The sequence below is a fragment of the Rhamphochromis longiceps genome, linkage group LG10, assembly GCF_057381845.1.
Source record: "Rhamphochromis longiceps isolate RC_006_pf linkage group LG10, R_longiceps_female_GT1.1, whole genome shotgun sequence".
Classification (NCBI taxonomy): domain Eukaryota; kingdom Metazoa; phylum Chordata; class Actinopteri; order Cichliformes; family Cichlidae; genus Rhamphochromis; species Rhamphochromis longiceps.
In genome coordinates this window covers 17,941,546-18,198,069 of record NC_140566.1, presented here as the reverse complement: position 1 = coordinate 18,198,069, position 256,524 = coordinate 17,941,546, and the positions used below count along the sequence as shown (strand labels likewise).

The following is a 256,524-nucleotide window of genomic DNA, read 5'->3' as shown; positions in this document are numbered from 1 at the left end:
CTGCATTGTCGTGGTTCACCAGTTTTTAAAAAGCTTTAGCTGTTAGACAGACAGTCTCATATTTTATACTTTGTTATATAGAGTAGTTCATGGTCAGCTCAATCACTGCAAGGTGTCCAAGTCCTGTAGCTCCAAAACAAGCCCAAATCATAAACTTTCTATCAACGTGCTTACAGCTGATATGAGGTGTTTGTGGTGATATGCTGCATTTAGCTTTCTCCATACATGGCTCTGTGTATTATGGCCAAACTTCTCCACTTTGGTCTCATCTGTCCAAAGGACGTTGTTCCAGAAGTCTTTGTTCAGATGTAACTTTGCAAACCTAGGCCATGCTCCTATGTTCTTTAAAAAAAAAAAAAGACGAATCTTTCTTTCTTTCTCTGTTCCAAACGAGCCAAACTCGTTTAGTCTCTTTCTTATTGTACTGTCATTAACTTTAACCGTAAACACTCTAACTGAGGCTAACTGTAGAGTGTGAGATGAAGTAGCTCTTGGGCTTTTGCAGTTTTGTTGACCATTGCGTGATCTATTTTTGGGATGATCTGAGGGGACAGCCACTACAAGAAAGATTGTGGCATTGTGCGAATACATGTCTGAATTTTCCAGACCAGCAAACTGAGGTGATTACATTTAATTAATGGATTACATCATCCATTAATTAATTGCATTTGATTAGCAGAAATTGGCTGCTATTTACCCTTTTACTCAGAAAGCAGTTTAACTATGTTTTTTGTACACACTGCATAGAGTCCTGTGGATACTTTCTTTTCCACATGACTGTAAAATAAACATGGTAGAATGTCTATAAGGGTTTTGAAGACTTTTGAAGCCATTTTCTCTAGAAGTAGAATGTTTTCCTCCTCGTAGCATGACATTTTTCACACTGGATGGGGACCTTTGGTGGAATCAATGTGATCAAAAGTAATCACAAAAAGCAACACTGTTTTTTGTGTTCCACAGTCCTTGCACCACAATGTTTGTGTGTGCTCATCTGTACATTTGAAGGTACATAGAAATGTCTTGAAAGAAAAATACCATCATGAAACTGCTTTCTCAGAAATGGAAACATTTTTCAAAGGTATTATTACAGAAGAGTTTGTAAAGAATATTTTGTTGCTGCTGTTTTGTTCTGGGTGAAAAAAAGAGTTGCTCTCTGCTTCTCAGTTATTACAGTTCTTTGTATATCACACACGTGTGCTCGTGCTACTGAATACCAAGTAAGGAACATTAACAGACAAAGTATGCTAAATGGAGCAGGAGCTGAAATTGTTGTTAAAGAATTGCTAATATGATCTCATTTCAATTAAGGAAAAATGCATTTTTAAGCTATTTAAGATTTAATTCCTTTGTTACCATACCTTTCTCTACTAATCTTGATTCACAATGTGCATTCTCAAATCCTTCGACAGTTTGTTAACATTGTAAACATTCTCAAATATCATAATGAATAATTACAAACAAAAGATCTGACCTTATAACAGTCAGGCAAGAATTTTCTGTTCGTTGCCATGCATATATCCAAATGAATTAAGATTTTGGATGATTTAGTGTTATTAGTTTCTATGACTTTAACTTATGAGGAAACCACATCAGTCACTGTCAATCAGAAATGTATTATATGTTGCTTTGCAGAAATCATAATACCTGTAGATATATGGCACAAACGGGTTATAACTATTATATGTAATTATAATAACAAGTTTATGTGCCTATGAATATTTTATTTTAGTGCAGCTGGTTGAGAGCATGGGGCAACACAAATCCAGCTTGAGAGAGTCAAAAGCTAGTGTACTCCTAGTCATAGATCCCAAGTCTCAAGATATTAGAGAATAGAGACGGTAGTACGTTAGGTGATTGAATATAATTAGTTGCATTGACCAACTGTTCGCCCAGGGGTTGAACGTGCAACATCTGGGTAACATCTGAGGTTGTGGCTGGAGTCTGAATGTAAGTAGTTAATGAGAATTTCCTTTTAATGTGAATTTCTGTTTATGTAGATGCAACAGATTTGCAATTTTCACCAATTTATCTCATTTAGCTATATAACTACAGATTACATGGATTTGACAATTTGATGCTATTAAATTTTTTTTTTTTTTATTTAACCTTTATTTAACCAGGAATGTCCCGTTGAGATCAAAGACCTCTTTTTCAAGGGAGTCCTGGCCAAGAGGCAGCACATTTCAAGACAAATACATACGAACAAACAAACAAACAAATTAAAAAACCTGATAGTAGACTACATCTTATTGGCACTTTATTTCTATCTTGACAGACCAAACTCAGTGTGAAGACGGCAACCAATTGCAAGCAATCACACACTTGTTCCCCATCTTCAAAGCAACCATTTCAAGGTAAAAAGAGCTCACAACGAATAATTTTAGTCGTGCCATGATTGCCAACCACTTTTTTTCCAAGTGTAACTCTGGTACACGAGTAAAAACTGTTAGTAAAACAGTAACTTACAAACTTGGCAGTTAGTACCTTTAAGTCGTTGCTAACTTCCAATTTTTTTTAAATATATACTTGACTGAAAAAGACAGTTTAGATAAAACTCCATAAGGGAGGTGAAAACCACTAATGTGTTATGACAGTAATATTTTTTTCCGTTTTTTTTTTTTGTTTTTTTTTAAACAGCTGCCTGCTGCTGTTGGAGATAAGGTTCTTGATAGCTGTGAAATTAAACCATACATCAAATTTGTCAAGAAAACTGAAACAATCAGAGCTAAAGCCAACTATAAAGGTAGGGTTGCAGAAGGTCTTTGAAACAGCTTCGTGTCCATTTTATTGTGCAGTACGGTAGCTATTTCACAACTTGGAAGAAAAGCTGCCTGGTTTAAAAGCAATTGCATTCTGCTGCAGCTCCAAGTAAGCATCAGGACTTATACAGGTGTAAGAAAAATAATTTATGTGACTAATAAATTTCCATTAGGCACATATAACCTTAATCAACAGAAAATATTATAGAAAGAGACAGAAGCAGACTGCTGAAGGAAAAGACAGTAAAGTACAAGTTGGAGTAAGAGGCCAAATATGGGATTGCGCTAACAGTTGCTGCCTGAGGCTCTCATATGTTGAGTTACTTTCTCTTCAGTGCACTAAATCAGATTCCCAGGAGACCTGCATTCAGACAAGAAGCCCTGGGACATTAGAGGAAGGGTTCTGTATAACAGAGAAAAATGAACAAAGTCAAATAGGATACTTTAAGGCACTTTAGCATCACAATGAGAACATGGCTCATTATGTGCCAGAGTGTTGTCGAACTATAAGAATTATAATAATAACTAAACAAAACTACAACTCAACAAAATCTCTTTGTGCTGTCAAAGTGATGAGTTTAAATGCGAGAGGCATTAAAGCGAAAAGCATATCTCAACCATATAAAGGGAATTAAGATAAACAAGAGAATTTAATACATTTCACATGGAAGAAATCCCACTTGATGCTCTTTGTTTTAGTAGCTTGATAAGCTAAGAAAATTGTTTCAGATTTACCACAAATAAACTCCTCTACACCACTAGAGGAAAGTGGCTAGATGCCATTTCTTTTGTTGTGCAGGGATAGCAATGGGAAAAAAATATATCACGCTTTGGAAATTCTAGCTTTCTGTCACTTCCACTTTTATTCATCCTCTACGCTTTGTTTGATAGAGATATTTTATTCATATCCAGGGGATAATTGGGGATTATCAACTCTCAGCTGGCATTTTGATGGCTTTTAAAGAACACTGATTTGCTTTGAGAGAACCAACAGTGCGTGACTAAGTTTAGCTTTATTATGAGCTTTCCAGTATACGGAAAAGAGGGTGCGACTGTGAAAACATTAAAGTGTTTCACAAGGAAAGGAAGTGAACTCAAACTAAAACAAAGTTGTCCACCCAATTAAATCAATCTCTTTTTGTTATGTAAAATATTTATGCGGTCTTGAGTTTAAAGAAGCTGCAAGTGTTGCTGGATTTTGTAAAAGTCCTGAGTGGGCTCGCATAATCACATTAGATTGGAGATACCGTTTGCGGTTTTTGGTTGTATAATGAGATTTGCTATTCTGCTTCTTTGTCATTCTTGATGGCACTGAATAAAAATGTATATTGTAATTCTTCTGCCCCTACTTGGTTTGGTCTGTATGTAGAACATCTCTCCATAAGACATAATCTTCTTCTGTTGATCTGAAGTTTCTCTGATGTTTTTTTTTTCACCATTATGTTTTCAGGGTGTCGTCTGTACATTGCAAATGCAAGGCTCTCCTATTCTTCTCTGCGTTACATCTCAGAATGTAATTTTTTTTCAAATTAAAAAAGATTTTCCTTTGATCTTATGTACAAACTGATTAGAATTTAGTGGGAAATGGTCAAGTTGCGGCAGCACAGTGGCACGGTGGTTAGCACTGTTGCCGCACAGCAAGAAGGTCCTGAGTTCAATTCCAACATCAGGCCGGGGTCTTACTTTCTGTGTGGAGTTTGCATGTTCTCCCCGTGTTTGCGTGGGTTCCCTCCGGGTACTCCGGCTTCCTCCCACCGTCCAAAGACATGCAGCTTGAGGGGATAGGTTAATTGGAAAATCCAAATTGCCATGGTGTGAATGTGCGAGTGAATGTGAGTGCGAATGGTTGTCTGTCCCTGTGTGTTGGCCCTGCGACAGACTGGCGACCTGTCCAGGGTGTACCCCGCCTCTCGCGGAGCCAGCGCCCCCCGCGACCCTGAAAAGGATAAGCGGAAGCGAATGGATGGATGGATGGATGGTCAAGTTGCCACAACCAGTCATCTACCTGACATAACCCTCCCCATGATAGCCATACACTCACTGGCCACTGAAATAGAGCTGCACAATTATTATCGTAATTAGTTTGAACAAGCCCCAAAAGTTGATTCTGTTCATTTGGACGTAGCGTTTTCAGTGGGAGAACCATTTCATCACTCATCCAAGTGACTCCCTCAGTCTCAGCTGACTGCAGGTCAGTTCCTTGATCATTAATATGCAAATTCTCATGACCATAGTTTGATCAATAGTGAGGTCGCAATCATTTCTCATGATTGTTCTTTGATTTTTGTGACACTTTCATGTAAACATAACACTGCTTACTTTGTGCAACGTTTTTGCTAATATATGCATATATGCATTTTGGTATCACTCATGCTAGTCAGTCAGTATTGGTTAATCATTTTCCGTGAATTGTGGGAGGTCAAAATCATGATGAGGACTAAAATGTGATTAATTCTGCAGCCATATATTTAAGCATCTAGACATGGTCAAGACAGCCTGCTGAAGTTCAAACTAAGCACCAGAAGGAGGAAGAAAGTTTTAAACTCTTTACAGAGAAACTTTCTGGTGAACTCAAGGAGAAGATTTCATGCCATAGGTCAGAGGAGAATGGTCAGACTGCTTGAGCTGATAGGAAGGCAACAGTAACTCAAATAATGAGTCTTTACAACCAAGGTATGCAGAAGAGCATTGCTGACTGCACAACATGTTCAACCTTGAAGCTGGTAAGACAGCAGAAGACTACACCAGGTAGCCCTCCTGTTAGCTAAGAACAGGAAGCACACCAAATTCAGACAACAGAAAATAAAAAAAAAAATAACATGGTGATGAGTAATGATGTGGGGATACTGGCTTGGCACACTTCCGGCCATGAGCAATTTTCCAGCACTTTGTTGAATTTATCAGAAGAACTAAGGCAGTTCTGAAGGCAGAACTGAGCTCAGGACTAGTGTACTAGCTGGTGAGTGTGTAATTGCTTATTTTGGGGGCACAAAAGCATAAATAACACCCTCACAACCAACCCACTGATCATTTCTGAAAACAGTTTTTCCTTTCTCCCACACTGATTTCAGTGTCTTCCTCACTTGACTGCTTCAAATGATTAAAAGCATCAAAAGGTCCTATCTTTCAGGTATACTGCACACATAACTAGTCTGGTTCATTTGTGATTGACCAGAATAGGTGATCACAAATGAAGAAATTGGTACAGCTAACGAACTTACTGAATAACTAACCTAATAATTTATTCATATCTTTCAAGATTGGATATTAGAAGAAATGCAGCCACTAGTGAGGGAATTTTCATAATATGTCAGTGGTTGTGATTAGTTCAGCTGTTAAAATGACAGTTGCTGGTGGTGCTTCTCATTTTTATGAGGTGTGTGAGTGCCAGAGGAACAACCTCCTTCTTGCCAGAGGAACAACCTCCTTCTAAACGTCAGTAAGACAAAGGAGCTGATAGTGGACTTCAGCACTAAGCAGGAGAGGAACTACCAGACCCCCGTCATCAACGAGTGCCCAGTGGAGAGAGTGGACAGCTTCAAATACCTCGGAGTTCACATCACGCAGGACCTGTCATGGTCCTGTCACATCAACACCGTGGTGAAAAAGGCCCGTCAGCGTCTCTACCACCTCAGACGCTTGAGAGACTTCCAACTGCCCTCCAAGGTGCTCAGGAACTTTTACTCGTGCACCATAGAGAGCATCCTGGCGGGAAACATCTTAACCTGGTTCGGGAACAGCACCATGCAGGACAGACGAGCTCTACAGAGGGTTGTGCGGTCAGCTGAGCGCACCATCCGCTCCGAGCTCCCTGACCTGCACTCAATCTACAGCAGGCGGTGCTGGACCAAGGCCAGGAAGATCGTGAAGGACCTCAGCCATCCCAACAACAGACTGTTCTCTCTGTTGAGGTCAGGAAAGCGATTCCGCTCCCTGAAGACCAACACAGAGAGACTGAGGAGGAGCTTCTTCCCGCAGGCGATACGGTCTCTCAATCACACCACCACACAGTACTGACCCACACATACAGTTCTTACACACACACTGGACTTTCTGGACTTTGGTTTTGCACAACACTGGTCACTATATTCTTCATTTCCGGTTAATACTTGTACAGCTGCTGTTATTGTGTATATATTTATTTATATTTAGATTTCTTCATACATTCTTATATAGTTCTATATTGTGTATTGTGTATTTTGTTGTACAGTTATTTTATTTTCAACTTTAATTTATATATTTATCTTTATCTTATTCTTCCCAGTTAAATTTACCCTTCATTCTAATTTGTGTTGTACAGTTATTTCATTTTTAACCTTAATTTATATTCTATTCCTTCCTAGTTAAATTTACCCTTTTTAATTTTTCATATTTATTTCCTATCTTATTCATAGCCTTTTCCTTTTTTTGTTTTCTTTAGGTCACGAGCAGTTGTCCAAGCATTTCACTACATATCGTACTGTGTATGACTGTGTACGTGACAAATAAAATTTGAATTTGAATTTGAATGAGTAATGAATAAATTGTTGCATTTCTATTTTTTTTTTAAATATCCCACATTACAATCCCATATACTGTTCAGCATTGTAAGACATTCATTCTGCAGCCCATTGTCAGCGGTCTTGACAAGTTATAAAACAACGTTTTATCAAGCACAATGCCTTACTCAATTTGTCCCTTCCTCTTCATTCAAACTCCCACTCATGACGGTCTCCAAAATGTCATACTTTCACAAAGTTTAATGTTGTTCAGAGTTTGATGTTTGCAGTGCTTGTTATTTGTGTCTCTCCATTTATCCTTCAAAAGAAACAGTGAACTTTTTTTCCCAAAAATATTGGGCAGAGAGTTGAAAATATTAGACACACATAAAAGAAACACCTGAGCAACAGTCAAAGAGGTGAAAGCAATCATTGTAAATGCGTCATTTTCTGAATGGGTCAGTGCCCTCCCTACAAATAAGGGGAGTAATAAAAGAATCCCAGATTTTGTGTCTTAATCCAGCCGTCTGATTTCAGTCTGCCCTTCACCACATGCCAAAGTTGAACAAAATAGTTTCCCACCACCCGAAATTTATTTTGAGTGTCTTCATAGTTTTATTTTTGAAATACACCAATTTTTATATACTGCAGGAAAAACGAAAAATAAATAAATATTATAAATAAATAAATAAATATTATAACGGAAATTTGCAAATAAAAACAGCATATACATCAAAATAAACTATTTCCAGCAGTGCAAACGACACAGAAAGTCATAAAGTCAAACATAACTTTTAAAAACACCAGTATAGGCTCATAAGGCCCTGATGGTAAAAAACTACATTTCCGCAAAATGACGTCACTTCCGGTTTTGGGCAGGACATGGAGGACATGCGATAGTTCGCGCTGATGGATGTAGGAAGTGTTACAAATAGCTGATCGGATCGACAAAGCGTGTTTCTGGAATATTATGTTTTTGTTGCTGCAAGCGCTTTTTATGCAGTTTTTGCAAAGCTATATGTGGAAGGAAACTGTGACCTAGGACAAGCTGATGGCATAAGATGTAAGTACAACTCCTCTGGTTTCATATGCAAAAAAAATTATTGCGCTAGCTTATGTGGTTGCAGTGCTACCGGGATTTAAAAATAGTTACGCAAAACGGAGCGTGCCTGCTCTGACCGGCTTTAAAGGGTTAAATGATGATTTTATTTGTCAAGGGGGGAAAAGGTATCTAAAACCTAAGTAATCCTGTGTGAAAAGGTAATTGCCACCCCATTAATTAACTGTGTATAATCACAGGAAAGCTGAGTTCAATATCACTAGTCTGTCTGTGAAAGTTCTCAGTCATCCAGGTCATCAAAGTCTAAGAAGCTTGGAAAGAAAACTTTCTGGACTTCTTTAAGTTTCCTTGAAGACGTTTCACCTCTCATCTGAGAAGCTTCTTCAATTCTAAGAGAAATTGGTGAAGAGTCCCAGATTTAAGCCCTAAGGGAATGTCCCCAAGAGAGTCATGGACTCCTCCACCTAATCACACAAGCCAAGGTGTGAAAATGGGTGTGGTTCACAATCAGCCATGAACCCATTGTGAAACCTAGCCTCACCCTATCATGTGATTTACTGAGGTCAAATGGCCCAGGGTGTGAGTAGGCGTTAAGGCGCCTGGGAAGGGATCTCAAAACTGGATAAAAATCTGGGACTCTCCACCAATTGCTTATAGAACTAAAGAAGCTTCTCAGATAAGAGATGGAACGTCTTCAAGGAAACTTAAAGAAGTCCAGGCACTTTTCTATCCAAGCTCCTTAGAATATCACTATTCACACCCAGGCCTGAGTAGTGCCAGACCTGGTGAATCAAGAAATCGCTTAAATAGAACCTTTCTGAAAAAGTAAAGTAGACTATAAGATCTCAAAAAGCAACACATCATGTCAAGAAACTAAAGACACATTAAAATGTCAAATCCATTGACATCTATCAGTCTAGAAAGAGTTACAAAACCATTTAAGGCTTTAGGACTCCTGCAAACCACAGTGAGAGGCATCATCCCAAAATAGGGAAAACAGTGGTGAACCTTCAACTCATCTAGGAGTTCAGAAAAGAAAACAGAGCAACATCTAAAGAACTGTATGCCTCACTTGCCTCAGTTAAGGTCAGAGTTCATGATTCAACAATAAAAAAGAGGCTGGACAAAAATGGCACCAATTGGAGAGTTCCAAGGCAAAACCCCCTGCTTACCAAAAAGAACACAAAGGCTGGTCTCACATTTGCAAAACAACTTGAAGAGCCAAAAGTCAACATTTTTGGAAGGTTTGTGTCCCATTACATCTGGTATAAAACTAACACAGCATTTCCTAAAACACATCATCCCAATAGCCTAATATGGTATTGGTAGAGTGATGGTCTGGGGCTGCTTTGCTGCTTCAGGACGTGACTATTTGTAGGATTTTCAGCTCTCTAACTCCACCAGTTAAAAAAATGAAAGTTTTGGAGTGCGTAGTTAAAGTTTGGACTTCAATCTGATTGAGATTCTTTGGCATGCCCTCATGTTGGAAAACCCACTAATGTGGCTCAATCAAAACAATTCTGCAAAGAAGAGTGGGCCTAAATTCTTCCACAGTGATGTAAAAGATTCATTGGCAGTTATCATAAATGCTTGATTGCAGTTCTTGTGGCCAAGGGTGGCACAGCCAGTTATTAAATTTAGGGGAAAATTCCTTTTTCACATACAGCCAAGGTTTTGTTTTTTTTTGCCTAATAAATGAAATCATCATTTTAAAACTGCATTTTGCATTTACTCAAGTTATAATTGTCTAATATTAAAGTTTCTTTGATGATTAAAGTGTGACTAACATGCAAAAAACTAACAAATCAGAAAGGCTTTGGGTTTGTTTTTTTACAGCACTCTATCGCAGTTGAAGATAAAGCGCTATAATCAATACTGAGGAAGTTTCACAAAAGGTCAAAAACGTGTTAATTAGTTTGTACCAGAAGAACACAATATGAAAGCAGCAAAACTTACACTTAGATTTAGATACAGTACAAATAAAATGTCTCTCAGGGCTCCGACTGGCTTGTAGTCAATCTCCACTACATGTTCGAATTTTAATAATGCATTGCCTTTAAAAACCACACTTGTTCTCGGAGATAACACTGTGCTCAAAGCAAAAACCAAGCGTTGAATGTGTCCAAGTGAGCAATGCAGCATGTGTGAATGTGTAACAGCATAGGTGTCACATATCCCCTTGAGGTCAGTGCATAAAAATTCACCCCACATACACGGACACATACACGCACACGCGCACACAAGGTTTACAATTAGTGTTCTGGTGCAATAGGCTGCAAAAAGTGCAATTCCCCTGTATCTAGGAAGCCCAGAGATTTTCTGAGCAGACATGACCTCTGACTGGGACTATGAGTAATAGTGTGTGCAAGAGGGGCAGGGTGCAACAGCAGGTTAGAGCACTTTCATTCCTTCTCAGCACATCAAAGAAGGCAGAAACAGCATACTAAAACAAGTGACAGAGGTTTTCTTCATTCATTCTTTTAATTGTAAGTTAATAGAAGGAGTGAGAGAATGATTCATTTTCACCTAATTCTTATTTTATGACAGGAACAGTGGTTAGTGATTTGAAATTACGCTGATTCTAATTAGTGGAATACTTATCATTCTTTTGTCACATTTTTCTTGGACTACTTAATGAAGTAATCACAGGGATCATGTGATTGGCAGAAATTTTTGAGATTTCTGTGAGTCACAGTGGAAGTGATGCTGCTATTATCAAATAACTAAATTAATAATATAATAAATAGATTTTTTTTAAAAAGCAACTTGGATCGTACTGGCATCAGTTAAATTATAAGAGAGACACACTGTGAAACATATGAGCCAGTCACAGTATAGCATATGCACAGGTATGGTTCACAGCAGTTTCTTCTAATTTAGAGAGTTTTAGTTCAAAATAAATATTCAAAATTAATTAAAAGACTTCCAGCACTATGTGAAGAAGTAAATATGTGGGAAAGCAGTAGGTATTGTGGGGTACTAAAACAGCATTAGGGGGGCCTAATATCAATAATAAGTGCTTTCTCTCTGCTTCCACAGATTTGACATTGAAAAAAGCTGCAGTCTCTAAAACGTTGCAACTTATTCATCAAATAAGATTACCAACAGTTTTCTTAATCTTAAATCCCTGAAGAGTAATTTTCCGAAAATATTTTTCGGAATTATCGGCTTTCACTTGGCCTGCAGCCCTCATTAGTTACACACATGTATCCTTGCAGCCTTTGGTTAGAAGATTTAAACAAATTTTCCAGTTTATTCTTATGATCTGTGCTAATTGGATATAGCTATTTGAAGCTATCATTCACAAAGCCGCATGCAAATGATTCAATTTTCTTTGAAGAATTAATTTATGCATTACGATTTGAGTATTGTGACACAACGTCTTACAGGAACAATGTTTCTCGTCTCTAATGAATGGGATAAACAAATTATTTACTGGAGTAATAAAATCATATTTGCTGAAAATTGCCCATTATTTCTGTAATACTTTTTGTTTTTTTATCTCTTGATCCCAAAGCAAGTGTGACGAGCTTTATAATTACTTCTGCTTGGAGACGTTAACCGCCAACCAAACAGATAATATAAGGCAATCAATTTAGCCAACTGCTATAATATGTCGATGCACATTTTGTCTTCTGAGGCCTACATCTAACAGCCCGCAATGAAAAGTAAATAAATTAAATTAGGAAAGATATTTTTATTTGCTCGTGTCTGTTGAGATGTGTGACGGGCATGCATAGATAGATTCTTTTGATTGCAGCGATGTATTTTTATTCATTTAACAATCTAGTTTTATTTGTGTTTTTCACAATGGTCATACTAATTATACATTGTGACTGTGTTTTATTTTCAGGCGACTTTATTGTGTTGTGTGACAAACGAGTTTTCTGTGTGACTATTATTTTTTCACACTATTCATCTATATACTATATATATATAATGTTCTTCCTCTACCCCCCCCCCCCCCCCCCCCCCCTTTTTGCACATGTCGAGGAGCGTGTCAGGTTACATTTCACTGTGTGTTATACTTGTATAACTATGCATGTGACAAATAAAGAACCTTGAACCTTGAACCTAACATAGAGAAATATTTGCAAATTTCTTCTTTACTTCAAGTCATTATGGTTTGTAGACGTTTGTTTATTCACGCTCTCTTAAGATCCCACTGAAGCATTTCAATGTGGTTCCTGTCTGGACTTTGACTGGGCCACTGCAATACACTGAATCACTGTCCTGTTGCTTGACATCGTGTGTTGGACAGTCGGACTCAAATTTGACTATAGAATACCTGAGTTTACAGAGGAGTTTACGGTTGACTCAATCACTGCAAGGTGAACTGTGGCTGCAAAACAAGCCCAAATCATCTCCCCTCCACCACAGTGGTTGACAGCTGGTGTGAGGTGTTTGAACTAATATGTTGTGTTATGTTTTCGCTACACGACTCTTGCTGGCGTTATGGCCAGACATCTCCAATTTGTCCTTGTGTGTCAAAAGGACATTGTTCCAAAAGTCTTGTGGTTTGTTTAGGTGCTACCTTGTGCTGCCATGTTTGTTTTTGAGAAAAGAGGTTTTCTCCTAACAGCCCTCATACTTTTTGAGCTCTTTTCTAATTGTCTGCAATGTTGCTCTTATGTTTTTTTGTTTGTAGCGTTGCATGCTACTTACCCTCCTAAATCCTGTGGAAGACTGAACTGCTGTACTTCATTTTGATTTTGTTTTTGTTATATTAAATAATATCACAACATATTATGTCACATGTCGTTGTTCATCTGTGGTGTATTAAGGATATACTAAAGATGAGGTCTGAGTGGACTGATGTATCAACCAAACACTACACATTAAGAAGTTGGTTTTAATTTAAATCATTTTTAATTTTTTTCTTGTTTGGGTTTGTGTGTCCCCTTGGTATCATTCTTGTTAAAATGATATGAGTCTGACTCTTGTTAGTTAGTCCTGACAAAAGGAGAAGTGACTGAAGCACATGCTACTGCAAATGTATGCTTTGCACCAGGTTCTTTTTACCACAAAGCTTCAATAATACACGAATGAGTCACTGTCTCTATGCGACTTCCTGTAAAGATAGGCCATCCTGTCTCGCAGTTTCTGCCCCATTTTTTAACCTCAGTTGACATTCTACTCTTTCTGCCTTTCCTGAGTGCCTCAATCAGGCTCGATGGATACAGTCTGATTTGTCGTAATGAGTTTGGGGACCTCAAAAATGGCTGGAAATGCATTGGGAATAGTTTTCTGTCTTCTACTTCTTGCTTCTACTATTCAAGGTAATTCTGGATATCCACATGTTTTTGGGGGGTTATGATATACTGGCAAAGATTAATGTTTATCATTAGTTTTGAAATATGTTTTGGCTTCTGGTGTGACAAGCTGTGTTACTATAATCCTAAGCCTGCACCCCAGCAGACTGCAGTCTATTTTATCACCTTCAAAGTATAAGTGATTTTGTGTCCTGACTTTTGTCACTTCTAACACTATCTGATGTGTCTGACAGGGATCCAGGGTGTTGAGTTGTTCTATTATGAAAAGATGGAAGCTGTAGTGGGCCAGAATGTTTCCTTACCCTGCACTTTAAAAAGTGCTACTGATAACAAGATTGTCAGCATTGAATGGAGTAAGGAAACAAATAAAACTACAAAGCTGGGTTTGCACAGCCAATTTTATGGATTCCATCTATTCTGGCAAAATATTACCATCCAGATTGAGAAGAACGGTAGAGATGTCCTGGGTTCCCATCTAAAACTTTCTGATGTGAAGAAATCGGATGAAGGCATCTATGTTTGTGACATGGCCACCTTTCCTGATGGATCCAAAAAGGTTAAAACACAGCTAATAATCAAAGGTAAGAGAACCTAGTACACACAAAGCCATATCTAAGTACCTAAACCAGACTTTGTAGACCACCCTGGATTTAATATTTAAATAGAAATACACAACATCTTTCTATCTAATGCTGTATTGCATATATTTCACATTACTTGAGGTTGCATCAGAGCACTCAGTCTCTGCCAATCTCAGCAGTTATTTACTCAGCAAATCCAAGTAAGAACGAAAAGAACACATCTAGGAGCTCTGCTAAAAGACAGTTTTCTTTTTCATATTACTTGTCTCATAACACACGACACAACACACTCTTTTGTTCAGTTGAAGATGTTGTGATCACAACACTGGCAGAAGACATATTACAAAATGTGCTTTTCACATCACTCAGTCGGTTGATTTTTTTTTTTTACGTTTTTTGTGTGATCAACAAATCTAATTAATCTCATGCTTTCCTCAATAGATGACATTAAAATAACGTGTGATGTGAATGGCACTGTTGAAGTCCAAAATGGAGAAAATGTGACAATTCGCTGCACATCATTTCCAAACGCAAAGTACAGATGGACCAAGGTAAAGGAAACTTGGAATTTAAAACTGAATTTAACTCTGACTTCTTTTCAAAATAAAAGGTTTTTATGTGCTACATAATCATGCTTTGCCCCAGAATGATGAACTGTTGTCAGAGACTGAATCTCTGGAGCTCTGGTGGGTGACTGATGCTAATGCAGGGGTTTATACACTGACTGTCAACACAGGAAGCAAAGAGTTTGTGGTCACAGTGCTAACGACAACCACAAGTTTGAAGACAGGTGAGCGTCTTCAGTTCATTGCTGCTGTTTGCCTCTTTGTGTCATATTCAATTTCATCATTTCCCGAGGGCTGGATTAGCAATCTAGTAGAGGGCCCAAGAGACTGAATGACTTAATAAACTGCACTGGACCAGAAAGCTGATACTTGAACTTTTGTTATTATACTGTAGCTCACTCAATTTTAATTTTTAATTAGCTGAAGGGAAAGCGAGAGATTCAAAGGATTGTGATGCTGCCAGCCATGTTATGAGAATGTGGAAGGAACTAGGAATAAATTGGGAACTACTAAAACTAAAAAGAAAAAGAAACTCAATTATTTGCTTTAAATCGGTTGTCCATTGGGATTTGAAGGAATACTGAAATACACCCAGCTAAAACATAATTCAAAAGTTTAAATTTCAATACAACCAAGCAGCATGTGGTCTGCCTGCCACCACTGGTTAAATAGTTTGATGGAGTGCTGTGAGCCGGCTGTGCTCAGTTAGGAAAATAATCCCCAGTTGTCTACTTTTTCATCCTTTGTAGACGCTTCTCATGAGAATTTGAATACGTGACAAAAAAATACAAACAGTAGCCACACAGACGTCACAACTTACTTCCCGTTCTTTCATTCTATGTTTCAAACCACAAGCACAAACACACAAACACAACGCACTGCACACTATAACAGTAGCTCAACACCAGCTATGAATCGTGATATGGGGTAAGAGCACAGTCTGTTGGTCAGATTGGAGTAGTACAGCAAATGTAGAACTGAAAACGTCGAAATAGGTCACAATTTCCCGTAGCTCTCATCTAAATTTAATAGAAATGTACATTATCAAACTATGGCATCTCAGTTGTGTCTCATTGGACATCAAACCTCTCTGGGTGTATATATCAGGGTAGGCACGGTAGCATTAAAATTGACACTCAGAAGAGAAACTGTCCTAATTAAAAAGAAACACCTGTACATTGTACTATTGATATTGCAAATTCATGCCAACACCGTTACCTCATAAATCTGTGCCCAAGGCTCCAAACTCTAGATACTTGAAATATTTTAGTTGTATTGATTATGCATATTCTCCCGAATGCCAACATGAGCCGTGTTTTAATGATGTATTACTCTTCATTGGGTAATTTAAAGTTTTCGTCAACTATAATTATAATCCCTACTCTTTATGCAGGTTCAATGAATAGCTTTACATTTGGGAAATACATTGAACACACAGCTCTATATCTCATATTAAATACGAGGCTCTGACCGTAAAGTTTGAGTGTTGGCGAGCAAGCAATTAAGTTTATTTCCCAATAGATTGAAGTATGTTGTAAACAGTAATGCAAGCTAGCATGATTCTAATGTGATGGATAGACTACAGATTTCTACAATATGAAGACACAACCAATCTACACAGTACATTCTGATAACAGGATTATTTCTTCTTTCACTGTCTTGACAGTGTCACCACAGGGTTTGACTGAATCAGCAGGCATCAGCCTTACAACATCACCAACCCCCGAGCTTTCAACCCACACAGATCGGACCCCCTTCATTGCTACAAATGCTCCAAACACCACAAATGTTACAATCACAGCTGATGAGCACATAACCTCTTTTACAAATTCTACACACATCTCTGTCACAGCATCCCCTACCACACACTCTCACACCCAAGATTTGTTCAATACGACTGTCCAGAGGACAACAGAATCAGGCTATCCTAGCACAATGTTGACCTCAACGCAAGAATCGGCCAGTGATGAGATGAGGAATGAGACTGAGGTACATACAGAGCAACCAGAGGGCATTTCCTCAGCAACGCCAGAAGAATACAGCACCACAGGAAACATTTTTAAAAGTCCTGAAAGACCTTCATCTGGAGATAAATATGGAGAAAATGAAAATAAGGGTAAAGTTTTAAAACCGCAGTATTTTACTTTATTTACATCTAAACATGTATCGGTACGATGTGAGAATTTTTTTATACATTGCCAGTCTGCCTCTAGCTCGTTAGTGATGCTATTAGACCATTTGGTGCATTTTCTTTGGGGACTACCAACAAAGTGAGCACTTCGGTTTGTGAATATCAAGGCAAGGTCACAGTGTTGGGGAAAAAAATTGCTTGTAAACAGGCAAACAGCAGATATAAATGCTCAAAAGGCAAAACCTGAAAAGCCAGAGATTCTTTGCTTTCACCATCTGCATCTTCATCATATATTGCTCAGCCTCCGGCTAGAGGCCTTTCCCAGGTAGAAAACTCATTAAGAGGAGCATCTACTTCTAGGGATGCTGCATGACAAACTGAGGGGGAGGATTGTAAGACACACTTCTCTGCCTCGAGGCAGAAAGTTTCTGCGTTGTAGCTTTACATTTATTATCAGTATTTGTTGAAGTTTTGCTCGGTTTCACCAGAGCAAGACAATCAATATGTTAGAAACTGCAGCTGTTGCTGTACAAATAATCACATTTTCCCTTCTCACAATCTGCTTCTTAGATACGGCACCGATTCATCTGTTGTTGGTGGTAATCATTGTTCCGGTGCTGGTATTGATCGCCGTGGCTGGCTTTCTTTTTAGAAGACAAGTTATAAAAACCAGGTAAAACCCTTACTATCTATGCATTCAACCGTCCTCCACACCTGCACAGGGTCGTGCACTGGGTGACCCTCAATGACCTCAAAAATATTGATATCTGTCAAATTTTCCAGTAGACACACATGACCTACAATACATACCTCCACATTCAATTCAATTCAATTTTATTTATATAGCGCCAAATCACAACAAAAGTTGCCTCAATGCTTTCTGGTTTCAACTAACTGTCTAACAATGCCACAAGTCAATATTTGCACTCTGACTCTGTCTTTGTAGGCTGGATTCGCCGCCTTCGTTCAAACCCCCTCCACCTCCAGTGAAGTATACAGCAATAAGACACAGCGAGACTCTGACAGACTCTTTTCCCATTTCAAGGTGCAACTCTTTAACAGAGACTCAAATATGAATGACTCAAATTTTTTGTCCTCTCTTGGTCATGTTGAGAGTTACAGAATGAAGTTATTTTTACTCATTACAAACCAGTCACAGGAAATTTTCCAAATGTGGCTCTGTGTATATACTTTGTGAGGTTTTTTGGGGGGGGGTTGTTTGTTTGTTTTTGTATAAAATGCACCCAAATATATCAATAGCTGAAAATGAACGCATATTAAAGTTCATTAAACTGACTTTTAAACCGTGTTTGTGTTATTTACTTTTCTCTTGTGACATTGTTTCAAATATTGTACTGCTTACTCCATATACTACCAATTCATACACAGTGACAGAACTTTTTAAGGTGTACTTTCTATAGTTTCTTTATCTTTCAAAGGAATGCTGCTTCTGCTGTAATACTTCATTCATTAGTCTGACGAGGCATTTCCTGCCCAGAAACCCAAGGATTTTCTCTAATTTAGCTCAGTATGTTTAGTTGATGCAACAATGTTACAAATGTCTTAATATCAAAGACCCCTGTTGTCCACAGGTACCGCAGAGCGACAATCATGATCACAAAGCAGGGCTAAAACCACAAACCACATGGGCTTAATGGCTAAAAGAAACATAGCAACCACTTGATGAAAGAAAATATGAATCAGTATGGGTTTCATAAACATTAACAAGTGAAGTTCTCTGATGTTTTTTTAAATATATTTTTTAATCCTTTGAGTTAATGAATTGCTAAGTTTTAATGAGCAATTTAAATGGATACTGCTTATATTTATTTAGCCATCGACATTTGTGTTTATCTGCCCTGCAGACACTCACGTATGTAGATGTTCTGGGAAACTTTTCACAACTGCATTTTTTTTCTTATTTTCCAACCACAACAGCTAAACCACAAAGCGCTACGTCTATGCAAGATTTAAATTCTTGATATATACATAGCATACGTAACAATGGCCCTTGCATACAGCTGACAGAACACTATAAATGTGAGCTTATCGTTCAAGACCACATTGTGGTTTTCACCATTTTTCGACTCTTTATTTCTTTTTTAACTCTAACGTTGAGAGCAGACCAGTCTGTGTGAAATTCTCTGCTTTCTTATTGTAGATAGTTTTTTACTGTATTTGTTTATAACTGTGACAAACAATATTAAAGTTGCTATCGTTTCTAAACAGTTGTCATGTTTATATTATAATACAGCGATCTATATGAAATTATTCTGTATCCCACTGTAGTGTTGAGACTGCGTGCCTCAGAATGAGGTTACCTCGCTTCCTGTTTGTAACTGAAGAACATTCAGTTTTCAAAGTACCGTGATACCAGCGAGGTAACAGAGGGAGGGTAAAAATAGACTACAGTGTTGCACATCTCACTGATTAAACAACGTGATGCCCTGTAACCTGAGAGCAGTCGTATCAGACAGAGAACACGTTTTCTTCAAGACGGCTGGAATATGGGTAGGATATGAAGACCTTTTAGAAATTTTAAAGTTATACATATCTGTTATATCTATATCTATATATATATATATATATATATATATATATATATATATATATATATATATATATATATATATATATAATATGTATATTTCACAACATTATTCATATCTCACATACGTCGTATATCGCTAAGTATAATTCTGTATAATTTGCTATTTTCCAAAATACTAGAAAAATATTTTTCTAGTTATGTTATGATTATGGCAGGACAAAAGATAAAAGTCAAAACTCCAGGCTGACTGAGTTAGTAATCATGTCTGTGTATATATGTATGTAATCGTATGGTTCTTTGTCTACAGTAGTTAAGCATGTTGTGCTTGTGGGAACATGGCAAAAGCATTTTATGTAAATTTGTCAATAATTTCTAGTTGTGAACAAAACTGAGAGGGAAAGATTACTTTTGAAAAGCAAACCTACGACGCTTCGCTTGTAGAAACACTCGAAGCTGTATACGTTAATAACTATAATAAAGTAGCCATATCAGGCTTTAAAGTATGCAAGGTCGTAGTTTTCTTAAAAATTCTCCTCTTCACCATCAGTGATTGGATTTGTCCAACAATGTTAAAGCATCTAATTGTTTTTAGAAAACATGCTAGAATCATTTCTTTTTCTCTTTGATACTGTGATGCATAGAAAGGGGGTTGTAATATTAATGACAGCGCAAGCAAATAAATAGGTTTGAAATATGAACACTGAGTTCTAAAATGTGTCATTTTTCAATATTAGTGGTCATTTTGTTTTTGTCTCTTAGTAGATATTCTAACTGTAGCCGTGGCGCTGCTATCTGTGGCCCTGTCGATCTCTTTATGCCTCAATGTGATCTTTTGCATCAAGCGAAGAACTATTTTGTGCAGAGGTAAGGTGATATGTAATCTAAATGTATTCACAGTTATTTCTAACGCACTCTTTACTTTCTGTAAATTTGCAACATATTTTATTCACACAGAAAAAAATGGATCCTGCTGCCCCCACACTTCTGAAGAAGAAACGTATGTTTTTTAATATATATTTGTTTATTTATTTATTTTGTTGGCAATGTATTATTTAGTCCAATAGACAACACTTGATTGTAAGTAACAGTAATAGATACTGGAGTATTTTCATTTTATTTTTTGATAAAATTACAATATGCAAATAGCATCACATTGTTTAAACAAACTGTCCAAATGTTCTTTCATATTTTGAAGCCTGTCACACAATGAAGGGCATTATTTTCATGACCTTAATCATCAAGAGCAGAGGGAAAATCCCCACAATCATCATGAGCAACAGGAAAATCCAATCTATGGCAACATCAGCACAGAGAGAAGAAGTGAGTGTGTCTGCTTTCTGACTCGTTTCGAAAAAAACAAGACAAAATCAGTGCGTTAGCATTAAGAAACACTTGTATACCTTAATGTATAACTGTGTATGGTTTGCTGATATATACAAAAACATTTTTGGCAAAAACAAACATGGAAAACATGTTTTAATATGGACTAAAACTTAATGGATTAACATGTGCAAATTTGCCTTAATTGTACATCCCCCCAATTGTTGACTTATAATTTAGTTGTCTTGTTATTAGCATTCCGTCCGAATGTTTAACCCTGTAAGACCCAACCCATCAAAAAATAGCCAGAAAATTCTGATTTTTTGGAACTGAGATGTTTATTAGCCCTTAAAACAAAATCCACAATTTTTCTTCGCTATATCATGTTGTGTATGATCATGTTGACGAGGTCTCAGAAACTCATGTATCAAATATGATACAAAGGGCATTGTTGTTAATAAAAGAAAACATTATTTGTGTTTTACTTCAGGTTCTGCAGAGGGTTGCTATGAGATGATGACCATGCAACGCACAAGAGAAAGTAAGAAGGTAAGTGCTGTTCATAAGTTTATTCAAATCTATCTGCAAGTGTATTTTAGTGGATTAACATATTCCTATTACATGATCCAGTAAAGACTTTGAAATACCCTAATAAGACTCTCATAAATTAATAAAAAGCTCATTTAACTCCATCTTTATTTACAGAATTTCTATTAACTGCATAACTCACAGGTTCTTTGAAGTTCCTTTGAGTTGTTACATACAGTATTCTGCACACTAATGTATGTGAATGGCACTTGTAACTTGTGTATATAGTTCTTCTGTCATTCTTACACTTCTTTCATTGATTACTTTACTTGCTGATGATGTGACTTGTGAAATATATGTTAGTCATGTAAAATTAGCGCGTCGATTGATAGCGTTTAAAAATGTGAAAGGATGACACATTATGCTTCTGTGTCGGCGCTACTCAATTAAAGAAGAAATATCAAAATAATTACTGTTTGACACAGTTAGTCGCTTACTTTTAAAACGCTCATTTGTTGAGCACTTGTGATTGTTGAATTTGAACGAAGACTATTCATCATCTTGGCTAAATCTGTTACTGCCTGATGCGTTTAAGAGTGTACTGCTCTGGAGTAAAGAGACGCGCCAAAATTATTACAAAAGACAAGAACAAAATTGCGAAATGGAATGCAGCGCAATAAACATTTTACCTTATTTCCATAACTGAAGATACAATTGTAACCAAAAATAACTGATTAGTTGCCGTGCCCTCCTTCTACTTTCTATTTTTTGTGATGGTAGGAATTCATTTTACTTGTTTTTCACTTTGTCCTACTGCACACGGTTTGCAGTTATGATTTTGACCAAACTCGACACTAAGTTCAGTTACATCGTTTCTTTTACAACCATTTTCTAACCATTAAGGAGACTAAGATAGATATTATGACATAAAATGGACTTCAACTGTCAGTATTTCACACAGTATAATAATGTTCTGCACTGACTATCTGACTATACTCAAGAAGTCAGCTCAATCTAAAACTAAATACTTACATTTTGTGCAAAAATACAACAGTCAAATCAGTTGAACTGATGCTTACAGAAGTGCTTTCAAAACGGAAGGCAACTGACACCAGAGACTCTTTGTGGTCAATAAAGCTGTGAACCAATGAACACAATTAAGCCTGAAGCCTTCTAAAAATAAACTCGACAAACTCAAATACATGAGAACATACACAGGAGCCACTAAATAGGATGCAGAAACCGGTGCAGAGTAAAGCAAAACCTGAAATCAATTTTACAATCAATCTATTTTTGTCTGTGTTGTCTGAAACCAGCCTTTCCAGAATGACCTGAATTATGCCTCACTGGACCTGAAGACTGCAAAGAAACGAAAGAAGAAGCATCGCCATCAGCATAGCCAGTCACAGGGACGAAATCATTTCCCCGAACAGCTGTCAGTCCACCACACACCTCCTCCGAATACATTCTTGGAGGTGGATGCAGACATGGATGCTCATCTTCCGTCCAGAGACACCAGCACCATGGTTTCACACAGCAGCATCTACCTCAACAGTCAACAAATAGCTCAACAGACAGAGGAAATGGAAAGAGAAAAGAATCTGACGCTGGAGAGGAATGTTGGTTGGAATAGTATGCGAAGGCGCGAGGATGGAGGAAATCAAGAGAGTGAAGAAATGAAAGATGAACAAGAGTGTAACAATGGGAGTTTATGTGAACAGCTTTCAGAAGTAGAAACCTTTCAGAGCTGCACAGATCCTTTCATTGGTAGCTTTAGCCAGGATGGTCACCAGCACGGTTAAACAAACATATCAAGTTTTACTGTTTCAAACTGTTTTGAACTGAAATCTATATCACCTGAAAAAGACTTTTTGGTTTTTATTTTATTTTATGTGCAAAAAACAAACTACTGTCTTTTACTACAGCTGTAAAATGAAACTACGTCACCTAAAATATTCAAACTGCTTGCAGGGTTGAGCAATTTCCTCTCCGAGATAGACAAGATGAGGTCTCCTCATTGAGCAACAGAGGAAGAAAAGTGTACCTTTCATGCAGAGGGTGTAATAAATGTAAATAAAGCTAAAAGGAAACTCTTTGCGTGACATTTAGATGTCAAGGCCCGTGTGGAAATTTTTCAGTTTATTGCAAAAGATGAGGAAAACACCAAATCATCACAGGCCATGGAAGAACTCTCACTGTTTTGATGTCTCATCATCATATATTACCAGATGTCTCATAGAAAGGTGTGAAGAAATTATTTCTTACATTTGTTTTCCACGATGTGGGCGCTGGCTATGTGCTGAGAGGGAATGTTTCACTGAAAAACTCGACATGCTCAGCATATGTGAAACCGCCTCTCGGTAATGCTAAGGGTGAAGATAACATTAACGTGACGATAACGTTTAAAAAACAGAGAAGTAAAAACAAAAAAGGGGGGGAAGCTTTAAGTGGGACATAAGTGATGACATTTTGTTTTCCCTGTGGGCACCTTACTTTGTTGTAAATGTCATGTAGGATTTCACACGTCATGGTTATGACAATGGTTGTTACTTTAGTAATCTATTGCACATATGAGCTAATTTGCCATCTGCTTAAATGATTATTTCCCTCACTGTAATCCCTTGGCAGGATAATTTACTGCCCGGCTATCTGCCGAGGGAATTGAGCTATGGAGTGAACTCAGCAGTCAGAAGCCTGCAGCCCACTCTTTGTTGACAGTTTTTCAATAGCTGACCATGGCCTACTTCCCCTCTATGGATTAAATTTTGCCCTTGGGCATTTTGGATGCAACTCTTGCAGACATATGGGAATGTCACAAAAGAAACTTTTCACGGATAACAGGCACCGTTAGTAACTGTCATGTATGAGGACATAAAGGCAGTCATTTATACAGGATGTTTTCAAAATTATAAAGTCACGCTTCTATAAAGAATCAGTTGTAATTAGGAGCAGTTTATCATTTAAATATGGGTATTAATCTTATACTGTAGCCTATTAAGTTGATTTGCAGTGGGCATTTCCTAAGTTACTCTTTAAATAAGTATGAATTGACAACTTAGCTTTTAGATTTATCTTAATCGTGTAATTGAAAAAAGAGATAACGCTTTTAATGTGTTCTGTAATCTAATATGACATGATGAGAAGCAAAAGGCAACACACTTATCTTTACATAGACAAAGGAAAATGTACTGTTTTATACTATGCTCTTAGAGTAAACATACAACCAAGTACCAAAGTTTATGACTGGGTTACAGTAAAGTATTAAAGGGACATTGACAATGCAGGAAATCATTCAACTACGTAACGTCTTCATAATAATGATTTGAGTAATTAAATGATTATGCAGTCCACAAGAATGGCTCAGCCAAGCTGACGCCCATTTTGGGGACCCTGCAGAGAATCGTGCTTCACTGCTGACTTAACTTTGATCAAGCGGTAAGAAAATGAGGTACATTTTCAAAGGTATTTATCTGCCTTTCAGCAAGGCTCAGCAAAAATCTGCAAATTGCATGATGTGGCTGTGAGGAGACAGAAAATACAAAAGAAGATTAATTTTTTAGTTAAAAAAATAAAATGAAAAAAAAAGTAAAGTAAAAAAAAAAAAATTAGTAGTAATTAAGATATGACATTGGCTTTCAAACTCACAGTACAAATTTGTGGTTGCATAATCACAACCCCTTAACGCCTAGTGTATCGTATTTGATACATACAGTTTTTTTGTGACTTTTTAAACTGAAATGCCAGATGTAGCAAATACAATACAAATTAAACACCATATATGGAAATTAAAACGTATAATAATTTATAAACAAATTTGTCAGATGGCTCAATAAACTCTCTGTTTTCAAGAATTTGAATTTTCTGCCGATTGTTTCACAGCTCAGGCTTTAAAGGGTTAATTTCAGCCATGAAAAAGCAATGCAACAATTCTCTTTCAGCTTGTAGTCGGGCATGTGGTTTCTTTGTAAGATTGCTATCATTGTACAGTTTGCTTATGATGCCACATGTGACCTGCAGTAATTGGAACAGGTGTTATTTTTAAGTTGCTTATTTGTTTCATGTATGTGTGCGAAGAGAGCGAGAGGAGGGGGGATGAGATGAAACAAAGATTACATGACAGATATGAAATATAAAGTGGGTTACACTGCAGCTTGTGAATTGTGCATTAAATTTCTATAGTGCGTTTCGAACAACTGTTAAAGTAAGTGTGACATTCAATAGAATAGTTCAGTAGAGACAAACAGCTCACGATACAAAGCACACCACTGAAGGTGACTGCGGGAAAGGTTAATGCTGGACATCTTAATACAGAAAAGGCAGCATTTGGTGATGTCCATGGGTTCTGGACGTCAGGTAAATGTTGACATCCATCCAAGTATTAAAAACTAGTCATAATTTTTTAAATTATGTTAGCTTGTTCAATTACAAAATACTTTTGAGCCTCTGAAAATGGGGGATTATGTATAAAAATGCATGCAATTTTAAAACAACTAACACAATACTTTTGTTAAAGCACTTACATTAAAGCTAAAAGTTCGCACCTCAATGTAATCACATCTTGATTGTTTGATTTAAAACCCACTGTGGTGATGGACAGAGGCAATATTAGCAAAAAAAAAGTACTTTGTTCAAAAACCTATGGACTTAACTGTAAGTGGGTTTTCTAATCTGTTCCACCTCCTTGTAAAACTGCTATTAGTCATCTAAATTTATTTGGCAATGGTTACAACGGACAAAGGTTGCAATCAAGGATAATCAATATTATTATGAACGCGTTATTTTTTTTAAATCTTTAATAATAATTTTGCTACTCAGACAGTTACAGGTTGAGGCCAAGTATACTGTTTTCAAAGAACATAACCTTATTTTGTATTATAAACAACAGAACTCAGATTGTAGTATTTCAACCTCATAATACACAAATGATGCTAAAATTCTAACATTTGTAACTACTGCCATAACAATCTAGGATATTATTTTCAGTACATAAAGTACTTACCAGCAGATACAGTTGCACAAAGGAGTAGCAACCAGAGACCTTAAAAGAAAGAAACAAATTGAAGGGTCAGTATTTTTAAGTAATAAGTGCCGCTGGAGATTTATTTTTGATTTGTTCTTTTTAAAGGATGTTAAGTTATACTGTATTTTTAAGTATTTTTTAAGTAGTGATTACTCACAAGTACTAATTTAAGTAATGAGTGCCAACCATAGTTCTTTAGAGAGAAAAACTAAATTGTAGCAAAGTGGTTTGTTCTGAGGCAGTGAAGGGTCATATTATCCACTTGCGGCCTACCTGTAGAGACTGGCTAGCTTCTCGGCTGTTTTTCTCAAACTATGATAGGAAGCTCGCTACGGTACAACAACTCATTTCTGTTATTAAGTTTAAATAGCATGGTTTGGTTACGACCTTGGTTACCTGCACGAACCTGAATAAACCATAAATTTAGGTCTTCCACCTTTCAGACGGCAACCCAATGCTACTATGCTAGTAAAATACAGTAGCAAACAGGCAGAGAGATGATGGTAGATAATTTACACGAAATATAAGAATGTATAACAAAAATTTAAAAAAATAAAAAAAATACATCATGTTATCTTTCACTTTTTTTCTAACCAGCCGGAAATGGAAACTTTTTTTTTTCACAGACTACGTAGTGAAGCCTCTGATGGGCGGAGACGATCTTCGTAACCAACATGGCAGCGTGCATGTGAATGTCATGCAGTTGTTGCGAATTATTCAGGTGCGCTTATTTCAAATGCGAATATTCCGTTGTTAAAGCCTATATGTGACTTATATCTTGCCGATTTGTACCGTCACCCAACCCAGACAATCTAAAAGTGGGATCATTTGTTCAGTACCGCAGCTGATCACCGCTCATGCTAACATATTAGCTTAGAAGTAGACAAATTTCCATGATGGATCCTGACCAACAGCTGAGAAACGTAAGTCACTTTAAGTCACTGCTTTATAACCCAATCAGCAACACGGCTGGATGATGAGTGTGAGTGTATGTTTTTCAGCTGCGGGATTTTCTTCTGGTTTACAACCGAATGACTGAAATCTGCTTCCAGCGATGCAGCAGCAACTTCAACTACAGAAACCTCACAATGGACGAGGTAGGAAAAGCGAAGATCACAGTTACTGTGTCGGCTACGTGGTGGTATTGTTTGATTGCCGTGTTCTGCGTCTCAACACGATTTCTTTCAAGTGTTTTTTCTGTCGGCTGTTCCATTTAGGGGTCGCCACAGCGGATCGTCTGCCTTCATCTCACTTTACCCCTAGCATCGTCCTCTGTCACATCAACCTTTCCCCTCCTCCACTATATCCATGAATTTTCTCTGTGGTCAATGGATTTTCCTCTTTTCTTCCTGCCTACTGTCTCAACCGTCAACAAACTTTGTCCAATATATCACCTATCTCTCCTATGCACGTCCAAACCTTCTCTACCTTACCTCTCTAACTTCGTCTCCAAATTGCCAAATCTAAGCTCTTTAATATACTCATCTCTAAATCTGTCCATCCTGGTCATGCTGCTTTATTGTATTTACAAACACATTTGATGTTGTGTAACATCTTTGACAGAGAGGACTTTTCCTGTGACCCTACTCTGTGAAAGAGAAACTTTGTAGCATTCATAGGCCCTTACTGAATTTAACCTGCAATAAAGAAGCCAGTTTTATGTTGCAGCTTGAATATTTTCAGTCCAGTCAAACCACTAAAAATAGTCCCAGCCAGGATGTGGATAACACATTTGCCTACTAATGCATATATACTGTGTGATCACAATATACTGTAGTTTTCTGCTTTCTACCTCTGACTGCTGTTTGCCTTCCAGGAGCGCTGTGTGGACAACTGTGCAGGGAAGCTCATTCGATCTAACCATCGTTTAATGGGCACCTATGTGCAGCTGATGCCTCGGATGGTCCAGCGGCGGATGGAGGAGCTGGAGAGCAAAGCTGCAGAGAATGCCAAGGAAGAGGCAGCATCTGGAGCTGCTGGGACTGAAATTTCAGCAACACATCATGCTCCCAACACCTCATCTCCACTTCCAGCTGAGCTGGATGCGTCTGTGTCCTCAGAACTCAAATTATCAGCTGCCACACCGCTCACTCCCACAAATGAAACGCTAAATGCTCCAGTGCTTGATAAAGCTGGCATTGGACCTTCATATACAGGAGGATTTTCTCAGCCTTCAGTAGCTGGTGGCCAGATTGATTCTGCCAGCTCTCCGGCACTGTTTACGTCATCTAACTCTACATACTTATCAGAAGATGCATCTAAATCAGAGAGCCTATCAGGACAAAAAGAGTCTAATAAATAGGGTATAGTTGATATCTTGTGACCAAATGAAACCAAATGTCAGCATTTTTTTTCCTTTTCCTTAGTCAGCAATAGATGAATCTAAAGTCAATTAATGACCATGAAAGGCATTACATGTTACAGGTTTGACACAGTTATCGATCAAGAGCGTTATATGAATCATTTTGATCAAAAGACATGAGGAGGAGGAATGTCATTCATGATAGGAATTTCAATTGTGCAGTAATTTTATGGTGACTTCTTACACAGTAGGGAAAAAATTGTAAAAGGTTAACATTAAAAGGCTACCCATAAAAGGTGATGTTGTTTGCTAATGAGAGTTGTTTGACAGCATGTGTGTGTTTGTGTGCATCTGTACCTACAATTCAATTTTATTTATATAGTGCCACTTCATAACAAGAGTCTCCTCAAAGCTCTTTATATTGTAAGGTAAGTACCCGAAACTATTAGAAAGAACCACCAACTATCACGTGATCTCCTAAAAACAAGCGCTGGGTGACAGTTGGAAGGGAAAACACTCTTTTAAAAGGAAGAAACCTCCAGCAGGATTATGCTCAGGGAGTAGCAGCTATCTGCCACGACCAATTTGGGATGAGGGGAAAGAGAAGAGAACAAAGAGAGATGGGACAAAGGACACACTACAGGATAAAGAGTCAGAGTTTGGTTGTTACTCATGATTAAATGCAGTTGTGTGTGTGTATATACACACAGGGAGTGAAAAGGACTGAGTAAAAAAAAAAAAAAAAAGCCGGGGATTTCAACAATAAATGCATGATTCTAAATCAAAGCACAATCGTACACCTGGTATAAAGACCAATCTGGTGTTTACCCAGATGTGCTTAGCCAAGACAGATGTTTTTTGGAATTGCACAGTTTAACAGTACAGCGTGTAGTATATAGTGTAAGTTATAAAATGGTAGGATGACCCTCTCTGAAAAATGACAGCTTTTAAAATATAACAGTGACGGAACGTTACTTTTATGGTTTGAAAACATTAAAGGCCATCCCGCCTTCATCCTGTTCAGGTGTCTGAACACAGTCGGGGGAACGCCACGTGCTCTGGCTTGTGTAGCTCTGAAGGCAGTTCACGACCTTTGTCACATATCATCATCTTCCCCTCCTCCCCATCATTTCCTGTGTTTGCACAATCTGTGTTGCACACCCTCTAAATCCAGAAGGAGAGCCGCAATAAACAGCCAGCAACTGTGCGTTCTTATGGCTGTGAATGAAGACGTTTGGTTCCAGTTATTGATGTTGTTTGGAGAAAATGTTTTTTGCCACAATATTTCACCGCCCTGCTGCTGCAGAGAGGGAGCCAATGAGATTTACATTCCTTGTCAATAACAAGCTAGTTAAAACAGATGAGGGGATTTCACGTTGCCATAGGGAGTTATTTGTCCTAAAAACACTAAGTAACTGAAGAACATAAATCTTGCTGTTTTGTTATTTTTCAAGTTATAAATTGGCAAAAAAAAAAAAAAAAAAAATCTATGTAAGAACAACCAAGTTTATGAAACTATGACACTTAATAGTTTTAATTTGTATACATATATAATCCTGTTGTGATGCATTAAAATGCTATGAAAATTCATAATTAGCCAACATTAATTACTGGGTTATTCTTTAATAATAATGGATTGGATTTATATAGCGCTTTTCAAGGCACCCAAAGCGCTTTACAATACCACTATTCATTCACTCTCACATTCACACACTGGTGGAGGCAAACTACGGTTGTAGCCACAGCTGCCCTGGGGCAGACTGACAGAAGCAAGGCTGCCATATCGCGCCATCGGCCCCTCTGGCCAACACCAGTAGGGTAAAGTGCCTTGCCCAAGGACACAACGACCAGGACAGAGAGCCCAGGGATTGAACCGGCGACCTTCCGGTTACAGATGCGCTTCCCAACCCCCTGACCCCCTGAGCCACATTCTTCAACACAGTTTGAACTCTCTTAGATAAGTTTTCTTGTAATTTCTTTAAGTAGTCTTCAGTTCTTTAGGCTTTTTGAAGGACATTCAAAGCTCTTCTTTGGCTGTTGGGTGCCTTTGATTCCATTCTCTGTCAACATGATCTCAAACTGCTTCCCAATGTTGAGGTCCGACCTCTGGGGAGGCCAATCCATGACTGATAGTGTGGCCTTTTCATCCGTGTTTCTTTCAGATACTGTTAATCTGCTGTAGATAGTTTTTTAGTCCTGCCACCTGCCATCACCAGTAGGCGGTAGGTGAAGTGACTTGCCCAAGGACAGAACGACCAAAACAGACAGAGCTGGGGATCGAACCGGCAACCTGCTGGTTACAAGATGAGCTTCAGCAGACCTCAGAACATCTAAATACCCTGCTTGCTTTTGCATGGTTGCGTTGCCTCCAGCAGGGAGCGCTGGTGCTTCGGTGTCCCGGGATATGGTTGCCAGTAGCGGACACCTCCTCGAACTTCTCTCCAGCAGTAGCCCACATCAGCTCTGAGGAGCGGGGCGTGGACTCGGAGCGACCATTCCCTGCTCTTAAATTTGAGGAGACGGCAGACTTTCGCGGGGGAAAAAGAAACCAACAAGAAATCGATCGCTCACCAGCTGGTAAAAGGTTTGAAAACTTTTTTTCTATACAGTTCATACTTTTCCTAAACATACAACAAACCCGAGAAGCTTCGTTGTTGACTGAACTTGAACATTTTTTTACAGTAGTTTTCAAAGTGATCCAATAGGCCAGCCCATCCGATTCAACGGAGGCAGATGAAGCCAAGAGGAAACGTGGGGGCTTTATATTCTGCTGGCTTCTGGATATTTTTGCAGCAAAAATAGTGAATTTAACATTTTGATCATTTTTAAGGCGCCCACGGACCTTAAAACTAGTCAGCCATCAGAATAGCGCTGATAGCAATCTAGATTCAAAAGTGAGTGATGTCTGATAATGTGCTGGAAGGTGTGCAAAGCTTTTAAGTGTGAGGGGGTGAAAACCTATTAATAAAACCTCTTACAGGCTCTGTGATCCTGAGCTTAAACCAGGCGGAACCTGCAGCATACCCATGGATGACATCTTCACACAGTGCAGAGAGGGCAACTCTGTGGCTGTTCGTCTGTGGCTGGACAACACGGAGAATGACCTCAACCTGGGGTAAGCAGATAACTGTGCACACTCATTCAAACAGACAAGGCTTTGAAGAGGACTGCTGCTGGACTTTCTGCTGAATCCAGCTGTGATGTTGAAGCCTGTGCAACGAGACCTGGACTTTTAAAGAATTTGTATTAAAAGCAAATGATTCTTTGGTGTTTTTGTGTGCTGGTGTGCATTAGAAAAAGGTGATCTTTGGCGCATTGGAGCTGGTCACATAGTTTCCATATTGTTCTCGCTCTGCAACTCCACGTACTGCTGAGCATCACTAAGCTACAGTCTGTACTTTTTCCCCCCCTTCTTCTTATGAGGTCATTTCCAAAAACTGCTTATGGGTAATTCAGAGGAGGTTTCACAGTAACTTACGTGACTCAGAGAGCTTAAGATTTGCCCCTCTAGAAGTGTGTTGTGTTTAAAAAACAGCTACTTTTAAAGAAGCCACACTTTGGGATTAAAAGTGAAATCCAAACTATTACTGCCAGATGATTTTATATTAATCCAAGGGTGCAGCCCCGTCAACATCTGCCCTTTCCAAAAAGAAGACCTCACTGCTAAAGATCTCAGTTATCTCATTCTTTGGTCAGGCCATATATGTGCAGTTTGTTGACGTTGCCTCTGAGGGCTGCAGAGCTTCTAGCCAACCACGCAACAGCCAAGACCATTTCCTCTGTTTCAGCTCCATACAGGGCCAAGCCCTCGCCGACAGAGCTACCCAGACAGCTCTCTGCAGTCCCGCATAAACATTTGAGAGGCCACTCATTATGCTGGAGGCCTCCTTTTTGGCTCTTACTCTGAGGAAGCTCAGCTATGCGGTCAGGCCTGTTTTTACCTTTAGAATATCTAATAATGTGCAATTAAAGCGTCATGTGTCGGCAGGGGAAATGTGCTACATGTTAGTGGAATTCCTTTACCTCTACATCTGGTACAAAAGGAAAGGGAACTTAGAAACAAACATTTTACCAAACAAACAAAAAAGCTGTTTCAGATCAGCCCCCTGGAAACGTGTGACATAAAGAGACATGAGGAGAAAGAGAGAGAGAATGTGTAGCTCAGGATTCCACTGTGTTTTTTCCACCCTGTCATTCCTGAGTTTTTTTCTCTCTCCTCTGTTACTTTTTATAGCCCAAAGGGCTGGTTAGACTGCACTGTCTGTCCACACAGTGCTGGATCAGAACAGACAGAATGTGCCTAACTGGCATTTCACTTAAGTGTTAACCTAGTTCCGGAGCTACTTCCTACGGGCTGTACAAGCTCTCTTAGGGTTTATTGTTAAATAGAGTGAAGAGGTTGTGGCTTTGCAACGAGCTGCGAGAATCCCCAGCAGCTGCCTTGGGGTCAGGTAAAGCAAAACGGGTGAAAGAGGGCCAAGTCACATGGAGGTGATATCCTGGGCTCCTCGCAGGCTGCTAGAGTGCAGTGCTGCAAGTGTTTGCGCCTTTACATATGTTAGTAGCTATTCCAGCTTGCACTGGCATTTTTATCACATGCCAGTCATCAGAGGAGTCACCAGAGGAGTATAGGCTGCAGGAAAAGTGCAGTAGCATATGCTTAAGTCTAAATAAAGATTAGCAGTTGGTGTGTGTGTGTGTCTGTGTGTGAGAACCTGGGTGTCTCCGTGTCATAGAGGAAGCCACACATGTACAATTTTGTCAGAGGCCGCCAGCATCCTCCTACATGCAGTTCAGCGAAACAAGAATGTCATCACCTCACAGTGACACACACTTCATCAACTGAAAATATACTTGTCAGACTTTATAAAGTAAGTTTACAGTAAAAGTATGTCTTCTTTGCTTCCCGTACTGTGCTTGCCCTGTGGCTTAGTGATGACCACGGCTTCAGCCCTCTCCACTGGGCGTGCAGGGAAGGGAAGAACGGCGTTGTCGACATGCTCATCATGCGAGGTGCTCGCATAAATGTGATGAACCGTGGCGACGATACGCCGCTGCATCTCGCCGCAAGTCATGGACACAGAGACATCGTGGCCAAGGTAAACACAGCGCTTTATACAATACACTTTATATATTCACGTAGGCACTTTTTTTCTAGAGCTGAGTGCTTGCTATCTGACATTCACACACATTTACATACCGATCAACTCAGAACGACTGAACTGCCAACCTTCCAGTTAGCAGATGACCTGCTCTCCTGAACCAAAGCAACCCAGATACAGATACAGTGTTGTTAATCAGTGGGTCTGTGTATGTGTTTTATTTTTTTTTAGGTGGGTCAAATCTTATTTATCATTATGCCCTTTTGTTTTTTAATGGCAGCTGATCCAGTGCAAAGCCGACCCCAACACAGTCAATGAGCACGGGAACACCCCGCTCCACTACGCCTGCTTCTGGGGCCAGGATGAAGTGGCCGAGGTGCAGTACTTTACTATATACCCGTACACAGATGCTCTCTCTTTACTTTACCATTATCTCTTTGCTCCCTCTTCTGGTCAGAGATGGTCACTGCAGTCTTTTTCTGTGAAGCTCTTCAGTATCTAATCTGTGCACATTACATTGTTTGACCACTTTTTCATTTAGGACCTGGTGGCCAGTGGTGCCCAGGTGTGTATATGCAATAGGTATGGACAAACACCTTTGGACAAAGCCAAGCCTCACCTAAGACAGCTGCTACAAGGTGCTACAGGGGACTATTTTTGGATATTTTAACAGACAAACAGGGGTTTTTTGAAAAGGAAATAATTATGCATTCTTAATTTTTGTTGTTTTCTTTTTAGAAAAGGCAGAGAAAATGGGCCAGAGTCTGATCAAAGTTCCATACAAGGAAACTTTCTGGAAGGGCACCATGCGGACACGACCCCGTGAGTAGCATTTATTCCACACTCTAGGGGCCAATCATCATATCAAAGCAGAATGTTTGCAATAATAGCGATGTTTTTGACCTTGTAGGTAATGGCACCCTCAACAAGCAGGCTGGTATCGATTATAAGCAACTCTCGCTGCTGGCAAAGATCAATGAAAACCAGTCTGGAGAGGTTAGCTGCACTCTGTTTTTATTGCTGCGTGCCAGTCTTTTTCAGCTCCCCGGCTGTTTAACACCATGCGCTCTGTTTGTAGTTATGGCAGGGTCGGTGGCAAGGGGACGAAATTGTAGTAAAAGTGCTACAAGTGAGAGACTGGACCACCAGGAAGAGCAGAGACTTCAACGAGGAACATCCTAAACTGAGGTGATTCAAATAACCGTACTGTAGGAATGAGAAAGGTTATAGTGGTGGGTCTGGGGCAGCAGTGCTTCTTGTGGTATCCGAACAATGAATCGGTATTCCATTGCATTGACTGTATATGAAAGATGGATCTAGCCATTGTTACAGCACGCACTGGTTTGTGGAGTTACATTTCGACTCTTATGACCTTTGCCATAATTCTTGAGCCAGAACTCACCATATTTGGACAATTGTATTATGAATTTGGGTGGGTAAACGGCACAAGGAGTCATCATATTTATCATAAAGCTAAATATTCCAGGAGGCACTAACACTGCATGTATCATACAGTTCAGTGACTTAGTTTGGTGGTGTTAAATTCACACTGTATCTTGGCCCTAATAATGCATAATTTTAAGCTTTAAGCTTTAAATGAGATAGTTTAAATAAAAAAAAAACATATCCTGGGAATTTATCTTTATAATTTAATTCTTGAATTAAGCTTGTTTCACCTCTGCTTTTCGTGTCATGGATCATGGGCAAACATCACAGGGTCACATGCTGTCAGCCTGCGTGTTTATGTAAACTGAGGCAAATACATTTGGTGCTGCAGTTTCTTATCTTGAGTCGGCTTAGCGTCTGTTTGAGTTACATAGAATCAGTCGACATTTGGCCTGGTGGCCATGCACTGGTAAACACAGTCCTCGTGTAGAGTACAGATGACCGCGATGAACCGCCGGTGAAGTCTGTGGTCAAAGATTAGCTAGGATGTTGTGCAGGATTCTTATGCAATGGAGGAGAGGACCCTTTATTTTTGCTAAGTCGGGTTCTACAGCAAACATGAACCTCTTTTATAAGATGAAACCAGACCCTTCACAATGTGACTCAAGCATTACTTTCTAATCCTGTTTTCTGTTATGAACTTATCGTGCAATAACCGTCGAACCCTGCAGAACGTGTTAAGACAGGCCCAGGCGGGCCCACAGAATGACTTCAGCATTCTGAAGCGTCCTCTGAATAGTATTAAATCACCTGAGCAAAACTGCATTCCCATCTCATCTACTTTTAATAAATTCTGTCATCCTCGGGATAAAATGACCAGAACAGAAGGTGAGAGAATCCTTTGAGCAGGCCAAATCAAAGAAACCTCACCAGGAAGGCTGAGTGCGCAGTAGGAACGTCCTGGCTGTGCTTGATGCAATCATCAAAGCGCTGGTTATGCGTGCGCCGAAGATTAGAGGCAACATAAGCTCTTTCATGTACTGCAAAAATAGGTGACAGTGAAATGCAAAAACACTGCTGCTGGGCTTAACTTTAAAGGTGACACAAATGGTGGGGTGGTTTCTCGTGGATTTGCAAAGCATTCTCGTGATTCAGACCAAACTTTGAGGCCATTTCTTCTCTGTTAGTCTCTTCTTATCCCAGACAGACCATCTTGAGCTTAGAATAAATAGCTATTTATTAAATAATATTTAGAAACACTTCACAATCTCTCTTTTTTTTCTGTTGTGGCTTGATAGGATTTTTTCTCACCCAAACATCCTACCTGTTCTTGGGGCCTGTCAGTCACCGCCATCCCCTCACCCTATAATCATTACCCACTACATGCCCTACGGATCCCTCTACAACATATTACACCAGGGCACCAGTAAGTCATTTGACAATGTGTGCATGCGTTAAAATGAAAAGGCTCAAATTTGTCTTTTGTCTCAGCCTGAAAGAGCTAAGACTGCGGCAGGTTTGCCACTGTGGATGACGCTGTGTGGCTTCATACATTATGGATAAAGAAACGTATTTGTGCATGCGTCTTTCTCTCACTTATTTCTCTTATTTCTCTCACTCCCCCCCATCTCACTCATTCATGTCAGCTAGTCAGTTAAGTGACATTTAGATGTTGGTATCATGGCACTTAATTAAACCCCATATCCTACTTCTGCCTTCTGTTCCCTCAGCTCTCGTGGTCGACCAGAGCCAGGCAGTGAAGTTTGCACTGGACATTGCCAGTGGCATGGCTTTCCTCCACACCTTAGAACCAATGGTTTCGCGGCTTTACCTCAACAGTAAGCACATCATGGTGAGAGGCCTTTCTGCTGTCTTTTATTTCATTAGATATCCGCATGTTTATTATCAGATGTGATCACAAGATGTAATTCGTCTACAGATTGATGAGGACATGACCGCCAGGATAAGCATGGCGGATGCTAAGTTGTCCTTCCAGTGTCCTGGTCGTATGTACTCTCCAGCGTGGATGGCTCCTGAAGGTATTTATTCCCTTTTGTTTTTCTCCTCGCTCACTCACTGTTCCCTCCTGCTTCCTGCTCACTAAATGCCTCCTTCGACTTTATGAGTCTTTCAGCCAGGAGGAAACTGCGCTGTATAATTTAGTACCAATTAAGAAGCAGTCGTGCTGTTTTACCTGGTAAAGTTACATAATGAAGATCTAAGTTATAGTGCTTATGTTTATGGGGTTTTTTTTCTTTCTTCAGCTTTGCAGAAGAAGCCCGAGGACATTAACAGAAGATCTGCAGACATGTGGAGTTTCGCTGTGTTATTGTGGGAGCTCGTTACCAGAGAAGTCCCCTTTGCTGATCTCTCACACATGGAGATAGGCATGAAAGTAAGTTGACACAGTATTTATCTGCCCATAGGCTTCAACATTACATTACAAACACGTGCAGCTTTTCTACTTAACACCGCCCCAATATAAACAGGTGTCTCTCGAGGGTCTTCGGCCGACTTTTCCCCCGGGGATTTCCCCTCACATCTGTAAGCTGATGAGGCTCTGCATGAATGAAGACCCAGCCAAGAGACCCAAGTTTGATATGATTGTTCCCATCTTGGAGAAAATGCAAGACAAGTGAATGCTTGTGCATCAGTTCACGCACTTCCTTTTTCATGTTTAATCACCAAACCACTCTATAGCATCACTTCCTTTATGTATCTGCCAAGCCACTGTAAATAATTCCAGGAACCACTTCAGCGACCCACAGTTCAGACACTAATATTGTATTGCTTTTCTTGTATAAGTTAAATTTGTAGTTAAATGTTCTTTTTGGCTAAGCAGCTCTTTTGTAATGACTGAGACTTGGTCACTGAAATGCTGGCAAGCTCTTTTTTTGATCCAGTGTGGATTTCATTCAGTGAAATATGTATAGAATCGATTCTTTTATGCACACCACTGACTGCCAATGCAATAAATGTTTTATATTTATGACAAATGCTTGTTCGTTTCATTTGAGACATCATTTTACTTTCATCACAGACTAAACATTGTCACATTTTCACTTCTTAAAAATCGTTTTCGCTACCTGGATGGGGTTTTGTTTATGTCATTGGGATTTTCTGTCAATGATTGCTTCCGCTCTTTTGTCTCCGGTGGAAAATTCTTCAAATATTACACAATTCTTCACTTAAACTCGTGGAGAAAAAAACAGATTTTGGTGGTTAAAGGTCAAGGTAAGTGACTTTACAGCCATTTTTTGGTCTTAAGAATTCACACTCTGATTCTGACACTGACTGATGTCTAAACACTATGATATTAAAGATCAGCTTCTCAAAAACCAAGATTGCAATATTTTAACTAAGACTAGATGTGACGAAAGCATTTTTCCAATTTGGAAAACTAACTAGAATAAAGTAGAAAATAAAAAGGAAATCTTTTTAGTTTTAGTATTTGGCAGTTTATTTGAATGTGTTTGGTGAAACTTCGGATATGAGTCAACTGCTTTCAAAAGTTCCATGTTTTTACTGTAATGCTAAATCTAACCTCTGCCATATCTGCCCTTCATACAGTAATAATTAAGAAGACAAACTAACACTAATACTTTTAAACAATAAAAACGAAACTAAAATGATCAAAACCCAATCTGGAAATTACGTGAAACTAAACCGAATTTAAAAAATCAGTAGAGTCATATCATACTAATATGATAACGATATTAGAAAAAAAAAAATGCAATAACTGTCAGAGATATCACGGTGTACTTCAAAAATGTTTGACCTTATTCCATGTTTGGTTGGATTGGGAATCAGTCATCTTGGTTGCTTGCACATTCAAGTTAATAACTATATAGAAATTTGAATATTTTGTTGATTCTTTGCAGTAGTATCCATATTTACATGTGTCATAATAGGCCCGCTGGTACTGGTGATAGCGTTACACTTATAAAATAATAAATTATGAATCAGTAACGCATGCACACACAAAGGAAATAAGCAACTTACAACTGTTTTGACCAAAATTAAGACTTTATTGGTTTTATTTTAAGATAGCGGACATAAAGCAGAATATACTGACGATCAGCACATTGAATTTATAGTCCCAAATTTATAAAAGTTTGCTTAGGCAGCTATTTCTGGACTTCAGTCACTGTGTAATTAAGGAAGAATTTGGTCAAAGGGGAGGTAAAAATATAAACGGTCAGCGCGTGACCTCAGCTTTGATAATCTTTCATCTTCATTTGACAGCTGCAGACTGTGGGCCAATCAGAAAACAGGAGGGGGGGGGGGGGGGAGCGCACGAGTGAACCCGGCCTCACGTGACGTGTCAGCTGACTTTTTCAGAAGTCAGAGGAAGCAGCAGCAGCGGCTGAGGTGACAGTCGGACTTCCACAAAGAAAGAAGGCTGCCGTGCTCATTTCGTTGCACTTTGTGGACGTGGGAGCTGGGCCGCTCTTGACCTTCCCGCTTCTCACTCAGGGAAAACTGCGGCACTTTGTTATATTCAGAGGTATGGTATCAGAAGAGTAGCTAGCTTTGTTAAGTGTGTGTTCTCGCTGCTGCTGTGTTAGTAGCTGACATACAGAGGAATATTGCTTGCGGTTGTTTGTGAGTCACTTATTCTGAAGCTGAAGCTGAAGTGTTAAGTTAAGCACCGCGACAGTAAGTGTTACTTCCTTGACACCCATCCTTGTTTTGTTCTTGTTGTGCCTGTTGTGTTGCTGTCCTGTACAGAGGCTGAGGCAAACGCTCTCTGAGGACACCTGCTGTCTGGACCATGAGGCTCTCCTCTCAGCCGCCCTCCTTTGGGCTGATAACCTGCTCTTTGGTCTTGATATTGCCGCTGTTTGGCTCCTGTCATCCAGCGCAGCTTTCCGGAAACCCCAGCCTGGTGTTCATGGAGCAGCTGAGCCACTCAAGTGTCAGATTCAACTGGAGAAATGTCACCTGCTACGTCTGCAAAGCTGTCTTCACCATTGTTGATGTTGCCCTTCTGGTAATGTGTTAAAAATGTCCTATTAAACCACAAGTTGCACAAGTGCAACAGACCATCCGGTCCTTAGAGCAGCTCAGGAAGTCATTTGTTTTAAAAGTGAAAAACATTTAGGAGACGTTTACTGGAGTATTAAAACTGCATTTAAGTGTAGTTATACATTACTTGTTGTTGTGGACTGCATTTTGACTACATGTATAATTAGAGCTTACGTTTTTACAGTCCGTAGAAAATCTTGATCAAAGTCCAACAAATGTTGGAAGACTGCAGCTGCCTCATAAAATGCTGTGCAGGAAGATTATGTTTTCCATATTAACCTGCATCATGAAATAGTGAGAGGTGCTTCTAGTATATTCAATATTCCCTTTACCATTTACATCAGTGTGTTTTCTAATGTTGAGAAGTAGAAACATTTAAACTGGATGGCTGAAGACTAGATTTGATATCAACATATGCTTCTGGTTTAACTGTTTTTTGTTTTTTTGTTTGTTTGTTTTTTATTTCTTCTTTGTGATTTGTGGTTTGTTCCGTTTATTGCACATTGTCCAACTTCCTAAACTGAACAAGGGATTTCTCTTAAGCTGTGGCAGTTACGCTTTTATTTATTTATTTGTTTATTCAATTCTGGTACAGCCAAATTGGGTTAAAAAGACAATAAATCTGAGCAGTTCGCATTATGTTTCCAAATGTGAATCACCAATTATGTTAGAGAATATTACTGCACTTGCAGAGCATAAAAAGTTTAAAAATGTTCGTGGTGTATGATACAAGTCGTATGACACTCTGCTTCTTCTGTGTTTAGCATAAAAGTCCTTAGACTATGTCATGTGGTCTCTATTGACCACAAATAACATGTTTATCGTTAGCTGTAACTGCTGACCTCAACCACATGTGTTTGCATATTCTCCTGTTTTTTAAGTGCAAATGCTGCACTTAAATTCTGTGACTTATGTTCGTACTGTGAAATGTTTCTTTGAGCATGTTTAAATTCAGATTGTTCTAAACAAATTTTAGCTTGGCCTGCTTTGCAGGAAGTTCAAATGCAGTGGTTCGTTTTCTTAATTTCCTCCTCTCAGAGCTTGTTTTTTCTCTGTTAACCCCTTCCCCCAGAGTGATGCAAATGAAGAGCGAGTGGCACAAGCAGTAGGTGAGGCGTGTATCCGTCTCCATCTGGCTGATGAGCAAGTCTGTCGGGATATAATTGAGCTGTTCAGGGATGACTTCATAAGGGCCCTGCAGGAGTCATTTCTGTGGCCCACTGAAGCGTGTGCTATACTGGTGGGCCCTTCCTGTGGCAAATTTGATGTGTATGCACCTTGGAACATCACTTTGCCAAATGTTCCTAAGCCCCCCGTTAAACCACCCTCTCCTCCCAAACCGGGTTCTCCACAGAGCAGAGTACTGTTTCTCACAGACGTCCACTGGGACAGGGTGAGTGTGTGAAACGAAAAGAGCCAAAATTGAAGTGAAATCCTGGCAAACTTGGCTATTCTTGTCCTAATTTTGTGTATATATGTAGTCCCTCAAAGTGTGTCTGTCAGTAGGTGTGTATATGAAACCTTTTTATATTAAGGTCATACGTTTGTTAAAAACAAGGTTAAAGTTAGTGATTTACAGCGTCTGTATATTTTCGGCTTGACTCAGCATAAAGTGTTATGGCTTTGATCACCTGACTTGTTTTGGTTTAACTCGTGCCTTAAAAAAAATATTACTCTTTGTTCCTCCTGACAGGAATATGACGTCGGCAGTGCTGCAGACTGCAAGGAACCTCTGTGTTGTCGTAACAATTCAGGCTCTCCAAACTTGAGCAGGAGGAAGGCTGGGCACTGGGGAACTTATGGAAAGTGTGACCTGCCTCTTTGGACAGTGGAGAACCTTCTGGAAAATGCTGCCAAAGCTGGGCCATGGGACTGGGTTTACTGGACTGGAGACATACCAGCACACAATGTGTGGTCACAGACCAGGGAGCAGCAGTTGTCAGAGCTTACTGTCATCTCCAGACTCATCCACAAGTAAGTTAGCTTTAAGTTTAACTGACTTTTTTTGATACGTGCTACTTTAGCTCATAAAACAGCAGATCAGAGTAGTTTTAATATTATAAAACTAACAATATATGTTGTGCTGGTTTATGGCTACATTCATTACAAACACACTGTAGTCTGACTCAGACCATGTTAACATTCATAGGGTTGTCCAGTCATAAGTTTGTCATGTGCTATCTTGAACTGGTCCAATCTCATGTTGACTCTTAACTTTTGTCCTCAGACACCTGGGACCTAATGTGATGGTTTACCCTGCTGTAGGAAACCACGAGAGCACACCAGTAAACAGCTTCCCTCCACCCTATATTCATGGCAACAGATCCTCTTCCTGGCTATATGACCAAATGGCAGAGGAATGGGCCCCGTGGTTGCCAGATCAGGCATTGAAGACTTTAAGGTTACTGAATTTTATTATATGTGAATGTCCTTTGCCACAGTACTGCAGTTAAAGCTACCCGTAGGTAACAAAGCATTTACACTGGAACACGAGGAAACTGTGTTTATGATGCAGTTTCACTTTGACTGGTTACCAGTGATGGAAAGTGTTTCTTATAAACTTACTGGCCACTTTTTTAGGTGTAGCTGTTAAACTGCTCATTAATGCAGATATCTAAACAGCCAATCACATAGCAGCAACTAACCTGATTAACTGCTCATTAATGCAACTATCTCATTAGGCAATCACATGACAGCCACTCAGTGTGTTTAATCACGCAGACATGATGAAGACAGTCTGCTGAAGTTCAAACCGAACATCAGAATGTGGAACATGGTTATTTAATTTAATTTGAATGTGGTATGGTTGGTGGTGTCAGATGGACTGGTGTGATTATGTCCGAAACTGCTGATCTGTTGGGATTTTCCCACTCAACCATTTCTAGGATTTACAGAGAATGGGCTGAAAAAGAGAAAATGCCCAGTGAACAGCAGTTCTTTGGGTGACAATTCCTTGTTGATGCCAGAGGTCGGAGAAGAACCTAAAGAACCATTTGTTACAACCATGGTATACAAATGGGCTACAAAAGACCACTTCGGTCCCAGTCCTGTTGTTGTATACACTCACTGGCCTCTGCTGGCCAGTGAGTGTATACAACACTTTGAGCTTCAATAAGTGACCCAGAGCCTGATAATGTCTAGAGTTTCATTTAAATTTGAGTCATTCAGAGGTCCTGTTGTTGTAATTACAGATATGGAGGATTCTACACAGTGCAGATTCAGCCTGGTCTGAGGCTGGTTTCTCTCAATATGAACTTTTGTGCACGAGAAAACTTTTGGCTGATGGTGAACTCCACCGATCCCGGGGATCAGCTGCAGTGGCTCATACACATTCTCCAGGCCAGCGAGGACAAGGGAGAAAAAGTGAGTTTGATCATTTAACACTGTGACATTGGGATTCTCTTATTTTAATTACCTCTGATCTCATTTATTAAGCAAAGAAAAACATTTATTTTTCTTTAAAAATATCTCCTCCTTTATTGTAGGTACATATCATTGGTCACATCCCACCTGGCCTTTGTCTTAGCAGCTGGAGCTGGAACTATTATCACATTGTCAACAGGTAGCTGCAGTAGCCACTGAAGATTTAATATAAAGCTGTTAGAAACTGTTAGAAGATAACTGGAGTACTAAAGTCAGTCTGGCTACCTCTTTGTCACTTGGAGAATGATTTGGGCTCGTATTCATTAAGCAATGGTTTATTGTTTAATTGGGAAACATTTAATGCTCTGCAATGTGAATTTAGAAAAGGTGCGTGTGTAATGCTGATCAATGCAACTAAATCCCAATAAGCAGTATTCTTGGAATTACAGCAGCGAGATACAGAGCTGGCTTATTACTAGAAACACTTTTCAGCATCTGAAGCATGTGAACAGAGATCAATTGGTTGGTTTCTCTTTGGTAAACTACTCTCGCATCCTTTCTTCAGGTATGAAAGTACAATCACTGGACAGTTTTTTGGCCATACGCACCTGGATGAGTTCCAGATGTTTTATGATGAGGAAACCATGACCCACCCATTGGGGGTAGTGTTTATTGCTCCCAGTGTCACTACCTTTGTTGGCCTTAATCCAGGTGAGTTAATAATTGAGTTAAATCATCTTCCAGCATTTCATAAGCAGCACACTCACACGCAGCAAAAATATATCTTTTCAGGATACCGTGTCTACTATGTTGATGGGAACTACCAAGGAAGCTCTCGGCTGGTACTCGACCATGAAACCTACATCATGAACCTTACAGAGGCAAACCACAGTCCATGGGCACCACATAGTCCACAAAAGGATCCTAAATGGACACTACTGTACCGTGCCACTGAAGCTTATGGTCTGTCTACTCTGTTCCCCTCCGATTTTAATCGGCTGATTGGGACCTTTATCAATGATGATCCTGTCTTCCAGAAGTTCTGGTATTTGAGGTATAAAGGACACGTCTCAAAGCCTTGCAAAGAGGTCTGCAAGACCGGTATACTGTGCTACCTGCGAAGTGGGCGTTATGATGACCTGAAGCAGTGCGACTACCTTAATGGTTTTAAAGGAAGCTTAGCCAGAGCTGCCACAAAAACTCTCTGTTGATCTGATGGAGTTTAGCCTGGAAAAGGCAGGGTGAGGGGGAAAAAGCAATATGACTAAATATGATACTGAGCCAAAAACAAATCATCCTCTGTTGCAGATGGACAATGATTGTTTTTTTTTTTTTTGTTTTTTTATAGGTTTGGTTTCATAAAGTCACTTGACCTATTATTCATGTTCACATGGATGTGGAACTTAGAAACCCAACTTGAGTAATAATGTGTTTTAAATCACTTAGATGAATGTGGGACGGTTGACTTTTTTTCTTTAATGTCAGTTGTGAAAAGGGTGGTTAAAATTGTTCTGAAGCGCACACAGTGTTAGGCATTACAAGGATTCTTCAGTTCTCATGATTTAAGCAGTTCTTTTGAAGCCAGTGCCTTTTCTTTTTTTCTTTTTTTTTGTTAAACATGAACTTATCGATTCTTGCGATATATCTTTTAAACCTCTGTCCCTCTGAAATTTTAGTCATCCATTAATTTTCTTCTTTTTATATAAATTTGGGGTTGCAAAGTGGCTGGAGCCTTTCCAGCGGTCGTGGGGCAAGAGGTGGAGCACACCCTCTATAGGTTGCAAGCCTGTGGCTAACACAGACAGGCAGCCATTCACACCCACATTGACACAAGAACCGACACATATACAGTAACCTTGCAAACTCCACACAGAAAGACACCTGCTGGCAGACCTTATTCTTGTGCCGCGATGAAGCTAATCTCAGTCCCACAGTGTGACTCAAATGTTCTGGCACTTTAATATCTTTTTTTTTTTTAAGTCCTTCGTCAGCACCATTGTTTGGATTTTAGGCCTGTGCTTTATGTAATCCACCTTATGTGCAACATTTTTTGCCTCAGCAAAAACATCTTTTAGCCAACCAAAGAGCAGTATTTTACATTCCTAATGTTTACTTCTGCCTGCACTTTGTTTTTAGCCACTTTCTTTAGCAGTGAATAAATCTGACATGCTTGTTTGGCTCCTCAAATCTGGGGAATTAATGGTGTAACAGGAAAGTGCTTGTAATATAAGCAGTAATTTAAGCGATTGTACAGAGTGTGAATAAAATTGCTTGCTCGTTACCTATTTGTGGGGCAAATATTGAGTTTAAAATGATTATTTTTAATTAATCAAACACATGCACAGCTCCAACACTTTATTACAGTTTTTTGTTCTTCAGAAATTTGATACAAAAACTGCCATCAAATCATTATTTGCATTGAAGTGACCCTTAATTCATCAAAATCAATACAGTTTCTACAATAGCTGCTGCTTTGAAAGCTCAAATTCTAAATCATTGTGAGACTAACATCTTTTCTGAGCTCTCGTTAGCAATGTCTTAGCTTCCTCTCTCCCTTTTCCACATTTCCACCAAAGACAACTCTAACCCTAACCAATACCTAGGCTACTTTAGGTTTCAATAAATCCTCAAGTGGGGCTGAATAGGTAACAGCATTGGGAAATAGTTCACAAATAAAGCACTGAGCTATGAAAAGAAAAGCCACATATAGCTTTATAATTTCATGAATGCTAAATGTTGATCATTTTACTACATACAAAAGTACCTGCACATACAGATTAATTTAAATGTGGACATTATTCTTTGTGTATTGGTAATTCTCCATGTCTCACAAATTTAAGTGGCAAAAGCTGAGAGTAGAATTTTAGTCTACATTATTTGTAAAGTGGAGAATTGTAAGCACTTAAGATCACAACATTTAAACATGTAAATGTGCGGTATTCCTCTGGTCAATTTTAAACACCAAAACTGCATTTTTTAAATTAGTGTTCAATTTGCATATTTCTGTTCATTATGCATCATTAAAGCTAGAACAGGTTTTCCCATCTTTCGATCTTTCTTTTATTCAGATTCTAAGAAGAACATAGTGACACCAAAGTCTTCCTTGTACAGGTCCCAGGTCTTTGGTTTGTGTGGGTTGTCCAGCTCTTCCCTGGGTAAAAACAACCTGAGGACAGTTTAAAGAGTGTAAGTCATGATAATACAGTCAAAAGAATACAAAAAAACGGTCTCTGATCTGCTGAAATAGAAAAAGAAACACACTTGTTATCTTCTATGAAGGATGTATTGAACCAGAAGTAGAATGGAACATCTTCATATCCTTTCGGGAGACCCTAAGGGTGATGAGAACAGATCACATGAATCTAATTCACAAGCTTTCCTTTAATATAGGTGAAAGGTGAAAAAGTAAGCACTCACTGCACTCGATTCAAACATGACCTTCACATCTCCTTCAACCACAGGTCCATTCTGCAGGCTGATGACTGCTGCGTTATTACCCACATCAGGAAATACCTAACAAAACGCATAAACGGGTTAAAACGCTAAAACTCTTCAATCCTGTTGTGTGAATTTGTGAGTGTGTGACAGACTTACCGTGCAGTTCTCCTGCTTGGCACACACACACTCAAACACCAGCTCTTTTCTCACAATTATCTTGACCTTGAAATCGCTACCATTACCTTTACCAACGCCTGAGCAGGAGTAGAGGGAGAAAAAAAAAAAAAGCTCATATGTGCCACTGTTGGTGGTGCAGCTATAAACGAACATGATTCAGGTTTTCTAGTTTACCTGCTATGGAGTGGATACGGATGCTTTTAATCCTGAGGCTTTTCGGTGGAGGCAATTGTCTGTTGAACTTATTCTTCATGATTTCATAGTACCCTACGTACCGGCTCTGCAGGACACAAAAACAACAAAACCTTTTAACATATTGTGGCTGTAGGAGGTACAGCAAGCCATCTACTAATTGGAAGGTTGGTGGTTTGATCCCTGGCTCTGCCTAGTCTGCATACCAAATATCCTTGGGCAAGATATTAACCCCAAGTAGCTATGTGATGCATCCATCGGAGTATGAATGTGTGTGAATGGTGGTTAGAAAGCATAGAAGATAGTGAATATGTGAATTTGGCATGTTCTATAGAGCGCTTTGAGTACTCTGGGAAAGTAGAAAAGAATAAGAATCAGTCCATTTACCATTAAAAAAAGCAAGCATTTAGTTTTTGTACGTGTATTCCAACAGGCTTAAGAAGATGTTGAGACTCCAGAATCCCTTTTATGCTTCTTGGAATTGATTTCACCGGTGCCTAAAACTCTAATATACTTATTCCAAAAGACATTCCTTTACTATTTGTTTTGATGATGGTTGTGAAGAGCGATGTCTCACAGGTACGCCCAAAATCTCCCACAAATGATTTGTAAGACAGAACCCTTGGCTGTTTCCAAATACTTTCCTAGAAAAGGTTTGGCCAAAACCTGGCAACTTTCTGTGGCGATGTTACAAATTTTGTAAAAAAACAAAACAAAACAGTTGCCTCACATGTGAAGAAGGCCGTTGTATTGCTGCCATGCTTTTGTGTTTCTGCCACATGGAGCTGCTCATCATAATGATTAGAGGTCTTCACTACAAAGAGTTTTTGATGACTTGTTGTTACCTGAGAGGGAGTCTCCACCCCCTGAAACTTGGAGCTCTGACTTTTGTCCGTCCTCCGCTCGCCAAAATACTCCAGACTGTCCTTCAGTGCGAAAAGAAACAGATGTAAGGATATAGCTTTGTTTTAAAGCACTTATCTATTTACCCTAGTTTCACAAGTAAGTAAGAGAGATGTACCTGTGCACTCTCAAACTGGTCACTGTCGATAAGCCAGGTGCACACCATAGTACCGGTGCGTCCTGGGAAAGGGAGCAGTAGAATTCACATTTAAAAAGACGCATATTTTCAAATAAGTGATCCAATGATAATGAGTCAAGGAGAGCTCACTAATGTTACCTTTCCCTCCTTTGCAGTGGATCGCAATGATGTTTTGGGGATCAGCAGACATCCACTCTCTCACGCTCGCTGTGTATTTGAGCATGTCCCTGAAACAATCCAGTACAAGAACAAAGAAATAAGGTGTGAAAATACTAATTGGCACTGGAATTGATGCAGTTGTGATGCATCTTTTTCCTGGATCCGAGTCATTTATAGAAATGCTTGAAGTCTCAACATTGGTATAGGTTTACTACAAGAAAAAGATCCAGATTAAAGAAAAGGCCACATATGAAACAGAAACCGTGCTCACTCCAAGGAGGGGACATTGTGGTCATCAATAAACACCCGTTCAACCCTGTAGTGGAAGAACTGGGGGTCGTAGCCTTTCTCACCTGGAAGCAAAAAGAAACTACGCTGTTTTGTAATCCTCAACAAAAGGGCATACAGTGCATGTGAGGAAAGGTGGTGCACACTTACTGCAAAGATTGTAAACTTTATAATGGCCTTCATGTTTAGTGTCTAGAAACCTTGCCACTTCCTGCACAAAGAGAGAAGAGAAGTCAGTTAAAAGCCAATGGTAACTGTGATTGGGATCATTTTGATCTTTGTCTATGTTATTATTATGTTTGTAAAATGAAGCAGGTGGTGCATGGTTCGCATCCAAGGCCACTCACTTACCCTGATTGGATTCCTATAGAAGGCTTGCTTCCCAGAGGAGGGGAAAGACATGGCGATGACGCGGTCTACAGAGCGGGTAAAGATGCAAAATCATTGTTTTTCTTTTCTTTTTTTTAAATCTCAAAATGTATTTTCCTGACATGCATAATTGTTTAACTTCAAACACCTGCCTGTGACATAGGTAAGATCGAGGTCAAATCCATCCTTCTGATAACGCCGCTTGTTTTCAGAAATCTGAAAAATAAGCAATTTTTCCAGTGTTCTTTCTTGATGCCAACCCTAACACTTGTAACTGTCCAGTTTGCGTCTAGAATGACGACCTTACCATCCTCCTGGTGACTTTCTCCAGCTCTTTCTTCTGAGCAGCCAGTCTGAAAACCCTCACGAGGATTATTATTCTCAAGAAGCGGAGAAATGTCACAACCCTGAAAGGAAAATTGCAAAAGTGAATCATTATTCCAGGTGTTCGAAGTCCAGTGCATTCAAAAGGAGATTATAAAATCTGTAATATGGTTTACGATACTCTATGCAACTACTGCATGTAGCTTAAAACCATATGGTTAAGCTAAACAGTCATTAGACAATCAGCCAAGTCAGTCATTCATTCTCAGATTTTCACCACCAAATAAGAAAACAAAAATAACTTCAACATTTTTTTGCTTTTGTTTTTAAAGTACAATATGGCTAATTGCAAATTTACTGAAAACATTGCTCTATTGCTTTCTTTTTGGAGTAGTTTGTACACAGATCTATGAGGTCAGTCAGGAATCATAAGAGAAAACAAGTAGGTGGGCTATTGGTGTAAATTCCCATATGGAAAAGAAATACAAGATTTTTTTTAATTCAAATATTAAATGTGTTATACTATGATATGCTCATTAAAGTGGCCCCTTTTGCATTTTTCTTATCTAACAAAATGTTTATTTACTGATCATACTTAATTATTTAATTGTTCCTTCCAACTGTATGCCTGTTGTGATGGGAATGCAATGAGCAAACATGTACCTGGGGATGAGGCTGGGACCTGACAGGTCAGAGAAGGTGTAGACCATGGTGACCACCAGTGTGACAATCACCACGCAGGCGTCTATGATGTTCAGCTTGGAGCTGAAGTACACTTTGAAACTAAAAGGAGGCCAAGATAAGTGGAAACATGACACAAGACAATTAGTATACAGCTGGAGAAAGACTCCGCACAGATCATGCAATGGACATATTCAGTGATTTCTCTGACACTCTGATGACTGTGCCATTACATTTCCTAATCCCTAACCCAAAACATTTCCTGTCTGACTTCCTTTTCACAACTTCCTGTTTAATGACAAATCAGACTTGGTTTCAGCTGATTCAAAACTCCGGTGGGAATCACTGCTTTAAACATTTCTCTTTCTCACATTAGCACGGAAACAGTTGCGATCGCGATCCACTGCATCAATGTGAACACTTCTTCTAGCGCAGTGTCAGCAAAAAATTACTTTTGCAAAAGCAAGTTTTGTCTGATTTGTTAGGCAATCCACTGGCTTCCTCAGAACAGAGGCTATTCTTCCTGGAAGGCTGGCTCATGCGCATGACTTCTTACTCACAAACGGGTGTTGATGGTTACAGAGGTGCAGAAAACAACGACTAGACTCCCACAAGCATTTCTCACTCACTCCTCCACATAGACACGCAGGAGGACATCGGCAAGGAAGAAGAAAGAGATGGTGAGGGACACAGCCTCTAACGCATTTCCAGCATCTCTACTCTTGGCTGGCAGCGAGAGATCCACAATCACCAGCACAAAGTCCACTATGATCAGTGTTACTCCAAATAAACTGGAAAGAAAGACATGCAAATGATGATAAAACATCCACTTAATTAAAAAGACAACCAGGTAGGGGTGTACCCTTTTCCAATTTGCAAAAAACACACTCACCGAAAGCCAAAGGACATGACAAACGGGGCTATCCTTTTCCGAAGATTGCTGCAAAACAGGGGACAGGGTTATATGTGCCTGTATGTAGAGCTGAAGGGTTGTGCAAATTGGATCTCTGTAAACTTACTAGTACAGCGTGTCTGGTAGTGCACTCTCCTCCTTTCCATCATCAATCTCTACTTTAGCGTTCTCCATCTTTGTCATGTTTCTGAGAAGACAGATAGAGATTACGGACAAAGACACACAAATATATGTATTTGTTTGATATATAGAGAGAGATAAATAAATAAAAACCTCACCCATTTACACTTGAGTCTAACCCTGGGCTAAAGTACACAGAGGACATGATGCTTCTGTTTCCTTTCTCTTTTTGTCCTGAACGTGGAGTTTCTGCATTTGGAGACAAAAGCGTGATAAGATTGAGTGCACCCATTTCGGCGCGATGCTACGTGGTTACAATGTGGAAACAAATGAGACAAGAGTGCATAAACTTTGTGTCATCGTCCTAAAACGCTGCTTTTCTTCAAACCAGTCTCTCACGCATTTCCCGGTGCTACCTGCAGGATGCAGGAGTCCACAGCGCGTCCCTAAACCACTACATTCAGCTGCAGCACGTACAAAGAAACTGCTCAAGAAAGGAATCGCTCATTCCGTTTACCTCTGGGTAAATTTTAACAAAATTTCACCGCCCGGTCCACAGTCTGTGTGATCACCATTCACTGTCCTGTTGCTTTCCTTGCAGCGTTGACGCGTTCACAACAAATCAGACCCTCAAAAAGCCCAACTAAACTAAACTCCCACCGCCTGCTTACCGTCGGGACTGTCATTCGTCAAATTATACGAGACTTCGTCTTGTGACTTCTCCCGGGGACAAAGGAAGACGGTTCAAAGGTTAACCGGGTGGATTTTTTTCTATCCATCCACTATTCCTCATCGTTTTTGCAAACGTAGCGGTTTCGAACTTCCTGGAGCTCAGTAGAAAAAAAAAAGAAAAAACAGGAGGAAAAAATGCCCCCCCTCTTTATTCATATTTCCTCCTCAGCTTACTTTGACTCAAAAACAGAGTCTGACGGTAACCCTTCTGCACAGACGTATTTAAACCGCCGATAGTTACTAAACTAGCCCAACGGGCTGCCTAATTTGGAACATCTGGTTCTAATAGACTGGCCAAAATAACGAAATAGTACATTCCTGCCTTTTGCGTCACTTGTTTGTTTTTTGTCATGAATTCATGAAATTTGGGTATGATATTCAGAAAAGTAAAAAGTAAAAAAAAAAATGAAATAAATACATAGAAAACACAAAATACCTCAACTGCTCCCTTTAGGGGTCGCCACAGCGCATGTCTGCCTCCATCTGACCCATTTTCCTTGCATCATCTTTTATTACAACAACCCTCTGCGTGTTTACTTCACATGCAGAGGGTCATTTATCGTCTTCCCACACGCTGACTTCCTACACTACAGTTTGCACCTTTCCCGTGTTTTATACCATTGCATATTAAATATGTGTAAATATTATAACTTTAGTGTCCTGGGTAATGTTCACCCGGATGCTCTGCTGTTCATGAAATTACTAAGAAATCATATATTGCATTACTTTATTGCTCGAATTAGTGTTTGAAGTAGGACATTTATATAAAAAGAATGTAAATTTTTTTTAGGAATAATTGTCTCCCCCCAATAGATCACTGTGTTATATTTAAAAGGCAAACCCCACAAGCAGCGCTTCTGGTATGTAAAGAATGGAGCTCTTTCAACATTTTCGGTCAGTGAAGCTATTTGCAGCTCTGAGATCAGCTCTACTTTCAAGACAATGCGATGGTTTATGAAGGAGCAAGCACAAAACTGACCTGAGTTCAGTGTTTGACGAGACCGTTCTAGTCCGAATCCTCTAATGTGAAACATGCAGACGCCCAGCCTATAAATAATGCTGACAAATTTTAGGGGAAGAGAACACTGAACCTGAAGAAAACAAGGGAAGCTTTGTGAAATGAAGGTAAGGCTTGTGGCTTCGAGATTCTTCAGGTGTTTAAAAAAAGCATTTAAAGTTTTGGATAACTTTTTGATTTTTCTTAAAGTTTTAATCTAAATTGTCTTGTTTATTTTAGAAAACGTGGTTTTTCCTAAAAGTCATGCCAGTGTTGCTGTTCTTGACTCTGCTGTGCCCAGTCTTGGTCTCCTCTTCACAGCCGTCTGTATGTATCTACTCTGTAACAAATATTTTCATTTATTTTTGTATTGACTGTGAAAACTGAAAATGTTTGCCTTAAATTGTGTTTTTTCTAGATGTGTAGAAAAAAACTGTGATGCATTACTTGCTTCCTCTGTGTGTTATCAGAATAAAAACAGAGGTATTTTTTTCCTTCCTTATTTTAAGGCAACAGACTCGTGCGGGCCTGAGTTTGCTGTTCTCAAGCGCAGCATAAGGAAACTTGAAAATAGTCTTTTGATCAGAAAATGGCAGGTTGAGCACTTGCAGACGCACAAATACTTCCGTCCGTTTCAGCCTGCTGCGTCTAACAGCAAACCTCAGGCTGATTCAGACCCCGATTCTGGTTTAAACCACAACAAGAGCGCAGCACTAGATGGACTGGATATGACGCTGACTAAACCACTTCCACCGACAGGCAGTTTAATTGTATATGATAAAGGTAAGAAAAGCGCACTATGTTTGGTGCAAATCTACAGTGCATGACGCATTTTTCTATTTCTAGTTCACTGAGTTTTGCACATGCACAGCTATTTTTACTTGACATGCAACACAAAGTCAAAATGTCAATGTAAGAACAATAATCAGCAATCTCTGAAGCATTTAGTCTTTCTTCTAGACTGTTCTGAACTGTTCGACAGACAGAGACCATCAAGCGGTTTCTACCGCATAAGACCCAAATTACATCAGGAGCCCTTTTTAGTTTACTGTGACATGGATGATGGAGGAGGGTGGACAGTGTTTCAAAAACGCCGGCATGGAAGAGTTGACTTTCACAGGTAATTGTGCAGAAGAAGTAGCCCACAGCATGTGGGTGGAAGATCCCACAGCCTGTCTATCTAGTATGATGCTGATAAAGCTTGTGGGGTTTTCTGTTTGAAGTCAACTGCCAGCCTACTTCTCATTTCAGAGACTGGGTGGACTACAGAGATGGCTTTGGCGACTTCAAACTGTGGAATGACGAGTTTTGGTTGGGCAATGAACATATTTACTCTCTGCTCTCAGAAGGTCAGCAGGTCACGTTATGCACTAATGCTTCACATTAGACACCCAGTATGTGTTTTTTCATTCATATGTTGCATTTTAAAAAGTTCTATTTCCTGTCTTATTAGCTTCTCCTTTACCAACTTTACTTTGTGTCTTTTTTGTGCTAAAGGTAAGAACCTTGTGAAGATCGATCTTATGGATTGGGATGGACAGAGAAGCTATGCGTTTTATGACAACTTCAGGATCACCGATGAGGCTGTGAGAAAAACACTTTGTGTAGCTTTTCCTTAGAATCATAAGTATAACGATCCTCCCAGGAAACATTGTTCTAATGCTCATTCCAGGATAAATATCGTCTTCAGTATGGGCAGTACAGTGGGTCAGCGGGAGATGCTCTCAGTGGAAGCAGGGGTGTGGTGGAGCAGTGGTCTTCTTGCCTCAGTGGCATGCATTTCAGCACCAGGGATCAGGTTAGTCGCACATCTGTCAAAACCATTACCACTCCAAGATGGCAAGTTGATGTTTCACAGCACGTCTAATAGACTACTCATGTGCAAATGATGAATGTGAAAACACTGATGCCGGTGGTTGACAGGATAACGACCGGTACCTCCAGGGAAGCTGTGCCCAGGAGAATAAAGCAGGTTGGTGGTACAACAGGTGAGGCTGTCACCCACCCTTTCTGTTTCATGATGAGTCTGCATCACTTCAAATGTGATTATGAAGTTTCTGTCCCTTCACCGGGTTTTGTAATTTGGAAAATTTACCTTTGACATTGTGCCCTTAACTTCTGATCTACAGATGTCATGCAGCCAACTTAAATGGAAAATTCTATCGCAGAGGGAAGTACAAAGCCGAGTATGATGACGGTATTGTTTGGGGGACCTGGAAAGGCCTTTGGTATTCACTTAAACACACCACCATGAAGGTGCGGCCTCTGGTTTTCCTAGACGCCGTGGGCAGTGGAGCGGGCGAAATTTAAAAACCCAAACGCTAAAAAACAAAAACAAACATTCTTTGCCATATTTTAATTTCTCCCTTTGCTATTTTTCTATCAAATATCAGTAATACCGTATTGTATGCATTTCTTTCTGTAAAGTGTCTATTAACCAAACACTAAAATAAACAGCATTTCATCCATAACACCTCTCTGATGTTCATTTGATTGTCCTCAAGCATAGTTACAATGGATACAACTGTGTAATTTTCATTACATATTTGACACTGCTTAGATCTCACATTAAACAGTGAAGCTGTCAGGATCTGGAGACTCGACTGGAAAGTGCTATCAGGCACCTGAGTTCCTTGGTCTCCACCCCTGGGCGGAGCCATCTCCCTGCTGCAGTCCTGCACACCTGAGACTGATTCGGGGCAATCAGGTTGAGGATTTAAGGTCCCCTCAGACTCTCCTTCACCGCCAGTGCGTCAAAGACCTCACGTTGGTATTGACTCTACGGCTTTTCACGCTCTTGCCACTTTTTCATTGTTAACCTTGGTTTCATGTGCATTTCCTGGACCTTCGTTGTCATCGCCCTCAACCCCAGCTCGCCTTACCTGCCCTCCAGCCTCACTCACCACCTTGGACACAGCGGAACTCAGGTCTGCCAGCCGTTCCACTACTCCCCTGGACTACCACCGCCTCTCCCTGAAAGCGAGATTCACGCCGATCACCAACGCAACCGCTCCGTTCCCGTCTCAACCTGCTAAATCCCCGTTCACCCCCGACCCACGGCTACTTCGTTAGCAACTCCTTGTCACGAATTCACTGGTTGACTAAATAATAAACACTGCAAAACGTTTGAGCCGTCTCTGTTTGTGGTTATCTGCAATCGAGTCCAATTTAGCTATCGGCCCGTGGCCATTGTGACAGAAGCAGTGTAGCTGGTGCGGTTTCAGTATTGTAGAGTACTGTAATTGCAGAAGACTTGGCAGCACTATAAAAGAAACACATACAGTTATGTGGAAATAAAACTAGAGCATTATCTGGGCCTAGGTATTGATTTTAAGAGTGCATTTAGAAAATGTGACAGGTTTATTGTACCAGCTGTTGAAGTACAGAGGAGAAATGTATTTCCAAAGTGTGTTAAAAATCTCAGCAATGGCATACAGTGAATTAAATAAAACTTTCAGTCAGTAATAATATTACAAAATATCAAAACAAACCTTAAAAATTTCCAAACTAAAGTCAAAAATAAGAACTTTAAAAGATAAACATATAGAGATAAATCTAACATTACAATACATAGGTGGGTACAGAGATGTAGGGTGAAGGGTAAAGAATAAATGTGATTTTCAGTGGCAGCTTTTCTCAGCTGTCGTTTGTGATCTACTCCTCCTCCCATACATATGACGAGGACAGATCTAGATCCAGCATCTTTTGTTCTGCCTCGCTCAGCTTGTAGGGAGAGCCATCACTGCTGGTGTACTCCTCAGTCACGGGCAGAGAGTGGCAGCGACCTTTCCTCTGGTCTGAAGATGAAGCAGTAAAGCTGGAGCTGCGCTTGCGCCCCTTGGCTGCAGAGTTGGACTGAGCCTCCTTTAATTTCCGGGCCAGGATGTTCCTCTGAATTGGTGAGGGGCCACGACGATTCCAGTTCTGTTCAGCCCGATCCAAACTCAACTGGTTCACTTCCTGAGAACTAACAAGTGCTGCGGCGGGACCCCCGATCCCTGAAACTTGGTCACTGTTTTTTCTCCTCTCTGCTGTGCTATTAAAGTCAGATTTACCCTGTGCCCCAGATGCTGAAATTGTGTTTGTGTTGGTTCCAGCATGTTTGATTTCATTAATGTGTGAAAGCACTGGTTTCTCTGTCCAGGGGTTCCTCTGGTCACTTTTCTGTAATCTGGATCTAGCCCACTCTGAAGCCCCATGCTCTGGAATTGGATAAGAGCGATATGGCTGTCTCTCCCACCCTCCTTTGCTCCAACAGCTTCCTTCGGGAAGAGTCCGAGATCCCACCTGGAAAGGACATAACGGTTAAACTTGACCATTCGTGGCACTAAAATGTTTTACAGCAATAATAAATAAACAAAATAAAAAATAAATTAAAATCATACTAAAGAGTATATAAGTTACCTGGGTCAGGCTTCTTTCTCTGAACTGTCTGGACTGTGAGAAGGACGGTAGCTGAGGTTTGGCATCATTAAAACTGGAAGTCCGTCGGAAATTTGGATTCTTATGATAAGAGTTTCCCGCTGCTGCATGTCCTTCTTCTCTGAAACCTGTTAGCCCACTCCTCTCTACCATCTCTACCCAGTCAGCAGTGCGGTCATGCCACTTGGAGCTGCTCCTACTTGCGTGAGCAGCAACAGGAGGACCTACGATCAGTTCCACTCTAGGACTCAGTCTGTCCGGTGTGGCCCTAAAAGTTTGTGGTGGTGGTTCAGAAAAGGGAGCTGCAATGTGAAAATTCTTGAGTTTAGAATCACCCTGTAGACCTAAAGGGGAGGCAGAATGAGCAAATCCAATCGGTGTAGGAATGGGAGAGATGGTGGGTGAAGCAGATGTGTCTACAACAGTGTCATGGACAGGGCTGGAAGAGACATGGTACAGCTGTGTAGCCTCCTTTAAGCCCTTCTTCTTCATCTCTTTCAACTGTTGTTGTGCCAATTTGTACCTAGGCAAAAAATAGTTTCCGGTTTATTGTGTGTGTGTTTTTTTTAATAGCTGTGACAAAAAGGGCGACATCTGGGATAGAATATTATAAATTTTAAAACATACCCAAATATTGGTGGAAACACCTTCTGGCCAGTGGGAGATAGTCTTTCTGGGTCCTGTGGGAGTGGTATCACCACGGTCTGTGAGAGAGGTTGACTTCCCAAGAAAGCCCCATCTTTTTGGGCTGCAGCCACACCCACGCCCCCTGAAGGGCTGTGAACATCAGACAGGCTGGGTCTTTGTAGGCTGTGCCCACAGATGGAAGTCTCATCTGAGAGCTTGCGCCCTCCAGGAGAATGCATGGAGCTTCTCCGGACAGAGCTGCACTGAGGGCTCTGGCAAAATTTTCTCCACACCGTCACCACAACAGTAGCCATAATCACAGCCAGACAAAGGGAGATACCAACTACCACAATCATGTTACCGCCCAAGGGTGCAACTCCAACCGGTGCAGGTGAGAGAGATGGAGAAGGAGCTGGTACCACTGGGACAAAAAGAAAAACAAAGTTTGGACACAAAACTGAAGAGAAAAAGCTTTAATCTAAGATACTGAAGTTTAGAAAGAGCAAGTTAAGGGTAAACAAACTCACCGACACAATCCTCTAATGAACACAGGGACTGCTCCTTGATCATGCCAGTGCACTGCATCCCTCGCACACCTGAGGGCAGTAAACACTCACGCACTCGTTCCCTCACCCCTTCTCCACAGCTCACGCTGCACACACTCCACGGCTGCCATGGCCCCCATGACTCTGCAGGATGCAAGGAAAGTGTTAAAACACGATAAAGCAGATTAGTAGTTTAAAACCTTTAACTCTGCATTGCTACATAAATTCCCTCCACTCCAATACACCAAAAACACACGGGCTAAACAATCTCACCTGCACTTTTGTAAGCCACCAGACACGTCTGTGCTGGACTGGGCGAGCGGCTGTAGTTGAAAACAAAGCGAAAGCAGTACTTATGCCTTCCCGGGTAAAACACGGAGCAGTTGAATTCAGTTTCATTCTCTCCCTGAGTCAGCCAGTTAAAGGCCAACGGGGGAGAAGTGGGCTCCTCTGCAGATGAAGCAGCATCACTATACAGTAATACTTTCCCATTGATGTGAGCACAGGGCGGGGTGATCAATTTAACAGTCATAGTGCCCTCACAGCCACTCTTGTAAGCATTGGCATTTTCCACTAGCAGCTTATAGGAGAAGATACGGGACAGGTAGAGCGGTCCAGAGCTCTTCACCTCCTGTGCTGTGTGAGGAGACTGTAGAGCAACTCTTATGAAATCTCTGTCTGTGAATGGGAAGGCACAGGACAGTTCAACACTCTGAGAACGGAGGGGTTTGATTGGGATTCGCGTGAGGGCTCGGACCTTGTTGATGCTCTTATGACCTATTTGGTTGTACTCCATGTAGCTGACTTCTAGTGAGAGAGCAGAATCAATGCCGCTGGAACAAGCCTGAAAGTGTTCATTAGTGGATATCCCAACCTGAAGAGAAACAACAGAAGAGAAGTATGATAATTATTTATGGTCATTGTTTTACAGCAGTATATACTGAAATGTTGTTTTTATTGCCTGAAAGGATCCAGAGTGGTTCCCAGCTCTCTCCACGGCAATATGAAAGGTTGGCCAATGGACTTGTAGTTCTGAACTCCACCACCAGGTAGTGCTCTCTATGCTACTGCCCTCTGTGCTATTAGTAGGGAAAACAGTGGAGATGCTGGTTTGTCTCAGCAGGAACCGGAAAGTTCCTGCGTACGGGAAGCAGGAGCAGTTGAACTCCACCCTGCCAGCCGGTTGATTGTTGTGGAGAGTCTTGGTCAGAACAGTGGTGTTGCTTTCCGTGTTGACGAGAGATAGGCTCCTTCTCCGGATGGTGCTGCTGTTGGATTTTATGCTGAAGTCCACAAATACACTGCTGTTGCTTAGGGCAGAATGCAAAGAGGGCCAGATATTGAGCCCTGCAAAAGCTGCAGGAAAGAAAACACACAAGTAGATGTGAGAAAGACAGAGAAAGGAAAAAGAAAATGTTACACATTGTTCTACAAGTGGTGAATACACCTTCTTAATATGTCCACAATGGGTAAAATTAAGTCTGGTTGTAGTTAACCATTAATGCATTTATTTAAAAAAAAATCCAGATTTTCCAAGCATGCAAGCAAAGTTTTACTGTACCTAAAGGTTTTTTCTAGTTCCATTTTGTTAGGTAAATTAATCAGAATGATAAGCTCAAGTGTGAGTTAATATTTGTGGCTGTTTAAAAAAATACTAGGAGTGTATGGGTCTGTTCATTTTTGTTGGTAATTTTACAAATTGTAGAAGGTTTTCTAGTAAAACTTGGCCTCAATTGTGAGTTTATAAAGCGTCAGTTTTGACAACACATTGTAACCATAATTTATAACAACGTGTCCTATGTCTAATTATAATACTTTTATAAACCTCTTATACATTTCCCTTATCCAACATCAGATATATTGCCCAAACAACCACAAAGTATAGTTTTTTGCTCAGAACGACAGAACAAGCTCAGTGGAGTCCACATTAACAGGTTCAAAAGCAGTAAAGTATAGATATCAAACAGACAAAGAGTTAAACATGTTTGAGTATATAAGCCAAGAATCAGGGTGCTATTAGTGGGGGGAAACGCACTAGTAGCATGTTATTTTAAGAGCTATTGTGCTCTGTATTGTGTAAATCCTGTTGTTGGGACCTCACATCCTCACAAAGGAAAGCGGGTGTCTGAAGAGGCCACGCATTAGCCTCGTTCAACAGTCAATTAAAATGCAGTAAGATGATAGATTTGTAGAAACTCACCATATCCAATGAGCACTAGCAGGAAGGACAGCAGTGAGACAGCCTGTGGCATTCCGATACCTGTGCCTCCTTCTTCTCCAACACCACATGATCGTCCTATTCCACCATCACAACGCTGTAAAAAGCTTTAAATGGGGAAATCATAGAACAATAAAACAAAAAAACCAAGAAGATAATCCACAGAGAAGTACTAGATAGCAGTTAAGTGTGTGTACAAGAAGCTGTGCGCTCTTCTGCATGTATGGAAAACAGGAAGGCTAGAGTATGAACAGTGAACATGACTTTTCTGAATTTACACTGGCGTCTTCCTCTTCCTTTCATCTTCACAATGGGTATGGGGAGCTGCCACCATCACACAAGAGAGGTTTCAAAAAAAAGAAGGGGAGGGGGCTTTGTTCATCACAAACATGTAGTAGGCTGAAGCCAAACACTTGTCTGAATTGATCTATATAACAAACAATGTATATATATATATTTTTTTTTTTTCAAAAACCGACTATTTCAGACTTTTGAAGTCAGAGCAGAATCAGAAAATTTACTACTAGTTATTATTTCCATCATAAAGTCAGCCAAACTTCCAAGCAAATACAAAGTTAAGGTGGAGCCTGGTGTTTGCTTGTTTTTAACCCCCTGCTCATACTGTGTAGCTCATTTGGGTGAATATTTTCAGGATATGACTGGTTTTTAATCCGCGAATAAACACAGCGCCCTTTGTATGCGCAATACCTTCTGATTAGTGAATCTAAACCTTGATTTTCAGTCTAGATTAGCATGCATGGTGCTTTACATAGTGACTCTAACCCTTTACTGTTTTGTGTAGTGCAGTCTGATTAAATCAAATTGTACTCACGTGTCTTGAAGACTCAGAAAAGTATGGTTCCTCGACGCTTTCCCCCGCACAGCACCCACAGTAACTGTCCCTCCATATGCTCGTTGCGAATTTCTTTTGCCAGATAAGCTGCTAATAAATTTCACTGACAGTCAGGGGGACAAGTATGACAGCCCCACGAGCGCTCCAGAGGCGCGCGCTGGGGTTCAGAGCGCGTGAAAGAGATCCGCTCAGTAAGGTCAACAAGAGGGCGTATTATGTTTGCGACAAACTCCCTTTTCCTCTCAGAAATTAGACACGCAGTTAAACGGTTTACGACTTAAGTCTTAAATATTATCTGCCTTGAAGCTTCCATTTAAGAAGATATTTAAAAAATAAAGAACGTTTTGCGTCCAAAACGACTCTCGCCCTTTTTATTCCTGCCTGAGATTAATAGCAGGTAAAATGAAGCAGTGAGAAGTGGAACTGGTTCTAACGTGCTTTAGCTCTGGGAAATTTCATGCTAGATGAAAAAAGGCACAAATGAAAGATACATTTCCTGCTCTGGCAGTTAAAGGATCGCATTGCATTAAGTCTATCATTCCAAAGATCGATATCAGTTTTAACAGGCGCCCGGATCATCAAAACATTTAAGATGGCAGTGCCGCAGGAAAAATATGTGAAATTCAACATAGGGATCTGTAGTTCAATACTTTATGTGACAGTGTGAGAAAAAAAATCTAACGTTTTAATCAGTATTGTATAGTAAACTATATATGTCGTTTTTCTATGATTAACCAATTAGAGTTAAAAATAAAATAAAATAAAATAAAAGCACACCAAATCATAAATTATGCAGAAAGCCGTAGTCAATCTCATTGTAAGAGCAACTGGACTCATGTCGTGCGGTAAAATGTTCACCTAACCTAAATATTGTGCATGCATCCCCAATTATGAGAATCAGACCTGCCTCGGCTCGGCTCGGCTCTCGAGACTTCCTGAACTAGTTGAATTCATCTATCAATAAGCGGGCCACATGGCAGGGTAATCTAATCAACTCTGCAGACCTTCATTCTTCCTCTGGCGAGAGTCCACACAGAACAGGAAACCTCTCTGGAGATGAAACGTTCATGTTCACAATGGGAACAATGAACTTTTCTATTCTGTTTGTTAAAATACTTTATGGTGACAACAGAAGCACCATTCTAACACTACTTGTTGCCATAGGCTCCTCATTCATATGTAGTTACTTGCTATATGGTAACTGTGGGTGAATATGATAAAGTATTGTTTTGAAAGATTTGTTGTGCCAGTTGATCACGTGCTTAACTTTCAGTTTTGCCTTCAAAACACACACTCTGGTATTTGTCTAGCACAACTTTCCTCTGAACTGGGACTGAGTATTACTCACATGCACTCTGTAAACTGGATTGACAGGAGACGCATTTTAGTCTGTCTTGTCTGGTCTTGAATTTACCCAAAGCTATTACACTCACAGGAGCGTTTGCTGGGAAAGGGACAGGAACTGATGTTGATGGACTAAATTAAATGACCAACAAAAGATGCAATGTGGAGCAGGTCATTTGGATTAATTGAAACCTGGGCATCTATGTCAGCAGGGAACGCTACAGTCCCTAACCACTTATTATATATTTTACTCTGGAAAATGTCATTAGCGATGGTATTTTTCATAACAGAATGCTTTGGTTGCATTGAATAGGTATACCCGACTTTTCCAGAATGAGTACATTGTGAATGAAAACAAAGTATAAAACATAAAGTGCCGTTTTCCAAAAAGCATTTATTACCAAACACACCCGATGGTCACTCTACCAACGAGAGTGGACCTGAAGCTTGAAACATTTTGAAAACAGTCCAGTATCGCTCGTAGTTCTAGATAAAAACATATCTATAGGTGGATTCACAGTGCTCTATTATAATCAGAACACCAAATGGATACATACATTGGATACATACAGCATGTATGAAAAGTACAGCACCTGTAGAGGTCAGCTGATATAGTTTTTTTTTTTTTTAAAGAAATCATCTGTTAATATATTCCACTTTAATTGTAAACAGGTTAAAATAGGTTTGGGTAGAATCTTAAACCCTCAACAGAGTCATCTCTACAAAGGTGGCCCATCTTCTCAGCCAGCAACAACCTGGACATGGGGAGTGAAGAAGGCAAATAAATTACAACATGACAAACTGCAGCAACAAAGAACTATAAAATATGAGACACAGACAAGTATTTCACACTTCTACACCATGACGATAAAGTAAAACTGACTGACATGACTAACTTACCGCTCTTTTGACAGAAGAACAGAGAGACCCAAGAGCTTTGCAAACTCCTCTGCAGTCAAGGAGCCTTTCTCTGACACCTGTCCATGACAGGAAGAGATACAGAATTGGTTATAAATGTATCGGTTTTCTCTTAACCTTCAGAAAACGTGTAGTTGAACGCTTGTTCACACTTGTTGGAGCAGTGTCTGTACTGCACAGATTGTTCTTGGTTAGAAGAAAGCAATTGCTACTTATTCACCTTTTTTTCTGTGTTGAAATAACTCTCTGTTGACCAAAATCAGCTTAGTTTAATGCAACCCATAAATCAGTATCATAGATTAGATTACCTAGTGAAGTCATTTAAAGGAGTAGCCAACTTAGCCATTTAGTATTTTCCTAGCAATAACAAGGTTAGACAACTTGCAGTAATTTCCCTGAAGTTGGTAGGGATATATATAGAATTATACATTTTTGTGCTATAACAAAGAGTTCATGTTAAAGGTTATGCTGTGCTGGGAGAAGATCATTTGCTGACATTAGTGGACTGAGTTTTTAAGCTTACTCTAGCCAGTGTTTTACACTAGCTTGCAGTGTGGCAATAAAGGGAGGAACTGAGTAGAGTCTAACCAATATCAGAGTTTTTAGACCAATACCAATACCGATATTTGATCATTTAAAAATCTGATATACTGTCCAGTTTTTTTAATTATTCTGTCAGACACTCAAAACATAAACAGATTTCCCTAACATTTGTTATCTGTAGTTATTAATTTACTTGTTTGCCCAATTCTGGGCCGATCAGCTGTTTGTTGTGTTTGTGGTTCCAAACATACATCGCAGAACGCTCTCCGGTGAACGAACTGTGCAAGCTCAACACTCATAACATGTTTGAATAGTGTGTCTTTTGTCTCGTCTTTAGTTAAAAATAAATAAATAAATCAATTATCAGCCATTATAAATGCTGACCCTGATAGATCAGCAAATAGCCAATATCACCAATATCGCCACAACAGCTCATCTGGCTCCATCTCAACCTCTCCTCTAATGCCCTTATACAGAACTACAGTTCTTATCTAGGCAGCCCATCATATGCTTTCTCTACAGCCACACACAGTCCTTCTGATTTTCTCTATAATTCTCCATCAGGACTACACAGAACAGTTAAGGGTTAGACCCACTATGTAAAGCACCATGCATGCTAATTTTTGCTTTCTGATTCACCAGCTGTCCTTCATCCATTCTCCCCTCCTTCTGATTTTCTACATTCATCAGCTCCTTCCATCTTAGCACACTCTCTTCGCTTTTTAGCACATTTTCCATCTCTATCCTTACTTACCCTAACCTGCTGCACATCCTTTCCAGCTTGGCCTCTCTGTCTAGCAAATATATACAAGTCCTTTTCCCCTTCCTTTGTGTCCGGCTTCACATAGAACCTACTATAAGTCTTTTCCTTTGCCACCTCTCTCATTGCCATATGCTCCCAATACGCCTGTCTACTTTCTTTATTTCCTTGATTATCCCAGTTTTTTCTTTGCTAACCTCTTCCTTTTCATGACAAAATCATGCCCCGAGTCCTTTAAAAAGATGCCAGCCAACATACTGTTTTGAGCAAATAAAAGGTTGTTACATGTAAATTGCTTTACATTCCTATTCACAGCACCTTTAAATTATTTAGTTCATTTTGATAAGTAGTGGAATGTGATGTTTAGTCACCCTAAAGCATGATAACGTCACAGACTGTATTATGATTGTAACAGTTAAAGCTTACATTGTCCAGTGCTGAAGCTATCATTTCCTCTTCACTGTGAGACTGCAGCTGGACCACCATCACTCCGCTATCAAACACACGCAACCTACACACAAGATGAGATATGAGAAAAAAGGGGTTAAGTGTGCATGGAAGGAACAGAGACCAGTTTTAGGGTTTTAGGCTGTTTTATTAAATATTATAGACAGTTAAAATATGGCAACTAGCTTGTAGTGCTGGGATCAACTTTGTACGCAAACAGTAAAACAAGCCAGTTTTTTGTTTTTTTTTCTGAAACTGAGAAGTAACAGGAAATGACAGCTGCGGAGGCCTGGACAGCCCTTCAATCAACAGGAAGCCTGGCAGGAAGAGCCTGGCCTTTGTGAAGTGGGCACCAACCTAGCACTATAGTAACATAGCCTGTCTCTATTCAAATTAATTTAGTGCACACCTAATTTAAAACGGAATACAAAGACAAATGCAACACAAACTCACCTCAACGGGAGCTTCAATGACTCAAACATTTTACACGCATTCACCAAATCTTCTGGAGATAACAGCTGTGGAAAGAGGAAAAAAAATAACCAAAGATGTTTGTGTGTAGTGTGGAAGTACAATGTTGTGTTACAGTTATGTGTGCATTTTCGAAGAATTACCTCCATCCCTCTAGCACGATTGACGAGACAGTACACCTCTGTAAGAGCCATCATACCTCCACGTTCCTGTGAGAGTGGGGAGTGGGAGAAAGAACGTGAGAGAAAGAGGATCATGAAGAGAATAAAATAAAAGCAAGTAAGTAAATATAAAAGGTATCTCTTTTTTTCCTGTTTCACCCCCCACCCCCCCACCCCCCACAAAATAAAAATCACACCCACCTCCAGAGGGGCCTGCAGCATATCCCCCAGTTGCTTAGCCAGTTGCAGGTGATAATGTGTACCGGATCCATGTGTTTCTCTGGTAACAGGGTTAGCGATACCCATGCTCAAGAGGTATGCCTTAAACCGTATTGTCTATTGAATAAAACACAAGAATAAATAAAAAACAAGCTGCTAAAAAAGTTATTTTAGAGTCACAATTTTCTAAAACGCTAAGGTAACCGTATCATGCAATAAAACATGTGTTGTGTTAAATTTGTGCGATTTGTGTGATTCAATAAGATGTGAGGAGGATTACAGTACAGTGACTTGAAGGTACAGATATTATCCTTCATGTTTCTGTCTCATCACATCAGGAAACTCTTTACCTCATCTTCTGTTATGTCTCCCTGCTTGTCTTTGATCTTGTTGGCTATAGATCTGGAGAGCTCCACCATCTCTTTGGCCTGTTAGGAAGAGAATCATGAAGAAAATCCCACTAAGGAAATGAGTTTTACACAGCTCTGCTATTTATGATTATATAAATTTACACATTTGTCAGTGGATAACTTAAAGCTTCCCTAATTCTGTTATAACTCAGCAACTATAGAAACATGTAAACATGAAATGAGAGCTTCCTTACCTTCACCATCAGCTTACTGAGGTCCTCAAAGGCCTGAAAAGCAGAGACTGAATGAGTAATGGCTTTCAAAATTGTTGACAATTAAATAAACCACAAAACTTCCTGGCTGCAGATATAATTTAAATGTCATTCCACAGCAAACCCCCCACCCCTGTAGCTGGATATAAAACATACTTCCTAACTTTAAACCCCATTTTTGTAAAAGCTATACTTGCCATGTATTTGTATCTGTCATTTGGATTAAATTAGTATTTTTAAATACTGATATATCATATAATGTATTCAATAGAAGTTATATAAACAACTTTCCAGTTGCCTTCCAGAGTGTCACAGTGGCTGTGGTCATCTTGCTTTGCAATAACGTCCAATGTTGACAAGTTTTTACAGAAGAAAAAACTAATAAAAAATGTAAAAAAAAAAAAAAAGTCCAAATCCAAACCATATTTATTTTAAAATATATTTACAGTTAATTTAGTCAAAATGACTTTGGTTAAATACAAGACCTCAGCTAAGGGTTTCAAGGAGATGGCGATGGATTTTATCCATAACTCTGCATCAGAGAGAGTATACCATAATTCCAGTTCTGGCCCATTTCTCACTCTTTATTTTTCCCATTACCTCAGAAATGTTTTTGTCTGTTTCTTTCCTCTTCTCCTCGATCTTCCTCTCAATGCCAACAATCCCAACTGCACGTGTCTTTCCTGCCTACATGACCACAAAGGAAAAGAAAACACACATAATCAAGTTAAACACGGGCAACTTGTCTCAAAGGACAAGGAAGGACAAAAACAAACAAAAGAAATCCAGGAGGGAACTCTTTGTGGTCAGTAGTTGTTATAGTACATACGTTAATTTTACTGACCATTATCCTGTTCAACAAAAAATGAAGTAATGTACTTTTTGGAGACACATGACCTAATGCAAGTGGAATGACTTCTTGCACTAATTTCTGTGAAACATTAAATCTAATTTGATGCATATTGATACTTAAAAAAAAACGTTGGAAAAATCTAAATGTCAGGCAGTAATTCTTACTAATTGTTAAAAACTGAAAGGTACAAGAATTAAGTGCCTACGCTGCCATCATGTGGAACATATCTTACACTGACAGTGATTCCAAGCTTCATTTTATCATATACTGAACTGTTACGGTACATGGAAGTTGCGTTTATACGCTGGTGAGTGAAAACAATGTGCCACCTACACCTACAAATCCCCATAAACATAACAGAGCACAAAGGACAGATGGTTATCAGTGAGGAAACACGGTGTTCTCTTTTGTTTCTAACCTGAGATCCAGTTCCTGTGGGAATGGGCTGTGAAACTGGTGTATTCTCCCACCTTTTCTTGGTCATCTCTTCAGTGAGCCTCCTGTAAAACTGCAAGGAAAAACAACAAAACAGAGCCATGTCAGTTCCAAGTCATCAAAAAAAAAAGCAGTACAAAAAGTGAAAATGAGGAAGTTGAATCACTACCTCAATCTGCCCATGTTCCTTAAAAGATAGCTTGATGTAAGAGTACTTGCTGTATTGGTATGGACCTGGCTCCTTGTTGGCAGGTACTGGATGCAGGTGGATCACTATTTTTGCACTTAAGAATAAGAAAAACCAGTAGTTAGGAGATACATATTTTCTTGTACTAAATTTAAGTTAGTGTATTTATATGTTCTCTGTGAAGGTTCTCCGTCATCCAGGTCATTGTAGTCTAAGGAGCTTGGAAAGAAAAGCTTCTGGTCTTCTTTAAGTTTCTTGAAGGGAGTCCCCATCAATTGCTCCTTACAGGATTTATTAGTTTACTCTCCCCATACTTTTTTATTCTGTAGCTGTTACCACATCTATTGATGTAAGAGTGATGCTTGCCTCTTTCAAAGTACAACTAGTGAGATCATCATGTTTTGATCTTTGTTTTCACTACATATTTAGTAGCAATGGAGCCTAGTTAGCTCTCCTATCTTGTCCCTTTTGTCTTACTTCTCTCTGTCCCTTTGAAGAAGTGAGGCTCCATAAATATTAAAGAGGTACATATTATTTCTAAGTTGCAGTGAATAGACAGAAAAATAAACTGTAGAAAACTAAACAGCAGAAAGAAGAAGAGAAATAACAATTTTAACATAAAGCAGTGACACACTCTGTAGCCTGATCAACCCTGGCATGGCCTCCTTGGATGAGGGTGTCTAGTGATAATAGCCGAAACGCCTGATGAATCCAAAAGTTTACTACTGACGATGTGTCCCAAATTTTAATATGATAAGATAGATCAGATCTCTAATTTCTAAACCAAACCAATGAAGAAAAAAAAATGGCAGATTAGCTGGTGTAAAAGACCAAAAGTTGAGGCACACTAGATGTGTGCCGCTGGTAAAGTTTCTGGGCTGCCTTTACTAATAACAGCCATCCCTCAAGATTCTCTCCATTTAAAGCAATGCATTATCAGGGATTGTAACATCTAGTCCTTTTACTGAATCAGTAAGGGGCAACACAGATGCTATTTATAATAATTTGGCAGTTGTCTATCCTAAATAATTTAGACCTTTTGCTCTTTATCACACTATTTATGTACAAAATTGACATGATGCAAACAATAGACTATTGAATAAGTAAACATTAGGACTGATATTCACAATGATTTAAGTGCATTCCTGATAATTTTTAACTGTCTTTGTTGACCATTGCAGTGTGCTGAAAAAAAAAATGTATTCAGCAGTGTTTACCTCTTTCCTATTCCTGCAGCCTGCTCCTCAAAGAAGATGATCTGTGACAGGGGCATGGCGATGCAGCATTCCTGGAGACAGCAAAGGCAAAAGGAGCCATCATATCAGCAATAGGCACCAGCTGGCACACAAGGTGGGTAGTTAGGGTGTGTTTAATGCTCCCTTACATGATTTTTGATATCCCTCCAGATTAAACGATGGGTGCTCAGCAAGGTAACTCCGAGATCCAGCTTAGCCTGTACAATGACACGAAAGACTTGACGTTACTTACTTGCGCAGCTTTCCGAGCTACAAACACTCCCCACGGTACACATGCAACCACATAAAGCAACAACTCTTCATCAGCATCTGACATATATGGTTTTTGTAACAGTAATATGGTGTAAGTTTTAGCCACCGCGTTGTTGGACCAGGCTGTTAAATCACAAAGCAAAACGATACCTTATCATCACCGTCATACAGTCTGACACCTCGCTGCTGGATCACTAAAGTTTCGTTTATTTCTAGGAGCCCATTTGACCACGAAAACCGGTCCATTTTTAAGAAAAGCAAGAACAATTCAGGTCGCACTTCACTTCTTCTCCGGTAAGACTCATCCTATGTTTTCTTCCTGTATGCTGTTCAAAATTCGCCTGCGACAAAAACCAAAATAGATATTATAATATAAGCTAAAGTCAACTGAACTCACAAATATATTGTTTATACATTAACTCTCTTCATTGGTGATGTTACCCCAGTTAACTGTAGCTTTGATATTTTTTCTCTAACACTTTTGCTACACGCTGTATTTTTTTAAACTAGCTACCTCTAAGGGGTCCTTTCAGTGTTGACGTTCACAGCGCCAGCTGTCAGGAGCTAGCAGGACTGCTATCTTCCCGGGTTAATTTGAGATTTTAAAATATATATTTTGACATTTTTTTTCACTCCTATTTAATAGATCATCAAAAAAATGTAACGATGATTGAATGAAAACACCTGCAAATATTTGTTTCCGGGTGTCTAGTCGTTTCTCTAGTTGCGCTGTCCTCCGAGTCGAGTTAGCTGTAGCCCGCTAGCTTGTTGTTAGCTGCGGGCAAATCTGGTACAGACGGGTTCTGCTCTGCAGACTGCTCCTCTTCTTTGGAAGTCATTGTTGTATTGTATGTAACGATCATGCAATTTTTAAGTAGTATGCTGCGAATATTTATTGCTTTAAATTTCGACGAATTAATAGTATAAGTGAGTAACTTTGGTCATCAAAATAAAAGTCATCTGAATGAATTTGACATCATTTGACTTAATCTGCTGTATCATAATCAGTCTGTTTATTTAAGTTCAGCTTTTTGGTAGTATTCATTGTTAAAGAGTCTAGCGTTTGTTTAAGTCAACAAACATGGATAAGAAATCATTTGACATTGTATTGGATGAGATAAGAAAGGTAAGAAGCGGCTAATGTCAAAATATCTTATTTATTTTGGAATCGCTTAAGCTTCTAGCTTGCTCTCTCGTCATCCTGTTTCTGTAGTGCGTCTTGACCGATCAGCGCATCAGAGCCATTGAGCAGGTGCATGGCTATTTCTCCAGTAAACAGGTAAATGTTTTACAAGCTTCCTCCATATTTAATAGCCCCAGCTATCCTCATGTGATAAAAGATTAGATTAATTAAGATTAGATTAATCAATCACAAAGCAAAACGATACCTCGAATCATAGATTACTCACTGTATAACCCGTGTTGCATGATCGTTTGTTTACAGTTGTTACAAGATGAATTGCATGATTATTTATTAAAAAAGAGGATGATTGCAAAGAACTCATATTTCAGGATAAAAACACACACACACACACACACACATATATATATATATATATATATATATATATATGTATATATATATATATATATATATATATATATATATATACACATAAACACTTTTTTAATGCTTCTGCACTAATACTGTCCTGAAAAATCCACAGGTGATGGAAATATTGAAGTATTTCTCATGGGCTGAACCACAGATCAAAGCTGTTAAAGCTCTGCAGCATGTAAGTAAACCACTGATTTATTTTTATTTATTTGTTCGATTGGGGCCCCAGTTTTATTTTCTCTATTTATATTGTGTGAGATAATCAACTACAACGTTAAAGAAATTAAGACTACCTGCCTAATATTGTGTAGGTCAACCTTCCACCAGCAAAATGGCTCTGAACCTTAGGGACATGGACACGGGACCTCTGGGGGTTTCCTGTTGTGTACAGGGACAGCGGATTCGTTTGGTCCTGATGGTTTCGGGGTGGGGCCTCTGTGGATCAGGGTTGTTCCTACAAATCTTCCTGATGTTTGTTTGGGATCATGGAAGTTTGAAGGCCAGGTCAATGTCAGCAAATCTTTGTCATGCTCTTTGAGTTGTTCCTGAGCATTTGTTTTTTGGGGTTTAACGGTGCATTGTCCTACTGGGGGAGGCCCCTGTCGTTGGGGAGAGCCATTGCCATAGGGGGGTGTGCTTAGTCTACAGCAACGTGGGTGGTATGTGTCAAAGTAATATTTACATAAATAGCTGGTCACAGAATTGAACTGTAGCAATAGTCAAACTATGGTATTTTTATACACTTTCATAATTGTTTGTAATCTGTATCACAGATGTATCTGTGATTAATATAAACAAGTGCAGCAAATACTATGAACTTAGAAAATGTGTTTGTTTAAGTGAAGTTGAAACCTCTTTGTTCCTCAAATATGCTTTCTAATCTGTTGCCTTTAGAAAATGGTTGCAATCCCCACAACAGAAGTCGCAAATATCTTGAACTGCTTCACGTTCTCAAAAGACAGACTGATTGTCTTGGAACTGATAGCCTTGTGAGTACATTTTACAAATGTGTCCAGTAGGTTAAACAACTCATTTTAAACACTGTAACTCAGATGTTGCGTTTAAATCTTAGTGATTTGTACAATTGTTGACTAACTGTTATCCCTTTAAATATTACTCTTCCCATTCAGAAACATTTCAGATGCTCAGAATTATCGGCCAGTGGAGGATCTCTTTCGTATACACTTGTCTGAGAAGAAGCGTGCCCGCAGGATCCTGGAACAGGCAAGTTTAACTTTTAAAAAAATAAGGAGATGATAAACTGTTGTCTGTTGTTTAGGAAGAAGTAATTAATGTAATAAAAAACTAAGATAAACTTTTAAACTAAGAGTGCTATTGTGTTATTTTCCATTAGTTTGCATATTTTAATGTACACACACACACATACAACCTTTAAAATAATAATATTTCTCTCTTATTAGGTCTGTAAGGTTGGCTGCAAGGCTCCCATAGCAATGATCTCCTCCTGTGGAATAATACCAGGAAATCCATATCCTAAAGGCAAACCCAGCTTGGTCACTGGGTCATTTCCTGTAAGTATGAGGTTTGTTGAAGGATACCCAAGTTCTGAACTAACAGACTTTACATACAACTAACATTGCATTACATTACATTGGAAATAAAAATTGATTTTTTTTATTTAAATTGTAAACAACAAAATGGTGCTCAAAGGAGCTTGCAAAGAAAAGCGTCTGGAATTCTTTAAGTTGCTAGAATCACATGAGCCAATTAGAGGATCATCAAGGGGTCCTTTTGTCCCTCTTTGGGAGGATACTCCCACTGGGTTTAAATCTGGGACTCCCCACCATTTGACCTTAGAACTGAAGAAGCTTCTCGGATGAGAGGTGAAACGTCTTCTAGCAACTTAAAGAAGTCCAGACGCTTTTCTTTGCAAGCTCCTTTGACTACGATGACCTGGATGACTGAGAACCTTCACAGACAACAAAATGGTGCATTTCTGGATGTCCTTATCTGTTTTAAATGGGCCTAGTCATTTGAAATAATATAATTTTGTTTTATGGTAACAGGGAAACCCACCAGTAAAAAAGGAAGGCGAGAAGAAAGAAGACACCTCTAACAATATGGAGGGGAAAGGAATTGCTTCCCGAATTATAGGACCATTCAAACCTGTAAGCATGAACGTCAAACACAGACTATAATGATGGTATAAAAAAATAATTTGCTTCACTTGTTAACCATTGATCATACAAAGGATGTTTTTTTCTTATTTTCCTTGATTCTTCCTCACATTCTGACTTTATGTATTCCAGTTATACAGAACTTGCTGATCACCTAAGTGTTTTATATCTTTGTGATCCTTTTTTCAAGTTCCCCTCAACCTACAATCCTCATCGACCTGTTCCTTACCCAATACCACCGTGCCGACCCCACGCCACCATTGCACCAAGTAAGAAACACCACAGAAGCAACACACTCCCACCTCTGGTTTCCTTTGCATTTCCCTATACAACCTATCAGTTATTGAAAAGGTGGATACCAAGCTCCGAGACAATTCAATTAATACTGATGCCTAAAGAGGTGCACTTAACCATGTTTTCTTATTGCCATCTGGGATTGGTTTGGGTGCAGTAAGTAGTGGGGTGTGTGATTCTTTTATGTGTATGAATGTGTGGTGGACACGCTTAATATTTACAACTGCTGCTTAGGTGCATACAACAACGCAGGCCTTGTTTCTATGGGAGGGGTTATAACAGCCAACGTACCCCCACCCCCCTACAACTCCACCCACAAAGTAGCAGGTATGATCCAATGACAGCAACCATGTACGTGTGAGTGTGAGAGCAAATAGACACTCGTTGAAGCTTGCTGCCTAACACACTGGCATGCTGCTTACCTGTGCTTCTCCAGTTTAATGGCTTTATCAGGTAAAGATGTCTTTCCCACTTCTCTTGGGAACACTGAGTGACCAGAAATAAAGTCCACTGTGATTTTAATTAAAATCGTCCATTTAGATTAGTCGGAGAACATTTTATTGTCGTTTTTCCCATCCACTTCCAGTATTACAGTATTTCGGATACATTTAACTTGATAATTCTTCTTGTAATAAATGTGGAGGACTAAACTGAAAAAGTACCAAATTACCTTTCAGTGCAAGTGATGCAGTAGCACAGTACAACACTACAAAGCACCCAGCACATGTACCAGACAAATGAGAAGTAGTTTCAGTAAAAACAAATCAGTGATTTTTCTACTGTTTTTTTTTTTTTTTTTTTTCTCTTGTAGATATTTTGGTTTTCTGGTCAGTCAGTGTAGATGTATGTTTTTGATCACTTGTGGGGTTGGGATTTGGGTTGACTAGCCTGGGAATAACTTCAAACTAATGTCACTCGTTTTCTTTCTGGATTCATGCTTTGTGCTGGCATTTAACACGCATCGCTTGGGATGACTTGTTTTCCAAATGCAGCGTCTTATCACTTTTCACAATTGAAATACATCTTTTGAAGGCCTTTGGGGAGATTTGTGATCTTAAATGCAAAGATTTATTGTAGCCAGAATGTTCAGATAAAAACAATTTTAGCATGTCCCAGTGTGTTATGTAAACCTTTCCCCAAAGGTAAAAAGAAGACATATTTTGATCTTGAAAATTGTTTTAAATTTCAATTTAATGAGCTGCATGTATGAATGCTCTATATGCAAGTTTATTGGCTCTTTGCTGGGCGTTCCTGCCTACATCCTGGAGTAAAACATGTTTGTAAACAGTATTACTAAAAAAAACCATTTAAAAAATAAATAAAATGCAACATTTTTTCGATTTAAGTCCATGCATGTCAGATAATAGTAGTCATTAGTTCGCACATTTAGCTAACTATAATCTCCTTCTTTACAGGTTACAATAAACCAGGCAATCCACAGAACACCACACCTGGAATTAACAGCGGGCCCCTCCTCATTCCTCATGGGTCCACACCAGTCCCAAACCAGGCCTCTCCTGCTCCTCCCACTACCCCCATCACGCCAGTTTTCCCAGGAATGGTGCCCTCTCACAACCTCAACGCCCCCTCTCCCTCACCTGCTCCATCCCCATCTGTAATCAAAGCAGGACCACAGACTCCCACTGGTCATGCTACACCTACACCCTCATCTGTCATTAAAGCGCACACCCCATCAGGCACACCTTGTGGAACTCCTGTCCCTGGCAGTGGGGGCTTCTCCCCTTCCCCTTTCCACGCAATTTCCCGACCAGGCACCCCTGCTACTTCACGCAGTGCCCCAGAGTCCCTGTCTCAGACGAACTCCAGTCAGCAGAAGGTTTATTCTCAGTCCACAGAACACCAGTCAGGATCACCCTTCCCTGGCATACACCCACAAGCAGGTAACTCTTCTGGGTCAGTGATCCGAAGTTACACCCCATCTGGACCGCAGTCTCTTCCCCCTGGACGCTCCACGCCAGTAATTCCGAGCTGTTCCACCCCAGGTCCCAGTCCTAAACCTTCCCCTGCTCATTCTGCACAGGCTCAGGCAGTTGTGGCTGGAGCCTTGAACAGACACAGTGCGGGTAGTAGCAGTGGCAGTAATAGCCCTGTACCCTCTGCCTTCAAGGGTACCTCTCGCTCTGGCACACCAAGCTCTGCACAGGCTGCTCTAGCACGTCCCTACGGCCTCTCACACCCTTCAGGTTCTCCTCAAGTCTCTCTCCCTAGTCCTGTTGGTCTCACTGGCCTACAAGCGCTGTCTTCCAGCAATGCACCCTCTCATTACCCGGGCCTGTCACCTTTTCCCTCCCTTTCTTCATCTCTGCCTCCTTCAACTGTCCCCTCATCCATGCCAACAATGTCCCCAACTACCAAGATTTCTAACCACCCACCAACAACCATCTACTCTGGCTTGGCTCCAAATGCTCCTCCGAGTGCAGCCTCTCCTTTTGGTCTAGGCCTCACCTCTGCTCCCTCTATATTCCCAGGCCTTCCACCTGGGGCTAGCCCAACTGCCTTCCCTGGACTTGGTGTGGCAGGGGGGCATGGTGCTGGGAGCCCTGTTTTAACTTCATTTATTGGACTACCAGGGGCCACTCCATCTACAGTGGCATCAGTGGCACCACTGCAGGCGGCGGCGGCAGCAGCAGCAGCAGCAGTCGGCGTTCCATCATCTTCACCAGTTTTACCAGGCTTTGCGTCTGCCTTCAGCTCCAATTTCCAGCCTGGGTATGTGTCCTCTTTACTAGCCAGTATACAGAAACTGGGCTGTGTGTGCCATAATCTGCTCTATGTGTGACAATACAGCATTGACTTCCTGATATTAAACTGAGTTTGAACGCCAAACGCTTACCTGTTATAGTATTCATGTATTGTAGTAATGAAAGGGAAAAGTAGACTGCATTAAGAATTTGGACACGATGACACCATGTGACACAGATTTCCAGTAGCTTATAAAATAGCTGGAAAAAAGGGCATCGTAAATCATAACTACTTTCCACTTTGTTATTGTCTGATAACCGAACAGTTCATTTAGATAGTGCAAGGAGCACATGGAGTGCAAGCATTAGACTTTTTTTTGTGATGTCTCAAATAGTCCTTCAGCAGCATTGCTCAACTGTTTACTCCGTCATATGTAGTGTGATATGTTTTCCTTGAACAAGTAATGCAAGCAGAAGGTTTCCTTTTGTTGAACTCGAAAGGGACAAAACTGTCTTGTAGGAGGAATTAAATGAGCCACCACATTATTTAGTAACAACAAGTATAATAATATGCACATACATGACAAGTGTCATATCATAAGCTGCCTTTATGTTGCTAGTATAATTCTTACATTCTTATGAAAAGTAGTCTTAGAATTGGCTGGATACTAACACCATGCACACAGACTTAAAGGAGAGTCTTCGCTGGTTGCATGGCAACGGCTCAGCTGTACAGCAGTACATGGACTTTTTGTCAGCTGTTTTTAAACGTCAGCTCGTGTACACATTAAAAAAAGGACAGATAACATGCAGGTGGTGTTATTGTTTATTATGTGCCATTTTTAAGACCATGCATGCGCATATTCCAGGTTGAGCGGTGGACTCCAGCCTCCAGGCAGTAGCGGGTTTCCTGGCTTACTGTCGTTCCAAGTGCCAGGCTTCTCTCCCTCTGCCTCCCCCGCTGCACTCAGTGGCCTCCACAACCCAGCTGTGCAGTCTGCCCTGCTGCAGGTAAATGCGCACAAAACCACACACACACAAATGTTCTGACCAAGTTTTAAAAAAACAAAAAGAACTGAATATTATGTTGTTGTAAACACTGATTTTCTTATCTTGTTCCAGCCTCATCCCCCTTCTGCTTTGGAGAACTTCACTACTCAACCTAACAGCTTCACCAACTACCCTGCAGGCCCAGGACACACGTTCCCTATCCAATCGGGGCTGCACCAACCGTTGGGCTGGCCGTGAAACCTACAATAGTTGTGAAACATTGAGTAAAAAAGTAACATTGACTCCTGCCACACCTCTTAGCAGGTGATACAATTTCTATTTGTCCTTGAACCCCAGATGAGCACATGACAGTTAATCACTGTGTATGTTGGAACAGGAGTGAAATGGGTCAAATTGTCTGTGGGGGAAAAGGCATAATTGTAATATCATTCATAGTGAAGCGTTGTAAATATTAATTGTGAAAGTTGTTAGTTTGACAGGTAGACTGTGAGTGATTTCATTATTAGCCTGACTTGCCTGTTTTTAATCAAACTTAGAACATTTATAAATGAATAATGAATTATAGAGTATTAGAAAAGTCCACATAACATTATGTAATAAATTGACCTCAGTCCTGAGCCACAGTAGTATCTCATTTCCAATTACAGAGCAAATGAAATGCTAATGAAATAGATTGGCAGGCATAAGATATAGTATTGTAACATGATTTTTTTTTTTTTGATGATGTCCCCGTTATGCTAATTTCTAATCTAAAAATTTACAGCACAGTGGTCTTCTTTAACATGTGAAAATGTTAAGTTTGTCTCAGTTTTTTTTTTCTTCTAAAAACATCAGGTTTTTAGCAGTACACTTTGGGCTGTTTTAAATTGGTAACGAGGGGGTGCTTCACCAATTCTTGTTTGTTCAGTTATGTAACACAAAAATAGGTAAATGAGAACAGTTTTATTTACAGTTAAGCTGCATTCAATTAAAGTTACTGTGAGCACAGCGTGTAGAAAAGGGGCAGACAGATCCGATTCTGTAATTTTAGCGATGGAAACAACTTATTTTTTTTCTGCTGATGCTGGGACATTGCCACCACCTCAGTTGCTGGGAGTGCACGGAGATTCTTGATGCTTTTGTAGCTGAAGTGCAGATCATTGTAAGGACTCTGTCTACATCTCAGTTTCAAATTGAGTGTTTCCAGCACTTCTAAACTTCATTTGGAGAAGGCTTTCGTAAAGAATAAATAGGAAAAACCTCACAAAGCATAGCAGGGGCACATACTAAAGTATGCAAACTACAAATGAATGTGCTGTGTCAGGGGTTAGTTTGTCGTACATACAAAAACTTGCATTTGGCAGCTCTACACAAGTGTGTTTTTTGTTTGGTTTTTTTTTCATTCTTTTCTTTTCAGTGAACATATTTGTGACTGCAATTTTCTGTGATTCTCATGTTTACAAAGTTTATTTCTCATATGTGACACTGCTGTGACTGCTACTACAACATTTATCCAGAATAAGGGTATGCAGGCATTTTTTTTTGACATTGTCACTTTTTTTTTTATTATATTCTGTAGTTTAACAGATTGAAAGCTGTACTTTTGCCCCTCTTTGCTCCTTAGTAGTTTTCTATTCTACTGGGATTATCTCAATGACAATGACCTTTGTCTTGAGTAATAGATGTTTTGTATGCTACACAGTTTTTATTTTATTTTTTGCCCTTTTTAAAAAAATGTTTCCAGTGAACTGCTGGTTACTGTATCTGTAGTCTATGTGATGCCATTACTGTCGACATCTCTTGAATAAAAATACTGGAGCTGGACAAAATAATGGAAACAAAGTTTATTTTAACCATAAAGCTACACGTATACATCAACTCAATTTTGAAGATTCACTTAACTACAAATCCTAAATGACTGCATCTATTTAATATCCACTTTGGTTCCTAACCTTGATTTGAATGGTTTTACAACCTGCGTACGTTCCACTTACCCCACCATATGCAAAGCTTATCACAAGCGTCGCTATTGCTCAACACACAAAGTCATGTGTCAATTAGTCATGGAAAAAATTTTTCCATTTGAGTTCTTTGATCAGAATATGTTTGCTAATTATATATAAAAAAAACTTTTTGTGATTTTTGTTTTGTACAGTTTAGCTTTTTTGTAAAACTATTAAACACTTTTTCAGTCAGTGCAATTAGGATTATTCATCTAAACCTGTATACATGTATTTAATTTTCTAGGGAATTACAGAAGTAAAAAGGGTTATTGCTCCAATGGATCCTCAGCAGTAAAGCTGGCTGGCTGATTTTCCCCTACATAGTAAAAGTACAGCATAAGTAAATTGAATTACATTTTACATCGTACGTACACTGTACTGTTCAGGTCGTGGGCAATGTTATGGAGTGACATTTTTGTGTGTAACGTGAAGTGTACTTTGCAACATTTCACAAAATCTGTTTTCAACATCAGGCTTTAACTGGTTCCTCATTCTAGTAGTAAGGGAAACAAAGGAATGCATTTCTATTTGACAGAAGCATGGTGGGGAAATTATTAAAATGTAATTATAGCTTAATTATATTATTTCCAGCTTACATCTTACTATAAATTACATTTTAATCGTGAACACAAATTGTATCTTATTTGATTTAAATGATTTGTTTCTTTGCTATCTATCCGTCTATCTTAAAATGAAATAAAACCCGAAGATCTTTAGTGTTAAACTTAAAGCATTAAGAAATAAAAAATAATGAAAATACAAAATTATAATACGGTTTTTTTATGTAAACATCACAGCAGAAATAAAAGTTTATAGTAATAAATATATCGATATACTGTACTGTTTCCCATGTGGTTCATACATGTCACGTGGTTTTTGATTTTCTTCTTCTTTTCTTTTTTTGCAAGTGCTATCTAGAATTTTACAGCCTCTAAGATTATCCATTTGCCTGGAAGAATCATGACGATAGTACTCTGTTACTGTGGCGATGATTGACCCTGAATCAGAGCCACGCCTACACCTTGAGCCACATTGTATTGCAGCAGGGCTTCTTTAAAAGGCGCACTTGCTCCAGTTCAGGCACACTTCAACAAACTCTCTCTAAACGCACTTCCTACTAACCACTCTCAGTTTTACCAGCATATGGAAATGGAAGACCAGATGGAAAGCCAGAAGAGGAGAGGAATGAGCAAAGAGGACTTGATATGTAAGCTGACTTTCAATATCATTATTATTATTACTTCGTGTTTTTAGGGTTCGATATCCTGTTGCTGGCTGTGCTAAGTAAGCTATTACTATTACTACTACTACTTCATTCGAGAACAGAGTTATATCCTTCTCCAACAAGGCACAGTGTTATTGTTGGCCAACAATTACATGTAAAATATCATCCTTGTTCTGTGAGTCATTTTAGTATCAGTTTTATATCTGTATAGTCGGTGTGGAGATGGAAAGCAGCTAAACAGACTAGGGTTATAGTTTGACTCTATCGTCATAGTGACAGAAATCACATGCCACCAAGACAAACAGTCCCAAAGCATGTGACTTTTTTTATGTGTGTGTGCACTGGTGAAAAGGAAGCGCTGTCATGTTCGCATGTATGGAAATGTCCTTTATGTGGGCGTTGATAAGGGGTTGTTTCCATATCACTTTTTACCCCATTGTTTTTATTATCACCAGCCTGTCGGACAAGATAATGCCAAACGGATAGCTGTGCGGGCAGCATTTCTATTTTTGACGTAGGTAAAATATTACCTGGGTGCAGAGATCGGTTAGTGTACTGAGACAGCTAAGATTTCCTTAAATGTCTTAGCTAAGTTTCTACAACTCAACTAAAAGTATGCAAGTATGCTTATTATTTTTTCTCTAAAATGAAATATACAGATATTAAAAACAGGCACAATGAAAGCTGTGATTGAAATAACATGATCATCTTGTATTATTTTTAAAATATATAACTTCTAAATAATAATGGATTGGATTTATATAGCACTTTTCAAGGCACCCAAAGCGCTTTACAATGCCACTATTCATTCACTCTCACATTCACACACTGGTGGAGGCAAGCTACAGTTGTAGCCACAGCTGCCCTGGGGCAGACTGACAGAAGCGAGGCTGCCATATCGCGCCATCGCCCCTCTGGCCAAGACCCGTAGGCAAGTAGGGTAAAGTGTCTTGCCCAGGGACACAACGACCAGGACAGAGAGCCCTGGGATCGAACCGGCGACCTTCCGGTTACAGATGCGATTCCCAACCCCCTGAGCCACGGTCGCCCAATAATAGCCATAGAACATATGAAACATCTGAGGTGGGTTTGCAAGGTGGATTGAAACGCCTGCAGACTTCAGTACAGTGGTCTCAGTCTCACAGCAACACATTCAAACCACAGGAAGCTGTTTCCTGTTGCTGATCGATGTCCTCTTGTTTGAAGGCATAAACAACACCTTTCTTTCTTCTTCTTCTTTTTTTTTTTTTTTTACCACAGAAAAGATACCACAGAGCATAATAGCAAAATAAAGGTCATCTCTCAACTTTATATTAAAGTATACTTAAGATCATCCTATAGTAGCCCTGTTTAGTGATTCACATTGGAGTCATTTTGTAATGCTTTTATTGTAAACCATATAAAGAGGCTCAAATGCTGTTATTAGAGGTGAAACCTATTACACATAGCACCTCTCCCAAATTAATTTTTTTTAAAGGAGATGATATTGCATGACTAAACATTTGTGTAAACTGTAGGATGGAAAACTGAGTGTGAGTGTAATTGTCTGAAGGAAAATATGAATTACAACTGTGTAAACAGGCCTTCTTATTTACCCGTGCCTGCGCTCTGGTTTCCACCCACGCACTTTTGCATTGTGTGGCGGCCTACTTGGCAGATGAGGGTTAAAAGCCGTCCCTCAGGTGTCCTGTGTGGTAGATACAGAAAGCCAAAAGATCTCACCTCCAGTTCCAAAGGGATCCACAATAAATTTAAGCAGGTTAGTCATCTGGGACATTCTGTACTTATATGTCTCAGATAAGTTTTTTTTTTGCCTTGTTACAATTCCAGGCGCTCATTTTATTTTTATTATTCCCAATGAAAACCAGCTCACGTATAAAATAAGCAGATAAATTAGCCGTGAAGCTGAGACTTACGCTTCAACATTACAACATTTCCCTAATGCTGCTTAATAATCCAACATAAAGTTAAACATCATTGTTTAATGGCCACGTCACAAAACCGCAGAGAAAGACTGTACACCATGAGTCTGGAATACACTGACCCTTCTCTGTTTTTAATGGCTTCTTTTCACAAACAAAGCAGAAATCCCAAGATTGTATTGCGTGAGTAAATATTTCAGTGTGTGCACAGAGCATGGGAGAGTGTTTTCATGTGTACGCTAACAGTTTAGCTCTCTGTGTATCTGTGTTTGCTCTAGGATGGAAATCTGAGGAAATATACACAGATAGGTATCACAATAACAAAGAAAATATTTATTTTAATGGTTGACACGGACCTTTTGTTTATACCCAACATTTAAGATAAGCTGGAAATGTGAGGAGCAGTCCAACAATAAGACCATTATGAACTGTGGGAAAATATTAATTACAATTGTCGGCACGTAATCCACTTTTGAATAGTTTGTTGATCTTTTAGCAGCTGAAGCTTGAGAGCTTGAAGAAGATCTTTGTGTACCTCACCGAATCAGAACCAATTTTCTATGTAAGCGTGATTAAAGCTAATACTTATGACAAGGTAACTTTCCTCTCCATCCACGTATGGGTGTCAAAGTGTGCCAAACACATTTAAACACACGCCGTCTCTGTTTTTCTCTCTCTTTAGCCGAACGCACAGGGTCTTTGGGAGCGTGCGGCTGGATCATAGTTATACTCGCTGGCCTGTTCACAGTTCTGCTCTTCCCCATAACGATCTGGTTTTGTCTGAAGGTGAGCGAGATAACTAAATAAGCACAGTGGGCTGAGGAGCTGAAACCACAGTTTCCTTTGCTGCTGTGAACATGAACTCAGCTTGTGTTTTTGGTCTTGCAGATCGTTCAGGAGTATGAGCGAGCTGTCATCTTCCGACTGGGCCGCATCACAGACAGGAAGCCTAAAGGACCAGGTAGAAACGCTCAGGGTTTGCACATTTGTTGGGTTCTTAGACAAAAGAATTTGTATTTACTTTATTTATTTTGTCCACAGGAATTTTCTTTGTTTTGCCATGCACTGACTCCTTTGTGAAAGTGGATCTGCGAACCATTTCATTTGACATCCCACCACAAGAGGTAGGATTGTAGACGAACAACAAAATGATGTAAAATTGCCCCCTTGCAGCATTATAAAATGACTCATCATGCTGGTATATGTATTTCTTTTATAGATCCTGACCAAAGATTCAGTTACAGTTAGCGTAGATGGCGTGGTCTACTTCCGCGTCAGTGACCCCATCGCATCTGTGGCCAATGTTAGCAATGCTGACTTTTCCACCCGTCTGCTAGCACAAACCACCCTTAGAAATGTCCTGGGAACCAAGAACCTGGCTGAAGTCTTGTCTGACCGCGAGGGCATCGCTCACAGCATGCAGGTATAAAACGTGTGTGATGTGGTTTTTAGAGGTTTTTCAGAAGCCAGAAAATCCCCTTTAGATGAATCTGAATATGAAAAACCCAGTTCCATTTTATTTTTGGCATCATATTTCTAATACCTAAAAAAAGACTCGGATGTGCGTAGTATCTGCTCTGTTTCCCAAACATACTCTGTATTTACACTGTAAGCTGTAGCTGTGATCATCTCTTCTTCTTGACTTTTCCAGTCTAACTTGGATGAAGCCACAGACAACTGGGGGATCAAGGTGGAGCGTGTGGAGATAAAAGACGTGAAGCTGCCGGTTCAGCTGCAGAGGGCCATGGCCGCTGAGGCCGAGGCTGCGCGAGAGGCCAGGGCTAAGGTCTGGAAATGTCGCACATGAAATACTTCCTAGAAGTGCATTATTCATTTCACGCTTTTGACTTTTAAATGACTTATTTTGCATTTCCTGATTACTCACTCTGTTTTGATCCACGCACAGGTGATCGCAGCAGAGGGTGAGATGAATGCATCCCGGGCCCTGAAAGAGGCTTCTCTTGTGATTGCCGAGTCTCCCTCAGCCCTTCAGCTTCGCTACCTCCAGACTCTCAACACCATCGCAGCAGAGAAGAACTCCACCATTATCTTCCCCCTGCCCATGGATGTCATTTCCCACTTCATGAGGAAGTGAGGTCGCCGGCTTGATGACGCCTCAGCTTGTTGCTCATCGTGAAGCTTGAATCAAACGACTGATTTGCATATATGTGCATAAAAAAACAAAAAGCTGTTGCGAATGCCAAACAGTAATCACAGAAAATCTTCATGTTTACTTCAAGGTGTGACTTGACTAAACCTGTTGTTATTTGTCTAGAACAATATTCTGATAAACTTTTCCAGTAAGTTGTCTGCAATTCATTATACAGTGCATGAATGACTGAATGTTTTCTTATATTTCCGTAAATGAACAAAGCTTTTGCTGCTTTGTAATTATTGTGTTTGTAACATTCTTTATAGTTTATATTCTCATCGCTTAACAGATTATGTTATTTCTCTTTTGAATTTATTTGTTAACTACCAAAAGATTCTTTCATTTCCAAAAATAAAAGTAATATAAAAAGAAGTAACATCTTGTGTAGAGAATTATTTCGTGGCGTCTTAAAAGATGAGAAGATTGTTGTTTGAAGAAAAGACAAGTGATGACAAAAAGTAAGTCAGGGCTTTGAACTATTAAACTAGCTCTGAATATACAGCAGCTAAACACACGTTAGTACTACTAAAATGAACACAAGGATTTCCCTCACTTTTCTTAAACATTTTAATACTCTGCTCTCCCCCAAAAAGAACAAATCAAAGGCATCAACATACTGTGCATCACATTACATTGATGAACTATTTCATTCTTCATTTTCTAGGTCTCCTACGCTACAGTTACATTTTTGACAATCACAAATGCTGAGAGGTTAAATAAGAGAAAGGGAGAGCGATAAAACAGCAAAGACAGAAAAGAAAAACAAAACAAAAAACATGCTTCTATTACTCTGTTGGTGCACTAAGACACAGCTCATGTTGTAAATGTATTTACATTCAAACGTACAATCAGTGCCAGAACAAACAATATTCTGTAAACCTTGTTCCTCTACCAGTTCCAAAATGAGTCTTTGTATAGTTTACACACACAAATTCAAATTTAAGAGCTGAAAGTCGACAAACATTTGCTACGACAGCATTTAAATATTAAAATGGGCATTTTGCCCCCTAATAAATGGAATAAATTACTCGTGTATTACGGGGAGGCTCAGCCAAGTGCTACATGTTAAATGGCTGCTACATAGTCGTCAGACAAAAGGTCCTTGTATATTAAACAAAATCACATGAACAAATTGTAAAAAAGGAAAAAAAAAACCCTAAAACGCAGTAGTTAGGTTTTTGACATTCAGCACATAGTAAGATGTCCACAGGACACATTGCAGGGTCACTACAATACCAGTTTATTGTTTAGAAATGAAAGTCCATTCAGTGGTGAAATATTCATTAAATACGACACTGGTAACTTTGCGCTGTCACTTGTAAACAGTAGTTTTGTTGCATCCATGTTGACTGTAGTTTTTTGCAGCTTAAATAACTTTTTAGGAGAAACCTAAAGAATCTTTCAGTGTCGGTGAATTGTGGTCCTAAAAAAACTGAAAACACAGTGACTTTCTGACTGGCATGTTCTTTTTGACATTCTCAAAAACTGTTAGTATAGGTACAAAATCAGTCACAATTGAGATACTTTTTTCCCCCCCCTTTTCAACGCCAACATTTGCTCGTTTAAGAACAGTTAACCCTGTGTACGTCTCATACAAAAAAAAAGATCCATGAAAAGAATCCCGCTTCTATTTCTTTCTTTCTTTTCAGGACTGTCAAAAGTGCTGGTATAGCAAATACAACTTTAGTTAAAGGTAATGAAAAACTGGTAACTCAGAAACGCCATATATTTTACATGCTGGTAACATTTTCATCTGTAAGTGAACAGAAGATGTAACCAGGGGCGGTTTTAGAAATGTTAAGAATTGGTGCCCCCCGACGCAGCCCTATTCCCCCCTTTCATGCATCTATTAAACTATTAACAATATTTGATCAGCTTCTAAATCTAACTCATGCTCCCATTAGCGCTGCCAACTTCATCTTTTCTCCTGGGCCTGATGTATTTACAGTGACCCCTTTTTAACATATCTGGACTTTTTTAGCTTTGTTGTTGTTGTTGTTGTTGTTTATTTGTGAGTAAATCTGAGATTATACTGTACACAAATTTGATCTTGGCTTGTTCGAAGCTGGACGAGAGATTAAGACCCTGAGGGGAAGTTAATCTGAAGAGTACAGTACAGGAGGCAGGTATAACATACTGTGTGCTATAAAATATTTCTCATTTGTATATATCAGTTGTTGGTTTCTCTGTTGTATTTGATATAAATGAAAAATTATCTTGGGGAATATCTTGGAAATGTATAATGCTGTGTTGAGAAGCTCTCTCTATATTTATATAAAAAAAGAAAGGATTTCTAATCTAATTTTAGAAAACAACTCCCTGAACAATATATTCTCGCACACCGGAAATCCAGCGTAGCTCGCAACAACATGATAATCAAAGAATAAAAAGTGTTGTTCAGATAAACAAACCAGAAGAATATCTGAAGAAGTTAACAGACCGAGAAAGGACTACGTTACTGTACTACACCACGAAGAGGTAAACGGAGGGTTCGTTTTTGAAAATTTACATAGCTTATAGATACTATATTTTACCATACGACACCATCAATGTACAGTTTTCTGCAGAAGTTTGTGCATCAGTGGGCAAATTACATTCTTTACAGCATGTTGTCTTATAAAAATCTTTAAGGTCTGTTAAGTTAACAAAGCTTTGATGCTTTAAAAGTTAGCTAGCTATTAAATAGTAAGATAGATTTTGTGCATGCTGCAAAGTTTTAAAGTTAATGAAACAAGAATCTGGGCATTAGGGTCTGAACAAAAGGGTTTCACTTCAAAAACTTTGCAGTCTCCTCAGAGGTGCAAAACTTTTGCAAAAAACTGCATGTGTGAAGACAACCAGTCACATAATATGCAGTATATCCGCTTTCTCCTCAGGTACATCACGTTCGACTTGTGACCTGTAGGTGATATTTTATAAGTAACTAACGCCATTTATCTTCTTCACACCTCGAGCTTAATAAATAGACAAATCACAGCAATAATAAGTTCCATGTTAAAACTGGAAGACTTTCACAGTACATGCTTGCTAAGTAGCAAAACACATGTAATAAATTAGATAGAAACGTTTCTTTATAAAGAAATCCACAACATTTAAAACAGTGATTCCTGTGCTAGGTTTTCCCCCCTTAGCTTTGAGCTCCGCGGTAGCTGTGTGATTTTTGTTGACGTTGCCGTTGAGCTAGAGACACAACAGACGGCACATTCCCACTGAGGTAAATCCAAAATGGCAGACATAGTTTTTGCAAGTTGACCTGAGGGATCCCAGAAGTGAAGAGTAGCTCATGTGTAGGAAGACCTGGCAAGGTTTTAAAAGACATAAGTTCTTTGTGTTTTGCTGATAAAAATGGCTGGGGTTCCAAGTAAATCTGTCAGCTAAAATTAAGTAATTACAAAATTTTAAATACAGTTTGAGGAAGGTAAGAAACATGACTTTTAGGTGTTTTTTTTAATATACAAACCAATTCTTTATCCAAAGTCCTTTATAAATAAAACATTGGTCGTTCTCTGCTGGTGAGGTTGCAGGACCCAGTTTAAGGCGCTTTGTTAGGGATTTTTTTAGAGATACAATCCAAAAAAGGAGAAACATTAATTCATGATTTCATGAAAGCATGGGAAACTAATCCCAATTAGAAATTATAGCTTATTTTACATAGTTGATATATTTGTGTTCGTACCACCCCAGAGTATGTGCTGTGGTGCCAGCAGTGTGCTACTTTCCATCTGTAAATGTGCACTGTTGTACTATGTACTGTGCAGGACTCACAACTACCCATGCAGGGGAAGTTTACAGCACCGTTTGTGCCGCTATCATACATTATCTACAACCTACAAGTCAAGACTATTTCAGTAAAAGTGTGGGCTGGGAAAAAGGAGCTTGCTGTCATTATCACAGTATGTATCCACATTGTGTTTCTGTGTATGATGATACTTTCATATGATGGACACCAACAGCTGTAGAGCCTGATAAAAGTACAGGACTGTGTAACCTCATTGCTTTAGCACTGAGTGTACAGTCTGTCCAGTTTATGCTGTGATGACTGGAAACCACAGGCTTGCAAAAAACAACAAACTGAAGGTTGGGAAAGAGAAAATAAAATAAAGGTCAAATGAGTCAGAAGAGAAAATTGAGAAGGGAAAGAACTTATCTCTGCAAAGAGCTGAGAGAAGTATTTGAATTACAGCGACTGCGTGATGCCCTGTGCGTGGGTGTGACATGGGTGGGTGAGTAATTCTGATTAGTTACTGCCCTGTGTGTGGGTGTGGCTGGTCCCGGTGAGAGATTCTGATTGGTAGCAGCAGCTCTGTGGGAGGGAGAGGAGTACTGGGCCTGCTGAGGACAGCCATGGCAGTGAGTGGGGGAGTCACACCCTGCTACAGGTGAAGAGGAAAATAATGGGGATGAGGGAAGTGGTGAGGTAGAGAAGGAGCGGTGGAGCGGGGAGGACGCTGGAGACACGAGAGGGCTGGTCTGGAGACGCCACAGCAACTCCTCGTTGTTCCGACTCAGGCGCTTCTTCTCAGTGCTCTCCTTCTCAACGGACTCGTGGAGGTTTGCGTTCTCCTCAGACAGTTGTCTGCAGGGAAAAAGACAAAAAGGGAGGTAAAGTTAACTTTCACCTCAAAGGTTGACTCTGGATGTACCTACAGGAGAGGTAGGCATGAAGTAGTGAATGCTGAGCATTAATGTTAATGATGATGCCTCTTACCTGGACAGGGCTAGGTTCTTTTCAATGCGAGCTTTAAGATCTTCATTCTGCTGTTGCAGAACCTGCACTTTTTCCTCGAGGAACACATTCTTTTGGGCCTGCTCAAAAGCAGAAAACAACCATACCGCAATCTATCATTATACAGACCACACTGACCTTTCTGTCTATTCAAAATAGTGCGAATTTGTGGAAAAGGCAGTGTAGAAGATGCTGGTTACGGTGGCTTATTTGAGCCTACCACTTTCTCCAGGTCAGAGATCTTCTTCTCCTGCTGGTGTATCTGCTGGTTCTTCATTTCCACGACCTCCTTCAAACTCTTGAGGTCTTGCTCGATGTGTTGATATGGCGCTAAAGCATCCTGCCAAAAAATAAGCGCATTTAAAAATAAATGAATGAAAGGGAGTGTTTGAATAAAAGGCACCCAGCGTCTCAGAAGTATGCCAAGTTTCTGTTTGCGCTCTTTGTATATATATGCAGGGTATTTACTCACCACTATCTGTTCATCTGTGCTCCTCCTCAAAGCCTCCTCAAAGCGTTTGGCCTTGTCCCTCAGACTCTGGTTTTGAAAGGTGAGCGTATCCACTTGATCCTGAGAAAATGCACACACAAAAATACAAGATTACACACTGTACCAGTACAGACGTCTATGTTTAAACCTAAAAAAAAGATCTTCTTTTCAGTATCATACCTGTAGAGAAAGTCTAAGCTTCTCAAAGTCCTCCTCTAGAAGGATCTTCTGTTGCTCGTGAGCTTTCCTTAAGTCTATGTGCAGATTTAGAAGGAAGATAAAAGAAGAGAGCTGGTGTGACTCCCTGCAGTGCTTGCATCATATTGTGTTTTTTTTTTTATTAAACAAACCCCACATTCATACCTCTCATAGTACGGGCATGCTCTTCATGGAGTGTTGCCATGGTGATGTTGTGCATGTCTCTGAGTTCCTGAATGGCTGCCTGATGGCTGACTGTCATCTCTTCGATCTAACGCACAGCCACACACGTGTACACGTGCACGTTAAAGCCAGCTAATAACAGAAACAAACCAGTCACCTCCCACCGATGCCTTTCTCCTACCTGCTCCTGCTGTTGAGTCCTACACTCCTCCATCTCTGACCGATGCTCCGCCTTCAGGTGCTCCGCCTCTGCTGAGTGACACTTCCTGAGTCCTTCCTCCACAGCAGCCAGCTCTGCCTCCTGTTGCAGCTGCAGCTCCTGCAGCTCTCGCTCAAACGCCACCTCCAGCGCTGCCTTCTCTCTCTGGAGTCTCTCCCAGCGCACTGAGTTTGAGGCTGTGCATGAAGTACATCTAGTCATCTAGTTATGCGATGAGGACACTAGCAGCTATAGAAAGCTTAAAACCAACATTTCTATTTGGAAATCATTAATGCAAGTCGTTTTATGTTGAAATATAAAATGTAAAAATAAAAATATCTGCCTTTTACACTGATTACACCTTTACAATTCACTGTATGAACAGCCCAGGTGTGAATAATAGGTAGTTATAATGGTCTAGTGATTCTAACTAGAATACATTAACTGTGCTTTAGTTAATGTAACAGCCGTACATTACTTTAAGTGATTTGATTTTTACCCATTTCCTCTCTGATCTTTTGCATTTCCAAAGACAACTTCCTTTGATTTTCTTCTGCGGTTTCATTCTGAAAAACAAAAATGAACGTCATTGTTGACACAGTGCACAGCCCAAGTACAAATCAACTGGAATTCTTAAACTCAAATGACCTCAGACTGGCCTTGAATTTGGCCAAAGAGAATAATAAAAGTTTAAATAATGAACAGAAGGCCAATAGTCTATCTTTGAAATGATTTAATTATGGATTTACTGGCCTTTTAACTACAAAAAACTTGTTGACACTGGGTTTGTTTGGCATTTTAGCTGCAGTACTGACTGCTTTAGTGACATTTAAAAGATTTGACAGAAAAATAAACATTGTAAGAACCTGTTAAATAATCTGAATTTAGTAAAGTAGAAAAAAGTCTAGCTCATGCCCTAAATTGAGTATTACTGCTTTGTACAATTCACTTACTAGGATGTTATTTGTGAGGCTACAGGTAAGGTTGATGGGTATATTAACAGATGCGTTTTTCATTCATTAACCAACGTAGTGGACAGCATGCTTTGATTTGAAATGTACCCAAAAATCCACACTGCCACAAACAGCTCTTAATCTTTACCTTAAATAGCAGTAAGGGATTTTTTTTTACTGCCAGAAAAAAAAATTCTGTTGCTAATCAGAAGCTTTCCAGATGTTATTGCACTGATTAAAGCCTCAAACCATATCAGAGCCCTGACTGTGGTTCACAGATGGCTGTAGACATTCACTTTACTTCTCTCATACATGATGACGATGATTCAAACCAAAAGTTTCAAATTTGCATTTTCTTGTTGGTGCAAAAATACTCTTTTATGTCAGATTATGTTGTCTTTAGTAATTTTGGTAGGCTCTGCTTGAGAAAAGGGAAACATATGTGCGTTTGTGACACATAACAAAGTGCCCAAAGACACAATTTCAAATAGTTTTTTTGCTAAGTTGTGTATTATGTTTAGACACCACACTAGTTTAGGTGTTTTTTTGTGTGTGAATGATTCATAGGTTAATGTTAAGTGTCTTAAACAAAAGGCCATTCATCAGAAAATGGTCGGGTTCACGTACAGGACTGAAAATGAGTGAAAAAGCAGCCAATGATGCCAAAGACCTTCAGAAACCCTACCTACCGCTTAACACCACTTTAAAAAAGTACAAGAAAGTCTGGCTTTTACAGAACTGTTTACACAGTATTATATACAATGCTCTAGCTGTAGTTTTTGACTGATGCCAGCAGAGGGAGCTCAAATCCACTCAAAAGTCACACTTGTACTTTCCCTGTCTTGAATATCTGCAGTGTGGACCTGTGATTGCAGCACTCAGACAATGACCATAAAGAAGTCAGACAGTCCCCCGACAGTCTGGCACTGGTATTACTACCACAGCACCTCAGAGGTGAAATCATCCCATTAGCCAGAGAACTGGATGAAACCAGATCAGTGACACACTGAACTCTGGTAGACCCTTTCCACAGTCACACTGTTCAAACTGTTTGTCATCCAGCATGTCATTGACCATGCTGTGAACACTTCATGCTGTTAAATACTGCATGTGCCCTTAAATTCACGCGTGTGCACTGTGTGCACGTGTGTCATACATATTAGGCTTGGTGTAAACACTAAGACTGCGGTATTATGTTGTAAATCTGCATGGGATGGCAGGTGAACCTTTAAGCCTTAATATGGTGATTACAGTAATACTGTGCACAGTATCATTCCAGTTCGCTACCTTGAGGCAATAATGCTGAGTGGTGACTATGAAAGCTTCTAGACCCAGCGAAGTCTTCTTCAGTTCATCTCTAAGAGCTTTCAGCTGCCTCTCCTGCTGTTCGCAGCGTCCCTGCAGCCTCTGAACCTGAAAAGCGACACAGAATAATACCAGAATGAACAGCCCAAACGGTGCTGCAGAGTTTCTCAGTTACCCACCTCTTCTCTTTGCTTTTCTTTTTCTCTCTCCTCCGCTTGCCTCTGTTTCTCTTTCTGTTGAGCCTCCTCTTTCTCTCTCTGCAGGTTCTCCTGCTGTTCTTGCTGTAGCCTCAGGGGGGCCACGCGGCGAGGGGAACCAGAGGGAGCTGAGCCCCGGACTGCTGCTGCACGCAACAAAGACAATCAAATAAGGTTAGAATGAGCGTGTGTGTGTGTGTGTATGTGTGTGTGTGTGTGTGTGTGTGTGTGTGTGTGTGTTTTAAGGAAACTAACAAGACATTAGGGACTCACAAATGTATCAACTGAACATCAGCCAATTAAACATATATACCGAAGTTTATGTGTTCTGTCACATCAGTTTTAGTGTTGAATGACAGTGACAAAAAGGAGAGGCACTTTTAAAACAGTTCAGTAGTTTCCCAGCATAAAGAGGTAACAAACAGGAAGTAAATACATGAAACCAAAAAAATATCCTTAATGGAATCTGGCAATTTTAAACATCAAAATTCAACTGGTGAATCAGTGATCGCATTTTCAGGATAAATGGTAGTAATTTAATTAAATCTATTTTTTAATACAGTCTTCAGGTAGTTTCTCATAATGAACCATTTAAACTCATGATAAATGTGTAAACTTCTCTCATATAACGATTTAACACCACGATTATGCTAACGTGGGTGTTTTATTTACAACATGCATATGTAAAGAAACATTTGGGCACATCAAAGTAACGGTGTCTGAAGGGGCACAATCATTAAATCATAGCTGACACACAAGCAAGGCGATTAACCCTTGCGCCACCTTGTTACAGTGCGAGTGTGTGTATACCATAAAATTTACTCTATATTAGCAACAGACTCACAAACCAGCCTGTAGGTGGAAATGTGCTTGCACACAAAATAAAATCACAGCAGAACACCAAATCACCTGCCTCAACGTTATAATTCAGGCCTGCTGGAGCATGGGGAGTGGTCTCCATGGCAACACGAGGCTGGGCTTGGGGAGCAGGGTCCCAGGTAATGAGTGCAAAATTGTTTGGAGGGAGGTGGGGGTGCGGAGGGTAAAATACAAAAAAAAAGAAAGAAAAAAAGAGCAACGAACGGATAGAGCGGAATAGCTGCAGATGAACTGAATAACTGTCTTGGTGATTGATGTCTATAACCCGTTTAACCAAATATAACCAAAGGGCTTTGGGTAGAAATGTAACACATTAGTAGGAGTAGCTCTCTGAAAAAATGACAGAAATAAAGACCAAAAGGTAAAAAACTGCAGAGATGTTTTGATGTCATCTGTTAAAAAAATGCAAGCGTCAGCAATTGTTCCAGAGCTCCATCTATCTCAATGTCCTTTCTTTGCCTTGAAGCCTTATTAGGAATCCCTTTCCCTTATTTTCAGCAAATGCTCTCTGCCTCTTTTTCAGGCACATGTGCACAAGCATGCATGTGCACACACCTAGACATGTGCAGGTTCTAGTTGAAAGGTTAGAGAGAGGATACTGAATACTAAATGAGCCTATATGGATGAGTGTGAAGGCAGCATGCAGATGAGAGCGGAGAGGTGGATGGATGAGAAATAACGATGCAAGAAACAATGAGAAAAGGTAATGGCAAATCTTGCGGAGAGCATAGATGGAAGTGTTTGTCTGTGTGTTTTTAGGGTGTTCTTAAAGATATCAAGGCCGAGATATTCACGAGGTGAATATCAGTTTCACTTTCTCTCGCTAGCATCTTGCTGGGATCGTGTCCAGAGCAACTTCAAGGTGGAACAACAGTGTGCAAATTTCAGTAAACAAGAGCAAAATCAATGATGCTGGGAATTTGAAAGAAGAAAAATGCTTTCATTTTGGGACCGTGTAGGAGTAGACGAGGTCCGAGAAAGTAGCAGTAAAGACAAAGGTGAACAGCAGCACCAAAGTGAGAAAATAAGTGGCCTGAGGAGATGTGTTTGACTCTGCTAGGAAACATCTGGATTCTCTCCGCAATCCCAAAAGAAAATTACTCTGCTCTTTCCAGACCACATGGATGAAACCACAACATAGAAGAAATTGTTAAATATCACAAATCTCCACCTCAAACTGTTTAGAACCACATCTGGGTATTAGAAATATTTGGGGGGCGGGACACCCCAGAGCAGAGTGAGGTGGAGCTATACAATACGTGTCTTATTGATCAGGATGAATAGTGTACAATTAGTCAGCCACCGGGATTCTGGCACAGGCTTTTTTAATTACATACAATTTGACTTGCCATCGTAGGACAAGCACAGGTGTCTATATTACCATCAATAGTTTTCTGCCCCTGTGTGCGAGTCAAACTGTTCGATTTCTAGCACCTCTGTTTTGTATTGTAGACAAAGAAAACCACTATTCCATATATCTACACTTTGCATAATAACAAAGAGGAAAAACTTACCTGGAGACTGAGGTTTGGGAGGAACCACAGCCAGCCTTTTTGGAGAGGACGGGAGAGAACGTGTGACTTCTGAACTCCGCTGAAACTCCTTCCTGCTCACTGTCACAACAGAAGGTGTTGATTAGGCTCCGAATATCACACAGTGACATTTGGCTAGTACAGCATGTCAGATATACACACATGAGTGTCAAATCGACTTTGCCTGCCTGCCTCAATCTTTTTTTATTGTACTTTTTTCCATTTCTTGGCTGATTTTCCTCCTCTCCTAACTTTTTTCCAATCTTTCCAGTTACCCCTTCTGCTTTCATCTCCAGCTACATCCCCCCTGCTGTGTAGTATAACTATGTCCCACAGGATTGCGGGTCAAAAAGAAGCTGAGCAGATGTGCTAAAAATCCTCCTTCGTCTATGTGACACTATTGCACTTTGTAGTCAAGACAGGAAACAATTAGGAACTCCCAATGATTTATTAATATTATTTCAACCCTCAAAAACATTCTCCTGCGTTTCACATTGAATCTTTTGCAGAATAGTGAATGTAAGAACAAGTGGCTGGATTTGAAACAAGTACACGGGAGCTCGAAATGTAGAAAATTGGGGCGAAAAATTCTAAGTGAAGGAGAAAAAAGAGGTGACGCAAATAAAGAAGTAGGAAGGAAGGAAATTTCAAGAGGTTAGCAGGGAGACTGGTGTGAAGAAGGCAGGAGAGTGGGAGCGAGACCTTGAAAAGAAACTAATTAGACCTGTTACAGGAAAGAAGCCTCTGATCCTGAACAAATCCCCATATAACCCTGGAGGTTTCTTTTGCTCTGCAGCAACACTGTGTGTGCGGTGTTCAGTGTGCATGTTTTGGTAAAATCATGCAAATGTGGCTCTCAGAGGGAATCTTTATTGCCACACACTGTCACATCACATCACCGTACTGACTCGAACACACAGTGAGGCTTTGTAGAATCTGAATTTAAATCTGGATGGGCTACTTGAAAATAAAAGGTCAGCAGATGCTTGTGATGTGAAGCTGTTTAGGATAGCACAGCTACATTTCCCATTGCCTACACGGAACACCATGCTTGTATGAGCACCTTTTCCAAACAAGTAGAACATGTTCAGATGACGATACAGATATTTTTTACATGAAATAACCGTTGTTATTTTTTACAGGCTGAAGCAGAAATACACGTGCTCATGACATGTTACTTCAGTTTTTTTGCTGCTAAAAGTGTTTCTACAAGTTACTTAATCATGGGGGTGTATTTAGTTTTTCCACATACAGTTTCTGCATTTCTGTCAGGGTCCTGGGTCTGAGCGACCCAGGATCCCTGGGCAGTCATGGACTTGTGATATTATATGTATTTTTGGTGTTGCTGCCCCTCTTCTCCATGTTTGTAGATATGAGTGTGTGTGTGGGTGTGTGTATGGGTGCAGGTGTGTCTGAACACTTGTTTACAGGCGCCTTCAGGCCTGGTGGGTGTGGCCCTGCTAGGGGACTGGCCACACCCAAGCCACACACCTGCTGCTGATCACGGCTCGTCGGGGGAGCTACTTAGGAGAGTCTTGGAGCTCCCACCGATGTGGGATCATTGAGTTAGACTCCCAAGTCAGTGTTACTCCAGGAAGTACTGATCGTGTTTGCCCGCGGGGGTCAGTGTCTAACGGCTGCTTCCATTGTTTTCCCTGCAGGAGGAGCATGGAGAGGAAGGACAGCACGCACAGGGTGTGCACAGTCACGACAGCGGGGCGCACGAACACGGACGCCACTGGAAGACACACGCGGGAGTCTTGGGGAGCACGGGGATTAATTGTGCATCAGTATTTACCGCACTGTAAATAAACGCACAGTCTACACACAGAGCTCCGCGCTTGGGTCCTCACTCCCTACATCCCCACGGTCTGCCAGCCAGACCGTGACAATTTCGGCTTGATTTTTGGTAAATAAATAATAAATAATGAAACACTGCATGTGTTGGTGCTCATCTGAGGTTCTATTTACCTCATTGTGGGACCTGATGCATAAAACCTTAGAATTCAAAGATGGTGTACCTTCTGTTTTATTGCCATGACTGTACATATGAGTCTGTACAACCATATAGAGAGCCAAAAAAAGCCTTAATGCAACGCTAATATAAAAAAAGGGTATGAGTCAGGTTGCCAGGAACTTTCTACATCAATAATTCATAACACACTCTGTATCAGCTCAGGGCACACAGGGTGAAGGATATTTTCTCATCCCCACAACACCGTCTGCATCCCTGATAAGAACCTGTTGGCAACAATAGCGATGTCTGCATTGTTTTGTCTCAAATGTATTTCGCTTATGTCACAGAAGAGAACATGTAGCTCTGTGTCATCTATTCAAGCAGAAGCAGGACATTTTTATAACATCATATAAATGTGGCAGAGTGAAGTGCGATACTATGGAGCGCCTGGTGTTACTTCATGTATGATAATACAAATGCATTTGAAAAAGAATATTGCTGCTGTCAATTCCATCCTCTTATTCCTGGTGGCACTCGATTGGATATGCTGCATAGTGTGCCTCCTCTAATGTGGATTTCTCATGATATTTTTAATTATTTTAACATATGTGCACAATACGTGCCTGTAAACCACATATGTGACCACAGCGTGAGACAATAGGACACAATCTGTTACTGGAAACATGCATCTCTCTCTTTTGCACACATCCATAGAGAACAAATGTGCATGTAAAATATATATTTCCTACATTTACTACACAGAGCTTATGGGTTTCGACTGATGTGTGGTAGTGCAGAAATGTTAGCTGTGCCAAATCACAGAAAAAACAAAAAAATGCTTTCAGTTTTATCAAACCAAGACTCTGTGCGCTGTTCCAGGAAAACTACTGACCTCCAGGGGAGCTTCTTGACTGGGGTGGCAGGTAGCGTCGGGGTAGTGCCGGAGTGGAGGGGGGCTGGAGGCTGTTGCTGCGACATTGTGCCCCTCTCTGGTGATCTGTTGACGCAGTGCCAGTTGTCACTCTATGAAGAGGAGGCTCCTCACTCACACTCAGACCTAGAATACAAAAAAAAACAAAAACCAACTCATTACCTTCAGAGTTTTCTGCCCTATTTTCTGTATTTCACATCTCTTGCGATCACATATTATTCCTATAACTGGACAGGGTTATATTCTGACTGAATTTAGGGTCACTGGACCGGGAAATGGTTTCTAACCTCAGGGTCTCACTGCTGCTGCCCCCAATTTCTTGTCCGTTAACCTGGGACATACACTTGTCTTTCATATACCCACACAATCTCAAACACACACACATACAGGGATTTGTTTACACAGGGAAACATCGACAGGCATACAATACTTGGAACATGTATACTTGCAGTGATTACTGCTCTTCCTGACTCTTAATGGAGCTCTAATCTATTGAAAAACTGACAGATAGTTTACACACTCTCTCTCGCACGGCATAAATCCTGCTCATCTCCCCGTTCCTGATCAATAGTGACACAAGAGATTACCGGCATTTCTCAAGCTTCAAAATTTTTCCATCAAACAGGGATTAAGAATTGGTTTTAAAGCTGATCGAAAGACGCTATGAAATTATCATTAAGCCATTTAGCACAACTTGTACCTCACTGTAACGCAAGTTGGTTGCTTAACAACACAGGAAAAAAATCCTGTTTGAATGTATCTATCAATACTTTCCTTTGACCAGCCGCAAGCCCATAGTGACTGCAAACTTACTTTGCTCTTTGATGCATGAATATTGTGCAAATATAAAAACAGCAATATTATATGTAATATTCCAGAAGCAGGAAACAACCTGGACAGGTCACCAGTCCATCACTGCAAACTCTCACATCCACCCCTACAGCCAATTTAGAGTCACCAGTTAACCTTACTAGCATGTCTTATTGTTCACTGATTTGTCAGCACACAGTTGACATATGTTGCATTCCCCAAGCTTCCATATTATCCCAGAGCTCCTCTGGGAGTTCATTACTAAGGCTGCTGACAGTCTGACAGCATTTCTTTCTCATTAACCAGCTGAAGATATGGTCAGTTTATCTCATTCAAATCTAATCTTGGAGAGAGGAGTGGACTACGTTCACAGAGCTCTGTGGCTCAACCTGTCAGCATCCTTTATATTAGAGGTTTAAAAGATGAAAACCTAGCCTAGAACATTTAAACTGAGTTGACATAGATCAGTTGGCTGGCTGATATAAACAGAGATGAGCTCATTCGTCAGAGGTCAAATATGGACAAATGAACTCCCGGAGCACAGAGAGGAAGAGAAAACGATGATGTGGGGAATACAAAACTGGGGAATGCTGTGAAAGAGAAGATGGCGACTATTTTGAGGGCTTAGAGAAGGAGAAAAGGGGGGATGCATTTCATTATCAAGCTGATATGCATCACTTATTGGCTAATTGCCAGCTGATGATGGATAACAGAGAAAGAAAGAGGGAAAAGGCTGGATGCATGGAATTAGGAGGAAGGCAACAAAAGGATATAAAAAGACCTACAAGGAGCAATAATTGGTGCTGCAATGGAGCCGGCAGCAAGCTTAGTATTTTACAGAGACGGATGAAAAATAGCAAAGAAATGAAAAAGGGACCATGAATAAGAGGAAACAGCTGGGAACAAAAGACAGCAGGCTTTTGTTCTCAGCGGGAGGCCATTTTATTGGATGGGTTTGTTCCTCATAGCTAAACCAAGACCAGCAGAACTGACCTGGCTTTTTGGTTTTCACTGGTATTCACTGGCAAAAACGACATTTTAATTTGAAAGTGAAATAGTCAAATGCTTCGTTCTCACTGCGACATGAACTCTTTTGGTGTTTTTCACATTCACATTTATAGCACGGAACTGATCAAGCCCATTCACGTTGAAAGTAACCCAGGGGGAATGCATCCAGGTGCAAACATGCATACGCAGGCGCTGATGTAGGAGCTTGCAGTGCAGCTTGCAGTGCTGACATGGCAAATCAATAGCCCCCCTTTTTTTCCTGAAAAACACCTACCACCCAACAAAAAGGCGAATGATGTATTATGTATTATATGAAAAGAAGAACCATGCGGTAACAGATTCTTTGAGATATTTGTAAGATAACTAATGAAGCAGGTAAAGGGGTTACATTGGTCCTGTTTTAAGTCAGGGCAGCACGGTGGTGGTTAGCACTGTTGCCTCACACCAAGAAGATCGTGACTTTGATTTCACCATATTTCCTTCATGTCCTTTCCTTCACCAGCTCTCTCCCAAAGACAAATAACCTAGTTGGGTTAGGTTAACTGCTGATTCTAAATTGTCATAGGTGTGAATGTGAGAGCATATTGTTGTCTGTCTCTCTGCGTTAGCCCTGCAACAGACTGGCGACCTGTCCAGGGTGTACTCTGCCGTTCATCACATGTTAACTGGGATAGGCTCCTGCGACCCTGATAAGAACAAGTGGAAGAGTATAGATGTTTTAAGTTGTGGTTTGTGAGCATTTCTCGTTAATACCTACTGAGCTGGAGGTACTCGTGTCCTGTATACTGTATAAATAGATGAAGCAGCCTCACAGTGCGCAAATATTTCATTTAAAATCACTACACTCAAACTTGTACTTGAAGAACAAAAGAAGTACAAAAAGTATTCATGTTGACACAATGAACAGATATCATCGTTTCCCTGTTAATATTATTATGTTTAACTTTAAGTTAATGTTAATTAATGCGCTTTCTTTGCGTTTTAATCAATAAATCCATTCCTTTATTTTATCTCACTTTTTTTTTGTTTAACAACAAAAGTACAAATACCTTAAGACAGAGATTACACCTTGCGCCTTAAAATGACTGAGTTTAAGTCATTAAAAGAAATAATAATTAAATAATATTTTTATTTTATTTTTAATAATAATTAGAAGAAATAATCAGAAAAACAAACAGCAAGAAATTAATTCACAAAGTTAAAAGTAACAGATCCAGGTTTGCTTGCACGCTGCTTTTGTAGTGTGATTTAAAACAAACTATAAGTGATGAGTAATGTAAGTCAGTGTGTAAACCTACTGAAAATTTTTTCCATTTATACACCAACTTTTAAGCCTAACCCTAATATTAACTTTTTAAACTTTTTTTTAATTAGACCACATGTTCTCACAGACAGATGTCAGTTTCCTTTAACACTGTTCAGTGCGAAAGACAGCGTGTGTAATGAAGCTTGAAACTCATATTCATCAGAGGCCATAATTTGTTCTGCTTATTAATGGCTTCCTGCTGATTCCTTCCTTCAGCTGGTTTTAAAGGTGGAATAAATGAAATTCAGAACAACTGTCAAAAGAAAAAAAAAATCTAGCCACATAAGGAAGGGAATTTGACTCCATCGACTCTATCCAGTATTTGTAGATGAACCAGTAAAAGAATATTTGGAAGAAAAGCTATCTAAATAAAATCACATTAATAATATTAAATATTAAAAACTGGTCAACAAACAGATTAACTTGAATACTGGGTTTCCAAAGCATGCTAACAGAGTAAGATGAATAAAACATAGAATAAGATACAGATTTGATATTCAATATTCAGGTTACATTAATCGTTTTAATTGAAAGTGCAACCTGGAATTGACAAAGGAGGTTGATTGGTTCAAAATTAGAAAGTGTGGCTTTAAATATGCTCCAAACTGAAATTTATCTCAAGCTACATTAACTTAAAACTTTAAGTTAAGATTGTCACCAAATGTCTTCTCATGGTAACTAAAAAACAGTTTGCAAACGCACGGAATTGTACATCCCACAATTCTCAGTTTTATATCAGGGAATAAAACGCTACAATCATGTGTGATGTTCTTGAAAGTCATGGTAAGGTTATATCTGAATATATAAATATCAAATTAATAACCCCACAGAGCAAAGGCATGGGTTGTAGACAGTCGAATTAAATGATAACACAGGAGCTGACGGCAGCAGCCTCGGGCCTCCTTTCCTCTCTTAGGACACAGATGCCAAGAGATTAAAAGTTCATTCCAGCTAAAAGGACAGCGTTTCTCCTCTCATGGTCAACAAGAGAGAGATGCTCCTCTATGATAAGGAGCACTGACTGAAAGCAGTCAAATGGTAATTTAAAGTTCAGTCTTAAGAAATGATCTCAGAGTTAGACTGGAGGAAAAGCATTTTCTCTTGATTAACCTCCTAAGACCCGAACTCTTCCAGAGGATGCATTTTTAATTTCTCTTTGACATTTGGGCATATTGGGGCCCGATGAATGTAAAAACAAAGAATTATCAAATGTTTTTTTTTTTTACCTGCTTTTTGTTTCTAAGAAAAATGAGAGCCACAAATGAAGATATTTGTTAGAATTTTGATAGAACAGTGGCAGTATAATGTCCTCGTAAGTGGATATCAGGCCCTTGTAGAGCATAAGTGAGTATTTTGGTCTAAATAAAATGTGATGTCCACATATGTGGACGCAGGGTCCTAGAAGGTTAAATATAACACTGCTGTTAGGCTCTTGATCAGTCTTGAAGAAAGTAGATTTCTGAACATTCAAAGCAGGAGAGAATAAGCGAAAGATTTAGGATGGAGAGAGGAGGCAGTAGAAGGAGACCATCTGTTAACCACAGTCTGGGTTCAAAGTGACAGCCAGAATCATCCCTGCTGAAGTGTTCTTAAGCCGAGCCATTTGCTCTGCATTTCTTTCAGCTTCTGGTCACAAGCTTGGACAAAAACAGTCATTTCACTCACTGAGGCAACATCACGAGAAGTGAGCACAGGCAGTCAGCACTATTTCAGCAGTATTCAGACTCTGTCTCCAGGCACTAAGCCTTTTACAGAATAAGTTAATGAAAATGCATTTACCACCATGGTGCTGCTACACCCGCCTGTTAGTTATTGACACTTTTTGGGATAATATCAAGCTCCCTGTTTAGGTTTCTGAAAGAACAAAGCAAAAAAATAAATATTCATTTATTAATTTTACAAGCTTACATTTTTCAGCCATGAAATTACATATAACAAGTGTGACGACATTATTTATGTGTCTATAAAAGAGGTTGCCTTTGAGGCTGTGAAATAAAAAATATAATAAAAAGGCAAAAACTAGTAAATAAAAAACAGGAAAAGAAACGATACTGGCTGACAACATGAAACTTTCTAATAAAACTCAAACAAAACTTAACTTGTGTTAGCAGCTATTTTGTTATTCCAAAATCTTTTCAAAAATGTTTGACTTCCTGCAATTATCTCATTAAAAAAGATATTTCCTGGAGTTATTTGCTTCTTCTAAGAGATGCATCAGTGAAAAACTAAAATAGCAATAAGAGCTCCTCAGCGGGGAGAGAACGAAGGACAGGGGTGCTGCCTCTTGACTAATATGCATGCATCTTTGTCAGTCTAAAGCATCTTTTAAGCTCATAAAGCTCGATTAACACAGAGCTGGTTGAAATAGAGTGGGAGTTTAGCAGTTAATAAACAGCCCCGTCGAGCCCATCCTCACCGCTAGAGCACTGCCGCTTCAATAAGCCTCTGCCATGTTAGTTTTTTCTCTCCTCTACCACAGAATGCCAGCCATATCTAATTGGCCCATCTAATGTTCTCCTCCACCAGCGTGTGTGTGTGTATGCTTATAAGTGTGTGCGCACATGCACCACAGAAACCATCTGTTCACAGTGAGCGAGCATGAGTCAGAGACTAGATCTGAGCCATGGCATCTGGGGTACGGCATTCACTCTCCTCTCTATGCAGATCTCCGCATGCCTCGCTTTCCGCTCCTTTTTCCCCCGTCTTCCTTCCTCTCTCCCCTTAGCTCATTTTGACTCATTGAATTTGCTTTCACCGCTGCATCTCCCTTCAGCTCTTCTTCTCCCCTCAGCTCCCTGCTCGCTCCAGCCCGCCCTTCGTTTGATTTCTTACAATATTTTATTATCGCAAGACAAGACAAATAGAGCTGATAATACACAGTTTGTTTTGGCGATTGAGTTTCTGTCATGGAGTCGGTGTTGCTCAAAGGCACAGGCTTAATCAACTGTCTTCTGCTGGAATCTTCTCTCAGCTATGAAACAGAGTCTGTCAATCACAGAGGAATTAACAGCACACACCCCTCTTTCATGTGCGGATGCAAGAGGGGTGTCTTCAGTGCAAAAGCACGCAGACATCCACACACACACACATGAAACATCTTGGGAGATGTCAGCCACTGGGCTAAAGCATGGATTGAATTAATGGCTAATCAATGCCATGTAGAGTAAGCTATGTGCCTCTAGATACTCTACTCTAGCCTCTAGACTAACTCATACATATTTCCATGTATACTTATATACAAACCGCTGATAAGAATCAATTATGGTCAAAGCAGTTTAGCCTAGTATTAGCTTAGTGTGTGAATGTTATGTGTTCCTATGCAGAAAAATGCCCTAATTCCAATTAGCTCTAATAGTATCAAATAATTGCAAATAATTTTCATTAATTTCCCCAGTTTCCTGATGCTGTATGACTCTTTTTTTCATCCCACTGTAATAATAAAGTTGAATGGCTTATAGTTGAACAAGCCATCAGCTATTTTTACTGAAGCTACTATCTACGCTAGTCCTGCACCGTACACACACACACACACACACACACACACACACACACACACACACACACACACACACACACACACACACACACACACACACACACACACACACACACACACACACACAACCCACTGAGCTGGAGGATGAACTACAACAGTGGGAAGTATAAACTCCAGGGACATTCCTCTAACCCACTTTACTAGTGCCCTGCAATCTTTTCCCAAACGCGTTACTCCTTAATGATTTCTTCTATCAGTACCATCCAGAGCACTAACAGAGTCCGTTTTGCTCGTTGATCAATGGGGAATGCTTCTCTCTGCACAAGTAGGTACTAGGTTGCTGGAGCTCCCCTGACATCCTTGACAGAAGGATGTGAGAATGCATCTGTCAGTCTTTCTGTTCTTTGATCGAAGCTGGAGCATGGTGAGATGGGGCAAAGATCCCAGAGCAGAGGAGGAAAATCAGGTATTGCAAATCTCTCCTAAATACATTTATTGTTGTGGTTTTAAACTCATTATACATATAAATGTATGGCAACTCACCCTAATCTCTTTTTTTTTTTTCTTTTTTTTTCTTCTTATCCCACAACTTAGACATTCACATTATTCACACTCTCATTACACATACATATAGGATCTTGGGGGTGGGCACAATCACGGAGTCCAAATTACCATCAGGGTGTACACCTCACCCCTGGCGTCGTTGCCCACCTCTCAATTTTAAATACACTTAGACATTGAGGGCTATCAGGAGGGACTATGCGCTTACCTGCTGCTCCTTGGCAGGTAGCTCCATGCCCTCCTGGGTTTTAAATGCACCTTAGAACACACATGCATCAACACTACAATGAGCGGGTGGAGGGAGGTTTGGAGTCTTCTCCCACCCCCATTCTCTGCGGCCTGCTGGAGCAGGAGGGCTAGGTGGAGTTGGCCGTCCGACTGCGGTCTGGAGTGTGGGGCCTCCCTGCTGCTACGGAGTCGGGGTGGTCTGCCTCTCCCCACCGCAGGGAAAAGGGTAACACCACCTGGGTCTGGGTGCAGTTCCCCCCTCCAGGAGCAAGGGTACCTAGACCCGGTTTGTAGAGTACGCTTGGGGAGTGTGATCGTGTGTACAGCGTCTCTTTATGTCTGTCTCCACGTTGGTTGAGTGTGGAGTGAGTGCATATGAGAGCATGAGGGTGGGAATGGATGTTTGTGTCTGTGTGTGCCTGTATTTCTGTGTCTATATGTCAGGTTGGGTATCAGATGCCACCTCTCTGGGGACACCTCAGGCCCTCCAAGGTTTGGAGGCCTATCTCCACCTACCACCACTTCCACTGCCGGTGGCGGACTCCCTCAGGTGTCGGTGCGTTGGTGGTTCTTTGTGTCTGGGGGTGGGCGTCCAGGTACACACCGGCTCACTCCTTGGCGGCCGCTTATCGGGGCCTGGAGCCTGGGGCTCGCTCGGGCCCCTTCGGGGGTGGGGTGCCCCCGGCCTCTCGGCCTGGGGCTCGGTCACTCAGGCACAGCTGGCGGCCGGCGGAGCTCACGGGCGCGTCACTGCAACTCCCCCTGGCTTCTGCTCCGCGGCTGCTGAGTGAACCCTCATCTGGGACTCTCCTCAGCTCTTACTGGAACAGTGGCGCGGCTGCCCCTCTGTTGGTCTTCCATGGTTTCTTGTGTTCTGGGGGCCTCTGGATGTCTGGAGTTTTGATCTCCTCCATACCTGCTTCACACCCTGGAGGACGGGGCTGTGGCCCCCCCACACTCCCTAGCAGATCGTTACATGGAGAAACCTTTGGAATACAAGCATGCTGATCCACACAGGTATGCACACGGGTGTTCACTGCTCGTAGACCCAAATTACACGTTTCTTGGCTGCTACTTCGAAGCACATCTGTCCTGCGTGCTGCACAACAACATTGAATATTTAGTATTTACTGCTGTTTACACTTAGCTAGATTAATGCGAGGGTGTTGTGTTTAGTATGTTGCTTTGTTTTTTGTTTTTTTTGTCTTTTTTTGCTTGTTTTCTATTCTTCTCTCAACAGGTGATCCAGGAGATTTTTTATTTTTTTTCTCCCCCCCTTTCTCACTGTCCCTCTCCCCTTCTGTTTTTCCTTTCCTTCCTCTTTCTTTCTCCCTTTCCTATCTCTCACTCATGTCTGTCCCGTCTGTAACATCTGAAAATAAAATATAATAAATAATAAAAACAAAGATCGACCAAATGGACCAATACGGCAATGCCACGATGATCCATTTGGCAAAGTAAATCCATTGGGTATCCTTGTTGGTCTTCAGACAACAATTCTGATGGCTAAAGAACCAAATGGGACAGGCGAAAAAAAAAAAGAAAAAAAACAAAAACAAAAAAAAACAAAAAACAAAAAAAAAAAAACTCACCCTAATCTCGCAAAGAGAAGAGCTAGTATGACTGTTAAACTTATCCCCCCAAGAAAGTAAAGTAAAGTAAGACAAAAAGACATCAGACAACCTTGTGCTTGAAGCTCATCAAGTGCTCACACAGCAGGAAAGAAAGAGGATCTGCAGTCGGGGGTTCAAAAAGGGCCCAGAGTTCAAATACTTCACTGATAAAGGCCACAAGCACCACGCAGAGTCAAAAGTGGAAATAAATGTTTCTGCTCTCCCCTTCTGTCTCCCGCACTGCATGCCACGTACAAACACACCAACAGACACACACATAAAACTTAACATCAAAGGACCTTAATCTTCCTCCTCTCACGTCTATCATCCTCTATTCCATTTTAGCTTCACCTTACACTGCAGCCGTTCAACAGCAGGAAGAGGAATATTCTGCTGCAGGCACTACTTTTAACAATTTCTAGTCTTCTCTGTTGTCCTGGCAGGTGCTGCTACACTTTCTGAGTATATTTGATGTATAAAGGTTTAACTGCCTAAGGAGTTTTGACCGACAGGTGATTGGCTACTGCACATTAATACCGAGAGCTTTTTAAATAGACAATGTGCCAGCAAGAAAGATCATGTCACATTGTGTTTGTTCTTCTCTGATTTAGTAGTACAAGTGTGTCATTACAGTATGTGAAGAGCTGCAGTGTGTCCTGATGTAATTAATGAATGTTTGCTCAGCAGAAATATCTTAAATCAAATTTCACTTATGTGCGACATTATTTGAAATATTTTATTTTAAGAAAAAAACTGTAGAAATGAAGGTTTTATATAAAATGAAGAATGTAAATTGATTACTTTTGGTCATTATCCTATTAGAGCACTTAATTATGAACAAATTTTACCATCTAGGTGTTGATTTGAGGTGAAGGATTTGGAGGTAGTCCTAATTCACTGTTCCATCCACTTTGTGCAATGCACCAGTGCCACGGCGAGAAAACAACCCATTATTTGTTCACTGTGGAAAGTGATGCTGATGAATCAGCAGTTTCCATGGTTGTTACTGAACATCCTAACCAGTTTTCTCCCATCTACGGGTGACAGTTTGGGTGTTCTCCCAGACCTTTGCCAAGTGGTGACATATCCACATAAGTTGTACTTGCAGTTGTTTAAATTGAGGATGCTGAGATGTATAGTTGCTTAGAAATAGCTCCAAAAGACAATAAATATTCATGAATAAAGGATTCTTAAAATCACTGATTTCAGCTTGACACACATACACGTGCCCCCACTCTTAGTCAGTAATAGTGCTATTTCCTTCATCAATACGTACAAAGTTTAAAACAATAAAAACATTTTTTTTCTCCTGAAGCACATAGGCTTTTCAAAAAATAAAACCTCCCTATTTATGCAGCTTTGTTTAAAAAAGAAGAAGAAAAAGATAAACACATTCTGCTTTGGAAACCCAGAGGGATTCCTCTTTTCCCTGTTGCACTGCAGAGAGCCGTTCCCTCAGTACTGCACAGTTTGTGTTTACTTTTTAACCAATGGCAAAGAAAAGACAAGGATAAAAAAAAAAGGATGAGCACAAGGGGGGAAATGAGGGAAAGGAGCGATGACATAACAGGGGGCCTGATGTGCGTGAGAGCGAGGCGCTTACGTCAACTGTAACTGGGAGAGGAAGAGCAAGCATTTCCTATGTAGGTCACATTAAATACACATGCAGCCATCACAAAATTCAGCCAACTATCTAACCAGTCTGCCAAGCAGCACTGGGATCACAACTGTAAATTCTTCCAGGCCCCTGCTACTGTGAAAATGAAAACTATTCACACAAGCATTGCTGTTATCTCTGCTAATGCTGACAGAATCTGCAGCACAGACCCAGTTACAGTAAGAGCCTGTAAAATTACTGGTAAGTCTGGGTAACGATGATGTGTGCTGTGTCGTTTTGACAAACCTCTAAGCGTAAGAATGGAAAGACCAACGTGGCCTGTGCACAAACCTATTGATGATAAAACACTAATGCAAATTGACAGCTACACACTGCACTGCTAGTGACTATAATCTGATTTTTCTTTGGTGTCCTCGTGTGTTATGGAAGATGTGCTTCTTGAATCTGTGTCTCTGCACACGATAATTACGTTGATATTGTGTGTGAAAATTCAGAGTGAAGGATAAATTGCAGGAGGGGTGGAACTCAAAGAGAAAGCAAACCCTAACATAATGCATGTGGGTGGGGGCTGTTTATGCAAACTATATTCATCAGGGAAAACACAGTGGAAGGCAACAAAAGCGCTTAAGTGCTTATCACTCTTAATGTATCATAATGTGGTGATAAAGTCGGCATTAAAGTTAACAGGCAGGCATTCGCGTGACGTGAACGTGGCATCATAGAAAAGCAGACGCGTGCATGGAAGGGCCTCTATCTGACGCGTGGTAATGGTGGTGTCAACAGATTTGAGCTGACTCACGGTGAGCTGTTCTGCAGGGGTCACTCTGTGTGCTGTCAGCAGAATGGGCCGAGGAGACAGAGGACACGCTGGAGCTCCGGACGAAGCCAAATGCCGCCAGGCGGCCCGCGGGCAGGCGGCTGGAGCTGAAACCTGGGGGGCGAAGACCCGACTGACTTGCTTTGGGAAGCAGAGACCTGCAGGCCGCTGCAGCCTGGGGCTGGGCTGCTGCTGTCGTAGTAGCGGGTGGGGTGGCAGCCTGGTCATCTGAGAATCAAGCATAAATCATGTTATCTCATGTGTATTACTGAGAATTCTAAAAAACGAATCAAGACATGCGCAATGAACTGAGAAAAAAAGAACTACTTCACTGCATTTCATCATATCTGGCTCTACTGCATTTATGCTCCTTTTATCTAAGTTGCAACAAATGAATCCTGATATACAGGGAAAGTGATTTTGTGTACAGATGTCTGTGTGTGTGCATGTATGTGTGTGTGTTAGTACTTATTGACTAAACTCATTAGGCAAAATATATACAAGAAGCTCAACAGTTGTGATGTTTATCCCCCTGTGAACCATTCATTATCCTGTGTTGACTAAGCTCTCAGTGGGCACCAGGAAGTTCATCATTCTATGACTATGACTGCTGCGCCAAGTAAATATAATAAGTATACACACAACAACCTGTGAACAGCTGTGTTTGGCTCTGCTGGTGATTGCAGACTGGGCTACTGGCCAGCGGTTTCTCAAATGTCAGCGCTATCATGGTATTCAATGTGACACTCACAGATTAGGTCATTGTTAATATATCTATCTAACCCATAACCTTACTGCCTTATTATCAGTAACCCTTCAAAGTTATCTCGAAGACTAAAAGCAGTCGTTTCCAAACTTGAAAGGTATGGAAGGTAAATTTTAAAAAAAGAGAAACTATTGTTATTGAAGGACAAAAGGAAAATGTTTGGAATCAAGGAGAGAAATTGAGGTTAAAAAGGTAATCACAGCCTCATATAGGAAGCTATTGTCAGGGAACGATTGTGAGAAATCCTCTCTTTGCTGTCATCTATGGTTTCCAATGGCAATACAGATGAAATGTGAAGGCATGAACAACAAAGGCTACACACAAATATACACACAATGGGCAGTGGGCAAATCCCCAGGCCATGGATAAAAGCTCCATCTTGGCTGCACTAGCCTGCAGAACAAGGTCTAGATCCTGGGTGGAAGAGGAGCTTTATCCCCTGCTGGCTACAGAGATAAGGTAGGCAGCCCTCATTTCCTCTCCATTTGGCACAGCTGCATGTGCCAGTGCATGCTATGGGGGCAACCACATCGTGAGGACAAGAGAAAGAAAGAAAAACTTTGTGAAGGAGAAATAAAACTCTGTTGGAACAGAGAGGGGAAAACCCGGGAGAAAAATTAAAAAAGCTTCCAGTCTAGCTCCCTTCCAGCATCATCAATGCTGCTGCTCACACTTGTCATGTCCTCCCTCGATCCTTAGCGCCCGTCTGTGTGCCATGCGGTCTGTTCATTAGGTTGGAGCTTGCTCCTCTAGAGTGAGAAGGTCAGGATCATTCAAGATAAATGGTCTCATTTCTATTCTATCCTCCCAACCCCCACTCCTCTGTACTCATTCACTCTGAGAGACAACGGAGAGAAGTGAGCTTGGCAATCATCAACTATAGCCTAAATACCACAGCCGCAGACTGCTTGTGAATATAGAAAGCAGTAACCGGTGTCTTTATTCCACACATCTCAAAGTTCTCTGTGATAAAGTCACCATCAAAAAGCTTATATATAAAGGTCCTTTAGGCTATAATTGTTTTCCCTTAGAAAACCCTAAGAGTTTTGCCAATGCTAAAGACGTGAGCAAAACCATATTTCCGTCCACTGCCTTTGAATGAAAGCAAGGACATTAAGTAATTTAGGCCAGAAAAATTCAATGGGATAGGCAGCTGGGAAAGGTGCAACAATCGCCAGTCTTTTAGAGTCAGGTCAAGGTGAGACACAAAAACCTGCACCGATTACCTCCACTGAGTCTGAAATTCCATGTAAATGTAACACCTGAGTTTATTACAACCTCTGCAGCAGAACATGCACAAAGCATCAGGATCACTGCTTTTAGAGTAGATGAGAGTGTCAGCACGAAGAAGCTGTGGTTGCTACAACACATATGAGAAGAAGGTCCTTATTATAAAAACAATACAGTATTTAGACGTATCTATATAGTAATTAAGTAAGTAGTTTGAGTAGCTTGACAGCTACACAATAACTTTATAGCATAACTACTATAATCTGTGTGACACAGAGAGATTTCCTCTTCTCTCACATGTTGTTATTCACAGCGATGAATGAAATAAAGGGGTGGGGGGGTAGGGTGGGGGGTTCTAGTTAGTGTTTTCCCAGGAGACTGATGAGAAAAAATGAAAAACTCAAATAATTTCAGCATTTCAGGTGCCGTTTATCCAACCATGCAAAGGGCATGGAGGATTCCAGAAGGAAGATAGTGACATCACTTAAGTGTTAATTGCTTTGTACTTCAAAGGCTTTAGTTCCCAGAGGGCCAAGCAGCATGTAGTTGCTATGCATATGTATTAATAAGGATTATGATAAGGAAGCCCAGCACATCATGAAACTATGCTGATCAACTGTGCATGTTCAGTTTTGGGTATGTATGTATGTATTTTGTGTATATATGTATATATTAAAGTACACATGTAGATGTACAAAATCTCTCCAGATGTTATCAGTTTGTGTCTGCGTTGGCACCCTCAGCTACACAGCAAATCAAACATGCATGGGAGTGATAAATGACACAGCCTGCCAGCAGTGTGCAGGATGATGAGAAAATTTTAGACTCCAATATTGCATTAACAGTTGAGCTGTGACTTAAATCTGAGTTCGGCAGCCAGAGATGCTATCTGAACCCTCAGAATTGGAAATTTTTTGTGCGCGAAGAGGAAAATGTGAGCAAGTAGTTATTTATTTATTTGATTTTGGTGATGGCAGCGTAGTCCCCTCAGAGTGTCTCTAAAAGATTCCCAATCAGATCAAAATTAATCTCAGAGAACGCATTTTAATAAGCTGCCTTCATCTCGGGCCAAGTTGATAAGGGGAGGAAAGGGTCTCAAAACTGCTTGGTGCGGCAGAGGAGAAGAAAGGTAACGCAGCATAAATTTTGGGTTGCTGAAATAGAATCTGACATGAGCTCAGATGACTCAAAAGAGGTCATTTACAGTTGCTATCCTTGCTGCTTTCTGTGTGGAAAATTCAGATCTGGTCAAATGTTTAATTTACCTGTATTATCCGGGTCTTTCTGATTAGTTGCTGGGGTGACAGGTTGGACCGGCTGGCTGAAGACTTGTGTTGACCTCTGACCTTGACTAGGTCCTCTGCCCTTGGCCGCGATCGTAGCCGTTCTGGTGACAGCTCCCAGTCCCAGACGCAGACCTCTGCCAGACCGCAGGAGACTGCCACTCCCTCCTGCCTGAGCAGCCGTCCTGCTCTGCAGAGCGTCCTCAGCGGAGCAGCCTTTCAAGCTGACGGATCTTCCAACCTAGAAATCAAAATCACCAAATGGAGTCAAATGCCATCAAAATAACTGACATGCTGTGTTTTCTGAAGCCATTTCTGTGCAGTTAAATCACATAAGAGCTTTCCATTTTTCATTGCAGCATTTCAAGTATGGGCCACACTTAAATTCATGACTAAGATAATAACAGCGTTTTCTTTTGTTTTTTTAACATTTGTGTGTGTTTGCTTTAAAACCCCCTTCAGACTTTCACCCACGTTTGTTAGCAACAATGTCTGGATACTGTAGCAGCTTTAATTTTGTGCAAAAATGCAACGCACCCTGTAATCTAATAGCAGCATGATGCTGATTATTGAAAAAAAAAGTATTTCTATCCTCAGTTTGGAACTCTGCTGCATGCTTCTTTTTCTTATATTGTGAGTAGAAGCAATCAAATCTGATGAAAAATGGAACCCAGCAAATCAGATGTTATTAACTCTAAATGAAAATGTAACAGTCCTGCAGGGAAACTGGAAGCTGCGGAATAAATTTGAAATGTTGACACTCTCAACAGTGTTACTGTGTTCTAGGCAAAATGCTAACACACATACATTGTCATGTGAAGCACTGAAAACTAACTCGTCCCCCGCGGACTTTGCACTTCAACAAGCATTAAATATTTATTTCCCCATGTTCGTGTTTGACTGCGTATATAAGTATGAATGCAAAATGAATTTATTGAATCAGTATCAATAAGAAATAGGTTTAGAAGCAATAATGAAGGTCCTCTGAGAGTGATCATAAAATGCAAAAGGCCTGTTATCAATTATACATGGTTTACTAGGCCTATCAGCATGATGGAAGCATTAACATGCTTAGTCAATAAACTGTGCGTAAGACTCATAATCAAAGAAAGACTTAAAATCACATCTCTACAGTAAACAGGACTCACCTCTGATGGTGTCCCATAGAAGTTGTCTGCCTTGCTGCCCAGTTTTGGAGGTGCTGTGTGGCTATGGGCGTGTACGGGTGGAACAGTGTTTGTGTGTCCAGGAGCCCTTATACTCCTATTCAGTATTCCTGATGGAAAAATGTTTGTCTGCATCTCCTGGCGGTACTTATCATAAAGCAGATTGGAGGCACAAAGAACTGGGGCTCCTCGGGTTTCCGGATCAGGCCTTGGGGGCTCTTTAGGTGTGTCTTTAAAAGATGTGGGTGTTTGGCTGTGGGTGCATGCGGACAGCCTGGATGGTAGCGAGGATACCTGATACGGTCCATCAGAAGCCTGAGGCTTAAACTGAGGATTCTTTCGGACGTAGGTAATGATTTTGGGGCGAACTCCTTTAGGTTTCAGTTTAGGTGATGGCGAGCTGTCTTTGGGGGAGTTGTTGTTGTTAGAGCTGGGGGAGCTTTGCTGGTTGTTAAGAGGCGCTTTGGGGATTCCACTTGTGCTTATATTAGTTTTGACTGGTGCTCTCAAGCAACTGTTGCCATAGCCCTGAGCTGATGTTGATACAGCAGGGATATGTCTAACCACTCCAGAGACATTCCTAGAAACGAGGTACATGGAGGGTTGCCTGCATGGTGAGCCCTGGGGTGTCCTGAGAGGGGAGTGTGGAGGGGTTGATGACCTGGATTCAACCCCAGTTCTGTTGGGACTAGAGCAATTCCTTCTGTATGTAAGCTGAGTCTGGGGTCTCTTCTCTAAGGTGGAAGGGTTTGAGGGATTGGAACTGTGGCGTGCACTTGTAGCTGGCTGTTTTTCCGCTGGTGGAGTCTCCCTTTGGGATGTCTGGCTGGGTTGCCTCAGCTGGGAGACTACAGATGTGTTGTACAGGTGGGAGAAATCAGATGGTTCACGTAAAGATGTTTTTGTAAACTTTCTGTTTGACCCATTACTGTGTGGATCTGCAGAGAGGTTAAGAGGAGACGGTTGCCCTGTCTCAGTTTGCTGAGTGTTGGAGTCTGCACTCCTCGCTCTTCCCATCTCCGTCTGACAGAGGGGCCTCACAAGCTGTTGGCGCCGTGGTGGCAGCACCCTCTCCTCAAATCCAGCCTTTCTCCTTTGGCCTAGCCCTCCATCAGAGGACAAGCCATTTCTATGACTTCTCTCATCTTTTCTCTGATCCTGGTATGAGAATGCTGGGTTAAGGGTCTCCTGAGGATGCATCGGTGGGGAGTTCTGATTGGCATCTACAGGGGCTGCCCTTCTTCTGTTCTGGGCTGAGGTAGTGTTTTGGGCATTGTGATAAGGGTTGGTCTTCGACAGAGAGGCGAGAGAAGTTTCTCCATCACCATCCAGAGCACTAGACAGGCTTCCACTGAGGGAAACAGCTGACAGGCTGGAGACAAACACATTCGTCTCAGACTTAGACTCCTTCAGACCTCCCTTCCATCTTTCTCTGCCTGACCTGGTGTCCTGTTTCTCTGCTGTCACACATGCGTCTAGCTCCTCAGTGCTATGACAGGCGATCCTTTTCTGAACCTCTTTGCCTCTCTGAATTTTACTCTCCACTCTGTTGCTGTCATTGTCATTTCTCCTCACGCCGGTAGAAGCAGAGCTGGCTGTTGAACTCGATGATATTGACATGGCACCTTCATCTTTTCCATCTTTCATGCTTCCACAATCGTCCTCCTCCTCATTCTCCTCCTGCTTCCTGCTTCCCAGGTAAGTATGTATCTCCTGACGTGCCAAAAGTTCATAGTCAGACTCCACGCATTGCTGCTCTGATCCCCAAAACTCTAACTTTTCTGGGGAGTCGCTCTGAGAGACCAAGGGAGGAATAGAGCTTGTGCCGTATCCCGTGTCCTCATACAAACCTCTTCTTTCTTGATCACTGATTGAGGATAACTGATTGGCGTTGTCATCTCCAGACTGAGTGAACTGGATCTGGGTTTTATTTCCAATCTTTTCTCCTCTGTCAACACTGACCCTCAGGCCTTGGATACTAGTTGGATTGCTCATGTTGAATTGATTTTTGTCACACTCAAAGACACCTGCAGGGTACTGAGGCCATTTATGGAGCTACAAAAGTTACTTCCCTCACTGCCTTTTCTCTTCAGGGTCTGATGACGGCTCTTTTGAATAAGCCAGGGACAAAATGTCATCTCATGAAACCTTTCTCACTTCACCTTTCTTATTTTGCATTTACGGCGAGTTAAAAAGCGGTCTCTGATGGTTTTTCACCACGATGAAGGTCTTTCAATCTGAAATAAAAGACAACAAAGGGAACTGTCAGAAAAAAAGCATCAAGTACACTTAATAAGCAGCCATTCTGCAGTTCCCCCACAGAGTCACTTAATTTTTTTTAATATTCAGCCTGCTCTGGGTAGCAGCAATTATGAAATCAGCTGTGTACGGCGAACCATTTTCTGCTCTTAATGTATGACTCATATCAGTGGATAGCCATTTGAAAAAAAAAAACTGGTTGCCTATGAGAGAAGAATCACTGGAAGTATAACAAGAAAATTACAGTTTTAATACTACCTTGTTTCTATTTCAGAGGCAACAGAGACTTTACAAGTAGAGGAGAACTCTTGACTCCCACTTAGAGATTTCTTGTGTTATAGTGGGTGGTTGCAAGGCAGTTTAGCATAAATGGGGCCTATGGAGCTGGTGCCATGTAACATGCACACAATTACAGCAGTTTGCAAGTTTTATTGTGTGTTCAAAAAGAACTTGGAGGTTTTAACTTATCATTTTTATGAGAATTAGATATTAGTTCTCTAAGTAATAATGTTCATTTTAATTTCAGGCATCATCAAAGTCATTCTAGACACAAGTCTGGCCACTTGGCAGCCATCTTGAAATGCCTCCAGATACTTATTTTAAAACATTATCCAAATTATCTTTAAGTTCAATGGTTTCAATGGACATTTTGTCCCAGTAGCTAAACTTCTACCAGCAAATTCACCCTTGAATTTCTGGGAGTGCCATGTCTCCTCCTTATAAGCGAATCACTTGGAAACTGGTGCACTTGATATTGGCAAAATTAGGTTCTTTGTAAGTAAAGCGCGACATACTGGCAGCTCCAGTTTATTGGAGTCGGTTTTTAAAATAGGCAATAAATGAAAATGTAAAAAGTAAAGAAGACGCAGGAGAAACACCGTTCAACCATGTTATTGTGCTGACGTTGCACAGTTTGTTCTCCACAGGGCACCCTGCAACTCCCCTGTTGCAGCAATTTGGAACCTACAAACAGCCAAGTGATCTAAGTCACGTTAAAGGCCAGTCCGTGAAAATATTGTCGGACATAAACCGGTCCGTGGCCCAAAAAGGGTTGGGGGCGGCTGCCCTACAAGAGAGAGAGAGCAGAGACATGTCCAGAGGTGGTGAAACCAAGTAAGTACTTCACCTAAGAACAGTGTTACGTTCATTTGTCTAGGGCTGCTACGCCAGTATCTTTTGGATGCAAGTGTTGCATTTTGTACTCTATTTTCTAATATGCTGAAATAATTATATTTCAGCTCAACAATGAGCTAACAGATAACACTACCCAGCTATGTATAATTAGTTAAAATCAATATCCACCTGCGACACTGAAGCGACAGATGCATTTTGAATCGGTAATTTACATAAAATTTAAATAATTCTGTATAATGGGTCTTTTACATTATGCATTTTATGTGTATTTTGAGGCTAAACATTGCCTGTTTCACTGAATTGAGCACCAAAATCTTTGTTTCACTATTTTGAAAACCAGTTATTTTATGCAAAACAGCATCCATAAAGCGCATCACTGAGGTAATAGCAATGTTCTTACTGTGATCAGCACGAGTACAGGGACAGTTACTGTAGATGTTCACTTTAGTCGTGAGAGATATGTGAAGAGAGAAGTACAGCGTGTTTGCATGTAAGTGAAGGAGTCACCCTGGGGATGGTTGATGAAGGCAAGTAAGAGGAAGGCGGAAAGGGTGAGAAGTGATTTGTAATGAGCTTTTTTTTCCTCAAGAGACAATGTGAAATAGAAAGCAAGATGAGAACTGGGTGAAAAGACTTGTAATGAAAGCTTTTCCGATCATTAAGTTTTTATAGAACATATAACACAAGCAAGCAGTGTCTCCAATATGTTCAAAGGCAGGCATCATCCTAACATGAAAAAGATGAAAATTAGGTGCAGGGGTCGTTAATGGCGAGGACCAGAAAGAGCAGTTCAGAAGGGATAAATCCATGCGGTATGTCTGATCACTACAGGAGGGTTTCCACTCTCCTCTCAGCATGTTTTCTGTAGCGGGTGGATGTAGTTAATGGCATGATTGGACTGTACACAACAACGGCATGTCCTGCTGCATTTAAAATCTGCAGTCTCTAAAACTGTGTTTTAAATACTTGCGTTAGCCTTTAATGCACAAATGAGGCCGTAGAGCTGAAACATATTACTACATATCATATTACGAGATGAGTTAAACATGCGGTATAAAACACGCACACTCAAACGCTCTCGAAATAAACACTTCCGGCTGTCTCCTTAAATTTCTCCATAATTATACGAGAGCTCTACGAGGAATTCTCTTTCTGCCTTGAACCAGAAGCATTAAAACCATTGAATATTAATGGTTTCAGCTCCTTTGCCCTTAAGGGAGAGCATCTTTTGCTCACTTGTTCTGTAGGCCTGTTTCCTGCATCATAGAGAAAATTCATACAAAACAAGCGTCAGATTTCAATCAATTGCTGTCAAAACTGTCTGGATCAATTCATCTGTCTGTGCAGTCAAAGAATGAAGTAAAATATGTCTTAAACCATCACACTGAATGTTTGAGTAGCAAAGTATGAATAGCTCTCCCACCTTCTAATTATATGTGCAGCAGGGGTGTCTGTTCTCATTAGCGAGTGGCTTTTCCACGTGCCCCGTGACAGCTCTCACTGCCTGTGGCACGTTTGATATTCCACAAAACCTAGAGAGCTAAATTCTCTCTAAATGTAAAGGACAGGGGAAAGATTCACATGGAAGTTCAATTTCCTACAGGTTTTCTTAGAAGTAATTTGGAGATACCATCAAAGTTAACCTAATATTCTATTTTTTTTTAAAGCATAAATAAATAAAAGCAATAAAAGTTGGCTTTAGCAAACTAAAATGAGATCATTTTTTAAAAGAATTTCAGTTATAAAATCTAAAAACCCAAGTCTTTTATTGAGATTGTGGTAAAGTAAACATCCCCCCCCCCCCCCCCCCCCCCCCCCCCCCCACACACACACACACACACACAATGGGAACACATGGAAATTCACTGTGCCTGACAAACAGAACATGGAGGATAATCCACACAATGTCTGCTCCCCTCTGCCTGTGTGTACCCTGCTCATATTTACCCTTGATTGGCGCAAACAATCAAATAATTAGCTAATTGCTCACACAGAGGCGGGGACAGAGACCGATAGGAGGGAAGGAAAGTGGCAGAGAGCTGTGCTACAGGGTGAGAGAATTCCCTGAGAAGACATGTGTGGCAGATCAATTTTGGCACTGATGTAGTGCTGCAGCTTGTGCTGATGACAGCACTCTCCGGAGGCTGGATGCTGAGCTCGGTCACAGTGGCTGAACCAGAATAAGCTGCATTTCACCTAACTGAGAAAATCCAAAACAGAAAACAATCCAGCAAAACTCTAATCATAACATGAAAAATAATAGAATCAAAAAGAATAGTAGAAACTGGTGGATGATAGTAAAACAAAAAGAAAAAAATCTGAAACATGAAAAGAAAAAAAACCCTCAGCTGCCTTTCCTCGTTATTAGGCTATTTTGATGTCACACACGCTCAGATCCTCTAAGTAAAGAAGATCACATGCGAGGGAGTGTTGGTTGAAGGCGTGTCGGTTGGCAGGAATATGAATTATGCAATTACAAAATCTAACAAATATGAAAAATCTCTTTGATCACCCAGCTCGGAGCAAAGGAAAAACTGCAAATATGAAAAACTAAGTGGACAGGGTACTATGCATTATATAAGAGTAGTTATGAGTTATAAACGCACAGTTGCCACAAGCACTCCTGGCACAGCCAAACCCTTATTTACATTATACAAGCCAAGCCTGTCTGCACTTGCTCGCCACACGTATATATAAAAACACATACATGCATGTTCATTTATAATGTTATTCCCTTTATCTTCATATACAGTGAAATGGCAAAAATTGCTGTTCAGAAAGACCAAACAAATGAATACAAACATATATTCATTCTGCCTATTTGAAGCTACATACTCATTGTAGAAGACAAAGTAATTCATTACAAGCGCTATTAATGTCAGTGTTTGATGAACACCTATTTTTACATTTGTAAAAGCGACACTGCAGTAAACGTTATTTAGAAAAATGTATTTACAAAAATATTGTACAGGTAACGTATGTAAAGGCGACAACTTACATGTAACGTACACGTTAGATTGCCATTGATAAGCTCTACACATAATATAAATTTCATTTGTAATGATTTGAGTGACCCAAATTGAATCACAAACTTATGATACCTGGATATATATATATATATATATATATATATATATATATATATATATATATATATATATATATATATATATATATAGAGAGAGAGAGAGAGAGAGAGAGAGAGAGAGTCAATCCAGGTATCATAAAAGGTTTATATAGTAAGTTTCCAGATTGTTAGGGAACAAATATATGCTATAGTATTTTTTAACATTTATTTTCCTTTTATCCAAATTGAATAAATAGCATAAGCTGCTTGAGGATAATATTGTAATCTGTGCCACATCATTCAGATTTAGGTGTTAAGAAGAAAGGCAGGCTTTGTTTCACCTAACTGTACATGTTGAGTTAAGTATTCAGACTGAGCTCATCTGGGAAATAATAGATGTAGGCATAACCCAACAAAGCTGTTATCGGATGCAGATAATACATTTCCTCATGCTCGAATTTACCACAAGTGAAAAAGGTCAGTCATACAATAAAGATCTGAAGGTCACTTTTATGCTTTTACATTCCTATGCATTCTACTGTGCATCAATTTCACATGTAAACTCACACCTACACGCAACTGTTGTTAGAGGCGCACTCAGCCACAAGCACACACAGCGCGTACAAAATACACACAGTACTAAACATAAATGAGCGAAGGAGCAATCATATCCCTGCAAAAAGGTGGAAAGGTGCATAGCTTAAGTGATGGGAGCGTGGGCTGTGATATGGGGGATATCTTGGCAGTGCTTAAATTTGGAGAATGACACTTGTATTTGTGATATTTTTCACTGGGCTCCTATCCCACGAAGTGCTGCGTTTAAGACGGAAAGCTCTTTTTAGACGGTGAAAGATGAGAGGTTGGTAACAATACATGACAGGGGTCTCAAGGAAACTCGAAAGTGGTGTTGAGTTAAGAAAAGACGGAGGCTTTCCTTAACCTTCCGTTTTTGTCTCCAAGCAGGAATGAGTCTGTGTGGGTGAGAGACTGAGACACAGACCTGAGGTGAGAGAAATGAGACATGCAAATAGATACAGAAAAGAGAGTTGTTGCTGGAGCACACGAGTGTTCTAATTAGTGCTTATTTGGCCCTCTATAGGATGCACTACAGAGCCCCTTTTCTGAAGCGACTTACTGATAAAAGCCCAAGAGAGCAAATCAGTTAACAAAAATCTGTTACAAGATTTAATACTAATTGGTACTGGTCATGTCGCTGAAACTGAGAGTTGTTGTTTTTTTTGTTTTTAATCTCTCGACTGTGGGTACACATAAATAAATCTCCTGACAAAAGTAAAGCCAGGCTGTAGGAGCCTGTGTGTCTAGTTGTTGTTTTGCTTGCTTTGCTTCTATTCTTCTCTTCTACACTGGTGTCTGCTCAACCTTGATCGTTTACACCTGCATCTACACTCCAATCAGTTTGTCTAAGCTGTGACTCAAATAGTCTGCATTCACACAAGTGTGTTCACTAGAAATGCACCAACTGCAATTTTCTTCAGTTTTTTTTCTAAGTGTGACCCACTGATGCCTATTTTGTTTGTCAGTTTTCTTCCTAAGCATTAAAACTGACAGTATGAATAAAACGTTTCTTTAATGTAAAATCTGATTTTCATAATGAAAGAAATTAAAACGTACAATTTTCCTTCGACTCCAATACGTTATGGGGTTCCTGTACAATAATCTTTAGCTGACGTATTACGAAAAAAAAGTCGATGAAGCTGGCGGAGCGAGCGACTGAGCCCCTGGTGCACAGAATGGTGACACCGAGGCTGGAGCGTGAGCGCCTGAAGCCACACGGAGGACTCCCACCTGAAGCGAGCGAGGCTTAGATGCAGGCAGCGCAACAGGCGGGGACTTTCGGCAGCTCTTGGGACCTCCGAGAGCTAGCCGAGTCCCGTGGAAAATGCACTCGTAGTCGGGGGTACGCCACGGCTTCCAGCGGAGCTCCTCCTCCAGAATCAGAATCAGAAAGAATCAGAAACTTTATTGTCATTGTCATGAGAACAACGAAATTAAGAATGGTCCCCGATCATTGCATCATCCCTAGCAATATCAAAATATAAATAAAACAATAAAATTCAATAAATAAAATAGATAGAATACTTAAAATACTAATAAGATATAACAGTAAAACATTCACATACATTCCCACACACATGCTTCAGACCGTGCATAGATTAACACAAGAGTGGCGTGATGGACATTTTTTTGTAGTATTCAGATGTGTTATTGCAGTTGGATAACAGCTGTGTTTGAGTCTATTAGTCCTTGCTCTGATTGCCCTGTACCGTCTGCCTGAGGGCAACAGTTCGAACAGGGAGTGGCCAGGATGTGAGGTGTCTTTTATGATGTTTTGGGCCTTTTTAAAACAGTGGGCGTTGTGTAGAACTTCCAGTGTGGGGAGAGGGCAGCCAGTGATCTTTTGGGCGGTGTTAATGATCCCTTGGAGTGCTTTCCTCTGAGCCCCTGTGCAGCTAGTGTACCAGATGCATATGCAGTAAGTTAGAACACTCTCAATGGTGGCTCTGTAGAAGGACACCAGCAGTCTCTGTGTGATGTTATTCCTCCTGAGAATTCTCAGGAAGTACAGTCTCTGTTGGGCCTTTTTCAGCAGCTCGGAGGTGTTCACACTCCAGGAAAGGTTCTCCTCTATATTGACTCCCAGGAAGCGGAAGCTTGCCACCCTTTCTACACAGTCCCCATTTATGAATAGTGGTTGGATCTCTGCCTTTTTCCTTCTGAAGTCTATTATGAGTTCTTTGGTTTTTGAAGTGTTGAGGAGGAGGTTATTGGCCTTACACCATGACGTCAGCTGCTCCACCTCGTCTCTGTACGTAGACTCGTCTCCCTTGGAAATGAGCCCCACCACTGTGGTGTCATCTGCAAATTTCACAAAGATGTTGCTGTGGTGGCGAGGAGTGCAGTCGTGTGTGTAGAGAGAGTAGAGCAGTGGACTGAGCACACAGCCCTGGGGTGAGCCAGTGCTGAGACTCAGGGCTGAGGATGTGTGATGGCCAACTCTGACTCTCTGTCTACGGCCCGAGAGGAAGCTATTGATCCACATGCAGGTGCTGTATGGAAGCCCCAGGTCTTGTAGCTTGGCCACCAGTTTGTGTGGAAGGATGGTGTTAAAAGCTGAGCAGTAATCCACGAAGAGCATCCGCACATAGCTACCATGCTCTTCCAGGTGAGTTAATGCAGCATGGAGTGCTGTGGCTACAGCGTCTTCCGTGGATCGGTTTGCTCTGTAGGCAAACTGGTGTGGATCCAGGCTGCGGGGCAGGGCTGCTGTGATGTGTCTGCGGACCAGCTTCTCAAAGCATTTCATTACCACTGGGGTGAGTGCCACCGGTCTGTAGTCATTCAGGCCAGTGATGTGGGGCTTCTTAGGCAAGGGGACTATGGTGGAGGACTTCAGGCAGAGTGGGACAGTCGCCTGTGCGAGGGATTTGTTGAAAATCCTGGTGAAGATCCCAGCCAGCTGTCCTGCACAATCCCTCAATATTCGACCTGGCACACCATCAGGACCCGCCGCCTTCCTCGGGTTAACAGCCTGCAGCATGCGCCTCACCTCGTGCTCTTCCAGGGTGAGGGTGGTGCTGCTATGGGTGGCGTGTTGCTGCTGTGGCTCCAATACCTCCGGTACCCTGGTCTCAAAGCGGGCAAAGAAGATATTCAGCTCCTCTGCCAGCTCCAGGTCACCGTCCACAGCTCCGAGATTGATCTTATAGTTGGTTAGGTGCTGGATGCCTTGCCACACCTGCCGGCTGGTATTACTCTTCAAATGGTCCTCGATCCTCCTCCTATAGTCCCCCTTTGCCTCTCTGATGCCTCTCTTCAGGTTGGATCGGGCTGTGGTGTAGTAATCCCTGTTGCCAGACCTGAACGCAATGTTCCTCTCCTTCAGCAGCTGCCTGACCTCCCGGGTCATCCAGGGCTTTTGGTTGGGATAAGCCCGGATCCGTTTGACTGCTGTAACAGTGTCTATGCAGTGTTTTATATAGCAGAGGACACCGTCTGTGAACATTTCCAAGTCCTGATGTTCAAAGATATCCCAGTTAGTCCTGTCAAAACAGTCCTGCAGCTGCTGAGAGGCACCCTCTGGCCATATGGTAATATTCTTTGTGATGGTAAGAGCAGTTTTCTTGAGGGGGGCATATGCAGGGATTAGAAACAGTGACAAGTGGTCAGACTGACCCAGATGTGGCAAAGGTCTGGCCCTGTAGCCCATTTTGATGTTGGAATAAACAGCTGGGCGAAGGCTGCCTCCCGACGCTCGTAAAGCTCGCGGTCTGCTGAGTCCATAGTGGTCAGGTCGTACTGTCACGGTCTGGCTGGGGCAGACCGTATGTGTTGCAGAGGAGGACTCAAACGCAGACCAAAATGTGGTGTGGATTAACAAAACAAGCCGTTTATTGAGGTTAGCAACGAGGGTACAAAATAATAGGGCATCGGTGAAAACTAAACAATAACCTAAACTGGGTGAACTAATAACAAAACATGAAAAAGCTTAACCATAGTGAACTGACATGGGTACCTGGAGATGAGACATGGATGAGCAGACGACCTGACAATGGCATGCAGAAAACAAAGGGCTTAAATACATACATGAGGTGATCAGGGGAGGTGGAGACACATGGGGGAAACAGCTGACAGACATAAACCTAATGACAGGACCAGGAGAGGAAAGCTAAATACAATAAACAAAGAACACATGACATTGTCAGAATAAAACAGGAAATACTAAAACTAAAACATGACAACACAACTTAACAGACCTAATATGTGATGAATAAATACAAAACCCCAAAACATAGAAAACCCAGGAACAATAACTGCCTAAACTAAAGGCAGATAGGAAATAACACAAACTAAATCACATAACAAAATGAGACAAATACAAACATGAACTCAGAGCGCTGGGTCAGAGACCCAGCCTGTGACAATATGCCCCGGCATCTTATATATTCTTCTTTGAAAGCAAGTAAGGAAATTTGATGGGCATATCTTTTTGTTCTTCTGTTGCTGAGTTGGTTTACATTTTCTGTATCGCATGAACGCATGTGACAGTACAAAGGCAGTCACCTGTGTAGACACATCAACACGAGCCTTCCCCCTCAGTGTCTTTGTTGCTGGTCCAGCAGCACATGTGGCTATTACAGAAGCCATTTGTCTTTGGCACTTTGCTTTATTTCTCTCCTCCCCCACTGGAGAGCAGACAGGTTTTACAGCTCTGTGGTCCCAAGGGGAAACCCAGGAACACACACATATATTCATTGCCCCATGCCCTATCGCTCTTTCATCCACACATACCTCTGCTGAGATGTAAATTCCATCACATTGCAATATTAGCAAAAGGGGAAAAAACTCAAATGGACAAAGCGACGACATAATTTATGACTCCTGATTGTTCCCGCATTTGAAAATTGGATTGTGCAAGATTTGCATTAAAATGCAGTGGAGCGGTTATCCTTAAAATCTTTTTCTCTCTCTCTCTCTAATTCAGTCCATGCTGTGTCTTTGCATACATGCAATTAATCACCAGTGAAATTTCCCTTGTGTGTCCTTGTACAATGAACATGTTGGAGAGTGTGAACTTGTGAAAAGCCGTGTTCTAGAGCCGTGGATAGATGTAAGACATAAAAACTATCATATTTGTGCTAATTTGGTGGGGGTGGAGGATGTTGTCTTTATATTGCATTCCTTAACGTAATCATCCAGCAGGATAAAGCTTAGCGAAAAAACCTATTCACAAATTAGCTAAGAATTAGTCATCCATTCCTTCCTTTTCAACCCCACTACCGCAACCTCATCGCTGTCTGCGAACCACACAGACAGAAATAGGAGTGAAATAAGCTAAACGCTCCATTTTCACAAGACACAATAGATAGCCTGCAGACAGAATTTCACAAGTGATGATTCACTGAAGTATGCTCGACTGTTTATACGTGTGAACCGAGCAATAACCCAGTATGCACACAGCAAAGGGATTACCATCACACAGAAACAGCGAGGCAAACAGGAGCGCAAAAATAACCAGAAATAGTCTTCTCCAGCTCCTTGATTGTTGTTTTGCACCGATTTTCTTTATAGCTGTGCTTACAGACATGCTCCTCATCAACCAGCATCGCCTCGCTGACACAATTTAGCTCACAACACTGAGCTCAGCGATGTCCCTTCAGTTCTTTGGTGTTATGCCTTTCTCAACAACTCTGTCTCTTTTGCTCCCCTCTTCTCTTTCATCCCAATAATACAGAGTTAATAAGGGCAGGGTGAGGTAATCAATCTCATTTTCATCCTTATAGATGGCACATCAGCAGGCTACATCTGCCCAAATGATTTCCTCTCAGCTCATCCCCCCACTCTACTCCTACAGTTGGACACCTTTTTGTACCCCGGGGGAGGGGAATAAGTCTATATCGCAGGGGAATCGGTAACAGGATTTCTACAGGATCTTGAGTCATAGTGGGTGGTCATATATGAGTGAATAAGGGAGAATGAGAATATCAGATGATCTCCAATAAAAGCTGATTTATTCCCTTATTTCGGGCAGGCAGGCGGCGTTTGGCGCCTGCTATGAAATCAGCAGAAGATCACAATATGCCAGAAATTAGATTTATTAGGTGAAACCAAATGAAAAACGGTCAAACGCTGGCATGGGTTCACGTGCACATCCATCCATCAAAACGTGTTCGCACGCTAGGTTTGTCCCATTGTTGCCAACACGGGAGGCAGAACAAAAACAAAAGGACTTCTGATCCGAAAAACCCCATAAAGCACCAAGGTGATCACCGAGTGCATGCGAAATGAAAGATCATCAAACACGAGAATCACCTTCACACACAACAGCTCACGCTCAGGCAGTGACTATCGCTGCAGCAGGGGCAGACAAAGAAACAGCTCCTAACTGGGGGGGGAATGAGGCTTAAAAAAACAAAAACAAAACAAAAGGTCTGCATGCATGCACACATCTATTTATGGGATTTACCATCTCCTTATTTATTTATTTATTTTAGCCTTGCTTTTTATGCAAAAACACGGGATGAATCTCTACTAAATTGGACACGGTCCCGCTTCGCTGTCTATTTCACCAGGCTATGCAGTCGGTAATGCCGGACTGGGATAAAGTGAGGGCAGACAATAATAATAAACTTTATGGTGCAACGTGATCTACATGGTTAAACTACAATTTTACATTTTACATTTTTTTAAATGTAAGAATGGGGCACATAAAAAGCAAGACCAATGCAACAAAAGCCGACCTAAGATGAAATGAAAGAAAAAGGCAGGAAATATGAGGGAAAAAATAAATAAATAAAAACGACAACAAAGCTGAGTCCTTTCTGGATATTCAACCTGAACCATCAGGTTAAAAGCAGCAACTACGTGCCATTAAAACACGTGTTTGCAAAGGTCCAGACAAGGGTTTATTGAGGTAAGGGGAGCAGAAAAGAGGGTGTTTGTCCATGCTGGCTGCTGGGAGCAGCACCACCGCATTGTTATTAGTAAAGCCCCTCCACCCACTAGCCTCACTCCTGTCGCAGAAAAAAAAAAGTTAACTCTTCCATAGCTGGCTGTGCGAAACTGTATGAGGCGGGACAAAGAGGAGGTAATTTCAAATGCAAAGTGGTGCAATGATAGTGCAATTCTCCGTGGGACTGTGAGGATGCCACAAGCTCACCAAGACTCGCAGACATACACAGTCAGACATAAAGCAGGAGAGGCGAGACGGACCAGACAAAGAGAAGCTGAGAGCAACTTAGACGAGCTGAGTCACTTGTGTTTATTTCGAGAGAATATAGAAACAGAAAATGATGCTGCGGAGTGCCAAGGGGGTGCAAAGGAGCGGGGATGTGACGGATTCTGGTTAGTATTGTAATGTGCAAGCGTATGTGCAATGAGCAAGTGGTAAACCCCTGGGGTATGGGGGAGGGAGAGCTGCCCAAGGATCAGTGAGAGGTGAGCAAAGAATAGGGCAAGATGAGGGGTTTTTGGGAGGGGCAATGATATGCAAAAAGTGCGTGTGTGGGGGGGGCTTTTTTTAAGAGTTTTCATACATTCAATAATGGAAAGCTAGAAAGTACAACACAGGAGAAGAATCCCCTTGTGCTGCTGTTCTGGGAGTGGATTTTATTTGGTGGGAGTAAGTCTAAAAAAAGAACATAGATGTACACTGTTGAGAAGTTTCATAAAACATTAATGAGGTAGACCTAACCAAGGATAACTACAGCGGTTCTTTCTATCACACACGTGCTTTTAAGTTCACTGACACAATTCTATAAAGTTTCTTAATAACATCTGTAGCTTAATCAAATAATATGAGACAAATATACAAATAAGATACATTTAAAATAAAAAAAGCAAAATCAGGTGAGCGCTTAAACTGTCTGACACAAGTGAATAAAGGTCTTTCATGTCTGTTCCTGGTGGGACACGGAAAACTGTATGTGTGTGTGTTTGTGTGTCATGAAGGGAGGCGTGCCTCTCTTTTCACCCTGTAATGTCTTGCCTGCGACTGCAGGGGAGGAGCTACAATAAGCTCAATGCCACCTTCCAGACAAAAGCAGCGTGAATTCGAGAATGCGTGTGCTGATGCTCGGTTCACACATAAGGCACATGCGTGTGTACGTGCACTTGCAAGTGCAGAGCGTCTTGCGTCCAAAGTGTGGAGGATTCTTACAATTGTGTTATTAAAATAACTGCAACCTTTTCTATCATTTTCTTACATTAAACCTATTTCACCACTATCGGGAAACCGCTGTTATATTTATTAGTAGACCGCAATCATCCAAGCAAAAATGTTAAAAAAAAAAAAAGACAAAAATGTTTCAAAATAATTAAAACCTTGCACTTGTGACATGTTATTCAAAGGCACACTGACCAACTTTAGTGTCCTTCTCAGCTTCAGTTCACTTCCCATCTCAATTTCTCCCTCTCTCCCTTCCTTCCTCCTCCTTCTCCTCCGTTCTGTCCTATTAAATAACCTTGAAGGTCATACCGGTGTGCTACATTCATAGGCTTTTCTGTACCTACAGAAACAAATACATACACACACACACACACGGTATAGGAACCTCACGCTTAGACAAAACACACAAAGTCAGACACGCACACACACACAGCCGGCAGTGGTATTTCTGGCAGAGATCTGATAAATTGATCGCTCTTCAGACCTAGCAGAGGTCAGATGTAATGAATCAATCACACATGCATCAGCATCGAGAGCAGCAACTAGAGCAGTCAGTGTACAGCCAAGGCCGTAAGATCTGCTTTCCTGCTTTGATGCAGTGTCAACCTCCACGTTAACATGATCGGGAGGGATTGGTGAGATTTAGCAAAACGGACTTGAAGATCCATAAATGTGGGAAGTCTCTGATACTGAGATCAATAGTGGCAGCAGACAATTCCAATAAATGCTGAAAACATCACTTATTTTTACACGGAAACTGTCAGATTAGAGGCACATTGTTTACATACTTCAGTAGTACAGGCAAATTCTGAACTTTAACGGTTGCAAACTAGAACGGATTTGAAAAAAGTACAAGAACTTCGGCCAAGCAGCTGAAAAAGGGGGATTCACCCCAACAAAGACACCCCCATCCAACTGCCTTAAGGACAATCCAATCATCTGACACCGGTCAATTGAAACAACAGCGTGAAATCCCTCAGTCACTTTTAATTGTTCCATCCGTTGTTTTCTTTTGTCAGGTCTCAAGTCTCCAACAATGAGACTGAGAAAATGGGAAGTGTTGCAAATGGAATTGAAGTATCAATACAACCTCTGTGCCGTGAATTCCTTGAAAGCAGTCAAGATACTGAAGAATTAGTGTTTGCATGAGTGTGCAGCAGTGTCACTCGTGGACTTAGAAATGAAAAGTTATTAATCATACTATCAGACTTCAAACCTTGGTATTATAAATGTACATTTGTCCACTTTCACTGGTAAAAAGCTTAAGCCTGAGCGGGCAAACACGACAAGAAATTTAAAATATTGCAGCTTTTCCGCTATCAGTTAACAAGAATTATATGTTATGTATTAGAAAGCTGTGAGAGTCTTTGCTTTTGAAGTCTATACACTCACAAAAAATAGCTCATCAATAAATGACATTTGGCGAGAAATGAAAACAAAATCCTTCAAAATCAAGTCCATATCATCTCTCAGTGCAGTGGATCTGGTTTAAATCCTAAAATCTATACTGGATCATTAGCAACACTCACAGAGACTTGACCTGCTCCATCCATCTCCATCGCACCGTCTCTTCCTTCTGACCTCACTTTCTCTCCAACACTGTGGCTCAACTTCGAGGTTACAGCTATTTATATGTAGAGTCGAGCTAAATTCCTTCGCGCATTGCCGTGATGCGGGCCTAGTCAAAAACAAACTGTATTTATGGTGCTGGTCGAACCGAGTCCGGCAGCAAGACCCGAAATCCTACGAGCAAAATAAGTGCGACACTTTTTCGGGAAATCAATGCTAGCCCTCCGAGCAAAATAAGCACGGGGTGTTTACAGTCGTGCGACTTACCTGCAGCTTTCTCTGTTGCTGATTCATTGAAGAATGTCGGTGAAAACCCAGGAGTTGCCAGCGCGTCTCTCCACTTCCTCCCCACTCTCCCTGGCTGCCAGAAACGACGCACAGAGAGAGAGAGAGATAGAGAGAGAGAGGTACTGCGGACAGCAGGAGGAGGAGGGAACTGGAGGAGGAGCGGTGCTGATGCTGCAGCCGACACCTGGCTGAGCATCCTTCTGCTCAGACGGCCGGGCTTTTTTAACACATGTGCGCCCTCTGCTGGAACATGTGGGAAGCAGCTCTTCCCACGTGGTGGGATTCCAATATGACCGCGACTGGATTTTGAAAAGCTGAATTACAAGTCCTACCGTGCTATAAATTCAAAAATCATTTAAGCATTACAGACATATGGAGTCTACATACTGACACTGGTACCAAAATAGCAGGATATGTGTAGGATTTGTGTGTGTGTGTGTGTGTGTGTGTGTGTGTGTGTGTGTGTGTGTGTGTGTGTGTGTGTGTGTGTGTGTGTGTGTGTGTGTGTGTGTGTGTGTGTGTGAGTGAGAAGATGTATATACAATTAGGTTCATAGGTTTTTGGAAAATGACAAATTTTCCAAGATTTTAAATCAATCAAGTGGGCCTAACATTGATGTCCTAAAATATCTCAGTTGTGAATAAAAGATTCTGTTTTTTATTTATAGTTTACACAGTTACACGCATTTCCTGTATTTCAGTATTTTATGTTCATCTCTTTCATACTGTTGTAGGTCCATACATAGTGATTTGGCACAACATGTAGATTCCTTTGAGTTAAATTCCTTTTATAAAATTATGGGAAGTGCTTTGGCTATAAAACTGTAATTGAAGAACTACAAATGCAGTGAAACTATGATATGTGTGAAAAGTTAAAGATCTGCCATCTACAGTTAAAGAAATCAATTGTATCCACACCCCTAATTATAGCTTCCCTGCGGCTGGCCCTGGGCTCATTAGATTCAGTGAAGGAATATCTTAATGCTTCAGGTTATCAAGACATTTTAGACAAGTCTCTGCTTCCGTCATGGGAACAGTTTAGGGTTTAGGGAACACAGTATTTAGATCCCACTTCCGCTTTGCACAAAGCGAGATTCATATAGTTGGATGTGTTTATTGTGAAAGAACTTGACTGGCGAACACAGAGCCTTGTCCTCAGTCTCATTAAACACTTTTGGGATGAACTAGCAGAAAAACTTCAAATGTCCAACATCACTGCTTCACTGCTTCTTTCATTCAAAATGCAAGCATCATTTTGATAGTGAAAACCATGTTTAAAGAAATAAAACATGAAGCCAGTCATTTTGATCATACAATCAAAATTTTATTAAGTTCAGTTTGTGTGTTACATATTTTAATGACAGTGGTGTAAAACTCAGCCAAACAGTATCCAATTACATTTGTAAAAATTCAGCATGGGTATTAAAACACATCAATAAACAGGAGAAAACATGTAAAATGAATGGCGGACATATAACTTCCTCAAAAGAGACATTTCATTTGATTAGAAAAAACAAACAAGTGGTAAAAATTTGGCCTCTCTTATTTTGCATTAGAAAATACATGCTACAAACCACAAATGCAAAGATACAGCAGCCAGCACTGTGAAAATCCACTGTCACTTAAAGTTGGAGGACATGAACTGAAAATCTGAAACTGTCATTGCTTTCATCCTAAACATGTACAAAGATTCAGAAGTTAGATTTACTGCCATTACCAATGGGAGAGCTAACACAACGCACAAGTTAAACAACTTGCAATAGTGTTGTCTACACTCCTGGAACATTAGTTTGTGTATTACATTCTGCGTTGCAGATCTTTGCTTTACAATGTTTCATGATTGCTGCTTAAGAAAACAAAGATATAAACAAACATACCACTGCATTAAAACTGTACTGTTAAACCACAACTGAACATGAGGACCAAGTTTTGGACCTCAAAAGGCATCAATGAAAAATTTTCACATGTAGAAACGGTAAAGCACAGCGAACTGCAGCTGCTTTTATACATCCAGACAATGACCTGACCACAGATTTCTGTTAGTGAAGAATTATGTCACAGATAAGCCAAGTGTAATGTGAGAGCTTGTAATGGAGCAATGTTAGAACAGTATACTTTCTATTGTTACATAAGAACTGGGAGATTTTAGAGAACTTAGGTATTCATACCAACCTGTATTTTATACTTACATGTGTTATCTGATGATAAGACTGCTGCACATACACTCAGGTCCATAAGTATATGGACAATGACACACTTTATTTGTGTTTGTTTTTTTGTAATTTAGCCTTTGTGGACCACCACACAACGATGGATTTTAAATCAAAAATAAACCAAAATAAACAGCTGCCAAATCAATAATCTGTTACAAGAAGGGACACAGGGGGGCAGCTGAGCAACACCAGAAAGCGTAGGAAACTACAGGAGAAACTAAAGTGGATGATCGCAGAATTCTTTTCAGAATCAGAATCAGAATCAGAATACTTTATTAATCCCGAAGGAAATTAGGGTAACAGCAGGCAGCACGCTAATGGCGCATGCGCACTTACAAAGGAACCTTCTGACCAACTTTACACAAACATCACTTTGGGGAGACATGTCAGAAAGGTAGGCTGATAGGAAAAAAACAACAAAAATACATAACATGAGGTAAGAGGAGGAGAAAAAAAACTCCACTCAGACTGAGCTCCTAGTGGGAGAACAGTTTGATAACAGAAAAAACACCTCAGCACAAAAAGCACATGACTATCAGTACACCATAGAAACACAAGAAAGGGTAAGAGAGAGCCGGTGTAGACAGCGCATCTGGTCCTGCAGCGTGTCTGCGCTGGTCCAGTCGACTGCCATCTTCCCCGGTAGGGCACAAGCATCGAAGGCGTTTGGAAAGGGAGGGGGGATCAGTGTGTGCATATCAGTGTATGTGTGTCCAGAGTTCAGCTGAGACAGTGTCCTTCGCCCCGCCAGGCTAAGTAAACAGTCTTCCAGCCAACCCAGGCCAACCCAGGTGGTCTTGCATGGAATGGGGGGGACGGTCTAAACACAGTCGTTATCAGAGTGTTCTTGACTTTCTTAACCAAGAAAGTCATTTTAAAAGAGGATTCAATCTGCTGGTTAAACTCAACAAGAGACAGGCCAGATTAGACTTTGCCAGAAATATATCTAAAAGAACCTGCACGGATGAAGCCAATAATAATGGGAAAAGGATAGTGAAGCAGGAAAAAAACAACTCATGATCCAAAGCACAACACATCATCTGTCAAACACGGTGGAGTCAGTGCTATGGCATGAGTATGTATGGCTGCCAGTGGAACCAGTTTACTAGAGTTTATTGATGACGATTCAGCTGCTGATATAAGTAGCAGGATGAACTGTGAAGCATGCAGGGCTGTACTCTATGTTCCAATTCAACCCGGTTGTACAATGGACACTTCGCAGTGCAAACTGGATAATGACCAAACACATTCTGCAAAAGCAACTTTCTCAAGGCAAAGAAAGGCTATGTTCTTTAATGGCCATATCAGTTACATCAAGCCAACAGAGTTACACTTTCAGAAGAAAAAACTGAACTAATTTCTGGATGTCAGACCATCACTGACTGTAAAAGATTTTTGCCCAGTTATTAAAAGCAACCCTTGTTAATTTCTCCAGGGTTTTTTTGTCCCTGATAATTAAATTCAGAAATTGTATAAACACTTTGAATTAAGACTATGCCCCCCCCCCAACCTCTTTAAGACAATGATGTATTCTGTATCTCCAACATAAGCCCTAATTCCTGATAGTCAAGTAATAATTGGCACTTGAATCTGAACCTTATTGCAAAATACAGAACATGTCAGTTATGGCTGTGTTCTCCCTGCAGCTGAAGAAGTAAGTCAGAAGTTTGTGAATTTTAGGTATGAGGTATTTATCTTTACCTTCCCTAAAAGAAAGTTCTGCCAGTGAGCTGACACAGACTGACTGCTGGCTATCAAGGATGCATGTCTTGGAAGCAGCGTGATCTGATGATGGAGATTTGCAAATTCCTACAAATCTCCATCATTCTCTTCCCTTACATCAATGCCATTGGACAGAAAGGCTTCCTTTTCTGGTGATGCTGACTTGTGGTTAAGCCCTAAGCCCATCATCTCTGTGTCCGGAGTCGAATGAGCTGCAGCTGACAGGGTGCTGTGACGGATACCATAGCTGAAGTAGATCGCGAAACCTGGAAAGGCAAAAAGAACCGGTGTTATGGAATCCTAGCTTTTCAATGCAAATACACCTGCTGAACTTTTCAGTCTAAAAATATGTACCTTTTTAATAACATTGACATTTTCGCAACCAACTGACAAAGTATGTTTACTCGTGTTTTGTAAATGTTTCAGATCGGTCTGCGAACACATTGCAATGTCAAGTCAAAGCAGCTAGCCCATTTCAAGCAGCTAAAGCAAGTAAAATAGTCAGCTGGGTGTGTGAGACTTTTCAGCATCATCCTAGGTAAGTGTAGCGAGCAGAATTCTTGCAGTTAAAAAAAGAACGATGGAGTGTAACTACCTATGGCCATCCAGATTGAGAATTTAACCCAAGTGCGTTCTTCAAGCTGCATCATCAGGTAGATATTGACAAACATGCTGATCACTGGAATGAAGGGCAGCATGGGCACCTGGGAGACAAATACCACAAAAGGAGAAAGCGTAACAGTATCCATTAAAACTTAGCGAGCGTGAACTCTCAGGGGGCAGAGGTAGTGCTGAAAGGGCTTAAATCAAACCTTGAAGGAGAGTTTAGTGTGGTTCTGGGGCTGTCTCCAGATGATGAAGACCACGAAAAGACACATCATGAAGATGACGCTGAGGGCTACCAAGTTCCACGAAGCAAGATCTCCATAAGATGCCAGAACACTGAATGCCAGCATCAGCATTCCTTTAAAATGAAAGAAATGTTATTATCTTATGTGTAATACTTCACAAGTGCAATGTGATTTTTAACAGTGAAGATACTGGAAATAAATCCATCACCTACATTCAAGGCGAGCACACTTGTTGGGTTGTTTACCAAAGATCTAACGCCTTCATTTCATTGAGTAAGCAAATAAATGTTATTTCTACAGCACATTTAAAACTAAAGTGCTTTACAAGGTCTTTATACTTGATTTTCTTACATTATTTGTATGATTTTATTGCCATTTTAAGGCAGTCCTGGTTTAATAACATACCGAGGAGAAAGACACAGACGTTGACAGTGAAGCCTGACAGTTTGGATGGTGTGGGGTTGTCTGGGAACAGCAAGGTTTTGAAGCTGAGCCTCTCTTCCATACCGGGCAGGATGTTGCCCTCATTCAACTCCATCTCCTCGTGGCTACTGACAATCTGGTAACCCATGCTGGGCCGGTACCTGAAACAACAAGAACAAACACCCATAATGAAGTGTTCAGACATAGCAGTTGTACTCTGTGTTCCTGCCACTTAAAATAGTTGCTAGCACCGGTGACAAAGCTGGTAATGCACACTGCAACATTAGCACACAATGAACCTGCTTATAAGCAATGTCAATGCTGCGTATGTTTGAAATAGCTTCCAATAGTTTTGTTGGCTAGCATAAACAACTATAAACATGTTCAGACCGTGTCCAAGCTGATATATTCTCACCAACCTGAGCACCAGGATACAGGCAGCCACTAATGTGTAGGCTAGCAGCGTCCCTATCGACATCAGGTCCACCAGGTCCTTCAGCTCGAACATTAACACCATGACAACTTCACAGTACAAGGAGACAAAAAATAAAAATTTAAAGTGAGAATGCTTGTTTGATCCCATCAATTATTTTCCATACTTGTCTTAGAAGAATAAATTAAGATGTGTCTAACATTCAGCATGCTTATACAGTTACTGTGAGCATAGAAGTATGCTGATCATAAGCTCAAATGATGCCATTGAGTACAGCCTCATAAAGATGCTAGCTCGAATGTACATATTCTTTTCACAATAGTGATTCCCAAAGTGTGGGTCATGACCCTCTGGTGTTCCAATGGTTTACCACACACACAAGAAATCTTTGCTACAAAAAAATGTATAATATATAATTATATGAGTTCAAAATTTACTTGAAATTTCACAACTACAATCTTCTTAGGGTGCTGTATTAGGATATAGGGTAAAAATAGCATTATGGAGCGAAACCAGCAACCACCTGGCGGCAAAGTCATTCCATTTCATTTATATGACACTCTTATTTTTCCGCTCTATTTTTTAAATGGGGCAAAATCTCATATCACGTCACTGGTGGGGAAAGATCAAAAATGAAGCAGTGGCTAAGAAAGGAAAGAAGTTAATAGTAAATCAATCTCAACAAAACAAATCAAGAAAAGATTAAAAACCTGTTGATTAAAGTTTTGATTAAAGGTTTGCATGTTTTCAGTTTTAAAAAGGGCTCCAGTTGGGAATGGATAAAGTATAGGCTGGAGGTGGCAAAAAGAGCTGCCTCTATTAAAAAAAAAAGTTATAAAAAGTTTTTAAACTTAATCTTTCAAAAACCAAAAAGTCTCTGCTTTGTTCTTTTTCTCTTCAATTCAAACCTGACCTTCTATCACTGCCTCTCTCAAGTCCCTCTACTCAAATACAGGAATTTGCGTTTTTATTTAACGCCCCCCTTTATCTTACCAGCTATAGCCCCGGCAGCAACAGTAGATGTTACGGGAGATTTTCTCTCGCTGATGTTGGCCAAGAAGGAGAAGAGCAGGCCATCCTGCGCCATGGCAAGGATGATACGAGGTAGGGGGAACATGGAACCCAACAGACTGGGGTAAAGGTGGGGGGAGGGCATCATATTGTGATGGCAGCGGTTTGGTGTAACGTGAGGGACAAGGGGGAAAGAAGAATTAGGAAAGGTCAGCGAGTACCAAGGGAAGATTCAGAGAAAGTAGACGTATGTGGGTGGAAAGATCTGGGGGTTAAAGAACATGCTGCAGCGTGCCAGACTGGCAACACTGTTGAAGAACAACATGCTGGGACAAGGATACTCTGATGTCAGCATGTAAAATTTGGCCCCCAGTATGACTGCATGTTTTGCACATGCTGTTACTGTCAGTTTTAGTCCACGTACCATGCGGTTTAGTTTGGATTAGTGCTGGTGCACATCTCCTTCTCAAGATGCAAGTTAGAAAATATGTCTCAAGTTTCCCAACAGAAAAAACAATGGAAGACTTATAGTATAGACACAATAACCTTGACTCCCTCAGCCAACTAAACAGAGACCTGGCTATGTAAAACACTTAATAATTAGTTTTTAATGCTAACGCATGTTAGTATCTCACCTGCCAGAGAGGAAGTGACAAAAGTTGCATTTAGTGGGGTTTTGGTGCAGGAGTTGACCCTGGCCAAGGACTTTGATAACAGCCCATCATCAGCCATAGCCATGATCACACGAGGAACAGGGTACAGACAACCCAGCAAGCTAACATGGGGGGAAGGGCGTACCAAAATATAAAGTATCCACAGGAGCAACCATGTGAAACATGCATAAGCAAAGACAACAGCACACATATGCAAGGAGCATTACATTCAACATAGATACAGCAGATTAAGACAAAAGAAAAAAACACAGAACACAGGATACTTAAATAAGTTGTGCATACATTTTAAGTTAGGAACACATGTGCAACACTTTGTAATGTAACTTTGTAATATGTAAATAACAATTTAATGCAATTTTTTTGCAGATCTTATGCACCCATATTTTATTCAAAATAAAACGTGACAAAAATCAACGTTTAAACTGAGAAAATGTACCATTAAAACAAAGATACTAGCTCATTTTTATATTTAATATTAGCTGAATTTAATATGTCTTAGTATAGATGGGACAGGGCCATGCTGTTTGCCACTGTGTGGCATCCTCTCTTCTTTTAACAACAGTCTCGAAACATTCGAGAACTGAGGAGATCAGCTGCTGAACCTTTGAAAGAGGAATGTTATCTCACTCTTATCTGATTTGAGCTGTTCAACAGCCCTGGGTCTTGTTTATCGTATTTTTCACTACACGTTTATTTTCAATTCATTTTATTTTTATAGCACCAATTCATAAAAACAGCGCCTCAAGACTCTTTATACTGAAAGATATGGACCTTACAATAATACCAAGTGCTTGCTCAAATACCTTTCAGCAAGCACTTGGTGACACTGGGAAGGAAAAGCTCCCTTTTAACAGTAAGAAACCCTCTGGCAGAACCAGGCTCAGGGAGCGACAGCCATCCACCACGACCTTTTTGTGATGATAGGAGAAAAAATATTTCATGTAAATCTTTTCAGCTGGTGAAAGGTCTGGACTCCAAGTAGGCCCTTTGAGCACCCTCTGCTACTATGAAACCATGCAGTTCTAAGTGTTTCAAGAAGTGGTTTAACACAGTCTTGCTGAGATATGCAGCATATGTCACTATAAAACCTTTAATGTACTAATGCACTAATGCATCCCCTTAAAATCAGAGATGCATACTTTTGGACACAGCGATGACAACATGCATAGTCTCTCTCCTTACTAGTCCAGAGGACACGGTGTCCAAGTTTACCTAAGGGAATTTCAAATTGCATTTCACTGGACCACAGCTTTGGCCCAGAGAAGACAGCATTTCTAGATCATGTTCATAAATAGTTTCTTCTCTGCATGATAGAGCTTTAACCTTTGTGAATCATGCCTGGTTTTAATGCAGTGTTGCCCGAGGGGCCGAAGCACATGAGCTTCCAATATTGATTTCTGGCTATTGCCTTTAGTGCAGCGATGAACCATTTAAGATAATATCAAAATGTTCTTTTTCAGCTGTTTGTTGCACCCATGCCCAGTCTGGTGCCATCAAATTCTAAATTATCATTGTATCGTAATTTTTATCATGAAATAGTAAAATACTCAGTTTAAACATTTGATGTGTTTTCTATGTTCTATCATGAATAAAATATTGGTTGATTGTTGCTATTATTAATTGCTAAATATAACATATATGGACCATCATTTAAAGTGATTAGAAACTAATTGTTAGTAAAAAAAAAAAAAGTCACCTGCCTTAGCCTTTCTGAGTCCCTGTTACATAATCGCCTTCACACACTGATGGTGCAGCTATATTCTCAGCAGCATGTTTTATTTTTAGTTAAGGCATCAAATGCTTTCCGAAGTTAAATATACACTCTCGCTCAGAAACACAAACATAAATATATATGTGTGTGTGTGTAGTTATCTGAGACAGAACCGTGTACACAACTGCGCATTTAAAATGAATGATAGTCTTTGGTTACGCTCCAGAAAGCAGATGTAGTGAAGATTCTGAGTTTGCTAATCCTGAAATAGGGGAAATTCTGGATCTTCTGTTCCAAAAAACAGGAGCTTAAACTCTGAGTTAGTTACTGACTCCTGCCCTCCTGCTGCAGCTGTAGCAGCTGAGTGACAGTGTTTCATTTCCCCATTCAAACATCTATATTTTGATAGGATTCCAGTTTGATTTTTTTAAAGGAAAATTGCAGTTGTCTAATGATGACTGAGTGGACAATGCTGAATAAATGTCATAGTCCACAAGGAACAAATTTATATTCCTCAGCCTAATAGAATATCTACTGGTATTCACAGTTGCTTATCTTAGTGGTAATCAGTTCAAAGTTTACTCAGAACAAGATCTAGTACATGTGCATTGTGCTTCTAAGTTCAAATCTCTTACCTTGTAGACAGAGCGCAAAGAGAGCCTACAGCTACGGCATATTTCGCGCCCCCCCAGCCCACATAATTAAAAGCTGTAGGCAGAGGGCTGTTGCTGTCCAGCAGGTAGTATGGCATCATGAGGGTGAGAGCACCAGAAACGCTGAAGTAGATCACAAAGCAGATGAGCAATGAGGATACGATACCAAAAGGAATGGCTCGCTGGGGGTTCTTCACCTCTTCACCTAGGACATATATAATATATAGACACAGTTAAGAGCCAAGATATGCAAATCTGCTTCTGTATGACTTCAACGGGTGCAGAAATATCTTCAGGTAATGTGCCATTTTTTGCTTATATTTATATTTGAAAAACATCATCAGAAGACAGAAATTCTTACTTTCAGCGTTTGAACATGAGGCAGAAAAGTGAATATGTGAAAATTCAGTGGAACGAAAACACAGAACACAGTACAAACTCTAGTGTTGGATGGATGATGGATGGATATTCAGATTTTGGAGGAGTTTTATGCTTTTATCTGAGAATTGTCCATTTGAATGCAGGGTGCAGGCACTGTATTCAGAAAGGTAACATAATTTACAGAAGTGCTGCAGTTGAATCGAGAAGTGCATGCAAAGTTTTGTGGAAATTAACTGAATGCTAAGTGGTTGACTGAACCTGTAAATAGTAGTGAAATTACTTTACCTTCTTAGTTATTTCCTAAATCGCCCCATCGTCTGCTATACAGCTATGTCTTTGTTACTAGCCACTCCCAATTCATTGCAAGGTTTGAAGATATTAGCTTATTTTTTGGGGGGAGCCACCATGCTGAGGGGCCTAACTGCTCAGCTGCAGGTGATTATGTAGGAAGGCCTTGCTGTGTAATAAAACCACATTACGGTGATGGAGCGAGTGCATAAGACGCAGTTACGTGTCAAAGCAGGCCCAAAGTACTGTAAAATAAAAGAGCTCTGAAACGTGACGGAGACAACTGCTGTGTGGATGATATGTGTGTGTGTGTTTGTGTGTGTCTGTGTGTGTGTGTCAGGGGGAAATGGAGTATGGCTTCATGCCAACTTAACTCTTACTGCCATACACACACACACATGCAAAAAGATCATTGTGAGTTTGTGTTATGTCTGACAATCGTAATTTAAGGCTAACTGGTCAGCTTGCCAGCCAGTTAAAATTCAGGAAACCTATGGGTGGGAAAAACCTTGTAACATGTATAAAGAAACAAGGCTGTTCACAAACTCTGCAAAACTCAGGGAAAAACCTCTGGAATGCCCTCTTCCAAAACCCTGTTTGTTCCCCCCTAACCTGAGTAGCAGTCTTTTGGCCTTCAGCCAATAGCAGAAATAAGTCAAACGCAGTAAAGTGCATCTTTAATTTCTCTCTTGCCCCCCTGTTATGTAATACTTCTGGATGTTTAGGAAAGCTCGGGGCTGAAACGGTTCCAAAAAGATTGAGTTACATTCCCCCCTCTCTCCCTGAAAATGGAAACACACCCATGAGGCCGTCAAAGGGAGATGTATGTGAAACTGCGAGACGTGAAGCAGAGGGAGTCAAAAACAGAAGGTCGACAGAGTTTTCAGGTCAGATCAGCACTAACCTGTGGTAGCAATGCAGTCAAATCCTACAAACCCATAGAAACAGGTAGCGGCTCCTGACAGGACACCGGTGAATCCAAATGGCATGAAGCCGCCGATTCCTAAACTCTCTGCGCTTGGCAGGACGTCTGTCACACTAAACCAGAGGAATATAAATAATATGAAATATAGTTCTAAAAGAATGTCATCCAGATAAAAACAAAATAGAGTAACAGAGACAGTTAAAGGGAAAGATTCAGCATTGAATATGTCCTTACTTGGTGCTGTTTGTTGTATAACTTGCATGTAGGATCTCTTCAGGGTCTAGCTGCCAGTTTTTAATATTGCCTTTGACGAATCCAGAGATCACCATGAACACCAAGACTAGGACATTGATACAAGTGAAGACCTTGTTCACCATTGCTGATTCTTTGACCCCAAATGCCAGCAGACCTTAGAATTGCAAAGGACAAAGAAATGGAAAATGAAAAATGTCTTGGGAAAATGTGTTAAGTGTAATATTAAATGTTTTCTATGTCTTCTTACTTGTAAGAATGATTATGATGAAAGCACCAAATATGTCAGGATACTCTGCCAGTGCTCCTGGTACATTCAGGGCCATGTACTGTCTGCAGAACTGCCCTATGGGGTTCCCTATCAACTCATCAAAGGTGGCGCTCCATGCACGAGCCACGCTGGAGGCACCTGAGACGAAGAAAAAAACATTCTTGAAGACAAATTTCCTCCTACACATGACCTTAAACTAGGCAAAACAGAAACAATAAAGCAGTGGTGCTTTATGCTTACCAATGACGTAGGAAAGAATGAGATTCCATCCAGTGATGAAGGCCCACAGCTCCCCTACAGTCACATAGCAGTACAGATAAGCCGAGCCTGTTTTGGGAACACGGGCTCCAAACTCAGCGTAGCAAAGCCCGGCTAACACTGAGGCTATAGCTGCTATTAGGAATGACAGCACAATAGCAGGACCTGTGGAAGGTGGTGGGAATCATATGATTAAAAACTTTCAGGTTTTTCCTCAATACGCATGTTTTCACTATCAAAAGTAATGTCACTTGCCTGAATTCTCTCTTGCAACAGCACCAGCGAGCACATAAACACCAGCACCCAATGTACTGCCCACACCGAGGGCTACCAGGTCAAAGGTGTTGAGACATCGGCACAGACGGGAGTCCTCGGAGTTAGAGTTTACCACTTTCACCCTCATCAGCTGCTTCCTGAAAGTGGAAGCAGCGTGCAGAAGGCTCTTTATAGCCATGGATCACACTCTGGTCTCAGCAAAAGTCAGGGTTTAGGGGTTCAGAGGTCACAACCTAAAGATGAAAGACAGTAAGTTTAAAAAACACGCTTAGTTTTTCATCTCCCCTGTTTAAACAAAGGACTCCGAATCATTTCTGACAATAGCTAAGGAAGCTCATTATAGTGCGTTATTCATTGCAGAAAATAAACTAAAAGTATCTGCCAGGATTGTTACTGTTTAGCCCATGTTTGGATCATACAGCTAAGTCATTTGCACAAGATAAACACAAGTAACAGGGAGTAGCAGCCTGACAAGTATCCAGACACCTTGTCAGATTACAGTGACCTAAGGATATGAACACGAGAGGTCATGCGGACAGTGCAACAGTTTTGCCGCAGCTCACGGAAACTTCCACCCAAGGACAAGCTGATGTGAGAACACTGTCGTCGCACTTACCTCTGAGAATAATCAGGCTCACATTCAATTTTCCAGCCTAGCACATCACACGTTAATTATGAATTACACTGTATAAAGATGTCTAATAAATGAGCTTGTATCCAAACCAAGCAAAATTACACACATATATCTAAAGCCGACTTAGACGACGCTGTAAAATATAGCATATGTAAATACAAATATAATATCACATGCAACCAGCCACATTTTAGGGAATAAATGAAAATAACTGCTCAGGACAAAAAACACTGTACAGATATTTTCATGTCACTGAACTAAAAAACAAAACAAAGAAAAAACAAACAAACATAGAATCTTTGAAAAAAGGCAAGAAAATACAATAACTCATATTTACATTAAACAAATGGGGAAATTTTAGTAATGTGCTGGCACAATGAAATGATTCTATTCCTTGTTGCATCAAGCTGTCCACCATTATCAAACTGAAACTGCTACAGAAGTCACACCTGCAGCAGTGTAGAGGTCACTATAGTTTGCATGTTGTCAGTGATTATAAATGATGATACACGTTCAACGGTAAGCTCGATGGCCATTCATTAGATTTTCACAGGTGACTGCCTCTTCTATTTTCCACTATTAAGGGCCTAGATAATGAACATATGCCTTTTGATTAGATGCACACCAATTGGTCCTTTATTAGTTAAATGAGAAAATCAAATGTTAATATTTTCCTGGTAGATTCTGACATTTACAGACCAAACAGTTGATAGAGAATATAATCAAAAGCGAAGATAAGTGTTAGTTCCAGCCTTCAATTACAGAATTGATATATCTGATTCATATACTGCATGACATAAAAAACTAGCATTTTTTCAAAGTAAAATGTGACTTCAGGTTGCCATTTCTCCTTAATGCATGCCATGTATTAACCCTATATTATTTCACTCATTCAGCAAATGAAAGTGAATGGTTAACGTGTATAGACATGCAGAAAAGTAACAATGCGCAAGTAAAAGTTGAGAAATGATATGCTTTATTCATCTTAAGAACAACCATTGTACAAATAATCTATTAAATCTGGACTAAACCAGAAGCACTAATACTGCATACTGCTTTGATTATCACAGCATTACACATGCTGCATCTGTCTATGATCTCAGAAGCTCATAAATACAAATTTGTAATAAAAATCCAATTTAGTGTAAAGATTTTAAAAAATGTTCTGGTGCAGTCATAAAATCCTTGCAGAAAAAAACAAAAAACAAACCAATGAAAGTGACCTATATATATCACACAACCCCTGACTGACTTGAGTATACGGGTCAGTCTGGGGTCACAACTTTCTGTCGAAAAATCTACATTTTGTCAGATTTTGTTCAAATTGAATGAAATCTGATCATTCAAAACAAACTAAAATACGCCTTCTGAACCTTATGTCAAAGTAACCTGTTCGTTGTGAAGGCAGAAAAAGACAGAACAGAGTACTTACTCAAACACACCTACAGGTACACTTCAGCGCTCGACCTAACAACTCCTGATGAAATGATAAGCGACGACAGAAGGATTAAACTGTGCATTTGTTAACTTTTCTTTAAGCTGCTGTGAAGACTGTGGGGCTTTGGACAGTAGGCGATCTGAAATAGAATCTAGAAGAATCACATGGCTTGGCTATTCCAAGCAGTGGGCACACATGCACACATGTGCAGACTTAATTCCTGCAGACTTCGGATGACTTAATAAATGCATTTCTACCAGAAGAACTCTTGTACATAGACTAATATAACAGCAGCATTGTACTTGCATATTACATTTACAACAGTATGCAATATAAAGCATGGTCCCTTGTAAGACACATTAAAAAGTATTTGGCAGGGTACTTTGGATAATATGTTAAAGAAGTGGAAGGGAGGAACTGAACAGAAAAGGGGTGTAAGCCCTTTCAACCAATGAAGTTAGACCATAAATATGACACTTCTGGACATTTGGAAAATGGCTGGCTTAAAGAAGACTTAATAGTCATTCCATAAATAGCCTTAGTTGTTATTGTAGAGTCTTTACCTTACAATATAAAGTTCCTTGAGGTGACTGAGTTTGGAAAGAAACGCGTCTGGACTTCTTTACGTTTTTTGAAGCTGTTTCACTTCTCATCCGAGGAGCTTTTTCAGCTCTAAGAGCAATTGGTGGAGAGTCCCAGATTTTTAGCCCCTATTGGGAGTGTCCCTAAGAGGGTCCTGGACACTTAAAAATCTGTCAAATTTGATATCTCGGGTGTGGGGTTAAAATTACTTAACTGAAGCTTTAATGTGATTGGTAGGCCTGAAAATTGCCTGAAAATTGCCTTTAATGAAATAATACATAAATGAATACATAAAAAATAAAGTATTCAGGAACACCACAAACAAAATGGGCAAGTGGGGTGCGTTAACCTTAATAGACAGAGCATGAGAAAACAGTGAGCAAAAGTATCCAAGGCAGTAATCAAATATAAAAGCACAAACACTGAGCAGACACCTCTGTCGATCATTGAAAACAATCAAAACGGCCCCTGGGAATGCTAATTGAGCTTTCTCAGTAGCAGATGAATGATTCTATGTCCAAAAACAGCTGGAAGAATACCAGAAGCGAAGAACTGTTTATAAGTAAAAGAGTCAACTGGTATCTGTTTAACCCCCCCCCCCCCCCCCCAAAAAAAAACAACCTTGCTGACATGATGTCTATGAATGATTAATGGTTTGAAACTGGCAGTGTTTTTAGTTGGCAGTGAGTGAGGATTACTATGTTTTCAGATAATCTCTGATTACAATTCAATTCCAAAAACATTAAGTGATCAAGATAAGAGGGATAGTGTTTTTAGGCTGAAAATTGCCCAATAAAGGGTTAAGTAATCTAGATAATTAGTCGTGCAGGGAAGAGAGTGAGTTTTAACATTGCATTTCAGTTCAGCTACATGACAATGATTATTGAAAGAGGTTGGGAGTTCACTGGGATTCGGCAGGGCTGTTGTAAGAGGAAAAGACTTACTGACAAGAGCATCACTGAATTTATTTGCAGTAAAGTCAGTGGTAGAGACAAAGATGGGCTGAAGTTTAATAAAAAGCTTTGTGGTCTGATGGAAATTTATCCTCTACATCTAAGTTCTCTAGACTTTGATCAGGTCAGGACAACACGGACAACACGTGTGAATGTTTAAACAGCTAGAATGAGTACCCTGACACCCATTGACAGAGTAACAGAGAAAAGTGCAGAAAATGATGTGCTGTGTTTTTTGGTTTTGTTTCGGCAAATCGATATATTAAAAAGCACGACAAGCTAAAGAGTCCAAAAGCAGAGAAACTGCCAAGAGAAACAAAGGACACTTAACACACTTTTTATAAAAATCAACACCTCTCTCACAACTTTGAGGAAGACTGGTGGCTGAATTTAGTCATACTGGCTTTACCATAAAGAAGTCCAAGTAAACTGAGATAATTAAATCACAAGTCACCTTTAAACAAAGTAACAAAAACAGACAGAAAAAAACTGTATCAGTGACACACTTTGTCAGGTCAATAATAATAATAATAATAATAATAATAATAATAATAATAATGATGATGATGATGATGATAATAATACAGGATTTAACTAAATAGGTTTATTTTTGACAATGACAGCTTCTATTCATCTGTACAGTACAGTGAATGGCTGAGCACAGGTGCTGAATCCATTCAGTCCAGTGTGAAGGGCATTAGCATGGAAGAGGATGGATTATTGATTTAGTCATCTGTTTTCCTGTTTTCTTCATTTCATTGGAGGAAGAAATGTAAGTGTAGATATGGGACCAGACATTCCAGACTAGATTTAAATATTACAAAGGTCGAAATTGGACACTTTGTGCTATTCTGTTTTAAAACTACTAGCTAACTATAAGTGTGGGTAAGAATTAACAACAGGCCTAATGTTTCCTGTGCTGGCTTCTGTTAATGAATTTGAAACTTTTATCTGATAAAATAAAGACATTTCTGTCTGAACGTAGCATGTCACTGTGGAAATAGCTAACGCTAGCAATGCTGGATAAAGTTAATGCTGTCAGCTTGATGAGGGCTAACACAGAGGTGGTAGAGGAAAAAAAGCGTAGCATTAACTATGGGACTGTGTTGGTATTAAATTTAGTAGCATTAGCTTTGCAAAGGTTAGACTGCAGCAGGTCTGCTGTTGTTTTCCATAGCCGTTAGCGATAACATCTTAAGCGCACAGGCTGCTAACTACATGTATAAAACTAGCTACAACTAGTTGTTTGACTGTATTTTAACCATGCAAATGTTTGCATGAAACAATATCAGCCTTCATTTATTGACATGTATGCTAATTGTGCACAGTTGCGCCAATGAAGAAGCTTTATTTCGCACAAACGTAGACAGGGGCGGCGCATGGAGCTGCGTAAAAGACAGGGTCCCTCTTCTGAAATCTCGGCTTCCTGCACGCCTTTCTCCATCAGCTGAATCTGCTAAAGCGGCAGGTTTGATTAGAACTAGAAAGGCAGCTCTGGAAGAAGTGTTTGGGAGGACTGGAGACAAACAAGGTAAATTTTCTAAACTGACATCTGTAGCTTCAGTAAGTTTTTGAGAGCAAATTTAAGAACCTACTTTTTTCCATACCACTGGAGTTATCAACTAGCTGTTGCAAACTCCATGACAAGTGTGTATGTTTCAGTGTACTGAAGAGGATCAAATAATTTACTCTAAATTTACTCTACAGTAAAGGCAATGGCTGAGCTGCCAACTGAGCGGGGTTTCCCTGGACCACCACCTGCCAACAACGGGCAACAACCTTCTTCAAGAAGGTAAGCGTGCCATCTCTCTCCCTCCTCTGTTTGTCTCCTCCGTTAAAAAAGCATCTCACGGGCAGTTCCTTCAGCTTCCCTGATGCTCGCCTCTCTTCTCTATTGACATTTTAATAGTTCATTGTTAACACGATGTCTGACCCGGTATGTTGCCGCATCGGCATTCCGTTTGCTGCAATCGCAAAAATGCGCACATGGCTGGAGGAAGTTTTTCGTGATAGCTGTTAATAGAATCATTTATATACAAGGAGGAGGAAAAGTTTGTTTAAAAAAAATACTATTTCACTATTTAAACCTGAAGTCAGTGTCTACCAGCTGGCCTGTATGTGTGGAAAGACAGAAAAAATTATTTAACGTCACATCTCGAGTTATCCGCAGTTCAATTAAGACAGGGGTTTTAGGCCATGTGCGTAAATGCGCACCAGGCTGTGTGAGGCTGTGGGCAGTATTAACGTCAGGTTTTTGGATGTTATATTCGGACATTAATCTAGCACCATTACAAAGTAACATTAACGAGTGCATTTTAGACAAACATTTCGATAATTATATATAATAGGGCTGATCGAGGGAAGTAACTTGAAAATGTCTCTGTGTGCGCGCACAGCGGGGAAAATATAGCTTTTCCAGGTGTCAAAATTTCTGTAGACATTCTGTCTATTCTGTCTAAAAGTCTGATAACCAATCAGCTCGCTGAACAAGTGGATTTGGCTGCATGTAAAACAGGCTGCGTGAAGAACCACGATCGGGGTTGTCTCTCCCTCCTGCTGAAGCTCCAGATTTTAAGTTCGGCTCCATCATCAAAATCCTAGTATTACTAAAGAATAGAAATATGTGGCTCCCTTAAACAATAATGGTGAATAAATGAACATTCTTAGTGGTACCTGATGCGCTTTTTTGTCACAAGCACATCAGGTACAAAAAAGACAGGTTTTTTAAATATTTTTTTTTTAATGTTTAAGTTTGTTAAATGTAGTGCAAGGTGGTGAAGGTTTTTTTTTTTTTTTTTTAATCCTTTTTTGATGATTCAATGCAAAAAAGAAAGGTTTGAGATCACTTTGTACAAGTACAGGGTACCTTTGTATGTGTGTACACATGGACAGTGCTATGACAAAGTATTGGCCCTTTTCTGATTTCTCAGACCATCAAACAAATTTTATTATTATATGACAAAAAAAACCCAAAATAAATGCAAATTGCAGTTTTTAAAAGATTATTTAATTTATTAAGAGCCAAAAATATCCAGAATTTGCTTCCTGTAAAACAGTAATTGTAAAAAACTAACTGGTTGCTCCACACTTGGCAACAGGAATTGCAATCAACTATCAACTGCTCTAACGTGAAATAATAATAACTTCACTGTCGAGGAATTTTGGCCACTCGTCTTTGCAGAATTGATTTTGAGTTAGCTATGATGGAGGCTTTTCCTGTATAAACAGCCTGTTTAAGGTCTCACCATAGCATCTCATTGTGATGTAAGAATTTGACTAGACCACTCCAAAACCTTCCTTTTGTTTATGAGTGTGTGTGTGTTTTTTTTTAAATCATTCAGAAGTGAACTTGTTGATGCATATCTCAGATACCCAGGAAAATACTCAGTACTGTTTTACCAGTATCCCACAGGGAAAATATTTAACCTGTCCTGCAACAACAGAAGTAATGTCAAAGAAATCCTTTCTTGAAAAAATGTAACCTGTTAACTTTCAGTTAGATTTAACAAAATAAGTACCTATTTAAGATTGAGTTAATTTAAGAGGTTTTATTCATTTTACAAGTTATTTCGGTACAGATCGTGAAGGTAAAATATATTTGAGAACCTCCTAACAAACAGAGGGTACAACAAACAACACAATACCTAACACGTGGAAATAATTAAATTATTGTAGGAGAAGAAATTAAGATAAAAGCTACAAATGAAAGTTGGATGTGGTATTAGTAACAGATACAGCCACTTCAAATGCCCGCCTCATTCCTGACAGGACCATGACCTGTCCCAAGCAGCATTTATGAAAACCAGTGGTAATGTCTTGTACATCCACCAGGGGGCACTAATGGAAGTTGATTCACTTCCAGCTTTCTACACATGTATCAATGCAAAATATAAATGCAAACTGATTACTGGTTGGCCCTGTCAGAGAAGAGCGTATTTTAGATGTGGTACAATAATAATTACATATATTAGCTAGTTATGTAGTCTTATAATATATGGATTGCTGTAGCTCAGGTGGCAGAGCAGGTCAGCCACTAATCAGAAGGTCGGTGGTTCGATCCCAGGCTGCATCCTGGCTGCATGTCAAATATCCTTGGGCAAGATACTAACCCCATGTTTGCCTACTGGTGGTGGTCAGAGGGCCTGGTGGCGCCTGTGTCCGGCAGCCTCGCCTCTGTCAGTGCGCCCCAGGGCAGCTGTGGCTACAATGTAGCTTGCCATTGCCTGTGTGTGAATGGGTGAATGACTGAATGTAGTGTAAAGCGCTTTGGGGTCCTATGGACTAGAAAAGCGCTATACAAATGCAGGCCATTGCATCATTTTTAAATGCAGTAAATTGCTCGCTGTTAACCACCTGTTTTTCTTTTAATTCTCCTTCCACACTCTGCACATTTCTGATAAATCACTGCGGTAATTTTAACAACTTTTACAGACAGGTAGGCAGAGGGCAGACCGACATTAGCATCACAGCAGATTCCTTTGTCACACATTAGGTGATTCATCAAACAGCTCTCTGAACCCCCACAGAAGGGCAGCAACTTCCAAACCCCACGCAAATATCCTGTCAGTGCTGGTTGTGATTTTAAAACTTGTAAACGGTGTTCCAGGAATCATTGATAGAAAGTATTTATAGAACACTGTTATAAAAACAGTCACCTTCTTTGTATTTTCCCGAACTATAGGGAGGGATTTTTGCTTTTCTCATTTTAGTGCTTGTTGTTAAGCTGCCGTGCTTCATTTGCATATCGTCACCACTTAATGATGTGAAACAGACAAGCAGCACCCCACCCTCCCCCCAGCTCTGCCTGTCTGTGAAGCCTTCTTATTCAATGCCAATTATGTGTTTTGTCCTTCAATAAAATTAATCAAAAACGATTTTTAGATTACTTACATTACTGTAAAAATCCCGTTTTAAAAGTATGCAGTCCAGAGTTCGTTACTGTTGTTAATACATTTGCAAACTTTGTAACATCATGGTAGATTTATACCAGAGTGTAACCCAAAACGATGCAGAAGTCATTTCAACTTGCAATGATCTGACAAACCAGAACATGCCTGTTTAGTGTATTAAGGTCAGAGAAGGTCAGTCACAGAAACAGTTTTCAGCGCAGCGTTCATGAAACCCCCGACATCAGAAAGTCAGGTTTTTTTTACTCTTGTGGTAACTGTGAGAGCATGTGCTGCTCTCCTTGAAACAAATTGAAGGTTTCAACAGAAAGAACAAAAGCTCACTATCAAGTGGGAAAATCTTAAATATATGGAATTCACATAGTAGTATAGACTCCATTTTTTGCCAGTCTTCTAATGCCCCGCTTTCAGGAAGGCACCATGAGGTTGCTTTGTTTGTTTGCTCACATTTTCAAAGACCCAGCCCAGCCCTCATAAACAGCCTAAACAGCTGATAAGAGTTACACACCTACACACACCTATCAAGTTAACACAGGTGGAATACACTTGGATTTGGATGGTTGCAAGGTTAAAACAGAACTTGAAGAAACATTCCACCCTAAGGTACAAAACAATTATAAGGCAAAGACCTTTATAAAAATAATACTGAGAAAATCATCGGACTGAAAGCAGCAATATTGAGTGGCTGTATCTGTATACTAAGCTAAACTAGTTATACTAAAATAAAGACAATATAAAAAAACAGACGGCTAACTGTGAACGATTGAACTGGTCACTGTCCGCATTTCAAAACGGACCTCACAGCTGGCTACAACAACATAAGAACCTCAGTTTAAAAATAGAGTCAAAGTAGAAAAGTTAAAGTTAAAGTCATCTTTTCCACATCTAATTTTATTAAAAACAATATAGTTTTTGTTTTTATAGTCTCTCTAGATAGCACAAGAAACTTTAGAGTGAAGACTTGGTTAGCTGTGTGTGTGTGAGAGAGGGAATAAAGCAAAAAGAGAAAGCTCTCATTTAAATTAGAGCAAATTCCAATGAAAATCTGCCTTGAAACATTTGATAATGTTATGGTGTGCACTGTACCGTTTGAAGTACAGGGTTCACTCAGCCATCAGAGCTATAATCTGTTCAAATAAACACCCAACATAATCACTAAATGCAGAATTCTACAGATACATTTTATGCATACACAGAAAAGCACTAAGTGATGCCTGTCCAGCAGAATTAGGAAGACACCCACTGATAATTAGACTGAATTAAATAAAGTAAAACATTTTTGATCACCATAAGTCCAGCTCCTAAGACACACTTCATTCTAAAGCCCTCTAAACCCAAAGAATGAGCCTGACTGATCTCACAAAAACACTGCTTTCCAAACACCAGCCAGCTAATTATAACAAAATGCAAATAAATGTATGTAAGAAAAACAGTCAGAGATAGAAAGTAGAGACAGCTCTTAACGCAAGGACACAGAACATGCGATCAGTGTTTGACTGGTCAGTTTGAAACAAAGACACATTTCCTCCTAGATTGGAAGTCATTCAATGAAGTAAGGAACACTTACTTAAACCACTTCACTTCTGTAATTCCAAATTTCCACGAGCTAAGCAACATTTCAAAATAAAAGTATATTCCCAGGAGAAGGACACAGGGCATGACTGGCTGCCTGATATATGTCAACATGCCACCACCTAAGGGACAGTGAATGACCTACACACCCACACAGACACACAAACTCAAACATGCACATGCGCACACAGGCATATAATAAATGTATGTATTTATTTATTTATATATGTGTGTGTGTGTGTTCTGTTTTTCCATTATTGTGATACGTCATTATCGGTATCACCATCGCCCGCCTCTGGTGGTACTCGATATCTTAATAACCATTTATACACATATTTACTAAAGCTGGACTTGCTTATATTTTTCACACTGCTTTGATAAGTCAAAGTCAAAATCCAGTTGCAACTTGCTTCATCTTAACTGTGATGGTATAAACAGAAGCTACACATTGTTTAGGGAAAATGTGAGCTCATGCTGGTCTGAGCTGAAGCTATCTAGATAATGAACATATGCCCTTTTCTAGAGGAAACAAGTGTAAATATAAAACGAACTCACTGCAGTAATAGCAAACAATACTGTGCATGTGAGAGATTGGATTTCCTTGTTGACATGACAGCCTTAAAGTTTCAGAAAGTTTTCATATTGACTTAAATGGGATGGGATTTAACACCTTAGGATGAGGTATTTTTCTCATTCTCATTGCAGTGCCTTTGCTTTCACCACCACCTGTGGTTTTACAGTACAAAACAGTACTTCAAGTCTTACAGCCACCCTTTTCCCTACATACATTACAGGCCATTGTTGGATAAGTTCAATTGCAGCTCCGATAGATTCAGATCTAGCAGTTTCCAGGATTTATTATTCATTTTTAATAGTTTTGGCTACTGACCATGTGCTTTAAGTAGCTCATTATTGTAGTGTTGCATTAAAACAAACTTCTTTCAGTAGGATACAAGTGCAGGAAAAAGGAAATTCTAAATGGTTGTAGAGAGACCACTGGGTGCTCCTAATTTTATGTAGGAACACATTTCTCCCCCAGAAAATCATTCCAAGCTGGGGTACAGTACTACTAAGTTATCAGTTCGGTAGTACTTGATCACTTTCCTGCATTTGTGACACAGAAATGATAACATTACAACAGTAGTATTTTACCTTAATGCAGCAGCTGGGCAAAATGTATCTAAGGTATTGGATGCTTCCCTGCAAAGCCTAATAAGATGAAGCTGTAGAACCCCACAACACAGTCTCCCACAATGGTGAAAGTTTGATCTTTGGATGCAGTGAGGAGTTTCGGGGTTACTCTATTTAACGCATGGAGATGGAGGAGGAGATAGAGGTGCAAACACGCAGCCCCGCCTGCTCATTACTATCAGCCATTACTATGATGCTATAACCTTCTGGCTTAAACTACACTAGATGATTAAGTCACACACCTGAGAACTGTTGAAATCAATAACCAGAAATTCACGTGTCTGGAAATTGGTAGTCTGCAATTTTGGAGGGCACAACTGCTCCAGTTAACTTCCAAGTCAAAAAGATAAGTAACATACATTTTAAAAAAACATATAACGAGTAAATTATAGCCATTTTATGGATGATTTGCTGTTTCCAGAGGATCAAAGGTAATTGACTGATTAGTGGTTGGCTGTGTGAGGCTTATTCTCTCGATATTTCATTGCAATAATAAGGAAATAGTTGGACTTGTATTTGGCAGCTGTTCACTGGAATTTCTGATATGCTAAAAGTTGAAAGACCTGTGTGGGCAAGGGAGAAGGTCATAATTAGACATTAGCCTAAAGATGGGCAAGTTAGACTTTGCTAGAAAACATGTAAAAGAGGCCACACATTCATCTATCCATCTCCTTCATCCATCCTCTTCTGGTTGTCTGCTTATTATGGAAGCAATGCTATGGCATGTGCATTTACGGCTGCCAGCTGCGAGTGTGTATTAATGATGTGACTGCCAATAGAAGCAGCAGGATGAATTGTGATGTGCACAGGGCTGAAGCATCCTGCTAAAAAAAACCAAGAGACTTGGTTTATTAAGCCAAAGATATTATTCAAAGTTCTTCTATTTGTGCTGCCCACAGGCTGCAGATAGTAAAGCTAGTAGCTAAATCTGGTACAACCTTTTCTCTTAGGAGATTAAAGTTTTTCTTTTGTTTGTACATGGCCCCTGACAAATAAAGTGGAAATGAAATGAAACAAACATGAAAAAGGTTAGTCAGGTCAATAAACGATGCTGATCATTCATGTTTGTGTCAATAACACAAACATGAATGTCTATGCATTATTAGGCTGTGCATTTGAAATATTGTCAGCATGTGGTATAACAGAGGCGTCGTTTTGAGGTGAATGAACAGCAAAGTAAAAACACAAAACCTCATGTCAGTATGGATGGATTTACAACAATATTATTTTAACTTTAAATCTAATGCTTTAAAAGCGCACAAAAAGCGTTCTCAGTAACAACTGAATGATTTTTCAGTTTACTACCAGCTGCAAAAAATACCAAGTAGCAAACCAACTGTTAATAAGTAAAAGAAATAAATGAGCAACAGCAGATAGTATCTCTTTAAAAACTGGGTTGACATATCTATAGCACAAGCAAAACTTAAGCTGAGAAACTATTCTGACCGCAGGATAATGATTAACGTTTTGTACCCAGTGTTATATTTCCTTAAAGTAGAAATATATCGGTGCAAGTCCCTGCACCAGTCATTTTCTGGTTTAAACTTCTTCCTTGGAGAACAAATGACATGATATAAAAGAATTATACTTATTTATCTTGCAGCTTTAACTGCTTTTTGGTAGTTTATTTTATAAATTCATATAAAGTAGAGAAGGCTGTCTCATTTTTAATTAGTGTTCATGTGCCTTTCAACTTTCTCCATTCCTGAACTAAATGAACTAATTAGCAGGAGTTGGTGTTATGCTTTCTCCATTTCAGTTTAGCGACACACAATGATTACTGAGGGAGGTTAAAAGGTGAGGGTGAAATTTTAAAAGTGTGAACAAAAGAGATCCATTAAAAACATCGAGCTTGTGGTTTGATATAAATTTGTCCTCTACATCTAGGGCCTCTGGGCTGAGATGAGGGCAAGAATGTAACCTTAGGGATGAGCAGGTACTACAACAGACTATAGTTGTGATTCAAGTTGTAGTTATGCATACATCACACATGAATGTTTTAAGAGCTAGAATAAGTACCCGGCCACACTGTGACAAAGCAACTCAGAGAAGTTCTGAAAATTATGTGTTGATTTTATTTTACCTGTGTTATCTGATTACTTATATTTGCAGCAATATCTTGGTATCATCTTCAGTTCCACACGGTAACATGTTGTGTTTCTTATTGGCTAACCAAGATAGAGGTGGTATGCCCCACAGGGTCACCTTGAACCCGTAAACCTTGTCAGTTGTAACTGAACAATGTGTATTGATAGGTGGCACCACCTCTATGGACAAACAAAGAACAAGATGAGTAATACAGTATCAGTAACAGTTAGCCACTGTGTCAGATCCAAATGTTTCATAAAGACATAAAATGTTTCCACAACACTTGTCAGCATTACCAAAAATCTAGGCCTCTTATTTGAGTCAAATCAAATTTCTAGTATATTAGTTTTTCAGATCAATTTAAGCCAAAAGCAACAGAATGTTATGTAAGTAAGTCAAACTTGAAGTTAATCTAAACACTTGTAAAAAAAAAAAAGAAAGAAAAAGAAAAGAAGATGAAAAATAGCCAGCATGGATTTTACCATGTGAGAGGGCGGACCCAAATGCAGGACTCAGGAAACAGGAATGACTCAAACAAAAAAATCTGCTTTAATGTAAAAAGTAAAAGGTATAAAAATGTTGTTACTATAGACATTATCAGGCTGGTGAAGTAAACAAAACAGAAGACACAGAGAACAACAGAAAATAAAACAGAAAGACACAACTGAATGGAAGCAAAGGTTAACTTGGCATAAGGGTGGAGAGAAAGACAAGACAGAGGAACGCATAAAGATGCAGGGCAATGCAGATCAGTACACCAAGGAACACAACAGGGTACTAACCCAGTGTAAACTGTAACTACAACTAAGACGAACCAAAGACTCAGAGGAATACAATAAGTCTTAAGAAGATAATCGAAAAGAGCCACAGAAAATAGACAAAGCTTTTAAACTTGTAAACACAGGGAATTAAATGAAAGCAGCCATTCAACAAATAGTACACTATATATTAACTATAAAGGGACCAATACTTAGTTGAAAATGATGAACTAAATATATCTAAGGCCACAAGGGAAGCAATATTACAAAAGAAACAAAACTTTTCTTTTGAAATATTTTGTCCTTTTAAAAATACAAAGGAAACATTACCTCACAATGTCAAACGTGGGGTCCAAAATGCAGGGATCATGACAGTTCCCCCATTTTCTTAACAGTCCTACTCCCCATACTTTCCTAACAGAGGGCACATACAATATCAAAGTAAGTACTCATAATGCAGAGACGAGTAGGTCTCTGCATTATGATAAACTCTAAAGTTCTTATCCTGCATTAAAAATTCAGAATGTTATTGCTATTATAAGTAATAGAAATTGACAAAGCAACATCAGAGATATTAAGTGAATTGAAATGACTTACTCCTGGAAAATTAGGGTGTGGGAATTGTGGTTTTTCAGTAGCAGCTGAATGATTTTATGTTCAAACAAGTTGGAAAAATATCAGAAGCAAGTCAACTGTTAATAAGTAAAAGAAGGAAATGGGCAGCACCTGGGCATCAGGTAGTAACTCCTTAAACAGGTTGTTTTGGTGGACATATTGTTTTAAAGTCAAACTAAAGTGAAACTATACTTGCGAGAAAGAAAAAAAGAGGCTGGCAACATGCCAGGCTGGCTGGTAATAACTAATAATACTTCTACTCTTTCTCCTCTTTCCTGACGCAGGTAAAAAATACTAATGTTTTTTAGGTCAGGTCAGGAATAGTTCATGCTGTTTTTGCACAAAATTAAAAGGAAATAAAAAGAAGGCTGTATTTATTGACATCTCTGGAATCACTTTTATGACTGGTGGTGGTCAATAAAAAGCTACAGAACTCTGAAAGTGATACTGTTTCAGTGTAAAGCGTGACTTATTTCATTGTGATTGGCTAGTCAACTTATAGTTGCAGAGTTTTTGTTGCCAAAGATGAAAAAAAACCCAGAAAAGCACGACTGCACTTTTGACCTAATAAGCAAAAATGTAACTTTATATTTCAAAGTACTATATTTGTGTATACTTGTGATATATATTGATTTTTATATATAAACCTGGCCAAGAGCGCAGCAGAGACTGTGACAAATATAAATATATGCCAAGAAAGAAATACACTTGACACAATGTAAAGTGAGTGAACTCACCACCAAGATCATATGCAGTAACATATCGTCGAGAACTTCAAGAGCATATGTTTAACTGTTAGGTTATGTTACATTGACCAAAAGATCTCTTTCATCAACATTTTACAATGAACTTAATTCCACTCATAGCAGATTATTACTCTGTAGATTACTCCAGGAAAAAGTGGAACTCTAAAATATTCAGAGTTAAAGCATAAAAAGTATTCTGGTTATTACGAAGAACGAAAAGTTACAGGTTTCATAAATCCCTACCCACTCAATACAAACCTTCTACCTGGAATCTTATTCTTAGCATTCCTATTTCAGCAACAAATCAATTCCAAAAGCAGGAACACACAATGTCTGAGTGTGTTACTCATAACTGTGATGGGTATAAATAGAAGCCACAAATCAGGTAGAGACACAGTAATGAGGAAATATGAATAAGCCCTTCATGGTGCGGAAGCCTCCATAATCTCAGTGATCCTGGAAAGCTTACACACACACACACACACACACACACACACACACACACACACACACACACACACACACACACACACACACACATACAAACAAACACACAGACACACACACTTATTTAAGTGTGTAGGGGTTGCAGATAGACTAACACAGTCAGCAACTTCACCACTAGTGACCCACATTCAGGGGTGCTAAAGTTAGACTGACTCGAGCTGGTCTGAGCTGCAATGGTCTAGATCTGAAAGGTCAGATTACTCTTTCTTTAAATGCCTTTATAACATGAACTCTTGTCGATTATATGTTACTGTATAATGAGCCTCTCTATTTTTCTCAAGAATATAAGCATAAATACAAAAAGCTCATTGTGGTAATAGCAAAACAATAGATATTCCACTTTATTTGAGTTTTGTTTTGTTTTTTGCAGAAAAAAGAATAAAATGTCGACTTGACAAGTCAGTATCCAATTAGGAGACAAGTATTTAACTCTTAACACCTTCATACTAACCAAAGCAGGATCTGAATCAGTTTGAAGATGTGTTATGTTTTCCATTATGGTACTTACTGCACAACACCTTTACTTTACTCCTACTTATGGTTTGCAGTCAGATGTTAGTGGCCACTTTCTGCTTTCACTCTAATTTAGATTGCCGAAACTCCACCAAGGCCACACGACACATTCGGGTTCAAGACCTTCTCAATCCTGGGTTTAGGCTACTTTTAAATAGCAAAATGACCCTGGCTCAGATCCAACCTAGAGATATCATAGGCTCTGTAGTGGATCTGCAAACCAGGTCCAGATCACAGTCCACCTGCACATCAGGATGGACGCAGAACAGATAAGGATCAAATAATCAGCCCCATCTGGACCGGATCTATTTTGGATTCGTTAGTAGTGACTCATCTTATCAATATTAAAATCTGTCATCCTTCCAGAATTAAACAGAAATTTCTAAAAATGTATCTGACCAAAGTGTAGATAGCTCTATAAATGGTAAATGGACTGTTTCTTATATAAGCTTAACTGCTTTCTACCTAAAACGCTTTGGCGTGCAGACTGGAGCAGCCAAGAATCGGACCACCAATATTCCCATTAGAGGATGAACTGCTTCTCCTGAGCGGCAGCCACCCCAATAAAAGTTAGATATTCCTTATAGCATGTTTGCTTTTACTGATGAAACTTTGCATTCATTAAATACCTAGGTTCAGTGTGGTCACTGTTCCCCAGCTACTTCAGGCCCTCCCAGCTAATGTTTGACTTACAAGTTGGTTTGCTAGCTTGGTCACTGAAAAAAGAGAGGATCTCATCCTGCAGTTGAGCAGCGTCTAACGCCACCGTTTTGGACTGTTGCTAGATGTACTTTATTGATTAATCTAGTTTGGCTTCCCGTGTCTAACAAAGACAAGGTCTGACCATAAAGTATCATTGAGTCCACTAATAAAATGTATTTTCTTTATGTGAAGCAGCAGTAGAATAACAACAAGAACAGCAGCTCACCTTCTTGAACGTCCTCTGTCTACTTTCAGGTTGAAGGTTTTAAGATGTCATGACATATGGCGGCAAGGGAAACATGACTCTCACTGCATCTATAATCACACAAGCAGCAACTTTAACAAACCTCCATTTAAAATATCATAGTGTTAGTTACAGTGTAACCAGTAGGCTTTAATCTTAAAGTCTGCCTAAATGATATACTAAGTACACTTTAGCATACTTGAATGTTCCAGATTTTAAAAACAAAATTTAATTGTTTTTAACATTTTATGATATAAGAACAAACTTCTCTCCCTCCCATTTTCTGTCTGGCTTCTTAGCACTAAGCCACAGACCAACTCTGGAAGTAGCAACATCCCATTGCAATTTCTCCAAAAGATGCATTGTCTACTGCTCCTATGGGCTTGTGTTTTAAGTGTTAGCAAGTTTCTTGGTTGTTCTTGTGAATCTAATAAGGTAATAAATCTAATAGGGCAATCAAGGAAATGTTGGTCAGCTAAAGTTGCTAAGGCCTTTACAACTTTGGATTATGGCTTGTGCAAAACATTCAATCAATGGAAAAAAAATAAGTGGATTAATCTATAATAAAAATAATCATTAGTGGCAGTCCTAATAAATATTCAAATAAGTTTATTGTCAACAAAGAATGACTTGAGGACTGCAGTTCGACACCCCTGACCTAGTGCATGCAGGCCACATGCAGGCTTATAATGCGTCTGCACCCTTAATGTAAGGCAACCCTTAATGTAACTTTACATGTGCAAATCAGCTCTTAAAATTATTTGGCTGTCAGTACTTAATGCACCTGTTATAATATTAATAAGGTTTTTAATAAGAACATAAAATGAAACATAATGCTGGATTGAAATGTATCTCGTATGAGACTCGCTTTCAGAGCCCCTACACTTTGAAGGTGTGGTTTGTGATGTTGCATGGATACTAGATCTCTATCTTTTGGATTTTGTGCCATGCTTTATTCTGCAGGAGATAACTGGAGGGTAATTAGGTGCATGAGTTTCACCTGGGCCAAATGAGCTCGGCTCTGTGGCTCTAATTTGTTTTATAGGTAAAAACTGTCTTCTCTCATTTGAAATGGCTAATGTTTGAAGTTTTGTACTCTCCAAGAATGAACCTTTAGACATCACCAAATCAATATTTGTGACAGGTCAAAATAACGTTAACTGTAAGACTTATTTATTGAAGTCCAGTCAGACCCCTGACTTGTGACCTAAAAAAACAGCTTCACCAAACCTTTCCATTTCAGTACTAAAAAACTCCAAGCACTGTAGTATGCAGAACTTGTTCACTCGATATTCATCAAAGTAATTTTTAAGGTGAAACTACTGAGATAAATCAAGGACATTAACTTGCCAAGTATTTAGTTTGCTTTCTGGTTAACTAGCTCATGACAGCAGATGATCGGTTTACAATCACAATGCTTTGTTTCACTTTTTCCTCTAATATCACCTGCTGTTATTATGAAAATTTGTCTACATTGTAAGAAATGAAGTTTTAAATTACTTTTTAAATTTTTGTTTGTTCGTTTTTTAGGATTTTTTTTCCTTTATAACGTTTTTTTCTTTTTAGGTGTTATGATGCCAGAGATGCCCATAAAATTGCCCAGATCAACCGATTACTTCCCATAGGCTGGCACTTAACTGGAGCTTCACGGTACCAGATGATAACTACCCTGGGAGAAGGAGCCTATGGCACGGTTGGAAAATTCATTAGGCTCAATGACATGAAGAGCGTAGCCATCAAAATAGTTAAGACTGATTGCTTCAGAAATGGACTGGCAAACTTGGAGGTAGGAAAGACTTGGCTTGATGCAGTTAATCCAACAATTGTATTTGAAGAAATTCCTCTAAAATATTTACTTGAAGCTAAAACTCATATGTTGCCAGGTGGCTGCCCTGCTGAAGTTAAAGTTGTACAAATCTGAAAGGTATAACTTGGTTCAGTTTTACAACGTTCTTACCGATGGGCAAAAATTATGTCTCGAATTCGAGCTTTTGGACAAGAACCTTTATGAATTCATGAAGGAAAGACAATTCCGACCACTCGCTCTAAACTCAGTTAGAGCCATCACCCAGCAGGTGTGTTTAACTGTATTCTCTACATAAATAAAGTTTTTCAGATGGATGCTGATTACATTAATACAAAGGTGTGTGGTTTTTTGTTTTTTTGGGGGGTTTTTTTTAGATTGCGAAAGCACTGGATCATTTGAAGTCTGTACGTTTGATACATGCAGACCTCAAGCTGGAAAATGTGATGCTTGTCAACCATCAGAAACAACCTTATAGGGTCAAAGTGATTGACTTTAGCTTGGCATGTGAAACCTCCGCTGCCTCGATGGGCTCTTGCATTCAGTCCCGTTCATACCGGTTAGTAGCTGTAACCAAAGTGGCTTTTTCTCTTAAAGGTCAATACTGGATACTCCCCTGCTGTTTCTGTGATGGGCTTCTTGGCTGTATAACTAATCCAGTTGTCACTTTTGTTGTTAATAATTGACAGTTGCTGTTTTTCCTGTTTGTCCTAAATCAGGTCCCCAGAGATTATTCTCGGGGCTCCATTTACAGAGGCCATAGATGTATGGTCTCTGGGCTGCATTGCTGCTAATCTGTACCTTGGCTCCATGCTCTACCCTGGTGAGAATGAATATGAGGTGGTAAGTATAACTAGCGCTTCTCCTTTGAAGAACTTAAAGCTTTATTTAAAGGATTACAACACATTATGTTAAAGTTGTTGGACTCTGAATTTGACCAATTGGTCTGTATTTCCAGATGAGGTACATAGTGGAGACTCAGGGCCAGCCTCCAGGCAAGATCCTCGACAGTGGGCTCAAGACTGCCTTTTATTTCGACACGCAGTTGTATTTCACCACCAGCACGTGGAAACTCAAGGTTCTTAGTACTTTACAATTTTTTACTTTACAAATTTACAATTTATCAGTGTTGATGAGTTTCCTGTCTTTTCAGACACCTGAGCAGTTTGTCAGTGAGACAGGGATTAAGTTCACTGAGAAAAGGATGATGAAGTTGACCTCTCTTGATGACCTTAAAAATGTAGGTGTACTTCTTGACTGTTCTATTTTGTATGTTTAAAACTAAATATAGATTTTATTTATAGAATAAATATTTAAACAAAACTCCCAAAAAGAAACAACTTAAAATTCAGAGTTTTTAGGGGCCTTTTCTTTCTTTGATGTTTCAGCTCTGGTTCACACGTCATCAAAATTATACCAGTAAATCCGCAGAAATCTGTGATCTGCTGGTGTTTATCGAGCTGCTTAAAGGAATGCTTCAGCTTGATCCTGAAAGACGGATGACGCCCAGTCAGGTGCTGCAGCACGACTTCACAACACTGCGCCACATATCGCGCTGTACCCCTACAGCTTCGAGTAAGATATTACTTCTCTTTTGAAACACTGGTTCTCCACATACAACACATTTCCACTGTGAGCATATGTTCTGTATCTCGCTTTATGTGGAAAATGTTGTATTCAGATGAGTGAGTCAATAATTTGGTACATGGCTTGATTGTTTTGCAGTGTTAACTCTTGCTTTCAGAAGATGAGCATCTGTCAGTAACGACTGGTGGTACCTGTGTGCAGGTCTCTGCAGCAACCATCCTCCAGGACCAGCCATGCTACCCAGCAAAACCAACCTTGCCCTCGAGCTGAGCACAGCATCCAAGTGAGGCGCCATTCTCACTCTAGGACCACCTGTCCTCCTCTGCAAAATCATCCTCGCCCTCCATCTATGCGCTACAGCCCTTATTCCAGAACAACCCACCTTGCTCAGCAAAATCATCCTTGCCTTCCCGTGTTACACCACTGCTGTTGCTTCAGGACCATCTGTCCTCACCAGCACGATCATCCTCGCTCTCCAACTGTGCGCCACTGGCTCTACTTTACGACCACACACCCTCCCCAACAATAAACACTTTGCTCCCTAGCTCAGCACGGCACCCAGGTGCGGTATCACTGCCTTTACTGCAGGACTACCCATCCTTGCAGCAATATCCTTCTGGCCTTGCAGCTAAACTCCACTGTCTTTACTCTAGGACCACCCATTCTGCTTAGCAATGCCGTCCTCACCCTCCAGCCAAACACTGCACCCCTGCACAAAGTCTAGGACCACAGTGAAGTCCTTAGCAAGACTCACCAAATCAAACCAGAGTCTTAAAAAAAATTTAATGACTGATTAGACAATGTGAGTAAGAGTCTCTGACCAATCTGAAAGATCATTGTGATTTAAAAAGGGTTCCATTGTTGGATGTAGGACAATTATAGCTCACCACAAAGTAAGAATCAGAATACTGTATTAATCCCTAAGCAAATTATGTAGAGAAAGATGAACAATGGGGAAGACTATGTTGAGAGGTTGCATAGGAGTGCCAGATGGAACTCTTGAGATTGCAGCATCCACACTTTTAATCACATCTTCCCTATTGAGACTGATCAACGGGACACTGGCTGAGCACAAATGCTGGAGACAGACATTTCTGCTCAGGAGTAAACCAAAAAAAAAGAAATAAAAAAAAAAGCATGAAAAATAGACCTGATAGGTTATATGTACCAATCTCTTATAAGAAGAAGTCATAATTAAAAGCAATCTGTTGCCATCATTGCAATAGTCAGGGGGCTTAGACCATTTAAAATTTGTTTTTCCAATGAATTACTTTATTTTCACTCACATGTTGTTGTATGAAGTACTTATTCTTTATTGTATTTTCTAATAAGTGGAACAATATTAAAACAATAAACTTGTGATTTCTCTAATTTAAGAACCAGCTTCATTTTTTTTTTTTTTATTATTCTAATGCATCATGATGACAGGGTTAGTAATGTTTTCCACAGGTCAGTTTGAGGTTCTTTCATAAAATACATACCCTTGAGACAGTGGGTGCCATTTTGCTGAAAATAGTGAGGGGAGGGAAAGGGGGTGGGGGTGTAGACTTCAAAATAAAAGTGTGTGTGTGCGTGTGTGTGTGTGTATGAGAGAGAGAGAGAGAGAGAGAGACACTGGGAAACAACCCAGACTCTCAAGCCAAAAGCCTGCTACAGTAATTGGGGAAAATAAGTAATGTAACTATTGTAGTAATTACAAAAATATCAAACGCTGTCTCTCTGAAGTTCGTCAATAAACGGGGTTTACGATAGCAACAATCTTGCTGCAATTTGTCTATAAATTGCAATTTAAATGAGCTTTACAGTAGCTATGTACTCCCGGACAGCTGTACTGAAAACAAAAGGTTATTGTACAACTGGAAATCGGAGTAATGTCAAATCGGGGCGTCGGTGATTTTAATTTCTACTGTTACTGTCCTCGATCGAGGACAAGAGGAAGACCACCGATTGATAGTTCAGGTTCCACTCAGTCCTGGGTTTAGAGCAGTTTTAAATCCTGCACGGTGCTCCAGATCTTACATGGCAAGAATCCTTGCACGCATCAGGCCACCGTTGGATAACTTAGAGTCACGTGTCCGGGAATTGCAGTTCATTTTGTGTGATTGCATCTTCAAAGGATGCATCACAAGTACCCCCTTAATGTAGAATTAACAGAAGCTTCCTTAACTAGGATACAGTTGCACACAGACACGCTGCAGAAGACGGCAGCACAGACAACCGAGCAGTAAAATGGGGGTCCGAGTGAAAAGAGCATGTTTTACAGCATGGACCCCCTATTCGCTTTACTCAAATGTACACAGGAAAATGAGTCTCCTCAAAGATCCCTAACACTAACTTGGACAGCAGTCAAGCCTGCTATACAGTAGTGTTAAGTGCCCGATCACTTTCATGCAGTCGCTACGTAGCTATTGTAAGCAGTACTTTACCTTAACGGGCATAAGGAGGAGAGGTATTTACAGTTTCCCTGGGAGGCCCGAGAAGAGGAAGCTGTAGAACCCCCAAACTCTTGTCTCACACGACGCTGGTCAGGAAAGTCTCGTCTTTAAATGTAGAAAAGATATATTTAGGTCTTGAGTGGCTATGTCTAGGTAGTTGAGCTAGAGGAGGGGATAGAAAGGCAAAAACAGCTTGTCCCACCCGCTCTTTACTATTGCGCAATCGCCTCCTGGCTGAAATCGCACTGGATGACACCAAATCCCACATGTGGCAGCTGGCTGAAGTCAGTAACAAAGTATCATTTTACATAAACAGAGTTGCCAAGAGTGTAGAAACTGGCGGTTTGCAATTTTTTGAAAACGTTTTCCATGTTATCATTTTAAATAAATCAGTGATACCCATTTCCCCCAAGTTTAAAGAGATATTGTAGTTTTAAAAACCCTACGGTGAAGAACACTGGGTGTAAGTTTGGATTGTTCTTTTATGATCATAATACTTACATAAAACACGACATCGTGAGGGACAGTTGTTGCTTAATGGCAGCAAGACAGAATCATTCAAATGTTCATTTTATTTACAGGCAAATAAACGGCTAAAACAGAATTCTTGCAAAGCTGAAAACAAAGCCCTCAGATTCTTAAAGAGCATTTAAACAGAGAGGTGTGAGGAATACTAACAGGATGAAGCAGGGATCACAGAAAGATCACATCTGGACTGTTAGGAAACAAAAGTTGGATACCATTCTTTGCCTGCGTGCATCTGACCTTTTAGCTCGTATGGCAAAGATGAGTCTGCTGTACAGAGTTGGAGTGAATAGTGTTCATTCAGGAATCAGTCTCAAAAAATAATCCATGTCAAGAACTTCTACACATTTAAAATATTGCCAGCAGTGAACAGTCTCTTTGAGCTGACAATACAAGGCCTAATTTCAGCATCAGTATAAACACACCTTTCTATACAATACAATATATACAATATTTACAAGATCTTTTTTTCAGTCATGGTCTCAGTTGTTGAGTTATTAAGCTGGGTGACACGTCCCTTCTCTGGGAATCCCATTTAGTGATCTGTAATCCGGATGAAAAGTTGCTTCTCCTCTATGATTTGACTTCTAAAAGTGGTTTGATGTCTTTAATCCCATGCTCTGCTGCCACAGCTATGATGTGGTCCAGGGCATTCATTTGGCCCAACATCTTCACAACATCTTTGACCTGCTCCCTGTTGTAAGACATGACATGACATGCACTATGAGCACTACAAAAAATACTCATTACAACACAGCTTAAAAGCACTCATTGTGAAAAAGGAAGAGTTAATATGATAAAACAACACCGACAATGCAATTGTTCCTAAAGCACATTCAATACCATTCTTGCAGATATAGCTATTAGTAAATTCAAGGCGCCAAGTTGTATATACAAAGCCGTGTAGAGGTCCTTACTTTGAAGTGCGCCGCTCAATATCAGACCCGACCAGTGCGCTGCGGTGGATTGAGTTGGCCAGGTGGGTGAGGTAGCGACAGAATGGCTCCAACTGAGGCAACGTCTGCTGGCCCTTCAATCCAGAAAACCAGTGCGATGGCAAGCACTCCACCACCTGAGAAGCACACGAGAACGAATTAAACAATAGCTTTGTGTTATCATGTTCAGCGAGCCACTAATGGTAAAAAGATAACCAACTAACATCTAACACCCCAGCAGAAGGGCCAGTTTTTAATAATCATGCGACTTAAAAATAGCAACTGACCATGTAGTCATAAACAGGTACAACAGACCCCTCCTTCAAAATATTTTGTCTGTGCATGCTCACTCTTTACCACAATGATCTCAGCCAACAAATCTTATTGTATTTTACATGGTTGTAAATAACGAGTATGCAAGGTGGGGAAAAAAATGATGTATCGATCACAGTTTGTCACATGAGCAAACTAAAATTACTGCCTTACAGTTTGTGAGCAGTAATTTTTACAGTTTGTAAAATATATCATTTTAAACAAAATTTAATAGGTAGGACCAAAAATTTGTGTCACTAATTCTTATATTACCAAATGTGAAATCTTCTCATCTGCTTTGGAATATCAAGGTTTACAGCACTTTTAAAACAAATCAACTGAAAGCGCAGTTATCAGTTTAAAACTATATATGACAAGTAAAACCACGGTCAGAGAAAAGTTCTAAATTCAGTTTTTCTCAAAAACAAGTGAAGTAGTGATGACTGAGAACCTACACAGACGTAGTGATATCGGTACAATGTTCTCACACATAATATCCGTTCATGATGGATGGAAGGATATTTTGTTAAGTAAAAGAAATCTGCAATGCTCAGTTTAATCTGATTTATCTATTGAATGAAATCCACCCCTACTAAGTGATTACATTTTATCTACCTTTTGGCACTTCTGAATATTTTCCTCCCATGTATCTGTGGTCTGCAGTGCAGAGAGGATATATCGGTTGAGAGTGCTGTCCAAGGCCAAGTCTTTCAGAGAGGACATGGATAAGATACCGTCCCACTGCAGGATGTTGCCCAGCAGCTAAGCATGAAGGAGACAAGAGTTAGACTGGACTCAAAGGCAGCAACACAAAAGTACATAATATCAGTGTGAAGATACTTTGATTATCAGCCCGCTGCAGCTGCTTTTCAAATTATACAGATCTCATTGTGTGATCTCCAACAATCAGGCAAGCTATTCATGTGATGCTATCAGTTCAGCAACTGACTGGAGGAAGTAATTTAGACACACACACACACACACACACACACACACACACACACACACACACACACACACACACACACACACACACACACACACAAAACAAAAAGAACACACATTTGCACACATACCTTCACACAGGACCAGAACTGCCTCTGATAGAATAAGTAGGGACCACTGTTCTTGTTCTCCAGGATGCTGAATAAAAGCAAGAGAGATTGCTTTAAGCAGCTTTAAGTGCTTATTGTAAATATAGAAACAATACTAAGTGGAATCAAAATGTTAATATTGTTATTAATAAGAACATACTTCTTGGGGTACAGTGGAAGAAAGACATCTTCATCCAGAGTCCTCCTGGTCCGTAAGACAATTGTTTTCAATAGCTCCTAAAAGAAGGGGGGGGGGGGGGGGGGGGAATCAAGGTAATGACAGCAGTTCTTCTAAAAATATCAGGTAATCTAACAGCCAATGTATTTTGAGGAAAAAGATGATGAGGGTGGGGAGTACCTGTGTGTATCGGTTGTCCCCGTGCAGCACAGTGGGATAGCCTTTTAGCAGTCTGTGAATGAAGCTCACAAACCTGGTTGTTTGACTGCTGGAAAGTGGGTCCCACACCTGCTCTGCCAACACTGCCACATGCACAAAGTAGAGAGAAATGCATATAGTAGGAGTAATTTTCTACAGGCTTGCAAGCCAAGGACATCTCTGAGCATGCTATGCCTCGAACCTGACAGTTTGGAGAGGATGACCTTCTCCACTATAGCAGGCAGCAAGCCGATGTCGCCATCTCCTTTTTGCAACGTGCTGTTCTCTTCAAAGCCGTAAAACAGCAGCGACTCAAACCAGAGCATGTACTCAAAGTTTGCACACTGCGCCTGCACAGTGAATAGAGAAAAAAAAGATTCCATCACCATTCCTCATCCAATTTCCTTTCAAAAAGGAACTGGTTACACTGATAATACACCCATGCCCTACCTCGAGAGGGTTCCATGTAATCAGCTGCAGACGGACTAAGGGGTTAAAGAGCTTGGGCAGACAGAGGCCTATGTAAGCATCTCTGTAGGTGTTGGCATACTCCTTCCTCCACACTTCAAAGTGGGATTTGATGTAGTCGAGAGAATGAAAGTCCTCCACAACATCCTCAAATACCTTCTTACTTTCCCTTATTATACGATCTGGGTAGCACAAAGAGATCACGTCAGATTTTAAAAAATTATTTTCAATATCAGTTGAATCTCATATGTATAGTACGTAATACATTTATTAGACTAACAACCAATGTAAGGTAAATGCCACAGCTGCCCTAAATTAACAGTATTGATAATTACCTAAATCATTTTTAGGTTTCTGTAACCAGTGTGCACAGGCTCTTTAATCAAAACGATACTTTCAATGCAAAAATATAACTACTATTTTTCATTCATTTTCAAATTTACTCTTTGTTTACTAAAAAAGGCAGGAAAAATATTAACGCACATCTTTGGTGCAGTTTTTTTTAAACTTATATTCCTAAACAGAAAACCATTTGTTTTCTTGTTGAATGTTATATTCAAATAATTTGACTTATTTCAGAGAAATTCATTGAATTCAGTTTGTTAAATTTAAACAAGATTTTGACAGATTTCTTTTTCTTTTTTTTTAGTTAACATTGTTGAACACTGCATACAATATACATTTACTTTTTAATGTATTTTTTATTTATTTATTTTTAAATACAGGAACATACCTCTCTCCATGTTGAAGCTGGTGATGTCAGTAGAAGTCTCCTCGTCATCAGATGATAAGCCTTCTTTATGTTCTGCCCTCTTTCCATTCTGCTCTCTGGCTTGTCGTCGACGTGTCCTGTATTCATCCACGAATACAAAGGAAGCCAAATTAAAAACATGAGCAGAAATTGCCTTTTACCAACTTGGCACTAAGGTGACACTCTCATGGTCAAGACTTAAAATCTGATGCACAGAAAACCTTTTTTTTTTTTTTACAAATCTATAGCTGGATTCACATTATTCGTTTCTGTGTAACTGTAATTGGCTTCGCATTTGTGGCCAAAAGTACAGCACAATACAGCATTTCCACAGGGAGAGGAATGTGAGAACAAGTTGGTACCTTCGTGCTTCTCTTTCAGCTATCCTCCTCTGACGACTGTGCTCTTGGTATGCTGCGCGATCTCGGCCAAATGAGTCTAGATTAGGAGCCATGACAGCTTTATCTGCAAGAGACAGGAGTAATGTTAGAGCCAGTAATGAGAAGCTAAGCCAACCCATAGCCTCATTCTTATTCTGATGACTAATTCCAAACTAAAACATGGGTACTCAAATAAGAAAGTATAATTAAAGGCTTAAAAATAAATTAGACGATCAGATCAAAATCTGTTTGAAATTTATCAAGCAGGTGAAGATATTGCCCTAGCCTTCCTATCTACTGGGCACCACTGGCAACAAAACATATTAAATCCAAACAATGTTTTTATCAATCACTTTTTGGTGTCAATTACTTACCAGGCTGGAACTTCACTTATGGCACAGTCAACGTGACAGATGACATATCACTTAATTTGTTTTTTTAAATGCCATCTTTACACAGTCATCTTTACTTGAGCTGAGTTACAAACACCCAGCTGACTTTCAGATTCGGCCATTAAAGGACAGCCGAAACAGCTCCCTCAACAAAGCTTTTTCCATAAACGTACATGCTCATCCACTCGACAACACACATCACTTAGCTTTAATCGTATTTGTGAGAGAAATGTGATGCGATACAACAGCGTGAACCGCAGACACACGCAGACATAACACGCACATACAGAGAGCTAATGAGGCCGTTCAAATAAATCATAAAAACCTTCAAGATGGACTGACTTGAAAGGCTTGCAAACTCCGACGATTCATCTTTAATATCATCCTGTCGTCTCTGGACAAGTCGCGTGGCCCGTTGCCTTAGTAACTGGTGCATGGCAGCCTCCAGCTCCAGGACAGCAGGCACCTGAAAAATATGATGCCTTCTGTGACCTCTGACCCAGCAAAAGTGGGACTCCGAGTCACAGGGATGTCTTGCTGAAGGGATAAAAGAAGTGGGATGGACAGTATAATACTGGAACCAAAATATTGCTGGTGTTGGGTGAAAATGTGCTATTCTGGGGGAGGCTCTCTGAAGTAAAGCCTGAACTTAGTGGACTTAGTTAGTTTAAACACTGAAAAGTGACAAAGTTAAGGGTCAACTTAGATTATTTGTATAGAAAATATAGTGAAGTTCATCATTTCTACCCAACATAAACAATATCATGATCCAGACATGTATATACTGTATGAAAGCACTCCACATTAATTCATGCTGACAATGGAAGGTTAGTGGCCCATTTGGAGCACAGATTAGTTGAGGAAACATAATGGTGGTGGGAAGGCCAGTTCTTCCATCATTCCATATAGTTGCTGTAAGACCAAAACTAAATTATTCTGTGAAGACATGCATTCAGAAGTAGCTATCTGGACTCGTTGTGAAAATATTTTAATACATACTTGTCTAATCTACTGTAATAATTTCTTTTGCAGCTCGAATCCATCTTTCATAAATCTAGTATCGTATTATATGAACAAAAACTAGTATATATTATTTCTGTTTAAACAGCTGATAATGTTAAACAACCTGAACAGGTATATTTATATATTCATAAATATATTTTTAATTAATGAGAGCAGTTTTGAAGAAACTGAGAAATACCTAAAGTGTGCTTCAAGCAACATATATGTACTGTCACATTTGCTTGTTAGCACTGTTAACTAGCCGTAATTATTCAACAGTTAAAAAAAAAATATATAATTACAATTAATCCTCAAAAGACAGCATTTCGATAGACTGTACCCCTTGGAAATCCACATTACGTGGAGATAACACAGACACAAAACAGCATACAGCTAATGAGACTGCAGGCGAATTCTCCCTTACCTTTTCACTGAAACACTCAAGCAAGTCTCCAACATACCCTCGCATCTCTTGCAAGAACTTATATTGCTCTGCATTGTCATTGGATGAGTCCTCCAGCTGCTGTATGGTACGCTCAGAAGCAGCAAGGTCTTCATTGATCTGTTTGTAGCGGTCGACATTTCCATTGTGGCCTGCATGCATTTGGCTGAGCCTGTAGACACATGACATACAAGGACAGAATGAGTTAGATGGTTGTAAAGCTAGTGCAATCTTAATTACAAGCTCTGCAGATAGAAAAGTTTGAAGTACACCAACAATAATAAACAGCAACTAGAGAGGCAACATTTTTGCCTCTCTGGTCCTTAGATCTGTGGACTGTGTGTCTCGGTCATCAGGACCACAGCAAACAGAGATGGCAGCAGCCGAGCTGAGGACTGAAAACAGACGTTGGTGCAGTTTTCTACTGGACCTACCTATCCTGCAGGCGTTTCTTTACCAGATCAATGGATACCGGGATTAGATCATTAAGAGAGGCCCCATAGTGAATGGAACCATTGTCAGCTTGTCCAGTCTGTTTGGCAGTCTGTGGAGCCACTGTACTGTAGGTGTAAGGCATGCTGTAGGAAGAGCCATACGGCTGGCTCTCATAGCTGTTCTGGTAGTAGACTGTGCTGTCTTCTGGCTGACTGCTTTGGACCTATTCATTAGGAACACAGAAAACACAAAACACTTCAGCTACTAAAAATAACAGCATTGCTCCAACTAACGATTAAAGCACAAATTTTCAACCCCATAAACTATTCAATATATTAGGGTGGCACAATGGATCAAATTTTAATTTCAATCATGATTTTGGCTTCCCACAATTAATTAAACATGATCAAGCGATATTGAAAATGCATGCTGCACTATAAAATGCAAAGGCAAATCAAGCCTTTCCTAAACATTGCATATGCTTAACACAGCTGCTCCCTGCACCATGTAGTTTCCTATACTAGCTTGGATGAGGAACAACTTTAAAAGACTGATGTACAGCAAAAGTCAGACACAGTGAAGAGCTTGTGCCCGATCATTACGCATCGTTCGGAAATGCGTCACTCGATTCAAAGTGACTTGAGTGACGTTAACCAAGAAGAAATCATATGCAAAGAGTTCTGTAAAGGTGTGTCTGCCTCGCAAAGCAACACAACTTATTCAAGCTGCTTCCAGCTCACAAAGATGCACTGAAATCACCAACACAATTGCATTCCATTTGACCAAAATGTGTGTCCACTAAACATTGTGAGTAACAAATTCACATCCATTATGCAGGTATAATAAATGTTGTGAAACACTATATTTTACTTCACAATACCAAAGTGAAAGCAAAGGGTGGTGGCAGTCTGAGTACCAATGCCCTGAAATCCCTTACCCTGGCCACCTTATCCAACTCATCCAGTTGGACTAAATCACCCATGTTCTGGGTCTGCCCCTGGGCTTCCTCCCAGTAAGACATGCCCAGAATACCTCACGTAGAAATGGTAAATGGCCTGTATTTATATAGCGCTTTACTAGTCCCTAAGGACCCCAAAGCGCTTTACATATCCAGTCATCCACCCATTCACACACACATTCACACACTGGTGATGGCAAGCTACATTGTAGCCACAGCCACCCTGGGGCGGACTGACAGAGGCGAGGCTGCCGGACACTGGCGCCACCGGGCCCTCTGACCACCACCAGTAGGCAACGGGTGAAGTGTCTTGCCCAAGGACACAACGACCGAGACTGTCCAAGCCGGGGCTCGAACCGGCAACCTTCCGATTGCAAGGCAAACTCCCAACTCTTGAGCCACGATCGCCCACGTAGAAGGTGGTACCCTAGTCAGATGCCTGAACCCCCTAACTTACTCCTTTATATTTGTAAAAGAGCAGCAGCTCTACTCCGAGTCCCTTTCGAACGACCAATCTTCAGCCACCTGGGAACCCATTCTGCTTCTATCTATGACTAACAAGTGAGGCTAGGCAGATACTGATTAGTAAATAGACAGCTTCATGACTACAAAAGATTGGTGCAGCATCTGCATCACTGTGGATGCCGCTCCAATTCATCTATCGATCTCTCCCTCCACTCTCTGCTTACTCGTGAACAAGACCTCGTCCCTGACCTGGAGTTATCACTCCATCCTTTTCCGATTGAGAACCGTGGTCTCAGGCTTGGAGTTCCCGATTCTCCTTCCAGCCGCTTCACACTCGTCCAAAATGCTCCAGTGCAAGCTAAAGGTCACTACCAAATTACCTAAATACGCTCAAGCTTCACAAAGATTGAGATGCTCTTACACACCATCTAAAGACATTGTTCCAATATATTCATATGGAAGAACAAATATTTAAATTTCTCCACTTAATTGAAAAACAGAAAAACTCTGATTAAGGGAAAGCCCCAGTTTTTTAGTAAACAATACAATGGCAGCACAGAATCAAACAGTAAGTAAAAACACAAACATCATTCACTGTCAACAGTCACACCTGATAGGAGAATATTTTTATTATATCTCTCTATCCAGAGATTCAGTACATCTTACCTGGGGTATGCTGATCCCTTTCCTAATTTGCTCCTGCTCCCAGCGGCTCACCTCCTCATCCTGTCCGGTATCCAGTGCTTCATCATCACTACCCTCAATACCTGTACACATATGAAAGACACATCCATTTTTAATAAAGTTAAAAAAACAAACAAATCTGATTCAGAATAGTAGTCAGTAGACAGCAAGCAGGGAAGCTGAATAGAGTACCAATCTCCTCGGCTATCTTTTGTCTCTGGCTTTTGTTCCTGACGCCGCTGAAGCGGATCCTTTTCTCTTCCTCATCTTCGTCATCGCTGGCATCTTGGTCTTCTCGTACCAGACGTTTCTTGGGCGCCTCTGTTTCAACCAGAGGAGCATCACCTCCCAGCTCTCTAGCAAGCTGCCGGCGTTTTCTGGCAGCATGGATAAATGCTGCATCAGGAATCTCCCCTGGAATAAAGTCAGAAAAGTCTTCATCTAACTTCTTGTGATGCTGTGCAAACAACAAACAATACAGCTTGTGTGTTTGGGGCATAGCACTAATGCAGTTAAACTAACACAGCAGAGTGGTAGATGTAAAACGCTGCACCTGTTCTCAAGATATCAAAACCAAAGACACTGATATTCCTTGTTACATAACACACAGAAAAACTCCACAGCTATTACAATGCCAATAAACTGTCATGAATGTGCTCCTGTGATGACAGTCCTTTCAGATAGGTACTGTGGTGGAAGTGTGTGTCGTATATACCTGGTCTCAAGCTGCCAAGTGTGGAAAGTGTGTTGAATGTTGCTCCTGTGCTGTTGCTTCTGGACACTTGACTGTTTGTCTGACCACTTTGACTCCTTGCATCCTCCTCCTGTTCATCAGCACTCTCCACCTCCATTTCTTCCTCTCCCTGTTCACTACTTGCTCTGCTAATAACTTCTTCTTTAACTGCAGGCTGAGCTGGAGCATCTAGAAAAAACAAAAAACAGGAATGCAGTGAAAGATGCATCAAGTCGAGTGAAATCATTTATGGCATAGTTGTGACTGTCAGATGTGGCTGACAACACAACTACTATGGTTAAAGAAGGTGGGGGGCCTCTGACAATTAATTGGCTGAAACATTGGAAGTATTTGCTAACGTAATTTAATGTCACAGTTAAAAAAAATTATAGTTCTACTGCTTAATTAGGCTTCACCTTATTTCATAGTTGGGCGCTAATATATAGATAAGTAGTAAATATAATATTTCATGGTTCACATGACAGCACATAACGCATGGCATTGACAGTAGGCTAACACACCTGATTTGACATCCTGTTTGGTAGATCCAGACCTCTCCAAGTCCTCCTTGTATTCTTTCTTGAGTTGTTTCAGAATCTTTTTGCTGTGATTGGATTTCTTCACTCGGAACACCTCTGAGCCGTCTGTTTACAAACAAGTCGTAGCACAAAGTTAATAATGAGTCCAATTAACCATGCACAACGTGCATGTTAGCTTGGTGGTCAATAACTTTCTTCCCTCTACAGTGCCTGGAGTAGGAAGTGTAGTTTGCGCAGAATATGCAGAAACTGTTTGATAACGATCATACTTAAAACTGCCACGCTTTCTCCGGCTAATGTGAACAAGCTAGCTAGCTTAGCATCGGTTTGGCTACCAAAGTTACCTTCTTCATCGACGAAGCTCAGCAAACTGGCCTTCGTGGGTCCTGGCACGGCAGTCGTATCTTTGACCTTCTTTTCCTTCTTGACGGCTCTAACGCTGTTAGCCTGAAGGCCGTTACTATGACAGCTCTCTGTAGTGCTGAGCACTCCGGTAGCGTTGCTGTTGGAAGTCTCCATAAATGGGATTTCGGTAGGCCCAAACATTGTCGGCGCCAGCTGCGGCTGCTGACTCTCCTCCTGCTCATCCTCGTCGGACTCATTCCGACGTCTAAAGTTAGCTCTTTTCGCCTTCTTAAACATTTTTTTTAGTTTACCAGCTAAATGCAACAGTGCACGTACAAACACGGTTCATCTTAAAAATGTAACTCGAGCCGAAAGATGTCACAACCACACACCATGTCAGCCATTTTCTTTCAGAGAGATGTGCAGTGGATGCCGCGGTGCTAGACGGCTGTCTTTCCTTGGCTGTGATTGGCTGTTTCGCTGTCAGGCAACCGATTCTTCTTCGGTGTTTCTCGGGAGTTATTGTCCTTTCTCCACTGAAAGGACTTTTGAAATACTGCCTCCTTTGTAGTTTTAACTAGCTATTGTCCCGCGTCCTGAACCGCATGCGGCTCTTTTAGGTTTTTCCAGCAGTTCAGTGTAATTCTGACAAAGAACGAGGCAAAAAATAATATTTATAATATTAATATGTAATAATAATTTAAAAAAAACTGTTAAATTTTTTTTTATTATGATTTCTTGTGATTCTTGTCCAGCTATAAAATTGGGCAACCTAGCTGACTTTTATGTGCCTACATCAAATGATGTGCCTACTGACACAGTGTCCAATTTTAAACAGTCTGTTTAATTTAACAAATTGCTGTACTGACAGTAAATTTGATTTAATTTGCATAGAGTGGCCTTCTTAACTCTTTGGCCACTTTCTTTCAAGCTAGGCCTTAATACTTTTTTCTGTCACTTCCTAATTGTTCAATAAAAAGCTAAAACCTTTTTTTATTATAATAAAAATACAAAGTTAAAGTAGAAAAATTGTAACTTTACACTGCGGAGTCACATGTGATTTTAAATCACTATCAATTAGTGCTTTAAATATAAGTAATGGTGGCATGCTAATTTATACTTAAAAGACTGTGTTACCTTCATTATATGAGCTACACTTCTTTTTCTTCAAGAACTGCTTTTGGTCTGTGGCTCCGCGAGGTGGGGTAGTGCTGTGGGTTCGGGGGCATGTGCCAGGAAAGCTGTCAGGGCAGGTTGGATCAACTGACTGACTGTCTTCCCTGTTTTAGTAGCTCGTGGGGTCCGAAGAGAGGGAGACCTGAGCCAGAGACACGATGGCTGAAAAGTAATTGCTGAAAAAATAAAATAAAATAAAACCCTCACTTGCCCCGCAACACTGACTATGTCTGTGTGTGTCGTGCCGGGGTCCAAGACAGGGAGTTGTGTCACATAAAGGTTGCCGACCCCTGGTCTGTGGTGTGTCCAGTTGTGTTAGTCTCCTGACGGAATCTGTGTATCAGGTTCTCCCTTTAATGCAAATCTTTAATGTTGCCCCTCTACATGTCCTAACTTTGCAGACCTGTATTCACCACCCTGCTCCACAAGTCAGGATGTTCTTCACTGTCATTTTTACAGTTAGTAATAAACAGTGTTCTAGACAGGTGATGGTGAACATCTTAACCTACTTCTAATTATTTGTGCTTCTCTGTTGGTTTTGCTGCTTTATATTGTATGTTTTCCTTTTATTGTTAGTTTTATTTTGATGTGAATCACCGGTCATTTACTATATGAATAAATGTACTTACTTTCTTATTAGTTTTGTGCTACAAACTCAATGACATTGTCATTACTTTATTATTATCCTCCAAATTATTCTATAGTCTTCTGCTACATGTTTTTCAGAAACAGTACCTTTCTGGTTCCCACACTAGTATTACATTTTTCCACTCATGAGTTAATTTCAGATTGGTGAACTGTTGTTCATATACTAGATGTTCAGATGAGTTAAAGTGTAGTTCAGTAAATCCCGGTGTAGAGGGGCCACGGTGGAAAATGTCTCACTAAGAAATAAGTGACATAATAACTACAGCAGATTTGTGCTCGTTGTGGATGCATTGTGGTCAGATGAACGCTGTACTGGTCCAAAGGTTTAGTCCTCTTTGTGCGTCTTACATTTTATACATTTGCATTTTATATAAGCAGATTCCAGAACAAAGATTCAAACAGAAGATTATTAGGTTTATTTTAAACTGATAAAAGCTTCAAAGTCAGCCCTGCTGCCCAGCACCCATACGTTTGGATTTTTCGGAAAGTTATTTTGAACAATTTTTCAGATGAACTTTAATTTCAATAGTCAAAAACTGTGTTTATTGAATAATCTGTCAAATTTGCAAAGGAGTGCTTTACATTTGTCCTGTTTGTCCACAAATACATTTTTAAAAGCTAGTTATATATTAGTAGTTACAGCCCATAATTACTATTAAAAATGTTCCAAAAACAAAAATTCCAAATTAAATCCAAAGTGGCATCTCTCTTTCTCTCTCTTGCATACAGATCATGTACAGAACTGATGTCTGTTGAAAAAAATCTCTATCTCCTCGACTGATATGATCTTGTCATGAAACGGCTGTGGCAGGCAGGAGATAAGGGCCCAAATGCAGAACTCAAAACACGGAGATGAACTGATGGGGGCTACTTTATTGTTGCAAAAGTCACACAAAAACACTTGCAAAACCAAACCAAAACCTAGAAACTGGGAACTAAAAACAAAACACCGGGAAACTAAGGATGGTGATTTCTGGGAGCACAACAGGAGAAACCCACACAGCATGAAAGGATGACACGAAACTGACAGATAGAAACACAGGGCTAAAACACACTGAGGGATAACGAGGGAATGGGACACAGGAGGAGATCACAGCTGGGACTGAGCACACTTGACGAGACTAAGAGGAGACAAGGCTAGAGACACAGACATGAGACAAGGGACCATCAAAGTAAAATGACATGAACACAAGGGGAGCACAGAGAACACCCAAACACTGGAAGAAAAATAACACAAAACCCACAAAACTCGAAAAAATTAAAAAACACAGACCATAAACATGGAGTCATCAGACTCCGGACCATGACAGATCTTCCTTGGAAACACTTTGTGTGTTTGGTTTTGTGCTGTTGGTGATATTTGTTATATTGTTTGAAGTACTGTATTAGTTTTTGCTCTCTCCTCTTCAGCAGGGCCATGCAGATGCTGAAGCTCACTGACATGTGCAGCACAGAAAGAAGGATGTGTGCAGGTGGGATTGTGTAGTGTCATAAAAGCCCCTGAAGCCTCATGTGGACAGACCATCCAGCTACACGTGGAAAATGAACTCACTTGACAGTATTTTGTAGATCTTTAAATGCACATCATTTACATGTCTACAAATTTACTTATTAACTGAAAAAACTGGAACGCCGTTCTAGATCATTTATTTTAACCTGCTGCAGCCCCTGGATGTTACTGATTTCTGTCTCCTTTTAATGGCTGACTGCAAGCCAGAAATCAGCGAGCCGTATATGTTGGCTCCAGTTTACTATGACAAGTTCAGCAAGTTCATTCTTCAAAGTTCATGCATGCACCTGCAGAAGAAATGGAGGTAGAGCTGGCCACAACCAAGTCTCGCAAAAAGTCAGGGATTAAAAAATATTATCATTTACTTGTCGGTTGAATTTAGAAAGCCAACAACTTTTTGTGTTGTTTTAAAACAGCAAATTGTTTTCTTTCATCACTATACCACAGTTAGCCATTCAGAGGACTTGATGCACACCCAAATTAGCTGATGTCGTCTGTAATGGTAAAATGGTCTGTATTTGTATAGCGCTTTCCATAATCCCTAAGGACCCCGAAGCACTTTACACTACATTCACACACTGGTGATGGCAAGCTACATTGTGCCACAGCTGCCCTGGGGCGCACTGACAGAGGCGGGGCTGCCGGACACTGGCGCCACTGGGCCCTCTGACCACCACCAGTAGGCAACGGGTGAAGTATCTTGCACAAGGACACAACGACCGAGACTGTCCAAGCTGGGGGTCGAACCGGCAACCTTCCGATTACAAGACAAACTGCCAACTCTTGAGCCACGATCGCCGCCTGTAGTTCTGTACCAACCCAAAAGAAATGTTATGGAAAGTTGTATAATCTCAGAGCAGTGTCACTATGGTTTGTCAGCCCCTGACACACTGTTAATGACAGAAAAAGCAACAAATCTCAAGTGTTACAGTAAAGAGTCACAGAAACGTACGAATCAAACAAACAAGCTGTTGAAAATCGCTTCTGTTTTAATGTATAAATTTTGACTTCCTAGGCTCAGCATGAAGAAATTTATTGGACCAACAATATCGGATAAAAATGTATTTTATCTAATATCATCCGGGTGTCTCCTTGACTTGATCTACAATGGTGTATACTGTTTATCCTCAGCTCAACATATTTGGTCGAATACTGCCACCTACTGTACGAGTTTATGTTTTACCAGAGCTTCATAAACTTCATGATAAAATTAATAAATGAATGGATAAAAGTAATAACAATAAATACATAAACATGTAAATGGCATCATGTCATGTTCTTCTTGTAATCAGAAGGTTGCCGGTTCGAGCCTCGGCTCGGACAGTCTCGGTCGTTGTGTCGTTCGGCAAGACACTTCACCCGTTGCCTACTGGTGGTGGTCAGAGGGCCCAGTGGCGCCAGTGTCTGGCAGCCTCGCCTCTGTCAGTGCGCCCCAGGGCAGCTGTGGCTACAATGTAACTTGCCATCACCAGTGTGTGAATGTGTGTGTGAATGGGTGGATGACTGAATGCCATTTTACCATTTTTTTTCTTCTTTTTTTGACAAGCAAAGACTTTTACATATATTTTCTCTTACGTTCAGTAAAATCCCTTGGAAATTATACTTCATATCTTAGCTTATGTCCCACAAATATAGAATATTCATTACACCTAGATATTGTCTATTGTCAGATATTGTGTTCTTTCTGATAAACATGTTGCTACTTATAGATTTTGCTACATTGTGTCTAAATCTTAATCTTTACAAAATAAAATCTAAAAACGATTAAACACTATTTAAATTAACTATAACTGGTGATGACTTTGCACACAAATAAGGTTTTAAATGCTTTTTTCCTGGAAATTATGCCTTTACTGCCATCTTTATTGTTGCAAAATACACCCTTAATTTTGAATTCTGAATTCAACGAATCGCTCTCTCTCTCATGCTTTTGTGGCTACTTGGAATCTCTGGTGACAAAAACCTGAATAATATGAAGTGATCTTTTAATTTGTCACATTGGACAACACTTTGTGTGCAGATCCAGTATCTCATTTAAAAATACATCCTCTTGCTTCACCTCTGAGATTGAAATTGTCACACTAGCAGAACTAGCAGATATACGTTAGTGAACTTTTGCTGCAAACAGTTTTTCAACACTGCATTTGAAATGACCTGCCACATCCTCCATTGGTGTGCAAGTGGGATTGTGTGGTGGGATACATGTCTCTGAGGCCTCAGATGAACAGACCATGCTGCAGCATGTGAAAGATTCACTCACTGGACAGTATTCTGTAAATTTCCATCAGAATTGTTTTAAAGCATGCTCAATCATCCAGTCATCTCTTGAACACCACCAAGTCATTGGTTCAGGTATGTGGATGACACCTGGGTAAAAATCAAATCTCAGGATGTGCCCCAATTCACTGATTCACAAACACATCAAATTCATCAGGGAGGATATGAAAAGTGGCAGGTGAGTCTTCTTAGACTGTGAGATTTCCATCAGTAATGGTGAACATTTAAAAGTTGATTTGTACCGTAAACCTATGCATACGGATCAGTATTTAAGGTTTGGGTCTCATCATCCTCTGGAGAACAAACTGGGTGTCATCAGGGAGAACATCATCCCCACAGACACAGCGGCCAGGGAAGCAGAAGAACATCATATCAAGAAGGCCCTGAGTAAATGTGGTTATCCCAGCTGGACATTTGTCAAAGCTGGGAAGCACCTAAAGAATGCTCCAGGCGTTCCAAGAGAAAAGGACAACTGCTACCTAAGCGAAAACCTTTAGTGATCCGTTATGTGTCAGGAGTATTGGAAAAGCTGAGACACTTTCGGTGTCATGGTGTCTCTGTGGCTATTAAACCCCAAAACATGCTGAGGCAAAAATTGGTCCACCCCAAGGATGCGTAAACAGAGTAATATAGTGTACGCTGTTAAGTGCCAGGAGGATGATGCCATGATTGTGATGCCATGATTTATACATCGGGGAAATCAAACAACCTCTGGCTAAGAGGATGGCACAACACAGAAGAGCTACCTCATCAGGTCAGGACTCTGCAGTCTATTTACACCTACAAGTCAGTGGACACTCTTTCAAGGATGAGGATGTACACATCCTGGACAGGGAGGAACGTTGGTTTGAGCGTGGAGTCAAGGAGAGGCCATTTATGTGAAAAGGGAAAGACCATCTCTGAATCGAGGAGGGGGCCTAAGGGTACATCTTTCACCATCTTACAATGCTGTGATTGCAGCCATTCCCCAACTCTCACTGCTACTGGTTAATGGTTATGGTCATCAATCATATTAATGATCAAGAAACTGCCAGCATTGAAAACAGCCCATTGTTAGTCTTGACTTGATTTTACAAGGTTTGAGCATTACAAGGTTAAAACAGATCAGTGTACAGCAGTGGTTTGTGCTATGGCTCAATAAAAAGGTCAGTATGTTTTGAAACGCTCTGCTGAAAATGAGCTCTATTAAACAAAAGCGCATGGAAAATTTTGACAAAACTAAATTTCATAAAACCACTAATAATTTTGTCTTCACCTGTAAATTAACTGAAGAAAGCCAACTGCTTTAGGTTTTATGACAGCAAATATTTTTCATTCATCACTGTAATATTTTCACCCTTCCCTGAAATCCATTGGAAGTCATACCTCATATAAATATAAATTATAATGCTTATGTTATTGAGAACCTTATAAAAACACACCTATCTCATAGACACTTGGTTATTAAACAGTTGATTTTAATCTGCTTTTCCTGGGTGTTAATCTTAGACTCCCACTCCTCATTTGCCTTTGAATGCCTTCACTGATTCCATACACTGATATTGTCGCCCTTTGATATCTGTGTCCCACGTCTTGCCGTGAATCTCTCACTCCTTTCTTATCAAAGATTTGGCCATGGGAAAAACCATGGCCATATTCAGTTTCATTGCCATTTAAGCTTTACATACACCACCAGCAAACAACAGTTGATAACAGCCACTGTTTACAAAATCCTACAAACACAAGAGGCGAGTGATCCTTGGAGGGGCATTTATTTGATGGTGAGATGTCTCAACATAAGGGGGTTTAAAGGGAGCGTTCAGTTTGGGATTGTGTCTTCTAGTTCAATAAATACCACAATCTCCAGTCTAATATAAAGTGTTAAAATGAAAGGTCAGAGACACCCACAATGGACACATGTAATTTGGGCTTAATGATGTAAAATGGTGCATTTGCTCTAACTTTGAAGTACTTAACTCCCCAACCTTTGATTTAAGAAAAAAATATTGATCACTTTGTTTTGTACTTTTATTTTCCTGTATACACTGCAAAACATTTGAACCACCCTTCATTTCTGTATATATTTATTCTGTATATATTCTGCAGCAAAAAAAATAGGAAAATGTCAGGCAACGAGTTGACACAGGACCTGCGAATACTTCTGGTGCTTTTCTCCAAAGCATAATCAGACATGGCCAAGAAACCATTCCCAAGGAAGGGAAACAGGGAAAAGGTTTGAAGTATGCCAAATTACAGAAGAACTCAACTGAAAATCAGTGGTAACAGATTTTAGGCTTAGATCATCATGACTATGAGAGGAGGTAGAGCAGTGAGAGTCGAAACCTGTCTGGCAGCTTTTGCAATCAGAATAATGATCTGAATGCAGTGTTGTGCCAAATACATTTTGCTTTTCCAACATGAGCTCTATAGGCTCCTCTTGCTCATATGTTTTTTTTATTTATATCTTTATTTATTCATTTCTTTTAGTATTTTTTCAGTTATTACAGTATATGTGTAGCGTGACAATGTCTAAGTTTACTCTGCTGCGTCAAAGACGAGCAGGAAAGTTCCATCTTGGCACTGAAAATGGATTTGACTTGGCCCATTTTGCATTAGGCATGTATGCACAGTTACTCTGTCTGCTAGTCATCATCAAGATCTGTGGTATTTAGAGCCTGATATAAAACAACAACAACAACAACAACAACAAACAAATTAGAGTGCTCATTCTCCTGCTAAAGCACATACACACAATTACAGTATCACTTGACCAGTTGTGAATGATTCATATTGCATATTTTGGCCAAATCATCTGCAACTTCAATTAAACATGCAGGAAAGACAAAAGGAAAATATGCATTTTTTTGAAAAAGCGCTCATTATTTAGGAGGCAAAACAGGATTAGAGGTCACTAACTGGCAGCCTATGGCTGTAGCCATCTTTGTCTGCAGCCATTTTATAACGTCACAGTGGGAAAATGATAAATACTAAATGAAACAATACATGAAGTGACTGCTGAATTGCATTTAGCTGCTTTCGTTTCAGGGTTCTGCGTCTGTTCAAACAGCCGTGAGTTATTGGTACACTTGATTTTTGACAGTTGTGCTTTTCCAGCTGTGACAAGTAAGTGCTTATTCGCATTAAAATTCATGTTTGGATATAGACAGGTTGAAAGATGGACAAAATAAAATATGCATAACCTTGCAGGTAGAAGTAAATACCTGTTGGAAACTGCTGATAGACTTTCCCCTCCCCTTTTCTCACAAATGTCTAAAAAAGAGAAAGAAAGAAAGAAAGGCCTTTCATTTTGGCTCACTTTCGTTCACCAGTCATTATCTCTGGACTGTTTCTTTCACTTACCTGACAACAGCGTTTTGAAAAATAGTCTTGAGAAGATGAAAGATTTCAAATGCCTAGCTTTGAAATTGCACCTGATTGCTACAGTATGTATGATGGCATCTCAAACACATTATGGACAATGGAGGCAAGGAGAGGAGGTTATTTCTGTCCTGAATGGTGCAGATGCATACCGGAGACTTCGACAATGTTCAGTTCCGTTAATAAATGCCAGACATGTGTGCTGCCGTTAGTCAGGGTCATTACAGAGCCATTACAGAGACACAGTGCAGTCGACACTGCAGCAGTGATAATAACTGCTGAAATTAAAGTGTCACCGCAGATGAAGCTGGAGTGATATGTTGTGATTAATTAACGACAAGATGACCCTTTGCCATTAAAACAATAATTGGAGATAAATACCTTCCCATTATCTGTAGCATTTCAGTTTTAACGTCCCACAGCCCCATTTTTCACCTTAACGCATATACACCGAAGCACAAAACATATGATCCTGGTATGTAGTGAGGTATTCACGCACAATAACTGACATCGATAAGAGCACGTTGGTTTTGAATCTTGATCAGCTTTGGATTGTATAATCAAAAAAATGTAAAGACATTTTTTTTGTATGTTCATACTTTGGAAACCTGTTTCTATGGGTATTGGTTAGATCCTCATAAAAAAGCCACAAAAAAAAAAGCCCTGATCCATCATGCCATGGCAGCTTGATATTGGCAGGAGATACTTTTGGTCCTGTGGGTTGTGTGGTTGTCTTCTAAATGGGGTTTGTGGCAGTTAATCCTGTGGATGCTCAGTTTGGGGAATTTAGAGCCTGAGTCAGTGCCTTGGGCTGTTGCTATGTAGGGCTTTCTTACTATGGGAACCTTTACCCCATGTTTTCACTTAATACACTGTGTCCTCTGGTAACATAAAAGTACATTTAAGCAAAAGTTAGGCTTTATCAGCCAATTAAACCAGGCAGGGAACACCACATTGACCTGGTCATAGACCCACAAGTTTAAAAAAAATGGTACAGACAAATTTAGATTGATTGTCATTTTGTATTCCAAACAAGCAGGGACATGGAATTCATCGAATAACCACTCGGGGGCACTGTAGCCCCTTGTAAGATACAAAAAAGGGTGCTTTATTTGTGGCCAAGGTAGGCTCATAGTTCACTCATGTATAAATGCTAATGAAATACAATGACATTTCCTGATCCAGTCAATGTATCTGAAACAGGCCAGGATGAATATAGATTACATCAATACTGACTACTCAAAGGTTCATAAGACTCATCAAATCATTCCTCTCATCTTTAAGGGGAAGCTGTTGCTAGGCTCTGTGATCATTTCAGGTATTTGTTTGTTAAAAAGAAAGAAGGATTTCATTTCAGGCGAATATCGTTACTTGGTGAGTTGTTGTTTGTGTGCAGGGGGCTGTGGTAAAAGGAAGCAGTATAGGCAGTGTCTGTCTTCTTTAAGCAGTGTCGCAGGAGTGATGCCATGTTAAATTCCTCCCCCAGGATACAGTAGCTGTAAAAGCAAAGTTATAGAAGTCAAGGTTTCATTTGCACCAATGGTACAAACATCAGGGTTGAATAACGGAGCTTATTAAATGCACTGGGTGAGCGTCAATACGTAAAATAGACAGAATGAGAACGACTGTAGGAAAACTGTGTTCTTTTGCTTTCATGAATGCAATCATCATTTTATTAAAGGCAAAGCCAGTCTGCTTTTAAAACACCTGCCTTATTTTTGACTGCACATTAACTCTCACACGTGTCCCAGTACTCTCAGGTAATTCTGTGCTTTTAAGACAGAAAATTAATGCTATAATGCGGGCTCCCACACACACACATACATACAGAGCTGCAACAAATGAATACTGTGGATAACTAATATTTAGCTCTGACAGGGGGTCAGGATTTACAGAGGTAATTTCTGAATCCTTTGTGCCATCAGAGTACATTATTCCTCCTCCGGCACAGATGCAGGATTGGTCTTACTACCAATCACAAGATGAAATCAACTAAGTAACTGCTCTGTTATCAGGGACGCAAGCTGTCTTGACACAAATGAACCCCGAAATTTGTTTTACATTTTTCGGAAAATGTGTAGAAACACATTTAGAAGTACTGACAAAAAAGGAGAGGTTTGGATCGATAGTCCGCACTCTTCATTTTCTGAAAGTGGTCAATGTGGCTTGTGTGAATGCATGTGATGTATTGTTTACACAGTTATTGCAAGGTAAATATGGGGTTTGGGACCACTGTGAGCATGGGCCTGTTTGAGAGTTGTATATGGTTCATGAGCATTGATCTTTGATGAATGATATGAGCCAGTAAAGCGAATGAAGGCTACCTTCTCTGGTGATGAAGATAAAAGATTTTTTTTTTTGTGGTGATAGAGAAACACTTGCTGTTTGCGGTGCTGAGCACAGTGGCTATTCTTGGAAGAACTGATAAGTTTATGAGAAATGGACAATAACCACTGAATAGGTGGAACACCTCTTTGAAAATAGCAACATATCTAAAGAAAGGCAAGCACAAATGGAATTTTAAGGACTTTAATGCAGTCCAGTAGGCCCAAAAGAGATGACATCTAATGAAAAAGTCACTATTCTCAAGAACCATTTTGAGCTAAACCCTTGGTGGGTAGCAGAAAGGTTCAGATTTGAGCTGGTCAGTGGCACTGGAGCAATTCTAACTGTGGTGAAAACCTTGATTCAGAAATCAATTCATCACCAGTGGAAAAAAAAAGAAACAGCGAGCCACAGAAAACATTCTCTCAAAATGTTTTCAGCTTTGTCATAAATTCAGGTTGTTCTAAACACAGAGAAAGCCAAAAGCTCTGGAGTGAAGTTGTTACATTTAGGGTATGTCGCATTTACAAAAGGTGAAAAACAGGTGAAAAAAATCACTATATATGAGTGACATTTCAAAAATGCCATCATGGTCGCATTAACACGGAGTACCATTCTAAGAGGGTAAAGATGCTGAACTGTATAAAATGACATTCTTTACAGCGGTTGCTTGTTTAGTGATGGAAATAGATGTTTGTGCTGCAAGAAGTGTACCACAAGGAACTCATGGAAAGAAACTGCCACATTTGCCACTGCAGCGATGCAAAGTTAAGCTTCAAGTTTATGGTGGTTGCATACCTGCTTAGGGAGGATCACGGATAGTAAAAAAAAACAAAAAACGTATAATCATACTGTCATCATGCATCATGTTCCTCATGAATTGAACAAACAGAGATCAGAATCAGAATCAGAATCAGAAAGGGTTTTATTGCCAAATGTTGAGCGGGTTTACAACATTAGGAAATTGCAACATTAGGATCTCTCCTTCTTTCCTTGAAAAAGGGGAGCTAAAGAGGCCGGAAGAAGCTAACATTATATCTCCAGTTAGCACAGTGAACAATACGAGTACCAATATTGCCGGGAGAGAAAAGAGAGATGTCGCTCAGCTTATGTGAGGATTATAAAATGTCAGCAAATCAGACAGTTGAAACACACACCAACCCCCTGCCTATTTGTGGAGCTTTAAGGAACCCTGGGAGGAGCTAAGGTCTTTTTTAAGACTTAGTAGCAGCTTAGTAGCAGCAGGTGTTTTTAGAGTGATGACAATAAACCCCACACACTTCAGAAATATCAGTAAGATTTCTTTTTCTGACAGACATACATTTAGAATTAGGCTGATAAAAAAAAAATACTGACTAGTGATCGAGTTTTTGCTCACTATGATTCCAGTTTATCAGTGCAGTGTGTGAACCAGCTGTTTTCCCAGCATAAGGACAAGTCCAAGATTATTTAAAGCAGATATTAACATATATGTGTTTGTAGTCTACAGCTGAAAAATACATGCGCTCTAATCAAAAGCTGTGACATTCTGTCTAATTAGAAAAACACCCACCACCACTTCTAAATTATATACAGTCATGTGAAAAAGAAAGTTTACACTGAACTCTATAGCTCGTAGAACTACCTTCAGCAGCAGCAACTTCAGAAGCAATTGCTTTCTGTATGACTTTATTGTGGAGCAATTTTGGCCCACTCTTCTTCACAGCATCGCTTCAGGTGAAGTTTACAGGTATTCGCTTATGCACAGCTCTCTTAAGGTCCTGCCACAGCATTTCAGTCAGGCCGAGGTCTCTACTTTCACTGGGCCATCACAACATCTCAATTATTTTCTTTTTCAGCCATTTTGTTGTAGTTTTGCTGCTGTGCTTGGGATCATTGTCCTGTTGCATGACCCGGTTTCAACCAAGCTTTAGCTGTCAGACAGTTGGCCTCACATTGACTCCACAATACTTTGACAAACAGAGGAGTTCATGGTTGACCAAATGACGGCAAGGTGCTCAGGTCCTGTGGCTGCAAAACAAGTCCAAATCATTACTCCTCTGCAGAAACACCTCTTACAAACTGTGCTTGACAGTTTGTAAGAGGTGTTTGTTCAGATATGCTGTGTTTGGTTTTTGCCAAATGCGGCACTGTGTGTGGCCGAGCATCTCCACTTTCTCATTTGTCTCATTTGTCCAAATGACATTCAGATTTAGAGTCATGCTTTCCAAACCTAATCACTGCTGTCAGGGTCTTTTTAAAAAAGAAACTACCTTCTATCTGTCAACTGTTTCAAATAAGCCATATTTGTTCAGTTGTTTTCTGGAATATTTTGCAGTTTCTTTCCACATTGCACAGTCTGACCTTGGGGTGAGTCTGCTGGTCCGTTCACTCCCGGGATGTACGCTGAATGCTCCAGACCAACACACTGCCAAAACTTCCGCTTTTTCGCAGATGATCAATTAATCAAGTGAATTTGATTAGCAGCACCTCGCTGCCTCTTTCCCTGTTAATTACTATGGAAGAAGCAAGGGCGTAGTTTAGTTTTCACTGCACAGAGTCCCGAGACAACTTTATTTTTCAGATGACTGTATGAACCCACTGAAAACACAACCAGCAGAACATTACGCAGCACGCATTTGTAGATTTTTGTAGGGATCATACTGTGAAGACTCTCAAAGAACATAACATGTTTCATTTAGATCAGGCATCTGCCCACGCACATTTAACTACGCGTGAATAAATGGATGAGAATGTCACAAGAATATTTCTCATATTTGTGAAGCTGAGGGTGAACATTTGAATACCTATCCAGATTGTGAAATTAGTCAAAATTGCTTTACATGTGTTCAAATTGCTAGGTTTATGTAAGAAGACTGGGAAATGCATTTGTTAGTTTTCAAAAGTATACACAAATATGCCACAATGTGCCAGTAAAAATATCTTTATATTTCTGTTCATGTCACCTAGGAGAACGTATGCTGTAGGCTTATGTAGCAGCGTGAGATGATAATGTAGGATCTATGCACTAACCCAGAATTGTAAAAGCTGCAGTGACCTCCAAGTGCCTCCTTCATGCATTATAATAAAATTTAACTTTAACCATTTCATGCTTCTTTTCCTCTCCCTTTCACCCTTCCCTTCAGCTTTTTTCTCCTTTTCCCGTCTTCTAAGGAAACGGTTGGGGGTTTTCTTTGCGCCTCACTTTAGGATTGCCGATCGAGAAGCGGTAAGGACTTTTAAAATAAAGTGCGAGGAAGAAAGTTGTCTCAAACTACTGTGTCAGCAACATCACCTTTCCTCTCCTCCAGCCTACCTCCTCTCTCAACTATCACTCAAGGCGACATCAAAGCCTAATCACTGGGAGACTTAGCTAAAGTTACACATCCTGTCCAAGAAAAAAAAAAAGTTCTTTTCAGTGTTTTTGCTCACATCTATGTTTACACATAGTCACACACTCATGAATTCTCACACACCCACGCGCTAACCTCTAGCGTTGCGTGAATATATTTCTAATACTGTCACCCCACTCACAGCCCCCTCGTGGGCGTGCTTGGGACTAGGCATCGGATTTGTGATGAGGATTTAAGAACACTAGCACGCACTGATGTGTAACATGTGACAAAGGAGAAACCGTAGCATCCTTTCAGGGATGCTGCTGAACTTCCTGAGAGCAGCTGTGTGCAATGCAGATGGAGGCTAGAGTTAAGAAAAGGAGTGGTGGAGATGATTAAAGAGAACACAGAGAGAAAATGATGATGTTTAAACCCTCTTTGAAGCCTCAAACTGGTAAATAAATGATGTGCTCAAGAAGACTTAAGAAATGGCTGCGGCTCCTACACCTGCGGCTCAGTGCTTAAATATTCATTTCCTGTCATAGTCTCTCTCACACACACACACTTGAGTGCACGTATAACTTATAAAAGTGAATGCATATGTCTTAAAGATGCATGATGCATTAGGAACAAACATGCCGCTCACAAACTGTTGTCTTCAAGTGCATGTAGAAAAGAAGAGAATGCAACATTTTCTTCCTAATGATCAACTCAAACATCCTCAGAACCCCCTCATCAGCGGACAGCACAGTGGAAAAGAAGCGAAAGCCCTTGGTGCCTTTCATCAGCTCCCTTACTATTCTTTCATCCCTGCAATGCCCATAATGGTCCTGAGATTAGTGCTGGATGTGTTAGCTAAACTTCTCATTTGGCAGAACGGGAGGGTGAGTACACTCTTGCTTGAGAGAATTACTGCAGGAAAAATGAAAAGAGAGAATTTTCAATGCGGATGTTTAGAAGATGAAAGAGGGGCTAATTCAGAGAGGAACTTCAACATTTTAGCATAAACTAAAGTAATAAGTATTTATGTCACAATTGCACACATTGACAAACAAACACACATTCGGCAGCAGATGTTATCTCTCATTGCGGGCCAACCAGCACAGATTGCGCTGAAGTTTTGATGATTAAAGACAATAGATTTAAATTAATTTCAGCTAACTGTCCTGTGATTGACAATCCATTGTATATAAAACAGTGGAAATCATCCTGGAGTAGGAATTGACTCCTTTTCGTGCACTTTAAAACAACTACTTGACTACAGTTTGGCTCACACGATGTACAAAAGCACATCTCCAACCCATTCTTCATCACCGTCTGCTGATTAATCATTGTATCTGACTGCTCATTAGACCATCTCCTTTAAAGCTGCTTGACTTTGTTTCGACTTCTTTTTCCCGACATCTCTTCGTTTCACGTTTCTCTCTCTGATTTGTCTTTCTTCCTGGGCTCCTCATTTCCTAGTCAACGTATGTTTCAGACACTCCTTCAGAGGCGTTCTCCTCTGTCAGTTTGAGCACAGATCTTTCAGCACCTTGATTTCAGAGTAATTACGTAGGGATAAATGATGACTCTCCTTGAATGCGTTTCTCCCCTCTTTCCTGTCAACCCATCAGGAACAGGACCTGGGGCACAGCAATCACTCACTATTACACTGCAGGCGGGAGTCAGAATCTCCCAAAAGTTTACACGTAAAGACAAAAAGATTTTTTTTCCCATGATTGCGGCGTTATTACATAAGAATAAGACTCTCCTTGAATGCACCACCTTTTTTTCTGTAAAGTCAACAGGAAAAAGACAAGGGGAACAGCAATCACTCGCAAGTGCTCTGCAAGAGGGAGTTAGAGCTTGAAAAAAATATATATAGTCCCTTTTTTCTTCCTTTTTTCAATCATTATGGCTTTGGCTTACCATGCATGCTATTTTTCAGCACCATACTGCGTCACATTCATACAGTTTTAAAGGTTCCACCAGGGAGTTGGCAAGGGCAGGCTCATTTTGGCATCTGCCGCTGAGCAGCTCCACTGGAACAACTGGGTGTAGCGCAAATGTACTTAAATAACAGGTTTAGAGGGACAGCTCCACCTACCTCACAGTTTATCACCTGTTCTTCAGTTTCAATCTACAGTTCTTGCAATCAAACTAAACTTTTCTCATCTTCATGTCACTGTTTAGGATTTCCAAAGTACTTTGGTCTCTTGAAATGTTTCATTCAGATCTTCTCTCTGTGTGTGCAAAAGAAAAGCCCAGATAACTGAAGGTTTTTCATGTCTTTGTCTTGAGATTATGTTCTGCCACCTTTATAGAGTGCCTTTTGCTCTTGAAGGCCAAGGGCTATGTGAAGTATATCAGTCAACAGCATCAAAATCCAACCGGATCTTAAGTTTGATATCCAGCAGGTTAACAATAACACTTTGAGATTTTGGGCAGGTAAGAGACATATATGAGTGATGTTTCAAGCCCATGATGTGGATGAAAGCGTCCTTGGTACACAATGAATTGGCAAAACAAACAACAGAGACACTTTGTAATATATCCTCTCAGGGACACATCCAAGCTCAGCATGATTAAAAACCCACTGTTGCCCCAGCAGAAGGCCTCGCACCAGGGCCTTGATTTAATCATTGCCCAGCAAGGGGAGAGGCCAAGCAGGCAACAAAGCTGCCCTCCAGCCTTCCATCCTCCTGCCATCAATGCTCCCAGTAGGTTGACCCAGGAGAGGCCAACCCTCACCCTCCACCTGGGTTGTTTGAAGATGAGAGCAGCTTAGTATAAGGGGAGGGAGGGCCAAGAGGAGGAGAGGTAGATGAAACCCCGGTTGTTCTCTTTGAACTGCTAATCACTGTGTTTAAAGCTGACCTCGCTTCCCGTCTCTTTTTGGCTCATTAAAATACGTACCGTGATAAAGGGTCAGGATGGGAGTTCATCATGAAGCATGATTCTACCAGTCAGACACGCACACTTAAGTTTCTCCAAGATAAAAATAACCAGGAGAGAACTTTGGGTCACTGGTATTTAAATAAAAATGTTTTGTAACCCCTACCTAGACTAATTTGCTTTTCATTAATGGTTTCTATAAATACAGAAACAAACAAATAAAAAAACATAATAGATGATCAGCAGTCTAACCAAAAAAAGATGCCATTGCTGTAAAACATGCCTATATATACATATATAGTAGTGTGACTCTGGTCTGAGATGCATTCAGGTCAGATGTGCATTGTTAATCACGTCTACAGGATCTTGATCCAATTTGGATAAATCTGAACAAGCCAACAGAGACTGCAGGGAGAGGAAGGGCTAGGCATGGAAGGAGAGCATGATGAGGCAGCAGAGAAGGAGAGTAGGGTAGCAAGGGATCAATCAATCATCACTCCTGTTGGTTTATATTGACTCTGCAGTCCCACTGGGCTACCATGGTCAATGTGCTTTCAGGCATTTTGCGTGGGTCGATGGAGGAGCGTGCCTGGCTTAACACTCACCTTTTAAAGGGATTTGTTGTGTGTTTATAATATATTAGATGTTTTTATGCAGTGTGCATTGGGAGGTTTTTGTAATTGTATGTCATGAGGAAAGTGCATTAGTGTGTGATATGTGCTTACACGTTTTAGAAATTACAATCCATAAGTGTCAAATAGCCGCTGGGCATCAGATTTTGCCAAGTTCAAGGGGTTGAGCTTTTAAAATTTGTTGACCTTGCTACCACGCTGCATTGTACAATGGCAGCTTCCCAAAAACCAGCATCAAGATTGGCTTTTGCCCACGTGCCTGTGCTTGGCAGTCGTGTCATATAAAAAATGCTATCCGTGCCAGGTATTGTGTAAATATTAGCCCAAACTGATGCCAATCTATGACAATGGCTCATTCAGTTTGAAGTGCAATAATTGAGGTCATTAAAAAAAAAGATTTATTCCTCCAAGTTCTTGATCAATTAATCATAGATCTGCAAAATCAATAGACATGGCCTTTATATCCTCAGAAACTTTTTTAGAACAGTCAACAACGGTCAGTATTTTCCTGTGGTGTTTATAACAGAAATGTCATTTGTGTATTAAACTAATATTTCCCATGTTAGGTTAATTATGTAGTCATTAGTGAAACACTGTTACTTGCATACTCACTACACTATATAACAGTCAAACAGCTAAAAGCTAGGCCGGGCAAGTTTTTAGCTAATAGCTCTTTGAGAATAAATTCAAAAACACTATTTTATGCTTCCTGTCTTATATTTGGTAATTTCTGGATTCAGCTAAATAAATAGGAACAAATTGGCAAAAGGCTGCTAGTAACAAAGCCCCTAAAGAATTTAACAGTGGTTCTTTGCTAAGTGGTCGTTTATAGACATGACACCGGTTCTACCCTTGAGTTAGGTGCTCTTTTATATTTGCATGAACATATGTCAGAGTTAAGTGGCCAGTTTGCTTTAAGCAATATCTGAAGACATTGTAGAATACTTTCTTTCTATAACAGAGGGAAATATCATAGCTTTATCGCTAATATAACAGTTATGTTGTAACACAATAATATTAAATATTAGAATTAAATATTAATATTAGAATGCAAAAAATTGACTTTAAGTGGCAGTCAAAACTAGAATTTTATTTTTGTTCTATTTTATTTTAGCTATTATCACAGTTTCCCTAAAACCTACTGCTTACTATAAACACCTTTTGCATAAAAAAAAAAGAAAAAGAAAAAAACCCCAAAACAAACAAACCAGTCAGTTTAAACGTGATAATTTCCCGGGTTAACAGAATCAAAGCCAACACTGAAACAAAAGTCAGCTGTTAGTAGGATGCTTGAGGAACGCTGAGCGAAGGTTTTGTTTAACTTCCTGCTGTGTAATGTGTGGTTTTTCCACCATCCAATTTGCTGAGCATCTCCGACACTGTGACCCTTCTTTTATTAACAGTCTGAGCAGCGTAAGAGGGGACAATGTTTCTTTGAGCTGGCAGCCTCACTCAATAGAGTCAAGGTAATAAAACGAGTTTGAGAGAGAAAGACTGAAAAACAAGCAGAGAGTTAGATTGAGTTGAGTTGAGCAGTAGCGGGTGGACTGGCCAAAACGTGAAAAGGCTTTCTCTCTGACAGGTTATTGATTAGCTCATACTTCCCAAAAGGATTCTTGAAGACTATTAAAGGGAGAAATTGATGCTATTTGCTAAAGCAATCCCTCTTTTCACTGAACCAAGCCTTCGTCTGCTTTCCTCTTAATACTTGACGTTGTTTGAAATATTGATAGGATTTGAGATAGTTAGAAAAGTGTAGATCAATGAACAAAAAAAGGAGAAAAAAAAACAGACTCCATGCCAAAACAATTTCCCTTCACACACCTTTATTTTTACAAACCCAATAACCAATTCCTAGTAATTTGGGATGCTGTGTAAAATAAATGAATAAAACCCTTATTATTTACAATAGAACACAGAAAACGTTTTGAAGATTTAACCTGAAATAAATGCCACATTTTAAGAGAAATATTAGCTCATTTTGAATTTAATAGGACCAACATATCTGGAAAAAGATGAAACAGGGCCATGTTTACAACTGTGCAGCATGCCCTCGTCTTTTAACAGCAGTCTGATTGTTACTCAGTCCTGGGTCTTATTTGTCATAATGTTTTTATTTCATTTTGTGTTAAATGTTTTCAGTTGGTGAAAGATCTTGATTGCAGACAGGCCAGTTAAGCACCCAGACTCATGCGACGCCATGCTGTTGTAATAGATGCAGTATGCAATTTAGCACCACTTTGCTGAAATATGGACATCCCTGAATAGAAGATCATCTACCTGGGAGCATAAGTTACTCTAAAACCTGTACATACCTTTGAGTATTGATGGTGCCTTTTCAGATCTGCATGCTGACTATCAGAGATTTGAGTCAACTGAGTCCAGATAATAAGCCAGATGATCCTCCTCCTCTTTAGTCCAGAGGGCACAGCATCCATGTTTTCCAAAAAGAATTTAAAATTGGACTTGTCTGCCCACAGGCCATGTTTCCACTGTGCTTAAGTCCATTTTAGATGAGTTTTGGTACGTAGAAGATCACGTGTAGCTTCTTTTTTGTAAGTCTTGTATGACAACTTGTATTTATGGATGGAACAGTGAACTGTGTTGTGATTTCTGGAAATGTTCCTAAGCCATGCAGAGATTTCCCTGACAGAATCATGCCTGTTTTTAATGCAGTACCATCTGAGGGCTGGAAGATCACTGGCATCCAGTACAGAGATTTCTCCATATTCTCTGAATCTTTTGACGATATCATGTTCTGTACATGATGTGGATGATATTCAAAGTCCTCAGAATTTTACTTAGTAAACCTCTGGCCAACTTTATTTCTTAGAAAATCTGCCCCTTTAAGATTCTCTTTTTATACCGACTTTATAATTACCAATAAGACTAACTAGTTGAAAAATGTTCCCCGAGCTGTTTTTTGCAGTACCAATTACCTTTTCAGCTTTTTCTTGCCCTCGTTCGAATGTTTTGGAAATGTCTTGCTGGCAGCAAATTCAGAGCTCATGTTTCTTCTTAAAATGGTTGTAATTTAGTAAGTTTAAACACTTGATATATTTTCTATGTTGTATTGTAAATAGAATATGTGTTGTTTGTGTTTTTATTGACATTTTAAAGAGCATACCAACGTCTTTAAATTTAGGGTTGTAAAAGCTCAAAGGGCTCCTGAAGGGTGAATAAAATAACTGCACGGAAATTGAATTTAGTCTCAAATATAATACAGCTCTATGATTCATTCTAGCCCTGCGGAGATCTCTGTTTGAACAGTATATCTTCTTCTTCTGGCTGGTCCCTTTAGGTGTTGCCACAGTGGATCATCTGCCTTCATCTGACCTTATCCCCAGCATCTTCCTTTGTCACACTAACCCTGTGCATATCCTCCTTCATTACATCCATGAATCTTCTCTCTGGTCTTCATCTTTTTCTCCTGCCAGCAGATCATTTTCAAAATCCTTTCCCCAATATGTCAGTGATTCCTCCACTACACATATTCAGCCTTGCCTTTCTAACTTTGTCTCCAAACCAATCATCCCAAACTGTCCTTTTGGATAGCATGTGCAATTATAAAAATGGTTTCCCTGTATATACATTTTCTAAGCCATCCCTAGGCAAGGCAAGGCAAGTTTATTTGTATAGCACAATTCAACAACAAGGCGATTCAAAGTGCTTTACAGAGACATTAGAAACAAGAACAAATAAAAAGCATGATTTAAAATTGATTAAAACAAGCAAATAAACTAACTAACTAATTAACAAACAAACAAACAAACAACAGTATATAAAATCAAAACAGATAAAATCAGAACAGTAGATAAAATCAGTAGTTAAATGTAAGTTTTGAAATTTAAGCTTAAAAGTGTGGATTTGGTGCTTTATTCAAATGCAGCTGAGAACAGGTGAGTCTTCAACCTGGATTTAAATAAACTGAGTGTTTCAGCTGATCTGAGGCTTTCTGGGAGTTTGTTCCAGATATAAGGAGCATAAAAGCTGAATGCAGCTTCTCCGTGTCTGGTTCTGACTCTGGGAACTGATAAAAGACCGGATCCAGATGACCTGAGGGATCTGGAAGGTTCATACTGGGTCAGGAGGTCACTGATGTATTTTGGTCCTAAACCATTCAGGGCTTTATAGGCCAGCATCAGAACTTTAAAGTCTATCCTCTGACGGACAGGCAGCCAGTGTAAAGACCTCAGAGCTGGACTGATGTGGTCCACTTTTTTGGTCTTAGTGAGGACTCGAGCAGCAGAGTTCTGAATGAGCTGTAGTTGTCTGACTGATTTTTTAGGTAGACCTGTAAAGATGCTGTTACAGTAATCAAGCCTACTAAAGATGAATGCATGGACTAGTTTTTCCAGGTCCTGTTGAGACATCAGATCTTTTATCCTTGATATATTCTTGAGGTGATAGTAAGCTGACTTTGTTATTGTCTTAATGTGTTTTTCTAAGTTTAGGTCTGCATCCATCACTACACCCAAATTTCTCGCCTGGTTTGTGGTTTTTAGATGTATAGATTGAAGTTCTCTGGTGACCTGTAATCGTTTTTCTTTGGCGCCAAAGACTATTACCTCAGTTTTGTTTTTGTTTAGCTGGAGAAAATTGTTGCACAACCAGTCATTGATTTCCTCAATGCATTTACCAAGAGCCTGTACAGAGCCTCGGTCTCCTGGTGACATTGTGATATATGTTTGTGTGTCATCTGCATAGCTATGATAGTTTATTTTGTTGTTGTTTATAATCTGTGCCAGTGGGAGCATGTAGATGTTAAACAGAAGGGGTCCCAAGATGGAACCTTGGGGAACTCCACATGTGATACTTGTCTGCTCAGATGTGAAGTTACCTATTGATACAAAGTATTTCCTGTTTTCTACGTATGTTTTGAACCAGTTTAGTACAGTTCCTGAAAGACCTGTCCAGTTCTCCAGTCGTTTGAGTAATATGTTGTGGTCAACTGTATCAAATGCTGCACTGAGATCCAGTAAAACTAGGACTGACATTTTTCCACTGTCTGTATTCAGACATATGTCATTAAACACTTTGGTCAGAGCGGTTTCAGTGCTGTGGTTCTGTCTAAAACCTGACTGGAAGGCATCGTAGCAATTATTCTGTTTTAAGAAGTAACTGAGCTGTTGAGAAACTGCTTTTTCAATGATCTTACTTAAAAACGGGAGATTTGAGATCGGCCTGTAGTTGTTCATTTGTGTCTTGTCAAGATTGTCCTTTTTCAGTATAGGTTTGATTACAGCAGTTTTTAGTGATTCTGGAAACACACCTGATAATAAAGAAAAGTTGACGATCTGTAACAGGTCTGACTCTAAAGTCTTTGAGACCTTTTTGAAAAAACTTGTTGGCAGGACATCTAAACAGCAGGAGGAGGAGTTCAGTTGACCTAAGATGTCCTCCAGGTCTTTGCTGTTAATAGGTTGAAACTGTTTCATGGTGTTTAAACAGTTTTTTGGGTTATTATTATCCCTAAGATAATAATGTGTCTGAAAGAGCTATGACAATAACCACTGCTGACCTTTAGGATGTTGACAGAATCACTTATTTCCTGACTTTAACAACCTCATACATATGAGGCCTGGACTGTTTGCAGACACGTATACAGTCTGGATTAGATCCCTTGTGGAATTTGTTAACATATACAGGTGGATAAGCAAACACGTGCTTCACATACACGGTCCATAAAAATTCCACCACTGCTGCCATCCACACTCAGCTCTCACAAATCCATTTCCATGTTTCCACTAATCTGTGTATTACGGTTGTGGATGAACGCTACAGCTCACTATGTGTAGTGTCCATGTGTTTGCATGTGTTGTGAAATTGGAAATAGCAAGGAATTAAATAATCAAACTGAATCCACTTACAATTTCTACTTTTATAAAGGGAAAGGGAAACGTAAATATAAGTTGAAGCTTATTAATAATGAAACCATGCCCTGTTGAAGGCTCTGCTGTCATTACTCATTACTTGACTTTCAACTTAAATCTGAAAAATTTCTACCTTGTTCTATTGTGTCTTTTTGGAAGATTTAACATGGAATCTACTGCTTTGCAAAAATATATGCTGTAATATAATAATACTGATAGTGCTGTATTACTTGCCAACCTAACCTATTTGTTCTTTGAGATGGTTTAATAAGGTCATCATGATAAACTGTCATCAAGCTCTTCCAGAAGGCCTGTCAGGGAATGATTTATACTGACTTTGAAGGGGAAAATAATAATTAAAAGCTAGATGGCAGCAATCCACACTGATTATGCATAACATTATGACCACCTGCCTAATATTATGTTGGTCCCCCTTTTGCTGCCAAAATAGCCCTGACCCACTGAGGCACGGACTTCAATAGAGCCCCGAAGGTGTGCTGTGGTATCTGGCACCAAGGGGTTAGCAACCTATCCTTTAAGTCCTGTAAACTTTGAAGACTTGTTTGTTCTGCACGTCACACAGATGCTTGATGGGATTGAGATCTGGGAATTTGGAGGTCATGTCAACTCCTCAAACCATTCATGAATCATTTTTGCTTCGTCGCAGAGTGGATTATCAAGCTGAAAGAGGCCACAGCCATCAGGGAATATCGTTTCGATGAAAGAAATGGTACGTATCAAAGTAACATCTGCATGGAGTCAAGTGCAGGACTCAAGGTTTCCCAGCAGAACCTTGCCCAAAGTGTCGCACTGCCTTCACTAGCTTGCCTTACTCCCGTAGTGCTTCCTGGTGCCAGGTGTTCTACAGGTAGGCAACACATATGCACCCAGCCATCCACCTAATGTAAAAGAAAATGTGACTCATCAGATCAGGCCACCCTCTTACATTGTTCCAAGATCCAGTTCTGATGCTCATGAGCCCATTGTTTGTGCTTCTAGTTGTAGACAGCCTGTGGTATGTGTGTGGTATGTATTCTGACACCTTGCTGTCAGAATCAGCATGAACTTTTCTGGCACCCCAAAAGGTCGATTCTGTTCATCTGGACGTAGCGTTTTCAGTGGGAGAAACGTTTCATCACTCATCCAAGTGACTTCTTCAGTCTCAGCTGACTGCAGGTTTCCCCAACCTTATAAACAGCACATTTGCACAATGACTGAAACTAGCACCACTGAATGAACAATGGGATGTGAGAACTGGCAGTCTAAGCTACAGTAGACCATCTATTGGATCAGACCACACACACACACACACCCACACACCCTCTCCTCATGTGCATCACTTAGCCATGGCCACCCACTGTTCCTTCCTTGGATCACTCCCTTGGACCCAGACATCTCGCCATCACAATTTGGCCCTTATCACACTCACTCAAATCCTTACACTTGTCCATTTTTCGTGCTTCCAACACATCAGGTTTAAGGATAAAAAGTTCACTTGCTCCCTAATGTATCTCACCCACTAACAGGTGCCACAATGAAGAAAAACAGAGAAGTGTTATTCACTTCACCTGTCATTGACCACATGTTATGCCTGATGCATGTAAAAGTTACTAATCAAAATGTAACTTAATAGAGCCAGTTGTTTCCTGTTTGGTGGTTGTGGCTGCTAGTCTATTGTTAGAATGGCTGGTTTGGCCCTACCTAGCTTATCACATAGATTCTGTAGGGAATTGGGGACTTAAAAGACACACAAAAACACTGGTTACTATTTTAAAATGGACTTTACTGAGACCCAAAACATAGAAATGAAAATAAGCAATTTTAGCAAATAAATGGGCCCTTAAAGGAGGTCAACAAAACAGAACTCTGCTCAAAATGCTTCTAACAAAACAATAAGGTAACTCATAAACAGAGCTTTCAGTGGAAACACAGGTACTAGCTGATTGGACCATTATAAACCCATAGTTGAAAACAACAGAGACAATAAGTAAAGCAAAGAAAACCACCCAACATGCTTTTAAAGGTGAAGCGTTTCTATTTAAGAAGGCTCCACAGCCACGTAGTGCAACTGAAACAACAATTTACAGGAATGAAAAGGATCAAGTGTGATGTCTAAATGTGCAATTCAACATTACAGGCTGTGATTGTGTATTGTTTATTTTTAATCGACTATAAATCAACTTTAGTTTAGCAATAAGATATATAACCATTATCATGTCCACTCTTACATAATATCTCGGCTGGGATCTCACTGGATTAAAAAAAAAGACAATGAAAGACTTGCGCCAGTAATGTACACAATAAAAGGCTGATCACTAAATGAGAAACACAAAGACCAGAAGCTTATTTTTTAGATTGAGCAGTGTACTGGCACAAATCCCAGACCACTTTTATGTCTGAGACCTCAGACATCAGTCTCAGCTCTTGTTTATTACTGTGCTACAGTATATGATTAAACCTACAATCTTTTGATACAACTTAATTTTTGAGCTGCCGAGTAGACCGTTTTAAGTCAAAAAAGGTCAGCTATCCTCTCTTAGCTTATGATTAATGGAGCAGTTTGTTTTCCCAGAAGCTGTCAGGACTAAGAAGAATAAAAAAAATACTGAGAAAAATTCTGTTAAATTGGTACAAGATAAGTACATGGCCATGAGCCTAAGTAGATAGTGGTGGTATTATGTAGCGTTAAGAATATAATGTACTTTTGGAGCGATTTCAAAAGTAACACCATCAATAAAAGAACAAATGTTTACAGTGGTTATTTTAAAAAAAGTAGCAACTCTTGCTTATACCAAACTGCTTAAATCATCAATGTCCTATGCTTAGGGCTTTGTGAGGCAGATATGCATAGATGGCATCTATGCACACACTTATTCCATGCTGCATCTATATAGACAGATAATTTCTTTTACCTTGCAAGAAAAAACATGTCCCAACTCAAGTTATCTCACAGTTCATCCATAATCAAACCTGACACTTCTTTCCTCTACTCCCCCCTTTCCTCCTGTCCCCCATCTTCCCCTTCCCCACCTGCCCTCCTTCTGCTTTCACATCCCAAAATACCAGGCTGCTGAACAGCAGACTCTACCTGTAAGCCCCAGGCCAATTAGTGTTGCAGCATTGTTATCTTCCTGTCATGGTGGGTTTCTCCTGCCTACTATGTTTGTGGCAACACAAACTGTCGCTGTGGCTTCTGCTGCTGCTGCTGCCGGGCCACAGGCAACTTGAGAACTGGAGATAGGGATGGGTGAGGAAAAGAGGAGGAAAAGAAATTTGCTCTATTTAACCAGGGACAACTTCTAAAATGAAATTCTGGGAAAGTTCTGCATAACAATGTGTCCAGTTTGTCTTTGTGCATTACCACAGGCATAATGAGAATGAGACAAAAGAATGATGAGGGTACTTCTCAGATGAGTGGTTGAAAGCACACCTCGGTCATGACCACATTACATAAGATTGATAATCATCATGCAGTGATGTGAACACTGAGGAAAGAGGTGGGGGGGAGAAGGTTAAGGTCAACTAACTTATTTTTAGAAGGTTTTTTTTTTTTTTTTTTTTTACACACTGTCTGGCCCACATAAACGTGATGTGTGTTCAGTGGTGTGCACCCTGGGGGTTGGGCAGACCCTAACCTCAGTTATGCTCTGTTCTGTGGCTAGAAAGGGGATTTCAGCATTTCAGGAAACTGACTAGTGTGGAATTACTTCTTTATTTATTACTTGTTTCTTGCCTGCTCCACCGTTGTACAAAAAAAAAGAGAACAGCTTCATTTGCAGACAAGAAACTAAGCTTTGTTTCACCTTGTTAAAAAGTAATCCATTTGTAAATTTAAGATTACGCTTAAACAATCTTCGACTATCCAACTACATTTATATAAATAAGGCCATAAAATGGTCAAATTTGACTCATATCTTTTAAGCTTGATTTTTCATCCACCAGTGTGGGTCAAAGGAAAACTGTGGCATAAGGAAATGCTGAAACTGTTAAACTGTACATGCCATATCTATAAGGATATTTAATGGGACAGTGGTGACAAAGTTCAACGGGACCCTTGATACTATCTGTGCTTCTGGCTTTTGAAAGATTACGGGGGAATCTCAAAACAGTGAAAAAGAAAAGAGACTTACAATGCAACAACAGCACTGCTAAACTCTGAAAAAACTTTTGGGCCACTGAGTCAGACTAGTGTGGTCAGTGCAGTGCATATGTGAAAGGGCCATAAGAGTGATCATGTTTGGTGCAAAGGTGTAGAGGAACAGAGATCATACAAAGGTGAGAGGATGCCACGACGCAGACACGATATCAACACCTGCAAGCAGACGCACCTACACTGTAACTAAATCATCTAATAATAAACTAATTAGAATCCATTTACTCTGAGCTAACCAAAATTAAACTAATTGGCAGTTAACTGAGAATAAAACAGAGATCAAATGAGGGTCAGGAGGGTCATAAAATTAGGAATGCACCTGAGTTGGCATTTCAGTGAGTGTGGGAAGCATGCAAGTTCCAAAATATTGTAAAATCTAAAATTACACCCTACCTGCTCTCTGAAGAATTAATTAATCTTTAATCATTCATTGTCAGATGTAAGTAGAACATTTAAATCATTCTAAATAAATCTTCAATTCACAATTTATTGCAGGCACTTATTATGACTTTTGTCTCTGGTCAAAAATGATCTGGACCACGATGTAAAGACGTAAAATGTGAACACTAAGTAAGGGTTACATAGACATTGATATTCTCATTTAGTTATGAACCCAAAACCTTTACTGATCAGCCTTGAGCTTTTGTAATTATTAAAAGAAAACATTTGCATTTAACAAATTTGATTTGCTGTGATTCTCTCCCAATTTATGTGTTAAAAAGCTTTAATCATCATTCCCTACCGCATAAAGAAACTGCTAGACTGCTGTTATAAAAAGTACTTATCTAGTCACCCGTCTGGCCAAAAATGAGGTTGTGAAACAGCGGGGACAAGAGTTAATGGCAGTATAGTCCCAACTCTGATTTTTAGGCTCAAAACTGGCTTAGAGCGACCCATGTGGTAAAGTCACTGTACAGCACTACAGTAGAAATCCCCACATTTAAACGAGATGATGGTCGTAACACATCCAGGGTGTTGTGACTATTACTGTGTACAAAGGCTTCAGTGGACAGCAGGAATAACAATAATGATGTCTGTGTGTGAGCATATGCCACTATGATAACTTTAACTTTGCCTTATACACTAAAGACAACTGAAGTGGTGTGAAACAGGAGAAGCTTGCCACAATGCGGCCTCATGTATCTGGGGCACCTGATATATTAAGACGCGTACAACATTCATTTTGTCAAAGTTTGAAAGAAAGAGAAAAAAGTTTCCTTCCAAAAGAAAATCTAAATATGCTAGCGATAGCTTTCTAAATATACTATACCAGCCAGGACCTTAGCCCCTGCAGCCCCTCCTGTTAGTGGTAGGGCAGCACGATCTTACCTGTGTTGGTGTTGTTCTAATGTCACCATAACAATGTTTGCCCAAGATCAGCATTGCAACTGACCAATGATGTTGTCCGAGCATTCCGTTAGCATTAGCCAGGAAGTTAGCTACTGCTTCTGATTCAGTAAAAGGAGTAGATGTTTTAGTCCCTGACATTGCATTGCTTTAAATGGAGAGAATCTTGAGGAATGGCTGTTATGAGGAAAGGCAGCCCAGAAAATTTACCAGCAGCACACATCGTTTTGTGCCTCAACTTTCGGTCTTTTACCCAAGTTAATCTGTCATTTTTTGGGGATTAGAGATCTGATTTAGATCATCATATTAAGATTTGGGGCACATCATCAGTAGTGGACCTTGGATTAATCGGGTGTTTCGGCCATTCTCACTAGACACCCTCATCCCTGGAGTGTGTCACTGGTTTATGTTAAATTGTTATTTCTTCTCTTCTTTCTTCTCTTTAGTTTTCCACAGTTTATTTTCTCCTATCTATTTGCTGCAACTCAGAAATAATACTTACCTCTAGCATTTATGGAGCCTCACTTCTTCAAAGGGATAGAAAAGGTGATAGAGTGAAGTAAGACAAAAGGGACAAAAGGGACAAGATAGGAAAGAGCAGAGAGTAGAGATGGCACGATACCACTTTTTTATGTCCGATACCGATATCATAAATTTGGATATCTGCCGATACCGATATGAATCCGATATAGTGTTTTTTAATCAACAAAACTGTTTTTTAAATATCTTGCTGCATTTTGTATAAGTTCATACTCAAGTTTAAAACAACAACTACACTAAAGCTATTCTGTTATACCTGTATGCAAAAAAAATGTTTCATAGTTCAGCAATACTGATCAATCTAATAAACTTAAACCTACACCATCCTCCCTATTCTGGTATTTTAAAGAGTACTTAGCATAAATATTAAGCAACCTAACTAATAGGGTTCCAACTCCCAGCAACAACAAAAATAAATAAATAAAAAATAGGGAACCACCCCTCACGCTCCACCTCATGATGCTTAATCGACGTAATCAACCTTAATTTGATGCAGTGTGAAAAAAATGCACAGAAATCAATTATTTTTCAAGAAATATTAAATAGATTCAACATCTTTCTTCAACAAAATTGCAGACTGCACAGATGGTACCTTCCCAAAGGAAAAAGTACTATAGCTTACTAGGGTATATATATTAGACTTAATAGTTACTATATACAGTAATGGACTTCTATTCATTTTGCATCAAATTAAAACTTTGGGTGTCAGATAATTATTTATTAAAAGCTAGACATTTTAAATGAGAATAAGAAAGAAAAGTATGTCTTTGTGCCCCCTTTTCCCTGTTAATGCCCTATCGGCCCCCCTGGCTAAACTTTGCTAGATCCGCCCCTGCACAGTTACCAGCCGTCAGCTACGTAGAAAAAGATCCTGGAGTAGAAAGTAATATTAAATAAATTCTAACAACAGCTGATCAAGCTTAAACGTGCTTCTGTTGTTCAGCCGCTGGTTTCCTCTTTCTGGTGCAAAGTGGGCCAAAAGCAAACTAGAGACATGGACTCACGACAGAAAAGCTGATCAGCTGATCGTTAAGCAGTTTCATGATTGAAGTAGCAGCAAGAAGAGGCAGTCGCTCCATATATCGTTTGTTAAGCTTAACGCAGGAATGCTTTACAAACATTCAGAGATGGACTTACACACTTGCTTTACTTCTCTCGGGGATAACTTTGTCGGAGATGAAATGCCGGGTTGCTAGCGAAGCTCCAAATGCTATCCAGAGCACCGACAGGTCCCGCATGCCACAGCCGCTCTATCACGTGATGCATACTGCTCCAACGTGCTAACGTTCTGAGGTGAGTTACAGCGTATTGCAAGTTTTGTGAGGTGCTTTCGTGATATTTAATGGATCGGATTACATTTTTTATTTTTCTCCGATATCCGATCCAGTAATTTAGGTCAGTATCGGACCGATACCGATACGTAATATCGGATCGGTCCATCTCTAGCAGAGAGTAGAGCTGGAAGGGGGCGCCTGATTTGGCACCATAATAATGCTTGCCCAGGATCAACATTGCAACTGCATTGCAATCTTTCTTAATAAAATATTTATTATATTAAATAAATAAACTTGAAACACTTAACATTTGTTCTAGAAAATTATGGTGTTTTTCACCATTTTTTCCTCCTTCCAAAACTATGACATTGCAACAACAGGACTGGTCGGTTGCAGTGCTGATCCTGGACCAGCATTAATATGATAATGCAGGAACATGACTTTGGTGTAAGTCAGTTCCTACCTTCACCTATGGTCATGGTCCTGAGTAGTGAAGAATAACGTTGTGGATACAAGCAGCAGAAATGAGTTTCCTTCAAAAGCTTACTGGGCTTTGCCTTTGAGATACTGTGAAAAGCTTGGTTCACAAGGAACTCTTAGTAGAGCTGCTGCTCCTCCACATCAAAAGCCTGATTAGGTTGCTTAATTGACTCCTCCTGGGTGTGGCGTTTTGTGCATCACTCATCAGACCACATCGTCTTTTTTTTCACACATGTAAACTGGTGCCTTTTTTGACATCTCTAAACTCTCACGTGATATCTGCAATCAGTGGGTTTATACACTGCAGCCCCAGGATGTGCTTGCTGACACAGTTTGATCCTGTTTTGCATCAAGCTTCTCAGTTACCCGAGGCAAAGTTATGCTTCTGTTTCATTTTCTCACACGTCACATTAATGCACAAGCTCACCATTATCAAATGTATGCTGTCAACCACAATATCTTTCCCGTACATCTAAATGCAGTTATCACTTTAGTCACTGTTCCTATTGAAACAGTAGACAGTTGTGTAGTCTTTGTGGCTGAAGCACCTACCATCTGTGCCCCAAGAATGGATCTTCTTTCAAAATTACTTAGGCTTCATCCAAAATCAAACTCAACTGTGTTTGTTCAGCATTTTTTTTACATTCCAGAGAGCATTTCTAGATCCAGTGCACCTGTTTGCAAGTATCTGCATTTTTTATGTTTCTCCATTCATTAATTCATGTTTTTCTTTTCTCTTTTTATGTTAACTGTCTGTAGGTAGTAGAAACAGGGTAATTACAAATGTCTTTCATCCATTGGGAAATTAGGTTACATTTTAAATCTAAAGTAATTATCCAGTTAAATGTTAAATTAAAAGATTTTAGCCAGAAACCCGAACATTTGCTAAAATAAAACCTCTATTACACAAAAAAACCCATTTACAATTACATTGAAATTACATTAAAACATTACTGAACTTAAAAAAGAACTTAACAAAATAAAATGGAGCAGTTACACTTTTCAAGAAAATAACTAAAAATGCTTTGGATAAATGATAAATGAAAACATAGAAAAGGAAAGGAACATAGATTCAAAAAAAATGCTATAAAACTGATCAGGGAGCACTCCACAGTGGAAATGGATAATTACCCAAAGCCTACTACAAAAGCAACCCCAGAGTTTCTTGAGGCACACTACCTCCCAAATCACTCACCTGTTCTCTACCCAATTGAGGGTGCTCTTCAGACATTAGAGACAAAACAGTAAACAGTAAAATAGCGTTTGGTGTCCGTGGATTCTAGACTTCAGGAAGTCATTGCCTGCAAAGCAGTTTCATGAAAGAATTAAAAAACATGGCCTCTATTCAAATTTATCTTAGTTTGTTGGGCTATCTTTGAGTGTCATTGTCCGTAAACATACAGATCTAACTCTAGCTATCTGCCTGCTCTTCTAAAGAGCATTTATTTACTCCCTCACTCAAATGCTGTTTATTATCTGTTTATATCTTGATGTGAAAAACGATAAACTCATATCTGAACGCTCGTAACCTCAGTGAAACATTTATTATATCAAATGAAAACTCTCAGTGAGCAATATACGATAATCAAATGCTTTCTCCCCACTGAGCACCTTCCAAAACATGGTGTGCTAGCAGAAATGGCTAAATGCCATTTGCCTTTATTAGCAACAGCTTCAATGTCCACAGCACCACAATTCACAGCCTCAGGTCATGTGACATTCAAACAGGTCACGACACACTGCAATTGTACACTTAGCTTTATTGATTTTGAGCAGTGTGTCGTCTAGTTATCTGTTTAGTGTTTGTTGTTTACTCTTTGATTGCTTAGCAATAGTGTGTTCTATTGTGTAATATCTGCAGATGCTTTTTTCATTTTGAATTCTGTTTTCATCGTTTGTAATGTTTCCAGTTTCATCTTTCATGATCTTACATTCTCTTATGTCTCATCCAAAAAGATACACTTAGGAGTTTAAGAAAAAAAAATCAAACATGCACAAGGTCACGGTGTGTTTTGCTACAAAAGACAATCAAATTAGTTAAACCTTGACTTGACAATAAAATTGCAATTTTTAAAAGTGCAGCAATCTTTTGGTCTGCATCTGAAGTCTCAATTTCTTTAGCTGAAATCTAGAGCAGGATGTGTTACCTCTCAATTCATCATGGCACCTAGCAAGAGCAAACCACTGTCTAATTGAATGACGGAAGGGTCAGAACTTCACTAATGTGACTTTTGGGAGATTGTCTTTAAACACAAGTTTAATGAGAAGATAGGAAAATCAAAAAAACAACTCCTGCCTAGAATAAAATTATGAAAAAAGAGCAGTTATTCCCACAGCTCTTGCTTGAACTTTGCTTTGTCGAGACATTTGTGCTGCTTAAATTTCATATCTAGGCATTTTGGCAACATGCACAGAGAATAGAGAAGACAAGGAAGAAGAATACAGATGACCCGATACTAGTTTGCAGCATTTGAAGCAACTATCAGCTATTTAAGATGAGTGACAGAGGACATTTTCTTAATGTTCTGAGATGGGATAAGCTTTGATAAATAAAATCTAGGCCTCTGATTCATTGGTAGTTGTCGCATGCACATCACCCACTTAGATACTTTCATCATCTGTATTTTTGTTTTCTTTCTCAAGCACAGCCCACACAAACGCCTTGAGACTTATAAAGAGCCTGTCTTCTTAGCATCCAACATCAACGCAGATCAGATTTTTGTGGACTGTTTGCCTTTAAAATCAGAATCCTACAGGACTCATGGAACTGTCGCAGGACTGGAGCAACACTGAACTCATTTGAGTTTGGGAATCAAGTGAGATAAAGCTTAGGGGTGGATAAAAGCATATAAAACATTTATGTCTAATTGTGTGTTAATATCACGTATTATCCCAGAAACTGTACAGTATGTTAAAATGGCTCAAATTGTAATAATTTAATCAAGAAGGCAGAAAATGTGCACACTAGAGATCAAGGGAAGAAACCTTTTGTCAGAGCTTTAACCTTTACCCTTCACTACACAGACGTAGTGGACTACAAATGTCACTTTTCTGTCACAGTTCACTGCTCATACAGAAAAAGGTGGCTGTGCAAGCAATGACTTTATGTATTTAATTTACCAGAATCTGATTATAGTAGTCAATAAATCATAAAAATACCTGCCAATTTATGAAGGTAACTTTGCCACTGCAGCACTGAATTATAATGTTCTGCGCAATTTCCTATTTTGAATCCAACTTGTATTCCTTTCTTTCAGCCTGAGTCACTGCTTGCCCTTTCCGGACCTGTCCACAAATCTCCAAACTCATCTACATGTAGCTTACAAATCCACAAAGGTTACTCTGCCCTCATCTACCATTCCTCTCATAGCAGGGTGAGTTCTACCAAGTAAACAAACGGCTGAGTGTTGGACTGTTATTTAGATTCAGACCTTAGACTGCTGCTGACAGTCTCTTGTGCGACTGCAACTTGCTTTCATTTCTCTGCTTGAATCTTCTAGTCCCTTTTCTCTCTGAGCTGTCTTAGCATGCACCTAGTCAATAATAAATTCTTCCTGACATCAGCGTAAGTTTCAATTCCAGCTACTGGTTCCTTTTTTATTGTGTCCACTATTATGACTAATAGCTATAGAAGCTCATTTGTGCTGATGCCTGTGGGTCTCCTGGGCATGCGAGTCAGGAGGTGGGCGTTTCCATAACCACCATTGTTTTTAGTTATTATTGTGCCATACTATGTAGCTTTCCTCTTATGGACTGTCTTTTTATATTATGATTTTTAGGTCCTGTTGCATTTTTTATTACTTGTCTTTTTTATGTTTCAGCTTTTGCATCTCTTGGGTGACTGGTGTTGATTAAAGTAAAATAAACAATCAAAAATGTTTAGACAAAGTTTGAGCAGGAAGACAGTTATTCTAAATTGCTCGTTATGCCAAGTCCCCATCTCCTGCTTCTCTGTCTGTCAGACAATCATCTTAACAGCTGTGGAGCACTTGCTCTAGTGTAAACATCATTGTATCTTTACTGTGTCCCTGCAGTTCACTAGGACCCTTTATTTTTACCACGTCCTCTTATGCTCATTAATAGTTTTTACAGTAGATGTTCCATTCCTCCAAAATGGATACAAGCAGTCCCAGAAAAAGGGGCTCTATGAACATTTTATACATAATCAGTTTGAACTTTTATGTAAAATTCATGATATCACATTTGTGTCCAGTTGTGAAGGTATTTAGCTATGCAGAGTGTGCAATCCATGGAAATGTGCTTGTGTGCTATAAAAAGCCATCAGCCAGTGCATAGTCTGATGGTGATATGTCAAATGGTGAATGATTAAAAAATTGGGTTGATTAAGCAAAGCGATTTCAGCTGACTTCACACTGAAATACAGTAACATAAAAAAAAAAAACTATAAAACATCCAAAAATAAGAAAGTAGCCACTGTAGACAGTTTCAATTATCTTCAAAACTAAGTTTCAATTTCGTTTTTCTTTTTCTTCTTTTCTGTAAAAAAAGAAACAAACAAACAAAACCCTTCAATCTTCTTAATAACTGGCTGAAGGACAAACAACAAGACAAGCAGAAGCCCACTGACCGGTTGCTTGAGAGGCTGGCCCCTGGTGACAGTAAACAGCTAGAATATGTAGACAATGGTCAGAAAAGGCTATGCATAGGGGCCAGTGAAAGTGTAGCTGGCTTGTAGTCCTCCCACTCGCTCACAATTACAAAATGGTACTTCTAAATCCTGTGCTTGTTTTGTTCCTTTTCTAAAAAATCAACAAAAGGTTTGTCTTCACTTTTGACCACAGATCCATGTGTTACAACACAGCTCAGGAGCCATGGCACAAAAATATGGACTGATACCAGAGTTAATAAAAAAAGGTGAGTGAGTTTTGACTCAATTTTTGCATGTGTGAAGATAAAATCCAATTACAAGAAAAACACAGCCAGAAGAGCACGATGAGTTCAAGCAGCAACGGGAGGTGGTTAACAGGAGAGTGGAGAGAAATAGAGAGATGGTGGCTGCACTTTCTTTGTTCTGTATTTTGTTTTAGGTTTAACAACACTTGTTGCCATTTCATTACCGCGATCTAAAAAACTGCTTGTGGGGGGGTTGATTCTGGCGTGGTTGTTCCTGCTGAGCGGCCGTCCTCATTAGGTGACCTTGTTGGTGAACTACCTTTGTTTTCTTCGGAGTAGAAAAACAAGAGGCGAGAGGCGGGGTGTCCGCTCGACAGGGCGCCCGTCTATCAAAGCGCTAGCAGAGAGACGGACTCACAACCACATCCGTGGCCAATTTAGAATCGCATATTAACCTAACATGCATATCAAATCCCAAACCTTCTTACCTTCTGATGTGAGGCAAAAGTGTTAACCGCTGCTCCACCACTAAATCTGAGGGGTAAAAACACAAGAAACATTTAGTAAACTGATGTTAGTAAAGCATAACCAAAAAAAAAAAAAAAGAAAATAGAAAAAAAAACCCAATAAATGAGACATCCTGAAGTCCTGCAGGACTAGTAGAACAATGCTCTCGTTCACTGGAGCAGCACCTTTTGTGACTGTAATGACACACACACAGTGGAGTGGCAGTCCTTCTGACACTATTCACAGCTGCAGGGGATGGTTAGTCCTGCCCACCCAGTCTGGGCCTGCCCATAATAATAGGTGTGGATACAAGCAATAGTTGGGTTGCGGTCACGTGGTTCTGATGACGTGCGGAGGCAGCGCGATTTTTGAGTGGAGGGCGGAAGTAAACATGGAGGACACTGTGGAGAGTCAGGAGAGCAGCTATTGTGCAACTTTAGACCCCGTTTCTCGGGAGAGATATAAACAGATAGTTAAAAAATATATCGGACGTGATCCGTATTCTTTGAAAATGTCCGAATACACCACAGAAGTAAAGGATTTGCCTACTATCGAGGCTGTGGATATCACCAACTACTTGGTCCTCCAGACTTCTTACTACACTAGGCAGCAAATGAAAGCTTTCAAGAGTCTGGAGGCGTACAATTTTTTTGTCAGCGGGTGGGTCCACAACCTTGGAACAAAACGTCTCCGTGATGGATACAGTTTGGTGTTTGCAAGGGTGAGTGTTTGTTCTTATATTGCTTTTTAAACACGCTAACAGTTAGCGGTAGCGGCTTTAACGTCAACAAACATGCCACATCCTTAGGACTTCGTTAGAGTGACAGTTGTTTGTTTCAAGGTAAACCATTCTCAGTGGTCTAACGAGACACCTCTGAAGACTTGGGTAATTGCAAAGGAGGATGGAGAAGTGATTGCAGCTCATTGCAATTGTATGGCAGGGTTAGTAGCCTGTTCTCCACTGTCACTAGGCTCAAATCCGGGCTCTCAGCCGTCTGTTGCATATCCAAAATCGCCTCTGCACATCGATGCTGTTCTGCCTTAAGCTTCATTCTTTTCTCTCGTTTGAGAACTGATTCCGATCTGGGTTTTCGTTCGTAGCCGAGATTGACCGTCGGAGCCCAGTCCTCCGACTCTTCGTCATCCAAAGCACTTGGGCAGCCTATAGTCCCAATCAAGTCAATATTAGACTACTAACTTAAAAGCACTAAGTAAACGAGAATTTAACGACAACCTAATGCTAATAAGTTCGTTTGCAAACATAACATTACCTCTGACGAAGTGGTCGCTGCAGACACGGGCATTGGCAGACTCTGCTCCTCCCGACTGTAAACGTAAATTTAAAATCCATTTTTTCCTACGTTTTTCGGTTAGAATTTTCCATTTTTCTCCTCTTCGTTGGGCTATTTTTGGTACCCTAAAATACCGTTTATCAGTTTCTCTGGTCGACCTACTAGAGCATCCGTAAACACAACAGGACATAGGCATTTTGCGTACTGTCTGTCTGTGATTTTGCGCTTATCTTTTTCACTTCCGACCGCCAGTCAAATTTCACGCTTTACGTCGACGTCACGTCTACGTCAAATGAAACCTAGCTATTGTTATTACCAGCTCCAACAAAGAAGAATTTTTCTTTACTGTCGGGTGCTGCTATGAGAAAAAGATCATCCTTCCATCACTGCTGGTAAGAATCAGAGAAGTACAAAGGTGGGATGTGTTAACTGGCAGCAGCTTTGATATGAAACTAAACTGCTCTAGCAACGATAAAAATGACTAAAACACTTACCTTCTTTTCTCTGTTCTTGCACTGCTTTTGGCAAAAGTTATTGTCTTCCTTAGCTAAAATATGTGCTGACCTACCTCTTTTTCATGTTTTCTTTTTTTCAGGTTACACACACAGGTGTGTCTGGTGACCGGGACTGCAGGGGCGTTGTTGTTCCTGCTCCATTAGAGTCCTGTTTGATGAACTGTTCCTGGTGCTTATTGTACTTTAGAAGTGTGCTAAATTTCAGTTCAGTCCAGTGTAGAAATTGTTCCACTAAGGTTGGGCCAGAAAAAAAAGAAAGAATAAAAAAAAAGAGAGTAAGAGAGTGAAAAAAAACATCTCACTGTGTGTGGGAGAAAATGGAGGAGCTTTCAGCTTTTTTTCTTTTTTAAAGCAGAGGAGGAAGAGACCCATGAATAGTAGTAAGCCTCATTACTTTGGTAAATGGGTAAATGCCCCATGGCCTGTACCACCTACAGTATGCCAGCTGCAGGAGCAAATTGGTCTCCAGGGACTCATAGACAGCTGTGTGTGTGCATGTGTGTTTGCCAGAAACACTGTGAGAGTGAGAGAAATAACGACTGACAGAAGCCACTACAAAACATTGAAGTCAGATAAATAACAAATTAACTAACTTGCTAACACAGCAGAAGAACACAGACTGACTGTGCGACTTATTTCCATTCATAGTTAAAATGAAGGGCAGCATTGTCAGAAATTTTAGGTGGAAAAAAAGAGATCTTTTTCCTAACCTTCACTTTACTAAAAGCCTTCAAACTTTCTTCAAGACTGTCAGGAGCAGTTTAGAGAGAGAAGAAAACTTTAACACACCAATGTTGGGTAAAATCTCTCTTCCCTAGTATTTTACTATCTATCTATCTATCTATCTATCTATCTATCTATCTATCTATCTATCTATCTATCTATCTATCTATCTATCTATCTATCTATCTATCTATCTATCTATCTATCTATCTATCTATCTATCAAGAAGTTATTAGCTGTACCAAAGTGACTTGGTTTTATATATTGTTTGGTATGTTTAAAGAATCCTCTAGGCAGATAACATTTATACGTATTTTTATTTATTTAAAAAAATTGTTTTCATAGTTGACAACAGTGATAATAACGCACTAAGGCTCCAACTAGCTAATAAATGTATAATAACATATCATCAGTCATTCTTTGTCTATAAGATACATTCTCATCAAGTCCTTTGACAGCATCCCTTGACTGCAGCATTAATCCGCACAGTTACGTGAGCTTCAGTGAGTGAGAACGCTGTTAACTGGTTGACTAATTGACATAATGCAGCAGTTTTGTTGGTACCAAATTGTCAGTTGCTCCTCTTTTTATCTTTAGTGAAACACAGTTTACAAGTATGGACTTGGCATGGTTGTCATTCAAAAGATTTATCTTTAACAAGCAGTGGGCACTGCCATTGTTCAGCAGAATCCCAGTTTAGATCACAGAAGGCTTTCAAAGTGTCTGTTCCTGCCTCCAAGGAAATCTTATTTGTTGTTTGTGTGCTTTATTATGTGCTTGTTGGATTATTGCAGAGAAAATATGTGGAAACAAAATTCTTCGCTTGCCTTAGTTAAATGTCTGCAGCTCAGCATTCGGTTGCTTTTGGCTTCCCTTTTTCCTCAGCCACCTGTAATTCTCACACAGTGCTGGAGAGTTCACCATCAAGGTCAGGAAGTACAGTCAGACTGAACAGATATTTACAGAGACCAACAAAAGGGATGTGGGAGAGAGAAGAGAAAAAGAGCCTGACTTCTTTTTGGTATTGTGTGTGTTTAAGGAGACCTCAGTACAGACAGCATTTCAGGATAAAAAAAAAAAAAGAAAGAAAAGAAAAAACCTTTTCAGTCCTATGAGCCAGACAGATCAGACACACAAACACAAAGCAGAACCACCCAAACAGACGCACCAAGTCTGGGCTTTTGTAAGCAATGAAAGGTGGAAGTAGTCGCACAAAGAAAAGGACAAATAAATACCTGCTGGGTTTCAGACATAAATGCACACACACATACAGACAGACAAACACACACATACACGCGCACACACATACAGATTCTGATTCACGATAGCTTTCCCCCTCCTGAAGTATGTGTGATGAATCGAATCATCTTGAGAAGCTGAAGGCCCCAGTCGATGGTAGGAGGCAGTGGGATCACACACCACAGGTTTTTGTATATGCCTATTCATCCCCCAAAAGGGGGGTGGATACACATTCTTTTATTTAATTTCCAAGATTTTTAACTAATTTTTAACTTTCACATGTTCCCCTTTTATATAAGGTTTGCTTATTCTTTGGACAGTTGTCTGAAAACTTGTGTGATTCTTCAATCTAAGGCATTCGCGAATAAGATGAAGCAATTACAGTATATGGTTAATTAGGGGCTGACATTTTATTATCTTGATATTTTGTGAATTAATTATGTTGATTGAGCCACTTAAAAGCTTATTATCTTCCTGTAATGCACCACAGTTCATTACAAGTACTTTCTGGCTATTATTCACTTCAGCAATGATTGCATGTATAAGCAGTCAAGCACGATAAACAAAGGTGCGTTTATAAAATTAAAACTTATAGCAACTTCTCAAGAAACATACATTTTATAGTGAAAACTATCCCGGAAAAACCTTTTCTGACACTTGGGCTTTGCCATCATATTTCTGTCAACTCAAGTGCAGTGAAAAATAGTCTTATAACAATAGAAACATCCTTTTTGTGTATTAGTGGTGTGAGCTGATATGCTTTCATTGAATTCTCAACCAGCCAACTGGACTTTGTGAGATTTGGGTAATGGTCACTAAATGAGTCATCATTTACTTCACTAGGAATTATGACAAAGGCTCCTCAGCAGTGAAATGTAAACAACATTTCTTGATTTCGTGGAAGACACAAAATAGGTCAAAGTCACTATTAGAACAACCAGTTGTTGTAAATGTCATCCAGGGGATTGTTGATCTGCAGTCATTGTCTACCTGCTAGGACTGGGTTTGATTTTGCCTTCGAGGTGAACAAGGTGCCTTTGAGATTTTGATCCATATTAACATAGAAGACCTATGGCTGCTATATTAAGGTGACTATGGATGACATTCGAGTGCTGTGAAAGAAACCAGTGCATTCAAAGATGCTCATCTTCATGTCTTGATTGTAACAAGAGGTTATTTGAATTACTATTTCTTTGAAATGTTCTCTTTTTCAGATCAGTCCCTGGTTTAGTGGGAAAATCCCAAAATAGATTCCCAAAATACTCAGACATGCCCTTCTTTCACCAAGTCATTTTGCTTCCCCAGTCTGAATCTTGTTTGAACTTCATGCATGAAGTTGCTGCTATGTGACTGAATTAGATAAGCAGAGGAAAATGGATGAATGGATGGATGAATATCTGCATTAATGAGGAGCTGAAGAGGTGTACCTAAAAAATAGGCAGTGTATGTGCAAACGATATTGTATTTTTGATTTTTTTTGTTTTTGTTTTGGCAATCGAGCTGTCACAATTCTGAACCTTGTTTGGAGCAAAATTGCTGATAAGCTGTAGCGTACTCATTATTTTGATAGAAAATATGATCGAATAATTTTAGTGCGATCATTTTAATTTGTATTCCATTAGACTGATGATATCAATAAGTTTGTTGCAACTTGTAATACCACATTGGAAATATCAGAGCTAACAAAATTCCCACACATCCTCCTTGTAATTAGCATTAGCAGGCTGACATGGCTATTTCCCCCCAGTTGGCTCCTCATACTTATGGTAAATTTGATATGACACAAACACGGTATTAACATCAGAGTGAAGATGTCAGCAGAGAGGATGCTCTTATGCCAGGTCCTTCAGTTCAGTTAAGTGTAGCTCTTAATGGGATTTTTAGGATGTAATATGCTTCAGGATTTTTAAGCACTGACAACCCTATGTCAATTATGGATGCTATTTTGGTCTGCTACTGAGGCTCAAAAAGACCCCTCTTTGCATCATAATATGGGAAGAAAAGAGGACCATACTTCTAAGATGATGTCTGAATTAGGAGCTTAACAGGTATAAGCTTAGATAAGAGCAGCAAATGTTAAGGACTAATGACCAAGATGAAGTTTCTTGCCTCTCTAGAGAGTGAAGGTCGTCTTGTGAATTAATAAGTAAAACTTTTTGGTATTTTAAGAACATTTAAAACATTTTTGCTACAAAAGTGCCTTAAAGTCAAAGAAATTTAAATGCTTTATAGGCAGCAGTCAGAATACCGAGACATCTAACCTGTTTTCAATCTCAGGTCCCTGTCAGAGAGTGGACAGTAGTGCTGTGGCATGATGCACTCAGTTTATGGCAATAAAAATGACGGTCTTATTACTGACTTGTTATGTATGGATGCTTGTAAAGGACTCCCTTGGTATCACATTTAATTATAATGGCTAAATGTCTCTTTTCAACGTGCAGCTTTAATGTTGTGAATTTTAGCGCCCAAACTTGGAGCAGATTCAAAGCAAAATTGAAATTGAAACTAAAACAAAGTGAAGTATATACAAAGCACAGTCCCTCCAAACAGGACGTTTACTGTGGTGCTTGAGCTTCCTCCATCATCACCCCTGCAGCCTCCAAACTTGCTGTTTATATAGAGGACCGTCATCTTTCAACTTTGCTTATTGGTGTGTTTGATGCATCAGGGGGCTGACATCAAAAGACACCTTATTTGAAAAGCCAGTGTCATCTTACAAAGCAGCAGTATTTGACGTCATGGGAAGAAGGCATGAACAATTAAAAAAACACAAGTTTCGAAAAAAGAAAATAAAAGCAGTAATCATTGGCTAAACCTCCCTCCTGCCTTTATGTTTAATTGGCAGTCAGAAAGGTTGTCCATCCATCCATCCTTCCATCCATCCTTCCATCCATTGTTCAGAGTTGTGGTGGGACTGGAGTCTATCCCGGCTGTCACGGGGCAAAAGGCAGGGTGCACACAGAGGCAGACAATCATTCATGCACACATTTAGCACTCAATTTAGAAATGTCAGTTAACCTAAACCATGCATGTCTTTGGACTGTAACCCTTTCACATAGGAAGTGGCATGAACTGAACTGACTGCTCGGTTGTGTGAAGGGCCTAAAATCTGTGTTGAGCTGCCTGCTGTTCTCTGCCTGTAATATACAATTTTTTTCCCGTGTACAATATGTGCCCACTCCCCGTTATTCTGCATTCCTGTTGATTGTATGAATGTACTTCACACCAAGCCACAAGGTTCACCACGGCACACACGAGTCCTCCCTGGCTAGTGCTTGTGTTGCGTTTTGCTTGACGCAGTGGGGAAACCTTTTCTGTGTAGCACAAGCAACAGAAAAGAATGGATTTCAGAGCGCAGCGCATGGGCCTTCTTATGTGAAAGAGCATCATAGGAAACCAGAGTGCTCAGACAGAACCCAAGCATGGGGAGAACATGCAAACTCCGCGCAGAAAGCAGGGCAGTAGATTCAAGCCTAGGAGCTTCTTGCTGTGAAGCAACAGTGCTAACCGCACCACTGTGCTGCCAAACAAAAAAATATTAAACTAAATCAACAAATGAAAAACAGTGTGCACAGTGTGTATATTGCTTTATCTTTCACTTGACACTCGTCTCTTTTTAAACTTGGGGAAGCACGGAGTCACATGCACTTAGCCGGACTTGCTCCCAAGGCACACAACAGCGAGGCTCAGATTGCAACCCACGTCGGGTCTTCATTCTCTGGTGAGCTCTTATCCCACAATGCAATTCATAGTCATAGCCACATTTACTCACCACAATTCATATAGAAAATTCAATACTACAAAAGCTATATCTGTTCAATTCAATATATACTTAAAAAACCAGAATGATTTTTCCCGAAGCTGTTTAAAGGACAAATATTTGAAAAATCTAGTCAAGTAGCTGGAACGAAGTAATGGTGGCATGTCTCTGCCTATCTCTGCAAATGATGCATTTCAGTGTTTATGAGTGTTCAGCTGGGTGATTTAACAGGAGCAGCCTCTGTTACGCGGTATGGCGGCCCCCTTCCCTCTGTCTTTCTCGCTCTCTCAAAAAAGCACACGCACATATTCACAAACACACTTTACTAGCTAGTTGTCCTTGCTGTGCCTCATAAAGGCAGACTGAGGATAGTTTCAGGCAATAAAAAACAGCCTGTGAAATCGCATTGCATGTGAAGTCACAACAGATGGCTACTACCGCTATGTTCTCACAGAATATCACACAGGAAAGGACACCATAAAGATGAGCTGCACATACTGCTGCTCATCTACGCTTCCCCTGAAAGAGGACATGAGATCTTGTTAAAGACAAGGTTGCATATTTAAAGCTGTACTCAACAGCTGCTTATTGTGCTGTAAGTGAAATACTAGAATAACATGGGGGGAAAAAAATCCAAACCAACGATGAGACCCAGTAGGGGGCAGAATTAGTCCAGAAGAAAATAACAAGGAAAAGGAAATGGGAAGAGGAATGGGTGGAAAAATGTACCTGGCTAAATAACAAGGTGTTCTTAAGCAAGGCAGGAATGTCACATGCTATACTACACCACACTGGCATGATTAGAAGACCTATGGCTGCTATAGATGGAGTGTGTGCAGCTTTTATCTCCATGGTAACGCTGCAAGTTTTTCTTCAGCCCTTTTAAAAGCAACTGCAACATAAATATCTCCTAATGAAGATGTGGGTGGGTGGTTGGGGGGGGGGGGGGGTAGATGCTGTCTGTATTGTTCAGTGGATCAGCAGCTTAATTGTTACTCTGGAGGGTTGTGCCAAAAAGAAATGCAAAAAAAAGCAGGGGATGGAGAAGACAAGGGACGGGTGAAATGGCACAACAAACCCACTTCACTTAATTATCTTAAGTGAATTAGCCCAGTCATCGCTGCTCCGTAGTTGAATATGCACTGGCCAAATAATGGTTGTGGAGACGATGAAAGCACCTTAATGGCCCTGTTGGTTTTCAAGTGGCTCTGCCTTTCAACAGCCTCTGCATGGCCACAGAAGGAAGATAGCACTTAAACCCTCTGACTAAATAGCCATATTGGATGGATTTTTTTTTCGGGCAAAACGAAGAAACCACAGTTCTTTACATATGTGCAAATCACGCTGAGTGATATCTTGACATATCATTAACACATTTTATTTCATTAAAGTGGTTGAGAAATGGATGGATGGATGAGTGGATGGAGACATGAACTGAAATGGAAGAAGTAGAATATAAAATAAGCAAATAAAGATGTTTTTTTTTTCCAGTGTTGACAGTTTCCAAGGGAATGGTTTGGACTTTAATCACCACAACACTGTTTTGCCAGTTACAGAACCATCAGATATAGACTATTTCTTTCATAGAAAGGCAGAATTACCACAACACATGTAGTCCATTCTTCTCGTGATTTGCTTTTACAGGCCTGTCATGTAAAAAAAAAAAGATGTCAAACACAAAAACAATCTCAGCAAGCAATAGCAGATGGCAATTGCAGGACCTTTCCTCTTCACCTTCAAAAGACTGCGCAGTCTCTAATTATATAGGTGAAAGAGCCACTAACAGATGTAGTTTTAGATGTAAAAAAGAAAAATTAGGCTGAACTCTGTCATACCAAGAAGAAGCTGTAATAGCCGAGATTAGGTCTTCCATCTGAAAGGTTGACGGGAAAAGATGTTCTTTTACAGGTAAGATTCTTGGGTTGAATGTCAGAACTCTTGGGGATAAAGGTGAAAGCCAGAGGGATTTTGCAAACATCCTTTTTTCCTTTTGGTAAAAGACCTCCATTACCCATTACTACCTGTATTTGATGACTATATTTCATATTATCTTCCCATTTCTCAGGTTAGTCAGTCTCAGGCAGGTTAAAACAAGGTAGAAAGACAAAGATATAACTCAGATAGATATAATACAAAGATTCAAGCTCAGGTTCTCTACCAGAGGCCAGGGAGCTTGATGGTCCTGCGCAGTATCTTTGCTGTTTCCAAGGACTGCACTCTTTTGGTCAGAGATCTCAGATGTTGTTCCTGGGATCTGCTGGAGCCGCTTGCCTAGCTTGGGGGTCACTGCACCGAGTGCTCCATTTACCATTGGGACCACTGTTGCCTTCACCCTCCACATCTTGTGGAGGACGTGTGTGTGTGTGTGTGTGTGTGTGTGTGTGTGTGTGTGTGTGTGTGTGTGTGTGCGTGTGTGTGTGTGTGTGTGCATGTGTGTATATTTTATACTTACTAAAAGTCCAAAGACTAAGTGAAACAGAGGACATTAAAATGAGTTTCTGATTTTCTTTTATTAAGCAGCCATGAGCCATTCGTTGTGTGCATTGATGACTTATGAGTGACAGCAGGGAGATTGAGACAAGGACACAAATAACCGGAGAACCTGGTTTAGTACACTTGCTTTAATGAAATATTTGTACTCCCAGTTCACATTGTCTGTTTCATTACTGTTCTCAAGGTCTCTTACACAATGTCATCACCAACACCTCTTGTTTGTTTTTCTTTTCCAGTCTCTACACGTCTTGTAGTTCAGCTCCGTGCGTGTGTATGTGTATGCATCTGCAAGATATTGCAGTGAATACTGTAATGTATTACTCACCATGTTAGAATATGGAGCTGAAATAAGACCACTTCAAACCCCACATGAAAAAAAGTGCAAGGTAAACGAACAAACAAAAGAGAGGATTTTTTCAGTTGGATCAGAAGGCAAAGAGCTCTTGAATCTCACCCATGCTCAGATTAGCTTTTGTTTTATTGTCAACTACACTTCAGTCCACATTTGAAAAGTTTCATCACCTGAAAAATGTGTCTAAACTTGGGCTGAAGGACACATGAAAACCTGCCAAGGTACTAAAAAGCCCATCTGCAGTAGGACACCTTACAATAGGTGTAACCAGGACCACACATGCATGTACAGCCTTGCAACCGGGGTTTTAAAAAATGTACCACCACCTTCAGAAGCAACCAACAATATCAATCAGTAGTGTAATCTTTATACTTACTCTGTCGCTCTTTCTGTTTTTATATTATATACTACAGAATAGCGTCGTATAGTAAAGTATTCATATATACATCCAGGTGTTTTATTAGGATCTTGAAACAAAAACCTTAGCTCCTTTCTGAGATCCCAAGTTTTTCAAAGTAAAATAAATATATATGTGTTCTGCCAAAAGGGTCAGGTTAGGTAGATGAGCTGATTTTTATGACATGAATTTGAAATGAACAAAATAAGTGCAATCTATTTTTTTTTTCATTTAACTTTATTATTTGTATTTTCAGCAACAGACTACAACCACAGAAAAGCCCTGACACTGATTAAACACTCAGTTTGTATGATGTCAAAACTTTTGAAAAATGACCCTGGCCTCCTAGCTTCTGCTTTTATTCTGTGACAAGGGCTCCTTTTTAAACTCGAAAACTCGTAACTGTGACAAACTCCGTCTTATCTATTAGATACTCTGCTCTTCTTCACCTCTCAAGTAGCTCTTTTGGTGTCATCTGTCGATCAGACTCCTCCTGTCCTCTGTACAGAACTCCTTGTTAAAGAGAGGCCATCAGCAATGAAATGGAACCAGGTTTATCATTTTTAATGTGTTGAGTGGATTGCAAACATCGGTTTGCAAATACTGGATTTATGCAATAAATGAAACCATTATTTATGTAGCTATAACCATAAAGCTGTGGTGTGGATGTACTTGTTTTCATAGCTAGTTTATTCTCAATAAATGTTGACCTATTAGGTAGCAAATTCTCTTAACTGTGTAAATTACATCACAGGATTAAGAACATACTCAGATGACCCCAAACACAAACAATACTGCACTGTATCCTTGTCCATCTTTATGCGGTTATACAGAGATTCTGGTGGTTTCTTGGAAAGCTCAGAATCCAAAAACAGACAACATAGAACTGAACTGTCAGCTGACACACAAAGAAGGAATCCATGACAGAGCATAAGAGGAACAAGATAAGTCTCTGGCAGGATCATCAGGGTTAATATGATCTAGAATTACCAAGTGCAACTGAGAGAGTCTGAGCGTCACTACTACACGAGTGGACGGAACAATCTGGCGGAGAACGGGAGGATGAGCTGGTGCTTAGAAGCAGGAGACTGATTGCAGGTGTGTAAGCTGGCACAGAGCAGGAACCAGGAGAAGGCCACAAATGTGCTAAACTGAACGTAGAAGGTGAAGGGAGAGAGATAGAGCACACACAAAATACTTATGCCCAAAAATGGCCTAAAATTTGATTACATGTAAATTTTCCATGTATATGGAAGGTAACATTTTACATTTGATTAAATTCACTTGATTGCTATAAATTCAGTTTATAGCATATTTTCCTTAATGACTAATTATTTTAACACATAAACCTTTGATTTCATATATTTCAGTTGGATTTTACTCAAAATCATTGCTTCATGTTCACGAGATCTATTAATCATTATTTGAGTGCAGATAAAGCAGGCTGATGCTGGATTACATGAGGGACTGTGACAATGTTGGTCCATATTTTTTACAATACAGGCTGTGATTTATGAGAGACTTATGTTTGTTGTCTCCATTAATAGACAATATCTAAAATTTGAGTTTGTAGATTTTAGTTCAAATAAACTCAAACTAAAGTGAAAACTAAATGTGACGCTGGACGGAGGCCAGCAACTTGAACAGAACCCAAGCGCAGACACACAGAGCGGAAGCAAGAGAGCGTTTTAACACAATTTATTGGTGAATATATAATATAGGTGAAAACACAAGGACGTGGCAAACTGTGGTGTGGAAACGTAGCCGTGGAACTATTAGAGTGGCATGAACGTTAGGACAACTGGATCTAGGCAGGTAAGTATTGGTCACACTGGGGAGAGAGGAGAGCGGAGTTAGAGCTGGGTTAAAGGATTACCAAAGAGGGTAAGTATAACAGTTTTTCAAGCTTACTTGCAGGAGGTGAAGGTGTGGTATTGAGGGGGAGGTGAGGCAATTCCTCGGAGTTTGAAAAAGGTGAAATGGCTCCTAATTCCTGGCACCACTGGGACCACTTTGGACTTTATCTTCCACATCTGCGCCAGTTGTTTCTTCAGTCTGTAGGACTTCCTTATCTCCTTGTCCTCCTTCCACTCATGTTGCTGTGCACTGGGATTGCCACATCTATCACAACTGTCTTCTGCTCCTCTCGACCACCACTATGTCTGGTTGGTTTTTCAAACAGCTGCTTGTCTGTCTGGAACCTTCAGTCCCACAGGACCTAATGTCTCCCATTGGGATTTGGGGAGTTCTAGTCCATATGCGGCAAAGATATTCCTCCGCACTATCCCAGCCACTTGGTTGTGCTTGCCTCCTACATCCTGCTGCTATCTGGTGGATAGTCTCTGAGGCACCTTTGCACAACCTGCAACTTGGGTCCTCCCTCTTTGGATCTGGTGCCTACATCCTGCTCTTATGATGCCACGATCAGAGCCTCTGTGCTGTTCTTTAGGTCAACCTTTTCTTGCCACAAGTAGGATTTCTTGATGTCAGCAACGTTTTCTACCTATCAATGGTGCATACCATGTAGGGGCTTGGTCTTCCATGATAGTTTCTCCTCCTGTTCCTCATCACCGTCTGTCTCCAGCTCCCTGAGGCACTCTTGGAGCTGCTCCTTCCACGGGGCTGCCTTCCTAATGTATTTGTGGATGCTCCATGTTTCCTCCAGGACTGTGGCTCTGACACTCACAAATCCTCACCCTTCCTCTTTCTGTAGCTCATAGAGCTTCAGGGTGTTGGAGTTTGGGTGGAGTTCTCCCGTTAATAGAATTAACCCTTTTATGTACAGCTGATCCCATTACATCTTACTATTCACCCCCAGTAAGCACCATACGGTCTAGCTATATTGGAGCAAAGAGGTTTCAAGTTCTCCCAGTCCTCCAAAACCCTTTAGTGAGAAAAATCTTTTCAGCTGTAGAAACTTATTACGTTGCGCTGCAAGACAAACACTGTTATATATGCCAACAGAAACATTTAAGAGCTTTCTCCACTCATATGTACACATATGCCCGCACACACTCAAACACACAAACCAGAGTCTGCCTTCACTGGGCTGTTTCTGCCTGTTGGGATTCAATTAAAGTAACTTAAATGATACTGGGATGACTGCTTCATATCCTAACAGGCTGAGCTTACACATGTCCTCTTCTTCCCTGCTATATTTCATTAATAGCACATTGCCTTAAGAGGGAGACTGGAGTGGAACAAAGGGTTGGATAGAAGAAAACAGAAAGTGGGGAGGCAAAGGAGAAAAAAAAAGAGTGACGAGGATGATTAGCTGGCTCCTAAACAAAAACAAAAATACTTGCAGTAAACATGATTTGTTGATTGGTTACTGTGCGACCTGATCTGCCTGAAGGCTACTGTTGTCATCGTGGTTGTAAAAACGCAGATAAAAGGAGGGATATCAAACGCACACTGCATACATGCAACATTTACAGATGTCTTGTGTCCTCTTTCAGTTTCAGACACACCTATTTCTAATACAACATTGCAAAATAGCTCCGGGTATTAAAGTGTAAAGTGGATTAAGCTGTTAATAGTGTTGGAGATATAAAAATCTCTTGCACCCTCCACAGCATTAATTACAATATATCACTGCCTCCACATCACTGCAACTTTCTTTTCTTTTTTTTTAAAATAGCGAACAGAGATTTCTGTTATTGCAGCACCCTGGAGAAGGTGAGTGTTTCTTCATTTAAAACCAGACTATCTCTCTGTTAGCGAAGGACAAGACCAGAGAGATGAGATGAAGGCATAAAAAGGAAGACAGTTTTATAACAACACTGCTACTTATCTCCCTCATCTCTCTTTCCCTCCTTTTCCTCGCTTTCACCCTCCCTCGATTCCCCTGGTTGCTTTGTAATGAAGTTATCCCAAAGCAGAGATCTGAGCTCAAGCTATCTTCAACAGAAAAGGGATAGAGGGAGCAACAGAATCACAGAGAAGAACTATCAAAGACAACAGTGAGGAAAAAAAAAAGCCTGGGAAGAAATGAAGGCGATGGATAATAAGGGAGAAGAGAGTGATGGAAGCAGAGATGTAAGAATGTGCAAGAATTGAAAAGATGCACTTTAGATGCCTGAATGTAATCACTGTGACATATTCAATAATCTGCTGCATTTATTAACTAAAACTATCCATTGCATTACAGAGAAAGTAGAACTCTACACAATTATCAGCATTAATATAAGAAGTTTTTCAATATTCTGTGCCTACTACTGCATAGGGTTAGGATACCCCTTTCCTTGACCTAATTATGGGGAAAGAATAGCTTGTATCGCTGAGGGCTGTCTGCTATACTTCTAAAATGTGCAAACATTTAGAAGAACTCCACCATTCAGGAGTAAATATGTGTTTTGAGTTTGTCACAATAAAACTAGGAGCTATATTTTCACAATAAAAGAAGTTTATGAAATTAGGTTTCAATATCATAAAAAAAATGACCAGCCTTCTCTGCTGCAAAATGATGGGGGCATTTCTGCTGAAGGAAAACTCAGCTCATTTTGTTTTAACCCAACCACACAGGTTATCGGGGGGTATGATCGAATGCTAACATAATTGCAAATTCTCCTTCTATAGATAATAATTTCTGCTAATATTGTAGCTTTACTGAGGCACGTAAGAAGCAGTTGTTGTGGACTAAGTTATGAACTACACATTGGCGACTTACCCTTACTTAGCCTGCGTACTGCCGTCAAGGACAGTGTACACTGTAATTCAGAGGCTTAGTAAATATCACTATAAATATAAGTTAGATGAGCCTGATAAAATCTATGAATATCCTCTTAGTAATTATTTGAGTTTGATAAGTTTAAATGAATGTCTAAAATGTTAACGTATGTGTTTGTGTTAAATTAAGGTATTTATTTACATTTATCTCGGACAAAAAATTCAGTATGTGGTTCACAGAATACCTTCTTTGCATGTACTTAATATTTTTGTTTAAAATTCATTTCAAATTCAAAATATTTGATAAATAGGTATCTATACTCATCAGTATCTTGTACTAAAATCATTAATTATTCAAATCAGTATTATTTATTGTCAGCACCTACAACTGAAAAGTGTAAGTAAAACACGATAACATAGAGTAATTGACTACCATGAGCCTTTTTCATTGTTTTGTTCATTTAGTTTTTTAAATACTCTGAGCTTTTGTGTTTGCTCTCCTGGTTTGCCATTGATCCTTCAAGTATGTAAGGCTTTGAGCTAAAAGGGAAACAGAAACATTTGATGAAAATTCCAAATGAAAATTAAATTTTCATTTGGAAAAATGTTTAACATGTGGTCATTTTTCATACATGTATTATGAAACACACAACTACATATTAGTTTTGTTTTTTTAGACTTAGACTACCAGTGAAATACTATAACTGGTGGTGGTCAGAGGGCAGCTGTGGCTGCAATGTAGCTTGCCATCACCAGTGTGTGAATGTGTGTGTATGTGAATGACTGAATGATCCTGAATGTGTTCTTTGGGGTCCAGAGGCACTAAGTAAAGGGCTATACAACGACAGGCCATTTATCATATTTAATATTAAGTACAATTTTGATTACGTTCAGTTTACAATATTAAGTAAATGGAACAAAATTTTGAATTAACATCTAGCATCTATATTTCAGTTACATTAACCAAGCATGTCAGTGTTATTTACTCAGTTTTTTCATGTTTGTGTAACAACTAAAATTAGTCATTTCAACTTAATATGTTTAAGCTTTAGTTATTCGATTGATCAAGTATATTGAACAGATTTGACTGGTTTCCAATCTACTCAATATTTAAGTGTTGCCTCAAAGATTTTAAGTAAATGTCAGTTTTAATTTTTATAGTGTAGACGTGGCTCTCAATCCTACAATAGGGTTGCTCATAAATTTAATGCATCTCTTCTTAAACTGAAGAGATTTCACTAAGGAGACCAAGCTGTTCTGCATCAGTTTAATTCTGAAACCATAGCTATCATCCTAACTGCTGGCTGTAAAAACAATAGATTGCCAGTTGTAACTCTTTGCAGACTTTAAAGGTAACTATACATTATTATCATAGGAATTAATCAGATGTAGTCAAGCCTTTTCACAACTGTAGACCCTTTAATTCACACACGATGCAGGAAAAGTGGGCAGTAAAGTTATTTTTTATGCACTCAGTAGCACGTAAATGAATCAGAACGGTAGCAATATTGAAATGTATTGACTTTGTATTATCAAACATTAAACAAAAGCCTAACTAGAGTAGTTAAAAGCTTTTAAGAACCCAGCCTTTCATTTCTACATCTTTTCACTTTATTACCTGAGATGATGCTGTCCAAATCTAATCCCAACAAGCGGCAGAAAACTGTGAGCACCCTTATTAAATGTATGAAATGTAAAATATGCAGAATATATTTGTGGATATGGAGAGGTAATGCAGAGTTAATGTCATTCTCCACCCACTACTGAGCTATACATAATCAAGGTTTATTCCTTTAGACAGCCTGAAACCTGGTGGTATCTTTTTGCCATAGGTTGGTAATAGGCTGGTTGAGGTGCTGGCTAATGAGGAGGAAACCCAAACTCATGAATTAATCTAAACTCTCAGGAGGTGTACATGGGATGACGGTCATATGGTTACCAAATTGCTGCTTGTACTTCACAACTTGTCTCAAATTTTTTACCTGAGGGGCTTTAAGTAACTGCCAAAGTTGACATTCGGGAGAAACTGACTCAGTAACTGACTTTGTCCAAGTGGTGCTTTGCTACCCCTGCGTATCACCAAGGGAGGATCCATGAGGGGAATGTAATCAGTAGTGAACCTGACCTTGTTAAGTAGGACACTCAAGGAACTCTCTGGGGGTATTCATGTGTCAGCATCTACTGTAGCTTTTATAATATCTCCCCTTTTTTGCTCACTTGCTCCTCATCCCCTTTTTACTTCTCATTAGCAAAATTTTGGTCACCATTAAATGAAGTACTGCACAAGCTACAGAAAAACTGTGGAACAAGCGCTCACTAAATCACATCAATATCATATTACCTGATTTATGAAAACTCCTTTCCTCACTTTTATTTTTATTTCAACACTGGCTTAGCTTGAAATAAGACCCAATCTCCATTTATTGAGGGCAGCCCTGTGGTCATATACCTTGCTTCTTCATTTCCTCAATTTTGTGTTTATTTTTCTCTTACACTCTCTTTCTTTTCTCCCAGGCTGACACTAAATCACTTACAATCCTAATTTTCCAGCAAAGTAAAAGTACATATGAGGATGCTGTTTAGAAATAGCGTGCACAAAGCACAGTTTCATGCATATACAGATGTCGGTGCCTGTAAGGCAGGATACAACTTATCTACTGCTTTTCATAAGGGGGAAAAGAATATCACACACACACACATAGAAAAACAAATGGTGTGAACAGGCAGAAGTGATTAAAGTATCTCTAATTACAGTCTAAAAATGGTGTTTTGCTTTGCCACAAAGCTGTTTTACTATTAATGCTGAAGAAGCAAGTTCTGCCCCGAGGTGTTTGATTCCCTCTCTCTTTATGTTTGCCTTCAAAATGTAATGAAAGAAAACATTTGTACACGCAGTTTTTTTAGGCAACACTATGCAATTACTGCTAATGCAGCTTTGTATCTAACAATAATAGCAAAACCTTATTTCAACATACAACGTCAGAAGTCAAAATCTAAGGAGGCAGCTCCCTTGAAATTTATCATTTCTTCACGAAACAAGGACATTTTCGGAGGGAAATTTAAGTCAGAAGGCTGTAGTCAAAATGAAAACTCACGAAAATTTGATGAAACACCAGCCCTGCATTGTGTTACCTTTTATTTCTAATTGTGTTTGACACAAAGAAAGTATTTTATTTGAACATGAAGGTTCCAAGCCTATGCAGACTGTCCAAACAATAGCAAACAATCATGCGCACAAATACCTACTGCTCAAACCACCTTTGCCTGAGAAACAAAACTAGCTATGGGGATGGAGAGAAAAGTAGAAAGAGTGTAGAAAGGCAGAATCACTGTGTTACTAGGTGGTTACTGCATTTAGAAAGCGCCAAGGCTTTACAAGACTCAAGGTTGCTACAGTGATGCTACAATGGGTGGTGATTGATCGAAATAGCTGTTCTAAATTGTATAATGAGTGTGAGGTGATGGGATCATGACCATGGTAAAGAGACCAGACAGCGCTTGATTTTCCACTCTGGGAGCTTATCACTTAAAGTCATATCATCTGCTGTAGCGACAAAACCCGTCCGCTCACATCAAATCACTCAAACTGATGGAGACAAGAAGGAGATTGACAGGCAGACGCGCAAGCACGCACCTACACCCACTCACACGCGCGCAAACAAAGAGCACAAACTGTGCATCTGTGTAAATATAAGGTGACTAATCAGCACAGTTGCTAATAGCTATCCCAATATAAAACACAGTGACACTGTGTCATGTGATTAACACCATATTTTTATGTTTATGTATCATCTCTATGACCCTGTAAGTCTCTTACAAAGAAAAGAAAGATTATGTGTAGGTGGAATCACAATTGGTAAGAAGAGGTGGGGAAATGGTTATGATTGGTTGTATCATTATACTGTTTGAGGCTGGAGAACGTTGTTGTAATCCTTCCTAAGAATCAGCTGCAGAATGATTAAAAGATTAAAGTATGTGAATATCTTTTATGTTAGCAAGATAGGTGCGCACAAGAATATTTACATAATGGTTAAACATAGATGTAGAATTCGTCACATAGAAAAAAAGCAAAAACTATAGGTTTTGACAGTTTGGTTGCAACCTGCACAAGTAGGGTTTGCTTTATATGTTATTGATAGTGACATAGCAATATGGTTGTGCATCAATTAACTTTATGAAGTAGTGTAACTTCTTTTACTTGTTCTGAACGTCTTTCATCTTTAACCAGGCAAACACAATGTTACATGCTCAAATGTTACATGCTACAGCTGTAACAAGTGAGAAAAGCAAGTCTACTTTAACTACTGAGTCAGAAAAAAATATGTGAAATTGAGAATTAATCCTAATATTTTAAGACTCACATAAGTCCAAACATTTCCCAGATATTTCCCCTACAGCAGTTCATCGTGTTGTGCCGCTGACCTTCATTGTGTCAACAAAGCGAAGCTACTGCAGTGAAGGCTTGATGAGCTTTGAAGCTAATTCATATTTCCAGTGGATTAATTTCCACTGGAGCTTCTCTGTTGTTGTTTGAATGATTTATCCAGCTTCTTCTTAGTTAGCACCAATATAGTCAGAGAAATGAATGATATAAATGCCCAGTACTGATTTGAAGAATTACCCTTAAATAAGATATTCTCCTTTTTACTGTCCACTCTTTTGGAAAGTTGTCTTTTCTGTTAACAATATCTAAGAGTCAGTAAGAAATTAAGGCGGCTGACTATAGAGGAAGAGTGAGTGAGACAATCAGATATTCAGGGTCACTGATTGCAAAACAAAAATAGACAGAATAATAGAAAATAACCACAAATAAAAATGAATGGCAAATGCTTTGATAGGTAAAGATCTGCATACAAAGATTGAGGGTTACAATGTAACGATAGCAGGCGAAGTAAGCCACAGCGACGAGAGGGGCAGAGGATGGTGATGACAGAATTCTACGAGCATATGTGAGAAAACAGAGAGCGAAAGGAAGAGGAAGGAAACAGAGAGGCAACAAATGCATGAACAAGGCGCCCTCCCTCCCTTGTCGGGTGAGACCAGTGTAAATGAGATCGACTCATTTCCAACACATAGACACAAGCACCCACCCCCATCTGTCTTTGACAAACATGCCCTCATACGCACATAAGCGCATGTGCGCACACAGCTACACACGCACACCAGCAACAGCAACCAGAGATGAAAGGAATCAATAGATTATAGCAGACATCTGAAGAGTCCAGTCTACTCCCGGGAGGATCAACCGTAATTGGTCCAGACAAACAGCCAAAGGACAACAACAATAACAAAGCCTCAACGCACACTGAATGCAGCAATTAATAAATCCGAACAGGAATAGCAAATTAAATGTATGAACAAATATTGACAGGGCTTTGAACACATCTCCATTATTCACAGCCTGTTGTTGTGGTCTGCCGGTTTCAGAGACCATTTTTGCATTGGCATTTGCATATCTAAATGAGTGAGCATCGCATCTTCATGGAGCCATGCTTGGTTTTGGTATGTGGTGTTTCTTTGCTTTTGCTGGTTTGTAGCTTGTTAGCTAATAAACAATTCCAGGGTTTAGCTTTCAAATTCAACTGGACGGTGCAGATGGAATAAAGAAAACAAAAAAAGAAAAGAAAACTGCCTCAGAATACTCGGTAGAGCTCTTGTTATGTCGGATTTGTAAGTCAGTGCTTATGAGTCTTTGTGTGTGTTTGCCTCACCTTGGAAGAAGAAGAGATGGAATCCCTACTATGCTCCTTTGGATCCAAGGTGGAAGAAATAAGCATCTGGCCCATCTAATTGATTTAGTCCATCAGCAGTGTTACTGGAGGCGTGACTGAGAACCACATCCAACAGCACAGTGATCGCTTTAAGGCTAGGTGGCTCAGTCAATCTCTTTAGATCTTCAATAGAGCCAAAACGACTGAATTAAGCAATGGGAGAGGAAAAACAGAGGTCCTGATGTGGGTGTATGTGGGGGGGTGTGTGCAAACATATGTGTTCTCTTTAATGACGGTGTTTGTGTAATTTGTGAAATGCAATTTTGAAACGAAAGACTGGTTTTTGTACAACTTCATGCATGAATATGGGAAAAACAATTGAGGCCAAGGAAAGAAAGACACATATCTGTAGTGGGCACATTAGACAGGGAGAAAGTTATTTTTTAAAAATATATATCTAATATTATATATATATATTTTTTTAACATAAGTTTTCAAACATCTCTCACCAACAACTGTTTTTTCATAGTAAAAAGCACACAAGCCAAGTTAAAAAGAAATGAAATCATTTAATGGCATTAGGAACAAGGTGGAAGTGAAACAGAAATAGAAAAAAGATTTTATGTCTACAAAAAATAATCAAAACACACAAAAAAGTTAAAACTGCGTTACTAAAACCGTGATTTTTTGTGAGAATGTCTCATGACAGTGACGTAAGCGAGTGGTTCGTGACAACAGCTGTGTGCAGGTCAACAATGGATTATATATCGAGTGCGGAGAGAGTATGAGCGTGCAGCGTTTAAAGCGTGGAAGTACTGACCTTACTTTGAGTTTGATTCCATAAAAAGTGACAAAAACATTAGTGTCCGTTGTGCGTGGGAAGAAAACTTCTTTTTACACCAACCCCCCCCCCCAAACAAGCTCCGAGTGCGCTATGACGTAATGGGAAATTCACAGAGAAACTCGCGGATTCATTGATTACATTTTGTATGATGGATTATGCAGAAAAAGTAGAATTGGGCTGAAAGATCTATCGCTTTGAAAGTAAGTAATCAGTAAAGTAACGGGATTACTTTTTTGGGGAAGTAATCAGTAATTAGTTACTGATTACTTTTTTCAAGTAACTTGACCAACACTGGTCATAATAACAGACATGCCTGTGTCCTGTTAACAAAGAATGCCTGTGAAGCTTAAAGGTCATCAGGTGTTCTTCATTTATGCGCTGTGGATAAATCTGCTCTCTTTGAAGGAAAATTGATGGGAAACCAACCTGCTCTGTTTTCACTTGCTCATTTACAATCTGTATGTTTTTATACACATGCGCACACATGTACTGAAACAAAGTGGGACGAAGCAAGTAAAGATGAGCAAATTGCTTGTGATTTATCTTGTCAGCAGACACATTGTCTCCTACTGATCACTCTGGCCAATATATGTAATGCAGAGAAGCTAGAATTTAGTGTAATGACACTTTTAATAGCCTCTTTGACTCATTAGCAAGGTAGGCCTCCAGAGAAATGATTCAGATAATGAAGAAAGCATTTTCAGATTAGCATGTATGTAACATCATTTGACCCTTGCCAAGTCATACCGGCAAGGTATCGTGACATCATGTTGCTAGTTGCAATCACCTGTAACGATGGTGCTGCACCAAAAAACTCTTTGTGATTGCTTTGGTCACCTGTAGTTTACCTGGAAGATGCCGACTTGTTGCAACAGTTTGTGTTGTATTTTTCACAGTTTCACAAATGCTTGGAGAGTAGCTGACAAGCTGGCATCTTTCATGCAAACTACAGCAATCTGCAAAGCAACTGAACCAGTCAAGAAATGCACATTCGCACCATCTCGCACCTGGTGGTTGTGAGATGGTGGTAGACTGGTCTCATATTCTTTTCACTCTGTATTGCCAAGATAATTGTCATGCATCCAAAATGTCAGATACGTTGTTGTCATGTTTGCGAGCACGCGTCTGCAATACCTCAACAAATGGCAGGAGTGGAATTATAAACAATGGTTAAAGATTTGCCATTTTCTGAGTATATTAATTCATACACAGATCCACTTAACTGCCTGCCTTCTTCAAAAGAGAATACTGTAAGAAAGAACAACAAAAATGTTCACAAAAATTGGAACATAAACATCAACATTAATATATTTTCATTACAAATTCTAAAATTTGAATATCTTTAACAGTTACTAAATAGACCCTTTAGTAAGTTTAGTTTTCACAGCTAGATAAACACATTTGACTTCGAGACTAAAATCCTGATTGTGCTCTTCTAGTGTGTTAAAAATGGAAATATGAAAACAGTGTGCTCTCATGACAATAATGTGCAAATCATTTATTAAATGTGTGATGAAGAGTTCTTTCGTAGCCGGTTAGAATTTCTCTGGAGTATCCCCCACCAGTCTGCCAATGCGTCACCATGTACCGCTGTGAATTAATTAAATGAAAGAAAAAAGGGAAAACGTACCACATCAGATCTGTGCATGTCCCTTATATAAAGAAAAATGTCTCTCATGCACAAGAGCACCATAAAAGAGTTTAAAAAATTTGTGGAGCTCTTTGTGTGTAGGATCTTCTTAACATGCTGACCTTCGAGAATAGCAGGTCAGATATTAGACTCATGTCTTATGTCACTCCTCATAAAAAGCCAAAGCTATACCTAAACATGCCAGACACTGTCCACATTGTGCACCCCCCCCCCCCCATTAAAAACAGAAACAAGTGTTATCAAAGAAAGTCTCCAGCAGAAAAAAAATGAAATAAAAATGATGAAACTGAGTGCTGTAGAGCAAAATACTATGATGAATGTATCAACTGATACATCGACATACTATCATGTTTAAATATATTACTTAAGCTTGGTATCATTGTGAGAATGAGAACCCTAGTTACATTTCTGTAACAATTAGACTGAGTAACATCTTTGTATCACTTGCAACACAGAACAAGTCTGAAATTTGTCTTTGTGAAACACTCAGCTAACTAAAGCTACTTTCAGCTGCTCCCTTATTCACAAGAGGTTGCCACAGCAGGTAGCTCCGCATGTTTGATTTGGCAGATTTTTCCACCAGATGCCCTTCCTGACGCAACCTCAAGGGATTTCTGTCTCCTTCTGGTATTGAACAGGTAATCTTCACCACTCAGCTCACCAAAAAATAGAATTGTTTTAGAAAATACCTTAAATAGCAATGTCTTAATAGCAGAAGACACACAGTTTGTGTGCAGAGCTCACAGACACCACGAGGCACTTTTCATGGATGCTGAGCTTTTTCTTATCCGCACTGCTCTCTAATTTGACATTTATTACATCTATTACAGACTAATCTAAACTAAAATGATCTCTAGCTGTGTGTCCTGCCAGGCAATGTTCACACCACCTGCATTCTTCTTTCCATCAGTCTTGCATGTATTGAAGCTGAAACTTTTTTGAATTTTAATTCAAAGAACAATCGACACACTGATGGCAACTATTGTAGAAGAAAGAAATATATTAAGATTGTGGTTCACTGCTTGGATGGTTGTTGCTGTCTTTTTATTTTATTTTTTCCACAGAGCTCATAACCTCCTAGCCTCTCCGTGCCTCCTCGCAGTGAAGAACATGGTTAAAATCGATCTAGTTGTCCAGCCCACTAGTCACAAGACTTGTTCCACCTAATCAACCAGCTATTAGTTTGCTTGATTTTTACTGCACAATCCTGAACACTTTGGTTCACAGTCAACTAGCTCACAGCTTGTTACAACTTCTAGCACAGTTTACTTTAAGCCTGTTCCTGTATCTCTTTGTTAGCTTGTCAATAGGCTACCAACAAAGAACATGGTTCCTGGGGAACATGGTAACGTTTTAGGATGCAACCTCCCCCCCAAAAAAGAGAATGGTTGCTCAAATAGGTCTAGTTCCCTTTATGACCTGTGCTGGCACAAGCTTTGGAGCATGGGAGGAAGAAAGAATACCTACAAAAAAATCCACACAGGTAGAGGTCTCAAAAGCTACACAGAGAGACCAGCCAAAGAAGCGTCATACTGTGAAGTGACAGCGTTACACTACGATGCCACCTACAGAGTGTTTGTCCTCAGTAACATCTCATGCATAGTTTCTGGAGAGTCAAATCTATTCCTGAGCCTTCTCTGTAGCTCTTGGTGGGTTTTAACCCTTACCACCAGCAAACTTCCTAGCCTTCACAGGAGTTTTGCTTTCTGTCTGCCTGCCTTGGCCAGAGGCTATCCACATGAGCAGAAAATATGAGTAGATGTTTCAGCAAATATATATAACCTTTGTTTTGATTCAGTCGAGATCTGAAGATCAGGAAGGTTAATAGCAGGGAATAATGGAGGCAGTTTCAGTGATCTGCAAATATAATTTTAACACAATGTGAAAGTTTATAAACCTTGTTATTACAGGTTTGATATTTACTATGATTTGTCCAGTCAGGATAACAGTGAATACAGTCTATCTAATGGAAAAAAGGGGGTGGCAATAAAACGGCTGATCCTTTTAACCTTTTCTATCTCTCACAAATGACATTGATCAGAGGGAAAGACCATGTGTTTATGCATTTAAAAAGAAACAGGTTGAGAAGAATTGATATAGACAGAGCTATTTGCTCATTACCTCTCCATAAAAGCCATTTCATGATATAACTGCCCTTAATACCTCGATTTTTCCTGTCTGGTCCAATCCACAACCATCCATCCATCCATCCATTCGCTTATCCTTTTCAGGGTCGCGGGGGGCGCTGGAGCCTATCCCAGCTGTCATAGGGCAGGGTACACCCTGGACAGGTCGGCAGTCTGTCGCAGGGCTAACACACAGGGACAGACAACCATTCACACTCACATTCACACCTAGTGACAATTTGGATTAATCAATTAACCTATCCCCACAAGCTGCATGTCTTTGGACGGTGGGAGGAAGCCGGAGTACCCGGAGAGAACCCACGCAAACACGGGGAGAACATGCAAACTCCACACAGAAAGACCCCGGCCTGATGTTGGAATTGAACTCAGGACCTTCTTGCTGTGCGGCAACAGTGCTAACCACCGTGCCACCGTGCTGCCCTCCAATCCACAACCTTCCCTACTTTACTTACTCCCATGTGAGCTATTCCTCCCCCAAACCAGCCCCCCATCAAGACTAGAGGTGTTTAAAGAACTTCTATTAAATACTAAACTGCATACTTGCATACTTAAAAGAAAGCTACTGTACAACATGTTCCTTTTTAGGTCTAAGCCAAAAGATATTTTGCATGCTTGGATAATGGCTTCTTAGAGAAAAACCTCACACATACACTTATATAACACCCCCCAATCTGCACACAGATTACAATCAGCTACTTAATCCATCAATCAATTACAGATACTCCTGATCTTGTTCTGTGTATAAAGCACACTTGTACACAGAATCAGTTTCTTCCATTCCAACCTCTGGACTTGAACTATGGCCAAGACTAAAGAGCTTTCAAAAGACGTCAGGGACATGATTGCAGATTTGCTATTTTTCTGTCACAGTGCAGGGTACAGGATGACTTCATTGCATTTAGGAGCCAATCTTTCGCCAGATGGGTTGTAGACTGGTTGTGCAGCATGACAATGACCCAAAAAATATTAAAAGGCAATAAATGAGAGGGTAAAACAAGGAGTTATATTAAGGTCAATTAGCGTCTCAAGACCTTATTTCTATGAAAAATATGTGGAGAGAGCAGCACAAGTTGCCAAATAGCAGCCAAGAAAGCAAAAAGATTTAGAGTTTCTGTAAAGAGAAGTGGGCCGAAATCCCTCCTGAGAGCTGTCCAAACTTGATCACCAACTACAAGAAACATCTTACCACTGTGCATGCCAACAAGGGTTTCTCCACTCAGTGCTGTCATTTATACTTGGGAATCAAATACAAATCTTTCACTCAGTAGTTTATAACTTTTATATAATGCCGTTTTTGTACACCAGCAATAACACCTATGCTACAAATCACCTCTAATCAAAAAGTTTAATCATAATTACTTTTGCTTCAGAATATTTCTGCCTTTGGTATATGTTTATTTTTTTCCTTTTCACCGAGGGAGATGGATTTTAAATCATCATCTTTGTGCTAATGGTTAAATAAAAATAAATGGACTGGCCTCAACCTGCTGCACGGTCCTATGCATATGTGTTTCTAAAAACTCAAGCTACTGGATAACTGGTTTGTTGATAAGAGTAGAGACCACTAAATTTGAAGCCTTGTGCATTCGTGTAGGTGTATATTTGTGCTTCGAAATGTGAGTTTATGATATTTTGAATCAACATGAACATCCATTTTCTCACCGCAAGCTCTCTGTCTCTCCAGAGGTGATTTTTTTCTCTCTTTCCAATTACTATTATGTGCTTTCTAAGGGCTTTTTCTGTTTCGCGATTAACTGAAAATGTGTTTACAGTTAGATTAGCTATCCTGTCACTTTTGTTGTCTGTGATTTAGTGGCTTACTGTTTTTGCGTGTGCTTATTTTTGTGTGTGTGTGTGTGTATTCATAATGGGCTGCAATGCATGTTCTTGGGAGAGGGTTAAGGTGATTTAGTGGCAGCAGAACAGAATTCAGAGCAGACAGGGTGAGCAGGAGCCCAGACAGTTCTTAGTGGTGACACTAAACGATAATCATTTTGTTATTGTTGTTTTGTCCCTTGCTATGGCACAGCATTTCAAAAGAACTACAACAAATTAAACACAGCTTTAGTTTGAGTTTGCACATGAGGAGAAGGAGTAGAGTTCCTCTTTTTTTTCCTTGAAGAAGACTAGGGGGCAAAGCAGAGAGGCTGGCATGATTCAGAGATAACAGCAGTGACCCTGAGTTAATTGGCAATTAGAGCGCTGCCAGCGTTATTGTCGAAGGTTTTCATAAGGATACTCTTGCATAAATGTGTGTTTTTGTGTGTATACCAAGTCTGTTTCCATTAAACGTTAATGCGCAGGAGACCAGTGTTTCCAGTTTCTTACATGGCCCTATTCATATCTGTCATCTGTGTACCCAGCTGGTTCTTTCTTTTAGTTTTTTTTCTTGCTTGTACAATTTTTGGCCTGCTATGGCAACAGCAACTATCTGTTCTATCTAGATTATGCCGTTGCAGTCAACAATTGCCATTAGCAGAACGCTATTGTTCCCAGATAGAGTACATGCAAACAACATGTTACTATATGCTTATTAAATGCATTCGATATATGCATGTGTATTGGAAGATAAAATCTTTTCCTAATTGCTGAACTGCAAATTCTTGTTTTGCTTTTTACCTTGAAGTACTAAGAGAGGGATGAAGAAAGAGGTGATAAGGGAGAGAAAGATAGAGAGAACAAAGTGCCTTCACTTTGAAATTCCATCTTTCGAAGGATGGATTCCCTGCTGAGAGCCTTAGGCTTTGTCCTTCTTTCAGCCCCTTCTTTGTGTGCGTATGTGTGTATGTCAGGTACAGAGTCAGTGGTTATAGTCTGGCTATCAGCCCCCAGTGTCAGTCTAGTCCGCTATCAGCCCCGCTACACACACACACACACACACACACACACACACACACACACACACACACACACACACACACACACACACACACACACACACTCCTGAGTCACCACAGTTACTCTCAGAGCCCCCTCAGGATAGTTCATGAACTTCTGAGCACCATGTTTTAAAAAACTGAGTTCAAAATGCACCAGGTTGCCACAGAAAAACCACAGATATCTCCCTTATATCGTGAAGTTACTAGTGCATCCTGAGATAAGAATATATAAATGCTAAATGTCAATAGAGTAAATCAAACTACCTCAGCTTTTCTCGGAATACACACACAAATTCACCCAGTCACATTAATTCAGCTTAATCCGTCACACCACATGTTTTGGCGCTTGGATCAGATGATGATGGCAGTGTTTATTTTAACATTTAATACCACAGTTTTCCTTTGTGGACTGCTTTTATAGACTTGACACTTTAAGGGATCTTTATGGCAGCTGCTACTGTAACTGCTAGGAGGATATCTCAGGAATCTTTTGAACAGGTTGATACTTTCGTCAGCCACACAAGATCAGCTATTCTTTGTAATGAAGACTTACCAAAGGTGCCTTGACAGGCTTAATGTTCAACTTTCAGCCTGTCTCTTAGGTTATCAGGAATGACTGGTTAATGTTTTCATCATCAGTTACTTTTCTTTTATTTGGTAGAAGTAATGCATCCCTTTCATAATGTTACCTTTCATATCTTAAAACATTTTCAAATGATTTGAAGAGTATCGAAGAGTAGAGATTGTGAGTGTGATGCATGCATTATTACTATATTATTACTATATATGTGCATATTATATTATTAGTATAAAAAGTACAAAAAGTGTAGCTTAAAAAAATGTATAGAACCTTTGAAGGTGAGTACACAAAGGATATAGATTTTCAATATTTCTTTAAAGCCTAGGCTAATATAACATGTTATTTCCCATTGCAGACCTTATGCATAGACTTTTTGTATAGGATTAACATTTGAAAAAAGTCCATAGTCCAGAAAGCCTTTGAAGTTGTGGACACTGATGCCCAGTTCTCTACTTCTACCATCAGGAAGCTATTATTCTATTCCACAGAGTATTTTGTCAGCTGGGTTGAAGAGAAAGTTGATGACAGCCCTTGCCCTTATCCACAACCACGATCCTCCCCAACTCTCCCACAAACTTTTGTAACCTCACTGATTATCCTCCGGTCTCTCCTGTCTCTTCAGGCGAATTTTTGTAAAAGGTGTCCTCTAGCTAACCTTACCAGAGACTTGATTGCACTCTACACAACTCCTAGTTCAAATCCATGTCACTTCGCAGCTGTTCTGCAATGTTTCATGTTCAGTTTGACTTCATCAGTTCTCGTTTCTGATGCTGTATCTGATCAAAAATCCCCCAGCAGCTTTTATCCTGTTCCCCGAACCTAAAGATTGCCTGCATTCAATGTGAAAACAGGGCAATGCCTTTTTGATCTTGCAGGGAACACAGGGAGGCCAGAGTGCAGCAGCCCAGAGAGCAAAAAGTTGGAGTTGATTTCATGTGTTGTAAAAAACGCTTGAGGCACCTGGATTTTTAGGATACACCAGTCTGTAGCTCTTTATACTTTATAAATGCACATGTTTGAGTTTGAAGATTCCAAAATTCAGATTTACCTTTTGAAATATCTTTAAGATAATCTAACAACTTAACTCTAGCTCAGGTGTTATAGATACATAATGATGGGTTTGACTGTATGAACACTAATCTATGCAGCGTTTTCTAATATGTCATCCCCCTTTTGCTGCACCTTTGCATTCATTTACACTAGGACTGAATGGCAAATATTTCTACATTTCTATCCTAGATATTTCTACATGCTGTTGAACTCTATCTGACAGTCACTGGTTTGGATAAGCTGGAGTTAGCGTGCACACTGCAGTGCCGTTCAGCTTGCTTTCCAGCCTCGTAATTAAAATAAGCAAATGTTGTTATTTATTGCCAGATATAGTTTATCTATGTCTGACATCAGATATGATAACATGAAAATGCATTACTTTTTACTTCAAGTAGATTACAACTTCAATCATATTTTTAATAGTTTTGTGATAGTCATAAATTGCAATATTTTTTAACTTTCTAATAGAATAGCAATTTATAATGTAAAATTCAAATTTTACATTATAAATTAGATTTAAATGAACACAAAGTATTCTTAAAATTTCTTAATCAATAATCCAGCCTACCTATATTTATTGTTCAATGCTGCTGTCATTATTTTGTTACTTTTGTTAGTACACTGTTATGACTGCCATTTTCAGTCATCTGTGATTGACTGTTTTCACAAAAATAAATGACTTTTGCACAATGCATAACAGAAAAACTAGAAAAAAAACCCCTACGAATTCACATATATTCTAATGCATCCAACTTCTCTTCTGTCTGAAAACTTGTAAAATCACCTCAATTTGAAACCTTTAGTAGAGACAGGCCTTAAGGGAAAAGAAGCCAGTGTAAGCCATTGTACATACAGTGTTTTTTCTTCAGTGCATTTGAATCTCATACCTACCTGCCCAGAGATGTATAGATATGGTGTCAGCAGTTTTAGTGTTGTAATTGCTTGCACAGCTCTCAGGAGCTTTGTTTTTGCAGGATGCAGTTTTCCTTTGTGGATCGGTTTACAGGAGAAATCAATTAAAGAACATTGCTAGATCTACTGCCAGTGACCCCTCATGATGTTTTCACAACGACATAAAAACAATTATCTGTTGTTCGCTGTTGAATTTGTGTATCATTATTATTTTGTTCTCTGGGTATCCAGTAAGGGTTGCTTGAGTAAAATCCATGTCAGGGTTAACATAAAGAAGCAGACCATCATTAACATTCACATCCACACCAATGGCCAATTTAGAATTAGCCTGGCATGCATGGCTTTGCGCTGTGTATTAAATCCAAGCACCTAAAAACAAACCCACACAGGCACAAGGAGGAAACGAAAATTCCTCACAGAAAGGCAGCAGCTGACCAGCAGGTCTGTTGCCTCCATGTATGATAATAATCCCCCAAACTGTTTACTTATTCTCTAAGTGTAAGAAGCAAATGTGGCACGGCGAGCCTGTGCCTTTTGTGCCATTCGTAATTTTATTCTCTTCAATGCAGAACAGATGCCTTAAGAATAATCTGTGCTTTCCACCTACATTCAATATATGCAGAGACAGCTCACCCACATACTTAATGCGTGGAGAGACATTGATGGTGAAGTTCTTGTAGGTGGGAATCTTTGCCTTAGGAGAGGCTACGCCAATGTGGGCCTCATGAAGTTTTCAGGAAAGATAAGTTAGATGAATGTGCTTACAGTTTAAGAAAGTTGGATGTGGAAAGAAGATAGTAAAAAAAAAAGATAGAAATCTTTGGAGAGTGGGGGTAGGAGAGGCTCTTAAACATTCTGAACTTATGACTCAGCATTTGCAGAGAGGCAGACATAAACAGAAGTGCAGAGATGGAAAACGAAACTGTTGTAGGCCTACTAAGCCGAACAACAACAAAGCTGATCAGCCCCCTAAAGACAGTGTGTTGCACACCTGCAGCAATCTTGCATCATTTGAACAACATCATCAGTCAGACAGGAGAGAAAACAGCGAGACAAGAATGTATTATGTAGCTAGAGGAAAAAGAATGTAAAGCAGGGGTGAAGTTAGGTTACAGTGTGGAGCAAATTAGGCGCAAGGGAGACAGTGAGGTTTGCTGGAGGATAAAAAAAGAGGAGCTTGAGGGGAAAAAGTTGAAGTTAGTGAAAGAAACCTCAAAAGAACTTAAGAAGGGGAAATGAAAGAAAGTAACCATCCACAGTATCTATCTATCTATCTATCTATCTATCTATCTATCTATCTATCTATCTATCTATCTATCTATCTATCTATCTATCTATCTATCTATCTATCTATCTATCTATCTATCTATCTATCTATCTATCTATCTATCTATCTATCTATCTATCTATCTGCTTAAATCTTGTTTCGGAGCCTTTGATGTCTTCCATATGTTTGCTTTTCACATAAAGCGTCAAAAGCTTTGCCTTTGAGAATATTAAATTCCTAAGCAAACAAATAATGTAGTTTCATTTTTAACAAAACCAACCACTATTATCAAAATGATAATGATGATTAGCACCTGAAAAATACATATGACCTGTAGTGAAACAATTCTGTGTCAAGTTTCCAGGACAAATCCAGAAATAATCTTTATGTCTAATTATTCTGCAATTTTTGTCAGACATGGTGAGTCAAGTCTGTCTGTCTATGCCCACACAGTTGCCTTTGAGTGAAACACTGGGATATGTCTGTGTGGAGAGAAGATAGTTGAAGTGGAGAATACCTTGTTATGATAGTTAACAGTATAGGTAAATGGTAAATGGCCTGTATTTATATAGCGCTTTACTAGTCCCTAAGGACCCCAAAGCGCTTTACATATCCAGTCATCCACCCATTCACACACACATTCACACACTGGTGATGGCAAGCTACATTGTAGCCACAGCCACCCTGGGGCGCACTGACAGAGGCGAGGCTGCCGGACACTGGCGCCACCGGGCCCTCTGACCACCACCAGTAGGCAACGGGTGAAGTGTCTTGCCCAAGGACACAACGACTGAGACTGTCCAAGCCGGGGCTCGAACTGGCAACCTTCCGATTACAAGGTAATATAGCTGAGTTATTTTTATAGTCAGAGGTCTAACATCTGTACAGTACATATGCAGTCAAACATTGAATTGGTGCCAAGAACAGTTTGGAGGTGGTCCCAGAGAGTTGGAGTCTGCTGCCTTGTTAACATATTTGGCTTTGTTAGGGAAACAGAGCAGCTTTTCTGTCTGGTCAACGTGGAGAGGGAGACAAAGCAACTCAGGCGGCTTTTACAGAAGATCTAAGCCTAAGCCAATAATTCAGTCATTTTTTGGGGGGAGTAATGTTTTAGAAGCAATAACACAGGCATCCCCCAAATCTTCTATTTGTCTCAGCAATCAGAGTGACGAGAGAGATTCAGATCACCCACTCTGGTCAGCACTGACATTATTATCCTCTGAGATCAGGACAAAAGATCAGAGAAATACTTCTGTCAAAACCATCAAAGCAGAAATACAGATTCACTTGTGATGTGCAAGAAGTAAAATGTTTTGATGGAAAAAAAAAACTGAGAGAAAAGATTTTACAGCAGAAAAGTACTTACATGTACTTGACAGGTTTCGCTGTTTATTGTAGCATCACCATAGGTTTGAAAAAGGTTAAATACATAAATAAAAAAGGGGGAATTCACCAGAGCAGTGAAGTGTGTTTTCATTCGTCTACATTTTTCTGATCATGCATTGATGAAACATTACAGGGACTTACAGTCACCAACGTTTACTTACTTTAATCAAAAAATTTAAATTGTTTCTAGCTGCAAATGCCAGAAATTCGCAGTCTTGCCTGGTGCCTTTGAATATTAGCTCACTGAATTTGCCCCAGCTGGAACCTGCTGAAGAATTTTTAAAGAAGCATGAGAATCATTCATCATTTCTTACTGAAGGCTTCCATTATAAAAGAAATTGCATTTTTCTATTCACTTGATGATTTGAAGTGACAGTCACCATGTCCCCTCAGCATGGCTCTCTGAGTTCCTGGCTAACTCTGAGGGTGCTGTCTGTTTAATAGGCCGGGCAAAGTATTAAAGAGAATGGGCCCCTGGCATAGCAGGGAAGCACAGATAACAGGGTTATCAGTGGCCGAGAAACAGTGAAACCAGGTGTCTTTTTGCTCCAAAGAAAAAAGAAAAACTACGATTGTTGAAAACAGGATACAAGATTAAAAATATCCATTATTAAGTTTTCACCTTTAGATTCCCAGTGATGTATGGCAGCTATTATTTGTTACATATTTCACAGTGTAATTCTCTTCTACAGCTGTTGCAGACTAATTGCTTAAAGTACACAACTAAAAGTATACAACACAATAAAATAAAACACTAAGAATTATTAAAAGGAAAACAAACAAAAAGAACTCTCTCCTGTTATTCAGTGCTGTGACAAATTTTTAATTGGGGGATATAAACAACAAAGCTAGAATTACCCTTTCCATTTTAGTTTCAATTTATTTAATTAATAATTATTTTAAAACTTAAGTAATCACTTCTACAGATCTTTCAAAGTTAATGTGTATAGAGATGAAGATATATGTCACAGTAAAAACTAAAATTCACAAAATATTGGCACAAGGGAGACTTTCAGTGTAACTCACTGTTTTTATTCAAGGTACCATCAGGACTGTGGAGGACTGTTGAAAAGCAGGCATATTATACAGTAAAAATATGTCTTATTTTCTCAATTAAGTCTAATCACGACCCGTGTACTTTTAATATACCCGAAGTGTAAGACACTTGAAGAAGAACAAATGGCCCTGTTACTGTTATAGCGATATTGATGGAGGCCTTATCCTCTGAGACTCCTGATGCAATCTGGAATAGAAAGGCCATCAAATGAAAACTGGCTGGGCAGACAAATGGAGTTTCCTTCTTTTTACTTTCATTCTTTTGACAACAGCATAAGACAAATCGAAGCGTGCAAGCCAAAAGCAGAGGAGGTGATGGGAAACCATTTGGAATCGTGCATTGTTGAGATTTTCACACGACTTCTTTGCAGACAGGCTTAATACTTGACCAAGAGGAGAGTAGTTAGCTGATTTTGCTACTTTGGGTGATGCAACAGGGTGATTTTCCCCTCTGGTACAATGCTGAAAATCCAGTGGGACTAATCTGATGAGCGATGAAGACATTGTTTTCACGAACGCCTTCAGCATGTGCTGGCTGCAGTCAATCACTACGGAGAGAAGGTTCGCCTATAAAAACCAGTATAAACTGAATATATTGGTTTTCAAAATTCAATACATGAATGAATTAGCCACTAAATGTCAGGATAGTAAGATGGTCAACTCAAGTCAGTTTCTTTACTTATATGATGTTCTGTGTTGTCACATTTGGTTAGATTTAAACATAAAAATAACTTTTTCCCTAACTTTACAAAAGTTGTTTGGGACAGTGGATGTTTTGTAACTAAAATTAGCTTTCACAAGATGTGGTGAATAATAACATATATTTTGCACATAGATTTATAAGTGTTAATAACTGGTGAATAAATGAAATAATTACTTATATAATTCGTGCAACTAGGCATTGCATAGCCAAACACGTACAAGCGTGTATGAGACCAGAAATTACTACCAGTGTAACAAGGCTACACTAAGAAAGGTTGTTATGGAATTGTGTAATATTTCCCGGCATAGACTGATGTAGTTTAGGCTTCCTTACACAGCAATCTCGCCCTGTGTGAATTGTCCGGATTTTTCTTTCGTGTGACTACAACTTTAAAACTAATATTTTTTTTTATTTCAGCATGGTGCAGCACCTATGGTCTTGAGACTCTTTAGATAGGAACCTAACGATGCTCTGAAAAACCATGGAAACCATTATATTTTAATATAAACTATAACTATTTTTTAAATCCTAACCAAATTGTTTACACTCTTTGTTTTTCCTTTTTTTTGCCAAAACCTGACAGTTTTAATTATCATTATTTCTTACAAATTAATTCAATCATTCATTATCATTGTCAATAATTACAACAGTCATTTTTACAGCAGCTAGCAGGTGTTGTCCATAATCATGTAACACATATATGTGACATGTCACGATCTGATATTCATTCACACAGAGATATTTATAGCAAGACAAGCAAAGTGGAGTGGAGTTCAGTTCACACCTGACTGATCGGTGGATACTCAAATCACAGCCGCTCAGGGAAGTCATCTTGCACCATGGATCAGAATCTAGTTACACGTAATGTTTTTCATTGTAGCTCATTACTAGCAGACAGACTGAACACTGATTTTTTTTTTTTATCAGCCGCTTTATTACTGAAAGATCTTCACTTATGTTCCATGTGGATTTACATAATGTTAAACTTCTTTTTTTCTGTCTTTTCAGTTTCCTTTCACTTGAGATGAATTCACGAATGGGCAAATCCGAAAAAGAGGAGGAAGAATTAGGAAGAATTTTTCATCAAAACTGGACCAGCTATAAATATTGTTCACGTCAAACTGAAATCCAACGCTTATCTTGTTTTTCTCTGCAACAGCATGCTGTATAGCATACCGTAGAATTTAATTTTCTCCTGGGGTTGAGAACAGGTCTCCAAACAGCCTATATTCACAAGTACCGTGGATGATGTTCTTTTGCTGAGAGATGATAGAGAAAGAAGAGTTTGTATCCGTCTCTGGTAGAAGCACAGTTCCTTAGAGCCTTGCTGCTTGTGAACTTGCAGTTCCACATTGCAGGTAGTTTGCATGTTTTCCAGCACTCCTCGTTACAGTATAAAATCCAAGTTACATGGGTAGACGATGTACAGTATAACCTACACTACGCACAAATGTACACATCAAAATTGTGCGCAGGCAATTCATTTATTTATTAATTCTGTTTTCAGACTAAGACTGTTATGTGCCTGTGTGCGAACGTGTGCGTTCTCACTTAGCCATTATACAAGACATGCGCATTCACATCCAATTATACCAAGAAACATCAAGGGACCAAACACTCTCACCATACCTGTCAAATGCCACAGCATTTCCTACTCACTCTACCACTGTGTTACCTTCTTCTCTGCTGCTCTGTTTCTTTCTGGGGGTGCTTTTTTATTATACTTTCCTGTGCGCTTTCTATGTTCCTCCTTACTCCCTCTGCTGCCATTAAGAAACCTTTCAATTCCGTAAGAGCTGAGGTGACTGCTGAAAGAGTTTGAAGAGCTGCGGTTCATGGCAGCTTATTCTTGTAGCACTTATTTTATATTTACTGTCATTTATAAAGATATACAGACGATGTAACAGAACACAGGTGAATGAAATGCATGTGAAATTCAATCAAATTTGGTAGGTGATAAACTAAGCAGAGTATAAATATATATATAGAGTATTAGAGGATGATTTAAGTGCAACGGGTTGTGACATCACACAAAGCAGCATTTTATTTGTTGTGTTTTTTATTATTGTTCATCTGCCAAGTGTAGAGCCAAGGCATGGGCATTTTACCAAAGTCTTTTGTTTGTCTCTCTGATTGTTGGCAAGATTGTGCACAAACAAAAGTTGGTGGAAAGAAAGAAGCCATTACATTTTGCTGTAGCTGTCGATAACTGTCCTTAATGTTACGAAATATTGAATTGGGTTCAGCAGAACATGTTATCTGTGCAATCTTTTAGTTTTGCAGTCCATTTGACATCTGCTCCATTTGTCATGGCCCTGAGTCGGTTTATCTCGGTTTATGACTACTAGTGTTTTGGTTGCTGTCTTGTGATTCTAGCTCTCCAGTTCCTCTGGGTTTGTGATTTTTAGTTCTTCGGTTTAGTTTCCCCCTTCTGTTTAATTCTCTTGTTCCCCAGTCAGTCGTGTCTCATGTCACTCCTGTCCCTATATTCCATCTTCCTTATGTTCAGTATCAAGTCCGTGTCTCTGTACCTGTTGTATGCCTTCTGTTTTATTTTGATGTTCCCTGTTCTGTGTTCAGTTTCTGTCCCCATATTTTCTCTGTGCCTGTCCTGATCCCTTGTCTAGTCAGTCTTGTCTCTATGTTCCCTCTGTTACCATGTCATTTATGTCGTTGTGTTAAGCTTGTGTCTCTAAGTCCGTGTCTGTGCATATGTGTCATATTTCCTGTTTTATTTTGATAGTCCATGTCCTACGTCGATGTATCTCGAGCTATGTCCTAAAACCTAGGCCGCATCCTTCGTGGTCTACGGGTCCTTCGAAGACCGAGAAGGCTGGAAGTGAGAGGCTGTGAAATGGGACGGTCTGGCCTTCAGATTTGTGTTATCGCTGTCTCTGTGGAGTTTAATAAACTCAGCCGTCTGCTCCTTGCTATCTAAAATATAACAGGACACTGGCGTAAATTCTGTTTAATCAGTTTTCTGTTTGACGTTTATTCAGCTGTGTGAAAACCCCGGAGGAACCCATCCGAGGGATTAATAAAGTTTTATTTAATCTAATCTAATAACTTTAATCTCAGCCACACCAATTTACTCAGGAACAAATAAAACACTGAAAAAAGACAAACAATAACATTTTTAAGTTATCTAAGTGACTTATATCATGTTTATGTTCATGTTTATCATGTTTAACCTGAGTAGCGAAAGACTGCAGGAGGTCTGAAAACGATGTGCTGAGAATCCGCTGTTCTCGCCGACTCTAATGACCCTTGAACCCCCAGACATCTCCGAAAACGTCGGAGCACTTTTGCAAATATGTGATGTCTTGATAAACTTTACCATGAAGGACACACCCGACCCATCCTTCAAATTCGGGGAAATGAAGGATGCATTTGTTGGCCGCGTTTGGAGCAGCCTTTGAATTGAGACAGCCTTCATCGCCTTTAGCAGCAATAACACTTAAATAAAAATGACTTCATCAGTGTCTCATATCATTGTGGAGGAATTTTGGCTAAGGATATAGTTAAGGTCTGGACTTTGCCATAACGACACCTTGATTCTTTTCTTTTCAACAACCCAATATGGGACAAGCTTTCTGACAGAATAAGATGTTCAGAATTTCTTTCAATTCAGTCCCACTGGAGGGCTTTTCTATTATGGTCAGTCCAGAGGGCAATTATGTTTTTCATATCGATTGAAGAACTTTTTTTCCTAATTAAAATTAATTAATCAAATTGAATTACAAAGTGTGACAAACAAGCAAAGAAATGAGAAACGAGGAAGGGGCTAATACTTTTTCACAGCAATGTACCCTCTTAATTCCTATGGAAATAGTGAGGGTGTAAGCCTTCCACAGGACTGCAGGAAAACTTTCTTTTTTGCATGAGTGTATGTTGGACTTTACAGGCATGTACAAAAGCACCCTGAGTCACAAGTTCCTCATTCCTACTTCTCACTCTCCTGTCACGGTTTGCTTGGTGTCCTTGCAAGTAGTTAACATGATTTGCATACTCAGTGACACAATGCACCGCACTAATTTCTGGGAAATGTAAAATCGGACACTCTGAAAACACGTGGGTACCTGAGGCAGAGCAAAGAGTGTAGTGGGCTAAGTTGCATCAGGTTATCTCACACTTGAACACTGTGCTACAATGTGCATATGGGTGCATTCATGTTTCCAGAATCGCCCGGGGCTGAGGGATTCCCATATTGACAGGTCTACTGCTGGCTCCTTTGGTGTTATCAAACTAGTTCAGATTTCTTCCTTTCATCTTGCCTTATAAAGACTCTTCACTTGATCACACAAAGAAGCTCTTGCTGTGGTGCTAAGTAAAGAATGTAGCACATCCTCGGACAAAAATTAAATGAGGCAGAATTTTAAAAAGCAGCAAATATATCAGCCCGACTACAGATGTAATTACAGGAGATAGATGGAAACATGAAAATGGACATTATATAAGCTAGTAGCTGGACTTTACAAAACAACACGAACATACTAAGCTTAAATTATCACACCTTATAAGACTTTTAGTTAATAGAAACCCTACCTGTACTTTATCATATAAAATCTGTGACAACTGTAGATCAGTCTTAAAATACAAAATATACTCTTAACCCCAGATGGTCCTCAGAAGTGCTTAAAGAGTCACCTTTGCCAAGGAAAGAGGAGATAAACCATCAAGATGTTATCAAGGTGTAATATGTGAAACTCCTCTACAGAGACTAGATAGGGAAAGCTGCCAATTCATTCTCTCTGCACCAGATGGATTATTTACTATCTCGAGTTTTAGTAGTGTTTGTTCTGGCATTAGGAGACAGAATGTCTTACTCTCCAACAGTGATAGATTTGTTTTTAAATACAGGAGGGATTATTATTTATTAACCTCTTGAGTTTATCACATTTTTTAAATGTATGTTACTTACTATAGTATGCCAGGTGTGCCTTTAATGTGTTTCTGTATTAGTCAAGTCACCCATGAAAAAGAGATCACATTACATTTCCTAGCCAACAAAATAAGGCTTAGATTTAAAAATAAAATCCTATTACACTTGCCCTTACAATGTGATGAGTGTATGAAGTGAAAGCTACTGAGACACATTTCACACTATTTTAGACTTCTGTCACACATCCCTTTGACAGAGTCTTTAATCATCTTTAGTCTTTAGCCATGAAACCTTATTCCTACTGCCCTAAAGCAGCAGATAGCCTGCTAGTATGGACACATGAGCTGTGAGAAAAAGAGATTTTTCTGTTATCCTGTCTGGACACCAAGGTGTGGTGAAGTAGGCAGGCTTTTTTTTTTTCGAGAAAATTCAACACAACAGAATGAGCCGAGCTGCATGAAATCCAATCAAATCTAACGACAGCTGGCGTCTTGTTGTCTGTGAAAGTCCCAGAACTCTTTTGGATCTACAAGGGATCTCTAAGGCACCCTGATGCAACCAGTAGGAATATAGCTGTAAAATGCACTAGCCTTTGTTTTTGATGGGGTAAACGTCAATGTTTATCATCAGCACAAAAGTTTATTTCAAAACTTTTGACTCACTAACACGCAGGAAGCGACGAATGACATCAAAATCTGTGGTTGCAGAGCAGCACTGGTCAATTCTGTAAACAACTTAATACTGTTCCAAGAAAGATTCAGTGGGAATTGAGGTACTGTGCACATAGCAACAATATATCATTGCTGAAAGTTCATTGTGGGTGAAACTTATCATAGTTTAGTTATACGTGTGGCATGCAACAAAAAAAAGTGCTAAATGAGTTGTTTTTGTCAAAAAAAATGTAATTGTGTTATTTAGGTATTGAATTTTAAATAAAAACATTTGAAGTTTGGGTAACAGGATACATG

The 256,524-nt window shown here is 39.9% G+C and overlaps 15 protein-coding genes across 24 annotated transcripts; 9 read left to right on the top strand and 6 right to left on the bottom strand.

Annotated features, from left to right (window-relative positions):
• The first annotated feature begins 13,459 nt into the window (after positions 1 to 13,459).
• LOC146660688 (uncharacterized) lies at positions 13,460 to 18,087 on the top strand. The gene is made up of 7 exons (XM_085419613.1): positions 13,460 to 13,576; positions 13,804 to 14,151; positions 14,593 to 14,702; positions 14,797 to 14,941; positions 16,384 to 16,833; positions 17,419 to 17,521; positions 17,795 to 18,087. The coding sequence occupies exons 1-7, from the start codon at positions 13,495 to 13,497 to the stop codon at positions 17,922 to 17,924; spliced, it is 1,368 nt and encodes a 455-aa protein (XP_085275739.1). The 5' UTR covers positions 13,460 to 13,494; the 3' UTR covers positions 17,925 to 18,087.
• A 1,202-nt stretch (positions 18,088 to 19,289) lies between these two features.
• On the top strand, positions 19,290 to 23,324 carry LOC146660687 (uncharacterized). The gene is made up of 6 exons (XM_085419612.1): positions 19,290 to 19,359; positions 20,162 to 20,263; positions 20,354 to 20,396; positions 20,595 to 20,719; positions 21,210 to 21,268; positions 22,564 to 23,324. Exons 1-6 carry the CDS (start codon positions 19,356 to 19,358, stop codon positions 23,047 to 23,049), a joined length of 819 nt encoding a protein of 272 aa, XP_085275738.1. The 5' UTR covers positions 19,290 to 19,355; the 3' UTR covers positions 23,050 to 23,324.
• A 3,584-nt stretch (positions 23,325 to 26,908) lies between these two features.
• On the top strand, positions 26,909 to 28,869 carry timm10b (translocase of inner mitochondrial membrane 10 homolog B (yeast)). The gene is made up of 3 exons (XM_085419611.1): positions 26,909 to 27,190; positions 27,269 to 27,364; positions 28,084 to 28,869. Exons 1-3 carry the CDS (start codon positions 27,161 to 27,163, stop codon positions 28,567 to 28,569), a joined length of 612 nt encoding a protein of 203 aa, XP_085275737.1. The 5' UTR covers positions 26,909 to 27,160; the 3' UTR covers positions 28,570 to 28,869.
• A 2,157-nt stretch (positions 28,870 to 31,026) lies between these two features.
• On the top strand, positions 31,027 to 38,047 carry ilk (integrin-linked kinase). 2 transcript variants are annotated; one of them, XM_085420674.1, is made up of 13 exons: positions 31,027 to 31,153; positions 31,550 to 31,684; positions 33,503 to 33,668; positions 33,952 to 34,047; positions 34,213 to 34,309; positions 34,410 to 34,493; positions 34,582 to 34,667; positions 34,750 to 34,859; positions 36,356 to 36,483; positions 36,788 to 36,909; positions 36,997 to 37,096; positions 37,322 to 37,452; positions 37,547 to 38,047. In XM_085420674.1, the coding sequence occupies exons 2-13, from the start codon at positions 31,596 to 31,598 to the stop codon at positions 37,694 to 37,696; spliced, it is 1,359 nt and encodes a 452-aa protein (XP_085276800.1). In that variant the 5' UTR covers positions 31,027 to 31,153; positions 31,550 to 31,595; the 3' UTR covers positions 37,697 to 38,047. The 2 variants fall into 2 exon arrangements, with proteins under 2 accessions (XP_085276800.1, XP_085276801.1); XM_085420675.1 differs by lacking the exon at positions 31,027 to 31,153 and adding an exon at positions 31,200 to 31,463.
• A 1,359-nt stretch (positions 38,048 to 39,406) lies between these two features.
• Positions 39,407 to 45,718, top strand: smpd1 (sphingomyelin phosphodiesterase 1). The gene is made up of 9 exons (XM_085420671.1): positions 39,407 to 39,564; positions 39,789 to 40,050; positions 41,158 to 41,478; positions 41,779 to 42,059; positions 42,313 to 42,486; positions 43,277 to 43,448; positions 43,571 to 43,647; positions 44,014 to 44,159; positions 44,241 to 45,718. Exons 2-9 carry the CDS (start codon positions 39,832 to 39,834, stop codon positions 44,657 to 44,659), a joined length of 1,809 nt encoding a protein of 602 aa, XP_085276797.1. The 5' UTR covers positions 39,407 to 39,564; positions 39,789 to 39,831; the 3' UTR covers positions 44,660 to 45,718.
• Positions 45,719 to 45,805: 87 nt separating this feature from the next.
• tpte (transmembrane phosphatase with tensin homology) lies at positions 45,806 to 52,145 on the bottom strand. 2 transcript variants are annotated; one of them, XM_085420673.1, is made up of 19 exons: positions 51,823 to 52,145; positions 51,310 to 51,400; positions 51,138 to 51,218; positions 51,011 to 51,058; positions 50,748 to 50,909; positions 50,101 to 50,220; positions 49,421 to 49,520; positions 49,266 to 49,329; positions 49,096 to 49,160; positions 48,895 to 48,955; positions 48,728 to 48,809; positions 48,436 to 48,524; positions 48,277 to 48,338; positions 48,101 to 48,181; positions 47,238 to 47,343; positions 47,043 to 47,140; positions 46,866 to 46,961; positions 46,710 to 46,780; positions 45,806 to 46,614 (listed from the first exon to the last, which is right to left on the bottom strand). In XM_085420673.1, the coding sequence occupies exons 2-19, from the start codon at positions 51,354 to 51,356 to the stop codon at positions 46,509 to 46,511; spliced, it is 1,539 nt and encodes a 512-aa protein (XP_085276799.1). In that variant the 5' UTR covers positions 51,357 to 51,400; positions 51,823 to 52,145; the 3' UTR covers positions 45,806 to 46,508. The 2 variants fall into 2 exon arrangements, with proteins under 2 accessions (XP_085276799.1, XP_085276798.1); XM_085420672.1 differs by lacking the exon at positions 51,823 to 52,145 and adding an exon at positions 51,669 to 51,816.
• Positions 52,146 to 52,949: 804 nt separating this feature from the next.
• Positions 52,950 to 55,339, top strand: fgl1b (fibrinogen like 1B). The gene is made up of 9 exons (XM_085419610.1): positions 52,950 to 53,008; positions 53,121 to 53,207; positions 53,390 to 53,663; positions 53,841 to 54,000; positions 54,132 to 54,229; positions 54,378 to 54,466; positions 54,553 to 54,678; positions 54,804 to 54,868; positions 55,010 to 55,339. The coding sequence occupies exons 1-9, from the start codon at positions 53,003 to 53,005 to the stop codon at positions 55,188 to 55,190; spliced, it is 1,086 nt and encodes a 361-aa protein (XP_085275736.1). The 5' UTR covers positions 52,950 to 53,002; the 3' UTR covers positions 55,191 to 55,339.
• Positions 55,340 to 56,147: 808 nt separating this feature from the next.
• Positions 56,148 to 61,878, bottom strand: thsd1 (thrombospondin, type I, domain containing 1). Its single transcript, XM_085420670.1, has 8 exons — positions 61,525 to 61,878; positions 60,675 to 60,799; positions 59,436 to 59,830; positions 58,748 to 59,348; positions 58,457 to 58,618; positions 57,930 to 58,350; positions 57,285 to 57,825; positions 56,148 to 57,167 (listed from the first exon to the last, which is right to left on the bottom strand). Exons 2-8 carry the CDS (start codon positions 60,724 to 60,726, stop codon positions 56,535 to 56,537), a joined length of 2,805 nt encoding a protein of 934 aa, XP_085276796.1. The 5' UTR covers positions 60,727 to 60,799; positions 61,525 to 61,878; the 3' UTR covers positions 56,148 to 56,534.
• A 1,385-nt stretch (positions 61,879 to 63,263) lies between these two features.
• Positions 63,264 to 70,354, bottom strand: vps36 (vacuolar protein sorting 36 homolog). Its single transcript, XM_085420669.1, has 14 exons — positions 70,164 to 70,354; positions 69,890 to 69,958; positions 69,723 to 69,793; positions 68,488 to 68,602; positions 68,302 to 68,391; positions 67,631 to 67,717; positions 67,013 to 67,045; positions 66,759 to 66,836; positions 66,391 to 66,525; positions 66,172 to 66,237; positions 66,011 to 66,075; positions 65,537 to 65,621; positions 63,790 to 63,866; positions 63,264 to 63,644 (listed from the first exon to the last, which is right to left on the bottom strand). The coding sequence occupies exons 1-14, from the start codon at positions 70,257 to 70,259 to the stop codon at positions 63,563 to 63,565; spliced, it is 1,149 nt and encodes a 382-aa protein (XP_085276795.1). The 5' UTR covers positions 70,260 to 70,354; the 3' UTR covers positions 63,264 to 63,562.
• Positions 70,355 to 70,531: 177 nt separating this feature from the next.
• Positions 70,532 to 79,527, top strand: proser1 (proline and serine rich 1). 2 transcript variants are annotated; one of them, XM_085420666.1, is made up of 12 exons: positions 70,532 to 71,139; positions 71,227 to 71,292; positions 71,681 to 71,749; positions 72,466 to 72,560; positions 72,702 to 72,795; positions 72,993 to 73,103; positions 73,599 to 73,700; positions 73,900 to 73,978; positions 74,238 to 74,330; positions 75,419 to 76,733; positions 77,575 to 77,716; positions 77,828 to 79,527. In XM_085420666.1, the coding sequence occupies exons 1-12, from the start codon at positions 71,095 to 71,097 to the stop codon at positions 77,951 to 77,953; spliced, it is 2,337 nt and encodes a 778-aa protein (XP_085276792.1). In that variant the 5' UTR covers positions 70,532 to 71,094; the 3' UTR covers positions 77,954 to 79,527. The 2 variants fall into 2 exon arrangements, with proteins under 2 accessions (XP_085276792.1, XP_085276793.1); XM_085420667.1 differs by lacking the exon at positions 74,238 to 74,330 and having other exon boundaries at positions 70,533 to 71,139.
• A 1,110-nt stretch (positions 79,528 to 80,637) lies between these two features.
• Positions 80,638 to 85,369, top strand: stoml3b (stomatin (EPB72)-like 3b). The gene is made up of 7 exons (XM_085419608.1): positions 80,638 to 80,905; positions 83,528 to 83,631; positions 83,734 to 83,806; positions 83,887 to 83,969; positions 84,065 to 84,268; positions 84,497 to 84,631; positions 84,752 to 85,369. The coding sequence occupies exons 1-7, from the start codon at positions 80,842 to 80,844 to the stop codon at positions 84,938 to 84,940; spliced, it is 852 nt and encodes a 283-aa protein (XP_085275734.1). The 5' UTR covers positions 80,638 to 80,841; the 3' UTR covers positions 84,941 to 85,369.
• Positions 85,370 to 85,557: 188 nt separating this feature from the next.
• On the bottom strand, positions 85,558 to 131,536 carry mtus2a (microtubule associated tumor suppressor candidate 2a). 2 transcript variants are annotated; one of them, XM_085420664.1, is made up of 16 exons: positions 131,432 to 131,536; positions 114,432 to 116,686; positions 113,266 to 113,524; positions 109,987 to 110,232; positions 98,509 to 98,673; positions 95,642 to 95,740; positions 93,231 to 93,394; positions 93,034 to 93,159; positions 91,293 to 91,359; positions 90,776 to 90,990; positions 90,577 to 90,682; positions 90,394 to 90,467; positions 90,196 to 90,294; positions 89,944 to 90,063; positions 89,706 to 89,806; positions 85,558 to 89,573 (listed from the first exon to the last, which is right to left on the bottom strand). In XM_085420664.1, the coding sequence occupies exons 2-16, from the start codon at positions 116,442 to 116,444 to the stop codon at positions 89,141 to 89,143; spliced, it is 4,287 nt and encodes a 1,428-aa protein (XP_085276790.1). In that variant the 5' UTR covers positions 116,445 to 116,686; positions 131,432 to 131,536; the 3' UTR covers positions 85,558 to 89,140. The 2 variants fall into 2 exon arrangements, with proteins under 2 accessions (XP_085276790.1, XP_085276791.1); XM_085420665.1 differs by having other exon boundaries at positions 89,706 to 89,803.
• A 1,233-nt stretch (positions 131,537 to 132,769) lies between these two features.
• slc7a1a (solute carrier family 7 member 1a) lies at positions 132,770 to 167,322 on the bottom strand. Of its 6 annotated transcripts, XM_085420659.1 has the most exons (15): positions 167,061 to 167,322; positions 161,226 to 161,314; positions 158,247 to 158,330; positions 143,773 to 144,026; positions 143,500 to 143,682; positions 143,239 to 143,397; positions 142,971 to 143,145; positions 142,716 to 142,849; positions 141,125 to 141,347; positions 138,740 to 138,879; positions 137,080 to 137,182; positions 136,643 to 136,821; positions 136,199 to 136,350; positions 135,982 to 136,090; positions 132,770 to 135,652 (listed from the first exon to the last, which is right to left on the bottom strand). In XM_085420659.1, the coding sequence occupies exons 4-15, from the start codon at positions 143,969 to 143,971 to the stop codon at positions 135,474 to 135,476; spliced, it is 1,935 nt and encodes a 644-aa protein (XP_085276785.1). In that variant the 5' UTR covers positions 143,972 to 144,026; positions 158,247 to 158,330; positions 161,226 to 161,314; positions 167,061 to 167,322; the 3' UTR covers positions 132,770 to 135,473. The 6 variants fall into 6 exon arrangements, with proteins under 6 accessions (XP_085276785.1, XP_085276784.1, XP_085276789.1 ...); XM_085420658.1 differs by lacking the exon at positions 158,247 to 158,330; XM_085420663.1 differs by lacking the exons at positions 138,740 to 138,879; positions 158,247 to 158,330 and adding an exon at positions 138,087 to 138,223 and having other exon boundaries at positions 167,061 to 167,321.
• LOC146660676 (homeodomain-interacting protein kinase 1-like) lies at positions 148,417 to 165,096 on the top strand. Its single transcript, XM_085421655.1, has 11 exons — positions 148,417 to 148,541; positions 148,729 to 148,931; positions 149,108 to 149,192; positions 162,810 to 163,029; positions 163,127 to 163,318; positions 163,425 to 163,606; positions 163,767 to 163,890; positions 164,006 to 164,125; positions 164,201 to 164,287; positions 164,436 to 164,622; positions 164,836 to 165,096. The coding sequence occupies exons 1-11, from the start codon at positions 148,417 to 148,419 to the stop codon at positions 164,919 to 164,921; spliced, it is 1,611 nt and encodes a 536-aa protein (XP_085277781.1). The 3' UTR covers positions 164,922 to 165,096.
• Positions 167,323 to 167,623: 301 nt separating the features above from the next.
• Positions 167,624 to 178,351, bottom strand: paxbp1 (PAX3 and PAX7 binding protein 1). The gene is made up of 18 exons (XM_085420657.1): positions 177,905 to 178,351; positions 177,543 to 177,665; positions 177,004 to 177,210; positions 176,481 to 176,702; positions 176,271 to 176,371; positions 174,181 to 174,404; positions 173,729 to 173,918; positions 172,645 to 172,768; positions 171,893 to 171,995; positions 171,513 to 171,628; positions 170,762 to 170,961; positions 170,514 to 170,661; positions 170,294 to 170,415; positions 170,096 to 170,172; positions 169,918 to 169,984; positions 169,457 to 169,603; positions 168,512 to 168,666; positions 167,624 to 168,288 (listed from the first exon to the last, which is right to left on the bottom strand). The coding sequence occupies exons 1-18, from the start codon at positions 178,200 to 178,202 to the stop codon at positions 168,168 to 168,170; spliced, it is 2,745 nt and encodes a 914-aa protein (XP_085276783.1). The 5' UTR covers positions 178,203 to 178,351; the 3' UTR covers positions 167,624 to 168,167.
• Positions 178,352 to 256,524: the final 78,173 nt, after the last annotated feature.

Excerpts from the sequence above, each read along its gene's own strand:
- LOC146660688 (XM_085419613.1), top strand. The coding sequence starts at position 13,495 with ATGAGTTTGGGGACCTCAAAAATGGCTGGAAATGCATTGGGAATAGTT. Across the intron at positions 14,152-14,592 it reads AACACAGCTAATAATCAAAG|ATGACATTAAAATAACGTGT; the intron begins GTAAGAGAACCT and ends TTTCCTCAATAG. Across the intron at positions 14,703-14,796 it reads CAAAGTACAGATGGACCAAG|AATGATGAACTGTTGTCAGA; the intron begins GTAAAGGAAACT and ends GCTTTGCCCCAG.
- LOC146660687 (XM_085419612.1), top strand. Across the intron at positions 20,397-20,594 it reads CACACTTCTGAAGAAGAAAC|CCTGTCACACAATGAAGGGC; the intron begins GTATGTTTTTTA and ends CATATTTTGAAG. Across the intron at positions 20,720-21,209 it reads CATCAGCACAGAGAGAAGAA|GTTCTGCAGAGGGTTGCTAT; the intron begins GTGAGTGTGTCT and ends GTTTTACTTCAG.
- timm10b (XM_085419611.1), top strand. The coding sequence starts at position 27,161 with ATGATGGATCCTGACCAACAGCTGAGAAAC. Across the intron at positions 27,191-27,268 it reads CTGACCAACAGCTGAGAAAC|CTGCGGGATTTTCTTCTGGT; the intron begins GTAAGTCACTTT and ends TATGTTTTTCAG. Across the intron at positions 27,365-28,083 it reads GAAACCTCACAATGGACGAG|GAGCGCTGTGTGGACAACTG; the intron begins GTAGGAAAAGCG and ends TTTGCCTTCCAG.
- ilk (XM_085420674.1), top strand. The coding sequence starts at position 31,596 with ATGGATGACATCTTCACACAGTGCAGAGAGGGCAACTCTGTGGCTGTT. Across the intron at positions 33,669-33,951 it reads ACAGAGACATCGTGGCCAAG|CTGATCCAGTGCAAAGCCGA; the intron begins GTAAACACAGCG and ends TTTTAATGGCAG. Across the intron at positions 34,048-34,212 it reads GCCAGGATGAAGTGGCCGAG|GACCTGGTGGCCAGTGGTGC; the intron begins GTGCAGTACTTT and ends TTTTTCATTTAG.
- smpd1 (XM_085420671.1), top strand. The coding sequence starts at position 39,832 with ATGAGGCTCTCCTCTCAGCCGCCCTCCTTTGGGCTGATAACCTGCTCT. Across the intron at positions 42,060-42,312 it reads ATCTCCAGACTCATCCACAA|ACACCTGGGACCTAATGTGA; the intron begins GTAAGTTAGCTT and ends TTTTGTCCTCAG. Across the intron at positions 42,487-43,276 it reads CAGGCATTGAAGACTTTAAG|ATATGGAGGATTCTACACAG; the intron begins GTTACTGAATTT and ends TTGTAATTACAG.
- tpte (XM_085420673.1), bottom strand. The coding sequence starts at position 51,356 with ATGTCCTCTGTGTACTTTAGCCCAGGGTTAGACTCAAGTGTAAATGG. Across the intron at positions 48,810-48,894 it reads TAAAGTTTACAATCTTTGCA|GTGAGAAAGGCTACGACCCC; the intron begins GTAAGTGTGCAC and ends TTTTGCTTCCAG. Across the intron at positions 46,962-47,042 it reads CCAAGCAGGAGAACTGCACG|GTATTTCCTGATGTGGGTAA; the intron begins GTAAGTCTGTCA and ends GCGTTTTGTTAG.
- fgl1b (XM_085419610.1), top strand. Across the intron at positions 53,208-53,389 it reads TCTCCTCTTCACAGCCGTCT|GCAACAGACTCGTGCGGGCC; the intron begins GTATGTATCTAC and ends CCTTATTTTAAG. Across the intron at positions 53,664-53,840 it reads TTTAATTGTATATGATAAAG|ACTGTTCTGAACTGTTCGAC; the intron begins GTAAGAAAAGCG and ends TCTTTCTTCTAG.
- thsd1 (XM_085420670.1), bottom strand. The coding sequence starts at position 60,726 with ATGCCACAGGCTGTCTCACTGCTGTCCTTCCTGCTAGTGCTCATTGGA. Across the intron at positions 59,831-60,674 it reads GCTAGTGCTCATTGGATATG|CTTTTGCAGGGCTCAATATC; the intron begins GTGAGTTTCTAC and ends TCTTTCCTGCAG. Across the intron at positions 57,168-57,284 it reads GAGAAAGAAGCCTGACCCAG|GTGGGATCTCGGACTCTTCC; the intron begins GTAACTTATATA and ends TGTCCTTTCCAG.
- vps36 (XM_085420669.1), bottom strand. The coding sequence starts at position 70,259 with ATGGACCGGTTTTCGTGGTCAAATGGGCTCCTAGAAATAAACGAAACT. Across the intron at positions 69,794-69,889 it reads GGAGGGATATCAAAAATCAT|GAATGCTGCATCGCCATGCC; the intron begins GTAAGGGAGCAT and ends TGCTGTCTCCAG. Across the intron at positions 63,867-65,536 it reads TAGCTTCAGCACTGGACAAT|GTGTCAGAGAAAGGCTCCTT; the intron begins GTAAGCTTTAAC and ends TGTCATGGACAG.
- proser1 (XM_085420666.1), top strand. The coding sequence starts at position 71,095 with ATGGATAAGAAATCATTTGACATTGTATTGGATGAGATAAGAAAG. Across the intron at positions 76,734-77,574 it reads AGCTCCAATTTCCAGCCTGG|GTTGAGCGGTGGACTCCAGC; the intron begins GTATGTGTCCTC and ends CGCATATTCCAG. Across the intron at positions 77,717-77,827 it reads TGCAGTCTGCCCTGCTGCAG|CCTCATCCCCCTTCTGCTTT; the intron begins GTAAATGCGCAC and ends ATCTTGTTCCAG.
- stoml3b (XM_085419608.1), top strand. The coding sequence starts at position 80,842 with ATGGAAATGGAAGACCAGATGGAAAGCCAGAAGAGGAGAGGAATGAGC. Across the intron at positions 83,632-83,733 it reads CGATCTGGTTTTGTCTGAAG|ATCGTTCAGGAGTATGAGCG; the intron begins GTGAGCGAGATA and ends TTGGTCTTGCAG. Across the intron at positions 84,269-84,496 it reads GCATCGCTCACAGCATGCAG|TCTAACTTGGATGAAGCCAC; the intron begins GTATAAAACGTG and ends TGACTTTTCCAG.
- mtus2a (XM_085420664.1), bottom strand. The coding sequence starts at position 116,444 with ATGAGCAATCCAACTAGTATCCAAGGCCTGAGGGTCAGTGTTGACAGA. Across the intron at positions 95,741-98,508 it reads GTCAAGAAGCTCCCCTGGAG|TGAGCAGGAAGGAGTTTCAG; the intron begins GTCAGTAGTTTT and ends CTGTTGTGACAG. Across the intron at positions 90,064-90,195 it reads GCACAGATGAACAGATAGTG|GATGCTTTAGCGCCATATCA; the intron begins GTGAGTAAATAC and ends ATTTTTTGGCAG.
- slc7a1a (XM_085420659.1), bottom strand. The coding sequence starts at position 143,971 with ATGGCTATAAAGAGCCTTCTGCACGCTGCTTCCACTTTCAGGAAGCAG. Across the intron at positions 138,880-141,124 it reads CTTTGCGCTCTGTCTACAAG|CTTGCTGGGTTGTCTGTACC; the intron begins GTAAGAGATTTG and ends CCCCCATGTTAG. Across the intron at positions 136,822-137,079 it reads GCCTGTATCCTGGTGCTCAG|GTACCGGCCCAGCATGGGTT; the intron begins GTTGGTGAGAAT and ends TTGTTGTTTCAG.
- LOC146660676 (XM_085421655.1), top strand. The coding sequence starts at position 148,417 with ATGCTGGATAAAGTTAATGCTGTCAGCTTGATGAGGGCTAACACAGAG. Across the intron at positions 163,319-163,424 it reads TTAGAGCCATCACCCAGCAG|ATTGCGAAAGCACTGGATCA; the intron begins GTGTGTTTAACT and ends GGTTTTTTTTAG. Across the intron at positions 164,623-164,835 it reads CTGTACCCCTACAGCTTCGA|GTCTCTGCAGCAACCATCCT; the intron begins GTAAGATATTAC and ends ACCTGTGTGCAG.
- paxbp1 (XM_085420657.1), bottom strand. The coding sequence starts at position 178,202 with ATGTTTAAGAAGGCGAAAAGAGCTAACTTTAGACGTCGGAATGAGTCC. Across the intron at positions 173,919-174,180 it reads AAGAAACGCCTGCAGGATAG|GCTCAGCCAAATGCATGCAG; the intron begins GTAGGTCCAGTA and ends ATGTGTCTACAG. Across the intron at positions 169,604-169,917 it reads AGTTCTGGTCCTGTGTGAAG|CTGCTGGGCAACATCCTGCA; the intron begins GTATGTGTGCAA and ends CTTCATGCTTAG.